Source organism: Rhinopithecus roxellana, chromosome 5, assembly GCF_007565055.1.
Source record: "Rhinopithecus roxellana isolate Shanxi Qingling chromosome 5, ASM756505v1, whole genome shotgun sequence".
NCBI lineage: Eukaryota > Metazoa > Chordata > Mammalia > Primates > Cercopithecidae > Rhinopithecus > Rhinopithecus roxellana.
In genome coordinates, this window is record NC_044553.1 from 152,447,409 (window position 1) to 152,697,008 (window position 249,600).

General features: G+C 47.7%; 6 protein-coding genes and 2 long non-coding RNA genes across 14 annotated transcripts; 4 read left to right on the forward strand and 4 right to left on the reverse strand.

Moving 5' to 3' along the window:
* Window positions 1-449: 449 nt before the first annotated feature.
* On the reverse strand, window positions 450-42,493 carry ASB2 (ankyrin repeat and SOCS box containing 2). Of its 2 annotated transcripts, none has more exons than XM_010384526.2 (10): window positions 42,136-42,493; window positions 29,478-29,756; window positions 21,789-21,893; window positions 19,354-19,520; window positions 18,374-18,529; window positions 16,022-16,267; window positions 12,767-12,938; window positions 5,441-6,005; window positions 4,070-4,223; window positions 450-1,080 (listed from the first exon to the last, which is right to left on the reverse strand). In XM_010384526.2, the coding sequence occupies exons 2-10, from the start codon at window positions 29,681-29,683 to the stop codon at window positions 944-946; spliced, it is 1,908 nt and encodes a 635-aa protein (XP_010382828.2). In that variant the 5' UTR covers window positions 29,684-29,756; window positions 42,136-42,493; the 3' UTR covers window positions 450-943. The 2 variants fall into 2 exon arrangements, with proteins under 2 accessions (XP_010382828.2, XP_010382829.2); XM_010384527.2 differs by having other exon boundaries at window positions 29,478-29,701; window positions 42,136-42,228.
* Window positions 42,494-51,011: 8,518 nt separating this feature from the next.
* LOC115897405 lies at window positions 51,012-55,060 on the reverse strand. Its single transcript, XR_004057192.1, has 4 exons — window positions 54,987-55,060; window positions 53,984-54,034; window positions 51,303-51,395; window positions 51,012-51,152 (listed from the first exon to the last, which is right to left on the reverse strand). It is a non-coding gene; the product is annotated as an uncharacterized LOC115897405 (long non-coding RNA).
* A 9,007-nt stretch (window positions 55,061-64,067) lies between these two features.
* On the forward strand, window positions 64,068-76,078 carry CCDC197 (coiled-coil domain containing 197). Its single transcript, XM_030931441.1, has 7 exons — window positions 64,068-64,338; window positions 64,765-65,001; window positions 66,339-66,421; window positions 67,933-68,111; window positions 70,171-70,308; window positions 72,086-72,202; window positions 75,824-76,078. Exons 2-7 carry the CDS (start codon window positions 64,907-64,909, stop codon window positions 76,025-76,027), a joined length of 816 nt encoding a protein of 271 aa, XP_030787301.1. The 5' UTR covers window positions 64,068-64,338; window positions 64,765-64,906; the 3' UTR covers window positions 76,028-76,078.
* A 17,476-nt stretch (window positions 76,079-93,554) lies between these two features.
* On the forward strand, window positions 93,555-116,983 carry OTUB2 (OTU deubiquitinase, ubiquitin aldehyde binding 2). Its single transcript, XM_010384528.2, has 6 exons — window positions 93,555-93,760; window positions 104,920-105,015; window positions 106,459-106,577; window positions 111,364-111,448; window positions 111,996-112,190; window positions 113,126-116,983. The coding sequence occupies exons 1-6, from the start codon at window positions 93,758-93,760 to the stop codon at window positions 113,330-113,332; spliced, it is 705 nt and encodes a 234-aa protein (XP_010382830.1). The 5' UTR covers window positions 93,555-93,757; the 3' UTR covers window positions 113,333-116,983.
* Window positions 116,984-118,276: 1,293 nt separating this feature from the next.
* DDX24 (DEAD-box helicase 24) lies at window positions 118,277-148,195 on the reverse strand. Its single transcript, XM_010384529.2, has 9 exons — window positions 147,909-148,195; window positions 145,867-146,583; window positions 129,422-129,946; window positions 128,253-128,406; window positions 127,426-127,941; window positions 125,141-125,216; window positions 122,316-122,504; window positions 120,321-120,450; window positions 118,277-118,822 (listed from the first exon to the last, which is right to left on the reverse strand). Exons 2-9 carry the CDS (start codon window positions 146,576-146,578, stop codon window positions 118,551-118,553), a joined length of 2,574 nt encoding a protein of 857 aa, XP_010382831.1. The 5' UTR covers window positions 146,579-146,583; window positions 147,909-148,195; the 3' UTR covers window positions 118,277-118,550.
* On the forward strand, window positions 148,009-166,894 carry LOC115897388. Its single transcript, XR_004057172.1, has 3 exons — window positions 148,009-148,239; window positions 151,250-151,344; window positions 166,632-166,894. It is a non-coding gene; the product is annotated as an uncharacterized LOC115897388 (long non-coding RNA).
* A 24,766-nt stretch (window positions 166,895-191,660) lies between these two features.
* LOC104679065 (interferon alpha-inducible protein 27, mitochondrial) lies at window positions 191,661-198,024 on the forward strand. 6 transcript variants are annotated; one of them, XM_030930680.1, is made up of 5 exons: window positions 191,661-191,777; window positions 192,605-192,756; window positions 195,823-195,852; window positions 197,110-197,271; window positions 197,771-198,024. In XM_030930680.1, exons 2-5 carry the CDS (start codon window positions 192,663-192,665, stop codon window positions 197,854-197,856), a joined length of 372 nt encoding a protein of 123 aa, XP_030786540.1. In that variant the 5' UTR covers window positions 191,661-191,777; window positions 192,605-192,662; the 3' UTR covers window positions 197,857-198,024. The 6 variants fall into 6 exon arrangements, with proteins under 6 accessions (XP_030786540.1, XP_010382836.2, XP_010382833.1 ...); XM_010384534.2 differs by having other exon boundaries at window positions 192,639-192,756; XM_010384531.2 differs by lacking the exon at window positions 195,823-195,852.
* An 11,423-nt stretch (window positions 198,025-209,447) lies between these two features.
* IFI27L2 (interferon alpha inducible protein 27 like 2) lies at window positions 209,448-211,391 on the reverse strand. The gene is made up of 4 exons (XM_010384535.2): window positions 211,266-211,391; window positions 210,956-210,985; window positions 210,181-210,342; window positions 209,448-209,656 (listed from the first exon to the last, which is right to left on the reverse strand). The coding sequence occupies exons 1-4, from the start codon at window positions 211,270-211,272 to the stop codon at window positions 209,466-209,468; spliced, it is 390 nt and encodes a 129-aa protein (XP_010382837.1). The 5' UTR covers window positions 211,273-211,391; the 3' UTR covers window positions 209,448-209,465.
* Between the last annotated feature and the right edge of the window lie 38,209 nt (window positions 211,392-249,600).

Sequence of the window (249,600 nt, forward strand, 5' to 3'; positions counted from 1 at the left end):
CACTCTCAGGCTTGGTGCCTTTGCAAGGGCTGACCATGGCCATCACTCTAGCACTGCTGCTCACGGTGGCCAGTATTTAATGTTTTTCCCTAGCTTCTCAACAGCCAGCAAAACAGGGGTGAGCAGGGTGTGAACACAGAGTGCCAGGAAACACGTGTAAGACTAGCCCAGGTGTCGGGAGACATGTGGGCCCTGAGACTGTTTGTGATGGTGTGCCTGTTTCCATGGTGATTGAATGAGGAGAGGAAAACCCATTGGGCCATCATCGGGTCTCGCCTGGGGAGTGAAGAACACAGCCTCTTGGGTCTTTCAGGAGCCCAAACAAAGGTGACACATTCAGGGGTCCTTGTGCCCCATCCCCACACCTGCCCCGCTCCCACTACTGCCAGGAGCAAGGCTGAGGACCTCAGGCATCAGGAAGTCTGATGAGAGGGACTTCACTGGGCAGGTGTCACGTGTGTAACATTTATTGTATTAATACTTAACAAAGCCCTCCAAGACCCAGGCTCCCCCTACCCCCTACCTTGGGCCATGTCTTCATCTTAGTCTTTGGGGAGAAAGCTCTGCAGTCAAGTGGTGAGTTTTCCAGAGCGAGTGGAGGGGCACAGGGAAGGCTCTGAGCCCGCCTTCCCCAGAACACCTCAAGCTCTGCCCTGGCCCCAGGAATGGAGGTTTCTGCCATTCCCGAAGGCAGAGGAGGTCTGGGATCTGCTCGTCAGTTTGTAAACAAATGTTTCTTCTCCTCCTTGACACATTCTGTTCTCTGCTCTGGCCAAAGCTCTGGCCCTGAGACCCAGTGAGATCCTGGTAGCTGTCCAGGATGAGAGGGCGGCAGCCTGCAGCCTCATCTGTCACCAGGTCCCCCTTGGAGTTGGGGACAACGACGTCCTGAAACTTAGTAAGAAGAGTCTAAGGGGCTACTCCTCTCTCCCCGTGGCCCCAGTTACTGGGTGTTCTCGTATTTCAGGTATCTAATCAGCCTGCCTGGGAGCGGCAAGGTGTCTAGGAGTTTTATACGGTATTTCCCAATGGCCTTTCGAACCCGCAGCCGGCAAAGGTGAGCCAGAGGTCTTGGAGGTTCTGAAAAAAGGAGGGAAAGGCAGAGGCTGATTTATCATTTGCAATAAGCAAAGGGATTGGATCTGTGACCCCAGCCTATGGGAGGAGCCCAGCTGATGTGGATGGGTAAGAGAGGGGGTGCCCGCTGCTGGTCATCCCAGTCCCTGCCAACTAAAGAGACCCAGCAAGGCACCTTCCCACTGTTCACCCCTCATTGATCTGCACAGCTCAAGCAGTTGACAGCATGGTTAGCACACCCATTTCACAGGTGAGGAAACCGAGGCTTAGCAAGGTTCTGAGCCTTGCCCAGGATCCCTCCTGGGACTAGTGGGTGGTGCCTCCCTCCTCTTGAGCCTCTTTCTCTCCACATACAAGCTGGGCCCCCAAACACAGCCTTAGCAATGGGGCCAGAGGGTTTGACCTCTTAAGTGCTCCCACATGTGGAATTCAACTTGGAGCTCCCGGTGGTGCTGAGAGGCCAGGGTAAGGGGGCAGAGACTGGCAGCTCCCCTCAGGCCCCAGAATCCCACCTGGCTACCTCCCCCAGGAGCCATGTAGTGAAGTTTTCTGAGCTGGGGAGTGGGTAGAGGTAAGAGCAGGGGATGAAAATGCATCCAGTAATGGAGTAATTTATTTCAATCCTGAGCAAAGGGTCGGACACAAAGAAAGGGCTTGTAGAATCACAGAATGTCATTCATTCATTCACTCACTCACTCATTCATTCATTCATTCATTCATTCATTCATTCACCAGGCACATGCTGAGCCCCTCTGCTGCACCTGACTCTGTGCTTGGGCCAGATATGCAGAGGTGCCTGCCCAGAGGCTCCAGGGGAGCCTTCCACAAGAGACGGTGCCCTTTGAGTGGGGTCCTGAGGGGTGAGGGCAGGAATTTCCAGGAAATTTCCAGGAAGGAAAGGAGACAGGGACATTCTAAGCAGGGAAAACAGCAAGTGGCAAGGCAAGGAAGTCATGCAAGACTGGGGCTGGAGAGGCAGGTGGGATGTGGAGCAAAGGCGGAGCGCCAGGCAGCTGCAGCGTTGCCTAGCGAAGCATCCACACACCCATCACTGTGTTTCTGACACTTCCACTGCCCTCTGAGCTGCGCTCTGAGTTCATTGCCTTCTGAGCTCAGATTTTTCTATTACATAGTACCCCAAAGAGCAGGGAAGCATCATTCCTGTTGTCCAGCCATCTTGTCTGGTTAGTTCCAATTTCTATCTCTTAAATGCTGTGGTCTGGATAAAAAATAACACGGTTACCTTGTACATAGAAGGTCTTGAATATATATTCATTTAATGGCTGAATTGGAATAATGAATTATAGGCATTGAGGCCAGTTAGGACACTTTTTTAACAGTCCAGAAAATAGATGGGGAAAACCCTTAGGTAACAAGCTTAGAACATAACCTCCCCTCTGGGAAACTCAGCACAGGCTGTTGGTGAGCAGAGGACATGGAAGCATGAGGGCTGGGCTGGCCAATCCATGGGCTCTGGGTGGTTCTTTCCCAGAATAAGGATGTTGATGTTGTAGCATTAAACAAACAAGCTCGTGGGGACCGTCTTGCAGGTGGAAAGTGGGCTTTAAAGTAACCCAAATAGGTATTGCTTAAGAACGATTTGTTTTACTGGCTAACAAATGTGTACCTCACACTAAGGTCTCTGCAGGGATTTCCCTGGGGCATGGTTTAGTTGTGAGGGATCACCCTTCTCTAAGGAAGGCAGGAGAAGGTAACAGAATGGGTGGGACTGATATCTAGGCATAGACTGCTCCACCCTCTAGTGGCCAAGGATGGTGGTGACAGCAACCAATTATTCATTAATTCCCTGAAGGTTTATCATGCATCTAGAGTTAGGCCCTGAGTGAATGGGCAAGTTGACGCCTCCCTCCCCGTCACTGCCCCAGAAACTTTATCAAAGGCTTCAGTTCAAGTGCCTTCCAGGCACCTGTGCCAGTGAAAAATCCTACAGCCTATTTGGGATCACAGGGGTGTGGGGATCAAGGAGGAACGTGGTGAGTCAGAGTTAGGGCACAGGGGTGGGCCCCCGAGGCTGCACAGTCTCACCTGGGGACAGGAGCAGTAGTGGTAGAATGACAATGACCTGCTGCAGGTCAGCCTCCTTTGACAAACACTTGGCCAGGGCAGGACTGTGCCCTCAGAGCCATAGAAAGCCCTAGGGTAGCTGGAATGCCACTGCACAGATACCCATTTCTGTTACCAGTGGCAGAAATCCTGTTTGCCCAGGTGAGCTCCATAAATACCTAAGAGGGATTCTGGCTTCCTTAGCCTGACTTAGCCAGGCAGCCCCATCTACTCTGCACACATCAGAGGGACAGTGGCCGAACCCCACTTCACTGTGCCTGGCACAGTTCAGGCGGGTAGAGCTGAAAGGGGCTGGACAATGATCCTGCCCAGGCACGTCTGTTCAGGTGGGGAGAGGCCTCACCCAGCAAGGCCCTGGCAAGGCTGGCTCCAGGGTTCAGGGGCCTGTCTCCCACCCCAGGGTGTTCTGTGTACCAACAGCCTTGGCGTCACCTGGGAGCCTGTTGAAATGCAGACTCCCCGGCCCCGCCCCAGACCTGTGGAATCAGAAGCTGCATTTTTAACAGGACACCCAGGTGCTTCATGTGCAATTTAGTCTCAGACACCCTAGACCACCATCCTCCCCTCTCCCCTCCTACAATGCCTCTTGGTGGCCCCAAATCGTTCACAACCTACTCTGAAGGTCCCGGTACCCCTCAGGGAGCTGTAGCTGTTTAAAACATCATGGAAAGATGCAGTGGAGAGACTCTGGGGTTGGTCAAACCTGGGTTTTAATCCCAGCTCTGCCAGTTGGCCCGGGTGGCACAACTCTGTGAGGGGCAGATTCCTCATGTTTCATCTAAGGAGTTACAGAGCCTGGCACGGAGCAGGTGGTCACAGGGTTAGGAACAGTAGCATTCCCTGAGGCCTGGGACTCTGAGTCAGGCAGGGAGATCTGCCAGCCTCGGTGGCAGCAGTAAGTTCCTACCTGCCTTCTCCTTGATGACGGCCCAGTCCTCAAAGCTGTCGATGTGCTCCTTCAGCCGCGAGCAGAGCTGCACATTGCCCACGTAGTCCAGGAGGACATCGATGATGGGCCCTGCCCAGCGGCTCACCTCCGGGGCAGATACGAACTCACAGAACTGAAAGAGAACACGCCAGGACCAAGAAGTGAGTTCATTCCACCAGCAGGAGCCTGCAGCCAGGAAGGACAGGGGATGTGTTCAAGCACAGACACTGTGCAGACCCAGGCTAGGATTCCCTGAACCATGTCACCTCAACACAGGCTTCTGCTGCCCCAAGTGGAAGATGGGCAACTTGAGCAAGTCACATCACCTCTGAGCCTCAATTTCCCTGTCTATAAAACAGGTATATGAAATCAATTCCAAGGGGATTTAACATGAGAATTAGGTAACATGAGCATAAACTTTGCACACAGTAGGCAGCTCATGAATGATCCCCATTAACCATTAAAATAATGATCTCCAGGAGAGGAGTGTGTCTAACTTCCTTTTAAGTTCTGACTCTTTTTTTTGCTTGTTCTTTTTTTTGAGATGGAGTCTCACTCTGTTGCCCAGGCTGAAGTGCAGTGGCCCGATCTCGGCTCACTGCAAGCTCCGCCTCCTGGGTTCACGCCATTCTCCTGCCTCAGTCTCCCGAGTAGCTGGGACTACAGGCGCCCGCCACCTCGCCCGGCTAATTTTTTTATCTTTTTAGTAGAGACGGGGTTTCACCGTGTTAGCCAGGATGGTCTCGATCTCCTGACCTCATGATCCGCCCGCCTGGGCCTCCGAAAGTGTTGGGGTTACAGGCGTGAGCCACCACGCCCGGCCCAATTCTGACTTTTAAAGTAACAACATGGACATGTCCTGCCTCTGGGTCGCTGGTTTCTGCTCTGACCCGACCCTACACCAGCCTGCTCTTGACATCCCTTTCCGGATCGTGCTTATTTCACATCGCATTCCAGGTGTAGGTTTGCTGGAGGTGACAAGCCTCTTAGTTTGGAAGAGTTCTCCACTCCACTATTGGTTCCTTAAATTCCCCAACGCAGTGGACCACAATAAGGATTTCACTATTCCAATGCACCACTAAGTTCTGCGGCCTCTAAAGTGTGCTAACTTCTAGTTCCCTCCAAAGCTCCCACCAAAGCGCCCTAACCGCTAACCCACGCTACCCAGGACGTGGGTTAACCACCGTGCCCTGCTGCCTCCAAAGCTGTCCACACTTCCCCCCAAGGGTGTTAATCACTAGTCCACGCTGACCCCGAGGAGCGCGAACCACCCGGCCCGCCGCCCATGCGCGCGCGTCCCCGGGCCACATCCAGAAGCCGCGCTCCCCACCGGCAGCGCGCGCCGCCCACCTGCACCACGCTGGGCTCCTTGTCAGACGCTGGCGCGTCGTTGAACCTGCTGGAGGGCTGCGGCGCCGGCGGGTGCGGGCCATTGCCGTAGAGGCATGAGAAGCAGGGCTCGCCGTCGCAGCCCAGGTCCATGAGGAACTTGAGCAGCGACAGGCACTTCATGGCGAACATGATGGTGGCAGGGAAGGCGGTGGGATGCGTGGCGATATAGGCGTCGATGTTCGCGCCATGGTCTAGCAGCAGCTGCATGGTGCGCAGGCAGCCGTGGCGGATGGCCACGAGCAGGGGGCTGATGACGTCGCGGTTGGGGTCGGCGCCGTGTTCCAGCAGCAGCTCGGTGGCGTACACGTTGTTGTTGACCACCGCGAAGTACAGCGCGGAGCTGCGCCGGTCCTCGTAGAGGCGCGCGCGCTCGGGCGCCAGCGGCGCGTTCACGTCGAAGCGCGCGCTCAGCAGCGCCTCCAGCACCGCGTCGTTGTTGCGCTCGGCTGCCAGGTGCAGCGGACTGACTCCGCTACGGCGTACGCGCGTGCGGCTGGTCACTGGCAGCAGCATCTGCACGATCCTGCCAGGTTGAGGAGCGGGCGCGGGTGAGGGGAGGAGCGGGCGCGGGTGAGGGGAGGGGCGGGGTGGGGCAGGCCCCGCCAGCAGGGAGCGCTCGGGAGCCAGGCCTGGCGGCTCGCCCTTACCGCGGGCTGCGGCGGGGGTCCCACCGGCAGGGGGCGCCGCGGGTCAACCATTCTCACCCCATTGGGGAAGGTGGGTCAGCTGCCGTCCTCGCTTTACAGATAAGGAAACGGAGGCTCAGAGAGCTTCAGCCACCCTCCCAAAGTCACATAGCCAGTAAGGGGCAGAGCTGGGCTTCAGACCCAGAACCCTTGGCCTCCGAAGTCTGAGTTCTTAAAAACCTGTCGTACTGCACCAGGGTTTCAAGAAGCTCCCACTGATTTATTTCAGGCTAACCGCTGTTGCCCGTTGCCAGCTCAGTTATCTGGAGGAATTGACTGGAAGGCCCCCAAATCCAATGTGGCGAAGTTTGGAACCAGACCCTGCTCTCTCTGGGGGAGGACGGACCGGGACAGCCAGATCCCAGAGCCCACTATGTGCCAGAAGGCTCCTAAAGGCTTTACAAGTGTTACTGGGTTCAGTCTTTACAATAACTCCTAAAGCAAGGCTCATCATTCCCATTTTGCAAATGAGAAGATTCAGGGCTTTGAGAGACTAAGGGGCTTGCCCAGCCATACAGTCAGAAGAGGGGAACCAGGGCGTGTGACAGGTGACTTCACAGCCTCCAGTGGGGCTCCAAGGAGGTGGCCATTGCAGGGGGTGGGGGGTGGGGTGAAGGGGAGAGAAGCAGGTGCCACCAGGCCCATTCCCACGCCTCTCCCCTCCTGGCACGCCAGCTTCCTGGAAATCTGATGCCAGCGACCTCATGCTGGGATGTCAGTGGAAACTATTATTATTGTTAGTGATGCTGTGTTTGGCTAAAATCTGACTCTAAAACCTCAAAAGGAAATTCACACACCCAGGGGGGCTAATTGCCTCCTAATTTCTATTTGTGTAGGCACAGGAGGCCTGACTTTGCTCTGCAGAGGTGCTGGTCAAAGGCAGGCCTGGGCGTCACCCTGGATGGCGGCCACAGCCAACAAATGCTCAGCTAACAGCTGTAACGTGCCCAAGCACGGAAAAGAACAGTGAGAGGGGCTGCCCCGGGGCCGCTGGCCAGATGGGGCTGGTATCTCTGGCAGGGTCACAGCTGGTCTCTGGCAATTCACGAACCAAGGGAAAGTGGCAGAAATGTGGGAACTTGAGCATTGTCTCAGTAATGCAGTGAATCATATTATTGTGGCAGGACTCTGTCAATCAGAAAGTAAATGTGTAATGCCGGACAGGCTCTGGAGACCAGTGTGTCCAGCTCTCCCATTTTACAGAGGCTAAAACTGAAGCCCAGGCTTGGGGTGAGGAACAGAGTGAGGTTGGACAGAAGGTGGGTGGTGCACAAGAGCAAAATGCAGGTCTCTGGATGCCCAGGGTCAGGCCTTCTACGATGCCCCACTCCTCCCAACCATGGGAGCGGCCATGTTGGTGGCCCCACTGCACATCATCACTCCTCTCCCCAGCCCATTTTGTGGGGCAGAGGACAGGAGGACAAGGGGGTGACCCCACCAAACAGTCTGACTCCCCACTTCTCCCACAGGCATGTTTTGGGATCTCAGAGTACAATTGCTCAAGCGGCACCTTATGAAGAGGAGCAAAGGTGACCATTGCCTGATAGAGCTGTAGGTGTCTGGAAGGATGGCTCCCTACCCCTTCCTTGTCCCCTCCCCAATGCAGAGGCCACAACTACCAGCTTAGCTTTGCCTGTCTAGGCCCTGAGACCAGAGCAGATCCAGCTCAGGGTCATTCCAGAAAGGCCCAGTGCAGCAGTGTGGCAGGTGCTGAGCTGTCTCTGACCTTGGACCACATTCCGAATCACTGGGCTCCTGTCTTGTTCCCGGGACTCACCAGTATCTGAAGCCTGACATCCTTGCCCCAGGCCCGGGTTCCCACTCCAGGATTCTAGTTTCCTCAAAGCAGCAGCCTTGCCATGCCACCTGGCCCTGGCTCTGATGCCCTTCCTGAATCTAGCCCAACAGCAGGGGAATGGGCAGAGAGCTTTGAGCCAACACAAGCTGTCCTTAGCTAGAGAGGGGCCCAGCATGGGCAGTGGGGAAACCAGGAGGCTCAGAGTCAGGGGTACATGGGTTACACACCAGCTCTGCTTTTCAGCACTGGGCCAGCACAGGCATGTCACTTAACCTCTCTGAACCACACCTAAAGCAGAGGGGTAATTAATTGTAATAATAGTGATGATGATGATGGCTATAGCTACCCTTTATTGAGCTCCAGTGGGTTGCTGTGAGCACTTTACCCCTTACCTTCCTAAGTCATAATTGTGCTAATATTGCTGAGTGCTTACTATGTGCCAGGTACCATTTAAAGGGGTGCTTACATTTGTTTACTTAATTTAATCCTAGCATGACCCTCAGAGCTAAGAATTTAATCTCATTTACTCATTTACTCATAACAGGCCAGCAAGGTAGGACTGCTTACAATCCCAGGTCCAGGTTACAAAGCACAATGTAATAACATTTCACCAACGCTGCTTTTGAGTATAAAATGAGATCTTACGCATGAATCTGAGTGGCCTGTGGTTGGCAGTGAATAAACAGTGCTCTTGGTATCTTGACCACCACAATGACTGCAGCCTACTGCCCCTGCGACCCTAAACACAGAGGCATTCTGAGTCACCAGGTCACTGTGGTGTGACCTTTGTCAGTGTTCAGTGTAAATTTGGATGGAGGGCCGGGTGTGGTGGTTCACGCCTGTAATCCCAGCACTTTGGGAGGCTGAGGCGGGTGGATCACTTGAGCTCAGGAGTTCGAGACCAGCCTGGACAACATGATGAAACCCTGTCTCTACTAAAATACAAAAATTAGCCAGGTGTGGTGGTGGGCACCTGTAATCCCAGCTACTTGGGAGGCTAAGGAAGGAGAATCACTTGAACCCAGGAGGAAGAGGTTGAAGTGAGCCAGGATCGTGCCACTGCACTCCAGCCTGGGTGAAGAGAGAGACTTGGTCTCAAAGACAAACAAACAACAACAACAACAACAAATTGGCTGGAGGATTGACATGGGAACCGGTCGCCCACAGATGACTCCATTGCCAACACTTCTGAGCTTCACTGTGCCACTCTGACTTGTTTTCTATGAAGTCTTGAGCTCTGAGCCTCAGTTTCTCTTTTAACTAATGGGGATATTAACTTGCTTGTCAATGTACTTTATAAACTGCCTTTTAATTTAATGTATTACGTGTTCTCTATTTTGCCTTATTCCAGAAAGAATTTCAACTGGCTTGCAAAGATTGATAAAATACAGCAAAAGTATTATATATTGGAGTTAAAAGAGAAGGAATATTTAAAAACGAAGGAGTCAGAAGTAAGGCCCAGAACACAAATCTGTGTTTTCTCTTGGCCACAGAAGAGGCTCTGAGATCCTGATTCTCTACTCAGGCTGCACAGTAAAATCTCCTGGGCAGCTCTTAGACACCCTGAAGCCTCAGGCACAGCCCAGACCAGTGGTAGCACCATCTTGTCAGGTGGGGCCCAGGCATCAGGGTTCCTAGTGCAGCCAAGGTTGGAAACGACTGTTTTGGGAGCTATTCTTGGGCCATCTGCTCTGGGCTAACTCATACAGTTTCTGAGTAAATCTATGTTTGGTGTTGATCTTTTATTTCATACGGTGGCTTTGCTAAACTGGAAATGAACAACAGGAAAATGTGTGTCTTGGAGGTGACTGGGACATCGGGCTTTAGGGCTCCTTTCTCAGCACACCCACATGTCACCCCCTGTGGTTAAGTGTGCTGACGAGAAGACACCATCTGGCGAACAGCCCTCGGCTCCTGGTGCTGCCTTCTATGCCTGGGACGGCCAGGCTGTGTTGACAGGTGGCAGAATGCAGAATGCCTATGGAATGTCACATCAAATCCCCGGGCAGAGGGCCTTTAATGCTGTATGCCCAGGGAGGGAGTGATGAGCTCGGGGCTTGCTGGCCATGGGCCCTGCCCCGTGGCAGAGGCTGCTGGGAACCAGGCTTTAACCCTTTGTTGGGTAGCCCTAAAAAGTGGCCCAGGCCCTCTGAGCTTTGGGGGACAGAGGGAAATGGGGCCCGAGAGTGGAGGTTGAATAACCAGGGAATTCACCCTGGGAATCTGCATGAATCCAAGGTAGGTGAGTTTAGGGGAACATCAACCATGTATACAGTGTTCCAGGCAGGACACGCCTTGTGCTCTGATCATCCCCAAGGCCGCCTAGGGCCCATTCAGCTTCTCCTCCCGCTGGGGCCAGACTGCCAACACCTCTGGGTTCACTTGAAGGCAGCCCAGATGAAGTTCCCAGCCCTGCTGCTATCTCGAAAATCACTTCCATATCTGGCCTTGGCTTCCTTCTCTGTAAAACCAGGGCCTGAGTTAGATCAGTGGCCCCTGCAGCTATGGACAGGCTGTATCTGATTTTCTCTGGGAGCTTTTCAAAGAGACAGTGGGGCTCCTTCTCTCCTGGAGATTCTGGTTCACTGGATCTGATATGGCATTTTAAAAATAGCCCAGAGGGACATGGATGTGCAGGCTAGAATTGGGGGGCAGTGGCCCAGGAGATTTCCAAAGTGCACACATTTCCCGCGTGTTCACTCTGGATCTCTCTGGGGTCAGGCTCAAGGTAAACTGTGTTTGCCCAACTCTGGCTGATGCCCGATGATTTGTGGAACTGAAGAGAAAGGAGCCATCTTGCCCATGCCCACTGCCTGGCTTGAGCTGTAACTGCACAACCATGGAATACACTCTCCCTAAGTAAGAGTGGGTGAGCGTAGAATGCCTGAGCACACACTGGGTGCAGGCGCTCTGCTAGGTGCTTTACTTCCATTCTATATCCGCCCATATTCATTATATCCATTTTACTGGTCCTCTTGACAACCCCATGAGCCTGGCTGTAACCATTTCCGATTTTATAAATGAGGAAAATGAGGCTCAGCAAAGTTGAACAACTTTCCCAGTGGCCTCAGCAGGGATTCACACCCAGATCTATTAGCCTTGCGGACAGCTGTGCTGTCCAGAAAAGGCCGGCTCTCCTCTGTGTATGTACTTGAGGGTGGGGAGTGGGGACAGCATCTTTGGTTGGTCTGGTGCTGGCAGCCTGCACCAGAAGGTGCCGGAGCTTTAAGGGTCAGCTCTGAAGCCTTGAGTCTTCATTTCAGTCTTTGGAATGTCTCTTTTACCCCATTTGCCTCTAGCTTAGTGAAGACAACAAACGCGCCCCAACACACACAATCTGTGCTTCTCACTCTCCTCCCTGTCTGGAAGACTGAGGTGTGTTTTCCCAAGTGTCATCAGGGTACATGAGATGGGATTTTAAGTGAAATGTTTTTAAAAATTGATCGTAAATGGATAACATACTAGTGTGATAAATATTTCCTCTTCAAAATAAATTCATTGTAAGTAAAAACATTATTTAAAGGAAAAAAATACTAAACAGTGAGAGTATAGATATTTAAAATCAAGAAGAAAATCTGTGCATGGACAAGGTTTGGGAAGCACTGGCCAGCAAAAAGGGCCAGGTGCTGGGATTTAAATCCTAGCCCTGGGGACGGGGCTTTCAAGGGGCAAGTCTCTTGACTACCAGAGTCTTAGCTTCCTGCTCTGTAAAATGAAAATCTGGGTTGACCCACATACCCACAGCACAGCGTGAGGCCCACATGAGAGGCAGATGAGTCACACTCTGGAAATGACCAAGCCCTGTCCATCCTTCAAGGGCAGCTGGAGCTCCACGTCTGTGGCCCAGGCTTCCCCATGTAGCAGTGTTGCTGGGAATGTTTAAAAACTGACTCAAGCAGGGGCAGAGAAGGGGGAAAGGGCTTTGGTTTGTAGCATTTGCCAATTTCCATGCTGTAAATATTCCCCCATGGCCAAATTTAAGCTACCAATGTGAGGTCAACAAACACAGAGTTGGGAAGAGGTGTGCAGTAGGTTCATGAGAACTGGCACGAGCTGGCTCCAGCACACCTCTGCCTCTAGCCCCGGCTCATCTCTCTCCACAGGAGCCATGCAGCTCTTCAGCATACTCTTGCATGATGTCACTAATTCACGTATCTGTGCTTCTTCCCTTCCTCCAGATTGCTCCTTGGGAACTCAAGCCTCTCTCATCTCGCTCAGAGTATCTAGCACATAGTAATTGCTCAATAACTGCTAGTTCTTATCATTGGTACTGTTTGTGTTATTGTAGGTTTTCCTTGCATGCTTGCTAATTGCCTGGGAGGTTATCTTTGCATTCCTGTACCCCCAGAAATATTCATTAGTTCAGACTCATATCTGCCCCCCGGATAGAATTCCTGTAGATGTGACCTTTGGAGCAGATGAGTACTTCCCACCTATGAGCTGTGTGACCTTGGGCAAGTCACTCAACCTCTCTGTGTCTTACTTCCTCATCTAAACGACAGAGATAATAATATCCACCTCCATGAGCTGTTAAGCAGATTAAATAAGTTTCTGATGTGAAGTTCTGGTAAGTGCTGCATAAGGGTTTGCTATTATTATTGCTGCTGCTGTTATAGGCATTCACTCCATGCTTGCTAACTTGCTAAGGGGTTTCCCTCTTTTCCATGAGAAAGGTGATGTCCATTCTGACCTCTCCAGCTATTTGGGTGGGACATTCAGGGCAGGCCCACCCCTCCCATCCACTGCTCCCAGTGTGGGTCTCCGGAGAGCTGCCTGGGTGCTGGCAGATCCTGGGCTGACCTGTAGTTGCCCTTCTTGGAGGCGATGTGCAGTGGGAGCAAGCCATCCTTGTTGGTCTTGTTGGCGTCGGCACCCTGTAACAGCAGAAACTCCACCACGTCCTCATGCTCGTTCTTGCAGGCCTCGTAGAGGGCAGACGCGCTGTCGCTGGCCTGTGTGTTGATGTCAGCACCTGGGGAAGAAGAAGCAGCTCACCAAGTGACCAAGTGACCAGTAAGTTGCTGTACTCCGTGTAGCGCCACCGCGTGGTGGGCCTGCAGTGCTAACCACGGTAGTTCGTCGGATCTTTAACAACGACCCTTAGGAAGGAGGAGTCTACCCGGGGCCACCCCCAGCTTCTTTCAACAACATCAAGACCCAGGGGCCTGGACAGGCGCACTGGCTCACGCCTGTAATCCCAGCACTTTGGGAGACTGAGGCAGGCAGATCACCTGAAGTCAGGAGTTCAAGACCAGCCTGGCCAATGTGGTAAAACCCTGTCTTTATTAAAAATACAAAAATTAGCTGGGTATGGTAGTGGGCATCTGTAATCCCAGCTACTCAGGAGGCTGAGGCAGGAGAATCTCTTGAACCCGGGAGGTGGAGGCTGCAGTGAGCCGAGACTGCGCCATTGCACTCCAGCCTGGGCAACAAGAGTGAAACTCCATCTGGAAAAAAAAAAAAACACACACACACAAAAAACAAAAACCCAGGGGCCTGCCAGCCCGAACAGAGGCCTCCGAGAGGATACAAGCAGCCACGATGATGCTGGCGTTTCCTGAGCACCTACTCCGTGCTGAGCATTGTGCTTTCCACAGGCTATATCTGAATTCACAGTGGGTGGTCACCCTGTGAGGTCAGTACTGCTCTTATATCCAGATTACAGACGGGGGCAGTGAAGCACAGAACACCTAGACCAGTTGCTTCAGACCTCCCAGCTCATAAAGATGGAGCCAAACTTGAACCCAGATGGTCTGATGGCAGAGGCCATGGTGGATGTTCTGATGGTAGAGGCCATGCTCTTAACCCTCACTCCACGTGAGAGGGCCTGGGCTGTGCCCTGAGAGAGGCCTCACAGGTCTAGGAGAGCACAGAACCCCTAATAAAGGAAAATCCCAAAAACATTATTAATTGCAATTTGCTATTAATATTGCTATTATTATTGCTAATATTGCCATGCTATTAATATTGATCATTATTGCTATCAATAACTTCTAGCTCTTATCATTAGTGCTCTTTGTGCGAAGTATTCCCTGCATGCTTGCTAACTGCTAATTCTCTGCCTTTCACTTCAAGGAATAAGAGAATTACTTTCTGTCTCCTCCCAAGAAAATACTAGACCAGGTGCAGTGGCTCACACTTGTAATCCCAGCACTTTGGGAGGCCAAGGCGGGAGGATTACTTCCTTGTTCTGGAAGGACATGGAACTAAGATGCTGGAAGATGTCAGTTGGGCTAAAATCAAAAGCGTCTGCTAACCGCAGGTCATCTCTCTAAGCATGGTGCTGATCTCAGGCTTTCTGGTAATTTCTTATTTTTGATGATGGTGCAATCAGTTTCTGGTCTAGTGGAAAGAGCACAGGCTTTGGCATCAGATGAGAATCACTTGAGGCATCTGTTTCATGGCTCACAAGCTCTGCAGTCTCAGAAAGCCTTAAGGAGCCTCAGTTTTCTCATCTGTTGACCAGGAATAATAGTACCTACCCCTCGGGATTACTGCAGGGCGTAAACAAAATAATGTAAGCACATTTCTCAGCTCTGTGCCTGCCACAGGGAAGCTGCTCAGCAAATGCCAGTTGTTCAGAATAGAAGGAGCTGGGCAGAGGGCTTCGTTCTGCCTCTGGCCTGAGGGAGAGCCAGTGAGCCAACCTCACCCTCTGCCGGGCTCTCAGAGGCAGGTGCTCTGGAGAGCCTGGACCCCACCAGCAAAGCTGCGTGCTCACACAAGACAAATATTTGGGTTGGAAAATAGACTCAGCCCACAAAGTGAACAGACCCTGACTCAGAGTGTCGGCGGGAGACCCGGACAGATGTTTGGAGTTAGTGAGGTCACCCTTGCCCGCTGAGCATGCTGTCCTTCACCAGGACTCCCGGCCTGGGCTCCCAGGACCCTGCCTGTGCCCCTTTGTTCTTACGCTGGGCAGCCCAGATTTGTTCCTGGCTGCAGGGAAGGGCCTGCCTCTATGTTCCCCACTGCTTGGGCATGTGCTGAGTGCATGGATGCTTACCTGGGCAGAGTCCCATGCTGCTGACTCTCACAGGCTAAGGTGGCTGGTAGAGCACAAAGCGTGTGCAGTTTGGAGTCAGATGGCAGTGGGCCAGCATCCAGGCTCAGACTGTGACCAATTAGTTAACCTCTCTGAACCTCAGTCTCTTCATCTATAAAATGGGACGAGCACACTACCTACCATATGGGGCTATGGGGAAAGCTCCATAGACCCAGTCTGGGTTCACACTTAGCAAGTCCTCAACAGATTACTACAGTTCAGCCTCAGTGTCTGGATTACCTCTGGCTTCTCTGTTGCTAGAGAGAGAAGGTTACTTCCCATGGAGAGAGAAAAGAAATCAAAGGCGTTCTTGGGGAAGATGAGGATATAATATTCTGAAACCAAAAGCAAGTCTGCCATGTCTCGGGGTCTTCTGCTACTGGGCCATCATAATGCAGGCCATATTGTGTTATTTTCTCCCATTGAGATATTTCATAGGCAAAGAGGGCAAAGACCTGGGTTCACGTCCCAGCTCTGCCACTAATTTGCTGTGTGACCTTGGACAAATCACTTTCCCATCCTGGTCCTTGAGTTCATCGCCCATAAAAGGAGGAGGTGATCTAAATGTTGCCTGAGGTTCCTTCTGGCCCTGAAGTGTGATGTGGTGGAAAGAGAAGTGGTTGGGGTGTCAGGAGACAAAGAGTCTAGCTAGTTCTACAACTAATTGGCTATAGGACTGTAGATGAGTCACTTCCTCTCTCTGTGCCTCAGACTCCTCGTTTGTAAAATGAAAATGTTGGACTAGATTATAAATGGCAAATAGGTGGTTCGTGGGCCACACCCCCATATTTGTGCTAATGGCAGATGTCACTAGTGGATCCCCACGCTCTTCCCACTGAGCCTGGACACAGCCTCAGGATGTTTCTCAACACAGTACTCTAGAAGGAAACTCACTCCATCAGTGTGCCCACAAGATGACCCCTAACTCGCCTTCCCTTAGAGCTGACCTCTAACATCCTTCCCGTGTGCCCTTTGGGGACTCTATGACCTAGGGACCCTTGGCCACTCACCGTACTTGGCTAAGAACCTCAGGGCCTCCAGCTGCCCACTCTGGGCGGCCACGAACAAGGGGGTGATGCCGTAGGCATTCTTGGATTCCACCTTGGCTCCTCCGTTCACCAGGATCTCCATGACCTCCAGGTCATTGCGAGACACAGACTCATGCAGAGCGGTCCAGCCGCGGTTGCAGCGGTGGTTGGTGTCTGCATTGTGCTGCACCAGAATCTTCACCGCCTCCGCATTCTTGCGCTCACAGGCTGTGCTCAGGGGGAAGCAGGGATGGTCAGCAGGGCCTGGCAGGAACTGGCCAGCAGAGACTGCTTTCATTCACCTGTCCATTCACTCACCCACTCATTCAGTTTTCCACTGCATGTGTATTAAGTTCCAATCTGTGCATTGAACCTGGGATAGATGACTAAAAGTAATACTGATACTAATATTAACAAGAATACTTGTTGATTCATATATATAGTACTGGTTCTATGCCAGGCTCTCTGTTCTAAGCACATTTTACAGGATTAACTAATGTAATCCTCCCAAATTCCCTTAAAGGATGTAGTGATGTTATCCCCTTTCACAGATAAGGAAGGTGAGGCACAGACAGGGTAAGTGACTTGCCCAAAGTCACACGGATACTAAGTGGCAGAACTGGAATTCAAACCCAGGTAGTCAGGCTGAAGGTCTCTGTCCCCTGGGATGTCCCAGGATGTCCCCATCGTTTCCCCTTCCAATGGTACCTGCTTCAGTCTTCCACATTACCAACGCTGGGAGACTCTTTCTAGATGAGGAGTGGACAGTGTCATCATCCTACTGAACTTCCCCCTGCTCCAGCAAAGGCTACTAATTTAGTTCAGGGTAAAATGCAGGTTGTGAGTACAGCTCTGCAAGTCTTTCCTGACCCACTCTAACCTCCTTTATAAGCCTTATCTCTCTCTAGACCCCAAACATGCCCTTGGCTCTGGCCCCAGAGTTCTCACCAGGAGCTGCAGGTGGTATTGGAGTCACCTGGGCACTTGTCCAAATTAACCAGCCCTGGAAGCTTCTCTGTGTGTCAGTGGGAGGAGGAGTGAGGAATGGGTCAGGGAGACTGGCAGCAGCAGGAGGAGGGCTGCATGTGTACTGTTTCAAACAGGACCATAGCCCAAGCCTTCTATCTCTCTAAGCCTTGATTTTCTCACCTGTAAAATGGAGAGAATAAAACCTTCTCGAGTGGATGCTATGGGAGTGAGACTGTGTGTAAGGCATGAGCATGGTGCTTGACACATAGTAGGTGTGCTTGCTAGACCAAGGCCAAGCTCTGGCTGTGGGCTGCCCAGCTTCCTGGGCGCTCCCTCTGGACAGCTGAGGTTCCAGGTGATAGCCATGGTGCCCTGGCAGGCACGGATTCCAGGGAAGACACTTCCACAGTGGGTCTGCAGTGGATCCAAAGACCTACTACACAGTTCCTGCTGCCCAAGCTGTTCCAAGCACTGGATAGCAGACACATGGGAAATCAAGGATATCTGTAATTTTTCCAAGTACAAAGGCCTGGTCATTTTTGCAAGACCCCAGCTGATTGCTTCAGCATGTAGGCATGGACAGGACGCTTTAGAATGAAATGGTTGAGTGCAGTGTGACATCCACCTCCCTGAGTTTAAACCACTGGGGTACCCCTTGCTAGCTGTGTGATCCTGGGCAACGCATTTCATGTCTCGGTGCCTTAGGTCCTCATCTGTGAAAGGGGATACTGGCAGTGCCTACCTCTTGTGTAGATGGACATGAGGGTTCCGTAAGAGAACAGTGCCTGGCATATACTAAACACTCGATCAATGCTAGCTGTTGTGATTATTTGGATTTTGACTCTGGTACTGCTAGGGCAGCCAACCAATGTCCGTGGATGATGTACTGAGTAAGCCAGGAGGCCTTGCTTTTCTTAAACAAATGTCCCAGAGGTACATGCTCTTGCATACCTTCATGCCTTTGCCTGTGCAGTTCCCCCTGCTTGGCCAGCAGGTAATTCCTCCTCTGAGGTTCAGCTCAGGCACCCCTCCTCTGGGTGCCCCTCCCCCATGCTCCCACAATACCCCCTGCCAAGCTCTTCACTGCTGTCTGTGTGTGGGTGTCTACAGGGCTGGGAGGGTGCACGGGTTGGACTATAGTTTTTTAGCTCTGAGCCCTTAGTGTCCCTCAGCATCCTGGCCCATGGGAGGCAGTTGGAAAATGTTGGTAAAATACATGCAGGAATGAATTATTCAGTTATATAAATTGTGAATTTGACCAGGGCCACATTGGGGGTTATGCACTTATGGGAGCAACATTCCCTGTTGCCCACCCACCTTCTGGATTCTTCCTCAGGAAAGCCCACTCCGGGGTGGGGACCTCACCTTTGTAGAGCGGTGTCTCTCGGGATTTGTTAGAGATGTCCGGCTCTGCCCCTGCCTGGAGAAGTGACAGGAGACAGTCCAGGTGGCCCCTGCACGTTGCCAAGTAAACAGCTGTTTCCTCCTGCAGGGTGCGCTGGTCGATGGTCCCTGGGTACGCTAGGGAGGGCCCACCAGGAAATTCATGTAGGAAGAAGATACTAGGCCCCGCAACACAGAGGCTTTCCAGATTGCCTCCCAATTTCAAGAACAATGTGTGACATCCTCTGAAATTTACCAACTACAGACTGCATTCATCTGGCCCTTTCACAGGGCCATTTTAGCTTCCTGGTTGTACAAGTCCATGCTCAGATGCCATGTCCTCTGAGAAGCCTTCCCTAATTGAGCCCCTCCCTCTTCGAATACTCCTGTCCTTCCCTCGAACTCACACCAGTCATTGCTGGAAACCCGCTGTTACATGCTGTGGTTTCCTGGAGTGTGGGGGACCGTTTGGGGTCTGTGCTGCTTCAGGGCAGAGGTGACACCTGCCTGCAGGAGTTGTCCTTCTGAGCCTGGCTCAGCAGGAAGACAGGGCTCAGAGAGGAGGCATGGCTGGCCCAGGGCCCCACAGCAGGTGGGGGATAGCCTTGGCCGGGTACAGGCACAGCTGCAGTATTTTTCACACCAAATCAGCCCCTGGGACATTCTGGAACAAGTTGGCAGCAGCTCTCCTAAAAGTCAGCCCTCCCTCATTCCTTTTCTAGGAATTAGGCTCTCCTGTCCTCAGAGGCCTGGAGAGGTGGCAGCAGGGGGTGTCTGTCAGGGGGTGGAGACAACTCATTTCCCCTCTCCTAACTCTGTGACTAACTGACAAATGAAGGTGACAGCCTTGCCTGCCCTTCTCACCAAGGTGGTTGTGGGCAAAGAACATGAAGCCCCAGGAGCAGCATCCCTTCCCCCAGTCCCTTTCCCACCTCTTGCCACATCCAGAGCCCAACCCTCACCTCGCTGCAGAACCTTCAGGCAGCCTAGCTGGCCATAGTATGCGGCCTCGTGCAGCGGTAGCCAGCCCTCCTTGTTGGGCTCTGCGAGATTCTTCCCTTCCTTGATCATGGTCTTCAAGGCCTCTTCATCGCCGTTCTTGATGGCCTTTATCAAGGGATCCACAGGCCTGCGAGAGCAAGGAGTGGGTCAGTCCTCAAGGTCAGGCCGAGGCCAGACCAAAGGTCCTCTCTCCCGGGAGTGCTGGCAGTGGGGTCACTCGGTCCTCATCCCCGCTGGTTCTAGGATGAGCACTCAGCCTCATGCAGCCCAGTGGCTGCAAGAGGACTGGGGGACCCCTTAATCCCTGTGGCTTTCCATGGCTGCAGTGAATGTCATACCAAGATCATTTTTACCAAGAAGATTCAGGCACACAGTGCCAGCCTCCTAAGGGGTGGCTAACCACCCACATGCCAGGCACTTGTGATAATTAAATGCTTTCCCTGAGTATAGCACTCTAACGTTTACCAGGCATGCCCACCTCGGGGGCCCCTCTTAACCCTGAGCATCTCTCTGGGGTCTTCCAACTCCTCTCCTTGCCCCGTCACTTATTCCCACTCCCAGTATATCCAGCTGCAGAAAAAAAAAATTTACTGGAAGGATTAATAAATTTGAAGCCTTCACAATTTAAAACTTTTGAATGTCAAAAAGACTTCAGGGCTAAAGTGAAGCTGTTCCTTGCTTGGCTTGTTAAAGTCCCTTTGTTCATTCATTACTTCCTTCCTTCCTTCATTCATTCACTGAGCTCCCTGCCCCATCCTTGGAGAGTCCATGAGAGCACGATGGCTATGGCTCTCAGATCCACTTTTGGGGAGGGTTCTGCATCAATAGTTCCATTTCCCAGATGGAGAAGGTGAGGCTGGAGGCAAGCCTCATTCCCCGGACCCCCACGCCATGTTGGGCTAGGATGGGCTCTGGGAGTCTCTGCCACAAGCCCCTGCACCCTCCCAGCCACTTCCTCCAGCGTGAGCAGCACTTCTTCCTGCTCTCAGGCTCTCTGGTTATTAATAGCATCAGAGCACAGATGCCGGTGAAGCAACAGACCCAGCAAGGACGATGGGAAACTGACCAGATAAGTCCTGAAGTCCCCATCAACACCATCACTGTCACCTTGACGAGTTCCACTTAGGAGCAGCCAGAGCAGCCCCTGTCAGTATCAGGAAAAGCCCAGTGCGGGTATGTGCCCCCCTTTTCCTGGAGGGTCTCCAGTGGGACCCCAGCTGAAGTGGAAGGGAGGAGGGCTGGCTTTTCTCGTGGCCTTGGCAAGCAGGGTGCGGTGCAGTGTCGTGAGAACACTTTCAGGACCTGCGGCCCAGCTTAGGTCTCTCCAACTGTGATGCAAGAACCCTGGAGCTCTTAGCCCACACATTCACAGCTTCTCTGTGACCTCAGACAAGTCTCTGCCCTGTGGGTGGGGGAGGGTGCTGGGGGTGTCAGGCCATCAGAAAGTAATAAGCTGGACGGGACCCTAGAGGTCACGTTGCCGTGTCCTACAGGGAAGGGAGACTCAGAGTTGCCAGCGACTCTCAGGCAGTCACGCGGGAGGTGGCAGTAGCTGAGACCGGCACTGGGTTTCCCTTTTCCAGATTGCCAACCACTCCACACACCCACCACACCAAGGAAGTGGAGGGCGGCAGGATTTGAAAAAGGCTGGGAAGGAGAAAGAAAATACTGACCAATTGCCTCCTCCCTTCTCTACAACGTAACTGAGTGAGGAAATGCGGTTCCAGTGATGGGGCCCCTCTTTTGCTTTTGGCTGCTTCCGGGGTCACTATTCCAGCGGTACAAAGAGGGGAGGGAGGCAGAATTATTTTCTAAGGAACCCATTAGCCCTGCCCCCTGGTGCCAGGCAAACAGAACCCCTGCAGCTTAGATTATTTCTGGATTTTAGCACCTGGCACTTCACAAACAAGGACAACAAAACAAAACAAAGCCTGTGATTGTGGGCATTTTGGATGGACCCAGACTGATGGCATGGAGGAAAGGGAGACTGGGACAAACAGAAGGGTGCAGCCAACTCATGAAGTTCAACTCCAAGCTCTTCTGGGCCTCTGGGGTGCTAAGGCCATCTTCCCAATTTCCCTCGTGCTGGGTCCCCAGTTTCAGAGCCCCATGGGGCTCCTCCAGCACTCAGGTCCCATGCTGGGGGCATCTGAGGGAGGATCACCAGCATGCCTGGCTGGCAGTTCCTTGAGGACCAAAGTCTGTGGCCACCAAGCCCAGCTCAGCAGGAGCAGCTGGGCCCCAAGGGGACGCCCCTAGAAGGGGCTTGCATGGCAGGTGCCTCCATAGTGCCCTCTGCCTTCCTGGGGGCCGTGGGCCTGCTTCCCACCCTCCCTGCCATCCCAATTAGGGGAGTGAACTTGGATGGTCCTGGGGCCAGACAGGAGTCACTTACGCCAGCTGGGAGGTCTGGAACAAGCTGCTGCTGTATTTCTGCATGACCCCTTGGAACAAGCCCATCGGGGCCCGGGCTGGCGAGCTCTCAGGAGGTGCAGTGGACCTGGAGGGTGCAGAGCAGGAGTGAAAGAGGGAAAAGTACTCTGTATAGGAGAAGCGGGTCATGGCTTCAGGCAGGAACGAGGATGGAGGGAGAGCCGGGGAGAGACTGACTGACAGACAGACACAGGGCTCTGAACCAAAGCAGATGGCCGGGTCCTCTCTGTGTGCTGGACACAGCTGCTGTGTCTCCGGATTATTTTTGGCCCTTGGAGGAAGCCCTGGGAGATTTAAATGACCATATAAGACAACAATGAGGTTAACCTCACTCCACCCCCTGGTCCCCCTCCCCAGCCAACCACGAGAGAGGCAGATAGGAAGCAAGGTGACATTCTTCACCCAGAAGGATGTGAGCCACAGATGGCAGGTCGGCAGGTCCCCGGATGAAAGGGGCTCAGGCTCACCGCTGGCCAGGCAGATCCCTGCAGGGCTGGATGAGAGATTCATGGGGAAGCAGAGATAGGGGAGCAAAGCTGAGAAACCAAGATGTGCCTGTGCCCCCCACGCCCACCTGCCGGCCCCTCATTAGAGGATCTTGTCCCAGGGGTGGGAGCAGACACTATAGTAACCTCTATAGCGTTACTATAGGATGCACGAGGAAGGGTGTCAGAACCAGGGCTGTAGTCAGGCAGACACAGGTTCACATCCAGGCTCTGGCACTCCTTGGCCGTGTGACATGGGACAGGTTGACCTTCTCTGTGCCTTAGTCGCCCCATCTGCAAGGTGGCATGAAAAGAGCCTGTGCTTGATGGCCGGTGAGGCCTGAGTAAGCGAATTGTGTTAGGAGCTTAGTGGAGTATAAGGCACAGAGGGTGTTCCACACGTGCTAACTATTCATTTTATCATCATTTTGCCTCTATGGCCTCAGTTTTCCCACCCCACCAGGCTCTGTGAGGGTGGAAGAGCCGGAAGGAGGTGGGATGGCCACTCCACAAATCTGAGTTGGCCTGAGGTTGTCGTGAAAACAGGGCATGTGGCCCCTACTGACCCCACCCCCAGTAGGTCAGGCCTGGCGCTCTCGACACCCTAGTGGCCCTGGTCTTTCACCACACTCTTCTGGAGGGGACTGGGGGGGACTCTGCTACTAGTGACTCACAGCCTGCGGGGCATGGGGTAATTATGACCCTGAGAAGCACCCACACTCTTTCTGGCCGGGCCAGAGCCTACAGATTCTGTGGGTACCCCGGCAAGGCCAGGGTCTGGTAGAGAGGAGCAAGGGTAGCGGGGGGAGGGGAACCTGCTCACCCCTCTGCTTCACCCTCTCAGGGCTGGCTGCAGGCCTGGCTGCCTTCCTCATCCTCACTGCTGTCACTCCCTCCCGCCTTCCTTCTCCCATCCCCTGCTCCTGGCCTTCTACTGACCCACATTGGGGCACATGCCCTCATTTATCCACATCCATCGACCGTAGTTGGGGGCGCCTTTTACAGATGAGGACACAGAGGCTGTGAGAGGGGATGTAACTGCACAGGGTCACCTGCAGCGGGGCAGCAGGTGGAGCAGAGGTTCAGACCACCACTTTCTGCCCAGCTCCTGATGACACTCTGTCCTCTGAAGGCCTGGCCTCTTCCTGCCTTTTCATCCTTTCTCTAGCTCTCCGACTTCCACATTGACTGGCCCTGCGACTTTGAACAAGCCCCATCCCCTCTCTGTGCCTCAGTTTCCTTATTTGCAAAATGGAGAAGTGGGACCAGGACCAGACTGGGGATGTCCTCACTACTTCTGTAGCTGTGGAGAGACTCAGTGTCCAACAGATTACAGAGCCAGGGCCCCTCCTTAGCCCTAACAGCTGCTGGGTTCAGTGTCCTCTGCATTAGTGCCTGGTCCTGAGAAGGAGAGAGAGCCGGGCAGATGGAGGCAGCCTGGGGCCAGGCTCACCTCGGTTATCTCCAGCCCTATCCTCTTGATGAGGCCCTGGGCTTCCACCTCCCAGGATCCTTGGGTCGTGGCCATCCTCATGCTTAGTGCATGCATGGCCTCTGATTACCTGCCATTGTTAGAATGTTTTTAGCAGGATAATAAAGCACTGGGAAAAAGCCCACTGCACCGTCCTAAACGAAGACCTGTCTCTGCATAGTAATAGCAGCAGCAGTGGTGGCCGGGATGTTGAGGCTGATGGACGTGGAGGGAGACGGTGATGATGACAATTTCTGAGAACTGTGCAGGGCAAATGTTCACGAAGGCATACTGAGCCTCTCCTCATTTCCATCCTCCTGCCATCATTGATGGAAGCAGTGGGTGTGCTGTTCCCATTTTGCAGATGAGGAAACAGACAAACTGAGTTGCATTCAACAAAGATTTCCCAGCTCTGGCTCAGTCCCAGAGCCCAGCTCTGCGTAGCCATGCAGCTCATTAAGATATATCTTTCTGTGGATCCTGAGGATGTTTGGAAGCCAGCAGGGAGGGAGACAAGGCCACACACAGCCATAGAGTCACAGAGGACAGGGTGAGATCGAGGCAGAAGGGCTCATTCTGGGAGCACTGAGATTGGGGTGCGTCCACTGGCTTTGGGGCTGGCGACTGGGCAAGGCGACTGCTCAGAGTTACTGAGCTGTGAGTCTCAGGGCTGGATGGGGAGCCAGGGCCCCTGGCTGGGTTTCATGCACTTGCCAATCAAGGCTGGAGGCCCCATTTTGCCTCGGGCTCCAAGCAGGGGAATTACCAACAGAGCAAACCTCCTGGGCTGAGTCATCAGAGGCGAGATGAGCCTGACCTCGGCAGGATGTGGGTACAGGTCATGCCCTGGAAGAGCCCCAGGTAGGGCCTCTGTCCTTTGCGTGTCACTGGGCAGGTTCTGGGGAGAGTGTGTCACCATCACCTGACCCTGGAGTCCAGCTTGTCATGAATTCAGGCACAGTCAGGCTCAGTGAGAGCAGAGAATGGACTGGGAGGACAATGCTCCTAGTTGCCAGGTGAGTCAACGGATGGCTGCTCTGTCTGAGTTAGTAAGAAGCCCAGGTCAGCCCCAGGGAGGCAGCGATTGGGCTGGGCCTGGCTGAATGCAGGAGCAAGTAGGCACCTTAATAGAGGAGGAAGCTAACAAAATCGAAATTCCACTCCACACCTGCCACCAGGCCATGAGTCCACCCCACACCCACCACTGTGCCATGAGTCTACCCCACGCCCACCCCATGTCACAAGTCCACCCCACGCCCGCCACTGTGCCATGAGAGTCCACCTCATGCCTGCCACTGTGCCAGGCCCTCTGTTCTCACCAGAGCTTCACGACAACCCACATCAAGCCCAGATATCAAGAGTATGATGCCTAGCACACAGGCACTGGATACATTTAAGTAAATAAAACAAAACAAAAGTCTTTGAAGGATTAAAACCCCATATGGCAATCTTGGTATTGTGCATTTGTGGACTAAGATCTCATACTCCTGGAGAGCCAGTCCCCTGCCCTCTTAGGTAGACAAAAGAGCTCATAGCATGTAACTAACCCCCACCCTGGTTCCCGCACGGTCTCTGGAATCGGCCTCCCACCCATGAGGTTTCTGTTTTTCCCTCACCCACCAGCCAGTCCATCCTTTCTGGGCTGACCAGAGAAGAATCACATGTGGAGGAGAATATGAATTCCAAGCTGCTGTGACTCTGCCTTCCTATCCATAGCTGCGATTCATTGAGCACTTGTTGTAACAGACACATTGCACCAAGCATCTCATTTAATTCCCCAGTCCACTTGGTGAAGGAGATGTAATTGGCTTCCTTTGCAAATGAGGGAACTAAGGCTCAAAGAGGCTTGCTTCCTCTAGTCTGCTTGACGAACTCCTACTCATCCTGCAAAGCCTACTTCCTTGACTAAGTGAATTGACCTTTTGTAGTGTCCCTCTGTAACTCAGCAAGCTATGCTCTCCCTGGTGTGTCATCAGGTAGTTCTGGGCCTTCACGCTCATTAGGCTGTGATCTTAGGAAGAGCAGGGCCCAGCCCTGATTCGCAACTTGGCATATCGTAAGTGCACAGTAAGTGTGGGTGGCTTGATGTGAATTGTTTGAAGCTGTGCACACATCAGCCTCAGCCAGTTCCTGCTTCATGTTTTCCTCATTTGGCTTCTCAGAAATGCATCTTAAATAAAATGCAGAAGTTTAAAGATTATGAAGACCCAGCTTCCTGGACTCACTCTGACTGGTCCATTCATGGAAACCTTGGGCTCTGCACTTCATGGGTTCAAGGATCCCACTTCTCCATGGAACAGGAAGCTAGGTCTGTCTCTTCGGGCTCCCTTAGGGGACCAAAGCTTGGCAAATGACCCTCATTTGATTCTCATCAAATTCTGTCCCTTACATTGAAGTGGGACAGAAGCAAATTGGGAAATGGTTTTCAACAGAATTCTGTTTTCTTTGGGATACTGATCTGACTTTCATTTCTAAGATCCCAAAGACTCAGTGGACTCCATTTTGGTCACAATATAATAATGACCAATTACATTGCCAGAGCATTTTATTGGTTTCAAAGGTATTTATTTGTTTAAAAACTTTTATTAGGTAGCCACAATGATCCAGGCCCTAAGCTGGGCTCTGGAGATTAAAAAATAAACAAATAAATAAACATATCAGCTCAGCTGTCTGTCCCCAAGGAGGTCACAGTCTAGTTGGGAACACTCTCAGGAGGGCGTCCCAGGAAGACCCGAGAAACTTGTCTGTGAAGCAGAGGCAGTCATGAGGTTGGTGCTGGAGCACTCCGACAGGGCCAGGGAGGTCAATACCAGCTGCAAGATGTGGGAAGGCTCCAACACCCACCTCATCGTATTTGCTTTTCACAGGAATACTGCAAGGGGAGCACAGCACATTTTTGCTGTTGCTATTTTAGAGATGAGGCCATTAGCCCTATCTGAGATGGGGCTCAGATAGGGCCAGCAACTCACCTAAGGTTGCACAGCCAGTGATAGAGGAAGAATTTGAATCTCTAGACCTACTTCTCTTTCCACTCTGCTGCCTTTTCATCTATTCCTTTACTCACCCATTCACTCGTTCACAGATAGCCATGTGGTGCCTGCCACAGGTCGGACACAGCACTTCACTGGAAGCATAGGTTAATGGCAGAAGCAGACAAATAAATAAGAATTGTAAGTCAAGGTCAAGGCACAAGGAAACAACCACGAGAGCGCGTAAGAGGTGAAAAACCAGTTGGCCTGGGACAGTGGTCAGGGCAGGACTGGCTGAGGAGGTGACGCTTAATCTCAGACCCAAAGATGAGAAGAAGCTGCCATGTGGATTGCCTGGGGACAAGGGTGACATCCTGTTGCTAAACTTGCTGTGGATTTATTTGGACAGATAAAAGTGAACAAGGACTGTCTCGGGTCCTGCACCCACTGTAATGCGTGTCTGGGTGTGATGGCACAAGTGCGTGTGTGTCGTGTGAATTTGGGGACCCTGGGCCTCTGTGAGTAGGAGACGGACGTAATGAGGTCAAAACCTCACCTCAAGGTGGGGTAGGGGAAGGAAACAGAGGCCTTCACAGCATCAGCAGAGCCTGGCGAAGTGTCTGAACTTCAGAGTGGGACAGATTTTGGTTCCATGCCTGGCCCTGCTGTGGGCATGTTTTGTCGTCTGTAAAATGAACACAGAAGCATCCACTTTGGGTGGCTTTTGTAAACATTAACTGAATGAATGTGTGGCAGGCACATGGGAGGTGCTCAATGTGCATTTGGGGGGAGGAGAATTGCATTAAACATTCTATCTAAGGGCTTTTTCTTCCCAGCAGGACCCAAGCCCAGCCTCCTTCCAGAAGCGAAGGTGCAGAACTGAACCTAGGAGGTTTCAGGTCACTCTTAGAGTAAGAAAATGCAGGTTGACCCTCCTCTGCTATATTGCTTGTGGGGCTGGACCTCAGATGAGGGCTGCTTGACCTGGGAGAAATGGTCTCAGTTCTCCAGGGGAGCTTTTTCCGCAGGAAGTTGAATAAATGTTCATGGTCCACTGTGGGCCTCCATTTCCTTACCCACCAGATGAAGGCAGAGTCGGGGTCTGGAGGCCGAGGGCCCACTTTGTTCTAACGTTTCCAAGCATGCCCTGGGACTCCTGAGAGGGCTGTTATGCTGGGGAGAAGGCTGCAGACACCTGGGGGGACGTGCTGGCTTCATGCAGCATGCTCTATCTTTATCTGACCCCCTTGTGAGAAAGAGGAACTTGTGGTCTGTCTTTGGCTGAACCAGCCAGAACAGGAACCAGGGCTACCTTGAGCACGAGCCAAGATGAACCCAGTTCTTGGCTTCAGGTTTCTGTTTTTCAGATTGGGTTTCAGAATGGAACGCCCTCGGGGGCAGCTTAGTAACCTGGAGACCTCGTACTCTTTCCAGCTGCCCACCTTCCCTTTTAAAAGGGGCTCCTCAGCTCTGGGCCTCTGCCCAGCCAGCCTGACAGAGATGGTCCAGCCTTGGCAAGGGCAAAGTCACTTAGGGGACAGGGCTGAGATGCACCATCACCCACCTTTATCCCCTGTCAACTGTGACTGCGCATCCGAAAAAGTCTGTTTATTGTTGTTATTTGAGAAGGAAGCTGAGGTTTTGAGAGGTTAAGTGATTTGCCTGAGGTCACACAGGGAGCCAGCTGGCTGCTGTACACAATGAGATTTGTGGCCCATCAACACAATTGTCACAGCAATTCCCATGCCCTGCCATTCATGCCCAAACACACTTGACCTTGGCTGGGGGTGGTGGGGAGCAAAAGCAATTTTATGGCTTATATAGGTCTTTTCCAAATGCATTTTAAGATCAGTCACCACTCTGCTTCATCATCTCTCTAGCTCCCACCTCCTACAAAGAAGGTGTCTTCTAGATCTGCACCGTCTGATAATGTAGTCACTGGCCACATGTGGCTGGGGAGCTCTTGAAATGTGGCGGGTCTGAATCAAGATGCACTGAGAGTGTAAAATACACACTGGATTTCAAAGACTTGTTGGACAAAAAGAAATGGTAACAATCTCATTCATAATTTTATATTGATGGAAATACAAATATATTGGTGGAAATGGTGATATTTCAGATGTGAAATATCAATGAAAATTAATTTCACCTGTTTCTCTTTACTTTTTAACTGTGACTATTGGAACCTTTAAAATTGCATCCATGCATTGCAGTTGTGGCTGGTGTCATATTTGCATGGCACTGCTTTAGAAAGTCCTGTGACTGAGAGGATGAGGTGGTGCTGAGAGGGGGAGCCAGAAGAAGGAGACAGGATGGCCCTGTGGGCAGACATCCCTTGCTCACCAGACATGTTTTTCAAGGGAGGCTGCATTGCAAGATAGGGAGCCAGGCAGCTCCGATCTCTGCAGCATTATCTACTGGCTATGTGATCTTGGGCCTGTTTTTCAGCCCTAAGCTTCAGTTTCCTCTTCTAAATGGGTCTATAACCCAGAGCCCGCTGAGAGGGTCCTTAAGCGGATGAAAGGAGGCAGAGTGTGTATAGCACCCACTGCAGTACCTGGCACAGCCAGAGCTCAGTAAGTTCAGATAACAAATGTAAATCAGAAAGGTGGAAAAGGCAACCTAGAGACCAGGATACCTTGGTTTTGGATTAACAGCATTCAGGATCTGCAGTCTGTGGATGTCCTGGATGGCCCCACTCCCCTTATCAGCCTCGCCTTGCTCACCTGGTCCATGGGTAGAAATGGGCAGGTTGGCGGTTGGCACATGCAGACACGGTGGCCTCAGCAGTGGTTGGGCCCCTTGTCTTGTCCGCTAGGCTCTGCTCGATGGCCATCTGCACCAGTTCCTCCTCGCTCAGGCTGCTGTACAGGCTGTACTCCTCCTGCCCAATGGTACACTGGCTGCCCCGAGTGCTGATCTGCGTGGCCATCCTCCTCCACCTCTCACCCTGGCCTCCAGAACAGACACCCAGTGGGGAGGAAGGAACAGCAAATCAGAAAACCCTGTGAGGAAACCAAAACCATCCTGGTCATGAACAGTTTTGCAGGATAGCTATGTTTACCCATAGGGAAGGGTGTGCACTTCACTGACAATAACACATTCATTTTAAAATTCATTCATTTGGTCACATGACCCACCCAACCACTTATCCATCTATATATCCATCCATCCACTCATCTCTTCATTTACCCACCAGCCCATCTCACCATCCATCCATTTATTCATCCTCCCATACATCCATCTACCCACCGACCTATATATCATCTACCTTCCTATCCATCCACCCCTCTATCCATATATTCAACTATCCACCACCCATTCAACTGCCCTCCATCTATCCTCCTATCCCTCCATCTGTCTACTCATCTGACCATTTATCTATCATTCTGTCATCATCACTACTCATCATTCATCCATCCATTCATCTTTCTATCCATCCAACCATCCATCCAACTGTCCTCCCATCCCTCCATTATCCTGTCTATCCACCCAGCCATCCATTTATTCATGCATCATCACATCCACCCACCATACATTCATCCAGCCAATCATCCACTCATCCATTGTTTATTTTTCCATTCCAGATAACCTATCTATCCATGTATTTATGCATACATTAACTAAAAGGTCACTTGTCGAGCACCCACTCTGTGTCAGGCACTCTTCTAAGCACTGAGGATACAACGATGATTCCAACAGACAAAAATCCTTGCCCTCATGGAGCTTACGCAGGATTGCATACCAGTTACCAAGAGCATAGATCCTGGCACATCTCCATTTCTTTTCACTGTGGCCAGCCTGAGAATACCAGAGATGAATCAGACACAGACCCATTACTTGAAATCACACGATCTAGTTAAAATCAGTCATTAAAATAATGTTCCATGTTAATTCCAGTGACTCTTTTCTTAAAAATGCCTCAAAGAGTAATGGACTCCAGTTGGGTGCCAACTGCTTTAAGAAAATGAAGTGGAATCAACTAAGCTTGATTTTTGTTCTGGCTGGCTGACTCACACTGTGTGGGTCAATGGTTCTTGGTCCTGGCTGAACGTTGAATCACATGGCCCTCTAAAAAATACCCTGAATACCAGTGCATTACTTTGATTTGTTCAGCACATATTCACTCCCTTTCCCTAGAGGCAGATCTTTCCCCACCCTTCCCTATTGATATGGACCTTCAAGTCTGCATGATTTGCCCTGGCCTATGAGTGCTGATGGACATGCGTCAAGGAGACACATGACAAATGTGGGCACTGGGGTTTGCTCTAGCTCCTCTGCCATCACCAAGAGAAGAGCTTCCCACTGGAGCTTGCTGCCCCTCAGCCTCGGCCCCAGAGAGAACCCACCCGGGCACCTGAGCCTAACCTTCTCAGAGGAGCCTTCTCCTTCTTCAAGGCCCAGGGAAAGTGCCCTCTTCTGGGAAGCCTACCCAAATCCTTCTGGGAAGAGGAACTTCTCCTGAGCTGTGGTCAGTAGTTCATGGGTGGACTTGACCCTGCATCCTCTTTCCAAGGCCAGCACCTTATGTGAGGAGGTCAAAGTTCACTGCATGGCTGGCCAAACAGCTCCATTTTCATAGGGTGTGGCAGATCCTGCAGATGGTCCTCCCCAATGGCCATTTCCCCCGTCTTCCCTGATAGCAGAACCTGACTTTGTCTAGGCAACAGGGTGCCCTGTCCCATGGATGAGTCATGACTGCTTCAAGCCAGGTGGGACAATCTCACCGCCTCAGCCAGTGATTAGTCCAGGGGTGGGAATACAGCCTAGTTTTATCCAAAGAGTTATAACAGAAAGTCTGCTGGGGTGCTCCTACAGAAAACTTTCCTTTCTAATAAAAGAGAGAGTAGTGAACAAAATGACTCCTTGCCCCAACCTCTGCTTTGTGCTTGGAGGACTTGATGCTTGGAGTGGCAGCAGCCATCTCGTGACCATGAGGGGGACAGTGAATGACAGGTTGATACGATGAGTTTGGCATAATGAGTAATAGTTTTTCTGGATCCCTCATTACGTTGCAGAACTGCTGAACCAATGCTGGTTCTGCCCACCCTAGCCTCCTTGTTAGGTACTGAAGATCCTTGTGGTTTAGTCAATGTTAGTTGGGTTTTCTCTTATAGACAGTTAAAATCATCTTAACAGATGGCTCTCAGGCCTGGCTGAGAGTCTTGAAAACATATCAAGGCCCTGGTTCAGCCCCGTATCAATGAACTCAAAGCCTCAGGGCTGGGACCCAGGCACTACAATGCTAGAGGCTTCTCTGGTGATATTAGTGTGTGGCCAGGGTTGAGAACCACTGCTCAATGAGATTAATATGTCAGGTGGCCACTCTGTGGTCCACACTAAGGGAGGGAAAGGGTGATGACCTCACAATCATTTTATGCCTGATACTTGGAGTACTGTTATTTACAGCAGCAGCAGCAGTTTTACTTATTGTCAAAGGAGTCCAGGACAGGGAACTGAGGGACCTGGGTTTCTGTCCCAAGTCAGCCGTGAGCACCTCTCTTCCTCTCTTGCATCCTCCTTTTTTCCATCTGTTAAATGGCAGGGTAGAGTAGAGCCTGTCCTCTGGCACTCTGGTACTGGCAGGAGGTACCTGCGCAGCTGGGTGGAGCCCCATCTCCAGCTGACCCAGGTCTGTCTTCCCACCCCTTCGCTGCATCCGTGTGGCTGGGGTCCCTGCCAGGTCTGAGTTGGCCTAGGTCTGCCTTCAGAGGGGCGGGGAAAGGGCTTTGCCCAGTGAGGTATGACACCCTCCTCTTCTCTAGAGCTGGTTTGGCTTGACATACCCCACCGCCTGGTGCAAGGTAGGGGCTCAGTGCACATGGTGCTAAACTAGCAGGAAGTGCTGGTGCCCAGGACCTGGCCTGGCATCCTGGTGCCACCATCTAAAGGTGTCAGCTCAAAGCCAGGGCACAAGGGGGAAGAGCACTGCACTAAGAGTCATAGGCTGAGCTATAATCGCCATGCTAATGCCAAAGTGCTTTGTAACCTCGGCTAAGTCCCTGTCCCACTCTGGGCCTCAGTTTTCTCATTGCAAAAAGAGGCTTTGGGGCTGGAAGATTTCTGCAGATTTTTCGGTTCTGAAGCGTCTGCAACTCAGCGAGACGTTTGGTTTGGCTCTGTGCTATTAAACCTTAAACTCTCTGTCCCTGGGGATCCCCTATGGCCATGTCGACGAAAACACCTTAGCATTGGCCAAGGGGGAACAGAAAACCAGGGAGTGGAGGGATCTCAAATCTGGAGGTCAGGACCTCTAAGTCTACCTTCAGTTCTGCAACTTACTAGCTATATGACCTGAGGCAAGTCATTTCCCCTTTTCTGGGCCTCAGTTCCTTTGTCAATAAAAATGGGAAAGAGACAAGCTTCTTCGCTATGCTATAGAAGCATATGTGAGCTAAGATGTGTAGGCGGCTTGTAAGGGGTGACATGATTTTTTAATGAGGACCCCTCATCATCTCCAGGCAGCTGCTGGCCCTGCAGCCTGGTGTGGGCCAGAGACTCATAGACAGCACGCAGCTGCAGTGGGCCTTCCCTGACCACGTGGCTTCCTGGAGGCGAAGGCAGCCAGGTAATGGTCACCCAGAATCACCAATCTCGCAGCTAATTCCAGACTCACCAGGCCCTTCCCAAGCTTCTCCCATGGGTTGACACCACTCAGAGACTTTACATTGGCCAATTATCCATGTCATTACCCTCACACAGTCCCGGAAAGTATGAAGCTTTTTCACTGAATTAATTCCTCTACAGCCCCTCTCCTTCCAAAAGGGCCTTGATGCTCCTACGTTATTGGTCCCATTTTACAGATGAGGCAGGTAAAGTTTAGAGGGGGAGGTGAGGGGTTTATAGGAGGACAGACAGTTAGAAAGCTGGGATTCAAAGCTTCCAACCTCAAATCCAATGCTCCTTCTGGCAATTCTAGGAACACTGACCAAAGCAACTGGCACACACATGGGTTTGGAGCAGACCCACCCTCATCCAGCTGCAGCCAGCTATCCTCCCAGCTGCCCAGCACCCCCTGGCCTATATCTGTGCCCTAGGCACCACACCAGCCTCTTTGCCTGCTGCATGGAAGGCACATGCAGAAGGAGGAGAAGGGCTTAACCTTGACAGGACCTTGAACAGGTCTACTCCTTGGACTACCTGCTATGGGCCTGTCTCCCTAGAAATTCCAGAAACTTCTGAGGAGCAGGAACTATGTCACACTCGTAACCCCAGGACCTAACCCAAGGCTGGGTACACAATAGATATTTAATAAATGCTAGATGGACAGGTGAATGAATGACAGGACCACAACAGTGCTCAAACCCTTGGAAGCACAGCTGTTATGGAGTTTACTTGAGAGAGAGAGGGCCTCTGCCTTTGAGGAGGCAAATTTCCCACCCCACTGTGGACCCACATATATCTCTTGCTTTTCCCACGGAGGTCCCCAGCCTTCAAGGGTTCTTGGGTAAGTTACCCATCTTTAGTTGTCTCACGCATAAAGTGGAGATGTTAGCAAGTGTTATTATGGGGTTGGTGGTAGAGTCAAAAGGGCTCACGTGTGTACAGGCTCAGCTGTGGGTCTGTCTGTAAGTGTGCAATGGGTCTGGCTGTTAGTAAGTGTGCAATGCACCGGCTGCTTCAGGACAGGAAACTCCCCATCCCTGAACTGATGCAATTGTAGGCTGGTGATAACTGTCAGGGATGCTATGGCGGCATCTGCTGGGGGACAGGTGGTGCTGCTCAGCCCTAGTGTGAGGGGGAGGTTATGAAGCAGTGTGTGGAGCCAGCTTGACTCAGTTCACACCCCAGCTTTGCTGGTTGTTAGCCGGGAGAGCCCCCAGAATAGTAGTTTCTCCATCTGTAAAATGGACATGGTCAGAGCACCTATTTCTTGGGAGACGGCAATGATTCGGGTGATGCCTTGCCCCTCTTTGGACCTCAGTTTCCCCTTGTCATGAAGATGCTGCCCAGCTTGATTTCTGAGCCCTCTGCCTGGGGGTTGGGCAGCCTTCTGGGCCTAAGTCTTGGAGGGAGGCCAGCAGCCTCAAGGGACACTCTGGGAGGCTGATTGGAATCAAAAATAGCCCTTTCCCAAGGAATGCAGGAGTCTAATAGGCCTTGCCCAGCCAAGCCAGGGGCCTGCAGAGGGAGGGGCTAGTCGAAGGCCAGTGAGGAGTAGGGGAGGCTTGGCCCCCCAGGGCCTTCAAGAGTGCCTCTTCTGCCCTCTTTGCAGCACCCCAAACATTGGTTCTTGAGGAGCCCCACCTTTCCCCAGGTGACATCTGTAAAGTGGCTGTGACAGGGTTACTTAGGTTAATCCACGTAAATTACTTGGGTAAATCCACTCAGAGCAGTGCCTGGTTCATTCAGAGCCAGTGCTCTTTTAAGTTAGGCCTTAGTCTCCACATCTGTGAAATGGGAAAAGAGGCATGGACCATGGCAGGGCTATAGTGAGGATCAAAATCGCATTTGAAAAGTGGTCCTTTTCTTCCTAGTACCTTCCCCTCTCTACCAACCCAGATTTGCAGGCAGCCAGGGTCTGCCCAGGAACTGGCAGTGAATGGGGTAGGTCTATGTGGTTGTTTGAGGGGCTGGGGTGGAAGGTGGTCACTCTCCAGATGTCTTAGCAGAAAACTGGGGGCTAGAGGAGGCACAGCTGGGAGGGCGGGGCCAAGAAGGAGGCTGGCAGCCATCCTCCACCACACCAAGCTCCACCAGAGGCTTGGGTCATGCCAGGGGCTTGGGTCAGGCGTGTGAGGCTACACAAGCCACTTGGCATCCTTGGCTGTGTTTGTGGATGGAACTACTCGTCAGCCTACCCTGCCCTGAAGGTGCCCTTCCAGAAACACCTCCAGCATCTCCTCTACCAGGAAGCCTCCCTGATGGCTGAGAGTCCTCTGCTGCCTCCAAGGGCCCCCTTCACATTCTACTGCTTGGACTGCCTGCTATGGGCCTGTCTCTCTAGAAAGTCCAGAAACTTCTGAGGAGCAGGACTCTGTTGCACTCATGTTGTAACTCCAGGAACTAACCCAAAGCCAGGTACACAACAGGTATTGAATAAATGCTGGACAGACAGGTGAATGAACCATAGGATCATGACAGTGTTTCAAACCCTCGGAAGCACAGCTGTCATGGAGAAGTTTACTGCACAGTGGTAGACGGTAGCACGGCCCCAGTGCCCCACTGTCTATACTCAGCCCTAGCTCTGCCACCTCCTGGCCATGTGATGGGGAGCAGGTTACTCGGTGCCTCACTTTACTCATTTATAAAAGGAAGATAATAATGGCATATCGGCCTATGGAGGTGTAGTCAGGCAAAATGAGGTGACGAGGATAAATGCGGAGCGCCTGGCAGGCACACAGTCGGTGGCCCCTAAAAATCTGCTCGTGTTATTCCACAGGTTCCAAGAGGCTGCGATTCTCTGCCATGACCCCAGAAAGTGAGTGAGACAGCCTAAACCTGTTCCTGCTGGGAGGATGCTACCTGAAACTCGTGCCCAGCTGGCGGTTCTCTAGGAGGCTCCATCCAAGGGATTGGGATTCCCACAAGCTCTCTTCCATTTAACAAGACCGAGAGTGAAAGTGAAAATGAGTCCCCAGCCCAGCCTTCACGTGACAGCTGTGGTCAAAAGCTGCTGCTGTGACTGTCAGCTCCCCAGGCTGTGCGCAGAGCCTGCTGAGTGGCCCCAAGGGTCAATCATGGGGCTGGAGCTTGGGGAGGAAGGGGAGCTCCACGCCCTGCCCCGAAGCCAGCCTGGGTGGTGGATGGATTCTGCCCACTCCTTTCAAATTCCCTACTCTCCAGGAACCCTCCTGTCCCCCTGCCCTCTCTGCTCACATCATCTGCTGCCCTAGACTTTGGAAGCTTGAATTTCTGCACGAGGTGACTGCCGACAAATGACAAGAGTGGCCATTTCGTGAGCACTTAATTCATTTAACAGTGCTGGGCACAGAGCAAGTGCTGCATGAGTATTTTGGTTAGGGTTAACTTGTACCTTTTAGGTTTAGCTCTTATGCAAAGCCTGCAGTTCAGATCCACGTGTCAACCTCAGGTCACTACGTCCAACTGCAGCAGGTATGGGGTGAATCGGAACCACAACGCCTTCCCTTGCAGTGAATTTCTCTCTCAGCTTTGTTTTTAGTTTGAACCACATAATAAATCTATGATAAGGGTATTCTTGTTCCTATTCGATGGATGAGGAGACTGAGGCACGCTGAGGGAGAAAGTGACAAGGAAGAGACTAGAGGCTACATCTGATTTTACACCAAGTTTTCATCCCACACAAAGAATAGCAACCTCTGGATGTTTTTCAAGATTTGAGCGAAGTCCAGAATCAAACTGAAGACTGTGTGTGTGTGTGTGTGTATGTGTGTGTGTGTGTGTGTGTATGTGTGTGTGTATGTGTGTGTGTGTGTGCGCGTGTGTGTATGTGTGTGTATGTGCGTGTGTGTGTGTGTGTGTGCGTATGTGTGCGTGTGTGTGTGTGTGTGTATGTGTGCGTGTGTATGTGCGTGTGTATGTGTGCGTGTGTATGTGTGTGTGCGTGTGTGTATGTGTGTGTGTGCGTGTGTGTGCGTGTGTATGTGTGTGTGTATTTGTGTGTGTGTATGTGTGTGTGTGTATGTGTGGTGTGTGTGTGTGTATGTGTGTGTGTGTGTGTGTGTATGTGTGTATTCATAGTCAAAAAGACTACATACACGCTACATGTATTATATATATTATAATATACACATAATAATTTATTATATATTAATATAATATATAATATATAATTATATATTATATATAACATATAATAATATATTAATATATAAGTATATATATTAATATATAATCATATAATATAGATTTAATATAATCATATTATAATATATTTAAAATACTCATATATTATATATTATAATATATGTGATATAATTTATATATAATTATACATAATTATTAATATATAATCATATAATATATAATTAATATGATCATATATTATATATTATAATACATATAATATACACACTCTCTATAAATGTACTCCAAAAGCTTCAAGGTCTCCCAAGTATCACATGACCCTTAGCTGAGGCAATCCTAAAACTCGGCTGCTTGGGCTAGCCTGGGGACACATGAGGAGTCGGGAATTAACTGGGCTGTTACTTGGCACCCCGGGCACTCGACCTCCTTCCTTGCAATGCTCTCTCCTTCTGCCAAAACTTGTCTTTCTGATCTGCCTTTCCCCCAGGATCCAGAGTGGTCCTAGGAATCCCAAGGAAATGCTTCCAGCTGGGGGCCTTCGGGGGTGTAGGACATTGCTCTCTCCCCTTCCCGGGTCCTATTGTTTTAAAACCTAATCAATAAAAATTAAGCTGGTGCCTGTGGGTCCTCGTCCTGTTTCCATCCAAGCCACTTTCACAGGTTGCCTCATTTTACTTTTTCAGTACCAAGGAGAAGAGTGGTCTTCCCACGGTGCAGATGAGGAGACTAAGGCCTGGAATGTATGTGGTACAGAGGTTGAGACCACATCAGCCTGCCCCGTCTTCATCAGGCCCTCTGACACAACATTAAGGGCCATGGCAAGGAGTCAGTTCCTCTGTGACCCTAAACCTCATCCCTGTGGAGGTTTCCTCTCTGTTCTGGCTAAGAAATGGTCTGACCTTGGTAAGGAAGGGGGAATGGAATCCCAGCCACCTTGCCCTTGACCCCCATGAGTGGCCAAGTCATAGCCAGGGTGGGTCTTTGGCTGTGGGGGCAGTGCCCTCAAGCCTCCAGCTGCCCTGGTGCCTGGTGTCTAGGGCCTCACAGCTGCTAGGAGTTTGAGCCTTTGCTCGGACCCACACCATCAGCTAAGGAAAACACCCACAAAGGCCAAGTTTACCCTTGGCCACCACCACCACTGGCTCTGTCATCTCAGACCTTTTCATGCTGATTTCAAGCTCCAGGCTTTCAAGTCAGGGCCTTGTGGCTTCCAAGGCTGGGCTGGGGCTGCTGGAGGGAACTCCAGAGGTGCGCTCAGGGCTGCAGGCCCAGCTGACTCCACAAGACAGGGCTCTTCTCCCCTCTGAATGGAGTGGGGGTTTGACTGCCCCTACATCACCCTGTAGGAGGTGACAACCAGGGATTTGAACCTGTCCAAAGCTGGCTCTGCTCCCACACCAGGAGACTCTCTGTGCCCATTGTATAGAGGAGGAGACTGAGGCTCCATCTGAAATGGAGCGCCTCTTGCTGACCCAAATCTGGGTGAATCTCTCCCCAATAGTCTAAGACCCTAACGAAAAGTCTTGGTAGTTTATTTACTTATTGATGTACATTGACGATGCCACTACAAAAAGAAAGCAAGAATGATGGTGAGAGGAAGAGAGGGAAGAAGGAAAAACTCAAGAGAAACCTCCCGTTTTCATGTGGAAAGTGCCCTGTTGCAACGATGAGCATCCATTCTGCACAGGCCCAAATGCCCACTACCTGTGGCAGTGCCAACACCACCAGCTGAGAAAAGCACCCGCAAAGGCCAAGCTTCCAGTTTACTTCTTTGGGTCCCTGAGCTATTGAGTCTCCAGGCCCATGGGTCACCTTCTTCTCTACCTCCTGAGTGAAGGGCCCTTCTGCTGCCTCCTAGCCCTGCCGGAGGCTGGCCCCTGCCCGCATCTGTGTGGCTCAGACACTCACAGCTCAGGACACAGGACTCCAGGTCCCTGACCCATATTCTGCCTGGGCTCTACAAATGCCAGGCTCTGTCATCTGTGCCAGTGACCAGAGGTGGGGGTGACGGGGTGGACGGGGCTGGTTAGTCCACCTCTGAGCCTCCCCAGCACCCCTGTCCTAGTGCAGACCACCTAGCCCTGTTCTGTCCCTTGGGCAACCAAAGACGGTGAACCCTCACCTTGGTTCCTTAGTGGCACAACACATGGGGGTTCTGGAAGCTCTAACTCCAGGCAGCAGAGCGGGAAGGCTCAGGCAGGGCAGGGGTAATCCTCCATAGCCCCCCCTCACCTGCAGGGCTGGCTGGAAATCTTTTAAGCTAGATCTCACCCAAATCGGCGAGGTGCTTTTTCCTTTTTTATCCTCTCTCCTCTAAGTTCCCCTGACTCCGCCTTTATTTAAATATTTCTCTTCTCTTGTCTCTGCTTTCCTCTCTCCTTTTTTACTCCTCTATGTCCCACTCTTTTAAAAAACAGGCAGTTTAGGAATCAATTTACTTTTATTTCAGCACCACCTCCCCAAAACATTCCTCTCAACCACAAAGCTCTTAATAACTTCATTTATATTCCTGGGCATTAATTATTCCAAAAGATGGTGCTAAGGAAAGAGAACCACAGATACAAGCCACTCCTGCGACAGCCGCCTCCTGTGGGCAGACTGACCCTCTGCAGCAAAGAAATGGAAGGACACTGGGCGGACCCAGAGATATTTTTGTGCCTCCTTGGGGAAGACTCTTTGGATCTAGCCTGTCCACAACATACGGGCACCTTATGATGCCTTGACTGTGCCAGAGACATTTCCCCTGGGTGCACGATGGTCCTGTTTACCACTGCCACAGCACCTCGAGAGGCCGCAGGACACTGTGGCTTTGAATGTGGACCGTGCAGACCAAGAGGTCAGATTCCTGACTCCAACACTTACGGCCGTCCAGCTTTAATCAAGACATTTAAGCTCTCACAACCTGTTTCCAGACCTGAAAATGGGAGTAACAATCACCTGTAACTCATGGCTGCCTTGACAGAGGTCAATGAGAGAAACCTCCACATCACCTGTAACTCATGGCGGCCTTGACAGAGGTCAATGAGAGAAACCTACACACATGCTTGGGTTAGTGTTCAACGAATGCTTGCTGGTATGGCCTGTGTTGTCACTGTAAGGTCACTGTGGGTGGATTATACAGCGTCCCCCACCCCTACTACCACAAGGCACTCATGACCCTAGCCTGTTTGTGCAAGAACAGATGATGCAAACTACCATGGCGCCCAGTGGAGCCGCTGCCAGCTTCTTCTGGGGACACTGTGCAGCACATGGGCCTGCCATCAGCTGTCAGGACCCGTCCAACTGTTTTGGAAGTGCCTCCAGCATCTGCCACTGGCTGCCTCATGGTGCTTCTGCCCAGGCAGAGTTCAGGGCTGTGGCGGGGGTGCTGGCCCCAGCTGGATCTGTCTGTGCCCCTCGGAGCCCCCTCAAGCCCTCACCTCACGAAACAAGCTTATCTTTAGAAGAGCACTCCTGTCCTGTGCAGGGGCTCAGCTTCTGCCCTGCTTCAGGCCCTCCTCATTTACCTGCCCTCCCTTGGAGTCACCAGCCTCCTTGCCTCCTCATTCCAGTTCATACCCCTGGCTTCCCGAAGAGCCACCGAAGTGAAATCTCACATCCTCCAAGGGAAATGGGCCACTGAAATGAAAATTATTCTCCACCTACAGGCACCAGAAACCAAGTAATATTTCTGGGCCTCCAATTCTGGGGCCTGAGATGTGAACACACGGGTGGCAGTGTAGGTGACTGGCTGTGTCCCGTCATATCCCGGATACTCAATGCGTGTGGCTATGTGTGTGCTGTCCTCTGCTCAAAAACTCTCAGGAAGTGTTCCAACTTCTTGCTTGGCCTAGAAGCATCTGCCTCACCCTCTGGCCTCCCCTTCCAGCCTCACCCCCATTTTTGACGTGCAGGACCCTTTGCCAGAGCCACATTTCACTTTCTACCATCACCCCAGGTCCCTTGACTTCCCTGCCTTTGCCCAAGCTGCTCCTCCAACTAGAGGTCTCTGGTTCCACCCTGAGGCATCCCACCTATCCTTTCAAAGGCCATGGCCTCCTTAAATGCGTCATGCATATGCATGTGCACACACACGCATGGTATTCTTGCGTCCCTGCATTCCACAGCTTTGTTAGATCTCACATAAATAACATTCCTCCATTTCCTCTCCTAACCCCAAACAGTTGAAAGCAGAGCCCATGGCACCTTGGTTGCTATGGTTTCCCACAATACCATGCATGCCTAGGCACTCTGCAACAGTTACATTAAATTAACTCCCACTCATGAAAACCTCTATCTGTGCGCCTGACCTGAAAGCATTTCTGAAAGTCATTTGTCTGACAGATATTGCCCAAGACCTACGTACGGACCCAACAATAGCATCATTGATAACTCCTTTTGCATTTCCATTTTTAGAAGTGCACAGCAGAGTGATATTCTGAGCAAGAGTCCCCCAGAAGAATGGATAAGTACGTGCAAATTGCTGAGTCTCTGTTCATTGCATCCAAAATGAAAGTCACCAGCATGCTGTATAACTCAAGAAAATACGAGAGAGAGGGAAAAGCAACATCGCAGTTTGACTACAAGAGGTTTCCAGTAAGTACTGCAGCTGAAAATCCCAGCCAGCCAAACAATCTTTTGCAAGATCTATATAAGAAAGTTGAAAGCATGCATTACCTGTTAGGCTCTGAAACAAGGGTACAATTCAGGGGTAATACAAAGGATTTTCTTGAGAGTGTCTGAATTCAGAACATGCTCCCCGAGTTTTCCTTCTGCCCTGGCCCCAAGCTTCTGGCTGCTCTGCCAGGCAGTTCTGAAACGCTCTCCTTTGAAGCAGGGAGTTTATTTTGGGGCCACCGCATGACCAACGTTGACAAGCCAAACTATAAGATGTTATGCATCTCAGATTTCCTGTTTGGAGGTTGCACCGAGGAAGCTGCGATCCTGCCTTCCGTTCCTCTGGGTGCATCGAATACAGACTCTCACTTCAGAGAGGATCCCGGAGCTTTGGCCCCCACGTGATGTCATCATTTGTGATCCTTGACATGGAGGCCATATATGGGTATGTTTCTGGAACTACCCAGGAGGGAGCCAAACAGGAGGGAGATGCAGTGGGTCAGAGACAGAGGCAGGGAAAGAGGACAAGGAGACGCAGAGTTGGGAGACAAAAAGTGAGGAGCAGGGGAGGAGGAAGAAAGGGGAAGAGGAGAAGAAAAGGCAACAAAGGAGGGAAGGCAAGACAACAGGAAGGAAGAGGATGGAGTGAAAGAGGAGGGAAGTGGGGGAGAGAGGAGATGAAGGAGTTGATGTAAAAGGGCTTTGGAGAAATCAAGGTTCGGTGCTGAACCTGTGGCAGCATTTGGGGATACCAGGTGTCTGGCTGCTGGATACTGTGGGGTGGGGCTGGGGATACAAAGGGCCAAGGTACAAATGAGCCAACAAACAGAGAGGCATACGGGCAAGCCCTGGGCAGAGATACACAGCAGAAGGGAGCCCTTCCTCCTGGTCTAGGGAAGAATGTCCCATTTCTGGAATAGGTCGAATGTCAAAGACAACACACACACAGCCACACGCACTGAGCGTCTGAGATGTGATGGGACTCAGCCAGGCACCTACGCTCCCACCTGTGTGTTCACATCTCATGCCTCAGGGTTGGGGGTCCAGAAACATGACTTGGTCTGTTCCTCTATGTGGAGAATCATTTTCATTTCAGTGGCCCATTCCCCTTGGAGGATGTGGGATTTATGACAGCCACAGCATGATTTCTCACCAATTAAAACTCAGGAAACCTCAGGATGCCTTTACATGCACTTTGAATATTCCACAAGGAAATACATCTCAATATACAAGGTGCCATGGGGTTGGGTCAAGGTTCTGGAGGTATGACTGGTGCTAAAGACAGGAGGGACACTAGTGGTCCCCAGGCAGTCCCCCAGCTTCCCTGGTACCTGCCAAGTTGCTCATCACCCCAGCTGGGACAGTCTTCCCAGGCCACTGTGGTTGGGTGGCCCCTCAAAGTTAGCTCAGGTTCAGTCCCTTCCAGACCCATGTGCTATAGAGGGAGTGCAGGAGAAGGGCAGAGAAGGGGCTGTCAGATTTTTTTTTACTTTTGGGGGTGTTTCCTCCCTGGTACGATGTTCCAGTGGCCTCTGTGAGACAGCTCCCCGAGGCCGGGCTGCTTTCCTGGGCTCCTTGCCGGAGGCAAAACACAGGTTCCTCTGCTTCCTGCCCACCACCTGCCCCTCCCCATTCCAACCTGGAAGGTGGGCCATAGTCACACAAGGCCCTTCCTAGGTTGCCCTCTGCCTTACCCGCTCAGTCCAGACAAAGCTCTTGTGGTCAACAGAGCTAGAGAAACTCAGACTCCAGATCCCGAGTCTTATACTTGGACTCAGCTTTAGAAAATCAAGACCCAAGTTTTTCGATAAGAGTCACAGAGCACAGAAAATGCCCATGGGGGTGGGGGTGGATAGCAGAAGATGGGGGCTTGCTGGACACACTTTGATTGCAACATGAAGGCATCATCTTGCCGCACTCACAACAACTTTCCAAGCGTCACCGCATATGACAGACGAGGAAACCGAGGCTCAGAGAGGTTGGATGGTTTGTCTATGGTGCCACAATTTGTAAATGATGGCTTAGCTTATCTGACCCAGTTATGTCTGACACAAAGACCACTGCTTTTAGCCATAGCTATATCTCCTACGATCCAAATGTTGGGGCAGAACAAGGAACCCCACAAGGAGGATGGAAAAATTCCCGAAGGTCTAGGTTGCTGATAGTGGTTCCTTTGGGAAGAAGCTGCTAGAAGAGTGCCCTGGATACATACTGTCCTGTAGACCAGCAGACAACATGTCCTCGGGATGAGGACTTCTCTCCCCTGTCCCCATACCAAGGAATCCAGCATCACTGTGTCCTCTTCTCCTCTGGGCTCCTCCCATGCTCATAATTCAGCAGTGGGGTTTCAGCCAGGGCTGTCAATTCAAGCATGAAGGACCTTTGCCGGGGTGCATCACGTAGGGATGAAAACCTCGCCTAGCCCATTCACATTCTTTTCCTCATCTGAGATGTAGGACAGCTGTCAGGTGGACAGGCTGGGTGTGTTATCCCCAGTGTCCAGATAAGGAGACCAAGTATGCCACAGGGGATGAGCCAAGGCCCCGCCTCCTTCACTGGGTCACGTTCCCATCCGAGCCTTTCCACAGAAGGGGCCAAACCACAGGCCACTGAGAGGTATCAGAAAACTGACCACAATTGAGGACCCCAATGTCCACTCTTAAATGGGAGAATAGGGTTTATTGTCTTACTCAATCACGACCAAGCCTTTCCCCACGTTTACTGCCCCTCCAAGTCCCTGGTAAATCCAAACTGTATCCAAAAGTACATGTGGCTTTCCCAAAGTGATGAAGTTGGAACAAAATCTGTGGGGAAACAGCAGAGTGTTTATCAAATTAAAATGAAATATACAGGGAAACAGTCACAATATGTTAAGTGGAAAAGACAAATCTTCCCTCTTTTGTGCAAGTGTGCATAGAAAAATATCTAGAAGGAAATGCTTCCTGTTAATAAGCCACCTCTGTGTTTTCAAAATTTCCAGCAATTACAGTGTGGAAAAAAATGGCAATATTATTTAGGTAATTGATTGGATTTGAGTTTCTAGTTGGGCAGTAGGGCCCAGCTCTTACCAAGATGGACCATCGTTCACAAGGGTGTCCTCCTAGAGTCTATTTCAATAATTCCCTCTGTGACTGTCAACAGACAGGCCAATCCTGTCTTTGTCTTGAGTTTTGTGGACGCTTACTGGCAGCAGCAAGCTTCCTAAGACCGGGATGAGTTGAAGACCAGGGGAAAGAAAGATATTCATCAACTTACATTGGTATTGGGTTGGTGCACCAACATAATAGCTTATCTCCACGGTGGCTGCCATCCATTCCTTCCCTTCACATGTATGCATGCATGCGTGCCTGTGCGTGGGCACACACACATGCACACACACACACACGCATGCACACACCAAACTCCACCCAAGAGGTGACTGTATTCCTCCCCTCCCCTTGAATATTGGGTGGTCTAGGTGATTGATTTAACAATAGAATGCAGTGGAAATGATGTCCTGAGACTTCCAAGGCTAGGTCATGAGATGCTTTGTAGCTGCCATGTTGTGAGGAAGCCCAAGCAAGCAACACCCAGGGCCCCTGGAGCATCCGGCACCAGACAGAGGGTGAAGATGCCCTCTTGGAGGTGGATCCTCCACCTGAAGCTGCCACAGCTAATGCCACGTGGAGCAGAGACAAACCACCCACAACTTCCTGACCCACAAACCACAAGCGATGATAAAACGGTTGTTTCGTGCCACTGGGGATTGAGGTAGTTTGATACGTAGTAATAGTCAACCCAGACAGTCACCAAATATTCACTGTGGTCTCAGCTGCATGCTCCTCAGCTCTCGTGTGCTATCCATGAGCTTTTTTCTGACTTTCCACTTGTCTTTGTTTCCATTTACAAAAAGAAAAACAGATTCAAATTGATTTTTTTTTTTCTTTACCTCACTCTTTACAAAAGAATATATTCCCAAGTCATTTCCCAGTTCTTGGGTTTATAAGACCAGAAGCTTCTTTTGGCTGAAATTCTGTCTTACGGGGGTATTGTGATCCCTCTAACTGGAGGGACTCTTGGCTATCCTGATGTTCAGAGCCCTCATTTACTAGTTCAGGCCCCAAGAGGTTCTGTGACTTCTCTGACATCACCCAGCAATTTGGGAGCAGAATAATTCACACATTGAAAACCATGCCAGTGGGAACCATGCCCCATGGGATCAGACGTTGATGTGCTAAAGCAGAGACCCTCTCCTGACAAAGGTGGGGACAGCGTTTAAGCACCTGACTGGAGCCTGTGGAGGGCAGGCAGTGTGACTCAGCGGAAAGACATCTGTGCTGGGATCTGGCCCTAGCTGCTCATTAGAATCATATTACACTTACCTATGCCTGCCCCACCCCAGAGATTCTGATTTAAATCATCTGTGTAGAGGCCCAAACAGGACTAATTTTTAAAAACTTTTTATTAAAGTTCAATATACCCACAAAAAAGTACAACTTTCACAAATGTATAGCCCAGTACATTTTCACAGACTGGACACACCCAACATCTGAATCAAAAGTAGAATATTGCAAGCACCCCAAGAGCTCCCCTTCCCCACAAGCCCCAGCCTCTACCCTACCACCCACCACCTCCTGCCAGGGGTGACCACTCTCCTGACTGCTAGCAGGACAGGTTCCTTTGAACTTCATGTGAATGAAATCATTGTCTCCTTTCATTTAACAACACATTGAGAGACCTGCCCATATTGTTTCATGGAACTGTAAATTGTTATTTTAATTGCTGTGTAGTATTCCATGCTGAATATATCATAGTTTATTCATTCTACCATTGATGGACATCTGTGTGGTTCCCAGTTCTGGGCGATGACGAAGAGTGTAGCTATGAATATTCTAGTACATGTCTTTTGGTAAATATTCATACTCCTTTCTCTTGGGTATACACTTAGGATGGGGATCACTGGGTCAGAGTTTAGGCCTTTGTTCAACTTGAGTGAAACTGTCACATGGCTTTCCAAAGTTGTTGTGTCAGTTTGCACTCCCATCAGCCATGCATAAGAGTTCTGGTCACTCCATATCCTTACCAACAATTGGTAGATTCCTTTTTTTTTTTTTAGATGGAGTCCTGCTCTGTGGCCCAGGCTGAAGTGCAGTGGTGAGATCTTGGCTCACTGCAACCTCTGCCTTCCAGGTTCAAGCGATTCTCTTGCCTCGGCTTCCCAAGTAGCTAGGATTACAGGTGCCCACCACCACACCTGGCTAATTTTTTTGTATTTTTATTAGAGACAGGGTTTCACCATGTTGGCCAGGCTGGTCTCGAACTCCTGACCTCAGGTGATCTGCACACTTCAGCCTCCCAAAGTGCTGGGATTACAGGCATGAGCCACCACACCCAACCTCCATCTTTTTTCATATTATCTATTCTGAAGGGCGTCCGTGGCATCTTGTTGCAGTTTTAATCTGCACGCCCCTGATGACAAATTACGGTGAGCATTTGAGCAGCCCTGGCCTCAGTGATCTCTGGAGCCTTTCCGGGGTCCCTAACTTTGCACAAGGCTCACAGGCCACCCTGGGAAGAGCCCTCCAGGGAGGGTTTTTGTGGGGAAACAAAGGGAATAGAAGAGGAATAAAAATACAGAGGCAGAAACTATGCAACTGATCAACCTGCAAGGGAGTGGGAAGAAGAATGTGGCCACCACAGGAAAGCCCCAGGACTCACACCTGGCACCAATGTGGGTTTCACTCTCCCAAGCCTAAATAGAACCTGCCCTCCCTTACTCTACCCCCTCACCCAGCATTATCCTCCCTGCTGACCTATTCTATGTTTATCTCCCATATGTGTGTTGCCTGTTTCTCCCATCTAGAATACTTGGTCCTTCTGTTCACTGCTGTGTGTCGGTGCCTATAGCAGTGCCTGGCACATAAGAGATGGTCATTCCCTTAACTGTTGGACATGTGTGCTCACTCAAGCCCATGGCCCCTGGGGCAGAATTGGGAGGGGCCTTGGTTCTGCCTGCCAGCCCGAGCCTGGCTGGTGGCTACAAAGACACACACACACACACACTTTATGTCTCTCCCTTCCAGACATCCTTCTCTGTTTATTTCAGCCTGAATGCCCAGGAATAAAGGAGTGCGTGTATGTACTGGAGAGGCCATTTGCAGGGCCCCATACCCAGTCGGGTCTAGGGGGAACCAAGACCAGCACATGTTTCTATGATAGTGACACCTCTTCCAGAAGGAGGGAAGGAGAGAGTGGTGGAGGAAGAGCCAGCCAAGAGCCCCCTGGAGCTGAGCTGTGAGTCAGTGCCAAGTCCTGGGCGGACTCCAACCCAGCAATGGAACATCATCCACTAAAATAAGCACCCCTGCGGTCCTGGCGTCCTGGCTCCCAGCCCTGGCTGCCTCTTGCTATCGGTTTATTTGGGTTTCAAATAACCAAGATGAAGATGGACAGACAAGAGTCTGATCCTCACCCTGGGCAGTGTTCTGAAGGGGGATGGGCAGAGGCAGACAGCAAGGCATGGGGGAAGCCAGACAAAGGCCCCAGGTCCTGGGAGGGAGAAAGGAGTGTCCATGGAAGGGGAGGAGAGGATCCAGGGAAAGAGTGAGACGTCCTCTCTTCCTTCTTCAAAATGGGCCTTTGCTCTGGAGCAATCAGGAACCAGCCCCCAGCTTACCTCCCAGTTCAGAGGGCCAAGCCAGGTCCCAGGGAGAGAAGACAGTGTTCCCCATTTATCGAGAGCAGAGCAAGGGAAGAACCCATATGCCTCTGATGGGAGAGAAGGGGCAGGGCAGCCTCCCAGCCTATGGCACTCTACATGTAGGGGGACACCCACTAGGGTGAGGCTCCATTATCCAGCAATGTCCCCTAGGGACCGGCAAAGGGCTGCCTGCAGTTGGCTCAGGGTGGCATTGGAGGCCTCCCCTCCTGTGTCTCCTGCTGTGCCCAGACCCCACCAGGCCTAACCCTGGCCCTGTTCTCTCCAACACCCACATGCATGTAGAGGGGGGCACCAGCAGGATTTCATAAGGGTGTCACCCAAGTTAGCAGATCTGAGGAGCAAAGTCCATTGCAGGACACTGGGCTGTTTGCAGCTAGCTGGGGGTTTCCTTCAGGCAAGAGTAGCCAAGACAGAAGAGTAGGACAGAAAGAATGGGCAGAGCTATGACCTCAGCCTTCCTTGCAAGCCTCTGTTGTAAACCCCAGCCCCTCGTACAAATCTCCAGCCATCCTCGACTGGTAAGTTGTCTGATTTAGCCACTATCTCTGCCCATTTCAGCCCTTGGTAAGGACCCCTCCACAGCAGAAGCCCTGGCCTGTGAAGCCCAGGACTGTCTCTCATGAATACCTTGCCCCTGGTGGGAGTGCCTACCTGGTCCTGGGCTTCCCGCTTGGGGGTGTGCTTCTCGAACCCCGTGCAGATGGTGTCTTCCTTATTGAAGACACCACCCATGTGCAATCCGAATTAGCACCACCCCATCCAGTTTCCAGCCCGGGCAATGGAGTCAGATGATCCCAGTCTGTTCCTTGAATGCTGTGGGTCCCCAGCTGCAGCCCTGCAACTCTCTGGATTCAGCTTCCTCTTCTGAAAATGGGGGAATGATGACTCTCTCCCATGGTTGTTAGGCGGATTAAATGAGATCCCAGGACTCAGTAGTAGATACCCACTAATCACACCTCTTCCTCCCCACCTGCCGTCTTCAGGACTTGAGCTGCACTTTCCTGGAGGCCACTGGCTCTATTGTCTAGCCAAGTCACTTGGTCCCCGCCAGGGCTCAATCTCATCCTGCCTGAATCACCCTTGGGAACTCAGGGACAAAATTAAACCCTGAGTGGCCCACAGGCCCAAGTTAGCTGCTGAGAACAGGTTTTCCATGAGCTGGAGCTCTCTGCTGCCCTTTGGCTGGGGGGAAAGGCCTCTCCCACAGGAGGCTAGAGTGCAGCAGCCCAGCCTCCTCTGCCGGGATGCTCTGTGGCTGGGTCGGACCCTGCACATCCTGCTGGATACAACAGCTCCGGGCCATGTGGGCAGAGCTGAGGTCAGACCGGTCTCCTCCAGCACTAACTCTGATTGGCAGATGGGAAGGAGGGTGCCTCGTGGACATAGTCCCTGGCTCAGCCATTCTGGAGCCTGAGCTCGCAGGAAGCAAAACGATTCACCTGCTCCAGACAGGCAGCTGTTACCCATTTGGCACCTATGTGGGGGGGGAGTGGGGGGGTGCCTCCAGCTGGAGGGTAACTGCTCTCAGCTTCGCCTTTCACCCTTGGACTTGCTCCCCAGGTGTACTAGTGTATTCTCACGCTTCTGTGAAGGAATACCTGACTGGGTAATTTATAAAGGAAAGAGGTTTAATTGACTCACAGTTCTGCATGGCTGGGCAGACCTCGGGAATCTTACAATCATGATGGAAGGTGAAGGAGAAGCAAAGACCCTCTTCACATGATGTCAGGAGAGAGAATGAGTGCCCAGTGAAGAAAGAAGCCCTTTATAAAACAATCAAATCTCGTGAGAACTAACTCACTATCACGAGAACAGGACAGAGGAAACTGCTCCATGAGTCAATTATCTCCACCCCGTCCCTCCCAAGACACCTGGGGATTATGGGAACTACAATTCAAGATGAGAGTTGGGTGGGGACACAGCCAAACCATATCACTGGGGAATCCCAAGTGATCAGTGGTGAGCATTGCAGAGGTGTCAGCCAGACCCTTGGTGAGGAAGGCCGGCATTCTGGGTGTGAGGCAGGGCTGGGATGCAGGGTTGGGTCAAGGGTCCTGATGACCTGCGGTTGGGCCACTTCTCCTATTCCCTGCAGGTAGGAAGGGATGGGGCAGGGAACGCCCATTTACCAGCCCTCTCCTGGGATCTGGGCACTTGCACAGCCATCCTGCGAGGGAGGCTTTATCATCCTGATGTTATGGATGAGGAGCTGAGGCCCTCATGGGACTTGCCTGAACTCAGTGACGGTGGGATCTCCAGCCACGCAGCCTCCATCCTGCAGAGGACCGAAAGATCAGAACAGCCAGGAATGTCAGATCCGGGAGCTCCTTGCAGTTCATGTTCCAACATCGTTTTCCTGAAGAAAGGGGAAGCGAGTCTGGAGAACAAGAGGGGCTTGTCAAGCCTTTGTAGGAGCCATGACTTCCAGAAACCCACGGAGTGCTTTTCCATAGCTTCCTCCCATGGTAATCTCATCATGCCATAGACCTTAAATTCAGGTTGTGGGGCACATTGGCAGGAACCTCACCACACTGGAGAAGGTTGAGCCCAGATGGCAGGCTGGACTTCCTCATGGGCACATTCAAGATGCCTGCTACCTCCTGGAGACTCCCAGAAATGCCTAGGGGTGAGGAGGTTGTGGTTAGCAACGGATCACAAACCTCAGGAAGGAGCCAGGGGCTTCAAGCCCAGGCAACTCGGGTGTCAATGTCATTGTGCCTCATTGTTCCCAACCACAGGAGATCAGACTGAGGGCCACTCCCAGCACAGACTCGCTGGTAATGTGACTGCCCCAGATCCCTCTTCAGAACCAAGTGGCTAAGAGCCTAGACTCTGGAGTCATCTGCCAGCTCAACCACTTGCTAGCTGTGTGACCTTGGAAAGCCTACTTAACTTCTCTGCCTTAGTTTCCTGATATACATTGCAGGGAGGAGGAGAATAATATCCATAGCTCACAGGAAGTTTGCAAAGATTAAATTATATGACATAGTACCCCCAAACATTCTGTGTATATATATGTGTATGTGTATTGTATACGTATACACTCATATATATGTGTATATATTAATATAATATGTGCATAGTATACAATACGAGTTATATATAATTTATATATAGTATTCATATATGTATATATCCATATATGTATGTTCATATTCGTATATGTATATATCCCTTAGAATAAAGACTTATAAATGTTAGAGGTTGTTATTAGCTTAAACTTGCTGACAGAGACAGAGGGGATGGTGGTCAGCTGGAGACAGTGGTTCTTAACTGGGGACAATTCCTGAAGACATTTTGGGTTGCCACAACTTGGGAGAAAGGGGAGGATGCTCTTGGCATCTAGTAGGCAGAGGCCAGGGATGCTGCTAAACATCCTGCAATGCACCAGGCAGGACCCACGCCTGCCCCCCACCACCCCATAGAATTAGGGCCCAAATGTCCACAGTGCCATGGGGAAGAAGCCTGGCTGAAGAGCAGGGGCAGTGGGAAGTGGCTCTTAGGGAGTGGAACGGGGCCTGGGCCAAGCTGACAAAGGGGTAGCTTTGGATTTCGGGAATAGCTGCCACCAGGAGAACTGAGCGGATTTCCAGCGCCTTGTGACTGTTATATAATGGGATGATTCACTGAATGGGGCTCGTAAACCAGCTCTGAAGGCCACCAGCAGGGGAACACGTGGTTGTGGTTTGAGCAGCACAGAAAGAACAGCCATAGTGACCACGTGCAGGTAGGGGTCCTCCTTCAAGCAGGAAAGGGGAGCCCTAGGCAGGTCTCAGCCCTGCTTGTAGCTGGTACATTCAGACACACACACACACACACAGACAGACACACACACACAGACACACACACACAGATGGTGCTTAGCTGACAGGATATCACACACACATAGTTTACATTATTTAAGTGAAGAGGTGGATTTAACCCACCAGTTAGTACAACAGTGGACAAATGAAGTAGTCTTTTTTTGAGACAGAGTCTTGCTCTGTTGCCCAGGCTGAAGTGCAGTGGTGCAATCTTGGCTCAGTGCAACCTCTGCCTCCCAGGTTCAAGCGATTCTCCTGCCTCAGCCTCCTGAGTATCTGGGATTACAGACATCTGCCACCACATGCAGCTAAATTTTGTATTTTTAGTAGAGACAGGATTTCACCATCTTGGCCAGGTTGGTCTCAAACACCTGACCTCAGGTAATCTGCCCGCCTCAGCCTCCCAAAGTGCTGAGATTACAGATGTAAGCCTCTGCACCCAGCCAAACTAGTCTTATAAAAATGTTAAGTACCTGTTGAAGTCTCCTGTTTTCTACAAATACAGCACTCCATCTCTTTCTTGGTGCACATGTGTGCAGGTGCGTGTGTAGATGCCCCATTGTGTGCACATATGAGCACATGTGAGACGTGTAAACTAACAACTCTGCAGGCATGTGAGGCACCTCACACATTGGAAAGAACTTGAGCCTAACCACCAGTGTGCTGCTCTTCAGGCTTCTGGAAAGTTCTGACCCTATGCAAACCTTTCCCCTCTGCAGATCCCTGAGAAATGGAGGAAGGAAGGGAGTGCACTGTGGAGCTCGTAGGAATACAGGCCCTTCCACCCTCTGAGTGCCTCTGACACCAGATGAGCAACTGGAAGTTGCTGCATCTACCAATCTTTTTTCTCTGAGAATAAAAATTCTAATCATAAGTCAGTTGGAATTTAAATCAAGTGTACCTAAATATTTTCAAAAACAGAAATAAAAACTGGGATAATTATTTTGGAAGAGTTTGTGAATCCTGGGATGCAACTTCCTGTCCCACATCATTTCAAAATAATTGGTTGTTGGAGAAAATTCAGCCTCTGGGCCTGGTGGCTCACATCTATAATCCCAGCACTTTGGGAGGCCGAGGCAGACAGAGTTTGAGACCATCCTGAGCAACCTGGTGAAACTCCGTCTCTACAAAAAATACAAAAATTAGCTAGGCATGGTGGCGTGCACCTGTAGTCCCAGCTACTCAGGAGGCTGAGGTGGGAGGATCACTTGAGCCCAGGAGGTGGAGGTTGCAGTGAGCTAAAGTTGCACCACTGCACTCCAGCCTGGGCAACAGAGCGAGACCCTGTCTCAAAAAAAAAAAAAAAAAAAAAAAAGAATTAAATTAACATACATGTTTGCTGCCAATCTTTGTGCACACAGGTACTCTCATACACACTTGTGCACACACATGGTCTTGTACACACCTGGTAAGGTGACCTTCCAGGAAGCTCAGGGCCCCTTGGTATGAGCTGACACTGGGTGAAGAAGGTGAGGGCATGAAAAGAAAGGGCATTTGATATTGATATTTGTCATGGTCCAAAGTGGCCATCTCCACTTCACAGCTAAGGAGATGGAAGCACAGAGACTTCAAAACATGCTTCTAGGTTCAGTCCCTTAATGCAGGGTCCAGATTTTTCTCTTTCCTTGCCCTTTCTCCCTTACTTCCCACTTTTCCTGGTGCCACTGAAGCCGGCCACATCCCCTGCAAACTGCACTGTCATAGCTCTTGGCCTGGCTCCTGGAGAGCGTGTGACCTGGGCAGTCACATCGACAGCCAGGGCTGTGCCCCGAGGGTGGATACCCCGCAGCCTACAGGGCACTTGCCAGCCCCGGGCTCCTGGAACAAGTGCTGACTGGATGCTGGTGCATGGCCTGCCCATGGCCCTCCTGGCGGTCCAGCTGGCCTCTCTGTCTTTGCCCTGCCCTCAGGGGCTCTGGCTTTATATTTAACAACATTGCCTGGCCCAGTGGGATCAAATGTCTGCTGTGCCACATGTCCCAGGAAAGGACTGCAGAGGCCTTCAGAGGATCTCCAGGCTGCAGTGCTCAGAGGTCTGGTTTCTGACCCAGGTGCCTGTCCAACCCGAGGGCTGCTACATCGCCTTTTGGGAAAGGCTGGCCTGGAGAGAATGAAAGCAGGCTACAGGTGACTGCATTTTGCCAGATCTTGGTAGGGCCTCTGCGGCCTCTGTGGTCAGCCCCAGACGACTTGCACAGCCTCCTCTTCCTCATGGCTCTGCCTCTGCCCCACCGTCTGTCCATCCGTGTCTGGCCTGTTGAACCCTTTTGGGCTTGGAATGCCCTTTCCCTTGGGCCATGTGGGCCCTGGGAGCAGCTGGCATGGGGTTGGTGTGGGCACTGGTCCAGCAGCCTGGCTCCCTCCCTCTTCCCTCCACTCTCTGGAGGCGGGCAGCCCCAGGTCCTCACCTGTGACGCAGGAGTCAGGACAGCAGCAGCTTCCTCACAGGCAGGAGTGAGGCTTCAAAGAGGTAACACTCCAGCAAGTCCATGACAGGGGCTGCAGGAGGCGAGTGCCCAATAAGTGGAACTATTATTATTTTTATCTTCAAGGCACAGATTAAATGCCATGAACCCTGCTAAGTGCCAGAAGCAGTGTCAGCTCCTGGAATATACACTTCCTACCCACAGGAGGTACAGCCTCAGGGAGGACAGAGTGGGAGGGAGGTGGAAAGGAGGGAGTGGGGGAGGGGAGGGGCCAGGGAGAAACAGTAGGGGGGTGGGGCATCTGGAAGGAGGAGTGAGAGGAGGGGTGGGGCCAGAGAGGAGAGGAGGGAATGGGAGGAAAGGGGTGGAAGGAGGGGTGAAGATCAGGGAGAAAAAAAGTGAGTGGTGGGGGAGTCTAGAAGGAGGCGTTGGAGGAGGGGTGGGGCCAGAGAGGAGGGAATGGGAGGAGGGGATGGGAGGAAAGGATGGAGGAGCGGATGGGAGGAGAGAATGGGAAGAGGGGATAGTAAGAGGGAATGGGAGGAAAGGATGGAAGGAGGGAAAGGGAGGAGGAGATGGGAGGAGGGGATGAGAAGAGTAGATGGGAGGAGGAGATGGGAGGAGAGGATGGGAGGAGGGGATGGGAGGAGGCAATGGGAAGAGGGGATGGGAGGAGGGGATGGGAGAGGGGGTGGGAGGAGGGGATGGAGAGGGGGTAGGAGGAGGGGATGGGAAAGAGGGTGGGATACGGTATGGAAGAGGGGATGGGAGAGGGAGTGGGAGACGGGTTGGGAGGAGGGAATGGGAATGGGCCTGAGGTCCCTATTTCCTTTCTGACTGCTGGTGGGGACCTGTTCTTAGCTCCTAGTGGCTTCTCCAGTCTTTGCCCTATGACCCCTGCCATCTCAGCAATGAGAACCTCTGTTCTCTGTTCCCATTGAATCCCTCTCACCCATCCAATCTCTGACTTCCTCTTCTACCAGCCACAGAGAAAATACTCTGCTTTTAAAGGGCTTGTGTAATCGGTTAGACCCATAGGTAATCTTCCTAGTTCAAAGTCAATTGATTGGTAAACAACATCTACCAAATCCCCATTGCCATGAAAGGTGACATGATCATAGATGTGACTTCTCACCACATCCACAGCCGCAGGGACTCGGGGGAATCCTGGTGGCATCTTAGATCTGTTTCTTTCCTAGACACTCTCGGGTCTGTTTCCTTCTCGGCTTTCGGAATACCACTCTCCTGGTCCTCCTCCTTCCTCACTTCAGCTCCTACGTGATCTCCTCAGCCGTGTTCTCCTACCACCATCAGCATTTCTTTTTTTTTTTTTTGAGGCAGAGTCTCGCTCTGTCGCCCAGGCTGGAGCGCAGTGGCCGGATCTCAGCTCACTGCAAGCTCCACCTCCCGGGTTTACGCCATTCTCCTGCCTCAGCCTCTCAAGTAGCTGGGACTACAGGCATCGGCCACCTTGCCCGGCTAGTTTTTTGTATTTTTTTAGTAGAGACAGGGTTTCACCATGTTAGCCAGGATGGTCTCGATCTCTTGACTTCATGATCCGCCCATCTCGGCCTCCCAAAGTGCTGGGATTACAGGCTTGAGCCACCGCGCCCGGCCACCATCAGCATTTTTAAGAACATCAGGAATCCATTAAAAAAAGATAAGAAACAGGGCTGGTCTAGGCCACCCAGGTAGCTGACAGAAGCCACCCCAGCACGGAGTGGAATGAGCCACTCTTAGTTCCCACGCCAGGCCAGCTTATTTTCCAGGAGCTGGGGACATCTCCTTCCAAGCCCAGTAGATGGAATGACTCCCCATGGTCAGGTAGTCCCATGGGAGATTTTGGAAGCTCCAAGTCACCCTCTTGTGGACTGTGAGGGGACAGCTCTGACAGATCGGGGTGCAGATTGAGGTGGGTGAGCCAGAACTGGCTCTTTCTCCAGCTTGTCTGGAGAGCATCCAGGAGAGGCCTGGCCTTTGGGGCAGAAAAAGGCCACAGACACTAGATCTGGGTGTGGGCCTGCACCAGGCATGATAATAGTGACAATAGTGACATCTTCTGAGCACTTTCTTTGAGCTAGATGCTGAGTGCTTTATGTATACCAACTAATTTCGTCTCCACAGCAGCCCCAGGAGGTAGGTACTATTGCTAATCTCATTTCATGGAGGAAGAAACTGAGGCTGGGTGAGGGTGAGGGACTTGCCCAAGGCCAGATAGTTCATGACTGATGAGAGCTGCCAAGGGATGCCTGACCTGCCTTTAGTGTTCCTTTCATCCTGAAGCACGATTCTATCAACCTTCATGCCAACATTAAGAAAGTGGTTTTAATAGCAAGAGACTTGCCGTGTGGGAAGTTGTTAAACTAGGACTGAGGCAGGGGACACTGGAAGAGACTTATTTGGATTCAACACAAGAAAGGGCAGATGTTCTAGTGGTCACAGTGACCCAGAGGTGGATAAGGAGGCTCCCTTGGGAGGGGATGAGCTGCCCATCACTGAATATATGAAGTGAAGAGGCCGTTCTCATTGACTGAGGTCCTGGTAGGACAGACACTGTGCTGAGTGCCTTACCTGTGTCATCATCAGGCCCTCACAGCTCCATCACACAGGCACTGTTGTTCTCCCCCACTTACAGATGAGGAAACAGAGGCTCAAAGAGATTGAGTGATTCCTGATGGTTACATAGGTGGTTGGTGGCAGAGTCATGACTCAAACCCAAAGCCGTGCATCTCCAAAGCTCTGTTTGTATGCATACATCTATTGAGCGCCTGCTGTGTGTCCAGTACTATTCTTCTAGACACTGAGACTCAAGCAGGGACAATTCGGTCCCAGTCCTTGACCTCATGGAGATCACATTCCAGTGAGGAGGGAGAAAATCCACAGTAAGGAGTGCTAAAATAGAGCCACACAGGGGTGAGGTCACCATGAGTAAGCTGGGTCAGGGGACCTGAGATGGTCAGGGAAGGCCACTCTGAGGAGGTGGGTTCTGAGCTGGGATCTGGAAGACCAGAGGGAGAGAGTACTATAAAGAGTTTAGAGACTTGTGCTCCAGGCCGAGGGAAGCACAGGTGCAACGGCCCTCGGCCAGGAAGAACAGAAAAGCCACTGTGAGAAGAATGGGCAAGGGGGAGCCAGAGCATTTGGAGCCTCGTCAGCCAGGATGCGAACTTCATATGTCACTTTTTAAAGTGGTGGTGTGCTGCAGCCAGCTCAGACCAGCTCATAGGAGCCACTGTTAAGTCTTCAGGCATTTTGCAAACCGGTTGTTAAATTGTTAGTAGCTTGAAATTGGCCATGGCGGGAGGATTGACACTATAGAAATTGATGGATGCCATAAATCTTGGCTTTTCTCCCGCTCACTGTTGACCTGAACATCACTGGTTTTGGCAGGGAAATGGGGAGATCTGGTTTTCGCTTTAAGACGAGCTCTCTCTGGCTGCCAGCTGGAGAGTAGCCTGCAGGGGACAGGAGCAGAGAGAACAGCAGGGAAGGCCAGTGCTTGCTCCAGGTGGAACAAGCATGGGCCAGTGAAGAGAAGTGAAGAGATTCCAAAGATTTTGGAGGCAGAGTTAACAGCCTCGCCGGGCCAACCCCAACCAAGAGGTTCGTAGCAGGAGGTGACAAGGTGGCAGGGAGGGGCATGACTTGAACCCAGGCCTGCAGGGTCCGTAAACTCATTCTGTGGCCACACCTCAGTGATTCTTCCTAGTGAAGGTGGGGTTCTGGGACGAGAGAAAACAGCTGATGGTTCCCTCTCAGCCCTGGCTCCCTCTGGTCAGAGCAGCCCCTTCCCACACCACCTCTTGGGAGGGCGTCTCCTCTGAGCTATTCCATGGAGGTGACGGGTGGCAGGATGTCAGTATCATAGACACCGGAAGGCCCAGATCTCCACTGTAGCCCCTGGGACCATGACCAGAGCCTCTGTCCTCCCCCACGGGAAGGCCCTGTCTTGGGAGTACTGAGCTGGAGACAGCCTCACAGTGTCTTGGGACCTGCTGGGTGATTCCCCAGCTCTGGGACCTGGAGCTTTTCCTGGTGCAGAGCAGAGATGAGGTTAGCGGCACAGGGAAGTGGGTGCTGGGCCAGGCTGGGGGCCTCAGAGGAGGCAGGGGCCTCAGCACAGCTTCCTGGGCCCGGGATGCCCTGGGTTTACCTCTTGTGCCAGAAATGGAAGGAGGGGACAGAGGTAGACTGCTGAGATTCTGTCTCAATGGGGGAGGAGCTACATCGTGCCAGGTCTTAGTAAAATTCTGGCCTAATCAACAGGCCAAGTTTGTCTTCCTTGCACCCTCTCACCCCTTCCCACCAGAGCCACCTTTGCCAGCCGACCCCAGCAACCTCTGTCGAAGCTCCTGTGCTGTTGTGTTAGGGGATCAGGCCATTGTGATCCTCTGGACAGAGAGAGAAGAGATCGGCAGGAAACAAAACTAACGCCCATCGAATCCCTGCGACGGGTCAGCTCTGGGCTGCTTGCTTTCCTAAAGGGTCAGAACAGACACTCTCTTAAAGAGTTGTGCTAGTTTAAAAGTTGCCCCTTTTCCCTGCCCCTAAGACATAAAATGCTCATTTATATCTTTCTAGACTTTCTCCTATGCACACACGGGTTAATTCCACAAAAAACAAGAAGATGCTAAGTGTTCTACGTGGATTATCTCATTGAATCCCTAGGTGCTATTACCCACACTTTGCTTTGTGTGGGAAGGGGCTGCTCTGACCAGAGGGAGCCAGGGCTGAGAGGCAACCATCAGCTGTTTTCTCTCATCCCAGAACCCCACCTTCACTAGGAAGAATCACTGAGGTGTGGCCACAGAATGAGTTTACGGATCCTGCAGGCCTGGGTTCAAGTCATGCCCCTCCCTGCCACCTTGTCACCTCCTGCTATGAACCTCTTGGTTGGGGTTGGCCCGGCAAGGCTGTTAACTGAAGCTCAGAGAGGTCAGTGCTTTTCCTGAGGCCACACAGCTGATAGCCCTGCCTCAACCCGCAGCCCCACTCTGCATCCTGAGCGTCAATGGCTGAGGAAGGGCTGGCCTTGGCCCTGTCTGGGGGCGTTTGGGGTTGTAGACCAGATGGGGTGAATTCTGCAGAAGGCCTGATCAGGCCCTTCCTTCTGCTGTGCCTGGTGACCCAAGCCTGGTGGCAGATTCCAGCCCCAGGAGTCCTTGTTAAGGTTTTTGAAAAGGGGTTCTGGCCGGGCACGGTGGCTCAAGCCTGTAATCCCAGCACTTTGGGAGGTCGAGACGGGCGGATCACGAGGTCAGGAGATCGAGACCATCCTGGTTAACACGGCGAAACCCCGTCTCTACTAAAAATACAAAAAACTAGCCGGGCGAGGTGGCGGATGCGTGTAGTCCCAGCTACTCCGGGAGGCTGAGGCAGGAGAATGGCATAAACCCGGGAGGCGGAGCTTGCAGTGAACTGAGATCCGGCCACTGCACTCCAGCCTGGGCGACAGAGCGAGACTCCGCCTCAAAAAAAAAAAAAAAAAAGAAAAGGGGTTCTATTGCCATTTAATTGCAGCTTTGTCCTTGAAGCAGGCTCCCAGCTCCCAAGATTCCCAGCTGTCTGTAACAGACAGACTTGCCTTGAATTTCTCTTGCCCAAGGCCCAGTGGGTAGAGGCTCGTCTGGGAGTTGGGAGACCTGTGCCCCTCACCGCTGTGTAACCGTGGCAGCTCCTGTCTCTCTGCCTTGATCATTTCTTTTCTTAAGTTCCTTTCACCTCCATGTAAGTGCTTGAGTCTTCCCCTAATTAGGGAAGAGTGGGGTCTGCTGGTTGGGTGAGGCTGGGGAAGGGCGAGGAAGAAGAGGAAGAACTAGGTTGGTGACCAGGGGTCTGAGGCAGGTTGGTGGGTTTTAAGGAGCAGGATGGAGAATAACTAGGTCTGGAATCCCTGGACCTGGGTCCAAATCCCAGTGAGGGGCGTATGTAGTTATGCAGGATCTGTACTCACAAGAGTCCACATTTGGCTTTATCTTCTGCTATTGCATCTTGAAATTCTTAATAATTTTTGCGCAAAGAGCCCAGCGTTTTCATTTTGTACTGAGCCCCACAAACTGTGTAGCCAGCCCTGTTACCTTGTATTAACTATGTACCCTTGTGCAAGTTACTTCGCCTCATAGACTCAGTTTTCTTGTCTGCAAAATGGAGCAGTGCTACCACCACCCTAGAGGACTGTTCCAAGAATGAAACGAGGGACTCCCAGTAAAGAGTCAGGCAGTGGCAAATCCGTGACAGGACTCAATCCCTGGTGCTGGTGACGGTCACTCTTTAGGGGCCTGAGTGGGAGAAACGTCTCCCAAGGAGCCGCAGCCTCTGCCAGCCTTGTCTATTGAGCTCTCTCAGCACCTGCGGAACACTTCAGGCCAAAAATGAAATTGTCACTGGAAAGCAAATAGTGCCACCATCCCCACTCCAAACCTGCCTTCCCTTCCCCACCTATGGCTGTATGGGGTCAAGTGGTTTACAGACTTTAACTTCTGGGAAGTAAAGTCCTGGAATGTTTGAGCGTGGGAAGGGACGAGGGTCTGGTGCGCCTTCTCCAGCATCTGCTTCTGGCCAGAGGAGGGTCAGTGGTCTGCCTGTCCCCAGTGAAGGTCCCATACCCAGAGGTGCTAATGGAGTCTTTCCCAAGAACAGCCTCCCGCTGTAGGATCCCCTATCAATCAGCTTCAAGGTCCTAACAACTCAACCTCCCAGATGGTTCTGGATCTTGACTTTCTGGATTAATATCGGAACTATTTTCTAACAGTGAGATTTTGGGCAAGTTACTTAGCCTCTCTGGGCCTCAGTTTTGCCTTCCGTGAAATAATAGCTTTGACCTCAGTGTGTCATGAAGATGAACGAACCCCTGCATGGAAGTGCTTAGACCTGTGCCACACAAACATGAGTCACTCCCGCTGCCACGCTGCCGGCCTCACCCCCACTCTGAGCCAGACAGCATGCTCAGAAATGTTCTGAACATTTCTGAGTGGGCAGAGATGATGATGAAACTGCCTCCTCCTTAAGCAGGCTGCTTTCTGAACCAGCTCCGGCTCTGACCCTGTGACTCTTTCCAGAATTTATTGGAACCCAGCACTTGTTGAAAGTTCCCAGGCATCTTGGTGGCGGGAACTGAAGACTTGGGGGTGATGGGGCTGTACCAGTTATAGGGCTGCAAGCAAAACAAGGCCCCTACAGAGTGGTACCCTCAACCTCTCCAGAGCTGGGGATGCAGCCCAGTTGTCCCTAAGCCTCCTCAGCCTGTTATCCCTGAGCCTCCACGGAGGAGCACCTGTGGGTTCTGTTGCTCAGCTGTCCTGATTCCCTGGGAACAGCGCCAGGGTTTGCACTAGGAAACTTCCGGGCCCCACTGCAGGCTCTTAGGATATGACTGTCAGTCAAGGGGTGGGCACATGGCCCAGGCTCAGCCAATTGGGCACCCTCTCTTGATTCTTGAGAATGGAGAAGATGATGAAAAGGGGTTGGGAAGGATTCATTCTGGGGGTGCCTCCCTGAGTTCCTGCTGTGTGGATCTCCAGGGCTGCCCTGGGCCCCTGTCCTCCCTGGATTTGCAGCTGGATTTTCAGCATTTCTTCTGATTCTGTGCCTCCCTACAGCCTCCCATGCATCCCTCCTTGCCCAGAGTAACCCGGGCAGTCTCTGCTGCTGGCTGATACCCTTTGGCTCCTGCCAACACCTTCACCAGCCACAGTCCAAACCACTCCCACCCTGATAGCCCCCTTCTGCTTTGAAGGCTCTGCCTACGGTTCGCACAAGCTGTGTCTCCGAACCTTTGTCCCTGCCATTCCTTCTGCCAGAATGCCCTTCCCACCTTCTCCTCCCATTCTTATCCTCATGAAACACCTCGGACACTGCCGATTCTGGGGGACTCTCCCACCCCTCCTCGAACTGGACCGACTCCTTCTCTGGGCAACCCCAGCCCCTGAGCTCCTCTCCCTCTGCATCCATGCTGCCCACACCTGCATCCACCTCCCTTCTGAGTCTGAACCCAAGGCCAGAGCCAGGACCCTTCACCTTCATTCTCAGTCGGTGCTCAGCACATAAGCGAGGGGCTCTAGGACCATGGGGAGGTAGCCCCGGGCACCTGTCAGGGACTCCTGAGCTGGCAGGGGCTGATCTCACTGCCTGCTGGTGAGGGGTCGTGAGGGGGATGAGTCCAAATCCCTGCCTCTGCCCCCAGCCCAGCCCCGACCCTGGCCCCAGTCCCAGCCTTTGATCCAGATCTTGCCCCAGCCTTGCCCTACTCCAACCACAGACCTGAAACCCCAGCCCTTGCTCTGCCCCCGAATGGACCCCGGCCCCTCCCTCATTCCTGGCCCCTTCTCCAGCTCAGGCCCTGCCCTGGCTCCTACCTCTTCACCCTCTCTGGGGACCTTTCCCACCCACAGCGTTCCTCCCGAGTGGAGCCCACACTGAGCTGTGACTTCCCAGGAGTCATCTGAGGTGACCCAGCTCTGAGCCAATGGAAGTCTTTGAGGGGGAAGGCCAGGCCAGCCAGCATGGTGGCGAGTGTGGTGGGGGTGGGATGTCGGGGTGGGCATGAGGCCCAGCCCTCCCCACCCCACTGTCCCTGGTGGCACAGGTCCAGTAGCTCCAACAGGAGGTTCAGGGCCAAGCCATAGGCAGGGGCAGTTCCCAGACGTGGGTCCTTCAGCTTGCTCCCACCCCCTGCACAGAGCCAGCCCCAGTCCTGAGCCATGGGTGGGGCTGAGCCTTGCGGGGCTGATGGGGAAATGCCTGAGCTGCAACCACCAAACTCAGGTGGGATGGGGTCGAGGGAGAGTCCCAGGACAGGCCAATGGGAATTGGGCAGCCCATAAAGCAGACCAGCCTGGATAGAAAGGACAAAAATAGCCCACGTTTCCCGTGGGGTTGCCAATGCCCTTCCTCCCCATCTTCTTGGGAATGGGACTGGGAGGTGGGGGTGGGAGGTTTTAGGACCATGGAGAATCTGGCCCTCCACAGGTGGATCCTGCAATGGACACATCATGAGGACAGAAGCCAGCATTGTGATGTCACAGCCTGGCTGTGGCTTTGTGCTCCTGGAGCTGTAGGTGAGTCAGCTAGGCCCCTTCCTCCTACAGTGCCTGTCTACCTGTGTTTGATGCTTGGGGCTAGAAAGGTTGACCTTGTAGCCCCTCACCTTGTCTCCTCAACGCACTGGGCTGGTTCAGCAGTTGACCAATGAAGGTCCTGCTTGCGTACCAGCCTTGGGTGAGTGGCCCAGGAACTGTTTGCAAGGTTGTGTTGAAGCTACTTGTAACTAGACCATCTTCCCAGCTTGACCACGAGCTTGTTCGAAGCATCTCTGCTTAGTCTCCACTGTAGTTCTGCAAGCACTGTACGAGCTAAGAGCATGTAATGTTGGTTAAGTGAATAAATGCATGGATGGGGGTGGGTGGGCAGAGATGATAATGAAGCTGCCTCCTCTCTAAGCAGGCTGTTTTCTGAACCAGCCCCAGCTCTGACCCTATGACTCCTTCCAGAATTTGTTGGAAGCCAGCACTTATTGAAAGTTCCCAGGCATCTTGGCGGCCAGGAACTGAAGACTTGGGGGTGATGGGGCTGTACCAGTTATAGGGCTGCAAGGGAAACAAGGCCTCTACAGAATGGCACCCTCAACCTCTCCAGAGCTGGGGATGCAGCCCGAAGACCTTGGACTTGGGATTTAATGAGCCCTGGGTCCTCATCCAGTCCTGCCAGATGACCTGGAACTGGTCACAGCCCCTCTCTGAACCTCTGTCTCCTTTTCTGTGAGGTGGGGATGCTAACCCTGGCTTCCGAGGATCCGAAGAAGAAGCTGCAGTTGTGACTGTTCCTTTTTGGTCTGTCTTCATCCTGCCTGGCTCACGTGGCTCCTGTCCTCCTGTGTAGCTTGTGGCAGTGGGGTGACGGCAGCCATGGACACAGGCCAGAGAGCTGGCCCAAGCAATCCTGGTGACAAGGAAGAGGATCTTCAAGGGCTGTGGCAGGAACTCTACCAGCTCCAGGCTAAGTATGCATTGTGCCAGCCCTACCCCAGCCCCAGCCCCATTGCCTCCCTGGTGGGCTAAATGGCTAGACTGAGCAAACATGCCCCTCAGGAGGCCAGGACGGGGTTGATGAAGAGGGCAGTGTGGTCTGGAAGCAAATGGGCGAGGCAGGGCTGGGCAACAGCTGTGATGGGAGAAAGAAGAGGTGTGGCTATTGCCCTTTGGCCTCAGATCTTGGGCCAGTCCTGGGCCCTCTGCTGGCTGAGCCTCTACATCAGGAAGGAGGACTGTGGGTGACCATCCGTCTGCACCTGTCCATTTGGCCACTCTAAGGCCAGTCTACAAGGTTGCCACCTTGATTCTTAGTGGGGACCCTGGGTTCTCACCCCATGAGGATGGGAGGTTGGGGAGATGAAATTTCAGACTACACACAAAAACCTGAATTAGATGCAAAAGGACATGTCTCTGCAAAGTTTTATGAAGGACCAACCATTCCAACAGATTTTGAGGGCTTCCTGATTCCAGTAAGGTTTAGCACCGTCATGGCTCACAGGGCCCCACGTGGTATCTGTGGGAAGGATGATATTGTTCTGCATTTTTCAGAACCATATGGATGAGAGAGGGGGGCCCAGAGAGGCAGAGTGGCTTGCCCTGGGCCACTCAGAGACCCCCAGCACAGCCCCTGTTGCATAGCCAGAGAATGGGTTGGGAACTCAGCCAGCTGGCCAGGCCACGCCCTGCTCTGGTCTCTGCCCTTGACTGCTGACCTTGGCTGGGTCCAGAACAGGTGACCTGTTGGAGACTTGCTTAGGGATTCCCCGAAGAGTCAAGTATGGCCAGGCAATAGCACGTGGCCCTCTCCCCTCCGGGGATTGGTGGGGAACCCACCTCTGATGGAACGCTCCCAATGCACTTGGTGCCCCACGCATGACCCTGGTCAGCAGCTCACATCACCCCTGCTGTAGATGGGCTACCCAGGCACAAAGAGGTGAAGCACTTGGCCCCACATCACCAGCTAGTAGGTGCTGACCTGTCTCCCGAGATGGGAGGCACCTGCACAGCCTCCAGAGGAGGCATTGTAGACTCTGGCCAGAAAGACTTGGCCTTCAAGTCTAGGCACCTTCTTCGCTGCCTAGGAGATGTTGCTATGGGCATTTATTTGACCTGCTTGTGGCTCAGTTTGCTCAGCAGTGAAATGAAGGTGGAGAGACTCCTAAGTCTATGGCCAACTGATGAAGTGGTACGTGGCCGGTCCAGTGCAGGTCCAAGCAGGAGATCACAGAGGGTGGCCCAGGTTTGTTCATAGGGGGTCCTATGACCTGGGAGCCTCCAGGCCATGTTCTTGCATCTGGCTCTACAGGCAGAAGAAGCTCAAGAGAGAAGTCGAGAAGCACAAGCTTTTTGAAGACTATCTGATTAAGGTCCTTGAGAAAATCCCCGAGGGTATGTACTCAGCTTCCTCGGAAAGCCCTTTCTCTCTGCTGCCGCCTCCTGGCTGCAGGACTGCCACACGGTGTGTGGCCTCATGAAGCTACGAGCTGCTCATCTACAGAATGGGAACCGACAAAGGCCAACCCCACAGTGGTGGGGAAGGGCACAGGCAGCCGAGTCTGACTGCTTGGTCCCAACCCTGGCTTCACTGTCGCTAACAGTGTGGCCTCTGGCAAGTTCTCAAGGCCTTGATTTTCTTATCTGTACAATGGGAAGAGCAATAGTTATGTGGACTAGATGAAGTCATCCTTTATAAGCATAGCACAGGGCCCCGCATTTAGCTAGTACCTGGTAAACATTGGCCATTATTATTATTATTTTGTTTGTCTTTGGATTTGTGTTTTTGTTTTGCTATTATTAACTAAGAGTATAGGGACATCTGAGATGAGGTTTTGTGTGTTGTTTTATGAGTACTGGAAACTCATTAGAAAAGGGAAGGGGAGTCACACATATTTACTGTCATCATTATTATTTCAACACCATCAATAATACATAATTATTACCATTTATTAAATATGTGCCCTGTGCTAAGCTTTTTAGTAAATCTTTTTATACCCCTCCTATGAGCTTTGCAGTACTGTGTTACTCAGGCCCAGAGAGGGTAATGAACTTGCCCAGGGTCACCCAGTCAGGAAGTGGTGGCGCTGGGCTCAGACTCTGGTCCATCTGACTTCATAGCCACTGTACTAAGTGCTAGAATGAGAGGACTTATGGAAACTCCAAAACCTCTGCCTTGGAGGTCAGGGAAGGCTTCATGGAGGAGGTGACCTTTCATGGGACTCAAATGGGTGTAGCAAGGGAGAATGACCCTGCAGGCAGAGGGAGGAACACAAACGTAGGCAGGAGTCACAGGGCTGCCAGGTGGGTTTGGGGGTGGTGAGCTCCGGGCTGCTGGGAGATGTGGCTGGGAGGCTGCGGATATATACTGAGCAGTGAGCCAAGGAGGAGTCAGGGCTGCAGGTCAAGCAGGGGGCTTGCGGCAGACCCAGCACCCAGTGCTGCTCGTGGTTTGGGACCTTCCTAATTCAGCAGTTCTGCCTGTTCAACCCATCCAAAATGCATAACCATCAGGACTTGGTACTTGCTCACCCAGGACAGGAACAATTCCTATCCCCTTCTCAGGCTCCCCCAAGCAGCAACGTCTCCTTGAGGGCAGTCTCCGGCCTCGCTCGGTAGTCTCGATCCAGAATCCCTGTCTCAGTCTCTGGCTGAACTTTCCAAGTTTGAGGCTTCCTTTGAAGTGGAGGGGGCGGGGGGGGGGGGGGGGCCGCCGGGAGTGGGGGTGCGCACATGGATGGCAAGCCTGGAGAGCTGCGGGACCATCCTACTGTCTTGGGGTCAGCCTGGCATGGACTGTCCTGCACCTCTCAACTTTGTGGCCCCAGACGGAATTCCTGGCCACCTTGTTGGCATGGCCCATTGCAGGGGCACCCACCCATCCCACCATGGCGCTGTCTCCATAGGCTGCACGGGATGGGAGGAGCCGGAGGAGGCGCTGGTGGAGGCCATGGTGAAGCACTACGGGAAGCTCTTCACAGCCAGCCAGGACACGCAGAAGCGCCTCGAGGCATTCTCCCAGATGAGCCAGGCCGTCCACCGGAGCCTGGAGTCTCTAGAGGAGGGTCACAGGGCTCTCATGGCGGTAACAGCTGCCTGAAGTCTGTTCCATTCCCGGTGGCCCAGGGAGCTGGGGGCGTGGGGCCCCCTTTCCTGCGCACCTGGAGGGTGCCGCGGCGTAATGCTGGAGGGCCCTGGGTGGGGCTGTTGCTCCTGAGCCGCCTTCTGTATCCCGTTCCTCTCCCCTCTGCTGCCTGAGGCTCAGCTTGTGCCTAAAAGTTGTTCTGCGTGGTCAAAAAGCCATGTGTCCTGGATGCAGAGGGACTGGGTCTTAGCTCCCAATTCAGCCACCCACTAGCTGTATGACTAGTTTGTACCCTCTCTGAGCCTTAGTTTCTGCGTCTGTCAAATGGGGGCAACACATTCTAGCTGCTAGGGTCCTTGCGAGGCACCAAACACAAACTGCCTCAAAGTCAGTGCCAGAGACATCATTTCCCTCCCCTTCCTTTGTGGTTATCTCATAATAATTAGGACTTCCGCTGGGAGGGATGGGCACTCCAGGTGGAAGAGTCTGCCCTAACAAAGGCGTGGCATCATGAAGATTCGTGCAGCCACGGGGACCGGGGACTTCGGGATCCCAGAGGAAGGATGACGGGCTGGTTGGTTCACTGCAAAGGGCTGCTGCGTGGTGTTTGGAGAGAGCATCTGCCCCCTAGTGGCAGCGCTGCAAGCCTGCACCACTTTGTACCATTTGGAGAATGTGATTCATTGATGGGCTGGGCACTGCGTGAAGCTCTTTACGTGCTTTATCTCACTTAAATCTCACGCCAGCACCTCTAGGTAGGTGCTGCTATTCCAAAGGCTGGGACTAGAGATAAGGCAAGTCCAGCCATGCTATTCTTCCCATTTTCGGAGAAAAGTATGCCTCAGAGAAGTGGGGCCACAGGAGTATGACCTGCATCTCTTTCTTTTTCCTTCCTTCCTTCCTTCCTTCCTTCCTTCCTTCCTTCCTTCCTTCCTTCCTTCCTTCCTTCCTTCCTTCCTTCCTTCCTTCCTTCCTTCCTTCCTTCCTTCCTTTCTTTCCTTCCTTCCCTTCCTTCCTTCCTTCCTTCCTTCCTTCCTTCCTTCCTTCCTTCCTTTCCTCCTTCCTTCTTTTTTTTCTCTCTCTTTCTTTCTCTCTTTCTCTCTCTCTTCCTTTCCTTCTTTCTTTCCTTTTTTTGGGAGACAGGGTCTCACTCTGTCGCCCAGGCTGGAGTGCAGTGGCGTGATTTAAGTTCACTGCAGCCTCCGCCTCCCAGCCTCAAGCGATTCTCCTGCCTCTGCCTCCTGGGATTACAGGCGTGTGCCACCACACCCAGCCTGTTCTGTATCTTTCAAATTCCTATCCCACAGGGCCTGGCTGGGGGCATGTGTTAGTTCCTTCTCATGCTGCTAATAAAGAAATATCTGAGACTGGGTAATTTATAAGAAAAAGAGGGCCAGGCATGCTGGCTCACGCCTGTAATCTTGGCACTTTGGGAGGCCGAGGCAGGCAGATCACTTGAGGTCAGGAGTTCAAGACCAGCCTGGCCAACATGGTGAAACCCCATCTCTACTAAAAATACAAAAATTAGCCAGGCATGGTGGTGTGTGCCTATAACCCCAGCTAATTGGGAGGTTGAAGCAGGAGAATCACTTGAACCCAGGAGGTGGAGGTCGCAGTGAGCCAAGATTGCACCACTGCACTCCAGCCTGGGCAAAAAGAGTGAGACTCTCAAATAAATAAATAAATAAATAAATAAATAAATAAATAAATTATAAAGAAAAAGAGGTTTAATGGATTCACACTTCCACATGGCTGGGGCGGCCTGACAATCACGGTGGAAGTTGAAGGGGGAGCAAAGGCATGTCTTACCTGGTGACAGGCAAGATAACTTGTGTAGGGGAACTCCCCTTTATAAAATCATCAGGAACTGGGGCTCGGGTAAACTCCATCAGCCTGGACATGTCCTTTTCTGCGTCTCTGGTGCCTTGAATGGCCCCAGCCACCCAGAAGTGTTCCTTCCTCCTATCCTGTCATTGCACATACTACCCTGGAGACTCAGACCAGGGCACATGCCCTGGAGGGTTTGTTGTACCAAGATGACCCATTCCCTCTGCCTCAGAGCCTCAAGATCCGGCTCTATCAGCTGCAGAAGAAGTGTCACCGCAAGCAGAAGCAGTGTTGGCAGCTGGAGCACAGCATCACTTACCAGAAGGACATTGACTTCGACGCAAACACACACACCAGCAGCAGCTATAATGTGAGTCCAGTCTTTCAGCCTGGGGGTGGGGCTAAGGGTGGGGAGGGGGAAGCTGATGCCTCCATCATCACTCCCAACACACACAGACACACACACACACAGACACACACACGCACAGACACACAGACACACACACACAGACACACACACACACAGACACACACACACAGACACACACACAGAGACACACACACAGACACACAGACACACACAGACACACAGACACACACACAAACACACACACACAGAGACACACACACAGACACACACACAGAGACACACACACAGACACACACACACACAGACACACACACACACAGACACACACAGAGCCAGACACCGAGACACACAGACACATACACAGACACACACACACACAGACACACACACACAGAGCCAGACACAGAGACACACAGACACACAGACACAGCCAGACACACAGACACACAGACACAGCCAGACACAACCAGACATATAAACAGACAAACACGCACAACCAGACACATACACACAAATGCACAGAGACAGACACAGCCAGACACACACAGACATGCAGAAACACAGACACAGACACACACAAACACATGTACAGACACACAGACACAGACAGAGATATACATACAGACACACACACAGACATACCCGCACCACTTACTTCTCCTTGGTGACAGTTTACTTTCGAAGGACCTCTCTTAGAGGGATCAAATGTTACTTTACAGATGGGAAAACTGAGACCACAGATATTTCAGGACCGAGCTCTGCCAAGAACCGGAGCCGGGATCCACCGGCCCAGTCCCAGGGCTTCGTGTGGTGCTGAGCACTTAGTCCTTGTATAATGTTTGCGATTAATAATAAAATAATGGCATTTAAGTGAGTGGTTATTATGCACTGTCTTCAGCAACCCTGGTGTCTCTCTGATCATTCCAGGCAGTGCTTAGCACAGAGTCTGACCTGGAGTAGGTGTTCTTGAATATTGGTAAATTTTACCCACACTCATTTTACAAATGAGAAAAATGAGGCTCAGAAAGAACAAGTCATGACCAAAGTCCATGGCCATGAATTCCAGGGATTCCAGAATTCAGCTCTTGCACTGCCCCTTGCTGGCCTTGGGAATGTGATCTGGTCACCGCTGGACCCCGGTTCCTCACCATAAACGGAGGCAACAGTCTATGTTCTTCTGGCCTCAGGGACTGCGGGAGGACACTTGGGATGATGGCTTGGGCACAGGGCTGCACTGGGCACACCTTCTCTGCACAGGATGAGGTCATGGAGTGAGTGTGAGACCTGCTCAGGTCCAGACTGACTAGGCCTGGGGGGTTCTGAGTTTGAAGACGAGGCTTCCGAGGCAAGGGGCTTAGGAAGGGAGCTGGGGGCGGGAAGTCACAGTCTACAGAGCCCCTTTGAGTTCTTTCTCTCTAAGCTGCTGCAGCAGACCAGGATCCTGGAGGTCTGAAGTCCAGGACCCCACTCCATGCCCCTTCCCAGTCCTCAGATTCTAACGAGGTGTGGACCCTGATGCCTCCAGCCAGGATACCCTTCTGAAAGGAGTTAGTCCAACCTCCCTCTTTGCAGGGGAGGATGCTCAGGCTCTGAGGTGGGGAGGAACTCAACCAAGCCCCGCAGGAGAGGAATACAGACCATGATGAGAAGGACACTCCCAGTGTCCCAGCTCTGTCCACAACACTTTGCTGGCCAGAGTGAGCTGGGGCAGGGGCAGGGGCAGGGCAGGGGATGCTGGGAGAGAGCCTGAGCCGCCTCTTCCTTCTCTTTCCTGCAGGATCAGCTGCTCAGCTACATGCAAATGAGCATCACCAACATGGCCCGGCAGTGCTGCCCCTCTGCCTACAGCATGCCCAAAAGCATGGATCTCTTCTCCAAGCTCAGTCTGATTAAGGTAAAGATAGACAGATGGCTGCGGGGCTCCTGACTGTCCCAGGCAAGCCTCCAACTTGAGCTAGTCCTGCTCCTTAGCTCAGGCTGCATTTGTGTTTAGCCCCCCATCAGCTCTTCTTTCCATAGCTACATGGGTGCCTGGTGCAGTAAGGTCCTAAGGTCTCTGTTAGTCTCCCAACAAACTTGAGCACCCACTGGGTGAAGGGTCAGTGTAGAGGGTGCATAGAGGAACTTCCCACCTGGTCTTTATATGTAGCTCCACTCTGACACATCACACACACACACACACACACACACACACACACACACACACACAGTATACACCCATCAACATCCACATGTGCTTTCTGCACACCAACACACATGGGACACACACAGACACACCTGCAAACAAGCACACAAACATCAACTTGCACGCACAAAGATGCAAACAGGTATGATCACACTTACACATATGAGTATGCTGGCAGCGGGCATTTCAGTGACTGAGGGAGCCTCTTAAGGGTCCTCATCTTAAACTTCACACTGTAAGTCCACTGGGCTTCTCTCCTCATCGCCCCCATCAGTCAGGATACTGTTATTGCAGTAACAGAAAACGTAATCAGATTGGCTTTGATTGACAACAGAGCCTGTCTTTTTAAAATCATAACTTTATTGAGATATAATTCACATACCATAAAATGTATCCCTTACAGTTATGCACTTTGGTGTTTTCAGTATAGTCCAAATTGCACAGCCATTACCCCTGTCTAATTCCAGAAGCATTTCATCACTCCCAAAAAGATACACTGCATCTGGCTGCTTTCATTTAGCATAATGTTTTCAAGGTTCACCCATGCCCTAGCACGAATCAATGCTTTATTTTTATGGCTGAATATTCCATGGTATGGGCCTATTTGTATGGATAGAACTTTTGTTTATCCATTCATCAGTTGATGGACATCTGGGTTGTTTACATTCCTTAGGTATTATGAATATTGCTGCTATGAACATTTGTGTACAAATTTTTATGCAGAGATGTTTTCACTTCTCTTTGGCACATACCTAGGAGTGCAATTTCTGGGTCATCTGTTAACTCTATGTTTAATATTTGAATAACTGCCAAACTTTTTTCCGAAATGGCTGCACCATTTACCATCCCCATGATCAATGTACGATGGTTCCAATTTCTCCACATCCTTGCTAACATTTGCTATTGTCAACCTTTTCTAATTTAGCCCTCCTAATGGGTGTGAAGTGGCATCTCATTGTGGTTTTGATTTGCGCTTATCTGATGACTAATGATGTTGAGTATCTTTTCATGCGCTTATTGGCCATGTGTATCTCTCCTTTGGAGAAATGTCTATTTAAATTCTTTGCCCATTAAAAATTTTGATTTTTTTTTTGAGATGGGGTCTCACTGTGTTGCCCAGGCTGAAATGCAGTGGCACATCTTGGCTCACTGCAACCTCTGCCTCCCAGGTTCAAGCGATTCTCCTGCCTCAGCCTCCCGAGTAGCTAGGACTACAGGTATGCACCACCACACCTGGCGAAGTTTTGTGTTTTTATTAGAGATGGGGTTTCACCATGTTGGCCAAACTGGTTGCGAACTCCTGACCTCAAGTGATCCACCTGCCTCGGCCTCCCAAAGTGCTGAGATTACAGGCATGAGCCACTGTGCCCGGCCTATTTGTCTTTTTTCAGTTGAGTTGTAAGAATTCTTTTTGAGTTCTGGATACAGGTCCCTTATCAAATATACGATTGCAAATATTTCCTATCTTGCATGTTATCTTTTTACTATCTCGGTGGTGTCCCTTGAAGCCCAGAAGTTTTGAAATTTGATGGAATCCAATTTGTTTGTTTGTGTGTGTTTGTTTGTCTGAGACAGGGTCTCAGTCTGTCACCCAGGCTGGAGTGCAGTGGCGCCATCTCGGTTCACTGCAGCCTCCGCCTCCTGAGTTCAAGCGATTCTCCTGACTCAGCCTCCCCAGTAGCTGGGACTACAGGCATGCGCTGCCACCCCACCTGGCTAATTTTTGTATTTTTTGGTGGAGACAGGGTTTCACCATGTTGGCCAGGCTGGTCTTGAACTCCTGACCTCAAGCGATCCACCCGCCTCGGCCTCCCAAAGTGCTAAGATTACAGGTATGAGCCACCGCATCCAGCCAAGAATCCAATAGTTTTACTTTGGGTATGTGTATGTACTTGTCCTTTAGGTGTCATATCTAAAAAGCCATTGCCTAATCCAGGATCATGAAGATTTACACCTGTTTCTTGTGAGAAGTTTATAGTTTTTGCTCTACTGTTTAGGTCTGTGATTCATTTTCAGTTGATTTTTTAATATAATGTAAGGTAGGGGTACAATTTCATTATTTTGCATAAGGATATTCAGTTGTCCTGACACCATTTGCTTAAAAAGTTATATTTTTCCCCTTAGAATTTTCTCAGTACCCTTGTCAAAAATCAGTTGACTGTAATATGAAAGTTTATTTCTGGATTCTCGATTCTATTCCATTCATCTCTATGACTGTTTTTATGCCAGTACCATACTGTCTTGATTACTGTGGCTTTGTAGTAAATATTAAAATTGAGAAGTGTGAGTCTTCCCACTTTGTTCTTTTCTGAGGTCATTTGGCTCCTCTACCAGGGCATATCTTGTGTCATGAGTGGAAGTTTGGTGCCTGGGTGGGTTTCAGGCATGGTGTGATCCTAGGCTCAGTGGCATCACCAAAGACCCATCCTTTCCATACTCTCCTGTCTGCCACCTTTGGCATTGACTTCATCCTAAGTCAGAACGTGCTTACCTCATTTGAGGCAGGTTCAGTGCAGATGTCCAAACACAGGATACTTAGCTCCCCAGGAGCACTGAGGGGCAGGTCTCTTCCCTAGTGTCCAGTGCAACAGTCAGTAGTGAGCAAGCCTGTGGCTCAGTTAAGAAGGTCTCCAGGAACCTCACAGGCAGTATCGAGGCCGCTGTATGGCACAACTCAGTGGGCACCATTCAGTTGAAGTGTGTGTAATTGGCATCCCTAGTTATATACAGCTTGTAACTTATTCATATCGCAAAGAAATGAGATTTCTGAGTAAGGACACATTTGTCTAAATAGTCACAGTGTATTAATTTCATCTTCTTCCCAAGAAAAAGGAAGAAATTATGTGGTGATGTCACTGGGTCCCAAGCAACAATCAGTTTGGGCCTCTGGATTGACATCTGTCAGTCACTCAGCCAACATGAATTGAGCCACCTGAATATGCTCCACATTCTGCCAGGCAACAGGAGATGGAAGCTCATCTGGTCCTTAAGAAATGAATGCCCTTCAGAGAGGGAGGCTGGGGGCAGTCAGGGTGGGCTTCTTGGAGGAGCAGTGAGAAAAGGCAGGCAACCACATTCAGGAAATTACAGCAGGATCTGGACTCCTAGTCATCCAGCTCTGTCACTCCTGGCTGTGCCACATCAGACAAGTCACTTAACTTCTCTGAGCCTCTGTTTGCTCATTTGCCCAGTGGCATTGATACCACGTCTTTTGCAGGGCCCTTGTGAGAGTTAAAGAAGTAGGTCAGCCTTTGACAATGCTTTGGTCCCTAGGAAGTAGCATCCAGAGGCCAAAACACTGTCGGGTGAGAGATTTATTTTCTCTCCCAGGAGTTCATGTTGGACAAAATGGAGACTATAAGACTGATCACACTGCTCACGGAACCCAGAGTGTGCTGGTCTTGGAACAGCCTCAGGGACCAGGGGCTCAGAAGACACCCCAAACCCTTCAGGAAATATCCAAGGAGCTGGGTTTCCACACCCAGGACCCCCTTTCCCAGCCCCCATGCTTCAGAGTGCTCCAGCCTATCCTGACCGGCCTACGCCTTGCAGGCCCCGTAGCATCATGACGTCTCCTGACCTGCCTGCCTCCTTTTCTCACCACCAACACCTCCAAGCCAGTGGGAGAGAGTCTGGGGGCATTGAGGGGATGGGCAGGGTCCTGGGCTCAGCTGGGGTTGGGGGTGCTGGTCCCCATCCTGGGAGATTGGCAGGGATCCAGGTAAGTCCTGCGTGGGATTGGGGAGAGACAGGCAGGTTCCTGAGTTGGGGGCAGCAGCCAGGCTGGAAGACCCTGGGCTGAACACTCCCCACCTGGGATCTGGGGTTGCGTCTTTCACTTTCATGGTGGGTTCCTGAGACTGAGGAGCTTTGGACGAACGCCTGGCTATTAAGAATGTCCCAGTCACAGGACACTGTAAACAGCCACCAGGGCCGTGGGATGCATGGGAGTTCACCTTGCCCACAACAGTCTGCAGAGCTAATGGGGGCGCTGAATGTGTAGGGGCATCTCATCACTGGCTGCCAGAAGTTGAGTACCAGGTTGGTACCTTCTGCCCATCCTGCAGGTGTCTGAGCTACCTGGAATGGATGGTACTCTCAGGGAGACCTTGGCAAGGCAAGGCGCCTCTCTGGGCTGGTTTTTCTACCTGTAAAATTGGGAGAGAGTGCCGGACATGGTGGCTCACACCTGGAATCCCAAACACCTTGGGAGTCAGAGGCAGGAGGATCACTTGAGCCCAGGAGTTCGAGACCAGCTCGGGCAACATAGGGAGATCCTGTCTATAAAAAATAAAACAATTAGCCAGGCATGGTGGCACACACCTGTGGTTCCAGCTACTTAGGAGGCTGAGGTGGAAGGATCACTTGAGCCTGGGAGGTCAAGGCTGCAGTGAGCCATGATTGTGCCACTGCACTCCAGTGTGGGTGACACAGCGAGACCCTGTCTTTAAAAAAAGGGGGCGGTGGTGAGGAAGTCTAAGCCCCCCACTCCAGTCTGACATTCTAAGTCAAGTTTGGAAGAGCCAGGTCTGCACAGAAGGCACTTGCTTGCTTTCATTGTGCCACTGGGGTAAAATCATTCTAGCAACCACCAGTCCCAAAAATAATTCAGCTCTAGAGGTCAGCTGCTGTTAATTTATCTAGGTAAAGGCAGAAAGTTAAGAGCAGCTGCTGAACTGTAAACAGTGGTGAGTCAGCACATGGACTTTCAAAAGGGAGTTTTAGAAAAGAAAAGATGCTGACTGTCAGCCGAGAACCCCGAGAGCCCGCTTGACTCCAGGTGCTGCCGGGAGAGGGTGGGGGATGAGTCAGGCTTGGCCAGGGAGTTAAACAGGAAAGATACACGGAAGAAGGAAGGCTGATTGTGGCCAGGTTTTTAAGAGTAGTGTGGTTATATTTTGGGGTGTTTTCTGTTTGTTTTCTGTTGTTGTTGTTTTTGAGACTGAGTCTTGCTCTGTAACCCAGGGTAGAATGTAGTGGCGCAATCTCTGCTTACTGCAACCTCCACCTCCCGGGTTCAAGTGATTCTCCTGCCTCAGCCTCCCAATTTGGGATTACAGACATGTGCCACCATGCCTGGCTAATTTTTATATTTTTAGTAGAGACGGGGTTTCACCATGTTGGACAGGCTGGTCTCGAACTCCTGACCTCAGGTGATCCACCTGCCTTGGCCTCCCAAAGTGCTAGGATAATAGGTGTGAGCCACTGTACCCGGTGAGTAGTGTATTTTAAAAGGAGAACCAGGAGGGAGCTGCTGTTTCAAGTTTCTTGTCTCATAGACCTTCAGAGGAAGGAGGGCACCTCAGGTAGGGCTTGAGTGGGATTTCAGAAGGAAGAGGCTGCACTACAGAAGAGCGATAGAAATGCTGGAGTAGGGACTTGCAGTTCGGCTGGAGCAGGCGGAACCCCCGAGCGGTCTGAGAAGGTGGGCTGGGGGACCACGTGGGGCCCCAAACGCCAGGCCATGAGGTTTAGATTCCATCAAGGGAGGTGCACGGGGAGCCTCACACACTCATGCCTCTCTGTTCTCTGTCTTTCCCACTCTTTCCGAAGCAAGCTAAAGTATTCCATTAATCTTCCCCAGTGCAGAGGATTAAGTGGGTGGTTCTTAGGTTTGAACACATGTCAGGAGGGCCTGTATCAATGCAGAGTGTGGGCCCACCTCCAGAGCTTCCAGGTCCTAGAAGCTGCAGTTTTAACAAGTCCCCGGATACGGCAGATACTGCTGGTCCTGGGGTTACATTTTGAGAACCGCTGCTTTAGCGTAATGGCAAATCCTAAGTGCTGAAGCTGGGCACTGCTCCACCGTGACAACCAACTCCCCCTGCCTGGACTTCGGAATTCCTTCTGCACGATGGGGCTGGACCAGGCATTGCAGGAGGGCTGCCCTAACCCTGTCTCACCTCCTGGGAGGTGCTGGAGAGAGCACTGCCTTCTACGCCCAGGGTGCAGTTCTCTGGCTTGTTGGCTGTGTCTTCAAGGGCTCTGTGTTTTCCGTCCCCCGTCACCTGCCTGCTGTGCAACTGTCGTGCTTGATCTAGCTCAGACATTTTGTCACACTCCTCAGGGAGGAGGGTGATTGGAACAGTTGCTTGACGTGGCAATGACCTGGCCACCCATCAACACTTGCAGACAGCATCTGGGTATCTTGGGAGCTCCCAGCCTCCCCTGGGCAGGGCTGGGGCCATCAACTGGACACAGGGCATTGTGCTTAACAGCATGGCTACCTCAGGCTGCTGGTAAGTACCAGAATGCTGTTTCTCCTTTCTTGGCTTTTTACCATACAGAAAGCTCACTCCATCCTGACCCTGCACCTTCAAAGCACTTTTCTCATAGGTTCTATATTAGCTGGAGAAGAACCTTCAAGGGCATTTGGAGAAAAAATAAAAAGCACTAGTTCAGGTACCTTATGAAATGTCATTTCATCCGACCTTCCAGCTGGACCATGGGATCCTAAGACACCAACAGTCCTGAGCTTGGACAGTTTGAGACTAAGAGCTCGTTACCTGCCAATGAATCCCAGCTTTAAGAACTTCAAGCATGAGAAAATTCTTCCCACAGACCATCCTGGAAGAACTGGATTGTTGCCAAATGGCTGCTGCTGGGGAAATTGGCTCGTGGGAGGGGGATCAGACTGTGTTCTTTTTCAAGTTGTGTCCTGTCATTCTTTTGAGCAGTGGTTTTCAAACTTTAGTGTTTCACTGAAACCACATGTGAGACTTGCTAAAAACGGAGAGAACTGCGGCTTCCTCTCAGAGACTCCTTCTAGCGTGAGGCCCAGAAATCTGGATTTTAAGCAATCTCCCCAGGTGATTCCAACACAGACAGCTCTCAAATCACAGGCAGAGAAACCCTGGGCATCTGAATGTCTTTCTTCCTTTTTCTTCCCTTTCCTTCCTTTTCTTTCCTTTTCCTTCCTTCCTCTTCCTTCCCCTTCCTTCCTTCCTTCCTTCCTTCCTCCTCCCTCCCTCCCTCCCTCCCTTCCCCCCTCTCTCTCTTTCTTTCTCTCTTTTTCTCTCTGTTTCTTTCTTTCGACAGAATCTCACTCTGTAGCCCAGGCTGGAGTGCAGTGGTGCAATCTCAGCTCACTGCAACCTCCTTTTCCTGGGTTCAAGCGAGTCTCTTGCCTCAGCCTCCTGAGTAGCTGGGATTATAAGCACCTGCTACCATGCTCGGCTAATTATTGTGTTTTTAGTAGAGACAGGGTTCCACCATGTTGGTCAGGCTGGTCTTGAACTCCTGACCTCAAGTGATCTGCCCGCCTCGGCCTCCCAAAGTGCTGCTATTACAGGTGTGAGCTGCTGCGCCCAGTCCTGAATGTCAAAAAGAAGAAAACTTGGTCCATATTCACCTGGTCTTCAATAGGGAAGGACTTTGAAAGCATGGAAATGACAGGAGTAACACCCAAAAACAATCTGGCCACATGAAAGTTACAAATACGCCCAGCGCAGCAGCTCACACCTGTAATCCCAGCACTTTGGGAGGCCGAGGCAGGTGGATCACCTGAGGTCAGGAGATTGAGACCAGCCAGGCCAACATGGTGAAACCTTGTCTCTACTAAAAATACAAAAAATTTAGTCAGGTGTGGTGGCAGGCACCTGTAATCCCAGCTACTTAGAAGGTTGAGGCAGGAGAATCACTTGAACCCAGGAAGTGGAGGTTGCAGTGAGCTGAGATTGCACCACTGCCCTCTAGCCTAGGTGACAAAGTGAGACTCTATCTCAAAAAAAAAAAAAAAAAAAAAAAAAATTACAAATACATCTACTTCAGAGCACATCAAAATATCAAAAGTCAATAAGTTGGGGGGAAATGGTGAGGAATTTGGGAAAGGATCAATGTTTTTGATATTTAAAGAGTTCTTAAAAAGTATTAAAAAAGATATCAGTTGCTCATATTCAGCAAATCATGAAATAAAATGGCCTATAAACATAGAAATATTTCAACCATACAATTACTGCCTGTCAAAATAATTTAAAGCTAATAGACAAATGCTTTTAAGATAGGCTCACTATAGAATTGTTTGCATAACCTCTCTGGAAAGCAATTTGCTAAGAGGTCTTGAGAGGCTTAAAAAATGTTTGTCCTTTGGCTCAGTATGGTCGGCCCTCTGTATACACGGATTCCACACTTTTGGATTTAACCAACCGCAGATCAAAAATACTCCAGATTCAACCAGCCCCAGATCAAAAATATTCAGAAAAAAATCCCATCTCTACTAAAAATATACAAAAATTTATCTGAGCATGGTGACATGCGCCTGTAATCCCAGCTACTTGGGAGGCTGAGGCAGGAGAATCACTTTAACTTGGAAGAAGGAGGTTGCAGTGAGCCGAGATAGTGGGCAACAAGGGTGAAACTCTATCTCAAAAAAAAAAAAAAAAAAAAAAAAAAAAATGCCGGGCGCAATGGCTCACGCCTGTAATCCCAGCACTTTGGGAGGCCTAGGAGGACAAATCACCTGAGGCCAGGAGTTCAAGACCAGCCTGGTCAACTATGGCAAAACGCTGTCTCTACTAAAAGATACAAAAATTAGCTGGGCATGGAGGTGCACACCTGTAATCCCAGCTACTCGGGAGGCTGAGACAGAAGAATTGCTTGAACCCAGGAGGTGGAGGTTGCAGTGAGCTGAGATTGTGCCACTCCACTCCAGCCTGGACAACAGAGCAAGATTTTGTCTAAAAAAAAAATTCAGGAAAAAAGAAAAACATTAAAAATTAAAAATACAACAATTAAAAATAGCACAAAATTTCAAAAATATAGCACAACAACTATAGAGCATCATAGTATTAGGTATTAAAAGTAATCTAGAGATGATTTAAAGTATATGAGGGGATGTGCATACAATTCTACACCATTTTACATCAGGGACTTGAGTATCTGAGGATTTTGATATGTGTTGGGGGGGTCCTGAAACCAATCCCCCACAGACACTGAGGGACCACTGAAATTCCAGCTAAGGAACTTCCGTCAGTAACACCGGGCTATTATTTGGTTGGAAGTGATAGAAAGCACAACTCAGTTTAGGAGACGAATGAAACGCATTGGCTTCTGAAACTGGAAAGCGCAGGGATTCTTGCTGGAGGCATGTTAATCAGGAGCACAATGTCAGCAGGATCCAGTCGCTTTGTTTCTGGGTTTGATCGCCCAGGTCTTGGCTTTATTCTCAAGCTCAGTGTAAACGAGAAGCTGCCAGCAACCTCAGGATTGCCAGCACCCTCTGAAGCTGAAGTCAGAGAAGAGAGAATGCCTCTTCCAAGCTACTCCTCGGCCAGTCTCAGGATTCACTCTGATTGGATCACCTTGGGTCATGCGCCTCTTTTTAGACAACCATTAATTAGCCAAGACTAGGCACTGTGTCATTTCTGAACTAATCTCTGTAATGAGGGGGATTCCATATTCTGGATGGCCCGGCCTGGGTCCAATTGTTGAGCTTTAGTGAGATGGAATGTCTTTTGTGGCTAGAGGCCATTCCCCAGGAGTCAGTGATGGATGCCACATGAACTACACAGACCCAAAGTAGGTGAGGAATGGTTCCCCCAAAGGGAAATCAGGGCACTGACTCACTGATTCAGAGGGAGGTTGGACTTGGTACTGGGCAAACAGAAGCAAGAAATGCCCATGACAGTTGCCAACAAAGTTTCTGCACAAAGATGTTCATCACATTGTTATTTACAGTAGCCCCAACTGGAAAACCCTAAGTATCCTAGAAGAAGAGATTAATGAATTATGCCAAAACATGTTATGATTCTGCAGTCATTAACATATTTTCAAAACTATTTAATGTTAGAAAAATGTACAAGGTATAAAGCTAAGTGAAAACAAAAACCAAGTAGGAGTTTTAAAAAGGTGGCATAGAAACTCAATTTTGTAAAAATTATACAAATATAAGAGTAGAAGGAAATCTACTAAAACAATGTTCTAAGCAGGAGGATCAAGGCCCTTGGGGATAGCAGCAAATATTAGACCCACCTAGTGTAGTAGACGAAATGCTCAGCCCCAGTAGTATACATCCACACTCTTGCCAGGACCTCCTGGTGGACAGAATAGTCATCCCCATCTGTTGACTTGGGTTGGCTGTGTGCTTTGGCCAATAAAATATCAGTGGATTATGACACAGAGGCTTAAAACATAATTGTGCAGTACACTTACCACCCGTGAGCTCGCCGATAAAGAGAACCTGCCTCAGGGAGCCCCCCTCGTTCCAGGAGGATGAGAGTCATGTGGAGCAGACATGGACCCAACCTGCAGCTGGGATGCACCTAAATCAGTCAGTCCTCAGCCAACCCACAGATTCATGAGTGAGAGACAAATGCTTCTTTTACCCGTAAGCCAGGGCAAGTTTGAGATTGCTTGTTACACAGCATGATGGCAATAGCTGCCTCATACACCTGCACACTTGTTCAAATTCTGTGTCTTCTCCAACCTAAGCATCACCGCCTTGTGGGAAACCAGGCCATCCAAGGGCATGGATCCTGTGTCTCAGGAATGCTGGGATGCATAAAAGTGGAGAAGAGCTCTGCCGTGTTAATAGTGGTTATCTCCAGATTGTAGGATTTTTTTATTTTCTTCTTTATACTTTTGTGTATTTTCCAAAGTTTCTGTGATTAACATGTTTTTTATAGCCAGAAAGAAATACTGTATTAAAAAATTAGAAACCAACTCTTCTTGGCACCTCACCAATCCTCACCCTTGGTGTCCCCAAAAACAAGAGGAATTGTCAAATCCTTCACCCACATAACTGTCTTCAAGTCTCTGGAGAAAGGTATTTGGCCCTCCACGTGTTGGGTTTTCTCAAAGTTCATTAACTCTGGTTCTTGTATGAGCACCTACACCTGACACTGCCACCACTGGCTCCTGCTCTCTCAAGGGGTCCCCTTTGGTCTCTAACCTTAAATCTTGGTGTCCCAACCTGAGTCCTATTCTCCAGGTAAGGAGTCTGGCCAGACAGGGATTACAGGAAATATCTTGGAGAGGCTTCCCTGCCATGGCCTCAGCTGAAAAGGTGCTGGGCATTCCAGCCCCACTCCCACCCCCTTCACTGGGGGCCAGATGCCTGGCCCAGTCCTGCTCTTGGCTCAGGAGCAGCCAGGCCACTTGGGAGGCCTGTGCTCCAAGGTTGTAAGTGCCAGTCTGGCCAAAGGCACTCCATTGGAACGTCTCAAACATCTTCAAACCCATGGGTTCCCCCATTTCCCTTGACTGGAGTCTCCAGGAGAGGCTGGTACTGTTGCCGTGCCCTTTGCTGCCAAAATTTGCTCACTCCTCGCTGGCAGCTGCTGCACTTTCTGTAGGACTCAGTCATGCATGGGACGCTGAATTCCAAGAGAAGGAGCCTCAGGTCCTCACCTGCTCTCCAGCACCATGAACAGTGCACACGCTGAGGGCAGTAGCCATGTGTCCTTTGTCTCCAACTCCCTGTGCCTAGCGGGGAGCTGGCACAAAGCAGGTGGTGGTTGGTGTTGAAGGAACAGGTGCGTGTGTGCATGAACAAGGGAGTTAGGTTCCTCACAGGGTACCAGAATGCTGCTTACTGGTCACCGTGCATCCCTGAGTTGTCCCCGCATTCTGTGAGCCAGAAAGTTTTCCCTAACCCCCTTTTATAGGAGGAAACTGCAGCTCATTGTGAAAATGTGCCTTGTCTGAGGTTGCACAGACAGTGGTTGAGCCTGGACATGAATTCAAGTGCATTGGGCTCCAAATTGAACCACCGTCACTGTCACAGGACAGTTCAGTAGTAAAGGAACTGTAAGAACAAGAGCTACCTGTGGGACGCTTGCTGGATGCTAAGCTCGTTATAGCTCAGGCAGCTTTCGTAACAACCCTGCCGGAGTGTTTATCCCATTGTACAGATGAGGCTCAGACAGGTTAAGGCTTTCCCAAGGTCACACACCACCATGTGTGTGAGCATGACAGTGAATCATGATCTAGAGGCAGTTTGGATGACTCAAGCACAAATGGAAGACAGCTCACAGACTGAATCCACGGAGGAGTGTTTTATTGCGTATGCCTGCCCAGGTGTGATCTGAGGACCCGCACCGTGGGCATCCCCTGAGAGCTTGCGAGAAAGGCCAAATCTGCATTCAAGCGAGGTCCCCGGGCGATCCGTGTGCGCAGTAAGGGTTGCAAGCACTGCTCTGATTTGCTCTGAGGTGGGTCTGAGTCTAGCATTGCCCTTCAGGGAGAAAGTGACTCTGGTGGGCAGCTGGCATCATCCAGGGCTTCTGCTGCAGGGGCTGTGACCTACGAGATATGAGGCCCCTGGCCAGCCAAATTTCAACCCCCAGCTTGCACTGGCGTGGACACACACTCAAGCCGAAGGACACATGGCAGGATAAGCCCCAGTCCTGAGTGTGCTTTTGGGGAGGTTCCTTCTGCCCTGATGGTCGTTTTCCCATCCCTGTCTTCCCTGGCCACTTCCTGTCTCACCTCCTCCATGAAGCCTTGCCAGTTGCCCCTGCCCCAGGCAGCAAGCAGAGCTCTCCCTTGGCTTCCAGCCTCTCCCACAGGCTCCTGAGAGCACCTGCCTTGTTACAGTCATCACTTAGTTGTTTACACTCTTCTCTCCCCTACTGGAAGGAGAAGTTCTCAAGAGGAAAAGCTTTGTCTTAACCACATACCCAGAACCCAGTGTGAAGCCCAGTCCAGAACAGGCCCTCGGTAAATCTGTGTTGGACATCCTTATGTCCTCAGAACAAATGATGAACGAATGAAATTCTCAAGCATAGGAGTGAATCTCTAAGTGAACATTTTAAGGCAGATGTAGAAGTCAAAAGTGAGGGATATTTAAGAGGGGCAGAAGAATATTAGCTACACCTTGGTCTTCGGGATCAACTGTGTCCTGTGCACAGGGCACCACCCCACCTCCCGGGATGAGCTGCCTCTCTAGCACCCCTCGGAGGGGCCCTGCAAAGCCAGCCAAGTGCCCATGAGTTTTCCAGGGGAGTTACTGGGGGAAGAGTTCCCTCGCCCAGCCTCCACAGCATCATCAATCACAGGATTTCTGTCACCGGTCACCCTGGGCTGCTGCCAAGGAATATGGAGGGAGAAGACTTATGAGCCAAGCCAAGGATGGCATCTGTCTCCTGGGAGCCAGCAGGATTCATCCTGGGCTGAGTGCAGCCAAACAGGCCCATGGGGCCCTCAGACCCCATGGCCCTACTGACCTTTAACATGGAATTGGGATGGGAAGGGCTAGAAAAATAGGATGGGCACCCTGGGGCGGTGTGTTTGTGTGTGTGTGTGTGTGTATTTAAATTACTGTCTGTTCCTAGATTATTCACAGTGGCTGGATAGATTATAACCAACTCTAGAGAATGGATTTGGGAAGCTTTGACTAAAAATAAGGTCTCATGGTAGCTATAAAATTGGCTGATGAGGGGGTGAGGTCGAGAGCTCTCTAACTTTCTCTTCTTTCACATAGAGCAGTGTAGCACATCAATGAAAGGATTTCATGGCTGGGCACAGTGGCTCATGCCTGTAATCCCAGCACTTTGGGAGGCCGAGGCGGGCGGGTCACAAGGTCAGGAGATCGAGACCATCCTGGCTAACATGGTGAAACCCCATCTCTACTTTAAAAAAATACAAAAAATTAGCCAGGCGTGGTGGCGGGCGCCTGTCGTCCCAACTACTCGGGAGGCTGAGGCGGGAGAATGGCGTGAATCTGGGAGGCAGAGCTTGCAGTGAGCCGAGATCATGCCACCGCGCTCCAGCCTGGGCGACAGAGCGAGACTCCGTCTCAAAAAAAAATAAAAATTTCAAAAAGTTGATATAAGACCTCTCACAATTTAAATTTTCCTGTCACATCCTGCACTGGATATGGTTTGGGGAGTCCTCCATAATTATTTGTTTCTGCGTGATTGATTTTAATTTTTCTATTTCCTGTGAGCACCCATAAGAAATTATTTTAGGCAAGATGCTGCTACCTAGAAGATGAACAAACTTTAATTTTCTTCCAGTAAATGCTATAAAGGTAAGAATTGTGAGAGTCAAAAATCCAGTTTGAGAGGAAAGGCAGGTGTTTTCAAGGGCAACCATCACCGATGCCCGGGCTCAGAGGGAGACACTAATTAGTTCAAGGTCACACAGCAAACAGACAGCAGAACCCAAGTCTGACTGACCTTAAGGCTGGGATGCTTTTCCTGATCAAAGCTTCTCAAACTTACCCCCAACATCCCTAAGGGCAAAGGAGAGCGAACTTGGACCTGCAGGGCACTGGCGCAGAGGCCGGAGGGGAAGCACAGGATTTCTTTGCAGTTTCATGTTGTCCCTGTAACAATCTCACAGTAAAATAAATTATCCAGGAAGCTGCACTTCAAGTCCCACCTGGCAGAGCTCGGAGACCTGGGACCTCTGTGGAGTAGCTGCCCTCACCCCACACAACCCTCTGCTATCTGTAAACACAGGATCCTGTAAGTTTTTACCAACCACTCCAAACCCAGGTTTTTCTGAGCTTTGCTCTCCAGGGGCCTGGAGCATTTCTAGAAATCACAAAGCCTCGAACTTTTCCATTTTTTATGTTCTGGGAGATGTTATTTGGGGAATTCCCTCAGGCACTGCGCTCTGCTCTAATAGAGGCTGAGCTGCACTGGTGTCCGGTTGCCCCAACCAGCCAGCCAGGCGGGCCCCCTCTCTCCTGCAGCTCCACATCCAGCCCACCACCAAGCCCTGTCCATGTCCCCTCCTGCTCTTGGTCGCTTTTCCACTTTTCCCCATCTCTGTGCCCTACCTGGACCTGACCACGCCCATCTCTGTCCTGGACCACTACAGCACCCTCCTTCCTGGTTTTCTGCTTCCACTCTTGCCCTCTCAAACCCAGTCTCCTCACAGCAACCCCAGCAATCCCTCAAAGAAACAAATTTGGTCACGCCCACCCTCCCTCCTGCCCCTTCCATGGCTCCCTATTGCCCACATGTCAACCCATTTTCCAATGCCTACAAAGCCTGCATTGCCCTGGCCACCTCTCCAGCCTGATATGAAGCACTCACTTTCTCCCCTTATTCCTGTGCTCCAGCCAGGCTGGCCCCTCCCAGTTGCTAGAATTCACCAGGCTCCTTTTCAGGAGGTTCACTGATGCTGTCCTAACTAACTGTAGTGTTGTCCGTTTAGCCCTTGCCTACTCCCACGCATTTATTCAGGGCATTTTTTCCTGAGTGCCTGCTACGTGCCTGGCACTGTGCTAGGTACCCAGTGTACTGTGGTGACCTAGTTCTTGCCCTCTTGGAGCTTATTATCTAACAGGTGGACAGATGCACAGGAATAATCATGAACCGTGAGAAATGCTAGGATGGGAAATAGCAAAGTGTTAAGGAAGAGACTGTCAGGGTGGGGACAGGGAAGAGGACAAATGAAGCCTCTTCCAACTCATCCTTAGACCTCAGCTCAAAATTTACCTCCTCTGAGAAGCCTCCCCTCCCTGCTGGACAGGCCAGGCCCTTGCTCATCTGCTCTCCAGCTCTCTGCTCTCTTCTTCCCCAGCACTTGCCATAATTTGCAATTAGACATTGATTTGTGCACCTAGAGCAGTGGGGAGGAATGTGCTGTAGAATATCTACTCCGCCTCCAGTGGGAGCTTGGGGAGGTGTCCCCAAGGCTGTGTTCATCCATACAATCACCTAGAGATGTATCATTAACCCGTGCCATAGAGGAACAGACTGAGTCTGGGAATAAAAGAGGCTGTGTTAGTCATCTAATGTGGCCTAACAAATTATCCCAAAGCTTAGCAGAACAATGACCATTTATTCTCTTATTCCTATGGGCCAGGGATCTGGTCATGGCTGAGAAGGGTCCTTTGGCTCTGGGTCTTTCCAGAGGCTTTTCTCAAACTGTTAGCCAGGGCTGCAGTCTCACCTGAAGGCTCGACCAGGGAGAATCAGCTCCCAAGCTCACTCACACAGCCATTGGCAGATGAGGTTCCTCCCTGGCTGTTTGAAGGCCTCAGTTCTTTGCCAACTGTTGGTGGGGGGTCTCCTGGGCTCCTGGCCCTGTGGATCTTTCCATGGAGCAGCTCCTAACATAGCAATTGAGGGAGTGAGGGTGAGCCAGCAAGCTGGAAGCCACAGGCTTTGGGAGTCCTAATCTCAGAAATGGCAGCCCATCACTTTGCTGTGCTGTGTTGGTTAGAAGCAAGCCACCAGGTCCAGCCCACACTCAAAGGAAGAGATTGCCCAAGGGCTTGAACACAGGAGATAGAGGGGGCGGGTAGTCACTGGGAACCATTTAGAGGCTACTGACCACAGAAGTCACATAACCTTCCCAAGGGCTCGTTGCTAGAATGTGTTCCAGCTGCCTTTGGGAGCTGGGCTTTCTGTGCCTACCACAGGGAGCGACGACAGGGCAGGAACAGGCAGCTTTCTCCAAGTCTGGGGACCTCCTACTACTGGCCTTGGTCTTTCTGAAAACCACAGCAAATGCACCTTCTCCCACAGAAACTAGGGATGGTTTCCCGCCCAGCCCAGGAGGCTGGATGGGTTACAAGCATTTGCCATGTGAGCTGAAAAATGCTAGTTTTCAAAACGCAGGTCCTGGGGAAACCCATGAAGGGGTGATTGGCTGGAAAACGGGCCCATCTATTACCCTCCTGGGGCTGTGTGTAAACTGAAGAGGGGGTTATGCCATGGTCCTAACCTGGCCTTATAAAATGACTTCTCCTCCCGATTTTCTTGCCCCACACTTGAAAAGCCATTCATGCCTCCTCTGGGGCCCTCTCTGCGAGTTCAAGAAATCCCACAGTTCTTCTGTTTCTCCTCTCAAAAACGAACTCACGGCCGGGCGCGGTGGCTCAAGCCTGTAATCCCAGCACTTTGGGAGGCCGAGACGGGCGGATCACGAGGTCAGGAGATCGAGACCATCCTGGCTAACATGGTGAAACCCCGTCTCTACTAAAAATACAAAAAATTAGCCGGGCGAGGTGGCGGGCGCCTGTAGTCCCAGCTACTCGGGAGGCTGAGGCAGGAGAATGGCGTGAACCCGGGAGGCAGAGCTTGCAGTGAGCTGAGATCCGGCCACTGCACTCCAGCCCGGGCGACAGAGCGAGACTCCGTCTCAAAAAAAAAAAAAAAAAAACTGAACTCACTGTATATCCTGTATCCCTGGGCTAGTGGAAAATTAACTCTCAGTTATTTGGGGGAACTCCCTCCCCATCTTCACCCCCAACCCCATTGGGGTGGCATGGCTCTGGGGCAACTTAGTGCAGAACAATTGGGGGTTATGTCCCCAGGAGGGTGTAAGCTGAGTGACAGCAGGGACTTCCGTCAGTTTCATGCAGTGATGTGCAGTGGGTGCCTGGCACATAGTTGATGTCCAGTAACTCTTTGTGGAATGTTGAATGAATGCCTTTTGCCTTGTTGCTACACCCCTTACCCAAAATGTGCTTCTAAGGGAGGGACAAAGGAGTCTCCGCCAGGTCAGGGGCCCGAGTTCCCTTACTCAATACAGGCTTGTCCTCTCAGGATCCAACAAGTGGCTTGTGAGTGAGGAGTCACCGTACTACACTACGAGTCTCCTCTGTCCTAGAACACCTGCTTCTACCCTTCCTGGGTTCCAGAAACTTCTCCCTACTCAGCTGGATCCACCTCCCCATTCTCTAATCTCCCCAATCCACTGTTCTTCCTAGAATGATCCTCTTTTCTCAGAACCAAAAGCCTCTTTCTCACCTTTGCCCTTGGGAGTGGGAGCCAGGACAGCCATTGGCTCTAGGGCCAGCCCCCAGTTCTGCTCCCTGGGACTGGGGCACAGGAGGAGTGAGCGGAGGGCTAGTTCTAGCTCTTCTTCTTTCTGATCTTTCCCAGCAGTGAAACAACACCTGAATTTGTATCTCAAGAAGTTTTCCAGCTCAAGGCTGCAGGAGGAGAATGTTGACACACCCAGCAGAGGAAACTCAAAGTCTGAGTCAAGCCTGCACTCTGCTTGGTGGTGAAGCGCTTTACATCCTGGGAGCCCGGTCTTCCTACCAAGTACCCTGCCCGCAGCTGGTGGGGTGGGGAAGGCCTTGTCAAGTGAATAAAATAGCACATTGTAACCAGCATCAGGAAAATGGCCGCTCTTGCCAGCATAGTGTGGCTGCCTGAAATCTCTCTGTCATAGCTCCATTCCATTGATCTAGGAGAATGGTAGACAATCCCCTTTTTAGGCACCCAGACACCATCCTTGGTGGGGCTCCTCCCTGTCACACACAATCTATACCAGCTAACAGAAGCCGCAAGTCTCAGGCCTCATGGTTACCTAGTCCCCTGTAGGCTTAGTCACACCAGGAGGAAGGAGATTCAGGCCCGAATAGCCACCAGGCAAAGCCCACATTTATTAGGCACTTACTGAATGTCAAGTACAATGTTAGTGCTTTTCACGATCATCTCATGTAATCTTTGAGATAGGAGTGAACACTCCCACTTTACAGTTGAGGAAACCAAGGCCCAGAGGGGTGTGACTTGCTCAAGGAGTAATGTCATGGGAAGGGTAACATAAGCATACTTGACTCCGCTGCCCACACTCATAATTACTATGGCCTAACGCTCCCTCCATATCCCAATAGCAAAGGATCAGCACTAAAGGAGGACTAGACATGCTGGAGAGATTCAAAGGGATGCATGACCATCTGGGCAATCCGGGAAGGCTTCATGGACCAGGACCCAGGATTTGAAGGACAGGTGATATTTGACAAGTGGACATTCCAGGAGGAGCAAAGGTATGTAGAGGTACAAAAGCACGAGGAAGTTTCCCGGCCCTCAAAGCCAACCCTGTAAACTCATGTATTATTGGACAAGTAGGGGAGTCAGGGAGAGAAGGTGAGAAAGGTGGGCTAGGGCCATATTACAGAGAATGGGATGATGTCACCCTGGGAGAGCTCTCTGGGTCTGACCAGGCTGAGAAGGGCCAGATGGTGAGTGGCATGGGCAGCAGAACCCAGCCCCCAAATCTGGGGCATCCAGCACTCAGGTATGCAGGTCCTTTGCTGGAAGACAGGACACCCAAAGCCTCCTGCTTCTCTGGACTTGTGAAGCCACAGCTGCCATTCCCCAATCCCTCAACCCAGACACCTGGACAACAGGGAGAAGGGGTGCAGGAAGAAGGGAGCAAATTCATTCCAGACAGAACACATGGATCCCCTGCCACGGGCAGCCCCTAAAGATGCCGTCCACATTTTCAATGCGGACCCAGCTTGAAAACCCACTGAAACCTTCTGCAACTTTTTACTCTTCTTACCAGGATTTAGAGAGCTTACAAAGAATCCTGATTAGTTAGACTAAGGAAATTACATTTTCCCTGCTAATTGAGCTAAATTTGAGGAAATACTTTGTTACGCATACATTGAGATTCTTGTAATTCTTGTAAGATTGTGTGTGTGTGTATGTGTGTGTTTAAAGCCTTCATTACTACAAATATTTAAAACAAAACAAAACATTTTTAACCACCCAGATTGTTCAACCCTCACACTGAGTGAGGAACCAGAAGACCAGAGAGGGTCTGGGCGTTGCCTGGGGTCACACAGCAGTGAGTGGCAGAGCCCAGGGGCCCAGACTTCCTCATAGACTCCAGCCCAGTGCTCCTTCCACACTTCCATGCTGGCTTGGTTTGGAACTGCTGGGGCCGGAGGAAGGGCGGAGAGTGGGCCCAGTGCAGCCCAACTTGAGGGCTCATCAAAACCTTGGCTGAAGAGACTCTTCACCCATGTGCCTCACCCAGATACCATGGAACCTGGCTCAGTCATTCCTCTGCAGAGGGAAGCTAACATGTCTTGGAATGAGCACTGGTTGGGGAGTCAGAAGTCCGGGGATCCAGCCCAGCCAGGCCACTTCTTAGCTCAGCAGCACTGGGCTGCTTCTGTCACCTCTCTGGCTTTCTTAGCTGTAAAAAACAAAGAGGAGAAACCCCCTGAAAACAAACGGGGGTCAGGGGTGGGGGCAGGTAACACAGCCCCTGTAGTCACGTGCAGAGTGAATTTGAAACCAGCTCTGGAGTCACACTGCCTGGGACTGAATCCCACTTGAGTGCTATGTGACTTAGGCAAGGAACTTAAACTCTCTGTAATGTTTCCTCATCTGTGAAATAGGGATAATAATAACAGGACCTACCCCCATAAACCAGTCGTGAGGAAATTAAGCAAGATACTTCTGTATATGTGGAGAGTTCAGGATAGCACCTGATACATAGTAGGTGTTCTGCATAACTGTATAAATAACTGTAAAAAGTTAGATGCTATTGTTACTGCTCCTTGAGCCTCCATTGACCCCACACTCCCTACCAAGGACATGATACATGCTTGGAAGACTCAGATGTCTGTATGCCCAGAGCCTAGCCCCGTACCTGGGACTTACGGAGTAAGAGTGGTGGCGGGGGGGGGGGGGGGGGGGGGGGCGGGGCAGTAGCAGGAAGGGGAATTGCTCAATACACGCTCCTGGAAATATTAATATTGTGAAGTGGATGTATGCAATGCACTGAGCCCCCCCCCTCCCCTACAAACTCTCCCTACCACACCCAAAGCAGCTCCTCCAGGACTCAAGGGCTGGTGAATGAATCTTTGAATGATAAATATTCCTATTTTGATGTCCATTAATAATGAGCTTGTAGGCAAGATGAGTCATCTAGACATGGTTCACGGATATCCATACAATTCCAGAGCCACAGAGTCAACGATCCCGGACGTTCATTCATTCAACAAACATTAACTGGGTGCGTGGCAACCTACTGATTCATGAGTTAGAAGAGGGTAAAATATTATATAGAAGCCATAGTTAATGTTATTGGACACGTGTTCCCTAAGCGCCTATCCTCTGATCTTGTGCAAACTATACTTATGTGACCTTGTTTATAAATTAATGAGGGCCAGCTAATCCTTCAGAAGACTCCAATTTTAGGTTTGCGCAAAAGCCCTTCAGCCTTTGCAAACGAGGACCTGTCTTTCTGGGTTGAGCTAACTCCTCTGCTAGTTAAAAAGCTTTCTGTGTCTTTAAAAGGGGGAGGCATCCTGTCAAATGGCCCCTAAAGCATAGGCTGAAGGCGCGTGAAGTCCCACCCACTTTCTATGACGTCCTGCATCCCGGCTCCTGATTGCCCGGCTGAGACGTCAATCGCGGGGCGTGTGTCTTCCTGGGACACAGTGGAAGTCTAACCTTTGGTTTGCGGAGCGGTCGGGTGTATTCTCCGCCGCCCCCACGCCCTCCAGGTCCCCGCCACCGAACCAGCGGCGGAGCCCGCCCGCGCCTCCCGCGGCACTCCTGCACCGGATCGCTCCTCGCTGGGGCGGGACCTGGCCTGGCGGCTCCGGTCACTATGGTCAGTGATCGTGGGGGATCGCGAAGGGGGAGCGGGCAGGGGGCGCGGTGGGCGGGGTCGCTGTCGGAGCGGGTGCACCCGCGGGACGGGGGTCGGACGGGAGGCTCAGCCCCCAGACCGCCCCCGCCGCGTTCCGAACCCCTGAAATACGGAGTCCGGACGGATACTGGGGGCCAGGTCGCGCCCCGCTGTCCCCCGTGGACGTGCAGCTGAGGAGGTCCAGCTCGGCCCCGAGTCCCCGCCCCCAGCATGTCCGCCCCGGTTGGCCCCGGGCGCCGCCTCGACGGCGCTGGGTGGGCGCCCTCGACGGAAGCAGGAACAGGGAGGCTGCAGCGCTACGGGTCGCCTCCTCTTTGTTAAGTAGCCCCCCAGTCAGCAGTCCACGGCCCCACCCACCCGAGGGCTCAGCCGTCAAAGACCACCCCACTCCTGGCCCCTGCCCCAACCCCACGAGGGGATCTAGGAGTTGCACGGGGGACCAGGTCGTCTGTCCCTGCGGGCGACTAGTCCGTCTTCATTTTTGGAGTCAGGACCCACGTGGAGAGGCTGCCTCAAGTTGTGAGGCACATGAGTTAGGGGTCGGGGAAAAGAAAATACTCAGGAATCCCTGATGGAGAGTCCTGTCTGCGCAGAACGGGGCCCAGAGACCCTCTGAGCCAGGCTAACCCTGGGCTTGGGCAGGTGGGGAAACTGAGGCCAGACAGGGAAGGGCTTGTACTGATAGTGGTGGTCCTGGTACTTGAACCCAGGCCTCTGGACTCTCAGTTCAGTGCTCTTTGTGTTACATCAGCTCACCTTCCAGGTTGCTGTGGGGTCAGGCATCCTGCAGGGGACTGGGTGGGATGGCTGCCTAAGACCCTTCAACCCTGAGCGGGGGGGGGGGGAGCCTGTGGAGTGAGGGCTGAGTGGCTTGTGTCGGGGCCACACAGCCCCAGGTTCAAGTCTCACTTCCACCTCTTGGAAAGCAAAGAGGCTTTGGTTGGTCCACTCTCCCCCTCAGCATCGTTTTGCACGTCTGTGTAATGGGCTGCTGTGAGAACCATGTGAGATGATTAGCTGGAGCTTTTCCTGTGACAGCAGAGTCCTGGAAATGGGTGTGCACAGATGCCTGGTTCTTCAAGCTTAGCCTCCTCTCTCCTATGACTGGGCAGGAAAATGGGTCACTGCAGCAGGATGCTGCCAGGCTGGGGCATGGGTCAAAGCCTGGTCATGGCCTGGCATGATCTGGGTGTGGCATAGGCAGCCAGGGCACGCGAGCTGGGACTGTCCTTGCCAAGCCAGCTTGGGGCGTAGCTGGGGGCCTCTGGGGCATCTGGAAGCACCAGCTTCCTGCTTCCACTTGGTGCCCAAGGGTTTACCTGGTTGAGCTGCTCCTGGAAGGCAGCCTAGGTGTTTCTGCATCACCCACCAGGGAGTGATGGAGCTGGGGTAATGATGGGCTTAGCCACCCGGGAGCTGGAGGCTGGCATGCCCCCTGGCCACCACTCGGCAGCTGAGAGCACAGCAGAGGCGGTAGCTGCTCTTTGTGCCATGCAGTGAGGCCACTCACTCTGCCCCCTATCTGCCCTAACTCAGGAGACTGGAAGTTAGAGGGCAGGTGGGGTCCAAAGCCCTCACCCCTCACTGGGGGCTTGAGTGCCTTGGTGATGGATGAAGTGGTTAACCCACTAAAATAGGATGTCTGTCTGGGAATCACAGGGGTGGAGGCAGTGCAGGGTCTGTCTGTTCCCTTCCCTTCACGTGGCATTTATTGAGCACCTACTGCGTGTGGGGACCATACTGGGCCCTATACTGCATGGTGGGTTTTTATGTTGAATCTGCATTGTGTGGATGGTGGTGAGTGTGTGTGTGTGACAGAAGGAATATCCTTGGAAAATACAGCATCTTCTTTGCTTTCCTGTTTCTACATCACTGGGCTAAGCTTGAGGAAGGGCCTCCCGTGGAAGACACAAAGCCCCTTGGGAAGGTAGGGGTGAGACAAGGACCAGGCTTCTGGCAGGGACTGCAAATAGCGAGGGGTCTCGTGCACTCAAGGTGCATTTCATGTTTGGCGAATGAATGAGTCAGACATAAGCAGGAAAACCACAGGGTCCTATTGTGCTTTGTTCTGTTATTTGTCAAACAGGTCCCCACTGGGCGCCTTTGTCAGGCCTGTGCTGGGCACTGTGACACTAATGAGAAAGACAAGGTGCCCACCTGCTCTAGGACCTCACTGCCTGCTGGCCAAGACAGCTGGATACAAGCAGTGTCTGAGCTACAGGTCATGGCCTAAGAGGCCTAAGGACTTTGGGAACACAGTGAGAGGTCAATATGCTCTGAGGGAGTGGGGATGTTGGAAGGTTCTGCAGAGGAGGTCTTTTGAGCTGGGGGAGGTCTTTTGAGCTGAGTTGAAGGATGTATATGAGTGTTCAAGAAGGATTTGGGAAGGGTACATTCCTTTTGGCGGGTGCGGGGGGACAGTGGGCTATCAGGCTTTGAAGCATGGTCAAGAATGGGGAAAGGTAAACAGCCTCTGAAGATGCAAGGAGATTGAGGGAGGCAGGGAAATTGAGTCTGGAAAATTCAGTGAGGTCAGGATGTTCTGTGCAGGGCCTCACTTGCTGTGCTGTGGGGTTTGGGTTTTATTCCACCAATAAGGGGGAAACCATAACGTATTTTTGACAAGTAAGAGATGGTTGACTTGGACGATCTCTCCGACAATGAAGTGGATACAGGGTTGGAGGTAGCCAGGCTGGAGTCAGAGCCTGGCTAGTCCCATGCATGCATCTGTCTATTCATTCATGCAGTGTGTGGGCTTCCCGGGCTGCCATTACAAAGTACCACAAACTGTGGTGTAGAGCAACAGAAATGGATTCTTACAGTGCTGGAGGCTGGAAGCTGAAGATCAAGGTGTCAGCAGGGCCATGCTCCCTCTGAAGGCGCTAGGGAAGGCTCTGTTCCAGGCCTCCCTCCAAGCTTCTGGTAGCTCCTTGGCTTTTGGTTGCAGAACTCTGATCTTCATGTGGTGTGCTTCCTGTATGCGGGTCTGTCCTAATTGCCTCTTTTTATAAGGATACCAGTTGTATTGGATTAGAGGCCCACCCTACTCCAGCATGACCTCATCTCAGCTAATGACATCTGCAATGACCCTATTTCCAAATAAGATCCCATTCTAAGGTACCAAGGATTAGGAATTCAACATATGAATTTTGGTGGGGGGACACAGTTCAACCCATAACACTCAGTATACATTTCTGGAACATGGCTGTGTGCCAGGCACTGAGAAGCCAGCATTGACAGGCAGAAAAAATCCCTGTGCTCATGGAATTGGCATTCCAGTGGAGGCAGCCATGCAGCACGCGGGTAAACAGGCGAGCCTATTAGATCATGCCCTGAAGAAATAAAGGTGAGAGGGATGGGGAGGGGCATGGGAAGGCCTTTCTGAGGAGGTGACTCCACCTGCATCTTGGGAAAGGCAGAGGAAGAATCCAGGTCGAAGGAGCGGCCGTGCAAAGGCCCTGAGGTAAGAATGAGTGTGTCTTGTGAAGGAACACAGAGAGGGCCACATGGGGTCAGATCTGGGAGGTCGTTGTCAAAAGATTGAGTCTTGGCCTAAGTGAGGGAGTCCATTGGAGGGCGTGGAGGAAGGGCATGACCTTGCTGGCTAAGCAGCTTGTATTGGCTGCTTGTAGAGAATGGGCTGGGATGGGGGCAGGAGTGGAAGCCAGGAGGTCCTTGGGCAGATGTTGGTGCAGCCTCCCTGGGGGGAGATGATGGCACCTTGGACCAATGGGGAGGTCGAGGAGAGAGGAGTGGAGAAGCACTTCTGGGTCTCAGCGTGAGCTCTGCCTGGATGGAGGGGCATTCTGGGGAGCTGGAGAAGCCTGTGGGGGGTGGGGGGTGAGGTGGGCAGGAGAGCAGTCAGGGACATGCTAATTCAGTAATGTTCTCAGACTTCTGAGTGGCGAGTAGCTGTGGAGTCAGAGCTCTAGGGAGAGGTCAGGACCAGAGAGGAAGCTGTGAGGGTCTGTTGGGAGGATGCTGCATGAGTTCAGGCATATTCTAAGAGGGAAGGCCAGGGCCCAGGTCAGAGTCTCTGCAAAGCCAACCAAGAACTGACCCAGTGGGTGAAGCCTCATTGCAGGGTCTTGTCAGTTTTCTTAGTGGAGCAGCAGAGAAAGGAGATGTAGAAGGCTGAGCAATGGCCCCAATGATGTCCACGTCCTAATCCCCACACCTGTGACTATGTTACCGTGGCGAGAGGGGCTTGGCAGATGGGGCTCAGTTAAGGATCCTGAGTTATCCAGGTAGGTGCAATGACATAATCACTAGTGTCCTTATGAGAGCAAGGCAGGGTAATGTGGGGGGAGGGGGGCGGGTACGTAGCCAGGAAACCTGGGAGCCTCTAGAAACTGAAGAAAACAGATTCTGCCCTGGAGCCCATAGAAGGAACGCAGCTCTGTCGCTGTCTTGCTTTAGGCCAGCAACACTCCTTTCGGATTCGTGACCTCCAGCACTGTCAGATCATACATTTGTGTTGTTTTGAGACACTACATTTGTGCTCGTTTGTTACAGCAGCCACAGGAAACTCAGGGCACTTGGCTGCCCCCAAATCCATGGCTTCCAAACATTTGTCATCGCTTACCTCATCAATATAAAACCTCTGAGGCCAGGCGCTCATGCCTGTAATCCCAGCATTTTGGGAGGCCAAGGTGGGAGGATTGCTTGAGTCCAGGAGTTTGAGACCAGCCTGGGCAACACAGTGAGATCCCATCTCAAAAACAAAAAACAACAACGTTGAGCACTGCATGCATATATATGTCATATATCATACCCCTGAGTACACCTCTGAAGGGACATTTCCTCCAGCCCCTGGAGCAGTCCACAGTGCTGGGCCCATGGCTGCGGGCTGCTTGAGGAGTCTTTGGGTTATGTGGGCAGGTTTCAGGTATATACAGAGGCTTGGGAGGGAAAACCAGAGGAAAGTGGGGACTTGTACTTTCCCTAAATTTGGAGGTAGGGCTTGGTCCATGGATTAGGGATGGGGTATCAAGGGCAAGCTCTCCAGCATCATGGTGGGAATTTATACCCTGGCTCTTTCATCTCAGCCAGTGTTCCAGGGATGTAGGAGGAAGGACCAGCAGACAGATGTAGTGCCGTCTCCCACCAAAGACTCAAAGCCAGTCTGAACACCAAGCCCACATCCTAGCGCTTTCTGCTAGTTCCCAGGGTTACTGGGGGAAAGCAGTGATTAAAAAACATCCTTTTCTCACTTTGAAATATATTCCTCCACGCAAGCTGCTAAATCTGTTTCCAAGCTGCAGTGCTATCTGACTTAATTAATTAGCATCTACTCGCAAACCAGCAATTAAAGGGCTAAAGTCCTTTTAGGTGGCCTAATTAGGTCTGACAGGACATTGTCAAGATGTGGCCTGTTCTTTCTCCATAACATCCTGGAAATTTTCAGCCATGGTTTAAAAAGCAATTACAAATGAGAGCCAGCCAGGTCAAGCCTCATGCCTGATTTATGGGCTAGTAAATCGAGGGTGTGCCTGGGGTTCTCCCAGGAGCTTGAGTCTCTGGTCTTGCCAGGGGTGTGGCCAGGGCCCTGCCAGTGTGGAGTGGCAGGGGACCAACTTGGGCGGAGTTGGATCATTCTGGAGGTGCCAGGTGGGGACTCAAAGGGCCAAAGTGAGAATCCACTTGTCCCCAGGTCCCCCAATAAGCACATCTGGGACCCCTGGGGCCCTGGAGCTAGCCCAAGGTTCCATCACCTGCACCTGCAGATGGAGGTAGCCCACCCGTGAGACATTTGTAAGCAGGGGTAGCTCTTAAATAGTGTGGAGTAAAGGGAAAAAAATCTCCAGAATATCTGTAGACTAATATTATGCAAACTTAAAATGCACGCATACTTACAAGTCTGTATTTTTTAAAAGGCAGATGCATTTCATTTATACGAGGTACCTAGAGTAGTCAAATTCATTAAAGACAGAAAAGCAGAAAGGTGGTCGCCAGAGACTGGGGGCAAGGGGATGAGGAGTTAGTGTTTAATGAGTAGAGATTCATCATAAGTACATGGAAGAAAAAAAATGGGTATGGGAGTTTCAGTTTGGGAAGATTGAAAGTTCTGGGGATGGATGGTGGCGATGGTTGCACTCTTGTGTGAATGTACTTAATGCCAGTGAACTGTGTACTTAAAAATGGATAAAAATAATGAAGTTTAGGGTATGTATGTTTTACCATAATCATAATAAAAAACAAATATATCTAGAAAGACATCCCATAGAAACTACCTATAGAGGCATGGGGGGATGGAGGAATGGAAATAGGGATCAGGGATGAAGGGGACCAAAACCTGAAAAAATACCTTCCTGAGGCTGGTTTCTACAGCATGTCCTGAAGGTACGGTGAGCTCAGCTCTTAGGAGCTGAGAGAGCTCCGAACTGCTATGTAGTATTTTCTTTTCTTTTTTTTTGAGATGAAGTCTGTCGCCCAGGCTGGAGTGCAGTGGTCCGGTCACGGTTCACTGCAACCTCTGCCGTCTGGGTTCAAGTGATTTTCCTACCTCAGCCTCCCGAGTAGCTGGGACTACAGGTGCCCACCACCACGCCTGGCTCATTTTTGTATTTTTAGTAGAAACGGGGTTTCACCATTTTGGCCAGGATGATCTTGAACTGCTGACCTTGTGATCCGCCTGCCTCGACCACCCAAAGTGCTGGGATTACAGACGTGAGCCACCGCACCCGGCCCTATGTAATATTTTCCCTTAACTTGGCTCTTTTAAAGAGCTTAAGTAGATTTGTCAAAAATGCAAAGTTTATGTTAATAGAGCAAGTGGAAACCTAACTTGACTTTCCTGGCATAGGTGCCACCCTCGTTCCTAATCCACCTTTAAATATTCCTCATTTTAACTGCTTGTTTGTTTGTTTGTTTGTTTGTTTGTTTTGAAATGGAGTATCGCTGTGTCACCCAGCCTGGAGTGCAGTGGCATGATCTCGGCTCACTGCAAGCTCCGCCTCCTGGGTTCACGCCATTCTCCTGCCTTAGCCTCCCAAGTAGCTGGGACTACAGGCACCCACCACCATGCCCGGCTAATTTTTTGTATTTTTAGTAGAGACGGGGTTTCACCGTGTTAGCCAGGATGGTCTCAATCTCCCGACCTCGTGACCTGTCTGCCTTGGCCTCCCCAAGTGCTGGGATTACAGGTGTGAGCTACCGCGCCAGGCCTCCTCATTTTAACTGTTGATGGCAATTTTCTGCATTGAAGTACTTATCTCTGCATGTTGAAGATTAATTCCTTAAATCCATTCCACTCCTCTGTTGATTACCTTCTCAGACACTGCAGAGGAAATGTAGCTGATTTTGTGTCCTCCTTCTGCCATTTTGGTTTTGGTTTTGGGCAGTCCAAGCACCAGCAGTATTAAATATAGTTCTACTGTTTGATCTATGATTTAAAAAGATCCAAGCCATCATTTTAAGTCAGCTGTCTGTAAAAACAACAAGAGTTTTATATAGTATAAACAAATTGTTAGATAAATAATGGGACTTTGGAATGAAGTCAGAGTGTGTGTGACTGCAGAGCAGGTGCGCTTGCTTTTCAGTATTACCTGTTTGTCCTCCTACCATCCACGCAAGGCAGCAGAGAGAGAGCTTTCGTTCTGAAACATACAGAATCCTATATTTGCTGTATTAGCATGCAGTATGAGTGCCAAATTAATTGTACAACTAGCAATTGTTATTATGCTAGTAATGTCAATCTTTCATGATTTAGAATAGACCAAAACATGTTAACGTTTTATAAATTTGCCTTTGAAGTCAATAAATCTGGCTTGGTTTAAGTTAAAAGAAAAAACACAAATGAAAATGGAATGATTTTAAACTCCGAGTCAGAAGCCTGCCCAATCTTGAGAAGAGAGACTAGCAAAGTAGAAAGGAGTTCAAGGTATGCTAGAGGCTGTCTTTCTCCTTGACGCGATTAGAAGGCTTGAAGGAAGTGGAAAGGCAAATCACTTTCCTTCCAGATATCACCGATGTATTTTACCGCCGTGTCTGGATATTGCCTGTAAATCGTGTCCTGTTCTACCTGTGATGAGCATATTTTGGGCTTGAAAACGCTGTTGTGGACACTGAGTCCCCAGGATCAGGAGCTGGATGTAGAACTTTCCTGGGGGAGGCCTCAGGGGCAGGAGGTCAGGACCTGGCCTATTGATAAGAAGGCCCTGGGCTGCCCTGCGTGGAATGTCCCTTTGTGTTTAGCAGCCTTGATCCCTCAAGACCTCTGCGTTCTGCCTGCCTAGCAGTTTGGCATGGTAGAATTTCCATGGGCTTCAGTCAGATAGATCTGCCTAAAATTGCTTCTTAGCACAGGGCACCTGACCTTGTCAGTAGAATGGGCATAATACCCATCTCAGGAGGTAGTTGTGAGGATTCAGTGAGATAATGGGGACATGTCAGCCTCTCCCCCCAAGCCTAGCACATAGTATGTGCACAATAATGGCACCTGTTATCACCTCATACCTCTTGGGCCTAGGGTAGCAGATCGCCAGATCATCTTCCATGTGTTGACTTTCAGCCTCACACTCGCAGGGTGGCTGCTGTAGACATTGCATCTGCACTAACGGCGGGAAGAAGTAAAACACTCCCATCTCTGTTCCTTTTATCCAAAACCAAAAACTTCCCCAGAAGTCCCCAGCAGACTTTCCATGGGTCCAGCTGGCCAACCCCAGCTACCTGAGTGCCCATAGCTGCAAGGGAGGCTAGGAAAATGGGAAAGAGGTAGGATTGTTGTGACTTACCCAGTCATTTTTCATCGTGTTGTGGGATTCCATTAGTGGGGAGGAAACGGGTCACAGCTGATAAGACAGAGGCCCTCGGCACCTGCCCCCAAGTGTTATCTGATTCCTTCTGATAGTTTTCCTGTTGCTTTGCCAGCTCGCACTATGATGTCAGGGCAGAAGGAAGGAAGGAATCCGGGGCTGGATTAATTTAGCAAAGAAGGGTGGGTACAGCATGGAAGCTTCTAGAAGCAAAATCCAGAATTCCTTTTTCCCACCCCCCAAGTGTTTGCATGCCCTGTTTCCACTTTTGGAAGCATTCTTCATCCAGTTCTTTTTTTTTTTTAAGACAGTCTTGCTCTGTCGCCCAGGCTGGAGTGCAGTAGTGCGATCTTGCCTCACTGCAACCTCTGCCTCCCAGGTTTCAGAAATTCTCTACCTCAGCCTCCTGAATAGCTGGGATTACAGGCACGTGCCACCATGCCTAGCTAATTTTTTTTGTATTTTTAGTAGACATGAGGTTTTGCCATCTTAGCCAAGCTGGTCTTGAACTCCTGATCTCGTGACCCACCCACCTCGGCCTCCCAAAGTGCTGGGATTACAGGCATGAGCCACCGCGCCCAGCCCATCCAGTTCTTTAGGACAATGAATTCATCCTCTATTTTTAAGCTTTCTTCTGGGAAGTTGCCCTGAATCCCATGTTTGGGGGAGATCATGTTTGGTGCCACCAGAAAGGGAGAAACGGAATAAAGTGTAAGTTCAAGGGAGAGCCCAGGACTGACTCAGATGAGGTGAGGAGATCAGGGAGGCTTCATGGAGGAGGTAGCTTTTATTCATTTGTTTGAAAAGTATCTCACCCCCTTCTCTGTGCCAGGCCCTTGGTGAATGGAAGATGGCAGACAGTATGACAAGCTGTCACCCAGGCCCCCTAAAAACACCCCTGCCCAGTCCCAGCTTCTCCCCTGACCTGATACTGGATGCAGGATCGGGGCCAGATGGAAGTTTGCAGTCTGTCCCATGTGGAGACAGGAGCAACAAAAGTCATTTAGGCCTCATTATCTAATCTCATGGTCCAGCTTTCTGCTTCTGTGTGCTGAGCTTTGGAAAAAGCTAATCATCAAAAATCCAGATATATTTCTTCAGGTGAAGAAAGGGGTTTGTAGCATCAGAGGGCTCCTCTCTGAGCAGGATGGTATTGGGTTGAGATCATTATCTAGTCAGTGATGAGGCTGAGAGGCTACCAGGGAAGGCCACTGTGGCCAATGTGACATGAAAAAGGCCAGTTACAACTGCATATCAACAATGATGGTGATAAATGGATGGAAAACTAGATTTCTATTTACAAAAATCCCAATGAACAGTGACCATCCACAGTACTCTATTGCATAAAAATGGTCTCCTCTGGTTGTGTGCAGCAGCCAGCCTCACTTATTTTAAGCTATAAACTAAGTGGCTTTAACACCATTTCTCTCGGAGTATGTTCATGCTACAATCAAAGCGGCTTTGGGTGGGTTGGAGGCTAGAGATGCATCTCTCGCTTGTTTGAGCCCTGCTGACAAGATAGCACAAGGCGGAGACCAGGCCCACGGGGAGTTGGCTGCTAGAACGAGGTGTCTCCTGCAGTTTCCTTCACCCAGAAGCGTCCTTTTGTAGTTGCCTCCTCCCCGCCCGCCAATTTCTTCTCAGGCCTGGAGAGACCCTGCCTGTAGGAGGCTTGTCTTTCTGGGTTGGAATTGACCTAGACCCTAGAGCTGGGTTGTAGTATAAACTTTCTCCGCTAGGTGGTGCATGAAGATGCCCTCCCGCCCTGTGCTCCCTGAGCTCAATCTCTTGATACCTTTCCTGGCATCTCCATGTACCAGTGCCACACAGTGCGGCCTCTTCTGGTGACCTTATCACCCCCTATCTTGATTGTTCTTCTCTGTAGACTATGAGCCTTGTGGGTGGGAGTGCTAGACGTCCCTCCTTCTGTATTTCCCGCATGTGACACAGTGCTGGGCATGTGGATGTTCAGGAATTGTTGGATGAATAAAAGAATGAATGAATGAATGCATGAATGAGAGAGGAGGGACGGAAGGAGACAAAGGGCCTTATCCTCAAGCATGAAGGCTCATTAGGTTCGAGGTACACGTTCTGTGAAATGAATCAGGCTTCAATAACAAGATGAGTTTCCTTATAACCAGGGCTATCTCTTCACGATGGCCCTGACCCTGACGATACCTGTCCTGGAAATGTGGCGATCCCAACAGGCAATCTAGGATGCTGGTAACATACTCCCAGCATGAGAAGGTAGGAAGATCCCATTCATTGTTGTCTGTAACTGGCAGTTCAGAGGCCACCAGCTCGCGGAGTCCCATCCGTTGCTTTTGAAATTGTCACAGCATTTCTTCCTTCCCTATCTTTCAGAGTGAAACATCTTTCAACCTAATATCAGAAAAATGTGACATTCTATCCATTCTTCGGGACCATCCTGAAAACAGGATTTACCGGAGGAAAATCGAGGTGAGGCAGAGGGCAGGGAGAAAGCATCCTAAAATAAACAGGCTGGAGTTGGGATTATAGCCTCTTTGAATGGGCGTCTTTGAAGGCCAATAGTTTGGGCCAGGTTTCTGGGCAAATGAAAGGATTCCTAGGATATTTCGATGCTGGACATTTGCCTTAGCAATACGTCCTTTCATTCCAAACAAAAAAACAAAAAAAGGATTTTTTGTTTAAAAGTTTAGCACTATCCTAATGTTTTATTTACTCACTGAGACTTCATTACAATTCTGTGAGGTACTTTTATTACGCCTATTTTACAGCTGAGGAAACTGAGGCAATTAAATTGTGGCCATTTAGCTCATGAGTGGCCAAGCTGGGATTTAAACCCAGGCAGCCGAGTCTCAAGCCACATTCGTAACTGCTGTGCCAGGAGACCTCTTGGAGGGAAAGTGTACTCCAGTGAGGCTAAAGGGATTTGTGGGAAGGCTGCAGGGATCGCTCACGGAGCAGCCACCCGTGGGTGGCCGGAGGAGCTGGGTACCCACTCTGTCCCTCTGGCAGCAGGCCCCGGCTGCTCTCTGTACTCTGCAGGACTTCCTCTCGCTGCAGGACAGGCTTGTTCTGGTACTGGCCCCACAGGCCCTTCCCTTTGAGTTCCTCTCAGACACGCAGCACCATTGCTGGACCCCGTTACTTATCGTCAGAGACTCTGATGGGTCCAGCTTGGGTCAGATGTCCATCAGCAGCCAGGGGTAGTGGTGTGGGCATCATGTGATCCGAACGCCACTGCAGGGGCACTTCCAGGACAGGAGCTGGGCTCTGCAGCCTGCTGACTTTTGTGTCCCCCGGAGCCCTCCTGGGAGAAGAGCCTGGGGCTCCAGAGAGTGGCCTCCCCACTGCCAGCTGGCCTCAGGTGGGCCCAAGTCAGCTCTGAGCCTTCTCATGGCTATGGGGGGAACAGGAACTCCCAGACCCCTTGAAAACCATCCTCTGCTGTCAAAATGCTGCTTATAGTCCCATGAGGCAGGAAAGGGGATTCCAGGCCAGTTCAGAGGGACACCTACTTATTGCTAGGAGTGGAGCTGGAGCCTACCCCTCCCGCCCCTGCTCACACATGCAACCCCCCACCCCCTACTTCTGCCAGCTCCCGATTCTCTGTGCTGCTCCCCCAGGAAGGCTTCCCCAACTTCCAAAAGCCAGTGCAATGCCACTGCCCTGTGGCACCCAGCCGGGCACTCCTTCTGTCCTCACAGTGCCTGGGGGCAGGGACGGACACACAGGACAATGCAGTGTATTTTTATATCAGGGGGATGAACGAGCGTGGGAGGCTGAGGGGATAGCAGCCTGAAGGGAGGGAGCAGGCGTTTCCTGGGAGAGATGGGGGGCACCTGGCTAGTCCCAGCACCCAAACCACACAGAGCCGTTATTGGTGCAAATGCCCACATTTCTTTCTGTCCCCCGCAGGAACTCAGCAAAAGGTTCACCGCCATCCGCAAGACCAAAGGGGATGGGAACTGCTTCTACAGGGCCTTGGGCTATTCCTACCTGGAGTCCCTGCTGGGGAAGAGCAGGGAGATCTTCAAGTGAGTGCCGGGGTCCCCTGGGCTCTCAAGGCTATGTTCTCTGTGCTAGGTCAGCCCCAAGTCTCTTGGAGGTTTTTGTTACACTCAGGGCTGGTTAACCCAGAGAGGGAGCTGGAGGGCTGCATGGCAGAGGCGTCTGATGTTGGGGGAGTGCAGCCACCTGCTGTGGTGCAGTTGGGGGCAGCCAAGATGCCTCCCAGATGCTTTCCAGCCTCTGCTTCCACCACAGGCCTGGGTCAGCCCAGGTAAATCGTGTGCAGCAGGTACTTCGTGACCCGGTCTGAAAAAAGAAAACACAAACAAAAAGCAGCTTTGCCCCAGTGTTCAGCATAATTCCTGTTGACCTTGGTTTGGAGTGTGTGTGACCCAGACATTCAGCTCTCTGGGCCTGGCCCTGAGGTCATGCTGGAGAAGGTCTGTGTCCAGAGCTGCCCCTATCATCTCGGCTAGTTCAGGGCTTCTCATACCTGAACATTTGGACAAGGCCCCTGGTTCTCTAGTCCATAGCAAGAAAAAAAAAAGCAAAGACAAACAAACCCCTGAGACCTGGCTAGGACCCAAATTCCTGTTCAGTGGGAGCAGGGCAGAGCTGGGACTGCTTTTGTCACGCCTCCCAGGAGGTGCTGATGCCGCTGGGCCTCAGACCACGCTTTGAGGAGCAAGGAGCTAAGAGACCCACCTGGCTCTTAACTTTTGGGGGTCTCAGAGCCCTTAGAGGCTTTGGTGAGGGCCATGGGCCCTCCTCATCTGAGACCCGCACCCAAATGCCCTCTGGAAACAGTACGGGGGGCAGTGGGTCTTCGGCTAAGGCAGGTTTCTCACCAGCGGCATGACTGATGTGGGCCAGATCATGCTCATGGTGAGGGCTGTCCTATGCATTGTAGGCTTATTAGCAGCATCCCTGGCCCCTACCCACGAGATACTAGTAGTAACCCCTTCCCCAAGTCATGACAATCAAAACTGCCTCCAGACACTGCCAAGAATCTCCTTTTGGCGGAAGAAAAGTCGACCCTATCTGGTTGAGAACTACTAGGTTCAGGCCATCATCTCCTGTTCAAAATACAGATGATCTCAAAGAGGGCAGAAGCTGGGCCATCTGTTCCTAGGCTGAACCGTTCAGACTGTTTCCCCAGTGACAGACCGGCAGAACCCCTTGGATGCAGAGCCAGCTATCCCAAGCCATTCCCCTCCCCAACTTTCTCAGAGCCCTGTGGGAACCAGTGCAGCACAGTGCAGGGATCATGACCCCAACTTCAATTCCCCATGACCCATGTGCCCTGGAATTGTGCCACGCAGCAGCCCTGGGCTCTCAGGTCAGACCTCACTCTCTTGCTTACTTGCTGTGCAACCTTGGGCAAGTGACCTGATCTCTCTGGTCCTCAGTTTTCATGCCTGTGGAAGGTGGACATTATAACACACTTCAGGATGCTACTGTGAGGACTCAGTGGGTGATGCTGGCCAAGCCCGATGCCTGCATCTCTCTCTGCACCAGCCCACGTGCTCTGTTCACCTTTCCTCCGTCCTGTCTCCCTGCTCGTCAGCACACACGCATGCCATGCTCAGACCCTGCTCTAGGCTGTGGGGATACTGCAGTGAACAAGAGAGACAAAAATCCCTGCCTTGTGGGGCTTGCGTCCTAATGGGAGAAGATGGACGGTACATGAGTATCACGTTTGAGGTGTCAGATGTTGATAAGTATTGTGGGAAAAATCAAGCAGGAAGGAGGCTGAGGAGTGCAAGGTCTGGCGTTGTCTGTTTCAAGTAGGGTTGGAGAGGTAAGGGCGGCAGGGCACATAGCACCTCAGGCCTTTCTAAGGACCTTGGCTTTCAGCCTGAAGGACACGGGAGCCAGCCAAAGGATTGCGCAGCACGGGGACTTGCCCTGCTGACTGCTGTGTGCAGGATAGATGGGGGCGGAGACACAGCCAGGGAGATGTGGTTGGCGAGAGATCCAGAGAGGAGATGGCCGTAGATGGCCGTGGTGTGAGCAGGTGGATGCAGTGGGCATGGCAAGAAGTGGGCAGGTCTAGACACCTGTGGAGGTGGCAAAGACAGGATTTGTGCCTGACTCACATGTTGGACATGGCAGAGTCAAGGATGGCTCCCAGGGATTTGGCCTGAGAATTAGCAGGATGGAGAAGCCGTTTGCTGCAAGGGAGGGCTGAGGAAGATCAGGAGCTGTGGTTTGCGATGCTGTCTGAAATGTCCAGGAGTCATAGAGTGGGGGTGTCTGGTGGGCACTGGAGGTATGAGGCTGGCTTTCAGCAGGCAAGCCGGGGCACACAGGTGGTAAGTCAAACCACAAGGCTGCATGAGACCACCAGCATTTTCTCTTTCTTTTTTTAAAAATTTTCTTTCTCTCTTTATTTTTTCTTAAGAGATGGGTCTTGCTATGTTGCCTAGGCTGGCCTTGAACTGTTGGGCTCAGGCAGTCCTCCCTCCTCAGCCTTCATCTTCTTACACAAAAACTGAGACCATGTCACTCACAGGCTTGAAATATGCCCCCAACCTCTAGGAGCAGTGGAAACTCCTGACACCAAGGCCCTCCACACCAGGCCCCTGCCCCTCCTACCCCATTGCCTGCCCACCCTGAGGTCTAGGCACAAGGACCCACTTATCCTACATACACCAGAGCTTGCAGGCATGACATGCCACCTGACGCTGCCTTGGCCTAGGTAGCCCTGCCTCTGACCTGGCTGTGGGTTCCTCGGGCCCCAGGCAGGTTGCTTCACTCACTCCCCTATAGCTCCTTTCCCCAGCTGAGCAGTGGCCATAGCCCTGTCATGGACATTAAGTGATTGACTCGTGAGTACTTGGAACACTGACTGGGATGTTCTGTGCTAGCTCTTATCGTCCGCGTCATGCATCCTCCACAACCTGCTGTCTCCCTGTGTGCAGTGAGCCCAGAGCCACACAGGCAGACACTTGTTCTCTGCTCAGTGCTGCTGCAGGGCTGGAGCAAGCGTGTTGCAGCAGTATGCTTGTTCCAGCCCTGGATCTTGCATACTTGCTCTAGAAGTATGCAAAGTACTTCTGTGTGCCAGAGGCTTGGAGAACACGCGCTTCCTTTGAGGGCAGCCACTGTTACTACCCCATCTTACAGATGAGCAAACAGAGCCTCATAGAGGTCCAATGACTTGCCAGAGGTCCCACACAGGCTTGTGTACAGCCCCAGCTGTCTGAACTTGCCCCCCTGCCGAGCCCCAGTGCCATCCTTCCCCACATCCCTGGCTTGCCTCTCGGGGGTACATGTCCTGGCCTTCTAACAGGGCCTGTGACCGCGTGCTGCTTATCTCTGTGTCCCCAGTGCCTGGCACAGAGGGGCCCATAAGTCACTGGCAAGGAATGAATGTGGAATGAGGCAGAGGTTTGGGGGTGGGAGTAGGGGCAGGAGAGCTGGGAGCAGAGCAGTGCACTTCATGGCCATGCAGGGACAGTGGCCCGAAAAGGGTGCGGGCCCTTGGAGCGGCCCTGGAGGACTGCAGCTGCTTCCTGGAGCTGCTTCTAGTACTCTGGCCATGGGCCACCTAGGCCACAGCTGAAGACAGAACAGGGGGTGCTGATGAGGGTGGCTCCTGAGCGGCAGGCATTAGTCAGCACTGACCATCATCAGATCCTTGCCGTGGCCCGGAGGGGAAACCTAGGTAGCAGGTACCACCGCAGTGGAGGCCTCATCCTCCCGGGCAGCCCTCCGTTCGCCCTCAGCACCCCTGCAGTCAAGGCGTCATCACCATCCACACTTGTGCCAAAGGGGAGCCTATGGCCAAAAGCCACAGGGAGACTTGACAGGGCTGGAGGGGACTGCGGCTAGAAGTCAGCACAGGATCCATCCCTCCAATCCAGGCACTTCACTCTGCAATCAGGACAATCTAGTCCTGGCCCAGGCAGGACTCTTAGATATGCCAGGACCAGCCAGGGGCAAGCGGGGTCTAGGCAAACACTCCTGCTTCTGAGTTAGGAGACTGGCTTCCCGTCCACACCCACCACCTTCTCCCTCCTCACCGCCCCTGTCCTCCTACAAGGCACTAGGCTTTTCCGGAGCACAGCAACTTCTTAGGTGGCCCAGGCCTCTGTATTCCCTTGTGAAACCTTCTGCCTCCGGGGTCCTGTCAGAGCCTCGTCTCCGTTCCTAGGGAAAGTAAGGGGCTGGAGAACTAGGTGTGGCCTTAGTGTTCTGCACCTGCCAGCTAGTCACCCAGGGCCGCTCACCTGGTCCTTGTGGGAGGCAGCCCTTCCTCCATACCTCATTGCTGCCACTAAACTTGGAGTGTCCTGGAGCCAGGGCCAGGCCCAGGCCCAGGCCTGGGTTTCTTGCCATGCCCCCTGAGGGTACCAGGACAGGTCCCAGAAAGGGGCTGTGCCATCAGGGGGCCTGCAGTGGGTGCAGAGAGGAACAACCCAGCATGCACAGAGCAAGGGCCTGTGGAGCAGGTCCCCAAGGGTGACTTGGTGCTGGCAGATGCTTAACAGCCGGCTTTGGGCGTGCGGGAGGCCTGGTGTGTGTTGTCAGTCGATTGCTGTGGTGTCAGTATTCAACATTACCATGATTGAGTCAAGCTGCCCTCATGAGGTCACTGAGCAGGGAGTTGGAAAAGATGCAAAATCACACACGCTCTTGTCATATCGTCTTTCCACCATGCACACACACACAATGCCGCTCAGTCACCAGGGCCCGGGGACTAGAGATGAGGTTGGTGGGCGCAGTGGGTTGAGACGGGGATGCACAGTTGACAATCACAGCACACTCGCTGTGTTTCCTGTAAACACTCAGTCTACCCCCCTGTAGGTTCAAAGAACGCGTACTGCAGACCCCAAATGACCTTCTGGCTGCTGGCTTTGAGGAGCACAAGTTCAGAAACTTCTTCAATGCTGTGAGTTCACCTAGTCCCTCCTTCCACACTGGCAGAGCAGACAGGAGCAGGCACTGGTTGGAGCCCCCGCACAGCCCACAGCTCTGCTTCTCCTGGCTGGGGGACAGGATTGCTTCCTGTCTGTGGGGGTGTGTGGGCACAGGGAGCCCAGGGCCCTGCCCTCCCTTTGGGAGGAGGCACGTCCTTCACCCTATTCCATCTCACCTTGTGCCTCCCTATCCAGTTAGTGAAGGGGCGGGATCGAGGACTCTGACGCTTGACGCTCTGAGTGTGCATGTGAGAATGCAAACCCAGGTAGTCATGGCAGGGAGACCCAACTGCCTGCTCCCTAGACGTGCCTCTGGCCTAGTGTACAAACTACAAAGTCTTGCTAACCCTGGGTTACTTAGCTTAGGCAGAATCTCAGACTGATTTTCTACCTCAACCTGAGAATCTACAAATGAAAATGCACGTGAGGGCTTCACACAAAGGGAGGGAGCGGAGGGAGAATGCAGAGGGAGGGCTGGGGCTTGCTTGGCCTCCCTAGCTGAGGGCCGCGCGGGCGCAGTTTTACAGTGTGGTGGAACTGGTAGAGAAAGACGGCTCAGTGTCCAGCCTGCTGAAGGTGTTCAACGACCAGAGTGCCTCAGACCACATTGTGCAGTTCCTGCGCCTGCTCACATCGGCCTTCATCAGAAACCGAGCAGACTTCTTCCGGCACTTCATTGATGAGGAGATGGACATCAAAGACTTCTGCACTCATGTAGGTGCTTGGGGTCTCAGCGCCAGCCCCGGGTTCTGCTCCTGTGGCCCTCTGCCACAGACTTCAGCACCCATCTCTAGCCAAGGGACTTGGGTGTCACGACTGCCCTTGCAATTCAAACAGAGCTAGGTCAGCAAGCTGCAGACAGGTCTCACCTGAGCTGCCTGAGCTGTGTGGCCTGAAGCAAGGCACTTCCCTCCCTGGAGATTTCCCATCTGAAAAATAAGGGATTTGGACTGGCCTGTTTACAAAACCGCAGTCATAGTCCAAGAGTTACATTTGCTTGACGTGTTTATGATGCGTGGTATTTACCAGAAAGAATTGCCAATATTTGAAAATTAGGGGCACTTTTCATAGGAATATTTGGATTTCTGTTGGAAAATCAGAAGATCCAGCCCCCAGGCCCTTGCTCGTGCAGGACAGTATCGGCAGGCACTAAGCAGCAGCTGCCCTCTCTATGTGGGACACACGCCTGCTTGCCACCGCCTTCTGCCTCTTCCATCGTCTCTGCGGCATCCAGACTGGCACCCTCACTCACCAGCCTGGCCTCTGTAAACACTTAAGCTTGAAAGGCACCCCTGGATGTCAGGGTGCCTTTTATCTCTAAGATTCTTTGATGCCCAACCTGAAAAATTTCTGCCCCCTTTCCAGATCCGTCTAAAGTAGTAGCCTGCTCTCAGGTGTAACAATAAGGTCTAGAATGGAAAAGATCCAGGTTCGATTCTTGCCATTGTAGCGATTTCTAGCTGTGCTGCCTCTCAGTGAGGCTGTTTCCTGTGTGACATTAGAATGTCCATACCCAACTCATAGGATGTTGTGAAGATGATGTCCCAGCAGAGGCTGTGACCATGACCCTGAGAGCCAGAGTTGAACTCACTTGTCCTCTGCCAGGCCTCCCTCCTAAGCTGGCTTCTTTTCATTTTGGCTCCCTGCAGGAAGTGGAGCCCATGGCCACGGAGTGTGACCACATCCAGATCACGGCATTGTCCCAGGCGCTGAGCATCGCCCTGCAGGTGGAGTACGTGGACGAGATGGATACCGCCCTGAACCACCACGTGTTCCCTGAGGCTGCCACCCCTTCCGTTTACCTGCTCTATAAAACATCCCACTACAACATCCTTTATGCAGCCGATAAACATTGATTAATTTTAGGCCATGCAGTGGAACCTGTTACCTAATGGGACTGCATTCTGAATGGAACGTTCCGGCTCTTCAATTTTTTAAGCGATTTAAGACTGTAGCAAGAAAATGTGCAGCCTTTTGGGCAAAGCCCCTGGAACGAGGCCTACCCATTATGGACTGTGGTAACTTGGTGATATTTTTAGTATTTATTTTAATGGAGGATCAAATGCTTTCTAACTAGGCCCCTGACCGTTCCCTGTGAGGCCTGGGTGGGTCACCTGCCCTCTCTGGAATTGTTTCTTCAACTGGAGGAGGGTCCTGCCTATGTTGACATTGCATTGTAGAAAAATGGGGCCTCTGGTTTCTCTTTACCAGGGGCAGTGCCTCTCTGTGGGGGAGGAAAAGCTCAAGGTTAGCTGTCTTAATGCAAGTGACTTACCAGGCCTACAGAGTCCAGTCCAGTCATTTGTTGGACTGGGCTCTGGCAAATAGCCTGTTGAGGTCCATTTGAATGTGAGGGCTGTTTCAAACATTCATGATGGATGTATTTCCTACCCCTAACTTACGGAGAAAAAAAAGACTTTCTTTTTTTGCCAAAGTCCAGAAAAGGGCCTTTAGCCTTTAGCAGGAGCTTAAATTGTTGGGCCTCTACCTCTCGCAGGGCCAGAACTGCCTGATTTTTGGTGGACGAGCCCTTCAGGGTTCTGCTGTCAGCCCCACCTGGACAGAGGCTTACAAGACTAGGGTTTGGAGCAAGATCTGTATATTTCTGTCTGGGATCAGGAAGCTGCAGCTGTCCCATCATCCCCAGCAAATCCTAGAAGTGGAGTCTGGGTACTTCACGGATAGAGGTGTCGGCATGCACAGCCATGGACCCAGCTGAGCAGAGCAGATGCTTTGCAAGCTGCCCCTGGCTGCTTTCTCCCTTTCCCGCTTCTGCTCTCTTTATGGACTGGTCACAGGGTAGGTGGAAAAGAACAGACAAGCCATGTAAGTTGGCAGTGGGGAGATTTCCACGGTGGAAACTGCCTGGGAATTCCGGCCAGCAGCGTCCTCATTCGGCCACCTGGCTATGCCCCTTAAATAAGCCCCTCACCTTGCTGCCTCAGGACCTTCAAGATTCCATCCGTGGGCTGGCCGGCGAGACGGCACCAGGGGGGACCCCACACCCGGCTAGGCGGAGGTGCTGCTAGCAACCTCTCTTTCTCTGTAGGAGGAAATGGAAAATGCAGGGTGTGGAATTGCCCTTTGGGGTCCTTCCTTAATTGAAGGCCACCTTCTCACAGGTTTCATTCTGCAGGGATTTATTGGAATCTATTGGTGCTGCTGCGTGAGTCTGCTGACAACCTGACTACACAAGGACTGGGTAGCAGACTCCTCAGAGTCCTCTTGACACAAATGTCCGATTTGTGTCACTATTCTGCCTTCGTGAAAAGCCAATAGCACTCTTAGATGTCAGGGGATTTTAGTTCCAAGCAGGGCCCCTGGTTTCCATGCTGCCCGCAGTTGGAGTTTGGATCCAAAGGCTCTGGCTAAGTCATTATGTCACTTTTTCACAGGAATGTAGATTTGACCATCACCTCTGAATTTGTTCAGTACCCCACCATTGGTCTATGAGAAGTACACTGGAAGTGTGGGGGAACACATGACGTGATTTGTAAATAGCATCATCTTTGCCAGACAAGTCTCCAGAGGATCCCTGTTTCCCAACTGAAAGGTGTGAACGGACACACACATGGCCTGGATGACACCTTGGCTGTTCTGAGGGGCTGTCAGGTGGGCTCTGGGCCTTCCAGCTAGGCTCTCAAGCACAGCAGAAGCCTCACTGGCTGCTATGTCTCTGTATCTGTGGCTTGTGTGGTAACCTCAGAAGCAGAGCTGTTTGGCAGACTGGCTGGAGAAATTCCCTCTGGGAGACTTGCCTGTGCTGTGCTTCCATGTCACAGAGCCCCCCAGAAACTCACAGGGGCCCTCTTCCCAAGAAAGAATCTATTCTATCACTTCAGAATCAGGACACTCAAGCTCTGGCAGAGGCAGGCCAAGTTACTTTCATGGTCTTACCCTCTGCTTTTCCCCTTTTTGCAAAAAACCATCAGCCAAATCCGAACCATTGCCCTTGTTCCCCCCACATTCCCTCTCAGATCTTTGTCTCAAAGGGAAAACACAGTGGATGAAAAGGTGTGGCAGGCTTTGGCAGCTTATTAAAATCTAGTCATCTGTTGATGTTACCTTGCAGCCAGTCACCCTGGTAGTCACACTTCCTAGATAATTCTCTACCCTCACCCCACAGAGCCATCTCTCTCCAGACCAAAAGCTGGAAGGACAGTTGTTTTGAGAGCTTGTTTTTACAACTCCACGTTTATTATGATACTTTCTCTCCAAAGGAAACTTTATAAATCAATGGGAACAATTAGCAACAGAAAGAGCACAGTCCCTGCTTTTGATTGGGTTTCTATTTTAAGCAAATGAGATCTCTGAAGCCAGAATGCCAGGGTTCAAACCTCAGCATTGCCACTTACTAGCTGTATGATCTTGGCCAAGTAACTTCACCTCCCTGAACCCCAATTCCAAAGTTTGTGAAATGGCAACAATACCTATGTATCACTGGATTACTGGCTAAAATGGAATGAGATTCCTTGTGTGAAAACAGCTATTATGCCTGACACTCATCGTATGGGCTCTGCAAAGGGATGTTCCCCAACCTGTCCTTCCTGACAGGAAGCACAGGGCACTGCAGATGGGGAAGCATGTCACCCTGGCAGTGACTGTGGCTTCCCAAGCAAGAGTGTCAGGGGAACCATTAGACAGAGTCTAGGAGCCAAATGCATCGCCACCCTGAGCAGACACGGGAGTGGGGAGGGGGCTGTGACTCAGTGACTTTCAGGGACCCCAGGCCCTGCGGGATGTAGGCCAAGCCCTACAGCTTCCCTGGGCAGTAAGTAAAAACATTCTCCTAGCATTAAAATGCTTTCCATAACTACTTTTGTCTTGGCTTAATACTGGGTTCCTGGCATGCAGCCAAGAACTCTGCTTTTCCGTGGTGCTTGTGTGTTGAGTAGATTAGCTGGGGAGGGATATTCCTTGTTTAATGGCAGATCCAGGACACTCAGGAAGCTCTGCCCATTGACTTCACCTTACCAGGCGAGAGTAGCACTGCTTGGAAGGCTGCTCCTGTCTTTTAAAGCCTGTCTACTTATTAGCTCGTCCACCAAAAAAAGGAAAATAATTTGCTGTTAGAAGGCTAGGGCAGGATACTGACAGTCATCAGGGGATCTATGTTTGGCTTGTGACAAGTGGCTTCACTCCCACGGCTCAGGTACTATTGGGGGATATTGAGTCTGCTTCCTAACCCCACTGACCTCCACTGCATCATTTGGAAAATGGAGTCTCCCTGTCATTCTCTGACAGCTGTCAGTCAGGAGCTGACCGCACAGACAGGGGCACTTTCCCCTCCTATCCAGGTCACTGGCGACACTGGGGGATGGGAGGTCATTCCTTGGCAACACTTCTGAGACTGAAGTAGTTTTCTGAACTTGTCCTGGGCCCAGAAGGAAGATACTAATCCCACCTCTGCCATTTGGCTGCTGTGTGGCGCTGGGCAAGTCTCAATCACTGGGTGTCTATATGCTCAAGTACAAAAAACACTATTAAGACTTATAGATGGGCACAGTAGCTCACACCTGTAATCCTAGCACTTTGGGAGGCTGAGGCAGGAGGGCAGGATCACTTGAGGGCAGGAGTTTTGAGACCAGTCTAAGCAACATAGTGAGACCCCATCTCAGCCAGGTGTGGTGGTATGTGCCTGTAGTCCCAGCTACTTGGGAGGCTGAGGCAGGAGGATTGGCTGGGCCCAGGAGTGTGAGGTTGCAGTGAGCTATGACTATGCCACTGCACTCCAACCTGGGCAACAGAGCAAGACCCTGTCTCAAAAAAAAAAAAAAAAAAAAATTGTTTCTCAGGACCTTCAAGACTAAATGCTAATTAGATAAAAGTGCCAACCATGAGGCAAGAGAGGCAAGCTACTTAGATCTTGGGGTATCTTGGTCCATTTGTGTATCCTCTTCAATTCCCTAGCACCCCTTGAACTGAACAGCTGTATTGTATTGTGCCCACCTGTTTGGAAGCCAGAGAGTAATGCAGAAATCTGTGCTTCTCTCATGGTTGTGGAAGTTGTGGATACTCACCTACACTGATGCAGACAAAGCTGGGGCAGCACCGGGAAGTCCCTAGTTCTCTGGGCACACATTTATACCAGGCTGACCGAGCCTTAAGTTCCTCTTCTCCCAAGGAGCTCAGCTAAGGGAACACAGCATGGCAAGTGCTATGAAGAGGGTAAGCATGGGACACTAAGGGAGCCCCAGGAGAAGCACTGCCCCCACTTGGAGGCTCAGGACTAGAGGACCCATAGCAGTGCTCTGGGATGGAGAAGACCAAAAGGCAATCCAGACTGATGTTTTAAAAGCCTATTCTGCACAAAGGCTCAGGACAAGAGAAGGGGTGCATGGAACCATGGGCAGGAGCCTGCTCTGTCACAGAGGGGAGTGGAGACAAGGCTGGGGCTAGATCCTGAGGGCTTCACACGTCAGACCTGTGACTGTTACTGTTGACTCTGTGATGTGAGGGAAGCCTGAAGACAGCAACCTCATCCCTGCCTACCTCCCACAGTGGCTCAGACAATAGCCAAGAGTGTGGGAGAGAGCTAAGGAGCTATTAGGGTGCTGCTCTGGGTAAAGCAGGAACATGTGCCTCTTGAACATTCCAGCCTCTTGCTCCATCCACACTGTCCAATCTTGGCGGCAGCCAGAGGCCTGACACTATTCCTGTCTTTTCAAGGGCTTAGCACTGTGCTGGCCCAGGAGACTCACTAAGTTAATAATGAAACAAACGACACCACGCCCCCAACCATCTTCTAGCTAAAGAAAAAAAAAAAAAAAAAAAAAAAAAAATCAGGATGACACAATGGCTCTGACTATTGTTTTTAATTTATGAAATCAAGTTGAACACACAAGAAGCCTATAAACACTGCAATACAGAAAAATTAAGCTGCTGCATAGAATTCTTACTCCAAAACAATGCAAATCTGCATGAGGTCTCTCCCGCTATGGGTGTGAGTAGAAGAGAGGGAGACGTTTTTACCTGGGGTTGATGGTGGAGTGAAACACAAGGGTGGGAGAAGTTCTGCAAATAGCCAGAGAACAGAGAGCAATGTGCAGTCACTAACACACTTGACCAGGGCAGTTAATTTGCACTTGTACTTGGCTGTGGCTGTTCCGGCTGCGGCTCCTTTGGCTTCTTTGTCTTCTTCTGCTGCTGCTTGGAGAGACAGCTTAAAGCAGACTTGCTCTTACTTGGGGCAGACACAAGCAGGGGCGGCTTGCCAGACTGAGTGGGATACTTGGTTTTCTGGCTCTCCGTAAACAGCGGCTGGGAGAGCAGGTGGCGCAGCTCCTTCTTCAGAACCTTCATCTGCTTTTGTCTCCGACGCTCTTCTTGCTGGTCAGCTTTTCCGCCTTGAAACACAATACAAAAAAGAGATCCTATTTACTATGGTCTGTAGAAACATTTTGTTTCCCTTGATGGATAACACAATGAAAAATGTTTTAGAACTACTTTAGGGAGGCAGGGTTCAAAAGTTCTCTGAAGAAGCCAGTGGTGGCTTGGCAGGGGCTGTAAATGGATAACATGTAACCATTTGCGGGGGATACGCAGGACCGCTCTGTCCTTTTACTTCATAAAAATCCTCCAAGGCTGAAATTATGTTTATAGATGAGGCAATTCAGGCTTAGAGAAGTCACCTGGCTCACATCACAGAGCCAGCCATCAGACAGAGCCCAGAACCCAAGTCTCCTGACTGAAGATCACTTTTCTTCCTATGACCCACCCACTTACTGCCCACCTGGGGTTTGGTGACTTCACAACTACAACCACCCACTGCCCCTCAGGAGACACTGAATGCTTCTTTGTAGCCCAGCTGTCCTGTGCCTTGCCACCAGTGCTGTGACTGCACATGGAGAGGCTGGCAGAGCCAAAGGGTTCCACCTCAGCCTGTCTTCAGGAAGGGAAGCCGGGCCCAAGCCCCAACCCTGAGCCACCAGGAGGACCAGCTCACTGTCATCAAGCCCATTGGTTTGGCTCCTGGCTTCCATGCTGAGCAGACAGCAGTAAGTCTATCTCTGAATTTGCTGACTTGGGCACCAAGGTGTCAACATCTCTGCTGAGCCTCAGACTTGGTGGTGTGGAAGGAGCATGGAGTTCTAGATTTGGTTCTACCACTTCTTAAGACTCAGGAGCTTTCTCAAGCAGAGACCGAGCAGACTCATCCCTGAAGCCTCAGCCTCTGGTCACATACAGAGTAGCAGCTCAGGAAATGCCTTGTGACAGAGCTGTTGCCCTGTACAAAGTGCCTCTGCTGTATCTAGTTCCCATATGTAAAAGGCGAGTACTTCCTGCTGTGTTCATGTCATGAGAGTGGAGAAGATCAAATGAGATAATGGCATGGAAGTGCTTTGTCAGCTTGGAAGGCAGGTGTAGTAGGAACCATAATGACAAATAACTTAAAATGTAACACTTTCTATTTGCCAGGCAATGCCGCAAGCACTTAACATTTTTTAACTCAATCAGTCTTCACAACAATCCCATGAAGTAGGTAGTTGACTACTTCCATTTTATGGTGGAGAAAGCTGAGACACAACAGAGGTTAAATAACTTGACTCAGTAACATAGTTAAGGCAATGAGCCGGCATTCTGACACAGGCAGCCTGGCCAGAGAGCCTGCTCCCTTCCTCACTGTACTCCACTGCCTGTCCATGAGGGCACAAGACAGAGACAGAGGAAACAAAGACTGACCAAGGGCAGAAGGCTCATCTGGGACTAGGGCCTGTTAGCAAAGAGGGGGAAGGACGTCTTGCTGATTTTGACAAGATCCACAGTAGTAGAGATGGTTCCAACAAGGCAAAAGTTAAAGAAAGATTTCAACTTCCTCAATTCCCATCCCACCCAAGGGCTTACCCTTGTACATGTCTTCTTCCAGCTCAATCTCCAGGGCAGCTGCTGCCTGCTCAATCCAAGAGTTGTGCAGGCAAGCCTGGAAGTTCCGATACTCAGATTTCTCAATCTGTCGAGCTAAACGGATTCGCTCCTGGGGGGAGGTAACAGAAAATCCTCATCTGAAATAGGCCTCTGGGAAGCAAAGTCTCACTTGAGTTGTGTTTGTGTGTTTAAGGCAGGTATCACTCTGCTGCCCAGGCTGGAGAGCAGTGGCATGATCGAGGCTCACTGCAGCCTCAACCTCCTTGGATCAAGCGATCCTCTCACCTTAGCCTCCCAAGCAGCTGGGAGGCACCACCATGCCTAGCTATTTTCTTTTAATTTTTTTATTTTTATTTTTTGTAAAGACAGGGTCTCACTGTGTTGTCTAGGCTGGTCTTGAACTCCTGGGCTCAAGCGATCTTTCCACTTCAGCCTCCCAAAGTGCTGGGATTATAGACGTGAGCCACCATGCCCAGCAAGTAGTGTTTTTAAAAAGCTCTTGAGCCAGGCACAGTGGCTCACACCTGTAATCCCAGCACTTTGGGAGGCCAAGGCCGGCAGATCACCTGAGGTCAGGAGTTTGAGACCAGCCTGACCAACAAGGAGAAACCCCGTCTCTACTAAAAATATAAAACTAGCTTGGCATGGTGGCACATGCCTGTAATCCCAGCTACTCGGGAGGCTGAGGCAGGAGAATCGCTTGAACCCAGGAGGCGAAGGTCGTGGTAAGCTGAGATTGTGCCATTGCACTCCAGCCTGGGCAACGTGAGTGAAGCTCTGTCTCTAATAATAATAATAATAATAAATAAACACATAAATAAATAAAAAGCTCTTGAGATCAGTGGTGAGATGCAGTTCAGTTCCTATTGAAACGCATTTGGTTTGTTTCCTGATAAAAGCCTAGTGGGCAGCCATTACCCGTCTGTGTGTACACATCTAAACACAACCGCCAGCTTTCCCAACAATCAACCTCAACAGCCACATCCTTTGAAAACCCTTACTGGTTCGACTGCCAACCTATAGGTAACCCAAGTGAACTCTTTACACAGATGCCACAGGTGGCTTCCATAGCCGAGCAAGATAAAACATTTCAACTCTCCCTCTAGGGGGTTTTGGGGCTACACTGCAGAGGCAAAATGAGAAGGATCTTGTGATGTGGTCAAAGGAACCACGGGAAGCCTGGGTGGGTGGCTCCTATTCCTCCTTACTAATGGGAATTCTCTATGATTTCCACTTTTCCAGCCTTATCTCCACCCTATTTCCCCAAATAGCTAATATTCCTTTTGAGCCAGAGAAGCCAACATTCCTTGAACTGTGCCATGCTTTTGCTCCCTCAATTCCTGGAATTCCACCTCCTCTGTACCCTTCCACATCTTTGCCAGCAGGAAGCTGGGAGACAGAACCTCTTCTCCTTCCAATGTAACCATATTCCCAGTAATTCCACACTGCTCCATTGTACCTGAACTTTATTCACAGCTGACAAATCTCTGGGAAGGAGAACCCACCCCACTTTGGTCACTAATACAGTGTCCCACGGTAAGCAGCACCTACTTGGGGAATGTCTGCTGAGTTAAAACCCAAAAGACAGAATTTACTGGCACCTGCTCCAGGGATGTGCCAAACCTGTAGCATCTGCCTCAGCAAGAAATGCTAACCACACTGTCGACAACCCTCTGACAGAATATCTAGGCAGCCATGACCACTGCACTGTCCGGTGAGCAGGGGGGACTTCAGGGCCAGACAAGGAAGAAATGGTTCAGGGAGAAAATGCCTCACACCTTCAGTCACTCCCTTTTTCTCTCTTTTCCCAGGTATGTTGCTCTCAATCCTTTCTACAAGTCTCCTTGTTCAGCTGTTGGCAGAACCATTCCTTAGTTTTCAAGGGTTTTGCTGCCAGAATCCCACAGCAAGATGCTCTGCAAGAGAGCAGCCCAATCCCTTCATTAACACTGGGGTTTTAACTTTGCTTTCTACCTTGACCACATCCATGTATTTTGTCTGCACGGGGAATAGCGGGATGTCCTCATCTTTCTTGAGGGTTTTGTAAATCTTCTTGAAGTTGATCACATCCTCAGGCCCAATGAGCATCAGGCTGAGGCCTTCATTGGCAGCTCGAGCAGTTCGACCACTTCGGTGGACATAAATCTCCGAGGTACGTGGGATCTGCCACAGGAAGAACCAGGATATCAATACATGGCCACTGCCAAACACTGGTCCTCTCCTCAGGGCCACATCCCCAAACCGGACACTCCTACCTTCCAGCCAGGCAGGTAGAAACTTCTGCAGCATTGTAGAGCAATCTAGCCCTCCTCTCTTAGTCCCACATTCAAAATGTTCCCAGGTTTAGCCCATTCACTGTGTAGGCTCTCCCCTCCCATGCCCCTCAACCTGGTTCAGGTCCTCAAGACCATGTAGCCAGACCACAGCAGTCACTTCTTATCCAAGGATTTAAGCAGCCCAGCTCCACAGACCATGTTAATCCCTGGGTTACACGGTCTCTACTCCTATATATATATTATCCATAGATAATGTGGCATGGTTACTGACACACCCACTGAGCCCCTGGCACACACCATTAATCAAGCACAACAGTCTTCTCCACTGGACCCAGATAACAACTAGGTATCCTTTTCAATATAGTACTTTAAGCAGCCACTATGAACTGTTCATAAGAGCTCTAGAAATGAGATTTGCCATTCTTTACTTATAGGATAAAGGCCCAGCTCTTCAACCTGACACTCAGGGCCTTTAGTGACTTGCCTCCAACTTACCCCTCCAGCCTCAGCAACTATTCCTTTCCCAACACATCCCCTCTTTTCACTCTGAGCCAAGTGCCCCTGAACACTGCCCATTTCTTTGCTCCTTCCTTTAATGCCTCTACATGTCCAAATCCTCTCCACCCTTAAATGCCAGGCATCTTTTTAAAAAGTACTTTCCAACCTCCCAAACTAGAAGTTACCTCTCTCTTCCATTGTATTTGGTAATTTTCTAATACCTTCTGCCTTAAATTATGGCTGTGGTCATCTCACCTCCTCTGCTGGATCCAATACTTCTTAGGGGCTGGGACTGTATTTGATTCATCTTGACTCCACAAAGGTTGACCCAACAACTTCCCCAAAAAAGGGAAGACTATAGAGATTTGTTAAACCAAAATTAGCACCTGTGATACAGTGAAATATGTTTTTGCTCTTCATCCTGTTTCCTGGCAAAGGAATCTCAAAAGTAATGTCTTTTTGTAAGCTAATGACAAACTACTGACTGATGGCCGATAGCCCCCTAGGTAGTTTCAGGATGGGGGCTGGTCACCAGAAAGGCCAAGGCAGGATTAGAAGGTTGGGACTTTCAGTGCTATTTCCCAAAGGCCAATGGTTTAATTAATCATCTTACCCAATGAAGTCTCCATAAATATCCCAAAAGGACAGAGTTTGGAGAACTTTTGAATAAGCTGAATATGTGGACATTCCTGGAGGGTGGTGTACCCAGGAGGGGCATGGCAACTCCATGCCTCCTTCCCCTATACCTCAGCCTATACATCTCCCTATCTATATTCTTTGTAATATCCTCTATAATAAACTGGTAATGTGTTTTAGTTCTGAGAGCTGCTGTAGCAAATTAATTGAACCCAAAGAGGGGGGTCAAGGGAACCCCAACTTGAAGCTGGTTGGTCAGAAGTTCCAGAGGCCCCGACTTATAGACTGGTCACGGGGAGGAGGGACATCTTGTGGGATCTGAGGCCATCTCCAGGAAGACAGCATCAGAAAATGAAACTAAGTAAGAGGACACCCAGCTGGAGGCTGCTGGTTGATATGTGGTGAAAAATGCCCACACGTTTGGTTACAGAAGTCTTCTGTGTTGATTGTTGTTGTGAAGTGAGAGAATGGGAAAAAGCACTTTGAGTTTGTTGTTTCACTGAAACAGCAGCCTAAAAGATTTTTAAAAGCACAAAGAGGAATTAAAGAGAAAAAATAATAACGCCATAACAGCTACCATTTATTGAATACTTACACTGTGCTACTGGGTTCATGAGCATCAGCTCAATTTAATTATCAGGATAACCCTATGGGGTAGCTAGCATTGTTACTTCCAGTTTACAAACGATGACACTGAAACCAGAGGTACTAAATAACTTGCCTAACGCTAACCAACTATGAAGCAGCAGACTGGGGATTCAAAGCCTGGCAGTCTGGTTCCGGTGCCCATACTCCTAACCACAGCTTTATGCTGATATTCACTAGCTGCACAAACTAATATTACTGCTACTATCAATGGCAGTTAACATGAGTAAGTGCTTACAATGTGCCAGGTGGGTTCTTAAGCTCTTTATACTTAGTAACTTATTTTACCTCAATAAGAACCCTAAGAAGCAGGTACTCACTGCCATTTAACACATGAGAAAACTGAGATACAGAGAGATTACATGACTTGTTCAAGGTTACACAGCTGGGATTTGAGCCCAGAGAGATCTAAACTACCACACTCTTCTATTCATACTTCTCTACATCAGGGTAACCAATTACAAGCTTAACTTATGCCCATTTCACAGAAAAAACTAAGACTCTAACCTGACAATATCAAGTAGCTTGGAGAGAAGGGTTGCTTGACATCAGACAAAGCAAGGTTTTCTGGAGACCAAATCTCAGCAGTGTTCCAAAAGTGGGAGTAGTGGGCACTCGATGCCAGTGGTATTCTCTGATGCAAGAGCCTTGGAACCAACAATTCTTCCTCCCTCCCCCAACCTTTGCCTTAAAATTTCCCGATTCAATGCAGGCAGATGCCCATACATTTTCAGATGCCCCTACCTGGTAATGGATGACATGCTGGACTTTAGGAATATCCAGACCCCGAGCTGCCACATCTGTTGCCAAGAGAACACAGCTGGGGTAGAGAGAGAAAGCTTATTAATAATAACTAACAGCTATCTTTAATCAAATTCTTACCAACTGCTGAGCATCCTAAACATTACAGTCCTTACCAATACTCTGTAAGATATCACTTCTATACCCTTTTGCAAAAAAACTGAGGCTCCGAGATTAACTTCCCAAGGTATGTACATGGCTATTCAGTTGTGGAGTCTGGATCCAAATTTGGGACTCACTGACCCCAACTACCATGCCATACTCTGCAATGATAAAAACTCCCTCCAGTGAGTTAAATGAGGCCATACATATTCTGGGTCAGTGACCTCCTATCCTATCACCCTCTCACTTCCTCCCAGTGGCACAGACTTCCTTGTTCTTCCCCAAACAAACCAAGCATGCTCTCACCTCCAAGCCTTTGTACTTGCTACTCCTTAGGCCTTAAAGGGTCTTGCCTCAGATATCCATATGACTCACTTTATTACTTTCTTCAGCTTTCTGCTCAATTTTCGCTTCATCAGAGAAGCCTCCCTGACCACACATACCCAATCTCTTTTCTCCAACCCTTGCTCGACTTACTTCTTAGGATCACTTGGTACACTGTGGACTTACTTTGCAATTTATTATCTCCCTCTACTAGAATGTAAGCTCCATGAGAGCAAGGACTTTGCATTACTCACTGCTGTATAACCACCACATAGAAACAACATCTGGTTTGTGGTAATCACTTGATAAATGTGTTGGATGATGTTTCTCAATGTATGGTTCATGGAAAGTCAAAAGTACTTGAGGTGCTTCAAAACATAAGATTCTGGCCCTTCAGGATCTTCACTCCCTGCATTTCTGAGCTGAGGCCGGGAAACAATGCAAATCCTAGTTTGTAAAACATTAAACTACTGCTCTGGGTAAAGATCAGCAAACTTTTTCTGTAAAGAGCCAGAGAGCATTTCCAGCTTTGTGAACAACATAGTCTCTATGGCAACTATTCAACTCTGGCGCAAAAGCAGATACTGACAATATATAAATGGGTCTTTCTGTGTTCCAGTAAAACATCTACTAAAAAAAACAGGCAGCAGCCAGGTGTGATGGCATGCATTGGTAGTCCTAGCTACTTAGGACGCTAAGGTGGGATTGTTTGAGCCCGTGAGTTCAAGTCTAACCTGGGCAACACAGCAAGACCCCATCTCAAAAAAGAAAAAAAAAAAAAGGCAGCAAGGAAGATTTGGCACGAGGGCTGTAGTTTGCCAAGCCTTGTTCTAAGCTAATCTCAGTAAACCACTGATACTACTTACCAATTTTTTAAAACAAGTAAATCAAACACTTGTTCTAAAAACTAATTACCCTGTGACCTGACAAAACACTAGCAAAGGACATTTTATAGTCTGCCTCAACTTCCCAGGCCCTCATCTTGACAATCTGGACCCCATTCCCTGAGCATCAGTCTGGTCCAAAGGCAGATGGACAAAGACATCAGGAATAAGACACAGCATGGGCTCTGAGGTCCAACAGGCTTGTCTAAGGCCCAGTTCTACCACTTCCAGGCAGAGAAACCTTGGGCAGACTGATCGGCTTTTCTAGACCTCATTTCTTCATCTATAAATGAGAATAGTGATAATGGTAATAAGTAGCAATAGAAGAAGAAATTATTAAAGCCAACATTTAGCAATATACATATACTATGTGCTAGAGACTGTTCTAAATACTTCACACGCATGAATTTACAATCACTTAATCCTCATAACAACCCTATAATGGGTTCTATTATTATCCCAAAAATGAGAAAATTAAAGTACAGAGAAGTTAAATAATTTGACCACCTAAGGAGTGACACAGCTAGGATTTGATTTCAGGCATTCTGGTTCCAGGATCTGTGCTCTTAACCATGAATCTATTCTGCTTCCTCTCAAGGATGTTAGGAAAGTAACTGAATGTGATTCTGAACCTAAAGTGCCAGCATAGGACCTAATCTATTGTCTATATATTCAATATTATGTATTGTCACCCATATTCATTAGTACTGAAGCTTCTGTATGGCATTTAACAGCAACCAAATCCACTGAAAGAGTAACCTTGCCAAATGCTGTGCAAAAAAAAAAAAAAGGCTACCTACTACTGAGATAAGGCCCCTATGACAGAGGGTGGCTTTTCTACCATTTCCCCACCATCCTGACCCCTTTTACCCCAGTAACTAACTAGAGGTTAAGCCTCTGGGGACAGTCCTAACTTACTCTTCCAGACGGGCAAACTGCTCCAGGTTTCTGAGCCTCTGCTTCTGGTGCATACAGGCATGTAGGGTCAAGGGCATGATATCAAGGACTTTGAGGAGCCCAGAGAGGCGTTTGATGCAGGAGATGCTGTTGGCAAACACTAAGCTGCGGCCTGGATACTGCATCAGGAAGTAGTACAAGTAGAAGTCTTTCTCATCAGTCTCACAATGGATCTTGGTCTCTGTTAGCGTCTCCACCGTGGCCTCATTCCTTGTGAGGTCAATGACCTTGGGCTTGCCCCTCATGCCAATTTTCTGCATAAGAAGGTCAAGTTTGGCTGTTTTGTCCATTTTCTTGGTGTGCTTCTTATGAAGGATTCGAGCAGGAGCCTGATGCACCAGGGTTAGCGTGGCAGAAAAAACCAGCGTTTGTCTCTTTGGGTTGTATTGGGAGTCACTGAGCATCTCTAGCAGCTGTGACAGCTCAGCAAAATGACCTTTCTCAACCATCCTGTCAGCCTCATCCACCACCAGGCACCTGCAGATCCAGAGAGACCCATATCATCAGTCAGTAGCAGGTTAAGAGGAATCATCTACAGCACACCCTACTCTCATCCTACACACACACACACACACACACACACACACACACACACAACACCACTACCACCACCACATCAGGGCCTCAACTAATCTCCCTCATGCACTCTTGGCTTTCTAAAGGCCAGGGTCTGGATGATACCACACCATGGCATTCTGCAATGGGAAGAAGGCATTGCCCACACCATGTCACCTGAGGCTCATTTCAGAAAAGGCAGTGAGGGGGAAAAGAGAAGTACCATCTATTACCTGAGCTGCCGAAGGTTCCTCAAATGATAATGCTTTTCTTTAATTAATTCCCACAGCCGGCCTGGAGTGGCAACCACAATCTCAGGACGACGGCTCAGCATCCTCTGCTGTTTCTGCGTGGACATTCCACCAACCAAAATAGCAGTTTTAATTCCTATGGGACAGAAAACATAAGGGACACTCATTCAATCTGGATGATCACTTTCTTACATGGCTGACACAGGCACCCCAGATCACCAGAGACAGTCATCAGCACAGTGTAATGCTCTAGAGCATTGCCAAAAGAACAGGCCTGGCCAGACTGTTGGTGCCACTCCTACAGGGCTTACCAAGTCTTCTGTGATCTGGGCCCTACTTCTTCAACCTCATTTCTTTCCTGCTCCCTCCCCTCCAACCACACCAAAGGGGATGAATTTGAACCCAGGTATGCTTACCTCCAAAGCTCTGGAAAAACTGAGCACTGGTGCACCATAATGCTGGGGGGAATATGACCTGCAGCTGTGCTACACCTCTCCTATTTCCCTCAATTAGAATTATTCTGAAAGGTCCTCTAATGCCCTGTTGTTTTCTTCTCTGGTGGAGAAGTTCTCATAGTATCATGCAGGTAAAGGGCTTAGCAATAGCAACAATTTGGTAATTAACTGCTTTTATTATAAAATTAAAATTCCCAGAGTGAAGACCTTCCCAGAGTGAATTCCCTGAGAGAATTAAATCCTAACTGCTTATAGCAGGGATCAGCCAACTTTTTCTGAAAGGGTCACTAGTAAACATTACTGGCCACATAGGCCAGATGGTCCCTGTCACAACTATTAACTCTATTCAACTTCACCTTTGTAGTACAAAACTAACCATAGACAATATAAAACCAAATGGGTGTGGGTGCATTCCAGTAAAACTTTATTTACAAAACCAGACAGTTTGCTAATCCCTGCCCTGAGCATCTATTGTATCCAATAAATTTCCTATGCATCTACAATGGCACCAACTATGTATTATCCTTGAGGGAACTGAAAAAATGTCACTCAAACAATTTTCTCTAGGGCTTAACTGACTGGCTCACAGATGAGAATGGCTTACCCTAGAGGGCAGGAGCCACAGCTCATTCATCTTTACCAACAAGCATTTGGGATTTGCCTAGAAAGGATTTATTAAACGGAACTAAACCTCACCTGTAAACCTGGCCACAGCATCAACATGCTGTTTGACCTGGACAGCCAGCTCTCGAGTGGGAGTCAGAACCAGTCCAAGCAGAGGACGCTTTGGATATGCCTTACAGGTGGCGCTTTTGTCATCCAACTCTTGTTTTAGATTTCCAGTCTGCTCTTTATCAAGATTTTCCTCCTCATTCTCATTCTGTTTGGGAACAGGCTTCTCCCTGATCAGGGAAGAAGGCCCTTCACCAGCATCATCATCACCAAAGACCAACGCCTGGTCTGAGACAGTGCCTCCAGTCTTGGCTCTGGCCTCGGCTGCAGTATCACTGGGCAGTGCTTCACTCTCAATTATAGTATCATCAGGCAATGCTCCAGACTCAGCTTCAGCCTTGCCTGGTGATCCAGTCTCAGCTCCGGCCTCAGTTCTGGTCTCTCCAGGTGATGCGTCAGTGTTACTTGGAGGAGGGGCAGCATTCCTCTTCTGCCACTGCAACACTGCATGAATCATTGGGATGGCAAAGGCAAGAGTTTTCCCACTTCCTTAAAAGTAAAAAACAAAACAAAATAAAAAGTGTGAATCAACAGATGAACATACTTTAGTCTGGAGTTCATTCTTTTACACAGAATAAGGTAGCCAAGTGCCACCCTGACTGACCCAAAGCTCCTCCACTCTACACAGATTTCCCCAGATGGAACCAGAAGGCACAAGTAAATTAGAAACTGAGGAAAAGTATGGCAGGCTAGCACTGAGGTTAGGTCACCAGTAATGAATTACAAATGTCCAAGAAATGAAAAAATAAAGAGATAAAGGGCAAGTTTTGGGTGTATGTGTTGTTTTTGTGAGGACTGGGAAGCAGTAATCTATACAATACTTTCCCAAGACTTTTCTTTGGTGAGAAAGGAGGGAGTAAAAGAAAATTTTCTCAAGTTTTCAGAAAACGTAAATACAAACCTTCTGTCTATGTCTGAACATTTTCAAACTGGTCTTTGAATGTACACAGAGTCCAAATCATCTGGGTGGTTAAAACAAAACATCTCAGGCTGAGAATTTAAAGAAGTTCCAAAGTGATAATGCCCTAGGCAGAAGCCAATAAATGCTTTCTCAAGGGAGAAACCATTATTATAGATCTCCAAAAATTTTCACAATTTGCAAAGGAAATAAGCAGCTCTCAGTAAAAAATTACCACACACACAAAAATTAGATACTATAAGGAAAAAAGAGAGCAAAAACACATTAAACTTTCGATAAGAACAGACTTTTTATCAGAAACAACTAAAAGCCAGAAGACAGAGTAGCAATATTTTTTATTTGAATGCCTAAAGACAAAACAAACAAACAAACAAAAAACCCTGACAATCTGTAACTCTACACCCAGCAAAACTCTCTCTCAAAACAAAATGTGAAATAAAGACTTTAGGCATATAAAACCTGAAATAATTCACCAGCAGCAAATGTGAGCTATCAGAGATGTTAGTCTTTCATGCAATTAAAAAGATAATATAAAATGAAAATCTGGATGTACCCAAAGAAATAATGAGCAACCGAAACAGTAACTACGTAGGTAAATATTTAAAAACTTCTTTTTATGGCCAGGCATGGTGGCTCATGCCTGTAATCCCAACACTTTGGAAGATCTAGGTGGGAGGATCAAGACCAGTCTGGGCAACATAGTGAGACTCCCATCTTTAAAAAAAATTGCCAGACATGGTGGTACACTCCTGTAGTCTTCATAACTTGGGAGGCTGAGGCAGGAGGATTGCTTGAGCACAGGAGGTTGAGGCTGCAGTGAGTCATGATCATGCCACTGCACTCTAGCATGGGTGACAGAGGGAGACACTGTCTCTAAAAACAAACAAAAAAACAAAACCCCTTATTTTTCTTATTTAAACATCTTTAAAAACAATTGTTTAAAGCAAAGATAATAAAAATGTATTCTGGAATCTCTAAAACATATGAAGTATACAACAAAAAGCACAAAGGAGGAGAGAAACAGAAATATATTCTTGTAAGATTCTTATGTTGTATGTGAAGCAGTAAATTACTTGAAGGTAAACTATAATAAAATTAAAGATATATACTATGAATCCCAAAACAATCACTAAAAAGATGTAAGAATTATAGCTAACAAGACAACAAAAAAGATAAAATGGTATCTATGCATATACATATGTATATATTATAGTCTCTGTCCCTAGTTCTTGACACAGTGCTTCTAAGAACCTTGTAACTTTCTGAGTGATAGGAGCATCTTTTGTTGAAATACTTGGTCTTAGTCGTCAGTTGCTGTAAAACCTTGTGAGACTTTCAGCTGCCTCTCCCCAATAACCTTCAGGGAGGGAAGAGGGGACTGGAGACTGAGCTCAGTCACTAACAACCAATGATTTAATCAATTATCAATCATGCCTATACAATAGAAACTCCACAAAATCTCTAAACAATGGAGTTCAGAGAGATTCCTGGGTGGTCTACCCAGGGACGATGGAAACTCCATGCCCTCTCTCTCCTGACTTCCAACCCCGCCCCATACCCTTCCCTAGTCATCTCATCCATCTGGCTGTTTCTCAGTTACACCTTTTATAATAAATTGTTAAATGCAAGTAAACTGTTTCCCTGAGTTCTGTCAGGCATAGCAAAGTGTTGAACCTGAGGAAGGTGTTGTGGGAATACCCAATTTGTAGCCAAGCTGATCAGACGTACCAGTATTTGTGATGAGCATCACTAATGGGGGCAACCTTGTGGGCTGAGCCCTTAATGTAAGGAATGACACTAACTCTAGGTAGATAGTGTCTGAATTGAACAGAATTCACACACACATACACACATACACAATTCTGTGCCAAAGAAGGAAACGAAGAAGAGCTGGGACTAACAGAAAAGTAACAGATTTAAACCCAACCATTGATGCGGCTCCCAGGATCATTGCAGACGGGAGGCAGGACTAGATTGTAGCTCCTGAAAGAGCAGTAAGTGGAGGCTTGCACTGTGAGTTTTAGCTCCAGATTGACTGCAAGAACAAACCAGTAATTCCAAGAAGACCCAGAGACCCTCTGAAGGAAGCAGACTGCTCCTGCAGGACCCAGGAGACCCCCAAATACTGTGAGTGCCCCAAATGTGGAGAGGAGGGAGACCCTCCTCTCCCAAACGCACACCCCCACTGGAGAAGCTGAAGGTCCGTTTGCGGGAGAAGTTTCTGACTTTACCTGAACCTGAGTCAGGTTAGAGAGCTGAGCGAAATACAGAGGTAGAGGAAGCAGCAGAAAGGCCCTGGGAGCCCCCTGGGTCCCCAAGCAGCCCATTCCTGCCTGGCACCACAGGGATCCATTGAGCGGGTGGCCAGAGGAGCAGGGGGTAAAACTCCACAGAAAGAAAGCATTCTGTAGCCAAACTCTGTAACAATTTGATGTAACAATCTGAAGAGGACCAGAAGCCTCCTGGCCAGAACTTGAGGGGAGGGCAGGAATCCAGACTTCACAGGCAGGGGAAGAACTAAAGCCCTTTTCTTTCACAGCTGGAAAGCGGATAGCCTTGGGCAAGTTTTCAAGCCCTCCCCCTGGAAACAGACAGGGGCTGTTGGGGAAGATATGGTGGGAGTGAGACCTGCCCTTCAGTTTGTGAGGGAGCTGGGAGCTGGGTGAGGTCTGTGACTGCCGGCTTTCCCCCACTTCCCTGACAACCTGCATGACTCACCAGAAGCAGCCATAATCCTCCTAGGTACACAACTCCAGTGACCTGGGAATCTTACCCCCATCCCCACAATAGCCACAGCAAGACCCACCCAAGGAAAGTCTGAGCAGGCATAGACCTGCCCCCACCTGACGGTCCTTCCCTATCCACCTTGGTAGCGGAAGACAAAGGGCATATAATCTTGGGAGTTCTAGGGCCCCACCCACCGCTGGTCCCTCTCCACACTATAGCTGATGCTTTCTGGAAAGTGCCACCACCTGGCAGGAGGCCAACCAACACAAAAATAGAGCATTAAACTACCAAAGCTAAGGATCCTCACAGAGTCCAATGCACCCTCCGCATCTCCACCGGAGCAGGCGCTGGTATCCATGGCTGAGATCCCCATAGACAGTTAACATCACAGGACTCTATGCAGACAACCCCCAGTACTAGCCCAGAGCCGGGTAGACTTGCTGGGTGGCTAGACCCAGAAGACAGACAACACTCACTGCAGTTTGGCTCACAGGAAGCCACATCCATAGGAAATGGGGGAGAGTACTACATCAAGGGAACACCCCATGGGACAAAAGAACCTGAGTAACAGCCTTCACAGCCCTAGACCTTCCCTCTGAAAGAGCCTACCAAATAAGAAGGAACCAGAAAACCAACACTGGTAATATGACAAAACGGGGCTCTTCAACACCACCCCCCACCAAAAAAAAAATCACACTAGTTCACCAGCAACGGATCCAAACCAAGAAGAAATCCCTGACTTATCTGAAAAAGAATTCAGGATGTTAGTTATTAAGCTAATCAGGGAGGGACCAGAGAAAGGTAAAGCCTCAATGCAAGGAAATCCAAAAAATGATAAAGAAGTGGAGGGAGAAATATTCAAGGAAATACATAAAGAGAAAACAATAAAAAGGAAACTCTGGACATACTTTTAGAAATGTGAAATGCTGCGGAAAGTCTCAGCAATAGAACTGAACAAGTAGAAGAAATTCAGAGCTCAAAGACAAGGTCTTCAAATTAACCCAATCCAAGAAAGACAAAGAAAAAAGAGTAAGAAAAAATTAACAAAGGCTCTAAGAAGTCTGGGATTATGTTAAATGACCAAACCTAAGAATAATTGGTATACCTGAGGAAGAAGAGAATGCTAAAAGCTTGGAAAACATATTTGGGGGAAAAATTGAGGAAAAATTCTCCAGCCTTGCTAGAAACCTAGATATCCAAATACAAGTAGCACAAAGAACACCTGGGAAATTCACTGCAAAAAGATCTTCGCCTAGGCACATTGTCATCAGGTTATACAAAGTTACGATGAAGGGAAGAATTTTAAGAGCTGTGACACAGAAGCACCAGATAACCTATAAAGGAAAACCTATCAGATTAACAGCAGACATCTCAGGAGAAACCCTACAAGCTAGAAGGGACTGGGGCCCTATCTTCAACCTCCTCAAACAAAACAATCTTCAACCAAGAATTTTGTATCCAGCAAAACTAAGCATCATATATGAAGGAAAGTACACAAAATAAACAACCGCTTTCAGATAAACAAATGCTGAGAGAATTTGCCATTACCAAGCCACCACTGTAATAAAAACTGCTAAAAGGAGCTCTAAATCTTGAAACAAACCCTGGAAATGTATCAAATCAGAACAACCTCTTTAAAGTATAAAGTAAAAATCACACAGGATGCAGAAATACAAGTTAAAAAGCAAAAAGAAAAAACAAAACGAAAGTACACAGGCAACAAAGAGCATGATGAACGCAAGGGTACCTCACATTTCAATACTAACATTGAATGGAAATGGCCTACATGCTCCACTTAAAAGATAAAGAACTGCAGAATGGATAAGAACTCATCAACCAACTATCTGCTGCCTTCAGGAGACTCATCTAACACATAAGGACTCACATAAACTTAAAGTAAAGGGGTGGAAAAAGGCATTTCATGCAAATGGACACCAAAAGCAAGCAGGGGCAGCTATTCTTATATTAGACAAAATAAACTGTAAACCAACAGTGCTTAAAACAGACAAAGAGGGATATTACATAATGGCAAAAGGCCTTGTCCAACAGGAAAATATCACAATCCTAAACACATATGCACCTAACACTGGAGCTCACAAATTTACAAAACAATTACTAACAGACCTAAGAAATGAGACAGACAGCAACACAATAATAGTGGGGGACTTCAATACTCCACTGACAGCACTAGACAGGTCATCAAGACAGAAAGTCAACAAAGAAACAATGGATTTAAACTACACCTTGGAACAAATGGATTTAACAGATATATACAGAACATTTCATCCAACAACCACAGAATACGCTTCTATTCAACAGTGCATGGAACTTTCTCCAAGACAGACCGTATGACAGGCCATAAAACGAGCCTCAATAAATTTAAGAAAAGTGAAATGACATCAAGCACTCTCTCAGACCACAGTGGAATAAAACTGGAAATCAACTCTAAAAGGAACCTTCAAAACCATGCAAATACATGAAAATTAAATAACCTGCTCCTGAATGAGCATTGGGTCAAAAACGAAATCAAGATGGAAATTTAAAAATTCTTCAAACTGAATGACAATAACGACACAACATATCAAAACCTCTAGGATACAGCAAAAGTGGCACTAAGAGGAAAGTTCATAGCCCTAAATGGCTACATCAGTAAGTCTGAAAGAGCACAAACAGGCAATCTAAGGTCACACCTCGAGGAGCTAGAGAAACAAGAACAAACCAAACCTAAACCCAGTAGAACAAAGGAAATAACCAAGATCAGAGCAGAACTAAATGAAATAGAAACAAACAAACAAACAAAAGATAAATGAAACAAAAAGTTGGTTCTCTGAAAAGATAAATAAAATTGATAGACCATTAGAAGATTAACCAAGAAAGGAGAAAATCAAAATAATCTCACTAAAAAACGAAGCAGGAGATATTACAACTGACACCACTGAAATTACAAAAGATCATTCAAGGCTACTATGAACACCTTCACACAGATAAACCAGAAAACCTAGAAAAGATGGATAAATTCCTGGAAAAAAAACAACCCTCCCAGCTTAAGTCAGGAAGAATCAAATACCCTGAACAGACCAATAACAACCAGCAAGACTGAAATGGTAATTAAAAAATTACCAACAAAAAAAAGTCCAGCACCAGAAGGTTTTGCAGTAGAATTCTACCAGACATTCAAAGAAGAACTGTTCCCAATCCTTTTGACACTATTCTACGAGATAGAGAAAGAAGGAACCCTCCCTAATTCATTCTACGAAGCCAGCATCACCCTAATACCAAAACCAGGAAAGGACATAACCAAAAAAGAAAACTACAGACCGATATCCCTAATGAACATATATCCTAAAATCCTTAACAAAATACTAGCTAACCAAATTCAGTAACATATCAAAAAGTTAATCCACCATGATCAAGTGGGTTTCATGCCAGGGATGCGGGGATGGTTTAACATATGCAAGTCAATAAATGTGTTATACCACGTAAGCGGAGTTAAAAGCCAAAATCACATGATCCCAATGGATGCAGAAAAAGCATCAGACAAAATCCAGCATCCCTTTACAATTAAAACTCTCAGCAAAATCGGCATACAAGGGACACACCTTAACGTAATAAAAGCCTTCTACGACAAAACTCACAGCCAACATAATACTGAATGGGAAAAAGTTGAAAGCATTCCCTCTGAGAACCGGAACAAGACAAGGATGCCCACTCTCTTCACTCCTCTTCAACACTATCCTAGAAGTCCTAGCCAGAGCAATCAGACAAGAGAAAAAAATAAAGGGCATCCAAATCAGTAAAGAGGAAGTCAAACTGGCACTGTTTGCTGACGATATGATCGTTTACCTTGAAAATCCTAAGGACTCCTCCAGAAAGCTCCTAGAACTGATAATTCTGCAAAGTTTCCGGATACAAGATTAATGTACACAAATCAGTAGCTCTTCTATACATCAACAGCAACCAAGTGGAGAATCAAATCAAGAACTCGATCCCTTTTAAAATAGTTGCCAAAAAAAAAAAAAAAATGCTTAGGAATGTAACAAAGGAGTCAAAAGACCTCCACAAGGAAAACTACAAAACACTGCTGAAAGAAATCATAGATGACAGAAACGAATGGAAACACATCCCATGCTCATGGATGGGTAAAATCAATATTGTGAAAATGACCCTATTGCCAAAAGCAATCTATAAATTCAATGCAATACCATCAAAAATACCACCATCATTCTTCACAGAATTAGAAAAAACAATTCTAAAATTCATATGGAACTAAAAAAGAGCTTGCATAGCCAAAACAAGACTAAACAAAAAGAACAAATCTGGAGGCATCACACTACCTGATTTCAAACTATACTATAAGGCCACAGTCACCAAAACAGAGTGATACTGGTATAAAAATAGGCACAAAGACCAATGGAACAGAATAGAGAACCCAAAAATAAACCCAAATACTTACAGGCAACTGATCTTCGATAAAGCAAACAAAAACATAAAGTGGGGAAAAGACACCCTTTTCAACAAATGGTGCTGGGATAACTAGTTACCCACCTATAGGAGAATGAAACTGGATCCTCATCTCTCACCTTATACAAAAATCCACTCAAGATGGATTAAGAACTTAAACCTAAGACCTGAAACTATATAAATTCCAGAAAATAACACTGGACAAACCCTTCTGGACATTGGCTTAGGCAAGGATTTCCTGACCAAGAACCCAAATACAAATGCAATAAAAACAAAGATAAATATCTGGGACCTAATTAAACTAAAGAGCTTTTGTACAGCAAAAGGAACAGTCAGCAAACTAAACAGACAACCCACAGAGTGCAAGAAAATCTTCACAATCTATACATTTGACAAAGGACTAATATCCAGAATCTACAGCAAACTCAAACAAATCAGTAAGAAAAAAACAATCCCATCGAAAAGTGGGCTAAGGACATAAATAGACAATTCTCAAAAGAAGATATACAAATGGCCAACAAACATATGAAAAAATGCTCCACATCACTAATGATCAGGGAAATGCAAAGCAAAACCACAATGCGATACCACCTTACTCCTGCAAGAATGGCCATAATCAAAAAATCAAAAAACAGTAGATGTTGGCAGCCAGGCACGGTGGCTCACGCCTGTAATCCCAGCACTTTGGGAGGTTGAGGTGGGCAGATCACCTGAGGTCAGGAGTTCGAGACCAGCCTGGCCAACATGATGAAACCCCATCTCTACTAAAAATACAAAAATTAGTCGGGCATGGTGACAGGCACCTGTAATTCCAGCCACTAAGGAGGCTGAAGCGGGAGAATCGCTTGAACCCGGGAGGTGGAGGTGGCAGTGAGCCAAGATCATGCCACTGCACTCCAGCCTGGGCAACAGAGTGAGCTTTTGACTTCAATGAATGAATGAATGAATGAACGAATGCCAGGCGCAGTGGCTCATGCCTGTAATCCCAGCACTTTGGGAGGCTGAGACGGGCAGATAACATGAGGTCGGGAGTTTGAGACCAGCCTGACCAACATTGAGAAACCACGTCTCTACTAAAAATACAAAATTAGCCAGGCATGGTGGCGCACGCCTGTAATCTCAGCTACTCGGGAGGCTGAGGCAGGAGAACCGCTTGAACCCAGGAGGCAGAGGTTGCAGTGAGCTAAGATTGCATCACTGCACTCCAGCCTGGGCAACAAGAGCAAAACTCTGACTCAAAAACAACAACAACAACAACAACAAAAAACAACCAGATGTTGGCATGGATGTGGTAAACAAGGAACACTTTTACGTCCTGGTGGGAAAGTAAACTAGTATAGCCATTATGGAAAACAGTGTGGAGATTCCTTAAAGAATTAAAAGGAGAGCTACCATTTGATCCAGCAATCCCACTACTGGGTATCTAACCAGAGGAAAAGGAGTCATTATACAAAAAAGATACTTGCACACATTATGTTTATAACAGCACAATTCACAATTGCAAAACCATGGAACCAACCCAAATGCCCATCAATCAACGAGTAGATAAAGAAACTGTGGTATATTTAGGATGGAATACTACGCAGCCATAAAAACGAACGGATTAACAGCATTTGCAGTGACCTGGATGAGACTGGAGACTATTATTCTAAGCGAGGTTAACTCAGGAATGGAAAAACCAAACATCCTAGTCATCACTGATATGCAGGACTAAGTTATGAGGACACAAAAGCATAAGAATAACACAAGAGACTCCGGGTACTTGGGGGGAAGAATGAAAGGGGGGCGAGGGATGAAAGACTACAAATACAGTGCAGTGTATATTGCAAGGGTGGTAAGTGCACCAAAATCTCACAAATCACCACTAAACTGGCATGGTGGCTCACGTCTGTAATCCTAAACTTTGGGAGGCTGAGGTGGGCAGATCACTTGAGTTCAGGAGTTCAAGACCAGCCTGGCCAACATGGTGAAACCCTGTCTCTACTAAAAATACAAAAATTAGCCTGGTATGGTGGCACATGCCTGTAGTTCAGCTACTTGGGAGGCTGAGGAAGGAAGACGGCTTGATCCTGGAAGATGGAGGTCGCAGTGATCCAGGATTGCACTGTTGCACTCCAGCCAGGGTGACAGAGCAAGACTCCGTCTCAAAAAAAAAAAAAAAAAACAAAAAAACTTGCTCATGTAACCAAATACCACCTGTACCCCAATAACTTATGGAAAAATAAATTTTAAAAATAAACATCTAAACACAGAAAAGGAAAATTTTAAAAAACAGAAATGTGAAAAAAATAAATCAGGTATGCTATCAGTCAAAAAATAAATACGTAAACCCAGCCATTACAAATAATCATTAAACATACATAATTTCAACAACTCAATTTTTTTTTTTTTTTTTTTAGATAGAGTCTCACTCCGTCACCAAGGATGGAGTACAGTGGCACGATCTCAGCTTGCTGCAACCTCTACTCCCTGGGTTCAAGCAATTCTTGTGGCTCAGCCCCCCAAGTGGCTGGGACTACAGGCACATGCCACCACGCCCGGCTATTTTTTTGTATTTTTAGTAGAGACAGTTTCGCCATGTTGGCCAGGCTGGTCTCGAATTCCTGGCCTCAAGTGATCCATCTGCCTTGGCCTCCCAAAGTGCTGGGATTACAGATGTGAGCGACCATGCCTGGATTCAATAATTCAACTGAAAGACAGAAATTGTCTGATTCAACAGCAAGACCCATTTATATGCTGCCTGTAAGAAATTCACATTAAATATAAAGATATAAATAAGGGAAAGTAATACTATGGAAAAACACACACCATGCTAACATTAATCAATAAAGCTGGACTGGCTGCATCAATATCAAAGTACATTTTAGAACAAAAAATATTACCAAGGAGAAAGAGGGCCATTTCATAATGCTAAGAAGCCAATTCACTTAGAGGATATAACAACAATCTAATGTTTTAATCCATAAAACATTTATTCACATAAACTGATGGTCAGAATACATGAAACAAAAACTAATAGAACTGCAAGTAGAAAATTGTCACTCAAGAAAAATATAAGTGGCCATGCGTGGTGGCTCATACCTGTAATCCCAGCACTTTGGGAGGCTGAGGCAGGCGGATCACGAGGTCAGGTAATCCAGACCATCCTGGCTAACACAGTGACACTCCGTCTCTACTAAAAATACAAAAAATTAGCCAGGCATGGTGGCGGGCGCCTGTAGTCCCAGCTACTTGGGAGGCTGGGGCAAGAGAATGGCGTGAAATCGGTAGGCAGAGCCTGCAGTGAGCCAAGATCGTGCCACTGCACTCCAGCCTGGGCAACAGAGCAAGACTCCATCTCAAAAAAAAAAAAAAAAAAGAAAAAGAAAAAAAAGTAAGTAACACAAATATCTCTTATCTATTAAACAAAGTAAATTTGTAGCCAAAAATCTTCCTACAAAGAGAAGTGCTGGCCCAGATGAATTCTACCAAACATTTAAGTTGGGGACAAAAGGTCAATCCTATATAAATTATTTCAGAAAACTGAACAGAATACTTCAGAAATCATTCTGACGCTATATTACTGATTCCAACACCAAAAACATTACAAGAAAACTACAAATATCCCATGAACCTAAATTCAAAAATTCTCAACAAAATTTTAGCAAATCAAATCCAACAATATATAAATACAATGGTATACTGTGACCAAGTTCAGTTTATCCCAGGAATGTCAGTCTAATTTCATATTTGAAAATGTCATTCACCATACTGACAGACTAAAAATGAAAAACCACGTATTTCAATATATGCAGTAAAAAACCATTTGAAAAATATCCAACATCCATCCCTGATAAAACCTTTCAGCAAATGAGAAATCAAAGCAAACTTCCTCAACATGATAAAAAGCATCTACAAAAAACCTACAGCTAAGATCAGACTTAATGGTGAAAGACTAAATGTTTTCCCCAAAAGATCAAAAACAAAGCAATAATGCCCACTTTACCACTACAATTCAAAATTCTGCTAAAGGTGTTAGCCACTGCAACACAACAAGAAAAACAAAAGGCACCCAAGACAGGATAATGATCATCTTTGCAGAAAATACTGTGGAATCCTCAGAAAACTACTTGGTGGTACTAAGTTGCAGGACACAGGATCAATATACAAAAATCCATCATATTTCTACTTATTAGCAACAAACAACTGGAAATAAAAAATTTTAAATTACCATTTACAATAGAATCAAAAATACAAAATGCTTAAGGATAAATCTAACATAAGATGTGAAAAATCTATATACTGAAAATTATAAAACATTGCTGAGAAAAGTTAAAGACCTAAAGAAATGGAGAGATACCGTATTCATAGACTGGAAAATTCAATATTGTTAAGATGTCATCTATCCTCAATTTGCTCTGTAATCAACAGAATCCCAATCCAAATATCAGCTTCCTTTTTTTGTAGAAATTGATTAAACAGATTCTAAAATCCATATGGGAGGGCAAATGCCTACAACAGTAAAAATAACTTTTAAAAAGAACAAACAGGACTTATACTACCTAATTTTAAGACTTATTATAAAGCTAGTATAATCAAGAGAGTAAGAAACTGACATAAAGACTACACAAGCAGATCAACGGAAAACAAAGACTCCAGAGGAAGACCCACACCTATATGGTCACAGACTTTCAACAAAGACGCAAAGTCAACTCAGTGGACAAATAATAGTTTTTCAACTAATGGTGCTGAAATAATTAGACAGCCATATGCAGAAAAACCCACAAACTTTGATCCATACTTCTCACTCTAAATAAAAGTTAACTCAATAAGGATTGGAGACAAACATAAAACCTAAGTCTATTAACACTTCTAGAACAAAACACAGAAGAAATCTTTGTGATCCTGAGTTAGGCAAAGGGTTCTTAGATAAAACACCAAAGGCACCAAAAGCATAAATTCATAAAAGACAAGGCTAATTTGGATTTCATAAAAATAAAACCTTCTGCTCTTTGAAAAACACTGTTAAGAGAATGAAAAGGTGAGCCACAAACTGGGAGAAAAATTTGCAAATCTCACATTTGATAAAGGACATGTATCTAGAATACACAATGAACCCCAAAACTCTACAACAGAACATCCCAATTTTAAAATGGGTAAAATAATTGAATAGACAAATAAGCATATGCTAAAATACTCAACACTGCAAGTCACTAGGGAAATGCAAATTCAAATGACAAGGAAATAATACTAAAATTTTAAAAGTCTAAAATAAAATTAAAGATCGAGTATAGGGCCAGGCGTGGCGGCTCATGCCTGTAATCTCAGCACTTTGGGAGGCTGAGGTGGGCGGATCACGAGGTCAGGAGTTCACCACCAGCCTGGCCAACATGGTGAAACCTCATCTCTACAAAAAATATGAAAAAAAATTAGCCGGGCATGGTGTTGGGCACAGCTACTCGGGAGGCGGTGAGCCGAGATTGCACCACTGCACTCCAGCCTGGGTGACAGAGTGAGCCTCCATCTCCAAGAAACAAAAAAAGGAGAGAGAGAAGACAGAGAGAGTGTGAGTGAGTGAGTGTGTGTGTGTGTGTGTGTGTGTGTGTGTGAGAGTGAGAGAGAGAAAGAAAAAAATGCAGGCCGGGCGCGGTGGCTCAAGCCTGTAATCCCAGCACTTTGGGAGGCCGAGACGGGCGGATCACGAGGTCAGGAGATCGAGACCATCCTGGCTAACACGGTGAAACCCCGTCTCTACTAAAAATACAAAAAAAAAAACTAGCCGGGCGAAGTGGCGGGCGCCTGTAGTCCCAGCTACTCGGGAGGCTGAGGCAGGAGAATGGCGTAAACTCGGGAGGCGGAGCTTGCAGTGAGCTGAGATCTGGCCACTGCACTCCAGTCTGGGCGACAGAGCGAGACTCCGCCTCAAAAAAAAAAAAAAAAAAAAAAAAAAAAAAAAAAAAAAAAGAAAGAAAAAAATGCAAATTAATTTATAGTGATAGAAAGCCTAAGAAAGCCTATCAGTGGTTGCCTGAGGAGGAACAAGAACTGAGGGAGGGAGGGATTACAAAAAACACCAGGGCATCTTTCTGGGGGTAATGGATATACAGTTGACCCTTGAACACAAATTTGAATGTGGGGGTCCACTTATACACATAATTTCTTCCACCTCAGCCACCCCTGAGACAGCAAGACCAAGCCCTCCTCTTTCTACTCGGCCTACTCACAGTAAAGATGAAGATGAACACATTTATGATGATCCACTTCCATTTAATGAATAGCAAATATATTTTCTGTTCCTTACGATTTTAGTAACAGTTTTTCTCTAGTTTATGTTACTGTAAAAATAAAGTATATAATACAAAATATGTGCTAATAGACTGCTTATGTTATCTGTAAGGCATCCAGCCAAAAATAGGCTATTTTAAGTTTGGGGGAGTTCAAAATTATACATGGATTTTTGACTGCATGGGGGACTGGTGCCCCTAATCCCCACATTGTTTAAGGGTCTATTCGTTATTGCATGGGCAATGGTCTGTTCACAGCCCCAAATGGATGACTTACCCAAGTCGTTTTGAATTCTGGACTTGTAGATTCACAACCTGACAGGAACTGTGGTATAAATCCAAATGTCAATCTCTGGCCACAATGGCTCACATAAACCTTGTTTCTGCCTTCCAGGGACTTTCAGGACTCTGCTGCACATATCAAAGCAGTGTAGCAGAATGCTTAACAACACACAGAACTAGCCTGGAATCCCGACACTACCATTTCAGTCGTGTAATTTTAGGGAAGCTGTCTATGCTCTGTGAGGTTGAGTTTTCTCATCTGTAACATGGGAATAATGGTACTCACCTCAGGGTGGTTGTGACAACCGACCTCATCAACATAAAGCACTTAACACAGTGCATGACACATCTTAAATGCTCAGTAAATGTTCTAAGTTATAATCTCCATTCCCCTTTCCTGTGGGTTCCTCACTCTTCCACCTATATGACTGTCACAGAACCTCATCAAGTTTCCTGACCACTGTTCCAGAAACCCAAAGCACAATGTGTCTACTGAACACTTAAAATGTAGTTACTCTAAACTGACATGTGCAAGTTTAGTGGTTTATTACTAAAAATTAATTAAAATTTTAAAATTGTTTAAATTAAAAATTTAAGTAATTTATTACTTAAAAATTTAGTAAGAAAATGTAAAATATCTCACTAGTTTTTTTTAACTTTTAAAAAATGTGGTTCCTAGTAAATTTTTAATTACACATGTGTTTTACATTATACAATCACTGTTCTGTAACCGTGGGTTCTGCATCTTGGGGATCGACAATATTCAGGGGGTTAAAAAAAAACTGTATCTGTACTAAACACTGTAGACTTTTCTTGTCATTATTCCCTAAACAATACGGTGTAACAATTTACATAAGACCTACATTGTATGAGGTATTGTAAGTAATTTAGAGATGATTTAAAATATACAGGAGGATGTGCATAGCTTATATGCAAACACTACACCATTTTATATCAGAGACTTGAGCATCCCTGGATTTTGGTATCCAAGGGAGGTCCTGGAACCAATCCTCCATGGATATCAAGAGATGACTATATGTATTTCTAACGGACACTTGCTGGTCTAAACAGACCAATAGTTCCAGGCAGTACTAGTTCCTTCCCCAAGTCAGTAGTCTAGTTATCCAGCGAAGCCAACCTGTCATTGCTTCCAAAAGTCTTGCAGGAACCTCACACAGCCTAGTCCTAACAGTCACTTCATAGCTGAATCTGTTTACAAAATCCACCCAATGACTATCCACCACACTCAAATCCTTACAATGACAAGAAACTCATCAACTCCCAAGCAGCAACCCTTTTTACCTTTGCACAACTCCTGAGAATTAGACAGTTCTTCCTTATACTTATGAAGATCTACCTCTCCAGAGGGCTGATCTTAGCCTGACCTTACCCCATGAGTCATTCTGAAAAGGCTCAAGAACAGGAGAAACTACCATTTGCAGACCACTTCCAATGTACAGTGTAAGCTTTAGCTTACTGTAGCATTTAACCCTCACAGCAATGCAAGAGGTAGAAACTGTTATCTCCATTTGGTTGATAATGGGGTCTACAGAGCTGAGAGAGATAAAAGTGATGGCTAGGGTACCATTCAGGAAGAGCATATTTCAAACCAGAGGGGGCTGACTTCTAAACACCTTTATTCAGCGTTGCTTTTGTGGTTATGTTCTCAACATTCTTCTCTCTCCCAATTATCTGGCTTATTAGTAGCTATGGGCTCAATCCAGAAGCAATCCTGCCTTGGCCGGAGTTGCCCTTACCTGTCTCAGCAGCCCCAAGGATGTCCAGTCTGTCACGGATGGCAGGTGCCAAGGTCAGGGCTTGGATCGGTGTGGGTGCAGAGAAGCCTAGAAAGCTGAGTGCTCGGAGAACCGGCCTGGGAACAAACAGGTCCTTCCAAGCTGACACATTTGCCTTCTGATCATGAACTTCAGGAATCCATGTCTTCACTTTTTTGGGCACCTTAACAGCAGAGCTCTGAGAAGGCTCCAACCCTTTTTTCCCTTTACTTTTCTTCTTTTTTGGAGCAGTTTGGACCAGGTTTTCTGATGTCTTCTCTCCAGCCTCCGGATCATCACAAACCATGCCATCTCCCTGGGCCTCCAGCTCAGAATCTTTGACTTCAACCTCTTTCTGGGTACTGGTTCCTTCAGTTGCTACACTTTTACTTTTCTTCAACTTGATCTTTTTCTTTGGTGAGCTAGACTCTCCCTCCTCCTCTTCTTCTGAAACAGCTTGTGCCTTTCTCTTGGGTGCCTCCTTTGAGAAGAGACTGGAGGGATTCTTGGCAGGAGAGACCAATTGGTAATCTGTCAATTCCTCAAAGCATACCAAATCATCCATCTGTCCATCTGCAAACATATTTGGGTCAATCTTCACTTCCTTCCATTTTCCCACAACTTTGATTCCCTTTGTCTGAAATTTGCCATAGTTTGACGACTTTGGCCTTGATTTTGTGTCCTTCAACTTCATGGTTGCTGAAAAGGAGATACATGTTCTATTAGGTTGGTGTCTGAGAAGCAGAGGGTTCTGATGCAACAAATATTTTCTAAGCAACCAGGCCCTACAAAAAACTGAGGATACAAAGATGGCTATCACACAGTTGCTCCCACCTAGAGAAGAACAAAGAAGGAAATACCACAGAACAGACAGCTTTGCCTGGAACACAGGGTACGCATGTGATCGAACAAAGACGTATGAGCTAGACCTGGTTTGAATTCCAAATCCAACACTTACTGCGTGTGTGACCTTGGATAGTGCCACCCACTCCTCTCTGAACTTCAGTGCTCTCATCTATAAAAAGGCTGAAGAGTACCTAACAATATCTAAGTTGTATATTTTATGTAAATAAAGGAAATTATGTAAAGCACGGAGGATGAAGCCTGCCACACATAAGCCGTTCTGAAGGCAGAGTAAGAATCTGAGGGGTTTTTCTTGTGGGGGCAGGAGGAGTGAGCTTTATTAAAAGCGTATTGCGCCTGCTTCCTTCTCAAGCCTTGCCTGAGAGAGCAAATGCCTGCTCCACCATCCCTTCCTTTGCCAAGCGTCTTAAAACCCATCCAACTTTTTCATCATATTCTAAGTGGCTTAATGGCCATTTAGGCCCAACTCGTTTGGGTGGAACTCGATCCAGGTTTTTCCTTTTCAGAAAGCCCAAGGAAGACAACAGATTCCGTGAAAAAGACCAAGGTAAACCTTGGTTCAAATCCGGATCCACCACTCGTCAGCTGTGGCTCTGCGGTGGACGTATCCATCTCTGAGTCTCTATTTCCCCGTCTGCACAATGGGAATAACGAGGACATTTGTCCCACAGAATCGTTATACGCCACTACGAAAAAGTGACGCACTTCAAAAACCGCTGAGCATGGCGCCCGGCGAGGAGAGCACGTTCGCACACCGTGCCCCCCGGACCCGCCGCGCCACGACAAAAAAACACGCGGGATTCAACGAGGAGAGGGCGGGGAGTGCCACGCGAACCGGGCGAGGACACGAGGAGCGTCAGGCAGAGTAGAAGGGCCTCTGTTTCCTCGTGACGCCGGTCTCGCGCGGTGCTCTCGCTTTGTCTCAGGCACGAACGCGCGCACGAAACCGAGAAGCCGAGGCCGTCAGGCCCTGATGCCCGGACAAGGAGCCCAAGGCGCGGGGACCATGGCACGCAGCTCGGCCGGACGGCTTGGGCCGGCGGCCGCCCTCTCTGGACCCGGGAACCTACCGGCCCAGAGAGACCTGCGATAGGAACCCGGGTTCCTGGCCTAAGCCCCTCTCCAGAGTCGGCTCCAGCCCCGCTCGTTTTGGTACTCACAGTGTGGAGACGCCACGGCAGCTCCGTCGGTCGCCGGTCAGGGGCCTCAGAAACCGCCGCAGTACCTCAGCTGCAGAAGCCACCGCAGTTCCGGGGCGGGACCTCCACTCACGTACTCGTGCGCGCTGCGGAGGAAGTCCCGCCCCTATGGCAAACTCAGCTATCTGATTGGCTGCCTCGCGGACCAAAGCTGTGCCGATGGGAGAGCTGGCTTGGGGCGCTGGACCCTCCTCTTCCAACTTTGCTCCTCCCCGCTTAGGGAAGGGCCACAGAAAGTGAAATTTTGTGTGCTCCCTCCTACTGGAGACTTAGTCAGCTCCCGCACAGTAACGTAAGTTTTCTTTTATTTTTGGTGTAGTTTTGTTACCAGAAAGGGGTCCCGATCCAGACCGCAACAGAGGGTTCTTGGATCTTGCGCAAGAAAGAATTCAGGGCAAGTCTGCATAGCAAAGCAAAAGCAAGTTTATTAAGTGAAGTAGTGAAAGTGCGGCTACTTCGTAGACGGAGTAGGACGTTCCCGAAAGTAAGAGGACGTTCGCGTCCGTCGTAGGGAGATGTACTCTGCTACAAAGGTGACCTGTGATGAGTGTTCCTTGTATTGTAATTGTTTGGGGCCGCCATGAACTGTGCCCATATAAGACGACAAACTTAACTGATAAATGTTGTGTGTGTTCAGACTAATCCACTGACAGGCCGTTCTCCTTTCTCTCTCCCTTTCCTTGGGACTCTATTCCCTGAGACACAACAGTATTGAAATTAGGTCAATTAATAATCCTACAATGGGCCTCTAACTGTTCAGGTGAAAGAAAGAGTCGCACATCTCTCACTTTAACTCAAAAGCTAGAAATGGTTAAGCTTAGTGAGGAAGGCATGTCAAAAGGCAAGATAGGCTGAAAGCTAGGCTGAAAGTTTGCACCAAAAAAGTTAGCCAGTTTGTGAATGCAAAGGAAAAGTTACTGAAGGAAATTAAACATTTTACTCTAATGAACACATGAATGATAAGAAAGTGAAACTATTTATTGCCGATTTGGAGAAAATTTTAGTAGTTTGGATAGAAAATAAAACCGGCGACAACATCCCCTAAAACCAAAACCGAATCCAAAGCAAGGCCCTGATTCTCTTCTGTTCTGTGATGCCTGAGAGAGGTGAGGAAGCTGTAGAAGTTTGAAGCTAGAAGAGATTATTTCATGAGGTTTAAGGAAAGACGCCGTCTCCAGAAACAAAAATGTAAGATGAGGCAGCAAGTGCTGATGGAGAAGCTGCAGCAAGTTATCCCCAAGATCTAGGTAAGATCATTGATGAAGGTGGCCACTGAACAACAGGTATTCAGTGTAGACAGAACAGCCTTCTATTGGAATAAGATGCCATCAAGGACGTTCATAGCTAGAGAGGTCAATGTCTGGCTTCAAAGGCCAAGCTCACTCTTTTGTTAGAGGCTAATGCAGCTAGTGACTTTAAATTGAAGCCAGTGCTTGTTTACCATTCTAAAAATCTTAGGTCTCTTAAGAATTATACTAAGTATAATCTGCCTTGCTCTGTAAGTGGAACATCAAAGCCTGGATGACAGCTCATCTGTTCACAGCATGGTTTACTGAATATTTTAAGCCTACTATTGAGGCCTACTGCTCAGAAAAAAGATTTCTCTCAAAGTATTATTGCTCATTGAAAATGTGCATAGTCACCCAAGAGCTCTAATGGAGATGTATATGGAGATGAATGTTGTTTTCATGTCTGCGAACCAAGATCCATTCTTCAGCCCATGGATCAAGAAGTAATTTTACCTTTCAAGTTTTATTATTTAAGATACATTTTGTAAGGCTATGGCTGCCATAGATAGTTATTTCTCTGATGGATCTGGGCAAAGTAAATTGAAAACCTTCTGGAAAGGATTAACTATTCTAGATATAATTAAGAACATTTGTGATTCATGGGAAGAGGTCAAAATATCAAAATTAACAGGAGTTTGGAAGAAGTTGATTCCAGTTCTCATTGATGACTTTGAGAGGTTCAAGACTTCAGTGAAGGAGGTAACTGCAGATGTGGTTGGAAATAGCAAGAAAACTAAAATTACAAGTAGAGCCTGAAGATATGACTGAATTGTGGCAATCTCATGAGAAACTTGAATGATGAGCAGTTCCTTCTAATGTATGACCAAAGAAAGTGGTTTCTTGTGATAGAATCTATTCCTGGTAAAGATGTTGGGAACACTGTTGAAATGACAATGAAGGATTTAGAATATTTCATAAACTTAGTTGATAAAGCAGTGGCAGAGTTTGAGAGGATTGACTACAGTTTGGTACATTCTACTGTGGGTAAAATGCTATCAAACAGCATCACATGCTGCTGAGAAATCTTTCATGAAAGGAAGCATCAATCCATGCAGCAGACTTCATTGTTGTGTTATTTTAAGAAATTGCCACAGCACCTCCCCTTTCAGCAACCACCACCCTAATCAATCAGCTGATTTCAGAAAAAAAGAAAAGTATATTATGGCAGAAGGGGACACAGTCAAAATGTTAATAATTGGTGAATTCTTGGTGCTAGAGTAAGGGTACGTGAGTGTTCATTGTACTATTCTTTCAACTTTTTTGAGGTTTAAAACTTTTCAAAATAAAGAGTTGAGTAAATTGTTTTGATTTAAAATTATGAATTAAAAAAGAAATTGGTTTAAACCAGGTATGGCGGCACATCCCTGTAGTCCCAGCTATCTAGGAGGCTAAAGAGGGAGGATCGCTTGGTCTCTGGAGTATGAGTCCAGCAAGGGCAACATAGCAAGACATCATCTTTAAAAAAAGAAAAAGAAAGAAGGAAAGAAATAGAGTCCATTTTCATTTTTTTTTTTTTTTTTTTTTTTTTTTTTTTTTTTTTTTTTTTTTTTTTTTTTTTTGAGACGGAGTCTCGCTCTGTCGCCCGGGCTGGAGTGCAGTGGCCGGATCTCAGCTCACTGCAAGCTCCGCCTCCCGGGTTTACGCCATTCTCCTGCCTCAGCCTCCCGAGTAGCTGGGACTACAGGCGCCCGCCACCTCACCCGGCTAGTTTTTTTTTTTTTTGTATTTTTTAGTAGAGACGGGGTTTCACCATGTTAGCCAGGATGGTCTCGATCTTCTGACCTCGTGATCCGCCCGTCTCGGCCTCCCAAAGCGCTGGGATTACAGGCTTGAGCCACCGCGCCCGGCCCCATTTTCATTTTTAAAAATGGGGGAGGGGAGATGCCAACCAAGAGCGAAATGATGGCAAAGGTTCCTTTATAATAGTGGGAACATAGGTATTTTTTTCCTTCTTCTCAATATTCTAATTTTAAAAAATAGTTAAACTATTTTAATGTTATTCTTCTTTTACAGATGAGAAAACAGACGCAGGACGATTAATTTGCCAGAGTCATACAGCTAATGTTACAGAGCTCAGACCTGACTCGGAGCTCCATAACCTTAACGAGGTGCAGTGGCTCACACCTGTAATTCCAGCACTTTGGGAGGCCCAGGCGGGTAGATCGCTTGAGCTCAGGAGTTCAAGATCAGCCGAGGTGACATGGTGAAACCCCGTCTCTACAAAAAATACAAAAATTAACTGGGCTTGGTGGCATACACCCTTAGTCCCAGCTACTTAGAGAGCTGAAGTGGGAGGGTAGCTTGACCCCAGGTCGAGGCTGCAGTGAGCCATGTTCATGCTGCTGTGGGGTCATTAAGGAATCAGAGAGACCGAGGGGTTGAGGAGGAATTATTTAATTATTTAGATGCGCTAACCCAGTCAGATTAACATCCAAAGGACTGAGCCCTGAACAAAGAGTCAAGCAACCTTTTAAGCATTTCGTGGGGCGGGGGGAGATTTGTGCAGGCGAAAGCATATTACAGAAGCAAGAAACAAAGACAGCTATTCAGTTGAGACCTGCATTACATTATTTTTTACTTCTCAAGGAACAACATGTTTTACGACTTGAGATTGTCTGTTTAGTGACCTTGCAGCTGCACAGCTAGAGAAACAGAGTCTTCACAATGCCTGGGAAAGGGAGAGATAAGACTCACTAGCCTCAGAAAGAAAAACAGGCAGTTAATTTTAAAGGACTCCAGCCGTTTCTCTTCCTCAGGGGGAATTGGGTTTTCTTACATACAACTGAGTTTTTGCTTACACAGTTTTTAATTTCTTTTAATTCCTGTTCCATTTCCCCCCTTTGGTGTTTTTTATAACAAAGGTGTTAATAGAAAGCACTACTATTTGCCACCTCTTCACGGAGCTGAGCTGCTGCTTCTCCTGGTAGCGGCTAATATTTGGTTAATGCCATGAAATTTGTGGTAGTGTGCCGCATTACTACTGCATCTATAGTGGAGTGAATACTCCTAATAAACGGGTAAAAAGCAAGGGAGGATGAGGCAGATGTCAAGAATAAACCTACCAATGAGAGTTTTGAATCCTCCAAAGGTTGAGAACCATCTTCTAAACAAGGAATCCGGAGACCATCCGGACCAAGTCTGAACTGGAACATGGGCCAACTTGCGCTTTCTAGCTGTGATTATGCTTCTTTTATTTTTTTTATAAACTGGATATCCTAAGAGTTCCCCTTGCTTCAGAGGAATTAAAAAGAGGGATGGCTTGATTGTTTCTAACACACATGCCCTTGTCCATTTAGCCGGCAGTTGCCGATATGCCCATGCTCCACTGATTCAGTATAGGCCAGAGGGCGCTTTCCAAGCATTTGGAGCCTCTAGCTGATACCAAGAGTGGCTTAGAGTAGAGAATCGAGAGAAAGGGTTTGGATCTGCTAAGTAGGAGTCTTCTGGGTGTTTCTCCATAGAGTTTTGTTTTAGTCTCATCATAATACTGTTGCCCTAGGCAGGTTGTTTGTCCTGCTGCCTCTGTGAAAGCCTTTCCCCAATGGGCGATATAGTATTTTCCAATTATGGAGATTTTTAACAACCAAACACTGGCTGAGGCTGTTGGTTTACTGGCAGGGTTAGGCGAAGTGAAGTTATCTCGTGGCATTAATTTCTTAGCCTCCCATGGTCACTGGTCCTCTATATTAGTTCTTCCACGTACATAGCATGAGGAAATTTCTAAGCTGCCAGCTAGGTTTTCAGCTAGTTGAGCAAATAAGTTTTTGGTTGATGGGAAAGCTCAGGCGCTGACTGATCAAAATGCTTGTAGAATGACTTATGGACTCGGAATTGCGGGGTTGGACACAGTTGTTTCCTTCTGGTCTTTTTGACAATTAGTAGTGGAACTCCAATGCCTGCTCCTTGTCTATCAACTCATAGTAGTGATGTCTGTCCTGTACACCTAAAAGGTAGCTCTGGCTTTAAGATAGTAAAATTTAAAGGATTTCATGTTCTTGTCTTACAGTTTGGTTTGGTTGGCATACTACTTTGCAGAGCAGTCCTTCCTGAATATAAATATTGGAGCTATGTTAGCGTTGACCACTGAATGTTAGTCTGGGCATCCGATTTGTGGTTCTCCGTACAGATGTTTAGGGCTGCCCCTGCTAAACTTGTCTTGTGTTAAACTATTGCAGACTGTTTCTGGTTGTATGTGTAGGTTTTTAACTTGGTTCCTGTACATTTATAGTAAGTACGGCACAGTAGAGTTTTGACTACAGTATTCCTTACCCAGGTAGTATGTACACAGTGTGGACATCTTTCTAAAGAATTCTCACTTTCTAGCATAGGCAGAAATGCTAACAACATCAGTGTATGTAGTAGAAACATGCTTATACTACACATGGGCGTGCAAACCTCCCTCTGGGCATAGACATTTGCAGCATTTGCAATGATAACATAACAGCAGAACAATCAGTATTGACAGAATTAAAACTAGGCTTTTCCCGATTTGGTGTCCTTTGCAATGAATGACAGCCACCTTCTCTGGAGCCCATGTGGCTTCTAATAATGGAAAAATTTCCTCTCTCTCTTTTTTTTTTTTTCCTTTAGTAGTGAAAAGTCCTCTCTCTTTGTATATTGCCCCAAGAGTGTGCAGGGTTGCAAAAGCATATCTTGAATCAGTATATATGTTTACTTTCTTCCTCTTGGCCAGTAACAGTGCTTTGGTTAATGCTATTAATTCAGCCTTTTGAGTGGAAGTCCCAGAAGGTAAGGCTTGAGCCTCGACTATCGAGTGTTGGGTCACTACTGCATACCCTGCCTATCACACCCCATCTGTTACGAAACTGCTACCATCAGTATTCAACATTTGGGCTCTCCAAGGGGTTGTCTCTGAGATCTTCACGGCTCGAGAACACTTCGTCCACCGTATTTATGCAACAATGGGGAAGGTGCTGTCAGCAGTGAGGCAACCTACCGTCCTTCCAATCGGGTTCCTCCACAGGCAGCAGGGTAGTTGAGTCCAAGTTATTTACAGTCTCCAGCGTTATCTGGGGATTTTCACACAGAAGCCCTTGATACTTTAGCATTCTAGAGTTGGACAGCGGTTGATGTCCTCTTTGCTCCATTAAGGTGACTACAGCATGTGGCACCCAAACTATTAACTTCTGACCTAGGGCTAGCTTGTTGGCATCTTCTCTAAGGATTGCAGTAGCTGCCAACGCCCTGAGGCAGTGGGGCCAACCTAAGGCCCCCAAGTCCAGTCTTTTGAATAAGTATGCTACCAGCCGATACCAAGAGCCCAACAACTGAGTTAAGACTTTGACTGCCATTCCCTTTCATTTATCCACATACAAAAAGAAGGGCTTTTTACATCTGGCAACCTTAGCACCGGGACTTGGATGAGAGCTTCCTTTATATCTTTGAAGGCCTTTTCCTGTTCCTTTTCCCTTAGGAGGGGCTGTCTTTCTTTTCCTTTGGAAGCCTCATATAAGGGCCTTGCTGTAAGGAAGAAGTTTGGAATCCAGATGTGATAGAATCCAGATTCAGGCCAAATCCTGCTGCACTTAGAAATTCCCTGACTGTGCCGCCTTGTAACTGGGGTGGGCAGTGCACATGCAGCCTCCTTGCGTGCACTTCCAAGCCTGCGCTGGCCTGTATTCACCGTTTGGCTTGCACTTAGGCATCAGGGGAGTATTCCAGGAGGACTTGCATTTCACTATAATCCTATGTTCATAGAGTCGATTTAAATGTTTTGTTATGCCATCAATTGCCTCTCCGGGTAGGGGGGTATTGATGGACTTGTACTGGGGCAGCATGAGGGTTAAGCTCTACTACCACCAGGGGTCTGTTTGCAGCAAGTCCAGGAGGGTTGTCCTCAGCCCATACACCTGGTACCTTGAAAAGCATTCCCCACATATTGTGTAGGTCCGGCTCTGGCAGCCTCCTGGTACACAGTTCATAGAGCTGCCATTCCTTAGTTCTTGAGGCTGAGTCAATACCATTGCCTTAGACCTTCCAAACTACAGTGTCATATTCCCTTTAGGTGTAAAGGAAATTTGTGCAGTTTCTGGAGTACATCTCTCCCTAACAAAGGCACTGGACAATTTGGCATATATAGAAACTCATGCTGCACTTCTTGTCCCCCAATAACACATCTCCTGGATTTGCAAAAAGGTCTCTTTTCTTTGGCCCCTGTAGCCCATATGATAGTAGCACAGTTCTTGGTATGTGCGCGGGGTGGGGGCGCTAATTGGGTGAGTTACCACAGAGAAATCAGCACCAGTATCGACCAAAAAATCCATTAATCGGCCCCCTACTTCCATAGAGACTATAGGCTCCCCAGGGCCTAAAAGGATGGATCCCTGTCTGTCTCAGTTCTCCAAATTCTCGCGCCCCGGTAAGCCGCTCAGATCAGGGTCTGCCTTTGAAGCACCACAACTAGCAACTGAACGCTGCACTTGGTTGTTAAACCATTGACCATTCTCCTTATTCTTGTGACATTTATCCTTCTAGTGTCCTTTCCCTTTGCACTGTGCACATTAGTCTCTCTCTAGCCTCAGCCAGCTTTCAAACTCCTGTCCAGAATAGCCTTTTCCACGACTGTGTTCACGCCTGCGTCCATGCCCCCTTGCAAAGCCCGCTTCTCTTCCTATAAGGGCTGCTGCTAGTAAATTTCTCTGTGGTAACTCACCCAGTTAGTGCCCCCCCCCCCCATACACACAAAGAACTGTGTGGGCTACAGGGACCAAAGAAAAGAGACCTTTTTGCAAATCCAGGAGATGTGTCATTGGGGGACAAGAAGTGCCACATGAGTTTCTGTAGATGCCAAATTGTCCTTTCTTAAGCCTCCGATCAGCTTTCTTCTTTGCCTCCTTGTGGGCTGCAAACCACCCAGGTGCCGAGGCAAGAGATCGAGGGCACGAGCTGTTCCAGTATAATAAAATATATAAAATAAGAATAGTTATACTAGGTATAGATAATAGATATGATTATATATGAATATCATTAATCATTAGTTTGTAGCAATTACTTTTTATTCCAATATTATAATAATCCTTGCTCTACAAATAACCTAGGAAAAACCAGGCCATACAAAGATAGGAGCTGAGGGGACATAGTGAGAAGTGATCAGAAGACAGGAGTGCGAGCCTTCTGTTATGCCTGGGCAGGGCCACCAGAGGGCTCCTTGGTCTAGTGGTAACGCCAGCGTCTGGGAAGATGTCTGTTGCCAAGCTGACTGTGGTCTAGCGGTAGCGTCAGTGTCAAGGAAAAACACCCACTACTTAGCAGACTGGGAAAGGGAGTCTCCCTTTCCCCGGAGGAGTTCAGAGAAGACTCTACTCCTCCACCTCCTGTGGCCCGCGCGCAGTTGTCCAGAGGCCTGTCTCCCTGCGATGCTGTGCTTCAGTGGTCGCGCTCCTTGTCTGCCTTTGTGTTCCATCCTGTACACCTGGCTCTGCCTTTTAGATAACAGTAGCAAATTAGTGAAAGTACTAAAAGTCTCTGATATGCAGAAATAATGGCGTGGGCTGTGTCCTCTCTCTCTCTCTCTCTCTCTCTCTCTCTCTCTCTCTCTCTGTCTCTCTGCCTCTGCTGCCAAACAGGGAAGGGCCCCCTGTCCAGTGGATACGTGACTCATGTGACCTTGTCAATCACTGGAAATAACTCACACTCTTTACCCTGCACCTTTTCCTTGTATCCAATAAATATCAGTGCAGCCTGGCATTCGGGGCCACTACCGGTCTCTGTGTCTTGGTGGTAGTGGTCCCCGGGACCCAGCTGTCTTTTCTTTTATCTCTTTGTCTTGTGTCTTTATTCGTACAATCTTTCGTCTCTGCACCCAGGGAGAAAACCCACCAACCCTGTGGGGCTGGACCCTATACCTCCTGATCTCAGTTAATGTACACCTTGGTAGCCACTTTAAATAAGCTGAGTAGCATTCATGCCTATGGAACTTCTAACTTCTGCAGTTGATGCCTGATATCTCCTTGGGCCTGTCTTATAAATGCTGTATCCACCATGCACTGATTTTCATTAGCCTTAGGATTAAACCGAGTGTACAACCAAAATGCCTTATGAAGTCTTTCTTAAAACTCATTGGTGCTTTTTTCTGCACCCTGGAGCACCTCTGAGATTTTTTTATATTGGTTGCCTTTTTCTTTTACCATCCTTTAACCTTTGTAGAAGTGCTTCTCAGCACTTTTGTAGGTGCTGAAGCTGGACTGCATCATCTGGGTCCTACGAGGCATAAGCATAACTTGGGCATGGCTAGACCTGAGACGGCCTGCCTGACTTTTCCAGCCTTTCAGTTTAACTTCCCGGAGCTCTGATTTCTCCTTCTCGGGTGAGTCTGGGAGTCTGTATCTCTTTGAACTTAACTCCTTAGGGGCAGTTAGCCTTGGTAAAGGGGGGTAGATTGGAATATAGCGAGGAGGGATCTCTGTTCCATTCTGTGGTTCTTGCCTGGCGCATGGTGAGCTCGGTAGACCATAGCAATTCGTTTTGTCATGACACATTTCCTTCTAAACATACACATACCTTTCATATTGTATAAATATGAAAAGGTGACAAGTTGGGGAAAAACACATTTCGGCAAAATGTCCCACAGTGTTAAGTAGTTGTTTTAAGGTGATAGAATTGAGTGTAATTTTTTCTTTTCAATATTTCAATTTTAATATGATTATTTTAATTATATATATTGTATGGAGGTATAATTAATGTACAATAAAACCGCGGAGTGCAGCTTTTCAGTTCAATCAACTTTAATATTTCCATTTCATCGTATAAGTAATGCACAAAACAAGATAAAGAATATTTCCATCACCCCAGGAAATTCCTTCATCCCCATTTCCAGTTAGTTTTTATCCCTGCCCAAAACACGATTATATTTTACTTTAAAAATTAATTGGCAACTATTTCTTAAATGGGAACCATTTTGGTGTTTTCATTTATTGTAAAAGTGACTTATGCCTGAGGCATTATAATTCATCTAGCACCAAAAAACATACATATGTATAAGCATTCTACATGGGCGATATAGTTTGGATATTTTTCCCCACCCAAATCTCATAGTTGAATTGTAATCCCCAATGCTGGAGTTGGGGCCTGGTGGGAGGTGTTTGGATCATGGGGGCAGATACCTCATGAATGGCTTGGGCCATCCCCTTCGTAATAAGTGAGCTCTCACTCTGAGTTCATGTGAGATCTGGTGGTTTAAAAGTGTGTGGCGCCTCCCCCCAACTCACTCTGACTCTTGCTTTCACCATCTCATGTGCCTGCCCGCCTCCCACCTTCTGCCATGATTGTAAGCTTCCTGAGGCCTACCTAGAAGCTGAGCAGATGCCAGCACCATGCTTCTTATAAAGCCTGCAGAACTGTGAGCCAATTAAACCTCTTTTTTAAATAAATTACCCAGTCTCAGATATTTCTTTATAGCAATATAAGAATGGCCTAATATAATGAGGTCTTCCTTTACCACTGTTTTGTAAGTTGCCTCTTTCACTCAACAATACCTAATGAACCATTCCCCATGGCCAAAAAATATAAATCTATAACCAGGGACGGATCCAGGCTATTTAGGAACCTGAAATTTACATAATTGGTCAAGCAGACAGCTGAAATAAAGAGAGTTATAATAGAAAATACCAGTAACACTACTATGTCACCCCAAACCAGGGGAAGTATGGCAGAGGGAAGCCAGATTGGAAAGCAATTACAAGACAACAGCCCTAATCAATTACTCTCAGAAGAACTTACTTTTGCAAGTAATAATAATAACAACAACAAAAATGTGACCAATGGCTAGAGCTGCTCTTAGGGTTTTGGAAGGAGCCAGTGTAAGGTAGGGTCCCTGAACTCAGGCTTCTTTTGCTTTGAGGTAAACCCATTTCTGCTTCTATCATCAGTGGCTACATAAAATTATTTACATAGGGGTATAACATTTTATTTCTTCAATTTTTGTTACTTCACACTTTTGCTGTGTCAACCTAAGTAACAAACAGAGAAAAGCCCTGACATTTATTTGAGAATACGGCATTGCAGTGGGAAAATTCATCCCATAGTAAACTATGTACATATTCAAGGATGTAAAGGAAGACAAAGGTTTTTAAAGGAAAAATGAAGACAATTATGTAATTGTTTTGAAGCCAGATTGGAAAGCTATTAAAAGACAACAGCCTGAATCATTTACTCTTAGAAGAACTTACTTTTACAAATAATAATAACAACATGTTTGGCTATAAGAATTAATAGCAAGGGTGACAACAGTCTGAGGTTGGGCAGGTAGTTTCTGGGCAGATGTGCTCACTGAAGTATTTTTTGTGTAAGGTTGTGATGCCCTTTGTGCACGATTGCAATTTTTGCAGATGATCGTTTTGTTCTCAAGCATACAAAAGCGTGAAAACCCTCTCTTCATGGATTTCCCTAGCTCTATTTGTCAGAGTTTGGGTGTCTTTTTTTTTAAAACACAAGCAACTCCATTTTGACTCCGACTGCTTTTATAGCTGTCATCAAAAACACTGTGATCATCATTCATGTGCAGATATTTGTGCACATCTCTGATTCTTTTCTTGTGATGAATTCCAAGAAGTAAAATTTCTGAACCAAATAAGCTTTCACTACATGCTGTCAAATTGCTGACCAGAAAGTATGGGTTAGAACACGCCATACCAAGCAGTGAATGAGGATCACGATTCCTTGCCTCATGCAAATACCGCGTGTTCCAGCTATTTGCTTCCTGAGGCAGATCATAAGGATGCAGTCACTCAGCTCTGTTTCATGCTCTGCTGTGAACCCTCAAGGACAGAAAGCTGATGACTCTACTCCCCTGGCTTCCCCATACACCAATTCTGCAAATGACCTGAATTGTGCCAAGCTGACTCCCCTGTGCTAGGATGTGAAGGTGGAAGGGACACAGGGGCTGTGCTTCTGCTTCTACTGCCAAGCATTGTAGTAGGGACTTGGTTTTCTGCAGTAGCAGAAGCAGAGTCCCAGGATCCATTTCTTACCTTACTATGTGAGATGCAGAAGGTGAGGTATCATTTTACTGGCATAGATGCCCCAGAGCCAACAGGTGTGGCAGTGACTTCCCGATATCCCAGTTTCATGATCATGGCACTGGCTGAAGCATTCTTGGTGGCCCACTTCTAGCGTGGGGCCATTCCTGGAACATCAGCCTAGACCCTTCTCCTCCAATCCTGGAACAATCTTATAGTCACCTAATTCCCTGTGTCAAAACCCACTCTGCTTAAGTTGGCCGGAGTGACTTCTGTTATCTGCAGCTGAACTCTGACTAATAGAGGCATGTGACACACAAACAAAATGTCACCTCCTTTAAATAAATCTTTTTCTATTAGTAAGATTGACCATCTTTTAAAGTGTCTATTAGTCACGTGTAATTCAGTCTTGGGGAACTGTCTTTTCTAGTATTTGGAGCTCCTTGTTAAAGGCAGTTCCTTTTCAAAATTGATTCATAAGAAAAACTCTCTTTGAGTTGGGGATACTAATCGTGCAAAGGTATTATTTTGTTTTGTTTGTTTTCCCCTCAGTAGGTCACTTGTCTCTTAAACTTCATGATAAATCCATTTATCATGAAGTCCCAAGAGGGACTTTGTTCATGGTGTTTTTTTGTTTGTTTTGGTGATTTTGTTATTTTTATTTTTAGAGACAGGGTTTTCCTCTGTTGGCTAGGCTGGAGTGCAGTGGTTGGGTCATGGCTCACTGCAGCTGTTACGGGATAGATCCATATCCCAAGAGAAGGTTCTTGGATATCACTCAAGAAAGAATTTGAGGTGAATCCATAAAGCAAGAGCAAGTTTATTAACAAAGTAACGGAATAAAAGAATGGCTATTTCATAGCAGCTTGAGCTGCTTGAATGATAATACTTATAGTTATTTCTTGATTACATGCTAAACAAGTGGTGGATTATTCATGAGTTTTCGAGGAAAGGGGTGGGCAGTTCCTGGAACTGAGAGTTCCTCCCCCTTTCAGACCATATAGGGTAACTTCCTGATGTTGCCATGGCATTTATAAATGGTCATGGTGCTGCTGGGAGTGTCTTTTAGCATGCTAATACATTATAATCAGTATATAATGAGCAGTGAGGACGACCAGAGGTCAGTCTCATCAACATCTTGGTTTTTGTGGGTTTGGGCTGTCTTCTTTACTGCATGCTATTTTATCAGCAAGGTCTTTGTGAACTGTATCTTGTGCCTATCTCCTAGCTCACCCTGTGACTAAGAATGCATAACCTCCTGAGAATGCAGCCTAGTAGGTCTGAGCCTTATTTTACCCAGCTCTTATTCAAGATGGAGTTACTCTGGTTCAAATGCTTCTGACATATTACCCCCCTCCTTTTTACGAGGGAACCCTTAATCCTAAGGGTTGTAGAAGTATGTAGATCCATCTTCTGCAACTTCTTCAGACTGAATAGGGGCGATGATATTCCTGCCTAACTATTAGGATCTCTTGTATTCAGGGTAGAGTACAGCTCAGTCAGAAAGTGTCAGTATGGCAAGGACCATTCATAACTCTTGAGTTCTGACAAAGGGGGATATCTGGAAGATTAGTAAGTGTTCAATTTAAGAAAACATTGAGTAAGCTTATGCTACATTTCTATACAAAGAGTATACCAGCAACATATTCGACAACAGTAAAGTAAAATAAGCAAAATTATCCTAAGTAAACTAAATAAGAAGGCTTTCCAGGAACTGGGCAATTGTTGGAACCAAGCTGATATGGGGGTCTCTAGCCGATTCCAATATGTGCCCAGAATTAGAATATTGATCCAGATTTTTACATTACCCATCCCTCTTGTTTCTTCTGAGCTGCAGCCAGAGATCACTGATTGGTTCACAGGAATAAGCAGGGTCAGTCTAAATTGCAGAAAAAAACTCAAAAACAACTAATGAGACTAGAATTTAATAACAGGTGTACCATCGTTTTTGAAACGTAATTTTTCTGTCTCCAGTCCTCATTTTAATTTAAAACAAATCATAATTATGACAGATTTGGTTTATTATACCTGGCCTGATTATTTGCATAAAGTGCAGCAAGAATGATTATTTTTCACATAGACTTTTTAAATTGGCTTTGGTGGAACTTGGTTCCATAAAAAGAATCTCAGATAAGACATTTTTAAAGCTGAGGCCAGCCATGGGTTGGTAGCAGATACCTATGAGTTTGGGTAAATTCCTCTCCTTAAGAGATTTCAAGATAACTTGGGGCTCTTGGGCCTGTCAGAAAGTGACGTTCTTTGGTCAGGAATCCTGTACAGTGACTGTGTAGGCAAGGTATGAGGCTAGTTTTCCCAAGGGGCTTTTATTGTCTCTATAAGTCAAGTTTGATTCCTTAAAGGAAAGCATCTCATTACAGTCAAAGCCTTGGTAAAATAACCAGTGTCTCCAATTGTGTCCATGCAGATAACTATATTGCCATAAATTAAGAATATGCAGTTTCCAAATTCTGGAGAAATCAGGTAGAGAGAAGCAAATATACTCCAAATTTTGTTCACAGGGGTATGCTTTACTCAATTATCAAAAGTTGTAAATAGCTCAAAATAAAAGGTTTTTTTGGCTGTGTAAAAGAACAGCAAAAAGTCTAAAAGATTGGTTCAGACTTCTATTAGTTTAGTTCATGCAGTTAATTCCTGTTCTGTTTGATGCTCATGAACATTTCAGCTCTCTAGGAGAGTCCTGAAAGATTTTCTCTATTCTAATGTCACAATGTCCAAAGTTATCAGAAACCTGCATTCAAGAGCATCTGTCAAAGTCCTATAGCTGATTAAGGGTCACCTTTTAAAGAGGATCAAAACAAGATAACAATTGCCTGTGGATGACAAAAAGTTTTAGGACAGCCGCTATTATAGCCACAATTGGCTAGGAATTGTGGTTACTTCTATGGCATACAATAATTTTGCATAACAATTATAACTATTGATAGCATACACTAAGTCATATCATTATTATAGGAGTTTCCCATAATTTTAGAACATATACCAATAACTTAGTTATACCAATAAGGCCCAAGGAAAGCCACTCAACCATTTCATATTTAACCATGTTTCCTATATGATTTTTATACCAAATAAGCCAAATAATTCATTTTTGGACTTCAGGAGACCGAATACCTAAAAGATTAATTAGGAGGTCAGAAGAAGACATAATTTATAATTTGATTTTGGGAATTTTGTGAAAGATCAAAGGTTTAAAACATTTGATATTATAAAATCAAATCCCAGGTCACCTAAGTCATTAGCCAAAACAGTAACTCAAAATTTTTTAAAAGACAAAACCTTTACTCATTAATAGAGGGAAGATTTAGCTTTCCAGACAATCTGTCTCTTTCCTTTCCCTTCTTTTGTCTACAGTTTATTCAAAAGGCAAACAAAATCTTTTTTTTTTTTTTTTAATATAACATGAAAATCAGCTGGGTGCGGTGGCTCACACATGTAATCCCAGCACTTTGGGAGGCTGAGGCAAGTGGATCTCCTCAGGTCAGAAGTTTGAGACCAGCCTGACCAACATAGTGAAACCCCGTCTCTACTAACAATACAAAAAAATTAGCCAGGCGTGATGGCGAGCGCCTGTAATCCCAGCTACTCAGGAGGCTGAGGCAGGAGAATCACTCGAACCCGGGCAGCAGAGGTTGCAGTGAGCCGAGATTGCACCACTGCACTCCAGCCTGGGTAACAGAGTGAGACTGTGTCTCAAAAAAAAAAAAAAAAAAAAAGAAAGAAAGAAAATCTTGTTTAAGAGAGAAAGCCAGATTTTACCCTTTGCATTAGTGTACTATTGATGTCAAACTCAATTCTTAATAAAACCTGCTGGGCATAGTGGCTCACGTCTGTAATCCCAGCACTTTGGGAGGCTGAGGCAGGCGGATCATGAGGTCAGGAGTTCGAGACCAGCCTGATCAACATGGTGAAACCTCGTCTCTACTAAAAATACAAAAATTAGCCAGGGGCGGTGGCGCACGCTTATAATCCCAGCTACTCAGGAGGCTATGGCAGGAGAATTGCTTGAACCCAGGAGGCAGAGGTTACAGTGAGCCGAGATTGCACCACTGCACTCCAGCCTGGGTGACAGAGCGAGACTCCGTCTCAAACAAAACAAAACAAAAACAAACAAACAAACAAAAAAACCCTTATAGACCAATCAATCAGTTTGACTATAAGGCAAGATTCTCATAAACCTTTTATAACCCTTTACAAATTTTTGCTAAAGAGAAGATCAGTGCTCTAAGAAAAACCTTGTTGTGCTTTTATTCCAATGTTCAATTTACAGAAAAACTGAAGAATGTCTGATATGGTTTAGCTGTGTCCCCACCCAAATCTCATCTTGAATTGTAGCTCCCATAATTCCCATGTGTTGTGGGAAGGACCCAGTGGGAGATAATTGAATCATGGGAGTGATTTCCCCCATACTGTTCTCATGGAAGTGAGTAAGTCTCACAAGATCTGATGGTTTCATGAGGGGTTTCCCTTTCCACTTGACTTTTCATTTGCTCTTTGCCTGCCACCATGTAAGATGTACCTTTTGCCTTCCACCATCATTGTGAGACGTCCCCAGTCACATGGAACTCTGAGTCCATTAAACTTCTTTTTCCTTTTTTTTTTTTTTTGAAACGGAGTCTTGCTCTCTTGCCAGGCTGGAGTGCAGTGGTGCAGTCTTGGCTCACTGTAACCTCCGCCTCCTGGGTTCAAGCAGTTCTCCTGCCCCAGCCTCCCAAGTAGCTGGGACTACAGGCACACACCAGCATACCCAGCTAACTTTTGTGTTTTTAGTAGAGATGGGGTTTCACCATGTTGGCCAGGATGGTCTTGATCTCTTGATCTTATGATCCTCCCGCCTCAGCCTCCCAAAGTGCTGTGATTATAGGTGTGAGCCACCACACCCGGCCCTCTTTTTCTTTATAAATTACCCAGTCTTGGATATGTCTTTATCAGCAGCATGAAAATGGACTAAAATGATACCCCGTTCACTTTAGCCAGTATGTTCACACAGAATATTTTTTACAAGATTAATCTTCCACAGACCTTTCACAATTTGCTCAAACTTTCAGCTTTTTCCTATATAACTTAAAACAATCCTTTAATTCTTTAATTTAGGCAAAAAAAAAAAAAAAAAATTCCACATTCCCATGCCTTCTTATAACCTTTTATCAAAAACACTTTTACTTTCCTTACATACCTTGCATGTAAAACCGTTTTTCCAGTAGTCTCAAGTACATGTTATACTGTTAACTCTTAGGAACTTTTTAATTTTTGGTGAAAAACCTGGTAAGTAAGGGTCAGATACAAAAAAGTTCCTCTTCAAAGGTTTGGCTTGTTCAGCATCCTTGTTCTTTGTTCCCTACCTCCAAGGCCAGACTAACTTCCTTATCCTTCGTGCCTCCCTGTCTTGGTTCCAGTAAACAACTTACCCACCAGTCCTTATCTACAAAGCCCACATCTGATACCCACTCTGTAAATTACCCCTCCTGTTGCAATGGCTCTTCCCACTAAAACTGCCCTTCCTGCCAGTGTAACTACATTCCTGCACCTTTCAAGCTAGCCAATCGGGTTCAGCTTAGATTGTGCGGTCCAACTCTCCAGCCAGTAGAGGCAGGACGCAGTAGCAGGGACAAGCTGTGTTAGGAATAAAAACCCCCTTCCCTCCTTTGTTCCGTGTCCTCTCATGGCTACCAGACCTGTGAGCAGCACCCCTTCTGCAAAAGTAACTTTGCTTTGCTGAGAAATCTTTTGTTCAAGTGCTTGTTTTCTTTGTGACCCCGAGCTTTACTTCCAACAGTAAGCAGTTTTAATTATGTACTAGGTATGGAGCCTAGGACACTAGACAGAAGTGCATATAGGGTCTGACTTCAGCATAACCAGGGGACATGGCTAACTCCACCAAATGTCCCAAGGCCTTACCTAGAATCAAAGGCTCCAAAGTAGGTAAGTGAAACTTTTTCAAAAATCAAAGAAGCCGTTTATGACCTTAAAGTGTTTAGCAAACCTAATATCTGACCTGCCTAATTTAGACCAAATGTCTATTTTGTAGACATTCTTATTTTACCAATAATCTTTAAAACTATCTTTATTTCCCAAAGATTACTTAAGTCACGTGAACTAAGAGGCCTTACATTTTTACTTTTCTGACAACATATTTTATTTAAGTCAATTAATCAGAGCTTTTTCATATAAATATTACACATGCAACACATATAAATACACAGACAGACAGAAGAAGATCCAGTAGTTGTAAGATTTTTTATTGCCAGTTTCTTAATTGGATTATGGGCTTCTGGGTCCTATCCCCTCGATGGCAGAAACTAAGAGAAAGTACTGCCACGTGATTACAAGGTTGAGCTCCCAAGGACATAAAACAAAATGAGAGGGAAACCTCATCCAGTTTTTTTGTTTGTTTGTTTCAGGGACCTCCCACCAGGAGTTAATATTAGGCCTCTGAGCCCAAGCTAAGCCATCATATCCCCAGTGACCTGCACGTAGACATCCAGATGGCCTGAAGCAACTGAAGATCCACAGAAGCGAAAAGAGCCTTAACTGATGACCTTCCACCATTGTGATTTGTTTCTGCCCCACCCTAACTGATCAAAGTACTTTGTAATCTCCCCCACCCTTAAGAAGTTTCTTTATAATTCTCCTCGAGAATGTACTTTGTGAGATCCACCGCCTACCCCCAAAACATTGCTCTTAACTCCACCGCCTATCCCAAAACCTATAAGAACTAATGATAATCCCACCACCCTTTGCTGAGTCTGTTTTTGGACTCAGCCCGCCTGCACCTAGGTGAAATAAACAGCCATGTTGCTCACACAAAGCCCGTTTGGTGGTCTCTTCACATGGATGCGTGAGACAGTTTCAACATGTGATCTCTGGACAAGATGATCGCCCTGGAAAATATAGGAAAGGGAAAGGAAAGAAAAAGAAAAAAAGCATTGCCTGCGGCAGGGTGGAGAAGATGAAGAGCTCAGGGAGGCCAGAGAAAGACCTACCCATTGCAGCAACACTGACTCAAAAATTCAGGCAGCCCCTTGTCATCCTGAAGGGATCAGCTCTCAAGTTTCCCCCTTTAGGGAGAAAAAAGCTCCCCATGTCCCATGATCCTCTACATGCTTAATCCTGCCACCCACATCCATCAGCAAAGAGTGCAAAGCAAATTAACCCAAAGAGAATAGCAGTTAATACCTCATAGTGCCAAATCCATTTTTAACCAAGAGAGACTTGACTGAGAGGGATCTCTGACTCCCTCAATCTTAGGAAGGATTCTAACCTTCCTAAATTGGGCCTCAAACCCAAGTTTGGTCAAGCATTCTTGCCTTTTATTAAGAGGGGTCTTTAACCCTCTCTGTCTTAGGAGAGACTCTAACTCCCTTAAGTTGGGCTTCTAACCCAATCTCATCCTTTACCCAGGTAAAATGTACCCCACCACTTACCCAAAGTCAGCCAATTGGTGTTGCAGTCTATTTCCTTTGGGTCAGGGGTCTCCTCAATATCGTCCTTTCGTGGTTCACCAGGAGTATATTACTGGAAAGGGGTCCCAATCAGACTCCAAGAGAGGGTGCTTGGACCTCGCACAAGGAAGACTTCAAGCCAAATCCAGAGTGAAGTGAGAGCAAAGCAGCAGCTTGGGCTGCTCAACTGATAATACTTATAGTTATATATTGATTATATGCTAAACAAGGGGTGGCTTATTCATGAGTTTTCTGGGAAAGGGGTGGGCAATTCCTAGAGTAATGGAGATCACTTCCGTCACCATCTAGGTTTGGGTGGATTTGGGCTGGCTTCTTCACATCAGGTCTTTTGCTGAATTATTTGGGAGTGTTGTTCCAAAACTAAACAGGACTGGGACTGGGGTGCGGGGCATATTTTCTCTCCTTTCCTTGTCTTGCACAAGGGACACAGCCTTATTTCCAGGACATTAGAGGGTAGCCCATGCAGAGGGCCTTTCCCACTCCGATTCTGCCACTTCTTTAATTTTCTGTATTCCTCTCTCCGCAGACTTCACACTGAGACTCTCACTTCCCTCTTTTTTCTCTTCATTCATTCATTCTTTCATTCAAAACACATTTACCAAGCTCCTGAGCACTGACCCAAGAGAAAAAGATAGACACATCCTCGTTTCATGAAATTTATTCCAGGAGGGGAAAAGGACAGAAACAAGCAATTGCAGAAAAACAATAGTACATATCTACTAAGTCCCTGTTTGTCACCAAACTAAGGCACATCGAGGTTAATTAACTTGCCCCAAGGACACAGCTCTAAGGATTTCAACCAGGGCCACTGGTCAGAGATCATGCTGTTGGCCACCAATCTATGCTCACTTCCTGCTTACCACAAATATAGGAGTAGGACTCCATGCCATTTTTCAGCTAGCGTAGAATGTTTCATACTGTAAATTTTCTGTGTGGGGTGGAGAGATGTTCTCCCTACAAAATGAAGTTCATAAGAAATGCAGTCAGGGCCAGGCGCGATGTTTCACCCCTGTAATCCCATCACTTTGGGAGGCCGAGGTGGGTGGATCACGAGGTCAGGAGATCGAGACCATCCTGGCTAACACAGTGAAACCCTGTCTCTACTAAAAATACAAAACAAAAAAAATTATCCAGCCATGGTGGCAGGCACCTGTAGTCCCCGCTACTTTGGAGGCTGGGGCAGGAGAATGGCGTGAACCTGGCAGTGAGCTGAGATCATGCCACTGCACTCCAGCCTGGGTGACAGAGTGAGACTCAGTCTCAAAAAAAAAGAAAAGAAAAGAAAAGAAATGCAGTCAGAAGCCTGTAATCCCAGCACTTTGGGAGGCCGAGACGGGCGGATCACGAGGTCAGGAGATCGAGACCATCCTGGCTAACATGGTGAAACCCCGGCTCTACTAAAAAATACAAAAAAACTAGCCGGGCAAGGTGGCGGGCGCCTGTAGTCCCAGCTACTCGGGAGGCTGAGGCAGGAGAATGGCATAAACCCGGGAGGCAGAGCTTGCAGTGAGCTGAGATCCGGCCACTGCACTCCAGCCCTGGCAACAGAGCGAGACTCCATCTCAAAAAAAAAAAAAAAAAAAGGAAATGCAGTCAGAAATTTTTATGAAAAGGAGGATTTTGAATTCCTCACATATCCAAGAAGGGCATTTTGAGGGGAAAAGTAATGCTTCTGGTACTGGGATGCGTTGGAATTAGATCTTCCTGAAGAGGGCCAGCCCATCCTTACATTATTAGCAGGCAAGGGTCAGATTTAATTAGCACCAAGCCTTGGTTAATTTATCTTTCAGAGTATAAGACTGATTCACTGGCTCCATTTGACATTTGGAGTTGGATATCCAGTGGTGGGGTTACTTGTCTGGAATCGGACTCCTCAACAACCTCACCACACTCGGGACTGCGGAGACTGCTCTGTGCTCTCAAGCAACTACTGCCCTAAGGTGGGCAGGGGCCTGGGAAGTGGAGGAGAGGAGGGAGCAACAGGAACTCCATACACAGCATTTTTCTTTGCCTCCATCCAGGGCTGCTTTCACCGTGATCAGTGGTGAGTGTCCGCTTGGGAAGGGGCTCAAGCCCATCCTTACCCTGAGCCTTTGAGAGCAACTGGCTTGGTCCCAACATATGCTTCCCTCGAGGCCTAAGACCTGGGCTGGGTAGGGGCACAGTAGGCATGGGACAGAGATAGAATGTTACAGGAGAACAGAACCATGGAGATTAGAGACCCACACAAGGTCATTAACTTTAAAAGCTGTGGTCCGTGCAGATTTGGGGGCATTCTGAAAGTAGCCCATAAACCGCTATAGGACAGAAGGCAGGGCTCTGAACTACCATGTGTCACCTATCAGGCACAGCACTTTTGGTTTTACATGCTCTGTTTCTGGGAAGGATAGTGATGGCCATAGGTCTGTGCACCTAGTGCCTCCACGTTGCCACTGAGATGTCAGCTGGAGTCATAGGAAATGGGGAAGGAGTTGCCACAGATGCCCTCCTGTAGGAATCTCAGTCCACCAGCTTCATCCCACCCCCAACACACCGCTTGGCTCAACCTTCTAAATTGTCAGTATGAAGGCACATGTCCCTGATGGAGTCTGTACTGTACCCACATTGTCAGAAAAGGGGCACAGTGTACGATAGGAGATAAGGGACTCATAGGTATCTGGGCCTCAGTTGGTTTGTTTCAAAATGCAGCAGTAGGATTAGGTCACTCTCGGGGGTCCCCAGCGCTAGGTTATATCTGACTGGGTGGCACAGTTTCATGCTGGCCTCATGCTCTTCACAGAGGTCTCCTGGCTCAGGCTCCTGGCTCCAGCAGGTACAGGCTCAGGCCCACCTATTTCCAGAGTTCACTGCCTGTGCCCTGCCTGTTGGCCCCAGAGCTCTCACAGCCTGAGTTAAGTTTCATTTCTCCGGGTGCTCCTCCCTTGCTGTCCCAGGGCCCAATCAATAATGTCCTTCTCCCCAACACACCCTTGCTGGGCCTTCCCACCTCTACAGCGGGGCCAGCTGGGGCAGGACAGCAGAGACAATCCTTTTTTGTTGTTTTTAATTTGGATAAAATACACATAAAATTTACCATCTGGATAATTTTTAATGGTACAATTCAGTAAAATTATGTACGTATATATTGTGCAACCATCACTGCCATCCATTTCCAGAACTCTTAATCTTGTAAAATTGATACTCTGTACCCCTTAAACAACAACTCCCCATTCCATACTCTCCCCAGCCCCTAGCAGCCACCATTCTACTTTCTGTCTCCATGGCTATATCTGTTCCAGGTACCTTATATCATTGGGATCATACAGCATTTGTCTTTTTGTGACAAACGTATTTCACTTAGCAGAATGTCTTCCAGGTGTATCCTTGCTATAGAATATGTCAGAATTTCCTTTCTTGCGAAGGCTGAATAATTGTATATATTTTGTTTATTCATTTTTCTATTGATGGATGCTTGAGTTGCTTCCATCTCTTAGCTATTGTGAATAATGCTGCTATGAACATGGGTGTATAAATATCTCTTCAAGACTGTGCTTTCCATTACTTAGGGCATTTATCCAAAAGTGGGTGTATGGGATTATAGAATTCTATTTTTAATTTTTTGACAAACTGTCATATTGTTTTTCATAGCAGCTGAAAAACATACCATTTTACATCTCCACCAACAGTGCACAAGGGTTGCAATTTCTCTACATCCTTCCCAACACGTGTTGCTTTCAGATTTTTTGACTGTAGCCATCCTAATGTATGTAAGTTGATTTTGATTTTCATTTCTCTAATGATGAATGATGTTAACCATCTTTTCATATGCTTGTTGGCTGTTTGTATATCTTCTTTGAGAAATATCTATTTGAGTGTTTTTGGCCATTTTTAATTGAGTTTTGTTGTTGTTGTTGAGTTGTAGTTCTGGATATTAACTTCTTATCAGGTAAGTGATTTATAGATATTTTCTCCCATTTTGCAGGTTGCCTTTTCACTCTGTTGATGGTGTCCTTTGATGCACAAAGGCACACTTAAAAAAAATTTAGAGACAAGATCTCACTCTGTTGCCCAGGCTGGAGTGCAGTGTCATGATCATAGCTCACTGCAGCCTAGATTCCTAGGCTCAAGCAATACTCCAGTTTCAGCCTCACAAGTAGCTGGGACTGCAGGTATATGTGACAGCACTTGGCTGATTTTTAGAGAATTTTTTAGAGATGAAGGTCTTGCTATGTTGCCCAGGCTGGTCTGGAACTCCTGACCTCAAGTGATCGTCTTGTCTTAGCCTCCCAAGTAACTGGGATTACAGGTGCCAGCCACCATTCTGAGCCTTAGGCATACTCTTTATCCATACATCTTTTTATGAAATACTCAGTGTCTACTTGATCTCCGGTTTGGGCCTAGCATTAAGGGAGGCAGCAATGAATGACTCCTGACTCATGTTAGTCAGTTTTACATTTCTATAAAGGAATACCTGAAGCCGGGTAATTCATAAAGAAAAGAGGTTTATTGGGCATGGTTCTGTAGGTTTTACAAGCATCGCACCAACATCTGCTCAGCTTCTGGTAAGGCCTCAGGATGCTTTTATTCATGGCAGAAATCGAAGGGGGAGCAAGTGTGTCATATGGCAAGAGAGGGAGCAGGAGTCAACCAGCTCTTGCATGAACACACAGAGTGAGAATTCATTCATTACCATGGGGAGGGCACCAAACCACAATGAGGGATTTTCCCCCATGACCCAAGCACCTCCCACCAGGCTCCACCACCACCATTGAAGATGACATTTCAACATGAGATTGAAGGGGATTTGGAGGGGACAAACATCCAAACTATAGCAGTCCTTGACTTTAGAGAGCTCTGAATCCAGCAGAGGAGACAGAGAACAACATTGCATTGTGGGAAATTCTGTGGCAAAAGGAATATAGTGGACTCACATTTGAGAGCATAGGTGGGGGTGTAGTTGGTCAGGCGAGACTGGGAATGTGTGATCAGGGAAGTCTTCCTGGAGAATATATAAGCTGGTGAGGTCCTGAAAATTTTCCTGGATCTGGTATGCAAAGGATCAGAGGCCTAAAAGAGCAGGGAATGACTTCTATTTGTCCCCCAGGAGAGAAGCATAGCTGGATATTGGCAGCAAGAAGTTTAGGGAGAGGCAGAAGCCAGTTCATGGAGGACTTGCTTATCCTATGGGCCATACAAGGCTGTTGAGGGGTTTTAAGCAGATGGATAGGTCAACACCATGACTTTTCCCTGTACCACAGCAGCCAATAGATACGTCTCCATTCCGTGTTTTATATTCCTGATGCTTGAGTTGCTTCCATCTCTTAGCTATTGTGAATAATGCTGCTACGAACAAGGGTGTATAAATATCTCCTCAAGACTATGCTTTCAGCCGGGCGTGGTGGCTCACACCTGTAATCCCAGTACTTTGGGAGGCCAAGGTGGGTGGATCATGAGGTCAGGGGTTTGAGACCAGCTTGACCAACATGGTGAAACCTCATTTCTACTAAAAACACAAAAATTAGCCGGGCGTGGTCACACATGTCTGTAATCCCAGCTACTCAGGAGGCTGAGGCAGGAGAATCGCTTGAACCTGGGAGGCAGAGGTTGCAGTAAGCAGAGATCGCACCACTGCACTCCAGCCTGGGTGACAGACCGAGACTCTGTCTCAAAAAAAAAAAAAAAAAGAAAGAAAGAAATACCCTCAATACTTAGGGTATTTACCCAAAAGTGAGTTGATGGGATTATATGATAATTCTATTTTTAATGTTTTTATAGTCCCAGGAGGGATGCAGAGTCCTTTATTAATGCAGCCTTGTCCAAACCAGATCCTGAATAAAGTCAAAACTCAACCAACAGGTGGAAGTCCAAGAATCTGAGTGGAGACTCACCGAGGCGAAGGGGCCAACCATGGGAACGGAGAGTGGATGGGGTTCAGGTGGATATTGCACATAATTCTGGGGGCTGCTGGTCCTTCTGAGGTGAGCTGCTCTCAGCTTCCACCAAGTACAAACCATGCAACCCCAGATGAGTCATTTGAGCAGAGTCAGAGCCTGGGATTCCTCCCCGTCTAAAGCGGGGCCCATGGTATCCTTGGGGACTTTTGCAGGGAGTATGTCAGCTGAGCTGTGTCTCATTCCTCAAAATTATTTGACAAACGCTGGTAGCCCATCCACTGAGTCAGAAGCTTTTGAGCTACTATAAAGCAATGTCCTCCAATGCAATGGCCAAAACTAAAGAAAATCGTAATGTTTCTCTGTCACCTGCACCACATTTCAAGTGCTAAACATGGCTACCCCAGTAGACAGTACAGAAAACAAGTGTGGCTATGATTGCAGATGGCACTGCTGTGGAGATTTTGGGGAGCCCTAGAGGACCCCCGCATGCTGCTGCAGGGCCCTCAGGGCCTCCATCCCCTCACCTCTCTGGAAAAGCAGCTCTGATATTGTCTTCTGTCGACTCTGTGCTTGGAGAGATTATATTTTCCTTGCCAAAAGGGAAAGTGTGAAGACTGCTGTTTGCTTCAATGGATTTATTTTACATTAGGGGAACAGAGGCGCAGGGAGGGCCAGTGAGCTCTCGATGATGTCTGTGAAACAGGCATAAACAAGCCTGGGATTCAGGTTCTCCTGGGAGCCGGTCCACTGGCCGCTTTCCACGTTGACTGCCCTTGTTTTGGGATCCCATACCTGCTCTGAGTCTTTCCAGAGAGCACAGCAGACCCCTCCTCCTCATCATCGCCACAGGAAGATGTCAGGGAGGTCTGGGGGATTCTGTCCCATGGGGCCAACCCCAAATCTCCACTTCCCGCAGTTGTGGCTGTGGGGACTGTGCCCGTGGAGCTCGGTGCCGTGGGCTTCACCTCAGTAGGAATCGCCGCATCCTTCATAGCAGCCAAAATGACATCTACAGCGGCCACTGCCAATGGGGGCGGAGTTGCCGCGGGCAGTCTGGTGGCTACTCTGCAGTCAGTGGGTGAGTGTTCTGGACAGGATGACCAGAGCCAGGAGATGATCCAGCCCTGAGGCTGAACCCCAGGGAGGCCTCTTCTCTCCCTGTAGGTCTGTGATCCTCTGCCTCCTGGGCCCTTTGTCTTTCTCTCACTGTCCCCTCTTCTGGTTGGAGGTGGGACCAGGGGTGCAGCCTCGGAGATCTGTGTTCCTGGTGAACCCTACAAAACCCAGGCATGTCCCTCCCCTCTCTGGGCCTTTGGAAGATAAGGAGCCTGCCATTTCTCAGAGGGTCTACCCTGTTGCTGGGATTCCCCATGAGTTATTGCCTCCTCTCTGGCCACTGGCCTGCAGCAGCCCCTCCCAAAGCAGAAATCCTAGGGTTTTAGGAAGCAGAGGTGGGGAACAGGGTTGGGCTGCCTGGGCCTCAGGCCTCTGGAGGGACCCAGGGTCTCTGGCCTCCAACCCCCTGTTAGGAGCTGCTACCCCTCCCTGTGCCCTGTGCTCACCCTCTCTTCTCCCGCAGAGGCAGCTGGGCTCTCCGTGACATCCAAAGTTATCCTGGGCTCTGCTGGGACAGCTCTTGGGGCCTGGCTGGGTTCACCCCCTTCCACACCCCCAGCTGAACACTGCACTGAGGCAGGGAGGTGGCTCTCTTGGTGGAGATGACTCTCCTGGGCCTCTGGATGACAGTTTTCCAAAGGACAAGTCCCCTACTCTCAAAATTCTTCAAGGAAGCATGAAAAATAAAGATGCTGGTGATCTCCTAGTGTCAGTTCTCTGTTCTTGTGGTCAGGATAGGGTACATCTCTGCTGCAGGAGTGCTGAACAGGAAGGGACTCAAGATGAAGGAGCGTGGGATGTCCGTGACCAGAGCCAGGTCTAGCCCCAGGCTTTCCACTCACTCTGTGGTCCTGAGCAGGTCATGTCTGCCCTTTGAGCCTCAGTTCGCTGCTCTTCAGACGGGAGAGTCAGGCAGAGTCAGCATTATAGGATGGTGTGGCTCTTGGGTCATTGCTTGAGCCATTGACCCTCAATTATGAAGCCCTTCGTCCTCACGCATGACTGATCCCTTCCTTTCCCACCTAGGACTCAGTGTGTGGCTATATGATTACTCTGAAGTTCAGCAACACTGCATTTGCCTGGCCTGTGAGCCTTCTCCATGCAGGTAGAGAAGTTTCATTCCTTCAGGGAGCTCTGTCCCTCTCAGCACAGAGTCCAAGCTCCTCAGTCCCCAGGTGGACTGAGCAGAGCCTGTGAGGATGGACAACGGGCTGGGGCTCCTGAGAAGCAGGCCAATGCAGAACATCCATTTCCAGAGACCTACTATGTGCCTGGCCCCAGATCAGGTGCCAGCTGTCCTAGGCACACTGACCTGGCATCTACCACCCGGCACCTGCCTGGCCGTGAGGATAAGTAAACCACACTTGACTTCTGGAAGGCCTGTTTAGACTCAGCCTCTGACCTCAACATCAGTCCCACTCTGGGCAATTTGACCTTCACACTTATTTTTCCTTTACAGCTGCATTCCCACAGGACTCTCCCTGGGATGCTGGCTGAGCTGACTCCCACAGCTCCCAACGGGCCTCAAGGCTCCATCCCACGTGATCGCCCTGGCTACAGAGGATCACAGAGGTCCACCTCTGCCCAGGGTGCACAATGTTGGGGAAGCCAGTCCTTAACCAGTGATGTTAAGGGACTTGGGGTAAATTACAGAAATGACCACATTCTCTGCCCTTTCAGCATGGCTGTACAGCTCCTCCCATCAAGAGGTAGGGATTTCTTTCCCCTCCCTTTGAATCTCTTCTGGCCTGGGGAGTTGCTCTGGCCTGGCAGATAGAACACAGTGGAAGTGATGGCGTGCTAAACTTGAGCCTGGTCCCTAAGAAACCTTGCAGCCTTCTGCTGTACCTCCCGGACCCCGTCACTGCCATGAGAACAAGCCAGGCTGGGCAAGCACACAAAGTTCATTCATTCCAGACAAGACCCCAGACATGGCAGCACGCCTAGCCAAGTTCTGCAAAGCCGACCTGCAGCTGACTGCAGATGGGTGAGGGGCCCAGCTGAGACCAGAAGAATCACCTGCCTAGATTGCTGACCCACAGAATCATGAGCTACATAACTTTTTTAAGCCGCTAAATTGTGTGGTCACTTTTTATCCAGCCATAGGTGATTGACAACATGAGACAATGTGTATAATCACTGAAGAGGATCAGGCTGTATGGCTTGTAGGACAGAGAAGGAAGCGATTGATTCTCATTGTAGCAACCTGGGAAGACTTCCTGGAGTAAGTGCTGTTTTACCTAAGGATTATGGAGTTGTAAGTACCAAAAACTTGATCGCAACTTGCTCAGAGTTCAAGGGACTTCATTGCTTTACGAAATGGAAAGGTCCAAAGGTAAAGTATGCTTCAGGCAGGGTTTGATTCAGCAACACGGATGCCAAAGACCTGTCTTTTCTATTCTTCGTTTCTGAGGCATCGGCTTCATCCTGTGGCTGCCAGCTCTTGTGGTTACAAGACAGCTGTTAGCAAGTTCTGGAAGCTACCTTCTTTATTCATATCTCCCAGAAAGAACATTTTTTCATGTACTTTTTCCTGAAAAGCAAAGAAACATCTTTCCCAAATACCTCTAGTAAATGTTCATGCTGCAATCTTAAATGGAGTCATTTACTCATTCCTAAAACCCTTTAGTTAGGCCCAAAGGATGGGTGGGGTGTGATGACTGGTTTAAGTCCACCTGGGCTCACCTTTAGACAATGCAAGGAGAGCCCATGCCTCTGATACACTCATAGGTCAGGGCAGGGGCTCCTATACCTGAAAGAGGAGGTTTCTGTTTCAAAGAAGAGAGGGGGGTAAGAGACACTGAGTGCCCACACACAGTGTCCTGTACAGACAGCGTGGGCATTGTTCTCAGGGAAGACAGCGCCTCAAGGATCCCTGGGGGAAACCAAAGTGGGCTCCCACCAGGTTCACTGCTTTCTCTGTCTTGTTATCCTCACCACTGCAGCCATTAAGGAAGAGCACACCAGACCCGAAGGCAAGTGGACAGTAGGTTACTGTCTTTTTATTTTTAACTTTACAGTATGGGATTATATTATTTTCTAATGAAAACCAGCATTTTATTACATTTTAATTACTTAAGAGATCTTGAAGTAGCTTCGACTCTTAAAAATCTGAATTCCAATAGGTAAGGCTAAAGCCCCCTTGGCTCTGATAAGCATCCTTGGCCCTCGTTATAGCCCCTGCTCCCACTCTCAGAAGTAAAGCACTGCTGCAATTTCTTACGTTCCTTTCCAGGGACCCCCCTTTTATACTGTGATAAAAATTCATAAAATTTACCATCTTGACCATTTTTTTAAGTACAGTTCAGCAATGTTAGGTATATATTCACGTTGTTGTGAAACATCTCCAGAATTTTTTCATCTTGCAAAACTGAAACTCTGTTCCCATTAAACGGCTCCACTCTACCCCTCCCCCCGCCCCTGGTAACCACCATTCTACTTTCTGTCTTTGTGAATTTGACTACTCTAGGTACCACTTATTGGTGGAATTATATAGTATTTGCCATGTGTGTGTGTATGTGTGTGTAGAGATGGCTTTTTTTCTCCATGTTGCCCAAACTGATCTCAAATTCCTGGGCTCAGCTGATCCACCCACCTTGGGCTCCCAAAGCACCGGGATTACAGGTGCGAGCCACCATGCCTGGCCAAAACTATATAGTATTAGCCTTTTTGTGACTGGCTTATTTCACTTAGTATAATGTTCTCATCCATGATGCAGCATGTGACAGAATATCCTTCCTCTTTAAGGCTGAATGACATTCCATTGGATGTATAGATCACATGTTGTTGATCCATTCACCCATCAGTGGACACTTGGGCTGCTTCCACCTCTTGACTGTTGTGCATAGTGCTGCTATGTATGTGGGTATGCAAATATCTCTTTAAGATCCAGTGTCTTAGGCCGTTTGCACTGCTGTAACAAAATACCATAGACTAGGTAGCTTATAAAACAGAAATTTATTTCCCACAGTTCTAGAAGCTGGGAAGTCCAAGATTAAGAGGTGTCAGCCCCTTTGGTGTCTGGTCAGGTCCCTTCCCTGGTTTGTAAATGTTGCTTTCCTGGTTTGTAAATGGTGCTTTCCTGGTTTGTAAATGGTGCTTTCTCTGTGTCCTCATCATGGTAGTGGGCTAAGGCAGCTCTCTGGGGGCCTCTTCTATAAAGGCACTAATCCCATTCATTAGGGCTCTGCTCTCCTGATTTAGTCACCTCCCAAAAGTTTCATCTCCCAATACCATCACCTTTGGGGTTATGATTTTAACAAATTTGGCGGGGGCATAGCATTCAGACCATAGCACCCTGCTTTCAATTCTTTGGGGTATATACCCAGAGGTGGGATTCCCGGATCATATAGTAGTTCTCTTAATTTTTAAAGGAACTTCCATACTGTTTTCCATAGCAGCTACTCCATCTTACAATCCCACCAACAATGTACAATGGTTCCAATTATATAAGGGCCAACACTTTTTATTTTCTGGTTTTTTGATAGCAGCCATCCTAATGGTTGTGAGGTGGTATCTCATTGTGGCTTTGATCTGCATTTCCCTAATGATTAGTGATCTTAACTTTTCATGTACTTTTTGGACATTTGTATATCATATCAGTTCATTTTGCACTGCTGTAAAGGCATACCTGAGACTGGAGACTGAGTACTTATAAAGAAAAGCGGTGTGTTTGGCTCATGGTTCTGCAGGGAGCATGGCACTGATATCTGCTCGGCTTCTGGAGTGGCCTCAGGAAACTTGTACTCACAACGGAAGGCAAGGGGAGCTGACACCACACGGTGCGAGAGCAAGAGGAAGGCAGGAGGTGCCAGGGTCTTTTCTGCAGTCAGATCTTGCAGTAACTAATAGAGTGAGAGCTAACTCATTACTGTGAGAACAGCGCCAAGCATCCCCATGACCCTAACACCCACGACTAGGCCTCATCTCAAACACTGGAGGTTACATTTTAACATGAGATTTGGAGGGGGCAAATATTTAAACTATAGCATAGATCATCTTTGGAGAAATGCCCATTTAAGTCTTTTGTCCGTTTTATTGATATATTACTTATTATTGTTATTATTTCAGATGGAGTTTCACTCTTCTTGCCCAGGCTGAATGCAATGGCGCAATCTCGGTTCACTTCAACCTCTGCCTCCCAGCTTCAAGCGATTCTCCTGCTCCAGCTTCCCAAGTAGCTGGGATTACAGGCACACACCACCATGCCTTGCTAATTTTTTATAGTTTTAGTAGAGACAGAGTTTCACCATGTTGGTCAGGCTAGTCTTGAATTCCTGACCTCAGGTGATCCGCCTGCCTCAGCTTCCCAAAGTGGTGAGATTACAGGCGTGAGCCACCACTCCCGCTTTTGCTCGTTTTAAAATTGGGTTATTTGATTTTTTGTTGTTGAGTTGTAGCGTTTTTTTGTATACTCCGAATACTCACTCTTCATTGCCAAGTCCAATGTCATGAATAATTTCCCCTATGTTTTCTTCTAGGAGTTTCATAGTTTTATGGCTCACATTTGGGCAATTAGTTCTCCATGCTCTTTTAAAGTTATTTCTGTGGATAGTTGATAGAAGAGATACATAGGTATCTCCATAGAAAATATTTTTATGTAGTTCTGTTATATGCATTTTTATTGCTACGATTTTGTTTAACCTAATACATACTGTTCTGATGTTGGCTTTTTTATATTTTATAAGTCTTTTTAAATTATTTTTAATTGCTGCTTAGTATTCTATGGTAATGATCCGCCACATTTTATTTTGTCTTTTCCCTTTTAATGGTACTCGTGTAGCTGGTTGCTAAAGGAACATTTCCTACTTTGGAGGAATTACTTTTCTTCTTATTATTATACTTTTAAGTTCTAGGGTACATGTGCACAACATGCAGGTTTGTTACATAGGTATACATGTACCATGTTGGTTTGCTGCACCCATCAACTCGTCATTTACATTAGGTATTTCTCCTAATGCTCTCCCTCACTCAGCCCCCTGCCCGCAACAGGCCCAGTGTGTGATGTTCCCCTCCCTGTGTCCATGTGTTCTCATTATTCAATTCCCACTTATGAGTGAGAACATGCGGTGTTCGATTTTCTGTACTTGTGATATTTTGCTGAGAATGATGGTTTCCAGCTCATCCATGTCTCTGCAAAGGACAAGAACTCATCCTTTTTTATGGCTGCATAGTATTCCATGGTGTATATGAGCCACATTTTCTTTATCCAGTCTATCATTGATGGGCACTTGGGTTGGTTCCAAGTCTTTGCTATTGTGAATAGTGCCGCAATAAACATACGTGTGCATGTGTTTTTATAGTAATATGATTTTATAATCCTTTGGGTATATACCCAGTAATGGGATTGCTGGGTCAAATGGTATTTCTAGTTCTAGATCCTTGAGGAATCACCACATTGTCTTCCACAATGGTTGAACTAATTTACACTCCCACCAACGGTGTAAAAGCGTTCCTATTTCTCCACATCCTCTCCAGCATCTATTGTTTCCTCACTTTTTAATGATTGCCATTCTAACTGGTGTGAGATGGTATCTCATTGTGGTTTTGATTTGCATTTCTCTGATGGCTAGTGATGATGAGCGTTTTTTCATATGTCTGTTGGCTGCATAAATGTCTTCTTTTGAGAGGTGTCTGTTCATATCCTTTGACCACTTTTTGATGGGATTATTGTTTTTTTTTTCTTATAAATTGATTTAAGCTCTTTGTAGATTCTGGATATGAGCCCTTTGTCAGATGGATAGATTGCAAAAATTTTCTCCCATTCTGTAGGTTGCCTGTTCACTCTGATGATAGTTTCTTTTGCTGTGCAGAGGCCCTTTAGTTTCATTAGATCCGATTTGTCTATTTTGGCTTTTGTGGCCATTGCTTTTGATATTTTAGTCATGAAGTCTTTGCCCATGCCTATGTCCTGATTGGTATTGCCTAGGATTTCTTCTAGGGTTTTTATGGTTTTAGGTCTTACATTTAAGTCTTTAATTCATCTTAAGTTAGTTTTTGCATAAGGTGTAAGGAAGGGATCCAGTTTCAGCTTTCTGCATGTGGCTAGCCAGTTTTCCCAGCACCATTTATTAAATAGGGAATCCTTTCCCTATTGCTTGTTTTTGTCAGGTTTGTCAAAGATCAGATGATTGTAGATGTGTGGTGTTATTTCTGAGGTCTCTGTTCTGTTCCACTGGTCTATATATCTGTTTTGGTACCAGTACCATGCTGTTTTGGTTTCTGTAGCCTTGTAGTATAGCTGAAGTCAGGTAGCGTGATGCCTCCAGCTTTGTTCTTTTTGCTTAGGATTTTCATGGCAATGTGGGCTCTTTTTTGGTTCCGTATGAACTTTAAAGTAGTTTTTTTCCAATTCTGTGAAGAAAGTCATTGGTAGCTTGATGGGGATGGCATTGAATCTATAAATTACCTTGGGCAGTATGGCCATTTTCATGATATTGATTCTTCCTATCCATGAGCATGAAATGTTCTTCCATTTCTTTGTGTCCTCTTTTATTTCATTGAGCAGTGGTTTGTAGCTCTCCTTGAAAAGGTCCTTCACATCCCTTGTAAGTTGGATTCCTAAGTATTTTATTCTCTTCGTAGTAATTGTGAATGGGAATTCACTCATGATTTGGTTCTCTGTTTGTCTGTTCTTGTACAGGAATGCTTGTGATTTTTGCACATTGATTTTTGTATCCTGAGACTTTGCTGGAGGAGATTTTGGGCTGAGATGATGGGGTATGTAAATATACAATCGTGTCATCTGCAAACAGAGACAATTTGACTTCCTCTTTTCCTAATTGAATACCCTTTATTTCTTTCTCTTGCCTGAGTCCCCTGGCCAGAACTTCCAATACATGTTGAATAGGAGTGGTAAGAGAGGGCATCCTTGTCTTGTGCCAGTTTTCAAAGGGAATGCTTCCAGTTTTTGCCCATTCAGTGTGATATTGACTGTGGGTTTGTCATAAATAGCTCTCCCTTAGTATTTTGAGATATGTTCCATCAATACCTAGTTTATTGAGAGTTTTTAGCATGAAAGACTGTTGAATTTTGTCTAAGGCCTTTTCTGCATCTGTTGAGATCATCATGTGGTTTTTGTCATTGGTTCTGTTTATGTGATGGATTACAGTTTATTGATTTGCGTATGTTGAACCAGCCTTGCATCCTAGGGATGAAGCTGACTTGATCGTGGTGGATAAGCTTTTTGATGTGCTGCTGGATTCGGTTTGCCAGTATTTTATTGAGGATTTTCGCATTGATGTTCATCAGAGATATTGGCCTAAAATTCTCTTTTTTTGTTGTGTCTCTTCCAGGCTTTGTTATCAGGATGATGCTGGCCTCATAAAATGAGTTAGGGAGGATTCCCTCTTTTTCTGTTTTTTGGAATAGTTTCAGAAGCAATGGTACCAGCTCCTCTTTGTACCTCCAGTAGAATTCGACTGTGAATCTGTTTGGTCCTGGACTTTTTTGGTTGATAGTCAATTTATTACTGCCTCAATTTCAGAACTCGTTATTCGTCTATTCAGAGATTCAGCTTCTTCCTGGTTTAGTCTTGGGAGGGTGTATGTGTCCAGAAATTTATCCATTTCTTTTAGATTTTCTAGTTTATTTGTGTAGAGGTGTTTATAGTATTCTCTGATGGTAGTTTGTATTTCTATGAGATCAGTGGTGATATCCCCTTTATCATTTTTTATTGTGTCTATTTGATTCTTTTCTGTTTTCTTCTTTATTAGTTTTGCTAGCTGTCTGTCAGTTTTGTTGATCTTTTCAAAAAAAATCTGCTCCTCGATTCACTGATTTTTTGAAGGTTTTTTTTTTTTGCATCCCTGTTTCCTTCAGTACTGTTCTGATCTTAGTTATTTCTTGTCTTCTGCTAGCTTTTGAATTTGTTTACTCTTGCTTCTCTAGTTCTTTTAATTGTGATGTTAGGGTGTCTATTTTAGATATTTCCTGCTTTCTTTTGTGGGCATTTCACGCTGTAAATTTCTCTACACATTGCTTTAAATGTGTCCCAGAGATTTTGGTACATTGTGTCTTTGTTCTGATTGGTTTCAAAGAACATCTTTTTTTCTGCCTTCATTTCATCATTTACCCAGTAGTCATTCAGGAGCAGATTGTTCAGTTTCCATGTAGTTGTGTGGTTTTTGAATGAGTTTCTTAATCCTGAGTTCTAATTTGATTGCACTGTGGTCTGAGAGACAGTTTGTTGTGATTTCTGTTCTTTTACATTTACTAAGGAGTGTTTTACTTCCAATTATGTGGTCAATGTTAGAATAAGTGTGATGTGGTTCTGAGAAGAATTTATATTATGTTGATTTGAGATGGAGAGTTCTGTAGATGTCTATTAGGTCCACTTGGTGCAGAGCTGAGTTCAAGTCCTGGATATCCTTGTGAATTTTCTGTCTCGTTGATCTGTCTAGTATTGACAGTGGGGTGTTAAAGTCTCCCATTATTATCATGTGGGCGTCTAAGTCTCTTTGTAGGTCTCTAAGAACTTGCTTTATGAATCTGGGTGCTTCTGTATTGTGTACATATATATTTAGGATAGTTAGCTCTTCTTGTTGAATTGATCCTTTTACCATTGTGTAATGGACTTCTTTGTCTCTTTTGATCTTTGATGGTTTAAAGTCTGTTTTGTCAGAGACTAGGATTGCAACCCCTGCTTTTTTTTTGGTTTCCATTTGCTTGGTTGATCTTCCTCCATCCCTTTATTTTGAGTCTATGTGTGTCTTTGGACATGAGATGGGTCTCCTGAATACAGCACACTGATAGGTCTTGACTCTTCATCCAATTTGCCAGTCTGTTTCTTTTAATTGGGGTATTTAGCCCATTTAAATTTAAGGTTAATATTGTTATGTGTAAATTTGATCCTGTCATTATGATGCTAGCTGGTTATTTTGCCTGTTAATTGATGCAGTTTCTTCATAGCATCGATGGTCTTTACAGTTTGGCATGTTTTTGCAATGGCTGGTACTGGTTGTTCCTTTCCATGTTTAGTGCTTCCTTCAGGAGCTCTTGTAAGGCAGGCCTGGTGGTGACAAAATCTCTCAGCATTTGCTTGTCTGTAAAGGATTTTATTTTTCCTTCATTTATGAAGCTTAGTTTGGCTGGATATGAAATTCTGGGTTGAAAATTCTTTTCTTTAAGAATGTTGAATATTGGCCCCCACTCTCTTCTGGCTTGCAGGGTTTCTGCTGAGAGATCCACTGTTAGTCTTATGGACATCCCTTTGTGGTTAACCCAACCTTTCTCTCTGACTGCCCTTCACAATTTTTCCTTTATTTCAACCTTGGTGAATATGACAATTATGTGTCTTGCGGTTTCTCTTCTCAAGGAGAGTATCTTTGTGGTGTTCTCTGTATTTCCTGAATTTGAATGTTGGCCTGCCTTGCCAGGTTGGGGAAGTTCTCCTGGGTAATATCCTGAAGAGTGTTTTCTAACTTGGTTCCATTCTCCCCATCACTTTCAGGTACACCAATCCAGTGTAGATTTGGTCTTTTCACATAGTCCCATATTTCTTGGAGCCTTTGTTTGTTTCTTTTCACTCTTTTTTCTCTAATCTTGTCTTCTCACTTTATTTCATTAATTTTATCTTCAACCACTGATATCCTTTCTTCCACTTGATCAAATTGGCTATTGAAGCTTGTGTATGCTTCACAAAGTTCTCATACTGTGGTTTTTCTGCTCCATTAGGTCATTTAACCTCTTCTCTACACTGATTTTTCTAGTTAGCCATTCGTCTAACCTTTTTTCAAGGTTTTCAGCTTCCTTGCAATGGGTTAGAACATGCTCCTTTAGCTTAGAGAATTTCGTTCATACCGCCCCTTGAAGCCTATTTCTGTCAGCTTGTCAAACTCATTCTCCATCCAGTTTTGTTCCCTTGCTGGGGAGGAATTGTGTTCCTTTGGAGGAGAAGAGGTGTTCTGGTTTTTGGAATTTTCAGACTTTCTGCTCCGGTTTCTCCCCATCTTTGTGGTTTTATCTACCTTTGGTCTTTGATGTTGGTGACCTACGGATGGGGTCTTGGTGTAGATGACCTTTTTGTTGATGTTGATGCTATTCCTTTCTGTTTGTTGGTTGTCCTTCTAACAGACAGGCCCCTCAGCTGCAGGTCTGTTGGAGTTTGCTGGAGGTCCACTCCAGACCCTGTTTGCCTGGGTATCACTAGCAGAGGCTGCAGAACAGCAATTATTGCTGCCTGATCCTTCCTCAGGAAACTTTGTCCCAGAGGGGCACCTGCCTGTATGAGGTGTCTGTTGGCCCCTACTGGGAGGTGTCTCCCAGTCAGGCTACATGTGTTACAGCCAGGCTACACTTGAGGAGGCAGTCTGTCCATTATTGGAGCTCAAACACTGTGCTGAGAGAACCACTGCTCTCTTCAGGGCTGTCAGGCAGGGACGTTTAAGGCTGGAGAAGCTGTCTGCTGCCTTTTGTTTAGCCATGCCCTGCCCCCAGAGGTGGAATCTCGAGAGGCAGTAGGCCTTGCTGAGCTGCAGTGGGCTCCACCCAGTTCGAGCTTCCCTGCTGCTTTGGTTACACTGTGAGCATAGAACCGCCTACTCAAGCCTCAGCAATGGTGGACGCCCCTCCCCCCACCACACTTCAGCACCCTAGGTTGATCTCAGACTGCTGCTTTCTGTGGGTATGGGACCTGCCAAGCCAGGCATGGGAGGGAATCTCCTGGTCTGCCGGTTGCAAAGACCGTGGGAAAAGTGCAGTATTTGGGCCATAGTGTACCATTCCTCCAGGTACAGTCACTCACGGCTTCACTTGACTAAGAAAGGGAAATCCCCTAACCCCTTGTGCTTCCTGGGTGAGGCGATGCCCCACCCTACTTCCGCTCGCCCTCTGTGGGCTGCACTCACTGTCCAACCAGTCCCAGTGAGATGAACCAGGTACTGCAGTTGGAAATGTAGAAATCATCCATCTTCTATGTCGATTTTGCTCGGAGCTGTAGACTGGAGCTGTTCCTATTCAGCTACCTTGTACTCTTCCTCTGAGAAATTTCAACATAAACCTCAAAGCTGAGAACATTGGAAAATAAGGACCCCCAGTTTCAAAGAGAGCTGCTGGACATGCCTTTTTGGGATTTATTATAAGAAAGCATAACAAATCTGTGACTGTCAGCTCTTACACTCACATGTAGCCTGTATGGGGGAGAGCTTAGGATTCACTGGAAAAAGTGCTTTAAGAGGAATTCATTCATATATTTGTTGAGCACCCTTGTATGCTCTAAGTGCTGTAATACATTGTTAATACTACAGAGCCCCTGTTGTCATGGAGTTTTCCCCACAGGGCTTGAAGGTGCTTTGGCTTTTCTTGGTTCCTCTCTTGGAGCCCCGGGGGTAGGGTGTGTGTGAGATAGTTAGTCCTGCATCTGCCACTTGCCAGTCAGAGACTGGCTAGGACCACCCATCTGCAGGTGAACATAGGCTGGAACTATCTGTGCTTGGCAGGGAGTGGAAGCCTGCATTGCTGAGGGTTGCATGAAGGTCTTGGAAAGGTAATGGGCTTCAGTTATCTTGGCAGGACCCAACCAAGCTCAGCCAAGAGGGTACCTGCCTCAGTGTGGAGCACCCAGCAGAAAAAGGCAATGGATGTGGGAAGGCCCCATGGGGAACTGATGAAGGACCCTCCTCATGACTCATGAGCTTATCTGTGAAATGGGAATGGCGGTACCTCTTCATGGGGTTGTTGTGAGGATTCAAGTACTTAACACAGGCGAAGCCCTCAGCACAGGGCTTGTTGGGTACAAGAATGCACCTGCAGGGACACTGCTGTGCTCTGTCTCTGATGCCCGCTGGTGGGGAAGATTCCCACTGCTAATTCTCTCTGTCAGTTCTTCCATCAGCAGGGACCCTCATCACAGCGTCCTTGACAAGGGTTTGCCACATCTGGCTGGACAGCTCCAATCCTGTACTGGACTGCAGCTTTCGAACAGTCCACCACTCTCGGCTCCTCTCGACCCTCTGGGTGGTGATCATGGCCACATCTTTCTCAGCTGCATTGGGTTGGTGCCACGTCTGGCTCAGGGAAAACACAGTGCCAGACTCTAAAGGGGCAGCTTACCCCCAGAGTAGGCTTCCTGCCCTCCTGCCCAGGGCAGCCTTCTAACCACAGCCTTCTACCCTTAGACTGTATAGATCCAACTCAGACAACTGTGCTTGTTGCCCTCAAATTCCAAGGGATTCAAGGCCAGGCACAGTGGCTCCCACCTGTAATCCCAGCACTTTGGGAGGCTGAGGTGGGCAGATCACTTGAGGTCAGGTGTTGGAGACCAGCCTGGCCAACATGGTGAAACCCTGTCTCTACTAAAAATGCAGAAAAAAATCAGCCAAGTGTGGTGGCAGGTGCCTGTAATCCCGGTTGCTCAGGAGGCTGAGGCAGGAGAATCACTGGAACCTGGGAGGCAGAGGTTGCAGTGAGCTGAGACCGTGCCACTGCACTCCAGCCTTGGTGACAGAGGGAGGCTCCATCTCAAAAAAAAAAAAAAAAAAAAAAAAAAAAAAAAAGAAAGAAAAAAAAAGAAAAGAAAAGAAAAGAAAAAAAAGGAAAGAAAGAAAAAAAGAAAAGAAAAGAAAAAGAAAAAAAATTCCAAGGGATTAAAGTCATGCTTTCCACATGGGTACCATTTAGCTCTGGGTGGGCAGAGCCCTCCCCTCCTCTCATCATGGGGCTCAGGGAAAGGCACAGCCCACCAATTCTCCCTCATTCTCTCTCTCTCTTTTCCTTTCTCTGCAATCTCTACTCCCTAATTCCTCTACTTCTTTTAGAGCTGGTTTTACAGTTCTTAGCACATCCTCCCAGGAAAGGTTAGGGACTGGACGTTCCTGGCCCTATTTCATTACTGCTTCCTGTCTTTGACCCTGGCCTGAAATGCCCTCAAGCATCCAACAACTGCCAAGGAAGTTCTGCATTTGACATTCACGTGTGGTAAAAGTATAAAGACATGCGTGAGAAGAGCCAGCTGTCAGTTCTGGAGAGGGAGGCAGAGAAAGGAGACTAGGAAGGGATTCGCAGGTTGTTTTCGTTGTTTCTGTAATGTTTGAGTTCTTGAGCTGAGTGGTGGATGCATAAGCATTATATTATCATCTATACCTTTTTGGATGCCTGAAAACACTTTATATTCTATACAGTGCATCTCTTTAAGAGTGTCTGTGAGCTGAAAAAGAGCCAGTGTAAATGTCTCTCTCAACAATTTGCCATAATGGCAGCAGAAAAATAGTGAGATCATAGGGTCAAGAAAGTGATCGGAAATTGAGCTCTATAATAATTAGATTTTCCTCTTTACTGGAGAAGAAAGGAGAAAAATGTCTGCAGTTAAGGTTTCCTGGGAAAACAAATCCTCTCTCATTTGCTGCCTGCATTGCTTGGGCTTGTGCTTCTGTTGGGGTGAAGCTGCTTAAAGCATCTGGAGTCAGCTCCTCTAAGAACACAGCCAAGCCCAGGTCTATATTCTTGGGAATTTGGGAGAGGGAGAGGATAGTTGCAAGATTAAGTCTTTGAGTAGGCAAGAGGGGATACAATCTTTAGGAACTGGGGTAGTTCATCCACAGAAACGGAGAGAAGGCAGAGTATATGGATGTAGATATGTATATAGATGCTGGAGGTTGGTGGATTTGATGTTGAGAAGACTTCCTGATGACATAAGAAACCACCATCTGAGGTTGAGCGGAGAGGAGATGGTCATAGATGCCTTTCGAAGAAAGAAGTTGAATTTACTATTGAAATTGTGTAGAACTGCTGGACGAAAACTGTGTCCATATGCTGGTCGTGTATTGTTCCATCCAGAAGTGATTTGAGCCTCAGCATTAGGGTGACCCCTATCCAGCCTTTGGTTAGGACATGGAGCCTGATGACATCACATACATACATTCATTATGCTAATTTGCAAAGTCTCTGGTACTGATGTAGTAGCTGCACAGGGGCATATAGATTTCTGAATATACAGCCTCCCGGGGGGCCCTTCCCACAGATAAAGTCAGAGTGGACACCTGCTGGACCCCTGAATAGCAGTATAGGTCACCATCAGTGTGGCTTAAACTAGTTGAAGCAACCTGTTGATTGTCACACTTGTGTCAACATAAAAAGAGAGAGAGAGAACCAAATCTTTAAGTAAAATAGTTTTACTTGGGAATAATACGCAAGAAGTAGGATTGCAACCCCACAACATAAATATGGACCAGGGTGGTCTTTTTGTTTTGGAGAACAAAGGAAAAAGTTGGGAATTTTTTAGAGAAAGAGGCTGTTATGCAAGTTGTTTTGAAAGAAAGTTCAATGCCATTTGTTTTATGAAAGTTATGCAAGTTGTTTTGAAAGAAAGTTTAATGGCTGTGATCCCACGGCCAAAAGCATACGCCTGTAATCCCAGCACTTTGGGAGGCTGAGGCAGGAGGATCACCTGACATCAGAAGTTTGAGACCAGCCTGGCCAACATGGTGAAACCCCGTCTCTACTAAAAATACAAAAAATCAGACGGGCATGGTGGCGGGTGCCTTTAATCCCAGCTACTTGGGAGGCTGAGGCAGGAGAATCACTTGAACCGGGAGGTGGAGGTTGCAGTGAGCTGAGATTGCACCATTGCCCTCCAGCCTGGGCAACAAGAGCAAAACTCCATCTCAAAAAAGAAAGAAAAGAAAAGAAAAGAAAAGAAAAGAAAAGAGAAAAGAAAAGAAAAAAAAAGAAAAGAATAGAAAGAAAGAAAGAAAGAAAGAAAGAAAGAAAGAAAGAAAGAAAGAAAGAAAGAAAGAAAGAAAGAAAGAAAGAAAGAAAGAAAGGAAGGAAGGAAGGAAGTTTATGGGTGCTGGCAGCATCTTACAAGTCCTGGTGAGTTCTGACTGGCAAGTGTCAGTAGTTGTTAGGTAGGACTGGGAATCTTGGAGTTATGGTCAGGTTCCTGCAGTTTTGGATTGGGTGTGTGAGACACTGTGCCAGGCAAATGTTTTTGCATAACTGGCTCGCTCTCCTTGTGCTTCAAGCTGTCCTTGCGTGGCCCATGTAATAAGCTGCAGTTTGGAAACATTTCTTGTGATAGTTCCTATTAGCAGGCAAACGGGAGAGCCTCATCTTGCGTGACAGCCCTCCCTTATAGCCTTGCTGGCTCTGTCTGCTGAGGTTTGACCCAAGTGACTCCAATTTGAATCTTACAACCTGCACACTACTCCTGTGGAAGATTTAAATGTACATTTCAGCACCTGGTGCTTTCTCTTCCGCCTGTTCTCAGAGCAGCTGCAGAGTGAGCCTGATCATGTCATTTCTAGGCTTCATCCCCCTATCCCCCAAAAGGTATAGACAATAATCCCGTGCAATGGCTTCAGGACACAAGATCAAGTCCTTGCAGTGCTTTTGTGGCCTCACAGGGCCTCTCTCCCTGGCCCACCTGCTGAGGCCACACTGGCCCCCTTGTTGCTCCTGCCGCATGGGCTCTGCCACTGCTGTGGCCTCCACCTGGGATGACTGCCCCCCATAATTCTGCCGGGCTCGCTGCGTCACCTCCTTTTGCGTTAGTGCTTCATCAAATAACATTCTATACATGTAGTAATTTATCATGTTTAATTTGTCCCCATTGCTGGTAAACTCTGTGAGGACGGATATTTTGGTCTGTTTTGTTTACAGTCCTATCCCAATGCCTAGTCAGTATCCAGGACAGTGGGCCTTCAGTCGAGTCTTTTTTTGAAAAACGGAACATCTGCCTATTGCAAAGACTAATATTATTCTGAAAATCACCTTCTTCATTAGAAAGTAATAGTATCGTTTTATTATAGAACTTTGATTTTACTTCTCATGACTTCATTATGCATAGAGCACACTCCCATCCCCAAATTAAATGACAAAACATTTTATATTAACTGACAACAACTGATGCCATGGGCAAATCCTATTTCTGTAAATAACTGAACTTTCCTCTTGACTGGGCGTGAGGGGAGAAAGATATCTGCAGTTTCGGTTTCCTGGAAAATGAAACCTATCTCATTTGTTGCCTACGTCAAGGGGCTGGGCTGGCTTCAGTCAGGGTGGAGCTGCTTAAAAGGCCTGGGATCAGACCCTTTGTGAACACATCCAAGCTTAAGACGGTGGGGTCAGCTTCACATTCTCAGGAACTCTCCTTCTCTGGGTAAGACTGGGAGGGCAGGCAGGAGCTACCCTTCCCAGTGGCCCTGAACTTTGGGTGGGCTGTGGGCTCAGGGAGCGGAGGGGAGGCCTTGAGCATCCACTCTCTGCCCAGTCCTTTTGCTCTCATCAGGGAGCCTTGGGAGGGAAGGGACCTGAGCCCCATCTGTCCCTGGACTCTGGAATTTAAAGACAGTTAGCTTTGTCCTTGCTCAGGTTTTCCTCAGGCCTTGAGGGCGGCTTGGGGTAAAGTGGGCAGGGGGAAGAGATAAGTGCTAGGAGGAACCAAGGCGGAGCCATTGCAAGGCCACGCCTGGTTGGGGTGTTGCTTCCCTGTGGGAAGCCTCTGACCTGGAGCAAATCACTGAGTCAGATCACGTTCCCTCATCTGTAACATGCAGAGGGGGAGGGTCCCATCTTTTTCACTTTAGTGAGGAGATTACATCAGAGCAGGCACCTCGCCTGCCATATATGCCTTAAAAGCGCGGTTGGTTCTGACTTCCTAATTTTGGTGCTTTTCAATTGCTCCGTGGAGAGATACGGGAGCCCCAGAAGTGTCTAAGACGTTGGTGCTGGGACTTTCAGAAGAAAGAAAGCAGCCCCCCTGGGGAAATAAAGTTCCTCAGGGCCCTGATCTAACACAGGTCCTTTGGTAGCCCCAACTCCTCAACATGCCTCCCTCCCTCACCCCAGGATCCTTTCCAGGCTTGCTACCCCGCAAACTCAGAGCAGCCTCCCTAGCCCCCTGGAGCTCCTCACATTTTTCAGGACAGTGGGAGGCAAGCCAGGTTGTGTGCCTATCCCGTCCTCAGAGCTCCATCCCTTCGGCAGGTCTGGCTGAAGTTAAGGATCTCTTACTCTCTAGGCCACGGAATTAACCCGAGCAGGCATGGTGGCCTCCGCTTTCACCTCATCAGCAGTGACCCGTGTGGCCAAAGTGGCCAGGGTGGCCTCTAGCTGTGCCACCTGTGTCTTGCCCCTGGGTGAGTGTTCCTGGGAAGGGCTGGTGCTGGGGGCGAGGAGGCAGCTGGGGAGGGCAGGGGTCCTGTCCAGGGACCCGTGGGAGAGAAAATGGGGGGACACCCACAGCCTTGCTGCCCTGCCCTGTCCTCTCACAACAGGTGTCCACCGTGACTTTCAATCTGGGAGGGGGCCCGGGGCAGGCAGACTCTGGCCGGGTGCCCAGCCCTGGGTGTCCCCCAGGTCCCCTCCCCTCTGGGCCTGGGCCTCCTGCCTAACTGGAAAGGGTCTATCTACCACTGAGTCCCACTCTCTTCAGCTCTCCCTTCCCCCAGATTTACCGTCAGAATTCATCTCCTTTAGGAGCTTACCTTGTCAACAGGGCCCCTGTGTCCTGCGGGATCTCACATCCAGAGTATCGATTTTAACAAGCTCCTTCAGCTCACTTTTTTCACTGGTTTCTGGGAGATCTCTTTCTAGTCTTATTTATTCTCACTCTTCTTCCTTTTCACCCTCAATTCCCCTCCTTCAAAGTCAACCTTTCTAATATATTTAATGTGTGTCTGTTTTTCATATGTATTTTTGCAGAACGAGTATTGTGTTTTGTTTGCACGCGTTTTAACTGACATGCAGGATGGCGTGCTGTAGATCCCATTCTATTGCTTTTTTCCACACTGAGAACCATATTCTTGAGATCCATCAGTGTCATTTGGTGAGCATCTAATCCTGGCCTCTACCTGCTGACAAGTGCTCTTCTGCGTGTATCCACTGCCCTTTACCTTTCTGTCTCCCTGGGTGGACATCCAGGGGTTCCCCCAACTCCACCAGCACAAATGGCATAGGCTTGAATAGGGGCACAGGGCCCCTGACTCCTACCCTGACTTCTGACCCCTGCCCCAACCTCTAACCTCTATTTGAACCTACACTCACCCTTTGCCAACCCTGTCATCCTCAGCTGCCCTGAGCCCCACCATCTCTATCCTCAGACCCTTGCTGGGGGCACTGGAGGTTAGCTCCTTCATGCTGGGGTCCCTCACTGGCACCCTGTTTTGCAACTTGCAGGTAACTGGCCCTCAGCAACACACACCACTCTTTGGGCTCCCAACTGGGTACAGAGAAGTGTGATGAGCAAGTGAGGGCCTGGGCCACACCCAGCAGTCCTTTCTCTTTGTCAGAAATGCAGATGACTCCTCAGCTTAAGATTAAGCAATTCATAAAATTAAAATAATAACAGCTCAACTTAAGCGAGCGCTTTTATGTTCTAGTCACTTACCCTAGCATTTGAGGTTTGTCAATTTGTTTAATTCTCGTAACAACCCCAGAGGAAGATAAGAAGATAATATTGTCCCTTATTTACCAACTGGGACAATTTACTGTTGTCCAAGTGCTCTAGGCAGCACAGAAGGGTGTGGGGGTGCTGCTTCCAAGCTTGGAACAGGAGGCAGAACAATGAACAATGATAAGAAGTATGAATAAGCCAGGCGCGGTGGCTCACACCTGTAATCCCAGCACTTTGGGAGGCCAAGAAGGGCAGATCACTTGAGGTCAGGAGTTTGAGACCAGCCTGGCCAACATGGTGAAACCCCGTCTCTACCAAAAATACAAATAATAGCCAGGCATGGAGGTGCATGCCTGTAATCCCAGCTACTTGGGAGGCTGAGGCAGGATAATTGCTTGAATCCAGGAGGCAGAGGTTGCAGTGAGCTGAGATGGTGCCACTGCACTCCAGGCTGGGTGACGGAACAAGACTCTGTCTCAAAAAAAAAAGAAAGAAATATTAATAGAAGTGGGAGAATAGAAATTGGAGGGAGGTCTCAGGGTAGGGCAGGTTCTGAATGGTGCAAAATAATGGCCAGGCTACTCTGCCCTATGAATGCCCATCAGCTGAGCCTAACAGGCAGGCCCCCCTACACACAGCAGCCAGTTCCTGAGGGCTTTTGTGTGTCAGAGTCCAGGTCTGCCAGGCTGCCAGCCATCTTGACATCACCTCTCCTGCCTGCCAATAAAATTGAACCTTCTAACCAGGTTATCGATTCCTGAGTCCCTGGGCTCATAACCCCTCCAGGTGGCCTTTCTGGTCACTCAGGGGTGCCTCTTTACTTCCTCCACCATCACTCTAAGGCCTCTCCCTGGGAGCTGGCTGAGCTCACTCCTGCACATCTGGCTATCTTTAGAACTCCTGGTCCCAAATTGCAGTTCTGGCCCCTCTGGCTGCTGGGGAAGAGAACCTCTGCCCGTTCCCCAGGGGCTCACCATGTGGGGGAGCAAACCATGTATACCCAGTGCTGTGAGTGGCTCCAGTCATGGAGGAGCAAGGATGAGTTCTGCCTGGAAGAATCTGGGAAGGCTTCCTGGAGGAGGGAGCAATGGCATGGACCTTGAAGAGTCAGAAGCTTTCAATTCATTCCATTCAAGCATTGCTCTCACGTGGCATTCAAGCATTCTACAGTGCTTGCCATGACTCAGGCACACAGTGCAAAATGAAGCTCATCTTTCTCTGCCATGAGGACTTATTACTATCTGAAGAGCTTTTTCTGGACTATAGGAGAAAGTCATGGTATCCCTCATTAATAAACACTGACCCTGCTTCAAATGAGCTAACAGCCCTGCTCAGAGAGCACGACACCCATCCTCTTCACTTCTCCCTGCCCCGGTCAAACCACCAAGCCCTAGATTTCATTGCCAAGTATCCTGTATTTACTGGGAACTGACATCACAGTAGCATGCCTTCCTAGCCACATCTGTAAGATTTTGTTCATTTTTGTTCTGCTTTTCGTTTGAACTAAACCTGGCTTGGGAGGCAGAAAAGAAAAGATAACGTCTGATTTCCCCCAATCAACCAACCAACCAACTAGGTCAGGGCCACGTAAATTCATTCAGGACAAGCACTGGTGTCAAATCCTCCGGTGGTCCTCACCCTCCTCCAGAAATTCCACTTCCCAAAATGAAACAAAGAGCGGTAGACAGGGGTCATCCCTTCCTGTGGCTCCCAACCTGGGGCAGCCCCTCCCACTGGATGGGCAATTAGCTCAGAAAGTGGAGGGGAGGCCAGTGTGGATCTACTCACAGAATGTTCTTCTGGTTTCCAGCGAGGATTGCTACAGTTGTGATTGGAGGAGGTGAGTCTGTGGGGAAGGGGCTTAAGTAACCACCTGCCCCTAGGGAGGTGGACTTGGGGAGCAGCTGGCCTTGTCCATGCCAAGGTTTCCCTCACGTGCGTGGTCAGGGGAGGAGGTGGGATGAGGGGCTAAGTATGAAACAAGGAGCTAGAAGTACCGCACTGGAAGCTGGAAGCAGGGGCTTGGAGACTGGGAGCTGGAGCGTGTGTGGGCAGGGTGTGGCAGCAGCCAGACAGAGGCCATTTCCCCTTTGCAGAACGTTCACTGTGTGACCCTGAGCATGTCTTTGAACTCCTCTGAGCTCCTGTTTCCTCTCCAGAGAAAGGGCTAGCAGTGCCCTTTCAGGGTTCCGGTCAGGATTGCATAGGGTGAAACAATAGAAATTGAACACAGTAGACATGAAAGAGATGCCAGGGGCTCCCCTTGGTTTAGTTGCTTCCAATGTGCTCTGTGGCAACACCATGGAGCCCTAGAGCTGTCTCTTTGAGCCACTCTGAATGTGCCTCTTACATAATCTCCTGGGCAAGATCTGCTCCCCGAATGAGATTTGCTCCCCAGCAAACATAAGAAACTTGGAAGGCACTCCCCTGGTGTGCTAGGAAGGCATGCTACTGTGATGTCAGTTCCCAGTAAATACAGGATACTTGGCAATGAAATCTAGGGCTTGGTGGTTTGACCGGGGCAGGGAGAAGTGAAGAGGATGGGTGTCGTGCTCTCTGAGCAGGGCTGTTAGCTCATTTGAAGCAGGGTCAGTGTTTATTAATGAGGGATACCATGACTTTCTCCTATAGTCCAGAAAAAGCTCTTCAGATAGTAATAAGTCCTCATGGCAGAGAAAGATGAGCTTCATTTTGCACTGTGTGCCTGAGTCATGGCAAGCACTGTAGAATGCTTGAATGCCACGTGAGAGCAATGCTTGAATGGAATGAATTGAAAGCTTCTGACTCTTCCCCTGGTCCAGCATTTGGCCAAGGCAGACACTGAGGCCCCGAGGACAAGTGGCTTTCCCAAGGAAGGTCCTGCTGCCTAGCAGAGCTTGGCCCAGAGCCCTGTGCCCAGTGGCCTTGCTAGCTTTTCCCTCTACTTTCCCCGCCTGGCTGTGCTCCCCTTGATTTGTGCCTATTGGCTGTGCCCATAGTCTCTCCCAAGCTCAGAGTTCACCTCTCTCCAGATTCCCTGAGGTCCCCAAGCCTGACTCCGTGTATCTGGGGGGTCCCTTCCGAGCCCACGCACTGACCCAGCTCCTCTTCCCTGCAGTTGTGGCCGTGGGGGCTGTGCCCATGGTGCTCAGTGCCATGGGCTTCACTGCGACGGGAATCGCCTCGTCCTCCATAGCAGCCAAGATGATGTCCGCAGCGGCCATTGCCAATGGGGGTGGAGTTGCCCCGGGCAGCCTTGTGGCCACTCTGCAGTCACTGGGTAAGTATCCTGGCAGGGCTGGCTCGGGAGGGCGATGAGGAGGGCAAGAGCCTCCAAGGACCCAGTCCCAATCTCAATCCTATGGGCCTCAATCTCTCTGTTCCTCTGTCTCTCTCTACACATTCTCTCGGAATTTCTCTGAGGGAGATGGAGGAGGGAGGGAAGGAGCCCAGGCCAGGAACAGTGGGCTCAGGAAGACTCAGCCTGAAGCAGATTTGCTGGGTTACCTGGGGCATCTCCTCCCCTCTGGGGTGCAGCCTCCTTCCCTGAAGAGTAAGGCTGCTTCCAGCTCTGGAGTTTACCATGGGAGTTCATGCCTGCAGCAGCCTCTCCCCACACAAAGACCCCGAGGGTACTGGGAAACAGAGAGGGCAACTGGGTGGGGTCTCTAAGCCTCAGCCCCTCCTGAGGGTCACTGGAGTCTCTGACCCCACAGTCCTGCCCACAGAGCTTCTGCGACAGGCATGTCCCACACTGTTCACCCTCTGCTTCTTCCCAGGAGCAACTGGACTCTCCGGGTTGACCAAATTCATCCTGGGCTCCACTGGGTCTGCCATTGCGGCTGGCATTGCGAGGTTCTACTAGCTCCCTGCCCCTCACCCTGCAGAGAAGAGAACCATGTCAGGGGAGAAGGCACCCAGCCGTCCTGACCCAGCGAAGAGCCAACTATCCCGAATATACCTGGGGTGAAATATACCAGATTCCGCACGCCCAGAGGAAAATGAGAAATAAAGATGAATTGTTGCAACTCTTCCCAGAACCTTTTTTTCTCGCTGGCTGTGGGGCAGGCCCAGCATACTTGGGGTGGGCAGGGGGCATACTAGGCTCAGGAGTATCAGGAAATGCGTTCATATGTTGGTTTGCTTCTTCTTTCCACACCCTCTATGAGCACATGCTGTGGTCCAGGCACTGGGCTGGGCCCCAGGGAACAGAGGGGACACAGCTCGGTCCCCTCGGTCCCCTCAATCCCCACAGCCAGCGACACTCACGTCTGCTGAAGGGATGGACCCACAGGCAGATGGCCATGGGCACTAACCTCTGATAAGTGCTATGCCAGAGGCCAGCCCATGGCTCTGAGGGCCAGAGGCATGTTGAGGAAGGGGAGTGTGGATTTTATCCTGAGGACTTCGGACAGGCACTAAAGGGTTTTCAACACGGCAGTGACCGCGGACACTACAATCCTGCACACTCCGCCCTGGGGAGGGGTCACGTTAGGCTCAATTCTCTTTCCCCACGCTGTCATCACAAAATCTTGGGATGTGATGAACCGAAATGAATCTAAATTTGAAGACAAGCTGGCCCCTCCCCTGCTACGACTCCGTATAACCCTGGGCAGGTTACCTTCTCTCTGAACCTGTTTGCCCTTCTCTAAATGAGGAGTTGAACTAAATGGCCTTCAAGATCCCAGCCAGCCTTTGTGTTTGGCTCAGTATGTGTGACTCAGGTTTGTGTTTGGCTGTAGCGTCTGTGATCACTGCAAACAGAGTGAGTCCCTGTCTCAAAAAGTTAAAAAAAAAAAAAAAGGAAATTATCTGGGTGGCTCTGATCCAATTACATGAGCCCTTTGAAAGCAGAGAAGCAAAGAGAAGCAAAACTGTGAGTCTAGTCTACAGACATTTCAAAAACTTGAACAACTCATCCACGTCTCTTAATTGGGTCAGTGAAGCATGGTTTGTACCCAGCCATGGAAATTAAGCTTCTCAGGGTATTCTTTCAATATGTGATTCTTTTCCCCCACCTTCCCCTTTCTTTGATGCCTTGGGTAATCTGAAAGAAGCTGTGAAACTTCTCCCCACAAAAGTCACGCATTCCCCAAATAATACCCTCAATGTCAGGGCATTCATTAGGACAGCGGAAGACCCTCATTGGAATGAAAGGTAAAAGCCCCTGCGTTAACTAGAAATCCAAGCCCTTCTGAAAGGAAAGCACTTGGGTCTGACCTGGGTCTGGGAGGATGGATGAGCCTGCATCCCAGCTGAAGCCTAGTAAACAGTCCTGCAAGGCAGGTCACCCTGGAGCACCCATTATTCTAGGTGTGGGTTCTGACCTCCTCCCTCATCCCCTCATGAAGGTGAGGCCTCCCGGTTCCCAGAGGATCTCTTTCCATTCTGGCAGCGAGTCCCTCACCCCCACCTTGGTTCTGTGGCTCTCACCTGGTTCTTTATCTCTAAACCCTCAGCTTCGAACTTTGTAGCAGGCAGAATTCTGAGAGTGGTGCCCAATAACCTACCTGGTATAATCCCCTCCTCTCTGGGTGTTGGTGGAGCTTCTGAGCATGTTGAGCTATCACTCCTGTGATTTTGTTGTGTTAATGGCAAAAAGGATATTATCGGCCTGGCAAGGTGGCTCATGCCTGCAATCTCAGCACTTTGGGAGACCAGAGGGATTCCTTGAACCCAGGAGTTTGAGACCAGCCTGGGCAACATGATGAAACTCCATCTCTACAAACAAACACAAAAATTTAGACAGGCATGGCGGTGCATACCCAACTACGCAGGAGGCAGACGTGGGAGGATCACCTGAGCCCAGGAGGTTGAGGCTGCAGTGAGCCATGATTGCGCCACTGCACTCCAGCCTGGGAAAACAGAGTGCAACCCTGTCTTAACAAAAAAAGAAAGAAAGAAAGAAAGAAAGAAAGAAAGAAAGAAAGAAAGAAAGAAAGAAAGAAAGAAAGAAAGAAAGAAAGAAAGAAAGAAAGAAAGAAAGAAAGAAAAAGAAAAGAAATTATACAGGTGACTCTGATCCAATTACATGAACCCTTTGAAAGCAGAGAGTTTTCTCTGCTCACAGCAGTAAAGGAAGTTAGAGATTTGAAGCATGCAGGAGATTTGATATCTGTTTCTGGCTTTGTGGATAGGGATGCCATGAGCCAGGGAATGCAGGTGGCTATGAAGTGCTAAAAGCTGTCCCAGCTGCCAGCCTGCAAGAAAATGGGGACCTTAGTCCTACAATGGCAAATAACTGAATTCTGTGGATAATCTGAAGGGGCTTGGAAGCCAATTCTTAGTAGAGCCTCCAGATGAGAGCCCAGGCTGGTTGAAACTTTTCATTTCTGTCTTGCGGGGCCATAAGCAGAGAACTCAGAACTTCTGACCTCTGGAACTATAAGATAGTAATGGGTTTCATTTAAAGTCAACTAAGTTTGTGGTAATTTGTTTCACAGTAGTAGAAAATGTATACAGCCTGAATACCCTGTCTCCCTTCACTGGGCTGAGGCTTGTTCACTCAGGAGCTGGCTGAACTGACTCTGGCAGCTCCAGGATTCCTGACACTCCTGGCCCCAGATGGCCCCTGGGACACCAGGTTCTACTCCTATGGGATTCCAGAAGAATCTGCCTGTCCTCAGGCCTGCAGTGTTAGGGAAGTCAGGCACATCCACAGCTAACTGTGCTGTGGCACACAGTGGCTCAGCAGGCTGAACAGGGATGCAGAGAATTCTCATCGCAGGGATCTAGAATAGGTTCCTGTTGAGACTGGTGTCTTCACCAGAGAGGCAGGGGCTGCCAGTAGTCACCCAATGCCTGTTCTTTCCTTCTAGATGATAGGAAGAGAGCCCTGGCTTTGGCTAGGCACACAATCCCCAGGGAAGAACTGCATTTCCAAACCCTCTTGCAGTTAGATGCACTCATCTGGGTATGCAGTTAAAGGGATTGGATGGGCCCACCTTTGCCCCTTTGTCCTTTCCCATGGGCTCTGCTGCAGGTGGGAGAGTGAGCATCTTACACCCATAGTTGAGAACAACACCTTACAGAAGGCAGAGCAACAAGACTGCAGGAGCCTGGGTCTCCCAGAGCAGAGCCACCACCCTGGCTGATACTTTTAGATGAAAGAGAAAGAAACTTCTCTTGTGTAAGCCAAGATGGTCTCTTACTGCAAATGTATGTACTTTCTATTGAACACAGTAGGAAATCTTTTGATTGCAAGCAATAGAAGAATTAACCCAATAAAGAGAGTTGCTTCCATCTCTGTTCCATCTCAAAACACCACTAAAATAACAGTCAAGGATTAAAGAAAAGCATAAGCCCACAAGGACAAAGAGAAGAAAAAAGGAGATGACTCCACAGAAGTCACTCCTTCTTTCTCTAAATCCACCAATTAGAGCCCGAGCCCCGCAAGGGAAACCTGTTTGGGTAATGCCCTGGACCCCCGTAAAGGCCCACAGCCATAAATGACATGGACAAATGGTTCCACCTAGCAGCCCCAGGAAAGCTGGATATTAAGTTGTCAGTAAAGAGAGAAGAAAGAGTCAGCTTTGCCCTGCAGGACCCTGAAGGCTCAGCCACTGGAGCAGCATGGGCTTTGGAGGTGGGCTTGAAGCTAGACTGACAGTAGGAGGGCTGGCTGCAAGTCTGCTTAAGAAGCAGGAAAACCCCAGGAGTCCCCCTCCAATAGATCACTGGAGAGTTATCCTTGGAGAGGTTGAGTCTGTGGACTAGGGGGCACCAACATGACTAAGAGCAGGAGCTTCACACTAAAAATGAAAGTTTCCATACTAAGTGTTAAGTCTCTCAATCTTCTTTATCAGTGGACACCTAGAACACTAGCAGGCAGGCTATGACATTCAGGATGGCAGTGCAGTGAATTCTTACACTTTTATGTTGTCTTGGCCTCCATTCTGAATCTAACTTGGACTTTCTCATACCAGAAGTAGGGTTTGGTCACCCTTGACACAGTTTCCAATTCTTTGCTGTCTTCCAGTCTCTCAAGATGGCCGATCCATATATCTGCCCTATAAACTGCCTTGTGGGACACCTAGATACAACCTACTTGACTCACCTCTCAGTCAGTGTGACTCCACAGAGGTCATGCCCGCATGCTCTAAACCCACCAATTAGAACCCCCAAGGGAAACCTGCTTGGGTAACACCCTGGACCCTCATAAAAGCCCACATGTCCCTCGCCCCCTCTCTCTTGCTCTCACTTGCTGTTTGAGCACATGTGTCCTGGAGGGTGCCCTGTTCCCATTGGCCCTGGGTGGCACACTGCCCTCTTCTCTCTGGGACCTGTAAGCAACATTTTTTTCTGTTATTTCATGTATTTTGTTGAGTTGTCTCCTCTGAGTCTTATCTGACCAATACACATCGACCTGACTCCTCTCCTAGAGTGTGACTATCTTGGTAGAAATAAACTGGACACAAGTCAGAAAGAGCCACAAGAGCATGTGCCAGGATAAACAAGTTTCCTGTGACGAGCCTGCCTGGCCATGGGTTGGGACATTTAGGCCTTAGGCTGTCCTCCAGGATAAAGAATAAAGAAGTTTCCCGTGCTTTTACATTGTAAACATCCAAGACCAAACTTCTAGAGCCCCGTCAGCACAGGGCTAGAGTTTATAGCCACTCTCCGGAGAGAATGAAAGAGAATGAGAGGCCAAATGAAAGGGGGGGAAAAACGCAAAAAATGTGTGTGTGGGTTTAGGGGGAGATTCTTCCCAGGCATTTTACCAGCCCAGGAAAAGAAATGCTCACGTTCTGACACTCTGGGAAGAAGCTGGCCATTGAAAGGCTGGGTCAGATCACAGTACAGTCCCCGGGTTGATGAGAACAGCCCCTGTGGCCAAGCCTGCCATTGAATAGCTACAAAGGCTCAGATATGACGGGGAAGCAGGTGTGAGCCCCTCATGTCTCTGATCCTCTCCCTCCTATCACCCCCAGCTGCAGCCCATCCAGGAGCACTCACCCTCTGACAGCTGTGAACCTTCAACACTGGCTTCCCCACCCACCAGAAGACTCAAGGGACCCAAGGGGGACTGGAGTGGCTGCTCTGAGTTTATGGAAAACAGTGGGCACAGAAAGGAGTTATGAGCTGCAACGACTGCAATGAGCCCAAGTGGGAGATGACTGGAGTGCTGTGACTTCCAAAGCACCTGGACTGGAGAAGGGAGGAAAAGAGCTTCTACGTCCTGTCACTCCGCCCTCTGTTCTCCTGAGTCCCCATACCACGTCTGGGTCACCTGTGGGACACCCTAAATAGCCACAGGGCAGTCCTAAAAGTGCTAAAACAAGAAGATCAACAAGAAGATAAAAAAAAAATAACACCTATATACACACACTGTGGTCAAGTCACTGCCCAGGTCTCATTACATAAAATCCTCACGCCATTCCAAGAAGGGTGACGCTTGTGGTCTTATTTTATAGACATTGTTAGAAGAACTTGGAAGAAGTTGATCCAGAATACCCAACTCCTGCTGCTATTAAAGATGGGCATCTTTCCATGGCTGAAAAGGATAAACTTTGCAGGTTATTTCCAGTAGATCTGCAGCCTGAATCTGGTTGTCTGCCCACTAGCTCTCTCCAGCTGCCTCCTTGAGCAACCAGCCTGCACTCAGGGAGGTAAATTTACTTTTACAATGACTCAAACAATTTCAGATTGATGAAGAGGTCTGGGATGGGAGTAGGGGCAGAGTAGTTCAATAATTTTAACCATTTTGGGACCAGCCTCAGCCAAACTCTTTTGAGTGTCTTTGGTAACAGGGATTTACTAGTGGAAAAGATAACTGAGAATTGAGCCAAGATTTCCCTTGACAAATTGCAAAGACCTAGGGATCAATCACTGGTTTGAGTGATTTACCCCACTGCCCCATGCCTTGGCACATGGCACTGCCCAGCTGGGGATCAGCTCCAAAGCTGACCTGTATCCTCTAAGATTCTGACAGGTCAGGGGCTACCTGGGGTGCTGAGCAGGTAGATCATTGCACAGAGATGGCAAAGCCACCTGTCTGAGCTTTATCCCAAGGGAAGGAGATGGATAAGACCTGAACACAGCCAGATTTCAAGAGCAACACGACAGAGTGCTGTGGCTATCTTAGGCTCAAACCTATGGGCTCCTGGGTGGGGACAGAAAAGAGACTGGGAAGAAGCCTTAGGCTGAGACCCCAAAACGAGATGTTATGTTTTGGCTGTATCCCCACCCAAATCTCATCTTGAATTGTAGCTCCCATAATCCTCATGTGTTGTAGGAGGGACCCAGTGGGAGGTAACTGAATCATGGGGGCTGTGCTGTGCTGCTCTCATGATAGTGAATAAGTCTCACTAGATTGGATGGTTTTAAAAAAGGCAGTTCCCCTGCACACGCTCTCATGCCTGCTGCCATGTAAGATGTGCCTTTGCTCCTCCTTAGCCTTCCACCGTGATTGTGAGGCCTCCCCAGTCATGTGCAACTGTGCGTCCATTAAGCCCCTTTTTCTTTATAAATTACTCAGTCTTGGGTATGTCTTTATTAGCAGCGTGAGAACAGACTAATACACAAGGATTTGAGTGCAAGTGGCTTATGTGGGAGGTGATCCCAGGAAACACCAACAGAGGAATGGGGAGGTGAGCAATGGAAGGGAAGGCAGCCCGAAAGGTGTCGATTGATGAGTGACTTTGCAATGTGGGCCACGGAGGCTCAGTCCTGCTGGGGACCACTGGAGATAATGTGGAACAGGCAAGAGTTGTCCCACCTGTAGGGTGTTAATCCCCTCACTCCCATCCATCATTGGCTGAGGTCTATTCTGGATCAGTGCATGGACACTTTCAGCCTGTCTTATGGGCCTCACGGGGGCGACACTGGGAGGGAGGGTCAAAGGTGCTGGATGTAGGGAGTAGTAGGCAGGGACTGGAAGAGAGAGTGTAGCGGGTAGGGTCAACAGTACAGACAGGACAAATGATATTCATGCTGGGAAATGTGTATGTCTTTTTTCTGGCTAGGCCTTTCCCTGGGGGTTGAGTCAATCCAAGCAGGAGTCCAGGGGGACTTGGCTTTTGTAGTTGCCCTATGCTATGGTCTGAATGTTTGTCCCAACTCATGCTGAAATGTAATTGCCATTGTAACAGTATTAAGAAAGAGGACCTTCAAGAGGTAAGCCACAAGGGCTCCACCCGCATGAGTGAAATTAATGCCATTATAAAAGGGTGAGTTTGGCCCTCTCTTTCTCTTTCTCATCTTCCCACTTTCCATCATGTGATGATGCAGCAAGAAGGCTCTCAAACATACTGGTAACTTGATATTGGACACCCCAGCTTCCAGAACTGTGAGCCAATACATTTCTATTAGTTATAAATTAACCAGTCTGTGGTTTTCTGTTACAGCGGCACGAACAGACTAAGACGCTGTGGTTGCTGTGAGTGTGCCACTGGGTTCAGATCAGTGTTATCCCGTGCTTAGGGTGGAGGTTGACTTGCAGAGGAGTTTGCTCAGTGTCTTTAAGCTTCTGCACTGTGCCTGAGCCTTGGATATGGTCTCTGCCCCATCCCCAGTGGTAGACATCTGTTTGCTTGTTACTTGCTAGCCTGGTTGGATGGGAGAAGTGGGATTCTCTATGTTCCTCATCCAGCTTCAGTCTAGGCAGGCCCTGTGTATTTGGGGCTTAGGGGTGGCATTTTCTCAAGATCCCTGCCCCTCTCCTAAGCATAGCAGGTCTCCAGGTCTGGGCTCAGGATGGTTTCTTGCTCTTCCCCAAGGGCGGAGGGTTTTACTATTTCTTCTCCTTCTGCAATTGTCTTTGCACGAGCCTTGGAAGCTACAGGGTTGGCTATCTTTCCCCCATGGCTTAAGGTTTTTGTGCCCTTCCTCTAGAAGAGAAGGAAGGTGGGGGTATTTGATGCCTTTCCTGCTCCCTTCCTCCAGTCTTGCCCCTCCCAGGGATGCTTTCTCCAGGACCCTGCAGGGACCCAGCCCGCAGGGAAAAGGGTCTGCAGGTTGGTGGGACCCATGCTGTGTCTGCGGCTTCCAAAGGTTCTATGCACTCACGTGAGTCTTAGTTGGCCTTTAGCAATCACTTAAGACTTTTAGCTGATTCCTTACTCACTTGCGCAGCGGACCGCAGGGGGCTCAGTGATCCAGAGTCCTGTCTCTCCTTGGAAGCACCTTACTGTCCTGAGAGTTCAGGCCATTTGGTGCCCTGCAACCTCAGCTGTCCTAGGGGTTCAAGGAAAGTAATGATTTTGTAGACTGGCCTTTTTTTTTTTTTTTTTTTTAAGAAAGGGTCTTGCTCTGTTGCCCAAGCTGGAGTGCAGTGGCGCAATCTCGACTCATGGCAACCTCCACCTCCCTGGCTCAAGAGATCCTCCCATCTCAGCCTCCTAAGTAGTTGGGATCCAGGCATGTGCCAATACACCTGGCTAAGTTCTGTATATTTTGTATGGATGGAATTTTGCCATGTTGCCCAGGCTGGAACTCCTGGACTTAAGTGATCCACCCTCCTTGGCCTCCCAAAGTTCTGGGATTACAGGTATGAGTCACTGTGCCTGGCCAGCTCTTCCTTCTTGATAGGTTGCCAAGTGGTCTATAGGATGCCTTGTATGCACCCAGAAGGCTGCCTTAAGACCATCTGTTAGAGTGTGGGCAGAAATTTTAGAACTTGTATTTCTACTTATACCTCATTCTTTAAAACACCTCCAGAGAATGAGGCTTCTCTGGCAGGAAGTGAGACTTCGCCCTGACAGTGAATGGAGCATCAGGGGACACCCAAGAATGCCTGTCACCAGGGTAGGAGCTGTGAATAACCACGAAGTTCCTCCTTGGGGAACAAGGGAATCCAAAAAAGTCTAACTTACTTATAAATGTAGTCATCTCTCATCCTATGTTATTTCTCTGTTTTTAAAAAAAAAGTATTTTATTTTATTTTTAAATTATTTATTATTTTCAGTTTTCCAAAGGCTGAAGCTAAGAAATTCTTATTGGGGACCGTGCCGGGGGTGGTGGAGAATGAACAGACACAAGAGACAAAGACAAACAGAGAACATGGCGGCCGCGCCTAGAGCCTCCGCCTCACTTTATTTATACTCCATAAATCCCACATCAGCAAAAATAACACAATGCAAAACAAACTTTCTGCACCCAGATATAACCTTCTGCTTAGTTCCTTGTCTCTAAGCTCTTTCTTATTTGTCTGCCTTCTTGGCGCCTACTAGAGTTCATTAAAAGTTCAACTAGAGATACTGTCCTTGACTACTGGAGTTCATTGAAAGTGCAACTAGCTAGAGATACTGTCCTTGACTACTGGAGTTCATTGAAAGTGCAACTAGCTAGAGATACTGTCCTTGAGCCTTATCCATTCTTAGCATATTATTTTCAATGGCCCCTGCAATTCTCTCTTGTCCTTAAGGTCTTATGCAAGGCATCTCTGTTTCAGAGAGGCCTTCTTTGACTATCCCATCTAAGGAGGGCCTCTGTTGTTCTCACCTGATGACATTCATCACACAGCCTGGCCTGATGGTGGTGGGAGCCAAAGGTTAGGAGAATGAAGGGAAACAGTTCCATCCCTGCCATATCTGGGGCTCCAGAGGGGGAGGCTGGAGCTGTCCCATGGGTCATGGGCAGGAGCCCTCAGCGGTGACGGCTTCTGAGGGGCCAGGAACATGGCAGGAAGGGGCAAGATGCTGAGACCTCCAGACGAGACAGAAGAAGACAGATGCCCCTTCTGCTCTGTTCTCTGGGTAGTGGATGCTGATCCCTTGGAGGGGAGGAGAGGCGGCCTTCTCAGTCACCCCTTCATTCCTTGAGCCCTTGGGGAAAAGGCCCCAGCTTTTGTTCCTGGACACTTGGCCTCTTTTTGCTGGCAGTCCTTGGGAGGAAGATGGGGACCAGGATGCTCCCCTTGTGGGGCCTGGGCTGCCTTTGTCCTCTGGGGAGCTCAGAGCCTAGGTCTCTGTCCCACAAAATACAGGGGAGTTTCAGGAGCAGCAGACACGCATATGCCTCAGCATAGAAAATGTATCGGGGCAGAAGGACAGCTGCGCGTCATCCAGACCAGACCCGTCTCCTTGTAAAATCTCCATGCTTGGGAGTTCCCTACTGCCGCTGAGGCTCTCCAGGGCTACCTAAAGGTCCCCCTCCTCTTGCTGGCTTCTCAGAGGTATTGCCTTCCACCCACGCTGCCATGGACATGCCCAATTACATATCCCTCTCCAGTTCTCTCACTGAGCAGCTGGGACTTACTTCCTCCTGGGACACCTTTCCCTTTGCCTCCCTCCTCCTCTGTCAGACTTCCACTCGCCTTTCAAGGCCCAAGCCTTTTGCCTCCTCTTCCAGGAAGCCTCCCCAGGTATGAGAACAGATCCCTGGCTCCTCTGTGCTCCCTGCTCGTGGCTGGGGTCCATCACTGCACTGAACATGACGCTCTGTGTCACTTTTGTTTGGGTAAGTGCCCAGTTTCTCCTGACATCCTAGTCTCCTGGGGGTCCGTGTGGACCCCTCCCATCCACTGTGGCATCCATCACATGAACAAAGACTGGAGTCTTTAGGGACTGATAGAGTTTGGATGTTTGTACCCTCCCAATCTCATGTTAAAATGTGATTCCCCAGTGTTGGAAGTGCGGCCTAGTGGCAGGTGTTTCGGTCATGGGGGTGGATCCCTCATGAATGACTCAGTGCCCTCCCCACAGTAACGAGTGTTTTCACTCTATTCGTTCACAAGACAGCTGGCTACTTAAAAGAGCCTGGCATCTCTCTTGCTCCCTCTCTTGCCACATGACATACCTGCTCCTCCTTCCCCTTCTGCAATTGTAAGCTTCCGGAGGCCCTCACCAGAAGTAAATGCTGGCACTATGCTTCTTGTACAGTCTGCAGAACTGTGGGCCCAACAGACCTCTTTTCCAGCTTCAGGTATTCCTTTATTGCTACCCAAAACAGACTAACACAGTGAGGGTGTGGTCAGAGTTCCAGGTCTTCGTGCGTGAACTCAGCCTCTCCTTCAATTTTCCAGACACAGTTTGGTGACCAAACCTGACTCAGCCTCCTCCCCTCAAAGTGCCCAGAGCCCCAGTGTAACACTTGACACACTGTCTTTTCCTGCTGGCTTGCTTATCAGCCTTCTGACAAGACTGTGAGGTTGAGCAAGGGAAGGATGGTGTTCTTGCTCATTCTGGGTATCTAGTGCTATTAATGAAGAGGAGCAGAGGGCTCTACCGTCAGCGGTTCCTGAAGTGCCCTGGCCACCCCTCACCCCTGCCTCCCAACAGGAGCCTGTGACAATGCCACCATTGAATAAGGGGGAAACTGAGGCCCAGAAAAGGCCCACGAATGGCCCTGGGTCATACAGCCCATCCCTGTAAGGCTGAGACCAACCAAAGCCAATTCTCTGCATGGCCAACCACCTCCCTCTGCCCCTCCATGACAAGGTAGGCTGGGAGAGGGGGAGAACTGGAAACCTCTAGCTCCGAACTCCAACCAGAGTTGCAAGAAGCAAAGACAGGGAGATGCATCTGCATGTGACTTTTATTCCTCATGTTTCTCTGACTTGAGTGGAGGTTTTGGAGGTTCACCTTGTGGTACATTTTCTGTTGCCTCATTTCCTTTAGCCTCGGGTTCAGCTGGGCGAGAAGAAGATGAATTCCCCAAGCAGGCCCCCAACACTGACCCAACAGAGGCCAGGAGGATGTTGGATGATGTGGAGAGTCCGGCTGCCCCTGTGGAGGAGACAGAGAATGAGCACAGGGGTCTGGCGGTGGCCCAGAAATCCCACCCAGATCCCTCCTCCAGGTCCTGAAAATCCTAGGGCTCTGCTTTGGGTAGAAGCTGCTAGAGGCAGCTAAAAGACAGCTCGGGGGTGAATTCGTGGAAACTGAGAGATAGAGGGAGAGTCATCCACAGACAGACCCTAAGAGATACAGGGCCCCTTACTTTACACGGGAGGCCACTGAGGCCCAGAGAGGGCAGGGGACCTTGCCCAGGTCACCCAGGTGTCAGAGCCCAGGCATGGCTCTTGGCCTGGGTTCCTTTCCTCTTCTCCCTATCCAGCGCCCCATCACCCTATGCACTCCCACCCCAAACCTCACTCAGAAGGAGCCAGAAGAAGGGACAGTGAGGGAGAGACTGAAGACCCAGGAAGCTGAGGGTCATGGAACTGCAGGGCAAGGAGAGGGCCTCTCTCGGGCTCAGCCTCAGTGCTGGATCTTCTTCCAGCTCTGGTGGTCCTGTCCAGCACACTTACCCACAGACTGCAGAATAGCCACCAGGCTCCCCGCAGAAACCCCACCGCCGTTGGCAATGGCTGCTGCGGACATCATCTTGGCTGCTATGGAGGATGCAGCGATTCCTGCCCCAGTGAAGCCCATGGCACTGAGCACCACGGGAACAGCCCCCACTGCCAGGGCTGTGGGGAGAGAGAAGCTGAGTGCAGAGGTGGGCTCAGGAGAAGGGACCCCCACACCCCCCCTCGCTTATAAATTCCTTGACAGTTTCGGGCGACTGTCATCTTGAGCAATAGAGACATGGCAGCTTAGGGGGCTCGTGGTGAAGAAAAGGTGGAGTGTGGAGCCAGGTAAGGCAAAGATGTCATAGAAGGACGAGGCATAGCCCTGGTTTGTCTCTAACTTGCTGTGTGATGCTGGGGAAGTCAATACCCTTTATTGGGTCTCAAGTTTGTTTGTGTGTGTGTGTGTGTGTGTGTGTGTGTGTCCACGCATAAATGTGAAATAAGCCATGTGGAGTTTACCTGCAAACCCTCTTTCAAACGAAATCTTCCTCCTATGCTTATTCTACATAAGGACTAGAGGACAAGCTGGGGCTGGAATGGGAGTGAACTTTTCCCTGGAGTATTTTGATGCTGCTCCCGGCCCCCATGGCTCACCCAGGCAACTCAGGCAGCTTCGGAAGTGGAGGGTGAGAGGGAGAGAGCTAGCCCTGCGCCTCATCTCTGCGGTCTCCCAGCACCCCCAGGACCAGGCTAGGTGAGGGCCTGGAGACAGGAGATCTGGGCAACTTACCTCCTCCCACTGCAGCAGCAGCTGCCGGTTCTAGAGAGACAGTGCCAGGGGAAGAGGGGAAGGCAGAGGGAGAGGGGAAAGGGGAGAAAGGGGAGAGAGAGAGGCACAAAGGGAGGGGAAGGGAAAGGAGGTAGAAAAGGAGGGTGAGGGAGGAAGGAAAGGGGAGGGAGGAAGGGAGGGAGAGGGAATCAGTAGGTCAGCTGGTTGATGAAGTCGGGGAAGGAAGCTATTCTCGATCCCTTCCTGGGCTGGGGAGGGGGAGGCCTGCCCCAAGCCCAGCCTGCCCGCCCCCTGGGGAAGCGAGACTCACTCATCATGCTGAGGCCGTCCAGGTCACAACTCGGCCCAGGAAATGACAGCGTTCTTGGGGTGTTACTTCCCCCTCCATCCAGTAGGGACGCGCCCACTCTGCCAGCCCCAGACAGACGCAGACTCCGCCCCCCCGCCCCACCCCGCTCGCCCAGGCGCCGTCCCAACTCCCCCGGCTCGCCTGCCCCGGCTTGACGAAGGATCTACCGAAGAGAAAAGAGCTGGAAACAACCGGGAAGCCATAGCAAGTGAGCCATGCTTCCAAATTGCTGTAGCACCGGCCCCCACTCCAACCCCGCCAATAACAGAAGAGCCGTTTGCTGCAAAAGCCAAAACCAAAACCAAAAGCAACACAACAATAACAAACAAAATGCACGGAGAAAAACGATGTTTAATTTAATAAACGATGTTTAACTTCCAGAGAGACACTAGTATACATACATTCTGGCACTTTTCCTTCCAGCCTATGTCTCCCCTGAATGTGTAAACACCCCCTCCACCACCGGCCAAGTTCCCATCACACTCTGCCTTGCAAATTACTCACTTCAGTTAATCAACCATTTAGATTTCCCCAGGCTGTTTAATATTCTTCAACAAGATTTTTAAAAAGTCAACTTTATTAAAGTGTATGTAATTTACACAAAGTAAAATTCACCCTTTTAGTGTACACTTCCATGAGTCTGAGCGACTTTGACAGCTCTGATTCAGACCATTTTTTTTTACATGCCCCGCCCCCTCCTCCATCAAATTCTCTCATGCGCTTTCGGAGTCACCCACGCCCTGCTCCTGGCAACCAGCCCCGCCCATTACCTTTTCCAGAACTTCAATATGATATTTAACGGTCATTAAATATTCCATCCCCGTGAGTTCAACGTATCAGTCCCCCCTCACCCTTTTAAAGGTTTAAAGTCTAATTTTCGCTCTGATAAGTTATTTTAGCGTGAAGCGAAAACATTATGGGGCCCAAGTATTTTCTGTATATTCCTGGAGGTGGAACTGCTGGGCCAGAAACTATGCATTTTTTATAGCACCTGATACCTACGTTGTAATGTTGGCATTCAAAAATACTGTCATCAGTTTACATTCTCCCAGAAGTATGTGGGAGGATCTATTTTTTTCTCCTCCTCACTAACAATTAGCTTTGTCGTTAAGAAATAATAACAAAAAAAACCCTCTGTTGATTTAATAGGTGACTTATTTTAATATACATTCCTCTTCACCACTAGTGAGACTAAACTATTTTTAAGTTTATTAGCTTCATGTACTCCTTATTTTGTGAGTTATCTTGTCATATTCTTGAATCCTTATTCTACTGAAGTATTTTTTTCCTTACTGATATATAGGAATTAATGATATATTAATTACCTTCATCCATTCTCATAGATGTTGTAAATTTTTATTTATGCTTCATTTCTGCCTTTTTGGTGTTTTTTTTTTTTTAAATAGAAAAGTGTTTAATATTTATGCAAACTTACCAATATTTTACTTTTTTATTTTTGTCTTTAGAAAAGGCCATTTCTACTAGCTATTCAATACACTGTCACTTGTATTTTCTTTAGATTCTTCTGGGGTTTGCTATTTAAGATTTACTTTAATCCATCTGGAATTTAGATTGGTACATATAGTGTTTTATGTATCCATGTATGTCTTAGCCAGTTGTTCCACTACCATGATTAAATCATCTTAAATTTCATCTTCAATTTGATATTTTATCTTTATATTCAAAATTCATTAGCTGGTATATATACCAGTATATCTGTTTGGATATTTTCTGTCCTGTTCCAAAAAGCTATCTCTTCTGGCAACAATATCTCACTGTTTTAATCTTATAAATTTATTATCTGATTTAAAATCTGACTGTGCACAGCAGTATCAGAATTGTTAATCCAGGGCTACACATTTTTTGTGAAGATTAAAAAATACTTTGTAATGCTCTCTACTATCCTGAAATGAAATTCATAGATAACATCCTCTATTATAGTTACACACAAGGTATTGCCCAAACAAAAGAGAAATAAAAGAAAATTATTTGTAATAAAATAATGTATATTTCAATATGTACATGCTCAAGCACTATTACACCAAAGGTATAATGAAAGAATGAGTTGTTTGCACCCATATAAGTTGGGATTTAAGATGATACAATATTCAATGGTAAATTCTTAATTTTTTTTTTTTTCTTGAGATGGAGTCTTGCTCTGTCGCCCAGGCTGGAGTGCAGTGGCAGGATCTCAGCTCACTGTAACCTCTGCCTCCCAGATTCAAGCAGTTCTCCTGCCTCAGCCTCCCAAGTAGCTAGGATTACAGGAGCACATCACCGTTTTGTATTTTTAGTAGAGATGTAGTTTCATCATGTTGGCCCGGCTGGTTTCAAACTCCTGACCTCATCATCTGCCTGCCTCAGCCTCCCAAAGTGATGGGATTACAGGTGTGAGCCACTGCACCCGGCCAATGCTTATTTTTTTATATTTGATGTTTCAAAACAAGGATCTAAGAAACATATCTATATATTTATATACATATATCTACATTTAATCACTATGAATGAGGGAGCTGCAACTATAGGCTGCAGTACATTGCTACCGGTGACATGATTTTCTGAAATGGTGAATAACTCTTGGTAAAATTCAGAACAAATCAAAGTATGATTTCTCCCTGATTTACAAGATAACAAAATTCCTAAAAATTCAATCTATATTAAAACTATGCCAAAACTACATAAAACATGGTTAAGTTCTAGGCCTAAATAATTATGAGCTTTTTGCTTGTATGATGAGATCTTTGAAATTTATACAGGGTAACTTTTAGCTGTGCAGAATTGTCTTATCTATTTCAGTTGTCAGGCCCCTGTCCCCACCCAAGAGCTAAATACAAGCATCCCCTCGCCAATTGCTGACTAATAAAAGCACACCATCAGATTTCCAAAATGCCCCCTAGGGGGCAGTACCATCCTGTTAAAAACTACTGCCTTAACCTACTGCCTTAGTATTAATAGTTAAAAACTACTGCCTGCTAAAAACTACTGCCTTGGTTAAAAATGTACAAGTGTTTACAATTACTTATGGAGAAAATAGAACAAAATAAACAAAACCAATGGCATTCACATTTTTGGCATTAGTTTTAGGACTAATTTGTGCATATTGAGTATTTTAGGACTAATTTGTGCATATTGAATATTTAACGTGTGCATAAGAACTTGGCGTATGGGGCAGATTACTTATAATTCCAATTTTAATGATGTGCTTCCATAAGAGCCTTAATCTTATGATTATAAAGTTGAAAGGTATTCTACTTTAAAAACAATTTTGTTAACAAATAATGTTTAAGAAAACAACACTCAAAATCATATGTTTATTTTATTAAATTTGTAAAATTCATCTGTGTTCATGGGAAGTCTTTGCTTGTTAGAGACATATGCAGTGTTTAAAAAGAAAATTGACAATGTTCCTATATTTGTACACACTTACCCACACACACATGCACACACAAAAGGAAACTAGATTATGTTAATATACATGTAACCTAAAATATTTCGGAGAATTTGGTCAACTAAATTGTAAAAGTCCCCTTAGATTTATAAATAGAATATTAGGATTTTAATTAAAGCTAAGAACTTAAGGATTACTAGATTTTTAGTTTATTTCAGTAAATTGAATATTAATCTAAAAACCCAAATAACCTTTAGTGTTTATCAAAGCTGCTTTCAAGGATAACCCAAAATTCGAGTGTGTACCAGCTGCCTTTTTTTTTTGAGACAGAGTCTCACTCTGTTGTCCAGAATGGAGTGCAGTGGCACTATCTCGGCTCACTGCAACCTCTGCCTCCCGGGTTCAAGTGAATCCCTGCCTCAGCTTCCTGAGTAGCTGGGATTATAGGTGTGCGCCACCATGCTCAGCTAATTTTTATATTTTTACTAGAGACGAGGTTTTACCATGTTGGCCAGGCTGGTCTCAAACTCCTAACCTCAAGTGATCCGCCCGCCTCAGCTTCCCAAAATGTTGGGATTACAGGCGTGATCCACTGTGCCCAGCCACTAGCTGCCTTCTAACACACCCTAAACCAACTGGACCTCTTCTGACTTCCTGGAATATGTGAATAAAGACTGTAAGCCTCAAGCAAAGGCACGATGACAAGAATAAAAAGTCATGCCACATAGTGGGAGAAAATACTTACCATACACATAACTGACAAAGAATTGATATTCAAAATATATCAGTGTCACCTTGAGACCAAAACCTGACAAAGGCATTAAAAAAGAACTACAGAAAAATATCCCTTGCAGACACACATGCAAATATCCTGAACAAAATACTAGCAAATCAAATCTACAAATATATAAAGGAGACTTATGTCATGACCTCATGTCAATTAATTTACCACATGTACAGAATAAGGAAAAAATATTGTATGTGCACATCAATACATACTTTGATTAAAAATTCTGAGCAATTTAGGAATAAAGGGAACTTCCTCAACCTTCTGAAGTTTTCTATTTAAAAAAACAACAAATATCATGCTTAGTGCTGCTGTATTGAATGCATTCTACTTTAGATTGGAAGCAGAAAGATGTAAAACTTTCTTTATTCATGTGCAACATTGTTGTTTATGTAGAAAGTACTAAGAAATCTACAAACAACTGTTAGACCTAAGTGAATTTAACAACACTGCAAATGTCAATTGCATTTATAAATATCAGCCACACAAGTTAAAATAAAACATCAATAGCATCCAACTGTTTTCAAATGACACAATAGCATCCAAACTGAAATATTTAGGAATAAATTATGAAAACACATGCAGGACATATAGATCGAAACTACAAAATATTGCTGAGAGAAATTCAAGTGGACCCCCCCAAAAAAGATAAATTACATTCATGGATTGAGAGACTGAATTTTAAGATGTATTAAGTTGTTAATACACCACAAACTGGTATATAGATTCAAAGCAATCCCAATAGAAATTCCAGCAGGCTTTAATTTAATTTTTTGTGTGAAATTGACATGATGTTTCTAAAATACATATGGAAATGCAAAGGACATAGAATATCATATTTTCTGTTTTTTTTTAAATAAAAAGATAAAGTTAGAAGATTAACACTGGAGTACTTAATTTTAAGACAGTACAAAGCTACATAATAAAGACAGTGTGATGTTGGTGTGAGGATAGGCAGAGGGATAGGTGGGACAGAATAGAAATCCCATAAGTAAACCTAAACATATATGGTCAACTGAGTTTCAACAAAGGTACTAAGGTAATTCAGTAGAGATGGTAATTGTTTCAGTTGATCCTGGAATTACTGAAGATCATGTGGCAGGCTAAATAATTAGCCCAAAGATATCAGGTCCTAATCCCTGGAACCTGTAAATGTTACTTGTATTAGTCTGTTCTTACCATGCAAATAAAGTTATACCTGAGACTGGGTAATTTATAAAGAAAAAGAGGTTTAATGGACTCACAGTTCCACATGGCTGGGGAGGCCTCACAATCATGGCAGAAGGTGAAGGAGAGAGCAAAAGCATGTCTTACATGGCAGCAGTCAAGAGAGCATGTGGAGGGGAACTGCTCTTTATAAAACCATCAGATCTCATGAGACTTACTCACCGTCATGAAAATAGCATGGGAAAACATCCTCCCCATGATTCAATTACCTCCTGCTGGGTCCCTCCTGTGACATGTGGGGGTCATGGGAGCTACTATTCAAGATGAGATTTGGGTGGGGACACAGCCAAACCATATTATTACCTTTTATGCAAAAGAGTCTTTGCGGATGTGATTAAGTTAAGGATCTTGAGACTGTGAGATATCCTGGATTATCTGTATGGAACCTAAATTCAGTCACAAGTATCATTATAAGAAAGAAGCAGAGGAATATTTGACACATAGAGGAGAAGAAGATGATGTGACCACGTGGGCTGAGATTGTAGTGATGCAGCCACAAGCCAGGGATTGCTGGCAGCTACCAGATGCCAGAAGAGGTAGGAAACAGATTCTTCTCTAGAGCTCCAGAGACCGCACAATCCTGCCGACACCTTAAATGTGGTCCAGTGATACTGATTTCAGACTTCTGGTCTCTGGAACTGTGAGATAATAGATTTCTGTTGTTTTAAACTACCAAGTTTATGGTAATTTGTTATAGTACACACAGGAAATTATATAATCCAAATGGACAACAATGAACCTCCACCTTTACTTCATACCATGCATATATTTGATAAAGGATTTGTAAAGAACACCTATAGCACAATATGAAAAAGACAAACTGACCCAATTTAACAAGGGGCAAAAGGTTTGAGCAAATGCTTCACAAAGCAAAATATATGAGTAGACAGCAAGCACACAAAAAAGACTCAATGTCTTTTGTCATTTGGGAAATGTAAAATGATGCCACCATGGAGCACCACTTCACACCCTCTAGAATGGCTAAAATTAAAAGGCTCACTACACCAAGTGTTGGCAAGGATATGGAGAAAATCACATATTCCTGTTGGGAGTTTAAAATGGTACTACCACTTTGGAAAAAGGTTGGCTATTCTTACAAAGTTAAAGATATTCCTATCCATTACTTCCCCTGCTTGGCATTTACACAAGAGCAATGAAAACATGTCCACACAAAGACTTGTACACAATGTTCAAAACAGCTTTGTTCATAAAAGCCCTTAACTGAAAATAACCAAAAAGGTACATTAACAAGGGAATTATACACACAATACATGTTCATTAGACTATTTAGAAAACATCAATATGCAAAGTTAAAAAAATCAATGCCCCTGGTTTCCTAACACTAACCCTATTAATGTTTATGGTACTCCCCATTTTGACTGCATTTAATGTAGTCCTTAGGCTGGCCTCTAGCCAAGTCTCCCTATACCCCTCGGAAAATTCCACTGGCGTTCTCAGCCAACTTTCCAGCTTAAAATACAGTGACTGGGTTTGCCTGGGATGTGCCATCCTTCATGAGATATGGCAAGGCCTGGGCAGCAGGCCAAGAGTTATGGGATCGTGGGTCCCTGTTCTCTCTATCTTTGCCAGCCTTGCAGACTTCTACAGCCAACCTAGCTGGGCCCACTGCAGTTGAGTTGCGTTCTGAGGACTGGAGTTTGAGAGAATGCGCTTCTTGCTTTTGGAGTGCCCTCTCGTGGCAATATCTCAAACTGCAAGCTCAGTTGCTAGTGGGCTGGCTAATGGGCCCACCGCGCCCGGGTTGGCTGGGATGCAGCTTTGTTTTCAGGACTGGAGCAGGCTTGTCCTGAACCTCAGACCGAAAGGGCTGGAAGGGCAGCTCCCTATCTTGGAGCAAACGTTTGTACCGGGAAATGTCCCATTGGAAGAGATTTTGCAGTGTGTTCAGATGTCTCTCCAGCTCTTGCCTGGCGGGCTCCTTGGAAACCATGTTTGTGAACATGACCTCACTTTCCTGGCCACGTGGATAGGACCAAAGATGCTCGGCACATTTGGAAAGAGACGGGGATATCGAGGCACTAACTGGATAGCTGGATTTATAAGAAAGAACAGAGTAATCATGGGGCAGCCGTCTTCTGTCCTGCCCATGGGCTGAGTAAGAGAACAAGCTGATCTCCTGACAAACAAATGGACCACGTTTCCAGGAAGAAGCCAGAGTGAGAGACAGAGAGAATCCCTTCTGTGTTCTCATTTCTAGATCCTCCTGAGGTCTGGCTGCTTCCAACTTTTGGGTCCTGAGGTGCTCCTTATGCCTCATTATACCTGAAGTTACCCAGAGTCTTAAGGAATCCATTTTTGGTGGCTGCTTCTAATGCTACTCATTCATTCACTCCTTCATTTATTCACCCACCAACTATTTATTCACATTTTCTACACGCCAAATGCTGCTAAAGAATCTGGGGAAAGAGCAGTGAGAAAAATGAAATCTTTACTCTCATGGAAGGGAGATGAACCTTAAAAAACAGTTAAGTACATACCATGTTAGGTGCTGTGAAGACTATGGAGTGAAGTGGAGGAAGAAGGACAGTGAATGTTGGAGCCAGGGCTGCCACTTTAAGTAGCATGGTCAAGAAGGGTGTCCCTGTTAAGGTGGCACCTGGGACCTGAAGGAACTAAGGAAGCACAGGAGCCAAGTGGCAATGTGGGGAAGAGCACTGGACAGATGGAACAGGCAGTGCAAAGGCCCTGGGGCAGGAAGTGTTTGCAGAGCACTGAGGAAGAGTGTGCAACCAGAGGAGTGAGTGAGGGCTACAGATGGGGCCAGAGGGGTGGAGGGAGCTTCAGGGAGGCAGGCTGTGTAGGGGGGAAGGCGGGGATGCAGGGCGGGTGGGCATTCAAAAGAACTTGGGCTTTTGCTCAAAGTGCGGTGGAAAACAAACAGATGGTTTAAAGTTAGCGATACGATCCTACTAAATTTTTTAAAGATAATCAAACATTCGTGTTCATTTTGAGAGCCTGGGTAGATCCGTTTGAGACTCTAAAACTGCAGAAAGTCCACAGAGCTGGTGGGTAACCCGCTCTGGGGTGTGCAGGTCTGGGTTCTTGGCAGGAGTTGGCATGTATTTGTAGGAAGAATGGGGCCTCACTACAAAACAGGCTGGGCTGGGGAACCAGCCACTTGATCTCTCCAGGTATTTGACCATTTGAGTTCTCTTTTGGGAGTTTCCACCTTTCTTCTCCCCTGAGACTGAGAACTAAAAGATGGCTCCAGCCTGCTCTGCTCTTACTTGGAAGGAGAGACCCCCAGGGAGAAGTGTGGGGTGGTGAGGGAGGGGAGGCCTGCAGTGGGCTGAGGCCTGGGGCTCACGTCCAGGTAACAAAATACAGCTCAGGAACCTGCCCCAGTGTCTATGTATTAAACAACCAGGACCCTTCCTCAAGTTCACAGTATAAATCCTCTTTCCCATTTCATTGTCTCACTTTTGATACGGATATGAGTATTAATAGTATTTTACTGTAAGAAAAGCTACAGTCCAAATGCCAGGACAAAGCAGCAGAGACTAAGGAGGTCTCAGGCAACCCAGGGAGTTACAAACTTCCTGTCCTGTGTAAAGGAAGGGAGGGATCTGAGGTGCCGTGGGATGGGGGCCCCATAGGCACAGATCTTCTGGTTTTAAAGAGAAGTCTCTGGACAGTCTTACATTAAGACAACATCAACATCCACCACAATAACGGCACCATGGCTAACCCAGCCTCGGAGAGGTCCAGCCCGCAGGCCCCCAGAACTGGGCTCCAGTCCTTGGAAAGAAGGGCTGTCCTCCCAACCCAGCATCAATCTTTCATTTTGATGGCCACAGGTGCCAGGCCTGTGTCCCCCCAAATGACCCACGTTCCTCTCCTTTGCACTGTTTCCCTTGGCCTGTTCCCTGCCATCCCTGACAGTAAGGTAGAGCACCCAGTGGTCTGTGGGATATCATCTCAGGGCCCCACAGTGGGGTTCATAGAGCCTGCATCAAAATGAAGTTCATTCATTTGTTCAAAATGCAAATACTTATTTACATTTTCTACACATCAATCACTGTTGAGACCCAAAGCTGAGTTACTGAAGACTGCACCAGGAGCTTTTCCATGAGAATTGTGTGAAATAGTGTAGATGCTAGGTATAAGGTGATCCAGAATATTCCATGATGCCCCATTTTCATTTTTCCACTTTTGGAATCTATAAAAGATGCTGTCACTGGAAAATTAATCCCAAGCCCCAAGGCCTTATTTATGCAACATTAGAATAGCTCCTGTTCGAGTGTTTATGATCTCGCTGCATAAGCCCTCATCTTGATGCTTTAAAAGTCATCAAGTCTTGTTCCCTGCTGTCCAGCCCTTGTACAGTGAAGCTACACTCCCAGGAATAACGATGAAACTCCCTCCTACCAGTTCTGCCAGGTGACCCCAACGTGCATCTGAAACCAGCACGGATTGAGGGAGTCTCACAGTCCTCTGTTACCAAAAACATGAGAGGCCACCCCAGAGAACGAAATACTTGTAAGTGCGCAAGTAGGAAGGGACTCTTTCCCAAGGGATATATTTTTGGGGGGATCCTCCTCTCAGTCTTCACTCAGTAAGTCCTCCTGCAGTTTATTTTACATGTTGATTTGTATATTCTGTAGTTTTTTTTTTTGTTGTTGTTGTTGTTGTTTTTGGAGTCTCACACTGTTACCTGGGCTGGAATGCAGTGGTGCAATCTCAGCTCACTGCAACTTCTGCCTCCCGTGTTCAAGCAATTCTCCTGCCTCAGCCTCCCAAGTAGCTGGGATTACAGGCATGCGTCACCACGCCCAGCTAATTTTTGTATTTTTTTTTTTAGTAGAGACGGGGTTTCACTATGTTGAGCAGGCTGGTCTCGATCTCCTGACCTCATGATCTGCCCGCCTCAGCCTCCCAAAGTGCTGGGATTACAGGTATGAGCCGCTGCGCCCAGCCTATTCTCTAGGTTTTGAATGCACACATGGGAGCATTTAAAACTACCATCAGAAAGGACTACTTTAACTTGATTTCCTCAAGGGATTGGGTTCAGCTAGGAGAGCACATAGGGCCAAGTTGAGGTTCCTCAGAAAACTAAAAATAGAGCTACCATGTAATCCAGCAATCCCACTGCTGAGTATATACCCAAAAGAAAGGCAATCAGTATATCAAAGAGGTATCTACACTCCTATGTTTGTTGCAGCACTGTTTACAATAGCTAAGATTTGAAGGCCACGTAAGTGTCCATCAACAGATGAATGGATAAAGAAAATGTGGTACATATACACAATGGAGTACTATTCAACCATAAAAAAGAATGAGATCCTGTCATTTGCAATAACATGGATGGAACTAGAGGTCATTATGTTAAGTGAAATAAGCCAGGCACAGAAAGACAAACATCGCTGTTCCCACTTATTTGTGGGAGCTAAAAATCAAAACAACTGAACTCATGGAGCTATAGAGTAGAATAATGGTCACCAGATGCTGAGAAGGGTAGTGGGGTTTGGGCGGTGGAAATGGAGATGGTTAATGTATAAAAAAACATAGTTAGAACAAATAAGAGTTTTGGTTGCAAAGCAGGGTGATTATATTCAATAATAATTTATTGTACATAATAAAATAGCTTAAAAAGTATAATTGGATCATTTGCAACATTAAGGATAAATGCTTTAGGTGATGGATATCCCATTTACCCTGATGTGGTTATTATACATTGTATGCCTGTGAAAAATAAAATAAAATAGCTAAAAGAGTATAATTGAATTTTTTGTAACACAACAAAATGGTAAATGCTTGAGGTGATGGATACCCCATTTACCCTGATGTGATTATTACAAATTGTATGCCTGTAAAAAATAAAATGACTAAAAGAGTAAAAAAAAAAAAAGAAAACAATAGAAGAGATTTTTCTGAAAAGAACACCCCCAGCCCTGAGTCTGACTTTTAGGATCAGGGCTCACAGCTCCATCACTGTGGACTTGAAACATCGATTAGCAGAGCCATTAGAGTTCAGCTGCTGGTGGAGGCCAAGGAAGGGGCTTCTGGGCCAGAGCAGAGCTTTCGATTCATCTGCAAGACTGTGGGGAAAAGGCTAATTGCAAACCTGTGCTAAGAGCGGGCCACACGATATCACATTTAATGCTCACCACAGCCCCATAAAGTTGCTATTTTTAAACCCACAAAATGGAGCACTTACCTCCTTGCAATTACCATACCTCTCTCTGGGTAATTACTTGAATAGAGTCTTGTCGAGTGTGATGCAGTCCATTTCCTAGCATTGCAGGGAAATTTTGAAACACAGGTCAAGTGCCCTCACCTTCGAGTTATATCAAGAAGCTTGCTTAATAGGAAAGCCAGTGTAATGAGAATACCACTTGTTAAATGTGCAGACGATGCCTCCGAGACAGTCTACAGGATCCCCTCAGCTGCTCCCTTTGCAACCTGGAGGATGGGGCTACTCCAGGGTTCCCCAATCCACCTACTGATCTCAGTGCTGGGTCTACAGTGGATACTCTGCAGCCTGGGGCAGGCTGAAGACCCTCCAGGCCTCCTGGTACCACTTTGGATATCTCACAACCAGGCAAGACTGTCCACTTCTCAGCTGCCTTTGGCCCACAGCTGACTTGAGGGTCCATGCCAAGCTTTGGTGAGTGAGGAAGGGTTGGGGTGGGGATGAGCAGGGCTGGCAGGGGGAGGTGCTGATCTCTCCCTGATCTTCTCCATTGTCTTATCTGACCCATTCCCTTCACACCACTGGGAAGGGGCTCCCTGCCGCTCAGCCCTTTGCCCTCTGCCCCTTCTCCTCTCCATCCCACATTCTCCTACCACAGCAGGGTGACACTTCTACTACTGAGGGAACGGAGGCCCCGGCCACCTCCCAAGGTCAGGAAGGACTTTGTGGCTGAGGTGAATTTGAACTCAGAGCTCCAGGATCCAGACAACACATTCTTCCCCCATACCACATTTCTGTTAGCGTATTGCAGTACTTCTCATGCAAATCACGTGGGGTCTTGTTAAAATGTAGATTCGGATCCAGTAGGTCTGGGGTGGGGCCTGAGATTCTGCATTGCCAGCAAGCTCTCAAGTGATGCTGACTGCTGGTCCACGGGCCAAACTTTATGTAGCAAGCGCATAGCGTTTTCCAAAAACAAAAACCAAAAAAAAAAAAAAAAAAAAACCCTCATATATTTTTTATTTGTCTTGATCCTTGCCATAATCCAGCAAGGCTGTCAGGGCAGGAGCTAATGCCCTGGGTGGAGGGGAGAGGAGACTGAAGTCCAGAAAGTTGCCATGACATATGTGCGTTTCCCTGGGTAGCAGGCAGCATCAGGGAAATGGAGCCCCCGCTTCAGATTGGAACCTCTTGCCTGGGGCGTGATGCTGCTCTCCTGCAAAGATGCAAAGGGCCTCTAGCCTGCCAGCATGGCCTTCCGGTGGCTGGAAACCACCGTATGTGTTGAATGTCACCCACATACCTGCCTCAGAGCAGCGTTGAAATTGTGGTGACTGTCCTATTATTCTGAGGTCCCATTGTTCCTGCCCTAATGAGGTGCCCCAGTAAAGCAAAAGACTTTGGAAAAGTTGTGTGTGTCTGTTGGTGGGAAGCACACACATCCCAGAGGGCCAAGCTCGCTGTTTTCTTGTGCAGGATCAAGTGTGCTTTGTGGGCTGTCCTTGGCAGTGAAAATGGTCCATATAAATTATACATTGAAATAATAGAGGCTGCTGCAATCTGCCAGAAGGTCTACAAAGTTGGAGATTATGATGAACTTGTCAGTGAACTGTGGGCTGTGCCAAGGGCACCCAGAGAATTCAAGATAGCAGTGACATTGAGGCCAAGCGTTCAACCTCTAGGTTTCCAGTCAGTAAGGACACGTGCTTTCATCTGTGTTTAAGCTTGCTGGCATTTGACAAAGGACTGACATGCTCGGGGGTTGAGGTCTTGGGTACGAAAAGAAGAATGAAATGGGGTCCAGTTAATGAGCGACAGTGTTCGCTCTGGTGAATCTGGGAATGTCCAGGGTGGAGGGGTGCAGCTGAGAGTCTGAACATCCCTCTCCTTTGCTGAACAAGCAGGGAAGCAGAGGCCCATGGACGGGGATATCTGACTGAGGCCACGCATTTATTATGGGCAGTGTCGGGGCCAGGGTGTGGGCTTCTGAATTGTAGTCTCAAGTTCATCACCTGGCTTCACCTCTGAGCCTTCTCCTGGACCAGCTCTTGTCTGACTTTTCTTAAGCAGGTCAGAGGGGCTCTGGATTTGAAACAGATGGCAGAAGGGCAGCACACTGGAGAGTCTTGGAGAGAAAGGCTCATTCAGGGGGTGTACATGGAAAGACATCAGAAAAGACACATTCCTACAGGTTGTCACTCTGTGCAGGGCTCTTTCCTTGGGTCACTATTCGATTTGACCCAAGGAAAGAGCATTGCAATCTGCATGTCAATCTGCCTTGCACCATTTGTCTCCACCTGTCAATAAACGCTTGTCAATCAAATGAGGAGGATGAGCTATGTTCACAGGTCATTCTCTCCTGGGTTCTCATTTTCTCTGTCGACAAAACTGATTTGATGCCTCTCTCCACAAGTCAGGTCCTGTGCCAGGCACTGGCTATCTTTAAATTGGAATATTCATTTTCTTATTGTTGAACTTTTTAAATATAAATCTTTTGTCAGATGCATGATTTTCTTTTCTTTCTCTTTTTTTTTTTCTTTTAGTTGGAGTCTCCCCCTGTTGCCCAGGCTGGAGCGCAATGATGTGGTCTTGGCTCAGTGCAACCTCTGCCTCCCGAGTTGAAGCGATTCTCCTGGCTCAGCCTCCTGAGTAGCTGCGACTATAGGCGTGCACCACCATGACCAGCTAATTTTTGTATTTTTAGTAGAGACAGGGTTTTACCATGCTGTCCAGGCTGGTCTAGAACCCCTGACCTCAGGTGACCCACCCTCCTTGGCCTCCCAAAGTGCTGGGGTTACAGGCGTGAGCCACTGCGCCTGGCCAGATGCATATATTTCAAATATTTCAGATACTTCTTCCCAGTCTAAAGCTGGCCCACCATCCTCGCTCAGGCTGCAGTGGCATGATAATAATTCACTGCAGCCTGAAACTCCTGGGCTCGAGGAATCCTCCTGCTTCAGTCTCCCAAGAAGTTGGGACTACAGGTGCGCACCAACATACCTGGATGATTTTTATTATTTTTTATTTGTAGAGACAGGGTCTGACTATGTTGCCCAGGTTGGTCTCAAACTCCTGGCCTCAAGCTTTCCTTTTGCCTAGGTCTCCCAAAGTGGTGGGATTACAGATGTGAGCCACCGTGCCTGGCCCTTAACCTTCTCTTAACAGTGTCGTTCATGAGCAAAAGTTCTTCATTTTGGTAAAATCCAATTGATCATTTTTTAATTTTATGGATAGTGCTTTTGGTGCCATGTCTGAGAACTTATTGCTAAATTCAAGGTCATGTGGATGTTCTCTGGCCTTTTCTTCTAACTGTTATATAATTTGTACATGATAAATTGAGATAGACTTTGTGTTTTGTGTAAGGAATGAGGTTTAGGTTCCCTTTTAGGTTGCCTATGAATGTTCGACTGTAGAGTAAGTCCTCAATACTGTTGATAGGTTCTTGGAAACTGTGGCTTTACGTGAAATAGCAAAACAACGTATAATGAAACCAATTTTACATAAGCTAATTGATATGAAGAAGAATTCAATTCCTATGGCATACATCTCATCATAAAAACATCATCAAGCTTCTAAATAGAGACCAAAACACTTCTAACGTTAAACATGGAAGTAAATGTGAGTTACGTGTACCTTTAAGAACGATGAATAAAAATAAGCAGAATTATTTTAATGCAGGGTGGTGGTTGACTGGAGCCTATCCCAGCCACTCAGGGTGCTAAGCAGGGACCCACCTTGGACAGGATGCCATTCTGTCGTGGGGTGCACTCACACACAGACACACACACACACACACACACACACACACTGGCGTGGGGACGATATAGACACACCAATTCACCTAATGTGCATATCTTTGGGATGTGGGAGGAAATGAGTACCCGGAGAAAACCCAAGCAGACATGAGGAGAATGTGCAAACTCTACAGTGGCCCCAGCTGAAGTCCATTTTTTTTTCTATCAATGTTATAACAAAGCAATGTTAAAGGTTTAATATTATTTGAGGATCTGCTGCACGTACACAACTGGGTGTAAAGACTATGTTTTTTCCATTTAATTGCTTTTGCAACTTTGTAAAAAACTAATAAGCTCATCTGTGTGGGTCTATTTCTGTATCTGCATTCTTTTCCATAGATCTGTGTGTCTATCCCTTTGCTGATACCATACTGACTTCATTACTATAGCTTTACAGTAAGTCGTAAAATTACCGTGTGGTTCCTACAACTTTATTTCTTTTTCAAAATGTTATCAGCTCTTCTCATTACTTTGCTCTTCCATACACACTTTATAAATAGTTTGTCTATATCTCAAAAAGAATCCTGCTAGGACTTTGATTGGTACTATATTAAATCTGTGGATTAATTTAGAGAAAATTGGAGTCTTTACTGTGTTGAGTCTTCTAATCTATGAAAATGGTATGTCCCTGTATTTACTTAAATCTTTGATTTCTTTAATCAGCATTTTGTGGTTTTCAGCTTAGAGATCTGTTACTTTTTTTCTTTTTAGATTTATACCTAAATATTTCAGTTTTTGAAGCTATTGTGAATAGTATTATTTTAAATTTTTGTTTCCATCTGTATATTGCTAGTGTATAGAAATACAATGGATTTTTATGTATTGACCTTGCATGCTATGACCTTGTAAAACTTATTTATTAGTTTGGGGAATGTTGGTTGGTTTTCTGGGGTTTTTTGTGACTTTCTACATATATAAAAATACTTCATATTTTTCACATGTAATATTTGCCTCATAGCTATCTCTCTCAGGGGACCCTAAATAACAGTAGCTTAAAAAACACAGTAGTTTATTCTTACTTGGACCTTCTCTGTGCCATTTTGGGGGCACATATACCTTCTACTCCCAGCGTATTGCCTCCACCTGCAGGTTTGAGTTGGCTCTGCACTTACGCCTGCATTCCAGTGGGGACAGGAAGAAGAGGGTAGGCCCTGGAAATTCTGCTCCCATCAAACTGCAAAGGATGCTGGGAAATTGGGTCTTTATTCTGGACAGCCATTGTCTGTCTCTAGCCTCCTCCTTCAAATAGGAAGGGGCAACAATTATCAGTCTGCACTGCAACAATGAAGTTAAAGAAATGTCACATTTCTTTATTTTTAAAATCAAATTAGATATGGCTTGGAGCTGTCATTGTCAAGGTTTGGAACTGGCTGTCAGTCATCATAGGACTTTCTCCAACACACCCCACTCTGTCCAGAACAACATGGGGACCAACTGGTCCCATGCACTCTGTTGCTCAGTGCCACTAACAAGGGCAGATCCTTCATTCTCTGAGGAGCACTGTGGCTCTGAGGAGGGACAGAAGGTGCCCTTCCCTGAAAGCTCAGCCATAGGCGCATATGCTTCTTCTGTGAAGGCTCTTGCCTTCATAGTATGGCCTCCACAGCATCTTCCCAGCTACCTCTCATCCAGAGCCCAGGGCTTTAGGGCACTGCATGGCAATAAGGCTAATTTCTCACTCTTGAAGAATACTCCAAATCTTGGGAAAATTCACACTTAATAATAATCTTAAAAATACATATTTATGGCCGGGCACGGTGGCTTATGCCTATAATCCCAGCACTTTGGGAGGCTGAGGTGGGCAGATCACAAGGTCAGGAGTTTGAGACCAGCCTGACCAACATGGTGAAACCCCGTCTTTACCAAAAATACAAAAGTTAGCTGGGCATGGTGGCAGGCACCTATAATCCCAGCTACTCAGAAGGCTGAGGCAGGAGACTCGCTTGAACCCGGGAGGCGAAGGTTGCAATGAGCCAAGACTGCACCACTGCACTCCAGCCTGGGTGACAGAGTGAGGCTCTGTCTCACAAAAAAAAAAAAAAAAAAAAAAAAAAAAAAGTGTGTATGTATATATATATATGTATATTTAAAATAATCTTGTAAAAAATACATCCAGAGGAGCCTCAAGGAACCTGAACAACCTATGACATTTGACCAAAAAAAGCCCGAAACATGGTTAGGTTTAATATTTAGAAAGTAGGTGTCTCAATTATGGTCTTGGCAAGAAACAGATGGCAGAGTCAATCTGGGACATTTCAGGAGAATTTAATGAAGGGAACATTTACACAGGCGAGGACAGGTGTGGGGCAACCACAAAGGCAGTGAATACTTTGAGGCTGGCAACATCAGGGAGCCTGGGGGAGGAAGGGGGTGGAGCTAGTCACATCAGGATTTGGAGAGGGAGAGAGCTGTGAGGAGGGAGCTTCAGGCCCTCAGAAGCCCACAGAGAAGGCATTGGAAAAACACAGTGCCCTGACAACATGCTCCTCCCTCCTCCCATCCATCTGCTCTCAGCGTTCCTCCTTCCTCCTTAGCTGAAGCCAACAGGAAGTTAGAGGCCAGGGGGCCTCCTGATGCAGTTCCTGGAGGTCAACCCCTGTGGACAGAGATGGCACAGAGTGGAGTGGGAGGGACCTGTGGTGGCATCCAACACAGTGGGCAAGGGAGGACAAGGATAGAGGATAATAATGGCCAACATGGCCACAGGGCTGGCTCTGTGCCAGGAATTATTCTAAGGCTTTTTCATAGGATAACTCATCTAATTCTCTCAGGGCCACAAGCAAAGGACACATAGAGTGAGGTGGATTCGGAAGCATTCCAGGGAACCTTTTTTTATGAGCTAGGGTTTCACTGTGACCCAGGCTAAAGTCCAGTGGTGCAATCACAGCTCACTACAGCCTCAAGCTCCTGGGCTCAAGTGATCCTCACACCTCAGTCTCCTGAGTCGCTGGGACTACAGGTGCATACCACCATGCCCGGCTAATCTTTTCTTTTCTTTTTTTTTTTTTTTTTTTTTTTTGAGGCGGAGTCTCGCTCTGTCGCCCGGACTGGAGTGCAGTGGCCGGATCTCAGCTCACTGCAAGCTCCGCCTCCCGGGTTCACGCCATTCTCCTGCCTCAGCCTCCTGAGTAGCTGGGACTACAGGCGCCCGCTACCTCGCCCGGCTAGTTTTTGTATTTTTAGTAGAGACGGGGTTTCACTGTGTTAGCCAGGATGGTCTCGATCTCCTGACCTCGTGATCCGCCCGTCTCGGCCTCCCAAAGTGCTGGGATTACAGGCTTGAGCCACCGCGCCCGGCCTCTATTTTTTGTTTTTAAAGACAGCGTCTCACTATGTTGCCCAGGCTGGTCTTGAACTCCTGGGCTCAAGTGATCCTCCTGCCTCAGACTCCCCAGGTGCTGGCATCACAGGTACGATGTGCCACGCCTGGCCCAGAGAACTTCTGATTGGAAAGATGAGGAAGGGCTTCCCGAGGGGAGATGGTTTTGAACTGGGCCCCATGGAGGGCATGGCTTGAAGAGGAAACACTTACTTGAAAGGCCCAGCAAACAATATCCCTGGATTAAAATGACCATTCATCTCATGAACCAACAATGGCAAGTAGGTAGCATTTTGCGTGTGCTAGAATGGAGCAACTGTGCGAGGTAGGTAGGAGGGGTTTGCATGTTCAGACAGGATTGGGGTAAGAAGCAAGTCAGTGCCATTCTGCAACTGCTGCAGCCAGCCGGCTGTCTGTAATTATGACCTTAGAGAAGGCCAGGCCAGCAGAAGAGGACTTATTGCTCATTAACACCAAGGGTGGCCATCACTATTAAGCTCCCTGTGTGCCACTGCATTTATGCCCATTACCTCTAATAATCATCGTAATTTTGCAAGGAAGGCATTATTGTCTCTTTTTTATAGACGAGGAAACTGAGGCCCAGAGAGATTAAGTAACTTGTCCAAGGTCACACAGCTAATAGTTGGCAAAGCTAGGACTCAATTCCAAATGCAGTAAGCTTTCTATTATACTATATTCCCCTCCACATTTAAAAAGGAGACACAAAACACAGAAAAGTGTAGAAGACTGGAACAGACGTGTGCAGAAAGATGGGTGATATGGTTTGGCTGTCTCCACCCAAATCTCATCTTGAGTTGTAATCCCACAATCCCCAAGTGTTGACGGAGGGACCTGGTGGGAGGTGATTGGATCATGGGGGTGGTTTCCTCCATGCTGTTCTCATGACAGCAAGTGAGTTATCATGAGATCTGATGTTTTTTTTTTTTTTTTTTTTTTTAATTATACTTTAAGTTCTGGGATATGTGTGCAGAACGTGCAGGTTTGTTACATAGGTATACATGTGCCATGGTGGTTTGCTGTACCCATCAACCTGTCACCTACATTAGGTATTTCTCCTAATGCTATCCCTCCCTTGGCCCCTCACCCCCCAACAGTCTCCAGTGTGTGATGTTCCCCTCCCTGTGTCCATGTGTTCTCATTGTCCAACTCCAACTTATGAGTGAGAACACGTGGTGTTTGGTTTCCTGTTCCTGTATTACTTTGCTGAGAATGATGGTTTCCAGCTTCATCCACGTGCCTGCAAAGGACATGAACTTATCCTTTTTATGGCTGCATAGTATTCCATGGTGTATATGTGCCACATTTTCTTTAGCCAGTCTATCATTGATGGGCATTTGGGTTGGTTCCAAGTCTTTGCTATGGTGATTAGTGCTGCAGTAAACATATGTGTGCATGTGTCTTTACAGTAGAATGATTTATAATCCTTTGGGTATATGTCCAGTAATGGGATTGCTGGGTCAAATGGTATTTCTAGTTCTAGATCCTTGGGGAATCGCCACACTGTCTTCCACAATGGTTGAACTAATTTACACTCCCATCAACAGTGTAAAAGTGTTTCTATTTCTCCACATCCTCTCCAGCATTTGTTGTTTCCTGACTTTTTAATGATCACCATTCTAACTGGCATGAGGTGGTATCTCATTGTGGTTTTGATTTGTATTTCTCTAATGACCAGTGATGATGAGCTTTTCTTCATATGTTTGTTTCCTGCATAAATGTCTTCTTTTGAGAAGTGTCTGTTCATACCCTTTGCCACTTTTTGATGGGGTTTTTTTTTTCTTGTAAATTTGTTTCAGTTCCTTGTAGATTCTGGATATTAGCCTTTTGTCAGATGGATAGATTGCAAACATTTTCTCCCATTCTGTAGGTTGCCCTGTTCACTCTGATGATAGTTTCTTTTGCTGTGCAGAAGCTCTTTAGTTTAATTAGATCCCATTTGTCAATTTTGGCTTTTGTGACCACTGCTTTTGGTGTTTTAGTCATGAAGTCTTCGCCCACGCCTATGTCCTGAATGGTATTGCCTAGGTTTTCTTCTAAGGTTTTTATGGTCTTAGGTCTTACGTTTAATCTTTAATCCATCTTGAGTTAATATTTGTATAAGGTGTAAGGAAGGGGTCCAGTTTCAGTTTTCTGCATATGGCTAGTCAGTTTTCCTGACATCATTTATTAAATGGGGAATCCTTTCCCCATTGTTTTTGTCAGGTTTGTCAAAAATCAGATGGTTATAGATGTGTGACATTATTTCTGAGGACTCTGTTCTGTTCCATTGGTCTATATATCTGTTTTGGTACCAGTACCACGCTGATTTTGTTACTGTAGGCTTGTAGCATAGTTTGAATTCAGGTAGATTGATGACTCCAGCTTTGTTCTTTTTGCTTAGGATTGTCTTGGCTATACGGGCTCTTTTTTGGTTCCATATGAAATTTAAAGTAGTTTTTTTTTTCTAATTCTGTGAAGAAAGTCAATGGTAGCTCGATGGGTAGCACTGAATCTATAAATTACTTTGGTCAGTATGGCCATTTTCACAATACTGATTCTTCCTTTCCATGAACATGGAATGTTTTTCCATTTGTTTGTGTCCTCTCTTATTTCCTTGAGCAGTGGTTTGTAGTTCTCCTTGAAGAGGTCTTTCACATTCCTTCTAAGTTGTGTTCCTGGGTATTTAATTCTGTTTGTAGCAATTGTGAATGGGAGTTCACTCATGATTTGGCTCTCTGTTTGTCTGTTACTGGTGTATAAGAATGCTTGTGATTTTTGCACATTGATTTTGTATCCTGAGACTTTGTTGAAGTTGCTGATCAGCTTAAGGAGATTTGGGGCTGAGACGATGGGATTTTCTAAATATACAATCATGTCATCTGCAAACAGAGACAACTTGACTTCCTCTCTTCCTATTTGAATATCTTTATTTCTTTCTCTTGCCTGATTGCCCTGGCCAGAATTTCCAGTACTGTGTTGAACAGGAGTGATGAGAGAGGGCATCCTTGTCTTGTGCTGGTTTTCAGAGGGAATGCTTCCAGCTTTTGCCCATTCAATATTATATTGACTGTGGGTTTGCCATGAATAGCTCTTATTATTTTGAGCTATGTTCCGTTAATACCTAGTTTATTGAGAGTTTTTAGCATAAAGGGGTGTTGAATTTTATTGAAGGCCTTTTCTGCATCTATTGAGATAATCATGTGGTTTTGTTATTGGTTCTGTTTATGTGATAGATTATGTTTATTGCCTTGCATATGTTGAACCAGCCTTGCATACCAGGGATGAAGGGGACTTGATTGTGGTGGATAAGCTTTTTGATGTGCTGCTGGATTGGGTTTGCCTGTATTTTACTGAAGATTTTCGCATTGATGTTCATCAGAGATATCAGCCTGAAATTTTAATTTTTTGTTGTGTCTCTGCCAGGTTTTGGTATCAGGATGATGCTGGCCTCATAAAGTGAGTTAGCAAGGAGTCTCTCTTTTGCTATTGTTTGGAATAGTTTCAGAAGGAATGGTATCAGCTCCTATTTGTACCTCTGGTAGAATTTGGCTGTGACTCTGTCTGGTCCTGGGCTGTTTTTTTTTTTTTTTTTTTTCTTTTTTTTGGTTGGTAGGCTATTAATTACTGCCTCAATTTCAGAACTTGTTATTGGTCTTTTCAGGGATTCAACTTCTTCCTGGTTTAGTCTTGGGAAGGTGTACATGTCCAGGAATTTATCCATTTCTTCTAGATTTTCTAGTTTATTTGTGTAGAGGTGTTTATAGTATTCTCTGATGATAGTTTGTATTTCTGTGGGATCAATGGTTATATCCCCTTTATCATTTTTATTGTGTCTATTTGATTCTTCTCCCTTTTCTTTTTTGTTAGTCTGGCTAGTGGTCTATCCATTTTGTTAATCTTTTCAAAAAACCAGCTCCCAGATTCATTGATTTTTTTGAAGGGTTTTTCCTGTGGGCATTTAGTGCTATAAATTTATCTCTAAACACTGCTGTAGCTGTGTCCCAGAGATTCTGGTACATTGTGTCTTTATTCTCATTGGTTTCAAATAACTTACTTATTTCTGCCTTAATTTTGATACGTACCTAGCAGTCATTCAGGAGCAGGTTGTTCAGTTTCCATATAGTTGTGTGGTTTCGAGTGAGTTTCCTAATCCTGAGTTCTAATTTGATTACACTGTGGTCTGAGAAACTCTTGGTTATAATTTCCATTCTTTTGCATTTGCTAAGGAGTGTTTTACTTCCAATGATGTGGTCAATTTTAGAATAAGTGTGATGTGGTGCTGAGAAGAATGTATATTCTGTTGATTTGGGGTAGAGAGTTCTGTAGATGTCTATTAGGTCCACTTGGTCCAGAGCTGAGTTCAAGTCCTGAATATCCTTGTTAATTTTCTGTCTCATTGATCTGTCTAATATTGACAGTGGGGGTGTTGAAGTCTCCCACTATTATTGTGTGGGAGCCTAAGTCTCTTTGTAGGTCTCTAAGAACTTGCTTTATGAATCTGGTTGCTCCTGTTTTGGGTGCATATGTATGTGGGATAGTTAGCTCTTCTTGTTGCATTGACCCCTTTACCATCATGTAATGAATGCCCTTCTTTGTCTTTGTTTGATCTTTGTTCGTTTAAAGTCTGTTTTATCAGAAATTAGGATTGCAAACCCTGCTTTTTTTTTTTCTTTCCATTTGCTTGGTAAATATTCCTCTATCCCTTTATTTTGAGCCTATGTGTGTCTTTGCACATGAGATGGGTCTCCTGAATACAGCACACCAATGGGTCTTGACACTTTATTCAATTTGCCAGTCTGTGTCTTTTAATTGAGGCATTTAGCCCATTTAAATTTAAGGTTAATATTGTCATGTGTGAATTGGATCCTGTCATTATGATGCTAGCTGGTTAATTTGCCTGTTGATGCAGTTTCTTCATAGTGTCGATGGTCTTTACAATCTGGTATGTTTTTGCAGTGGCTGGTACTGGTTTTTCCTTTCCATATTTAGTGCTTCTTTCAGGAGCTCTTCTAAGGCAGGCCTGGTGGTGACAAAATCTCAGCATTTGCTTGTCTGTAAAGGATTTTATTTCTCCTTTGCTTATGAAGGTTATTTTGGCTGGATATGAAATTCTGGGTTGAAAATTCTTTTCTTTAAGAATGTTGAATATTGGCCCCCACTCTCTTCTGGCTTGTAGGGTTTCTGCCAAGAGATCTGCCGTTAGTCTGATGGGCTTCTCTCTGCGGGTAACCCAACCTTTCTCTCTGACTGCCCTTAACATTTTTTCCTTCATTTCAACCTTGACGAATCTGACAATTATGTGTTTTGGGGTTGCTCTTCTCAAGGAGTATCTTTGTGGTGTTCTCTGTATTTCCTGAATTTGAATGTTGGCCTGTCTTGCTAGGTTGAGGAAGTTCTCCTGGGTAATATCCTGAAGAGTGTTTTCCAACTTGGTTCCATTCTCCCTATCACTTTCAGGTACACTAATCAAACATAGGTTAGGTCTTTTCACATATTACCATATTTCTTGGAGGCTTTGTTCATTCCTTTTCATTCTTTTTTCTCTAATCTGCCCTATAGACTTTGGGGGACTGTTGGGAAGGCATGATTGTGTTTAAAAATGTGAAAGCATGAGATTTGGGAGGGGCTGGGGTAGAATGACATGGTTTGGCTGTGTCACCACCCAAATCTCAACTTGTAATACTCATAATCCCCATATGTTGTGGGAGGAACCTGGTGAAAGGTAATTGAATCATGGGGCTGGTTACCTTCATGCTGTTCTCATTATAGTGCATTCTCATGAGATCTTATAAGGGGCTTTTCCCCACTCCCCTTTGCTCTGCACTTCTCCATGCTGCTACCATATAGGAGTTGATCTTATAGATACCTTAATTAGCTTGATTGTGTAATCATTTCATAATGTATATATATTTATCAAAAATCACATGGTCCAAATTTTTATTTGTCCGTTATATCTCAATAAAGTTGGAGGAAAATAATTTGGAGTTACCTCGGGACCATTTGCTTTCCTAAGAGAAGTGATTCACAAAACATTCTTCAGCAGCTCAGAAAGAAGCCACCTAGAGTGTTTCCGGACTCCAGGGTAGTTGCAGGACTCTGGGAAACTACAGCCAGCAACAGGTGCATGGATGCCCAGCTGTCTGGACCAACTGGACAGTGGGTCAGAGCTACTAGGAGGAAATGCCAATCACCTCTTACCTTCTCACTCCTCAGGGAGGAGAATGCCACCATAATCCCAATGGCCTTGGTGCTCCTTGGGCTGGGAGTGGGGAGTGGCTTAGGATGACTGTGACAGCCACTGTGTAAATATTGCCCCTCACTCTACTGGTCAATGTATATTATGGCACCAAGTCTTAGTGGCTCATACTTGACCAGGTGACAACACAGTATTTGACAAGGAAAAAGACAAAGATGATAGATTGCCACCTGGTTTAAGTGTGGTCATTGGTGGACCTCTGTGTATTGCCACGTGAAGAATCATATTTACCTCCTCCCTTCTATATGCTCTCAGTTCTTCTTTGCCCTCTCTGTTCTTTCACCTTGTTCTAGAAAACACTCTTTAGATGACTGAGCAATAATAGACTAACTGTATAGGTGATGAAAAATGAAATCTCACATTCCATTCTCCAGTGTTAAGTTCACCCTATTATGTTGGCATAATGAGTTGACACAAGAAACAGAGCACTCACACACTAATACCAGGCAGTAGTGGTTACTTAGCAACAAACTGGAAACTGTGTTAAGTAGGTCTTGTTTGTGTCCAGGTTGATGTGTTATAAAGAGCTGCAGTTACTGTTGAATGTGCATGGACATTTTGTGCATGCATTGAGTTCTCCAGGGTCTATTGCAATGTAGTTATCTAACAAAGACTTTGAAAGGCTGTAGTATTCCTGAAACTGTTTCATGGTTCTAGAGCTAATTTTAAGAGGAACTAATATTATCTGCTTATACTTATCATTAATATATTCTTTGAGTTAGAAAAATTTTCCTGGAGTAGCATAGAATAGCTATTCTTAAGATCTGTCTTAGTTTCTAAATTCATCAATCCCTCCTATTTTCTGTTGCTTCAGTGATCTTAGTGAACATGCTCTATTTCCATTTTATCTCCTGCAGTAGAGGCTCAGAGAGGAGAAGAACATGTCCAAGGTCACACAGCTAGTGAGGGGCAGGGCTAGGATTAAGCCTGAAATCCACCCACTCTGTCATGTCTATGGTATTTGTAGGAGGTTTCTGGTTTGAGACTTAAACCATCAGAGTGTGACTCCTAAAAGATGGTAGCAAGGGTGTTCTTGGGTGTCTGTGATGTATGTTATCACTCTCCCAAACTTCAGCATCAAATGGTCACTGTTCTGGCAGGCTTTCTCTCTGGATCAAGATGTAGGAGGGAATAAAGCTAGACTAGTCTCCACTGTGCACTCTGCCTGCTGTGTCACTGGTGCCTTATTAGTATGTGCTGAATGAATGAATGAATGTATGAATGAATGGCTCTAATGCCATTCACCACCAAGGTTTAAGCTTGCCATGAAAACTGAAGCAGAACATGTGGTTTCTGTTACTCAATATTCAGGAGATTTTTTTTTTTCCTGTAAATGACACTACTTATGCATGTTACTAGAGAATTATAAGTTCTCATTGTTCAAATTATTGTTCTCAATAATTATTGTGGTGACACAGGGAGAGAAACAGAGCTGCCCCCTCTTATGAAACTGAGCCAGTGTGAGTCAGGAAGGAGCATCAGTGGATATTGTGGTGAAACAGGTGGCAGCGGACTGCCGATAGCTCTGTTTGCCAAGACAAACACTATCCCAGGGCATGGCTTTAACGATCTCTGCATAGTCTTGCTGAGAAATTGTGTAGAAGCATTTGTACATTGGCTCACTCAGTTTCATCCTGAAGGTGAGCCGTTCTGACATAGGCTGACTTCCGAGGCATTTTGAGTTTCTGGGGCCACGGCATCTATTTATAAGCTGGTCTCCAAATATAAAGGAACAGAAGCCCTGTGCCACCTCTTGCTCCAAGCCACATCCTGGGGCAGCGCCCTCCTCGTGTGCATCCTGTCTTTCCAGTTGTACCCAGATGTGAGGTTAGAGAAATTTGTGCTAGTTGACCATCATTCACTCTCTAATCATCTATTCATTAAATATTTCTCCTTTTTAAAAATCTCTCTTATAATAAATAGTCATCAATTTCTTGCCAAGTGCCAGACACTCTGGGAGAAGTAAAAATGAGAAAGTGATTCTTCACAGTGAAGAAGCCCCACTCATGGGACACAGTGTCTTTGTCTCTAGGGCCAATTGTCTTGAAGATTTACTGGCAAAAGAGGGGTCTTTACCACTCAGCAATGCAAATAAATTCATACTGAATATTGGACATCACCATCCTTAAGTCTATCTCTTTTTTTTTTTTTTTGAGACAGAGTCTTGCTCTGTCACCCAAGCTAGAGTGCCATGGCACAATCTCGGCTCACTGCAAACTCTGCCTCTTGGGTTTAAGAGATTCTCCAGCTTCCTGAATAGCTAGGACTGCAGGTGTGCATCACTATGCCTGGCTAATTTATTTTTATTTACATTTTTGACATCTAAAAATATTTATTCATTTTAAAAAATTTTTTCCCCATAGGTTATGGGGGTACAGGTGGTGTTTAGTTACATAAGTTCTTTAGTGATGATTTGTGAGATTTTGGTGCACCTATCTATCACCTGAGCAGTATGCACTGAACCTTTTTTGTAATCTTTTATCCCTTGCACCCCTCACACTCCTCCTCCCAAGTTTCCAAAGTCCATTGTACCATTCTTATGCCTTCACGTACTCCTAGCTTAGCTCCTACATATCAGTGAGAACATATGATGCTTGGTTTTCCATTCCTGAGTCACTTCACTTAGAATAACAGTCTCCAATTTCATCCAGGTTGCTACGAATGCCATTAATTCATTCCTTTTTATGGCTGAGTAGTATTCCATTGTATATATATACTACAGTTTCTTTATCCACTCATCAATTGATGGGCATTTGGGTTGGTTCCACGATTTTGCAATTGCTGCTACAAACATGCGTGTGCAAGTATCTTTTTCATATAGTGATTTCTTTTCCTCTGGGTGGATACCCAGTACTGGGATTGCTGGATCAAATGGTAGTTCTACTTTTAGTTCTTTAAGGAATCTCCACACTGTTTTCCATAGTGGCTATACTAGTTTACATTCTCACCAGCAGTGTAGAAGTGTTCCCTGCTCACCGCGTCCATGCCAACATCTACTGTTTTTTGATTTTGTGATTATGGCCATTCTTGCAGGAGTAAGGTGATATCACATTTTGGTTTTGCTTTGCATTTCCCTGATCATTAGTGATGCTGAGCTTTTTTTTATATGTTTCTTGGCCATTTGTAAATCTTCTTTTGGGAATTGTCTATTTATGTTCTTAGCCCACTTTTCGATGGGATTATTTTTTGTATTTTTAGTAGAAATAGGGTTCACCATGTTGGCCAGGCTGGTCTCGAACTCTTGACTTCAAGTGATCTGCCTGCCTTGGCCTTCTAAAGTGCTGGGATTACAGATGTGAGCCACTGCACCCAGCCACCATCCTTAATTCTTTCCACTCTGATGCCTTCCTTGTGTTTTGGGCATCTTCTTTCCCTCACAGGGAAAGACTTTTCTCTCTGCCTCCTGATGACTCAGGGAATATCTTCATGGCCAAAGATTCATTCATGCAACCTCCTTGAACAGCAAACAGTTACCTTAGGTGCGATTCCCTGCCCTTCCTGTTTTTTATAAGGGAAAGGAGTTAATGGTATTAAGATTTAATTTATCCGTGGATTTAAGTTATATCACACAATTTCTCCTCCCCTCCCACTCCCGCCCTGACCCTTAGAAGTAATTTCTGAGTAACTACAATCAGTTTTGGTTTTAAGCCACATATATTTGCATTATATGCAGCTATACTTAACAGTTTGTGTGTGTTGGTTCTTGTCTTAGATTATAAGCTCATCTAGGCAAGGGCTGTACCTCATTTAGATGCCTTTTGTTCTCTCTTAGTTCCAAGCATGGTGCTAAGTGAGTAAAGCAAAATTTTAGAAATATTTTTGCTAGATCGAAAGAGGGTTTGCATTGGGGTTGAATAAAGGGGTCATTTCCTTTATGCAACAGAGCAGAGCATGCAGGACAGGAACTAAAAACAGCCTTCCACTCTGCTTGTTGAAGAAACTGATGAATGAAGCTACAATAAACAAGTGGGTGGCATGGCCAGGTTATACCCCAACCAGGAGTAGTAAGGCCGGAGGCAACTGGGCAGCGCTATTCCCCTTCATAGTTTTGAAATTCAAATTCCAAAACAAAACAAAATATTGTACTGGCCTAAGAAACCCAGAACCCCATCCTCAGAAACCAATGGATGAGGGAAGTTTTCTCTTCCTTGGAATGAACAATAATATTAGCAAACCCTTTGCTATAGTTTGGCTGTTCGTCCCCTAGGAAACTCATGTTGAAATTTGATCCACAATGTTGGAGGTGGGGCCTAATGGGAGGTATTTGATCGGGGGTGAGGGGGGTGGGGGGGGTGGGGGGGGTGGGGGGGTGGGGGGGGTGGGTCACTCACAAATGGCTTGGTGCCATGCATATGGTAACGAGTTCTTACCTTATTGGTTCCTGTCAAAGCTGGTTGTTCAAAAGAGCCTGGCATCTTTCCTCTCTCTCTCGCTTCCTCTCATGTGATCTCTGCACACATGGGCTCCCTTTTTCCTTCTGCCATGACTGGGAACAGCCTGAGGCCCTCACCAAAAGCAGATGCACGTGCCATGCTTCTTGTACAGCCTTCAGAACTGTGAGCCAAATAGACCTCTTTCCTTTATAAATCACCCAGCCTCACGTATTCCTTTATAGCAACACAGATGGACCAAGACATCCTTAGGATAACACTTTCTATGCTGCGAATGCTGTCCTCAACATTTGACTTGTACTAACTCATTTGATCCTCATCAACTCTATGAAAGTCAGTTATTTACTCCTTTTCATTTCCTTTAAAACTGTTTATTTGCTTGCTCTGTGAGGACTGAAACATTTTCCAGAATAATGAAAGAAAGAAGAAATTAGCTTTTTGGAGATAAGCACTGTGTTTCCAACTTGTGGCCCCAGCGTTGGCTACATAATTTCTGGGGCCCAGTGCAAGATAAAAATGTGAGGTTCCTTGCTCAAAAAGCAAAAATATGTGTGTGTGTGTGTGTGTATGTATATATATATATGTGTGTGTATGTGTGTGTGTGTGTGTGTATATATATATATATATATATATATATATCACTAGAGATACTAAAATAGAAAGCATTTTCCTTTCTTCCCTGGTGTCTTTCTCTCTCAGTTTATCTTGTATATTTTACATATTATTTAATGTTGTAAGTAAAGAAAAATTAAAAACTTATTAACATGAATTTCAGCATTCATCTTTATGTTATACAATGCCATTTTAAAATGTAAACATGAGTGCATTAAACTTGTTTATGCAACCACGGAATTTTGTAGTTTGCATGTGCCTATGCATTTTATTCTTACCAGGACACTGTTTGAAATGCTGCCAAAAACAAGCTAATCTGTTTTCCTTTCACTTCTTGATATGTGCACATTTCATCAGCACTCTTTGCCTTCCTCTTGAGGGGAGTAGGGAGGATTGAAAGGAACACGAGCTCTGGGACCCTTCTCTCCCCTTTCCTTCTAAGCATCATCTTCAGTGGGTGTGGTTGGCCAATGCAGGGAAGCAGCACCAGTAAGGAACGATGTGATGGGGCATCTGCCATGGTGTGGGTTAGAATACCATTGCCTTCTTTCTGTGTTTGAAGCAAGTCTCCCAGTTTGAATAGAAATTTTAGGCTCTGGGCAGAACACACTTACCTTGGACTCACGTTGAGCCTCTCTGAACTCCCATGCCTGTGGGTCCCCAGAACTCCACGTTCATGGAGGATGGTGAACACTCTGTGTAACTGGCAGTGAGGAAAGGTGGACACGCCTTGTACTTCCCTCCTCTGCTCACAGACATGCTTCAGCGTCCCATAGGGCTTCACTTGCAAAAGTGAAATCAAAGATAAAATTGTTGAGAATTTCAAGATGGCCACAACAGGAAACCAAGTTCAGGGCCCCTCTGAGCTCTGGACCCTGTACATGCCCAGGTCATTTACCTATGCAGCTGGCCCTGCCTGGCCATAGGAAGCACTCAATAAATACTTGCTTAATGAATAAACAAATGTTACTTCTTAAGCACAGGCCTCATTAACCAAAGCTCAATCTACTAATTGTAGACAACACAGATATATTAATCCCTCAGATAATTTTGTTTAAAAAAGCTCCTGAGTCAAGAGTTTTAATCTTTTTTATCTTTTTTTTTTTTTTTTGAGACATAGTTTCACTCTGTTGCTCAGGCTGGAGAGCAATGGCATGATCTTGGCTGGCTGCAACCTCCACCTCTTGGGTTCAAGTGATTCTAGTGCCTCAGCCTCCCCAGTAGCTGCGATTACAGGTGCACACCACCACATCCGGCTAATTTTTATATTCTTAGTAGAGACAGGGCTTCACTATGTTGGGCAGGGTGGTCTCGAACTCCTGACTTCAAGTGATCCACCTGCCTCAGCCTTCTAAAGTGCTGGGATAACAGGTGTGAGCCATTGAGCCTGGCCTAATCTTCTTTTCTTATATGAAATTGGTTAATCAGCTGCCATTCTGAGTAGATTTGAGTTTCATCAATTCCATTTTTTGCTAGAGAGAAGGAGATGGGAAGTGATGAGGCATGAAGAATTCATGTTCAGAGGAAGCAGAGCCCTGCAAGGGGAATATTGATTCTTGTTGCATACGAAATGTGATATATCAATAACCAGTAAAGGTTCAGAAGAGCTTGTATGAACAAATATGCTGAGGAAACAGTACTTCAAAAGTTTGAGGGTCTGGTGGGTTGTATCTGCATGCCCTGGGCTTTCCTAGGGGGATCTAGTACTAATGCCAAGGGGACTGAATGCCATTTACAGGGGCTGAAACGCAGTTCTCTCAAAAAAGGTAAGTGGGGAAGAAATCAAGTAACAGATGCCTGGAGTCCTAATTCTATTTCATCTCTCTACTAAATGAAGTGCATTGTTAATTAAGAAAATCAGATTTGCACTGCATTTATTCATTCAACCAGCATTTGTCATCTGCCTACTGTATGCCAGGCACTGCGTTAGGTGCTGGGGCTTTGAAGCAAAATTCAACCAAGTCCTTGTCCTCCAGAAGCCCTCAGTATATCCGGAGATGAGAACTGAAATGATGATTGGGTCGGGATGAGAGTGGTGTGTATCCCTGCCATCTCCTAGTGCCTTTGGTAAAATGACCACAGACATCCAGAGCATTTGGATGTTGGAGGAAGTCATTTTACCCTACAGAGGTTGGTGAAGCTGCAGTTGTCATGGCAACAGATTAAACGGAGCTGGAACTCCGGTGTGAGTGCCCCAGCTGTGAGCACTGCCTCCTCCTCCTCTGCCTAAGTTCTAACCTGACTGATTCTTGCTTACTGCAGAAACCATTTTCCTGGATGTGGGATGTGCCTGGCAAGGGGCTGCTGGGAAGGGGAGAGGGTAGTAGAGACACTACAGGTTCAGATAGAATAATAAGCTGAAAGTCTGACATTTCCTGGACTCCCCTGCCCCAAGGTGCCAGACCCTGTGCTATGTTTGTGGCCTTATCTCATCTGATCCTCACAGTAACTGCATGGTTGGGCGTCCTTTTTCCTCCACTATACAGATGAGGAAACTGAGACCTAGATGGGCTACAGATAGATTGTCCTGTCAGATCCCAAACCCAGCACTTTTAATGGCAGATTACAGTGGCTCTGAAACGCAGGTCCAGTGTATGTAGGAGGTGCAGTGGGAGGAATGGCTAAAATGCAGATGCTTAAGCCCAGCTGTGGACCTACTAATCACAATGTCTGGGGGTGAGGTCCAGGAATCAGAACACAAAGAGGTCCTGGAGGGTTCCTGGTCCAAGTGAGGACTAGAGGGCGGGAGCCACTTGTCCCAGGTTCCAGAGCTAACCAGTTAGGATTAGGATCCAGGCCTTCTATGCCAGCTCAGTGGGCTCAGAGCAGGTGCTGTGGGGTTTTCTTAGGGAACCAGAACAGGATATGGTGGGTCCGACCACTGAAAGTTGTCCTTCATTTATGATCCCAGGGCTCTACCGAATTGGTGCTCCAATCAAGAAAAAGAAAAGAGAAAATCCCTAAACTGTGCTTGTCATATTTTCCTTCCAGCATTTGTCGGCAAGACCAACCCACTTCCCAGCCTAGTCACCAGGGCAACCATCACCCCCACCTTGACAGGCAAGTGCAAATGCAGCTTCTCGCACCCACATCCAGGGCCACGGGACCCAGCCCTATAATCAGTCTCCCGCTGCCTCTGCAGGCAGCCAGCAGCGACAGTCACACACACTCCCTGCGCTCCAAGCCCATCACCCCATCATGGTTCTACAGGCACCCCCTCCCCACGCTCACACAGCGCATTCTGCTTCCCTCGCCCACTGCCTCCCAGGAGACAAATGTGCAATCTGCTCTTGGCGCGTATCATCACCTCTGGAGGGAGGAATCTGCCCTCCAGTCGAGGCGCAGCCCAACACACACAGCCCACACATGAGAATAAAACACCCCTTCCCGGAGAAGGGGAGTGGTGGCAGCGAACGCCCTCTCCCCCTCCAGAGACAGCTGAGGGGGCGGCTGAGTTTAGGAAGTTTGCAAAGTGAGGAGCACATGAGCGGCTGAGGCGGCTGATGGGGAGGCTAGCGGAGCGGGGCGGGGGTTGGGAGTCGGGGAAGCTGGGCGGCCACAGCCTGTTGCTAATGAAGCAGCTCAGGCTGCCAAGCGAGATCAGAGCCTCTTCCCTGGCTGCAGACACCTGGAGTCCCACTCGGCAGGAAATGAAGCTGGGCTCCCTCTTCAAGGTCCCTGCTAGAGCAGTTTCATGAGACCAGGCTGCCAGGGACATGGATCCTCTGTCAGGACTTCAAACAAATAAAGCCAGCTCCTTGGGTCCAGGGTGCCTACCCAAGTGCCCGCCCACTGTACTGCGCTCACCTGAGCGCCCTCCTCAACTGCTGGAGCCCACCTGTTCTTCTGACCAGCTTTATCATGGCCTCTGTTCCAGATGCCTCTGCTGTTCCCCTCACTGACTCCTTTCCCCCATCTCACCTGTCTTGGACACATCCTGGCATCTCAGAGTCTCTGGGGTCCCCCTGTCTCCTAGCTCAGAGTCATTTGCCCAGACTACAGGGATCAGGGCTGCTGTCTTCATGACCCTCCTTCCTCCGGTCCCTGCAGCCTGAGGCTGACCCCTTCAGGCTCCTCCGTCTACTTCCTGGCTGGAGGCAGCCCTCCTCCTGAGGGGTTGAGCCCCAGAGGCTGCTGAGCCAGGTGAGACAATTCCAGTGCAAGGGAGTTAATCGCTGAGAAGCCAACTCTGACCAACGGGAGGTGGCAGGAAGCCTGACAGGCCTCCTTCTCATGGGCATTTCCCAGGCCTGCCTCGAGATGTCCTGTGTGGCCGGGCATCTGGCAGTGCCTATTGGCAAACTGAGGCCTGGTGGGCAGCACAGTGCCCTGTATTTGCTTCCCTTCCTGCCCCATCTCGCTGCACTCTCCCTCACTCTAGCTGCCCTGGGATTGTACCCCCACTCTCCCCCTGCCTCCCCAACCGCCAGGAAGCATTAACACCTAAGCTTCACCGCAGACTGTTTTCTAGGTAACCCAGCTACGGCGCTGGCAGTCAGATTGAAATAAAACAGAATTCTTGCTCTGTCTTCTCTAGCCTAATTCCCTTATTTGACAGAGGGAGCTGAGTCTCAGAGAAGTTAAGCGGAGGAGCTGTGTCTATTCATTACTGTAACAAATAGTTAACAAGCATCTGTTATGTGCCAGGCGTGATTCTAGGCACTGGCAATGCCGTGGTGAATGGACAAAAAATCCCTGCCTTTATGGAACACAGCATTTTATTGGAGGAGAAAAAGACCATAGACAAGGTGAGTAAGTAAAATATTCAGAATGGTAGAGTGATCATTGCTGGTGGTGGCGATGGTGGGTGTCATGGGCTGAATTGTGTCCCTCTCAAAATTCATATGTTGAGGCTCTAACCCTTAGTACATCAGATTGTGACTATATTTGGCGATAGAGCCTTTAAAGAGGTAATTATGTTAAAATGGGCCCTAGTCGATTAGGACTGTGTCTTCACAAGAAATTTGGACACAAAACCAGGGAGGTCTATACCCAGAGAAAAGGCCGTGTGAGGCCCTGGCAGGAAGGCAGTCACAGGAGGCGAGCCATCCTGCAGATGCCTTCGTCTGGGACTTCCAGCTTTCAGAACTGTGAGAAAATACGTTTCTGTTGTTTAAGCCACCTAGTAAGTGGTATTTTGTTATGGTAGCCCTAGCAAACCAATACACTGGGATTTTAATTTCTTGAAAGGCACCCCAAGTTGGCCTCATCGAGAAGATGACATTTGAGTAAAACCCTAAAGCGGGTGATGGAATGAGTTATTTGAAAATCCAAGGGAAAAGCATTCCAGGCAGAGGGACTAGCAGGCTCAATGGCTCCGATCTGGATCATACCTTAAGTGTCCGAAGAATAGCAAGGCAGCCAGTGTGCATGAAGGAAGCAGAATGGGTGAGGGAGAAATGGGAGGACATGAGATCAGAGGGTGAGGGCATGTGGAAGGACGGTCTCCACATGAGATGGAGAGAATTGCAGGGTTTGGGGTAGGAAGGAGGAATTTTGTCTCCAGGGGACATTTGGCAATCTGTAGAAACATTTTTCATCATCACAGTGGTGGGAAAGAGGGTGGAGGATCAGTATGACACTAAGTGGGTAGAGGATACCTTTCAATGCACAGGACAGCATTTTCCTCCCCTCCCCAGCAATTAGCGGGCCCACAGTGTCTGTGGTGTCAAGGTTAAGTAACCCTGGTTTCAAGCTCATGGTGACTAGGTCTGACTTTTGTGTTAATAGGTTCATGTTGGCTATGTTGTGGACAACTTTAGAAGAGGAAAGGCAGAAGCAGAGGCACCCTTGATCCAGGTGAGAAATAATGGTGGCTTGGACCAGTGTGGTAGATGGCCTCCTAATATTCCGGTTTATTGCTCCCTGCCTCCTCCCTCTTTCTCTTCTTTCTTAATAAACATTAACAGGGCCCTTACTATGTGCTAACCATTGTGTCAGGTGCTGGGTAGACTCCAATGAGTATGACCCACTAGGAGCCTGGTCTAGTTCACTTATGATCCAAGCTGAAGAGAATTGCAGAGAACAGCTGCTGACTTGGAAGGCAGACTTTGTGACATCCACATGGAGCTCTGGGGCAGTTGTCAGCAAATGCCATCTACTCAGACATTAATGAAAGCACAGAATGAGCACTGGGTGGCTGATATTTCCATCTATCCAGCTCCACAAGCCAAAAACTAGGAAGTCATCTTTACTGCCTCTGCCTCCCTGACCTCCACACGCTGCCCTCACCACCCCCGTCTAATCATCCCATTTACCTGTAAAACTTCTCTTGAATCTGTTCACAACTCTCTACCTCTATAGTAATAACTCTAGTCCAAGCTATGATCATTTCCCACCTGGTCCCTGTTGTCACTCTGTGGCCTGCGATCTTTATTAGTCAGGGTATATAGCCAATGCTGCACAAACAGAAAGCATGACCTCTCAGTGGCTTAACACAAAGAAGGTTTCTTTCTCACTTAAGCAAAAGTAGGTGGGGTGATGCTCCTCCATCAGTCTGACTACCTGTATTTTTTCCATAGCAATTATCATAGTTTGTAATGATCTATTTAATTGTGATGCTTATTGGATTAGATTGATTTTCGGTGTTCTCACTAGGATGTATGTTACCTGATAGTAAGGCCTACACCTAGAACAAAGCCTATAATATAGCAATAATCCTTGAAATATTTTTGAATGAATGAATGAATGGATAAATGAAGTGGCTAAACTATAACTGGGAAACATTTCATTGTCCTGATCTAAAAAATTATAAAATATTTCCTGCATAAAAAATTATATGTAATACATATGGATATTTTAAGCATAACAATAAATACTCATGTATCACCAATTCAAAAGATAACATATTATCTCTGCCCTCTGTGTGTCCCACCCTGAGCACGTCTTAGTCCTAGAGCTAAACAATAGGTTACATTTTGTGTTTACCATTCTTCTTCTTTTTTTGGTCATTTTAACCACGTATAGATATATTATTGTTTCAGAATATTGTGTAAATGGTGTCACATGTAGATAAACTTCGGCAATTTGCATTTGTTGTTCAACATATTTCTGAGATTTGTCTTCACCGAATTACGTAGTTGTGATATATTTTCACTGACAGTTTTCCATTGATTGAGTAAAATGCAACTAGTTTAAGTATTTAAATGTCCATAAATGTTTGAGTTGTTTCCAGGCCTTTGCTATTGCAACATGTACTGCTATGAAACTTCTTGTGCATAGCTCTTTGTGCAAATGTGCAAGAGTTTCTCTAGTGTTTTACAAGTTAATGCCAAATTATTTTCCAAAGTGGTTGCACCAGTTTACACTTCCACAAGCAGTATGTAAGTCTGCCTCTTGACATTTGCAAAACATTTGATGTGATCAGATGTTTAAAATTTTGCCTGTTTGATGGGTCTGTAAATTTGCCTTTTCACTTCTATTAGTGAGGGTTGAGCTTAATTATTATTAAGGTTATGTTAATTATTCTTAATTAAGGATTATTGAGATTGAGCTCCTTTTCATACTGGTGACTCTTCTTTGTAAAATGACTGCCTGTTTATATATTTTGCCCATTTTTCTATTTAGTTGTCTTCTGATTTTTTTGAAGTTCTTAAATCTGGACAGTAATTCCTCTATGATTAATTGGTTGTAAATATGTTTTCCCAGTTTATAGTTTGTCTTGTCATGGTCTTTGTGGTATTTTTTGATAAATACAAGTTCTTAAAGTAGTTAGATTTTTTTCTTTTTTCGAGATAGGGTCTGACTCTGTTACCCAGGCCGGAGTTAAAGTAGTTAGATTTATCAATCTTTTATTTTATGGCTTATGCTTTTATTTTAAGAAAATTTTCAGGCCGGGCACGGTGGCTCAAGCCTGTAATTCCAGCACTTTGGGAGGCCGGGACGGGCGGATCACGAGGTCAGGAGATGGAGACCATCCTGGCTAACACAGTGAAACCCTGTCTCTACTAAAAAAATACAAAAAAACTAGCTGGGCGAGGTGGCGGCGCCTGTAGTCCCAGCTACTCGGGAGGCTGAGGCAGGAGAATGGCGGGAACCCAGGAGACGGAGCTTGCAGTGAGCTGAGATCCGGCCACTGCACTCCAGCCCGGGTGACAGAGCAAGACTCCGTCTCAAAAAAAAAAAAAAAAAAAAAAAAAGAAAATTTTCCCTATTCAGATGTCATAAAATGATTCTCCTATATTTTCTTCCAAAAGTTTGAAAGATTTGCCTTTCCTATTTCAGCTTTTTATTCACCTAAAATTTTTTTTTGCGTATGATATAATTGTATTAGTGTCCTATGGCTGCCATAACTAATTACCACCAACCTAGCAGCTTAAAACAACATAAATTTATTATCTTACAGTTATGGAAGCTAGAATTCTGAAAT

Bases quoted from the DNA above. Each gene is read 5' to 3' on its own strand.
- ASB2 (XM_010384526.2), bottom strand. From the start codon at position 29,683: ATGGCCACGCAGATCAGCACTCGGGGCAGCCAGTGTACCATTGGGCAG. The intron at 18,530-19,353 runs GTGAGGGTTGGG...GGCCCTCCCTAG, and splicing joins CCTGAAGGTTCTGCAGCGAG to CGTACCCAGGGACCATCGAC. The intron at 4,224-5,440 runs GTGGGCGGCGCG...GTTCTCTTTCAG, and splicing joins AGGAGCCCAGCGTGGTGCAG to TTCTGTGAGTTCGTATCTGC.
- LOC104679065 (XM_030930680.1), top strand. From the start codon at position 192,663: ATGGTGGCCTCCGCTTTCACCTCATCAGCAGTGACCCGTGTGGCCAAA. The intron at 195,853-197,109 runs GTGAGTCTGTGG...TCTTCCCTGCAG, and splicing joins TACAGTTGTGATTGGAGGAG to TTGTGGCCGTGGGGGCTGTG. The intron at 197,272-197,770 runs GTAAGTATCCTG...GCTTCTTCCCAG, and splicing joins GGCCACTCTGCAGTCACTGG to GAGCAACTGGACTCTCCGGG.
- IFI27L2 (XM_010384535.2), bottom strand. The intron at 210,343-210,955 runs GTAAGTTGCCCA...CTCTCCCCACAG, and splicing joins TGCTGCTGCAGTGGGAGGAG to CCCTGGCAGTGGGGGCTGTT. The intron at 209,657-210,180 runs GTAAGTGTGCTG...TCTCCTCCACAG, and splicing joins GGCTATTCTGCAGTCTGTGG to GGGCAGCCGGACTCTCCACA.
- DDX24 (XM_010384529.2), bottom strand. From the start codon at position 146,578: ATGAAGTTGAAGGACACAAAATCAAGGCCAAAGTCGTCAAACTATGGC. The intron at 127,942-128,252 runs GTAATAGATGGT...CTGGATCTGCAG, and splicing joins AGGAACCTTCGGCAGCTCAG to GTGCCTGGTGGTGGATGAGG. The intron at 125,217-127,425 runs GTAAGTTAGGAC...TCTCTACCCCAG, and splicing joins CAGTTTGCCCGTCTGGAAGA to CTGTGTTCTCTTGGCAACAG.
- OTUB2 (XM_010384528.2), top strand. The intron at 105,016-106,458 runs GTGAGGCAGAGG...TGTCCCCCGCAG, and splicing joins TTTACCGGAGGAAAATCGAG to GAACTCAGCAAAAGGTTCAC. The intron at 112,191-113,125 runs GTAGGTGCTTGG...GGCTCCCTGCAG, and splicing joins TCAAAGACTTCTGCACTCAT to GAAGTGGAGCCCATGGCCAC.
- CCDC197 (XM_030931441.1), top strand. From the start codon at position 64,907: ATGGACACAGGCCAGAGAGCTGGCCCAAGCAATCCTGGTGACAAGGAA. The intron at 66,422-67,932 runs GTATGTACTCAG...CTGTCTCCATAG, and splicing joins CCTTGAGAAAATCCCCGAGG to GCTGCACGGGATGGGAGGAG. The intron at 70,309-72,085 runs GTGAGTCCAGTC...TCTTTCCTGCAG, and splicing joins ACACCAGCAGCAGCTATAAT to GATCAGCTGCTCAGCTACAT.